The sequence below is a fragment of the Mobula hypostoma genome, chromosome 6 (genome assembly GCF_963921235.1).
Source record: "Mobula hypostoma chromosome 6, sMobHyp1.1, whole genome shotgun sequence".
Classification (NCBI taxonomy): domain Eukaryota; kingdom Metazoa; phylum Chordata; class Chondrichthyes; order Myliobatiformes; family Myliobatidae; genus Mobula; species Mobula hypostoma.
Window position 1 is genome coordinate 132,730,485 of NC_086102.1, and position 288,358 is coordinate 133,018,842.

The 288,358-nt window shown below is 41.2% G+C and overlaps 3 protein-coding genes and 1 pseudogene across 18 annotated transcripts in view; 1 reads left to right on the forward strand and 3 right to left on the reverse strand.

The window, feature by feature from the left end:
- Window positions 1-9,471: 9,471 nt before the first annotated feature.
- Window positions 9,472-171,333, reverse strand: LOC134348416 (abl interactor 2). Of its 14 annotated transcripts, none has more exons than XM_063051750.1 (12): window positions 171,169-171,333; window positions 95,403-95,570; window positions 62,528-62,704; window positions 55,227-55,244; window positions 49,011-49,108; window positions 47,444-47,593; window positions 44,706-44,827; window positions 29,780-30,007; window positions 25,508-25,684; window positions 24,825-24,911; window positions 21,036-21,215; window positions 9,472-18,464 (listed from the first exon to the last, which is right to left on the reverse strand). In XM_063051750.1, the coding sequence occupies exons 1-12, from the start codon at window positions 171,283-171,285 to the stop codon at window positions 18,289-18,291; spliced, it is 1,698 nt and encodes a 565-aa protein (XP_062907820.1). In that variant the 5' UTR covers window positions 171,286-171,333; the 3' UTR covers window positions 9,472-18,288. The 14 variants fall into 14 exon arrangements, with proteins under 14 accessions (XP_062907820.1, XP_062907819.1, XP_062907822.1 ...); XM_063051749.1 differs by having other exon boundaries at window positions 44,706-44,830; XM_063051752.1 differs by lacking the exon at window positions 55,227-55,244.
- On the forward strand, window positions 124,595-125,065 carry LOC134348418 (small ribosomal subunit protein uS9-like; annotated as a pseudogene).
- Window positions 171,334-177,095: 5,762 nt separating the features above from the next.
- LOC134348420 (cytochrome P450 20A1) lies at window positions 177,096-238,827 on the reverse strand. Of its 3 annotated transcripts, none has more exons than XM_063051765.1 (14): window positions 238,619-238,827; window positions 228,504-228,553; window positions 224,683-224,849; window positions 221,451-221,596; window positions 212,751-212,918; window positions 209,983-210,061; window positions 201,955-202,070; window positions 198,955-199,009; window positions 195,630-195,750; window positions 194,078-194,189; window positions 193,747-193,811; window positions 192,440-192,529; window positions 190,648-190,747; window positions 177,096-178,084 (listed from the first exon to the last, which is right to left on the reverse strand). In XM_063051765.1, the coding sequence occupies exons 1-14, from the start codon at window positions 238,688-238,690 to the stop codon at window positions 178,043-178,045; spliced, it is 1,383 nt and encodes a 460-aa protein (XP_062907835.1). In that variant the 5' UTR covers window positions 238,691-238,827; the 3' UTR covers window positions 177,096-178,042. The 3 variants fall into 3 exon arrangements, 2 of the variants coding, with proteins under 2 accessions (XP_062907835.1, XP_062907834.1); XR_010018420.1 differs by having other exon boundaries at window positions 177,098-178,084; window positions 190,537-190,747; window positions 238,619-238,823; XM_063051764.1 differs by lacking the exon at window positions 177,096-178,084 and having other exon boundaries at window positions 189,729-190,747; window positions 238,619-238,822.
- Window positions 238,828-244,991: 6,164 nt separating this feature from the next.
- Window positions 244,992-288,358, reverse strand: part of tmem237b (transmembrane protein 237b) — a 48,980-nt gene continuing 5,613 nt past the window's right edge. The window contains exons 3-14 of the mRNA XM_063052556.1: window positions 276,018-276,049; window positions 274,264-274,277; window positions 270,340-270,393; window positions 268,712-268,831; window positions 265,121-265,220; window positions 260,649-260,800; window positions 257,454-257,577; window positions 256,201-256,392; window positions 252,973-253,046; window positions 252,352-252,451; window positions 249,905-250,026; window positions 244,992-247,098 (exon numbers count right to left, since the gene is read on the reverse strand). Of these exons, the coding sequence (XP_062908626.1) occupies window positions 247,031-247,098; window positions 249,905-250,026; window positions 252,352-252,451; window positions 252,973-253,046; window positions 256,201-256,392; window positions 257,454-257,577; window positions 260,649-260,800; window positions 265,121-265,220; window positions 268,712-268,831; window positions 270,340-270,393; window positions 274,264-274,277; window positions 276,018-276,049 (1,152 nt within the window). The 3' untranslated portion in view covers window positions 244,992-247,030. The remainder of the gene's footprint in view (window positions 247,099-249,904; window positions 250,027-252,351; window positions 252,452-252,972; window positions 253,047-256,200; window positions 256,393-257,453; window positions 257,578-260,648; window positions 260,801-265,120; window positions 265,221-268,711; window positions 268,832-270,339; window positions 270,394-274,263; window positions 274,278-276,017; window positions 276,050-288,358) is intronic.

Genomic DNA, 288,358 nt, shown 5'->3' on the forward strand with positions numbered 1-288,358 from the left:
TAGTTGTGTTGTGGGAAGCGTAGCAGCACTGGTGGGCTCCCCCAGCACAATCCTCAGACTGCTTTGGTCGTTGACGCAAAATGATGCATTTCATTGCATGTTTCTACATTTTGATGTACACGTGCCAAGTAAAACTAATTTTATCTTTACCTATTTTTAGACCACCTTATTGACTTTTAAGGACTCGTGGACATGCATTCCAAGGTTCCTTTGTTTCTCTACATCAGTCAATATCTTGACATTTATTGTATATTCTACTTCTTCTTTCACATCATCAACTGCATTACTCATACCAAATAACATCAGAAAATGCAGTAGGCCATTCAGCCCCTCATGCATGCTCTGTCATCCATTGGAATAACAGCAGATTTTTCTTTTAACTCCAGTGCTATTTTTCTACACCAACCCCATGTCCCTCAATTCCCTTAATATACAAAAATCTACCTCTGGGTCATTGAGTCTTCAACATTATTTAGGGTAGAGAATTCCAAAACACCAGCCATAGAAACAACTTCTCTTCTTGTCCTAAATCAGTAAACACTCATTTGTCCACTATTCCCACACTTAGGCTTGAGATAACCTAAGCAAGGGGGAACATTCCTGCATCTACCCTAAGTTTCATAAGAACTTTGTACACTTTAGCAACATCACTTCTTATTTTTCTGGAATCTAGAGAGTATTTTGTGTGTATTGCTCTGGAGTACTGTGTTTAAGTGTGGTCTCTGGGATGCTGGAGGAAGATGGGTTGTTGTGCTGAAAGTAGAGCGTTATACTTGAGCTGAGAACCAATCACAGTAAAATGTACAAAATTTACACAGTACTTGGCAGGGTAGGGGTGCGCGCGTGTGTGTGTGTGTGCGTGTGTGTGTTTACACATTACGAGTTACGTCGTTCATGCAGCACAATGGTGCTGGGGTAAAAGATCAGCCATGATGTTATCCAATGGTGGAGCTGAATGACCCACTCCTGTTTCTGTTTCTCATGTTCACCAAATTCATGTTGACCGTTCCTCACTAACCACAACCTTCTACATTAAGGCTTGTATTGCCTTCTGGAATGGATTTCAGCAGTTTATTCATCACCCAGGATTGTTTACCCCTTTGTTCATTTTTTAATGACAGTACTATGTTAATTTTAAACACAAGAAAGCTGCAGATGACCTGATCCAAAATTTGCAGATTTCCAAATCACAAGACCTGATGAAGGGTCTCAGCCTGAAATGCCAACTATCTATTCATTTCCACTGATGCTGCCTGACCTGCTGAGTTCTTCCAGCATTTTGTGTGTGGTACTAAGTTAATTGTGTCCAATAACTTGCATGAAACACATAACCAGGGAGGATTTGAAAATTAGAGACAGAGCCTTCATAATTTTCACATTTGATTATTTTAAGAGACTGAGATATATTTCACCTGAATCTGGTCATTTGTCCATTTTCAAAGATGCTAAATCCCTTAATACTTCCTCTTTCATCATGTTTATCTCATCCATTATTTCATTCAACTGCATGACTACTGCATCAGCTTCAACTCCTTTTTTTAGTGAGACACAAAATATGCATTATGAACCTGGCTCACATCCATGCTCCAACACAAAGTTTCCCAGTTGGTTTTCCTTTTTTCAAACTCTTAATGTACTTGTAAAATCAAAACCAAATAGGTTTCATTTCTCAATATTTATTTATACTCTCCCTTATCTGACATAAGTTTCCCTTTTCATTTGAACTTCTACACACATCATTTAGGGGCTGTAGGTTTGCTGTCCCACCCATTGAATGTGAACACATTTACCCTAAACTCTAAACTAAAACTTCTAATTCTAACTGAATTAATATCACTATCACAGAACTACACTTTCCGCCTACCTCAATCCCTGAACTAAATCCTAAACCCAGAATTGTATTCTGCATCACTGTCCCTCTCCACTGCCATTTCTGCCTGCTACATACTGGCTAAGAAAGATCCCCGGCAATGCAAATTCTGTGCCTCTATAGCAGTTACACTGAATGCACTCCAGTTAACACCAGGGTAATTCAAGTCTGTCACCATTGTTCCCCTTGTGCATTGCTCTTGATAATTAATTTACAAATTTACTCTTCCATCTGCTTTGGATTGTTTAGAGGTCACTGTCGACATTCTTCACCTTAGTTCAACCTACACAGTCTCTTTTGATCCTTCTGAAATATCTATTTTCTCTCTGCTTTAACCAATAATACAACGAGCACATTAAAAAAAAACACAACTCTCATCAGAAAAACCTGTAACCAGGAAGGTTAATCTTCTAGTCCCACCTCCCGAAGCCATGTTGCAATAGTGACTTAAATATCAAACTCTACAGGTGCTCACCGGTACTCTCATTTGACATATCCAAAATGCTCCTTGTATTTAGGTATATACCATTAAGCCAGCATAGACTTTGTTTTCCCTATTTTTGTCACTCATTTTCTGCCTTCCACTGCCAGCATTGCTTTTCTCACTTGATTCTTTGCTCAATGTCTGAGCTTTCACTCTTCTGCTCAGCCAACAGTATTAACAAGCCTACTCATGAAGATATTGGCCACAGTCCTATTGAGTGCAACTCATCTGGCTGATACCCAGCTTTCCCAACAATTGCTCCCAAAGCCTTAGTGATATGAAACTTTCCCCTCTGCATCACCTTTCCAGCCTCATATTTCATTGCACTTCTATACTCACTGATGTGTAACAACAAGGTTAGTCCATCGATTTCTACACCCCCCCCCACCCCACCCCAGCCCCGGTTCTGCTTTGTAATCACTTTTTTAAACTAACTAAAACTCAGCCTGCAGGATCTCAACCCTTTATCCACCCGGGTCACCAGACACAACCTGTTCATCTGACCCCTGCAGCTGTTCAGTGATGGTGTGAGGATCAAAGATAGCACACCTTCACCAGTCTGCTCACATAACCATTATATCTCCTATAATCATTGTTCTCTGAACCATTCTCTTCTCTCCTTGTGCACCCAAGCTACCTGCATTGGAACGGTCTTGGGTTGTAGCTGCACTCCTCAGGGGAATCCTCTCATCAGAATTCAGTATCAATTATTGGCCAGAGAGCAAAATACCCTCTTGGGTCTTCTGAAATACATCCTGCTTTTACTTTGTCTGACCGTCACCCAGTTCTGGGAACTGCTGCCTCTCAGCTTCAGATATCCTGGCTCAATCTTGACATCAGGTGTGTGTGGAGTTCACATGTTCACTGTGACTGCATACAGTTTCTCTCTGCATTATTCCAAATTATTCTTAGTGTGCTCAGTGGCGGGAGAACCAGAGATTAATTTGAGAGAGTGAGTTTCAGAGAATTAAGTGGGAGAAAGGGATTGATCTGAGACCGAGCATTGGAGGAAGCCACTTCACCCACGAAGTCCACGTTGAAAGGAAATATGACTGTGGTATCAAGAGCTGCAGGGTGACCAGCTTCTGAAACATGCCATCCATCAAACACAGCCTCTTGGATGATCAGCAATGACATTAGCAGCGATTCCAACTCCAACAGCCGGACTTCCAACATGGCACAGGATATGCATTCCACAGGACTGTGATGCCAGCCATGCTTCTTTTAATCTCACTAAGCAAAAACAACACCAGCATTTCCATCCCACGTGTCAAAATCCTCCACTTACCAATATTCCTGGTCTTCTACTTTGTTGATGCAGTACACCATGGAATTGACTCCAGTCTACACCATCCTACAGGAACTTGCAGTGTGTAAATTGGCTGTTGCATTCCCTACATTGGGACAGTGACCATACCTGAACACTACTTCTGTTAGGTGGCTTGGGATGCCCTAAAAGGCCACATGTAAAGGAGAACGTTTAATTTTCTGGGGCAGGTAAGCAAAAGTTTGGTTAATGCTAAGTTTTAGCAGCAATTTCAAGCACACTTTAGAGAAGGAAACCCAGCAGTTGGAGGCACAACCAACCATCAATTAAAATTTCAAACGTTTCCTTGGACTGAATTGGAAGGTCAGGGATGTCTCACAGGACTATATGAGGCTGTACTGAAGGAAGAGATAAATTTAATGAGGCCTAGTAAGATGGAGAATTTTGAAATTAATGGATTTTTAGACTGGAAGTCATCTTATGTCAGTAACCATATGGTTTTGGGTAGGGAGTACAAGCAGAATAACGGCAGAGACTTAAAAGCACTCAAGTTTACACAAGAGAGAATAGTCAAGTCCACAGTTAACAAAAGCAAGGCTGAAACAAGAGCTGTTATATACCTGGGCAGAATTGATCTCTGTGTGAAAGAAAATATGGAATCTAAAGCTCAGATTAGAGCAGTGATTTCATAATTTTTTTTATAATTGATTCCTAAATCTCACTGATACAAATATTATAGAGTGTTATCCTCCCAAGAAAAGGATGAACCAGAATCAGGTTTATTATCACCGGCGTGTGATGTGAAATTTGTTAACTTAGCTGCAGCAGTTCAATGCAATATATAATACAGAAGAGAGAGAAATAATAATAATAAATACAGTATTTTTTAAAAAAGTGAGGTAATGTCCAAGGGTTCAATGTCCATTTAGGAATCAGATGGCAGAGTGGAAGAAACTGTTCCTGAATCACTGAGTGTGTGCCTTCAGGCTTCTTTACCTCCTTCCCCATGGTAACAGTGAGAAAAGGGCATGCCCTGGGTGCTGGAGGTCCTTAATAATGGACACTGCCTTTGAGACACCACTCCCTACTAAAGATGTCCTGGGTACTTTGTAGGCTAGTACCCAAGATAAAGCTGACTAGATTTACAATCCTCTGCAGCTTCTTTCATCCTGTGCAGTAGCCCCCCCCCCACCCCCATACCAGACAACGATGCAGCCTGTCAGAATGCTTTCCATGGTACATCTATAGATGTTTTTGAGTGCATTTGTTAACATGCCAAATCTCTTCAAACTCCTTATGAAGTATAGCTGCTGTCTTGCCTTCTTTTTATCTACATTGATATGTTGGGACCAGGTTAGATCCTCAGAGATCTTGACACCCAGGACCTTGAAACTGCTCACTCTCTCCACTTCTGATCCCTCTATGAGGATTGCTATGTGTTCCTTCGTCTTACCCTTCCTGGAGTCCACAATCAGCTCTTTCATCTTACCAACGTTGAGTGCCAGGTTGTTGCTGCAGCACCACTCCACAAGTTGGCATATCTCACTCCTGTACACCCTCTCGTCACCACCTGAGATTCCACCAACAATGGTTGCATCATCAGCAAATTTGAAGATGGTACTTGAGCTACGCCTAGTCACACAGTCATGTGTATACAGAGAGCAGAGCAGTGGGCTAAGCACACACCCCTGAAGTGCACCAGTGTTGGTGGTCAGCGAGGAGGATACGTTATCACCAATCTGCACAGATTGTGGTCTTCCGGTTAGGAAGTCGAGGATCCAATTACAGGGGGAGGTACAGAGGCCCAGATTCTGCAACTTCTCATTCAGGATTGTGGGAATGATGGTATTAAATGCTGAACTATAGTCAATGAACAGCATCCTGACATAGGTGTTTGTGTTGTCCAGGTGGTCTAAAGCCCTGTGGAGAGCCATTGATTGGGTCTACCATTGACCTATTGTGGCGATAAGCCAAATTGCAATGGGTCCAGGTCCTTGCTGAGGTAAGAGTTCGGTCTAGTCATGACCAACATCTCAAAGCATCTCATCACTGTAGATGTGAGTGCTACCAGGTGATAGTCATTAAGGCAGCTCACATTATTCTTCTTAGGCATTGGTTTAATTGTTGCCTTTTTGAAGCAAGTGGGAAGTTGCGCCCGTAGCAGTGAGAAGTTGAAAATGTCCTTGAATACTCCTGCTAGTTGGTTGACAAAGGTTTTCAGAGCCTTACCAGGTACTCCATGTGGACCTTCTGCCTTGCGAGGGTTCACTCTCTTTAAAGACAGCCTAACATCAGTCTCTGAGACAGAAATCACAGGGTCATAAGGTGCAGCAGGGATCTTCACAGCTGTAGTTATATTCTCCCTTTTAAAGTGGGCATAGAAGGCATTCAGTTCATCTGGTAGTGAAGCATCGCTGCCATTCATGCTATTGGGTTTCGCTTTGTAGGAGGTAATGTCTTGCAAACCCTGCTAGAGTTGTCATACATCCGATGTCACCTCCAACCTCATTCGAAATTGTCTCTTCGCCCTTGAATTAGCCCTCTGCAAATCATGCACCACACATAAAAGTTCCTGGTGAACGCAGCAGGCCAGGCAGCATCTCTAGGAAGAGGTACAGTCGACGTTTCGGGCCGAGACCCTTTGTCAGGCCTGCTGCGTTCACCAGCAACTTTTATGTGTGTTGCCTGAAATTCCAGCACCTGCAGGTTTCCTTGTGCTTGCGTTTTTAAGCTCCGCAAATCATATCTGGTTTTCTGGTACAAGCCTGGATCGCCAGACTTTAATACCACAGATCTAGCCTTCAGCAGACGACGTACCTCCTGGTTCATCCATGACTTTAGGTTTGGGAATGTGAAGTAAGTCATTGTAGGCATACACTCATCCACACAGGTTTTAATGAAGTCAGTAACAACTGCAGCATACTCATCCAGGTTCAAAGATGAATCCCTGAATATAGTCCATTCCACTGATTCAAAGCAATCCTGTAAGCACTCCTGTGCTTCCCTTGTCTATACTTTCTTGGTCCTCCCTACTGGTGTAGTCTTCAGTCTCTGCCTATACTCAGGGAGAAGAAATAAAGACAGGTAATCAGACTTCCCGAAGTGAGGGTGTGGAATAGCATGGCAGGCATTCTTGATGGTGATGTAGCAATGGTCCAGTGTGTTGTTTCCTCTGGTATTGCAAGTGATCTGTTGATGGTAATTGCTTAGTGATTTTTTTTCAGACTGGCCTGGTTAAAATCTTCCAAAACTATGGTGAAGGTGTTAGGGTGTGCTGTTTCGTGCATGTTGATCCCATTGCTCAGATCATCTAAAGCCTGATTGACATTGGCCTGAGGTGGAATGTATACTGCTACCAAAACGACCCTGGAGAACTCCTGTGGTAGGTATAAAGGATGACACTTAACTGCTAGATATTCCAGATCTGGTGAGCAGAATTGGGACAGCACTGATATATTTGTGCACCAAGAAGAGTTAATCATGAAGCATACTCCTCCACCTCTGCTTTTGAGACTCTATAAATCTATCCTGACAGTGTACAGTGAACCCGTCAATCTGAATCACTTCATCTGGTATGGAAGGAGTTAACCAGGATTCTGTGAAACAAAGGACACACGCAGTCCTAATGTCCCTCTGATTCACCACCCTAGCTCTGAGATCACTGATTTTATTCACCGGAGACTGTACGTTTGCTCGCAAGATAGTCGGTATTGGGAGTTTAAAACCCTGTTTCCTGAAACTCACTTTTAACCCCGCTCTGCACCCATGCTTCCTCTGTGGTATCCTATGTGGGCACTTCCGACTACAATCAGTGTTGTTTCCATCAGTTCTAAGCAATGATAGTTTGTTTAAATGCATTAAGACATACTTGTTGACTGTATTGACCTTGGAAGCAGTTGTGCTCCTTAGCTGTTATCAGGCTGAAACGGGAATATTTAATCGTATCCATTGAGAGTACTGCTGCTACTCAAGTCACGCCTAGGCACCCCGGAAGTCACTCCTTGTTTTGAAATGGACCGACAACCCACCTTTTATAATCCTTATTCCTCATCTGTTACTGTAGATCCCCAAAAGCTGAAGGACCAAGACATCCTTGACCCCAAGGGAGTGCCTAAGAAGGGCTTTAAGTTCAATTCCTATTTGGTAAACAGAGCAAGAACCTGAACCTGCAGCAATTTGCATACTGCCACAACAGGTCTGCAGCAGACACTATTTCACTAGCTGTCCTCCCTGCTTCAGAGCATCTAGCTAGTTGCAAGACATGATAGCCTACTATTTATCAATTACAGCTTGACATTTAGCACTATTATTGCCTCAGTACTAATCAACAAGCTTCAAAACCTGAGTCTCTGTACCTCCTTCTGCAATTGGATCCTCGACTTCTTTATTGGAGGAACACTGTCGGTATAAGTCAGTAATATCTTCTCCACCCTCAAGGATATGTGCTTAGCCCATTGCTCTACACTCATGACTGTGGAGTTAGGCACAACTTGAACACTATTTGCCAATGACAACTCTGTTGGTAGAATCTCAGATGGAACGGGGTGGCTTACAGGAGTGAGATGGATTGGTTGGTCAAGTGGTTTCATAGTAACAACCTTGCACTTAATGGTAGCAAGACCAAGGAACTGACTGTGGGCATCAGGAAGGGGAAGTCTGGAGAACACACCCCAATCCTCATTGGAGGTCAGCAATGGAAAGAGTGAGCATCTTCAAGTTCCTGGGTACTAACATCTTACATCTTAGAAGATCTATCCTGGGTCCAACACATTGATGCAATCATGGAGATGGCATGCTAGTTGATATATTCCATTATGGGCTTGAGATCTGGTATGTGACACCAAAGACTCCTACAGATATCATTGGATGTCCAGTGGAAAACATTCTGACTGGTTGCTTCACAGCCTGATATGGAGGCTCCAATGCATAGGATTGCAAGAATCTGCAGAGTTCTTGACTCAGCTAGCTCTATTACGGGCGGCACCCTCCACAGCATCAAGGACATCTTCAAGAGGCTGTGCCTCAAAAAGGCAGTATCCATCATTAAACACCCTCACATAAAGGATATTCCCTCATCTTGTTACTAACATTCGTGAGAAAGTCCAGGACCCTTTACATCTACACTCAATGACTCAGGATCAGCTATTTTCTCTCAGCCATCAGATTTCTTAATGGTCTATGAACAGTCTTGATACTCCTTTTTATAGCACTAATTATTTATTTTAGTAATTTATAGATTTTTATGTCTTGCACTGTACTACTGCTGCAAAATGACAAATTTCATGTCATATGTCAGTGATATCTGATTCAGATGTGAACTTGTTTGGATTGGGAAGCTATATAGTGAAACATTTAGCCTGCCTTCACTGTCCCAAGCAATAACCAACTGAGGGAATTAACCCCATCCCACTTCATCAGGATTGCTTGCATTTAATTTCAGCCACTAAGCACATTAAGTATTTTCACTTTCAACAAATTTGGTAATTTGTCCTTTGCCACCAGCTCTTGATTGCTCATTTTCATAAAAATTAGCATCGCTCTACAATTCCTGAATTTTAATAGACCTGAAGAATGAAATGTTAATTCTAAAAAGCTGGAATGCTTAAGGGCAGTTTTTCCTTCACAATAAAGATGAAGGCAACAGCCTTAATGCAGGACCATGTAAACATCAGTCATTTCTAAGAAAACTGGCCCCAGAAAACTTGATCTCTCTGCAGTATGATTGAACAGGTCACCTCCAGAGCTCAGAATAAAGAACATTTAGTTAAAAGTATCACAAACTTTTTTGAAACTTGTGTATGTTTGAACAAAAGTTCAGTCATAGAAATATAAATTCAAAATATTGGTGAATTGCAGTAGATGTACTTTAAACATTCCAGTCACTTATCTTTTTATTATTTAAGACTTGAGGCCTTTAAACTTTTTTATATACACAGGATACAGTTAATTCACAAAACTTTATTCTTGCACGCACAGAAAATGTACAGCTGTGTCCCACCCATTAGACAGGGGGAGAAAAGATGATCCGAGTTTAGTGTCAGCAAGCACAAAAACCAATTACTTCCCTCCTTCAAACCTCAGCCCAGTTAATGAGCCCCTGAACCATGAGCAGACAGCAGACCTATTTTCTCATCTGAGGAGCTAGTAGTGGATAAAATCAATGTTTTTAATTTCTAGCAGGGATCGAGATGCAAAAATTAGTAGGTTCAGAGTTCACTGTCTTAGCCTGGTGTCAAGGGGAAGGGGACAGGGATCTTCATATAGTTCAATCTGACAACCACACCATTCTTTTCAAAATAAATGTCCTGGAGGCTTTTCATGTTAAATTAGATACCATCAGTTTGCACTACAGTATATATGTGGCTTCTGTGGAGTCTTTTATAGTAATTACTCAAAAAAAATTAGTTCTGCCTCTACCATCCTGGTAGTTGCATGATACAATGATAAAAGGAGCTGCTGATTTAATTAGCATCATCAATTAATCCACAAAATCCCTCTCAATTCCTCTACTCAGAATAAAAATGCGATTTTCCCAACCACCCATCTATCAGGAGGGATTATTTCTTTTCTCTTAAGCGAAAGACGAAGATATAATTTGAAGGGAAGTGCTGTATTCATTCCAGGTACTGTATAGGGTGGCTGCCTAAGCAGCTCCCTATCCCCCTGCAGTGCATGAGGTCATTTGTGTTCCAGCTGGGGCATTCTACTGCAAAGGGCCTCACCAGCAAGGTGTCATGACACAGAAATGATAACTTGAAAAGAGGCCCAGCAAGGTTGGGACAGTTGCCACAGTCTGGTTGCCCTGCTCTCCCCACTGTGACCAAACAAAACATTGGGAGCCGATGTGAAATTGTCCCATCTATAAGCTATCAGGAGAACAGGAAAGTTTAAAGAGGCAAGTCTTGGTGCGTGCGAGTTTCACTACAGAAATTTAAGAGGCGTCAACGAATTGTAGTCGATAGATGATTGGCAATTAACAATAGCCAAAAGAAAGCAACTTGGGTCAAGTGAGTGGCCATTTTGGAGTAGCCAATGGAGGAGTTGAAGCTGACACTTTGGCTCAGGAGTTTTCGGTGTGACGATGCTGAGAAAGCGGCTGAGGTGCATGGAGTGAGAGCAGGAACTTTAAAAATGAAAGTCTTTTAATATCTGGTGAGTGTAAGGTTAAGTGGCCTTTTTGAGCAGAAATTGAGAGACTGGGGAGTTAAGGCCTCTGCTCAAGAGACTTTAGCGGAGGGGCACAGGTCAAGGAACTTGAGCTGGAGTTGGAGGATGAGAACCTCATAGATGAGACTTCTACTGAGGTGGTCACACTTCAGATAGATGGGTGATTTTGACGAAAAATAAGGGGAGTAGGCATGGCCATTCCCCTCACTAACTGGTATACCACACGCGGAGCAGTAGCCACGTTGCTGGCACTGCATTGAGGCCCAAAGTTGAGGAGAAGGGTAGTTGGGATATTGTGATAGAGACCCAAAAGGGGCAAGATTATGTGGTCACAGAGGTGTGTTGCCTCCCAGGATGGGTTAAACTAAATTGGCAAGAGAGTGGGTGGTGGGACTCTGAGCAGGAGCAAGTCATAGGAGAAAGCACTAATCAGCAAGAGTAAGTTTAGTAATCAGGATAGACAGGGAAGTGAATATTTAGTTCAAATACATTTATTTTAGTGCATGAGGTTTAACAAGTAAGACAGGCAAACTCAGCATGGATTGGCTCTGAGGACTGGAATATTATGGCTGTAACAGAATCATGACTGAGAGAAGGGCATGACTGGCAGTTTAGTATTCCAGAATACAGATGTTACAGGCATGACAGGTATAGGTACAGGTAAGCAAGAAGAGGCTGTAGCCTTTCCGATAACAGTGAGACCATTTGGTAGAACTTACAAACAAGAAAGGGTCATTCTAATGAGGCTGCATTATAGACATACCCCCCCCCCCCATAGTCAGCAGGAACTTTGTAAGAATAACGGGGTTGTATTGGTTACATGAGTGGGGAATTTTGATTTCCTCATTATTGCCTGTGCCACCCAGAATATTAAGGGGCCTGGATAGGATGGAATTTGTGAAATGTATCCAGGGAAATCTCCTGAGCCAATATATAGAGGGTCCAACTTGGAAAGTGCAATACTGGGCCCCCTCTAAAGGAATGAGGCAGTCAGAGAATACTTTATTTTGTGATGGTGCCAAACAGGCCCTTCCAGCTGTACTGCCCAGCAACCCCCAATTTAAACCTAGCCTAATCATGGGACAATTTACAATGACCAATTAGCCTACTTCTTTGGATTGTGGGAATAAACCAGAGTGCCTGGAGAAAACCCACGCATTCCACGGGGAAGATGAACAAACTCCTTACAGAAGATGCCGGGATTTAACTATGAACTCTCATGCCCCAAGCTGTAATAGTGTTGCCCTAATTGCTACGATGGCGCCTAATGACCACACAGGGTAATTCTATTAGTTTTAAGGTAGTGGTGGAAAAGGATAGGACAGGTCCACAGTTTAGGCTCCTAAACGACAGTAGGCTAATTTTGGGGGAATCTAGCAGAGTCTGACTGGGTAATAAGTGGGAGGCTTTTAAGAGTGTGAGAGCAAATGCCCAAGAGAAACATGCTCCTGCTAGGATGAAGAGTAAACATGGCAAGTTTAGGGAACTTTGATGAGCGATATTGAGGCTCTGGTCAAGGAAAAGAAAGAATCATACATTGTGCTTAAGAGGTCAGGATTGAGCAAATCCCTTGATGACTAAAAAAAAATTAAGAATACTCTTATGAGGGAAATCAGAAGGACAAAGTGTTTATGAGATGGATTTGTCCAGTAAGATTAAGAAAAATCAGAAGTACTTCTAAAGCTGTATTAAAAACGTGACTATAGATAGAATAGGTCCCCTTTGAGATCAGCAGAGCTGCTTATGTCTTAAGCCCCAAGAGATGGGTGGGACTTTGAACAAATAATTCCCCTTGTGTTTACTGAGGAGAAAACCATGGTTGCTCAAGAGATAAGGGAAACAAGAGATGTTTTGGAGACCATTTGTATTTGCAGGAGGAGGTACTTGCAGCCTTACAGTACATTAGGGTGGATAAATGTTTGGGGCCTGACCAAGTGCATCCTTGAACTTTGTGGAGGCTTGAGAGGAAATTGCAGGGGTCCTTGCAGAAATATTTGTTTTGTCATTAGCCACTGGTGAAGTTCCTGAAGACTGGAAATGGTTAATGTTGTTCTGTTGTTTGAAAAGGGTAGTAAAGACAAGCCAGGAACTGCCTAGCCTGATATCAATAGTGTGGAAGTTACTGAGACTTCTGAGAAACAGGACCTACCAGCATTTGGACAGACAGAGTCATTTTGGGAGGAGTTAGCATGGTTTTGTGCATGGGAAGATGCACTTGATGAACCTTTTCGATTTGTTTTAAAGAGGTTACTAAAAAGGAAGATAAGGATACGGCTGTGGGTGTTGTCTCTTTGGACTTTAACAAGGCCTTCAACAAGGTTATGCATGGTAGACTGGTCTGGAAGGTTAGTTTGCATGGAATCCACAGAGGCTTAAAATTAGTTCAGAGGTAGGAAGCAGAGGATGGTGGTTTGAGGTTGTTTCTCAGAACGGAGGCTGTTGACAAGTGATTGGGACTCTCGTTTCTTGTTATTTATATAATTGATTTGGATTCGAATATACAAGGCTTATCAGTAAGCTTTCAGCTGACACAGATTTAATGTTGTTGGGAACCATAATCTGTTAAAGAAGTAGGCTGAGGAGCGGCAAATGGATTTCAATATAGGTAAATGTGAGGCATTTTGGAAAGTCAAACCAGAGTAGGACATACTATGAATGGTAGGGCACTGCAGAGTGCAATGGAAGAGAGGATTGGAAGTCTTGACTGCACCTGACCAGCTGGAGCTATCAGGCAGCATTTCAATTAACTGCAATACTGTGCCACCTCTTAACTGACAATAATCTCAACCTTTCGGGTAACATCTGCTTCTGTAGTCTTGCAAGCCACATGGTTGTAGTAGAAATTTGTTTAAGTGGTGTCAGATAAACATTATATACCACTTAACCATTGTAACATTTCATTAAGTGACTGCAACCACCAAACTCAGACATGGCTCACTGGGTAACCTCGGAGACAGCTTAGCACAAAGGCACATGTATTGGAAAGCCCCAAATTCCGTAGTGATGGCTTCTCGACACCTCTGAGTCACAGAGGCTCCAACTCCTAATTTGTTCCTTAGGCCAAAGTTTGGGTTCCTTATGGTATTTAACTGAGGATCAACAATGCAGTTTAAAAATCTCAGGGATTGTTGTAAAACTGATCTCAAGATTAGAAATCTCCACACTGCAACTATAAATAAGATCTCAGTCACACATTAACAGACAGCAAAAAACAAGGGAGCAGTATGTCTGTTGTGAAGAATGAATCAGAAGGTGGCATCGAATTAGTTAACCTAGTACATAAATGATCCTTTAAGACATCAAAAATAGCAGTCTATTTGGTCCCTCATGCCTGCTCCAATATACACTAAGATGATGGCAAATCTTCTACCTCAGCATATTTTCCTTCATTAACTTAAATCCTTTGATTCCTTTAATATTTGTCTTGACTGAGCCTCGCAGTCTTTTTCCAGAGATTTACAGCCCTCTGGGTGGAATAAAAAATATGTTCACCTCTATCCTAAATGGTTGACCTCTTGCTTTGTATTTGTGACCCTTAGTCCTAGACACTTTTGCTAGGGGAAACCGACTGCATATTAATCCAGTTGTTTATGAATATTATATATTTATATCATTTCCCCATCACATGAGTACAGGCCTGTTCAGCTGAATACTTCCTCACAAGACATCCCTGCAGCCTGAAAAATCAATCTGGCAAAGCTTCATTGCACTCTATATATCCTTCATAAATCAGATCAGTACACAATATAACAAATAGTCTCACCCAGGCTCTAAATTGGAGAGAGTGGTTGTTACATGCAGAACATAGTTAATAAAGACCAACATACCTTTTGCCTTCCTAATTGCATTTACTGTACCTACATGTTAACTTCCCGTGTTTCACGTACAAGGACATACAGGTCCCTCTGAAAACATCTTTCAATCTTTTACCATATATCATCTGTTTTCATATTTTATATTAAAGGTGGGTTTTCAAAGCAATCAAGTCACATAATATAGAAAAGTCAGCAGCAAACCCCAGCTGTTCAAAAGAGGAGGGAAAAAAAATCAGGAAAACAAGTTGGTGGGGGGGAGGGAAAGAGAGAAAGTATCCAAATGCCCACTCAAAATTAGTGCTATAAGGGAAACCTCAAATCAGTTAGTAATGTGCAGGTTCCTTTTAGATTATTGCCTTGGAATATGTGTGCATTTCAATGAAGGTAAAATTTGGCGATGCTTTAATGGGAAAACTTGGCAGTGAATAAGAAGCATTTGGCAGTGAAATGAAGGGGTCATCTGGTAGTATTGCATGTTGGTGGGCCTTGGAAAAGTGAAAAATCCCTACACTTCCGTGCTAGAGTAGGTGGGCACACATTCCGATCCCACCCACAACAAGAAATGAAAAAGTTCAGCTTGAAGAGGAGGGTAATGTGAAGAATTAAAGCAAGCTCCAGGACAGGGACTATAGCATGCAGTCTATTCAAACATTACAGACACAGATTCTTTTATATCAAGCTCTAGTCAGTATTCTTTACACAGCATCTCAGCCAACCCAAGAGAGGACTTCAATCTTACAAAATGATGCATAAAACCAATGAGGATATTTACACATTATTACTGCAATAATAAGCAAAGAAACCAAAGGGTCGACCGATACATTAAGCACCAGTACTACAAGGCCAGTGACTCCCATTCACAATCTAAAGCACTGGGCTTTTCAAAAGTACCACATCCTCAGGCAGTTGTTTCATTTCTTTAAAGATTTTTATGTCCTAAACAGAGGCTCAGGTATAAATTATAATATAGATTCATGACAAAATTATATTTGCTACTATTATTGTGTGCTATTGACAGGTGTACATGTGAATGCCCTTACTGCCTGAAACTCGTGCCTCTTAAAAAATGATTCATGTAAAATGGAGCTCATCACCTAAAAAAAAAAGTAGCATGAAACTTATATCTATTTTGAAGTAACGGTCATATCACAAGGTAAGTTCAGATGAAGAACAAATTTCAGTTCATGAGATTTCTTGTTGCTGGAACATTAACTCTCTTACCTTAAGGTGCTTTTCCCATACTCACACCAAACCCATTTGCAGATTCTTTTCCAAAGTTTGACCAATTTTGCCAAAATCTGAGTAAGCATTCCCGAATTGAGCCATGAATACTGATTATGAGCTTGAGTTGTATTTGGTTTTGAACTCAGAAGTTAATGATTCAAGGTCTTAAGAAGGCAAGACAATGCAGTTAAAGTCAATAGCTGTTTGTGACAATTTCAGAGAAACTACAATTTTTGGACTATGAAGTCACTAGTTAATCTCAAGATCCATGCTTTAGAGTGAATGTGTACATGCTGAAGATTGTCAACACAGTACATCGGTGAATTAGAAAAAGAACCTCCAACTCTGGTTTGACGTCATCCTTGGAGTTATATTCATTATTTCCAATCTCTCTGCACCATCATTAAATGCCACTGACCAATCTTCTACCAATATTGCCCTGTCTATGCTAATTGGAAGTGAACTAACTTTTTGTTATTTGACACGATTAACGAAATGGAGTTTGATGACCTTTAATATTTCATAAAGATGAATTTTGTTTAACATTTATGTTATTTTCTTGGAGTGCTCACAGCAATGGCTGGATTTCCTCGAAACCACGATAGTTCTGAAAGGCAATGTTGGCAACAAACAAGTAACTCTACTGTCCACCCAACAGCTGTACGGATTGCCACACAAACTCCAGAAATCTCAGCAATCCCATTTGAAAGCAGTAATAAACAGAACCATTTATGAAACCTGACTCAAGATCACCAATTAGTTGTCACACAAGATATTGAAACTCAAATGGGTAATGGTTGGTCTCTAGATCATATTCATTCATTCGTTAAAGAGGACTTTTGCTTATACCCATTTACTTCTACCAACTTGAGTTCTACTTCAGCAGTCTGGCAAGTTTCCACCAGGTTCAGATACCTGTTGGTCTCATTCTTCATGTCTGAGTCCAGATCGCACAATCCTACTGAATTCACTGAGGCACAATCTTCTTCTACTTCAGCAGTGTAAATGTGAGATGAAAATAGATCAAATCTCAATGCAGTAACCAAAATGCATATTCAATTAACACAGAGTGAAGTCCTTCACATCCTAGCAACCTGGTCAAATTTTTGTCATCTTCCTCAACTCTCTTCCCAATCCCCTCCACCCACTATTTCCCCAGTCCATGTTTGCGATATCTATAATTTGCACCAGAACAACTTAATTTCTCAAGCGTTCATTGATAAATCTCCATAAATTCTATTTATTCAGTGATCAACTGGGATCAAGAATATCGTTCAACAAATTAAGGAACAAGTTGAAGAAATCACAAAAAGGATATTAGTCTTGCCGCTTCTAACCTTGATTAACATACTTGACACAACTGGAGAAATTATTAATCTTAGTTTATAATACTGTGTTATGCTTGCAGTCCAACCCATTCTCCAGAAATTTCTATGCAACCCAATACACATTAGTATTGTATTCTATCATTAAACACTTGTAGAACATTTAATTATGTACCATAGTTTACGCAGTAATAAATCTGTTCCCATCAATAATATCTCAGTGCTTTCTAGGGATATACCAGTCCTTAACAACACTATAAACAACTATCATAGAGTCACAAATCTGTACTCACGTAATCCTACCCACGATGCTCTCTCCAGGCATGCCCCAACCCCTCCCATTTACAAGGGAACAACCCCTGGAAGGTACAGCTGTTTCTCAGTTAGAGATGACAACAAAGTATACTTGCCAGGCTTCAAAGAAATGTCAGTTTCCATGCTTCCAGGTGAACAAAGCACTCATATATGAGTCGTCTGCCAGCATATCCTATACGGCTGCTGTGTAAATTAGTACTGTAATATAACTGCTTCCAACTGATGCCCATATTGAGCCATCAGGAATAACTACTTTCAGAATCTTTAAAAAATGAGACAGAAAATAGCTTAATTCAGAATCTGGCAGCACCACAGATGCAGTTTGTTTGGACCTGGCAAGGTACTTGCCCTGTAGTAATGGTGGTATCGGTCAACCCTTTAACACCAGGAATGACTGCATTGCACATTTGAGAAAGCGAAAGAGGTGAGAGAGAGGGTGAGAGCAAGAGAATACACACGTGTGAGTGTGAGTGTGAGAGAGAGAGAAAGACAGAGTGAGAGAGAGAATATGTGTTTGTGCAAGGGTGGGGGTGTGTGTGTGTGTGTGTGTGTGTGTGTATATATGTATGTGTGTATGTATGTTTGTTTGGTTGTATGCACGCGTGCACAGAGCTCATTTCACAACAGTCACCAGATCTTACATTGGAATCAGAGCTTCCCAAGAGACAATGTCACTTTGCTCCGTCCTGGTTCAATAAATGTATATTGCGTATTGTTTACTTGAATCCTTCATTTTCAGCTTGTGCATGTCCGAGCATTACAGGAAGCCACAGAGTGTGGCAGTACACCAGCAGGAGGGTGGAGGAGCTGCCTTCAGCACCTCATTCTGCGTAGTGCATGATGGATTCCACATAATTGCCAGGGAACAGACCAGTCACACCGTTCATCACTCCTTCATACCAGCCATCATCATTTTTCTTCAGCACATATATGATAGCGCCTTCTTGGAAAGACAATTCATCTTCTTTGTCTTTTGAATAGTCATAGATAGCAACAACTGTGAATAAAGAACAACAAATATTAACCAACTACGGCACAGGGTCCCAGGCATGCTAAACCACAGTTAAGATAATTTGATCTCTGTGGAAACACTGATCTCCTTGCTGGCACTTACCCTTGCAAATGGAACAAGTGTTACACCTGCCCCTACACCTCCTCCCTCACAACCATTCATGGTCCCAGTCTTTCCAGGTAAGGCGACACTTCACCTGTGAGTCTGTTGGGATCCTCTACTGTATCTGGTGCTTCCGGTGTGGCCTCCTGTACATCAGTGCGACCCAATGTAGATTGGGAGACCGCTTCAACGAGCACCTGTGCTGTTTGCAAGAAAGAGTGGGATCTCCCAGTGACTACCCATTTTAATTTTACTTCCCATTCCGACATGTCAGTCTATGGCCTCCTCTACTGTCACGATGAGGCCACACTCAGGTTGGAGGATCAACATCTTATATTCAGTCTGGGTAGCCTCCAACCTGATGGCATGAACATCAATTTCTCAAACTTTCATTATATCTCACCATTCCCATTTCACTCTCGTCTTATCTCCTTAACTGTCCATCACCTCCCTCTGGTGCTCCTCCCCTTCCCTTTCTACCATGGCCTTCAGTCCTCTCCTAAGATTTCCCCTTCTCCTGCTCTTTATCTCTTTCACCTATCAACTTCTCAGCTCTTTACTTCATGCCTCCCTCTCTCCTGGTTTCACCTATCACCTACTACCTTGTATTTCTTCCTCCCCTCCCTCCACCTTCTTACTCTGACTTCTCATCTTTTTTTTCCAGTCCTGATAAAGGCGCTCAGCCCAAAACATCGATTGTTTGTTCTTTTCCATAGATGCTGCCTGGCCTGCTGCGTTCCTCCAGCACCTTGTGTGTATTGATTGGATTTCCAACATCTGGAGATTTTCTCCTTTTTGTGATTAACTAGAGATGTCACCTGTACTTGGTGACAGAACTTTGGTGAGGGACAAATAACTTGGGATAACAGAAACATTCAAAGAGACGGATATCATCAATACTAATGTGGTAACTGCAATCAACCCAAGTGAGACCATAGACTTGCACTCATCTTATGGAATATGGCTTGCATTGTCTGCTAATTACAGGGCATTTACTTGACTTTGAATTGAGAAAACAGATTGTTTTAATTACTGCAGCCCATGGTGTCAAAGGCCCTTTTAACTGTTTTAAATGTCTGCAATAATGAGAAACAACTAAAAGTTGAAGTGGGTGTAAATTCATAAAACAAGAAATTTATTTTAAATCCTGTCAAAATGATAGAAATTAAATACAAAACACTAAATGAGTAAAATGGGGGAAAAAATTATCTTTCCAGCTTAGGTTGGTAAACCTAGTGAAATGAATGAGGCTGCATACAACAACCATGTGTAGTGTAAAGGCTGATTTATACTTCTGCGTCAAACGGACACCATAACCTAGGCGTGTTGTGAGCATTTATACTTGTGCGTTGGTGTGTCTGCGTCGCTCTGCAATTCAGGCTCATCGTGCATGCACACACACCTGCCCGCACAAGGCTTCATGTTCATGGTAGTCTTTCTTGGGGTAAACAAGTTTAAAGCGAGTGTCTTTTTCGTAAAAGCGAAATGTGTCCTGCATAATTTCAGAGGTCTGTAAAACTTTATGGAAAGCATTGCAGCCAGAGTTCCTTCCCTGCCCTTCAGTCGCCCAATGGGAAGCTATTGCAGCGAGGGAGGAAATGCGATGCTACCAGGTGGACCAATCACAATTGTTGCGGTCTGCATTGCTGCAACGCGTAGTTACCCTGGAGAGGTGCACGTCAGGCTATGGCGTAGGCTCTGCGGCGACGCCGTAAGTACGGCGTCGAGTTGATGCACAAGTATAAATCAGCCTTAAAGGCTAATTGTGAAGTGCTTCTGGTCTGAGCAATCGTTAGCAGGCAGACAGACAGAGGCATGAACACTCAGTGAACAGAAGGATACAGACCACCTGGTGGCGAATGGGATTAGTTGCATGGTCAGTGCAGATGTGGTGGCCAAGAGCCTTTTCCTATGTTTTATTGTTCTATGTACAATTGAGGTCCACATTGAGACTAGAATTGGAGTTAAAGTTTTATATACTGGGATTTGACCTCTGGCGGGTTTCTTTCTTCCACGTTGCATTGGGCAAACCAGGAAGTCATGGCCACACGATTCCGCAGCACAGTTAGCTGGCAGTTCTCCACTAATGAGTTGGACGGCTATCAGCATACTCTGGCTCATGTGAGTGAATTCATCCAATTAGGCTTCTGTACTCTCACTGTAATCAGCTTGAGGTCATTGCAACCTAGAGCACTGTCATTAGCATGCTTTTCAACAGTGGAGGCACCCTTTCTGATCTTTAGCAGATGTACGCAAGCATGCAGTTGCTTTCAAGCAGGGGACATTAAGTTGTGATCATGTGTGATGTCCTCCTGAATTTCCATCAGAGTAAGAGCAGACACTACTGATAAATGTGAACCTAGCGGTAAGACTGGTAACAATGATGACAAGTGTAAACACAATACATTCAAAAAAAGACTACTGGTACAAAAATACTCACAAAGCTGCATTTACCTTTCTCCAAATAATTCTTGGGTGCCCAAGGTGGATCTTCCTCTGCGTATGGGTCACTGTACTCTACCACTGCCGTCTCTTCCTCCTCGTAATCCTCTGGTGGTGGGGGAGGTGGGGGTGATTCATCAAATACTACATCATCTGTTGGTGGAGGAGGAGGGGGGGTGGAGCCATCTGAAACTGTAACAGTGGTATTAAGTTAAGAGAAAGCTTACATTTATTTGGAACCAAATTAGAACCAAATACATACTTGCAAATTGTATAATGACAGAATGGTAGCTAATTTGTGCACATCAAATTCAAACAGCAGTAAGTTAAGTGACAAAATAATCTATTCTAACTGTTGATTGTAAGTAAGTATCATTCCATGGCACTGAGCAGAACTCCCCTGATGTATAAACCAGTTCCAGGAAGTTCATTGGAGGAGATGCGAAACACACAACAGTGCAAATGTTAACAGTCTACAGAAATTAATTGAAATTTGGCAATGGAGGTTTATATTCAAAGACAACACATTAAGGAAAAGTGCTTATTAAAAATAATCCAGGTCATGTCCATATGCTTTTGCCCATGTTCTACAGCCATTTCAGGGACAGATTATTAACTGAATTTAAAAGAGCAACATCACTAGAGCTTACTCTCTTATCTAAGTGCTGAATAATTCTGGGTATGGTGTGCAAGAAAAATTACACAATTTTCAAATGAGAAAAAAAAGTTTACAGTTTGCTTTTCCCTAAAAACTATAATTTTTAAACACTACATCTATTTTCACAACATGCACACTGAATTGGAGGAGGAATTTATATGTGCTTCAGCCCCAGTGCCCACTTCAATATATCTAGTAGCTGCACAACTTTAACAAGTACTTCAATTTTTGTGCATTCTACTGAGCAGGTTCTCCCAGTAATCCAAAGATTTGCTGGGTGAATGCACACTGTGGAGCAGTTAATGGGAGTATGGGGGAATAAAAATGCATCTCGTGTAAGGTTAGTGTAAATAGGTCTCCTTCCTAGTACTTACCTTTGCAAGCAGAACAAGTGTCATACCTGCCCCTACACTTCCTCCCTCACTACCATTCAGGGCCTCAAACAGTCCTTCCAGGTGAGGTGATACTTCACCCGAGAGTCTGTTAGGATCATTTATTGTATCCAGTGCTCCCACTGTGGCCTGCTGAATACTGACATAGATTGCGAAACCGCTTCACTGAACACCTACACTCTGTCCGCCAGAAAAAGCAGAAAAAAGCCGCCCACTTCAATCCTACTTCCTATTCCCATTCCGATATGACACTGCCGTGAGGAGGCCACACTCAGACTGGACAACCAACACCTTATATTCCGTCTGGGTCGCCTCCAACCTGATGGCATGAACATTGATTTCTTGTACTTTGGGTAATTGCCCCTCACCTTCACCATTCCCATTTCCCTCTCTTACCTCATCTCCTTACCCGAGGGAGGAACACCTCTCTCTGGTGGCTCCTCCTCCTTCCACTGTCTTCTACCCCTTCTCCAGCCCTTTTATCTCTTTCACCTATCAGCATCCCAGCCTTTACTTCACCCCTCCCCACTTCCGGTTTCACCTATCACCTTGTATTTCTTCCTCTCCTCCCCCCACCTTCCTGCCGGTAACTTCTCATCTTTTCTCCCCAGTCCTGATGAAGGATTTCAGCTTGAAACGTCGACAGTTTACTCTTTTCCATAGATGTGACCTGGCTTGCTGAGTTCCTCCAGCATTTTGTATGTGTTGGTTGGTAGTGTAAATAGATACTTGATAATTGGCATGGAAGGACATGTTTCTGTGTTCTATGAGTCTGATACCAGAGGGCGACTTCTCCAAGCCCATCAGCAAAAGTTAAATTCCTCCTATTCTAATGTCTCTGTTTTCCTTTTTAAGGTGGCTCGGTTCCTATCAGGATCTTAAATCTAATGCAGCACCCAAAAACTATGATTCTGCATGGCGGTGCGTTCCCGTTCTTGGAGCTCGCTGATTGACCGCGTTTCAAGATGTCCAGGTGCAGCCTGTTTGGGCACCTTAGGGTCCTTGTGCGGCCCTTGTGACCCGCCAGTGTCATGAACTGAAGTGTAGTGGGAGCCGGAACGTCGAAGACAACGAAAGCAGCTGTTGGAGGTCTCTGCAAGTGGGATCAATCATTCTCTCTCTCTCGATGATGAGAGTTTGATGGCGATTCTGGAGTGGGGGAACTCAGGATAAAAAGCAATGCTTCAGACTGACTGTAACATCGAAATAGTGACGGTTTGCCTCCTCTCTCAATGTGGAAGGAGTGATATCTGTCTCTTGCTTTTTAGTGAGAGACAGACAGCCCGTGGGATGTTGAAAATGTTGGAGCGAACAGTTTTTGATGGACTGTAGACAATGGTCTCTCTTTGGGGGCTTGCATGCCGGGTGGTGGGAATGCTGATGCTTTTGCTAGAATAAGTAGGGGACAGGGAAAGGGGCTTTGGGAGCTCTTACGTTTTTCCTGTCATTCATTCTTTGGGGGTTTTCTCCTGTTTCAAGGGTGTCTGCAGAGAGTAATAATTTCAGGTTGTATATACATTGTGTACAAGCTTTGATATTAAATGGAACTTTTGAACTATTGACTTCTATAGCCATGTTGAGCTGAAGCCAAAAACCACAGGAGTTCAATGGGCTATGGGTCAAATGCTGGGAAGTGGGATTAGCTGAAGTGGACAACATAGTTGGACCCAAGAACCTGTTTCTGCACTGTGTAACTCTATTACTAGACCATATCTGGAATACTGTAGTCTTTTTTCAGAATAAGAATTAATGTGCTGAGACAAAAAAAAAAGAACAAACGGATCAAACACTTCCTTTTCTAGGTTCTGAGTCATACCACATTCCCTGTTGAAGTCAAAGTGGCATTGACAATTAAGAATAACTTTAGCTGGATTAGTTTCAGGTTTTCAATCAACTTTAACTCAGACTGACAGGCTGGAAGTTTCTGCAATAGAACTCTGTGAACATCATTCTGTTCTGATGGGAAATAATAATTCTCATCAACTTTCTTTTGTGTAGTTTTCAGCTTATATATATATTTTCTTTAAAATATCATACAAATCAAATAAACTATATCTCTTGCATAGCAGTCTGCATACCTGGCTTTATATTGATGTGCTGTTCCTCCTTTCCTCCCTCTGGTTTTGTTCAAGCTAAGTCTCAGCCATTCTCCTCAAAGCCCAGCTCCCTCCCCCCCAGATACCCTCCTCACCTGCACCTCCCCCCAAGATCACTCAAAACCCAAGAGATCCCCCTTAGAATCCAGTTCATAGAAATGTTCAACAATAAATGGTTATGCCACTTAACTATACTGAATAATCTGTGTAACAAGAGCACTTGGTATTCCTTTTATCTGAAATTCCAAGAACCCAACCAATCTTGAGAGGACTTTGTGAGACAGTGCACAATGCTCTACATCTTACTCAATATATGTTGCCTGAGACATTGAAAGAACAGAATCCTGGAAGAACTCAGATGGTGAAGCAGTAACTGTGGGAGCAAAAGGTGCTCGTCAACTTTTCAAGTTGAGACTCTGCCTCAAATCCCGAAACTTTGATTTACACCTTTGTTTCTAGAGATGATGCTTGATCCGCTACATTCTGTTTCTTGTTCCAGATTCCAACACCTGTGGTCTCCTTGACTCTGCACCTTGCTTGAGCATATATTAACAAATACTGTGGTAAATAATTAAGTCTTTGTGACAGTTAGTCTGTTCTTGATGTAACGTTTTGCAGAACGTCTTCTTTCAGAAAATGGAAAGAGTGGACTTACTATTGTCTTGTACTCTGGCCACGAAGCCCATCAGTGGTAGCTGCGGTGTAACCTGCAGGATAGAAGGTGGTGGTGGAGCAAGGGGCGCTGCACATAGAGCGGTCACAGGAAGGTGGTAAAGGAACGGAACAAACAGCTGTCAGAAGCAGCAGATAAAACTTTCACAAACAAGTAGAAACACCTGCAAGATGTGTTTATAAAAACAAACAAGACACAAAACCAGCAGGAAATGCAAAGCTTTCTCAAACAGGGAAGCAAAGAACAATTGTATGCAGATCAAACCCAATTAAAACTGACAGCAGATATACATTATACTTTTCCTAGATAAATCTACATTTAAGATTGAGGGAGATTCCATTAATCCAACTTCATCCTCATCTCAGCGTTATTTATTTCTATTCCACCCAATTTCCATCGTGCTCTGGAATTTGAAGTGCAGATACAAAGTTGAGCTGTTGGTCTGGTGCTTTCATACATTCCGTCAGGCCTGGATACCTAACAGCTTGGGGCTGATGGGAGGTTGATTTCCATCATTGCTGCACCTCAGTTTTTAAACTCGAAAATGATCTCATTCCCAACCTTAACAATGAGTTAAAATGATAGAAAACCTATTATCATGTATTCAAAGATCCAAGAATTCCCCATGGATAAGGAAAATCACAGGATTTGAAGGCAAGCTTTACCTCTTGATTCAGGTGCCTGGTTCTGACAGTAGTATGGACCTCCATTGACTTGATTTTGAAGACTGGCCTGTGAGGCCAAGGATGGTGGACGTCTGTAGCCAGGCAGAGAACCCCCAATCGTGGTAGGATTCTGCCGTTGCACTGGTCGATTCATGCTGTAGAACTGGGGAGTGTGCCCTGAAAAATTTGAGGGAGGAAATGTCATTCTAGAAATTAAAGCCTTTCAATTAAAGTTACATTTTTATACAGCATATTCTAGATTCTCAAAACATCCCAAGCACTTTAAAGCCTACAAAATACTTGAACAGCAGTCACCATTGTAATAAAGGAAACCAAGGTCAATTTGCACACATGCAGATGTACAATCATATAATTTATATGATGTAATTTCAACACAAAGTAATTGGGCCTACTGGCTTGTGCCGCAATTAAATGCCATCTGTAATTATAATTGAAGAAAATGTTTCTGCAAGGACAATGAGAGAACTCCACTAATTCTCTTAAAACAGCTTCAAGGATATTTTATAATCACTTAAGGGAGCCTTGATTAAACTTCTCAACTGGGAGACAGATGAATCCTCAGTAGAAGCCTGATAACTGTAATACGAACAGACAAATGGCAGAGCCAGCTCAGAACGTATAATTTACATTGGAAATATTCTACATCTATTAGGTTCTGTTTATTCAAATATCAAAACAGAGACTTGATTCAAAACAACAGAAAGGCAAAGAATTAAATACCAAATGTCCAAAGCCAACTCCAACCCCTTATTAACACTAAGCATCTACAATGAGAAATTAACAGATCTGGGCCTTGATTTTCACAACAACACACTGGATATAACTGAAAGACTGTGTATTCCGCATTTGTATTTTACATGCATCCTTCAACAAGCGAATTATTTCAGTCCCTGTTCAATTCTGTCAGATGTCAGAGATCCAGTGAGACAGGGATCATCTCTTAAGTCTGTGTACATGTCATACAAACCTAAAAACTACTTAGAAGGACTCACCTTATTCATACACACTGTACTGCAGCCAAACAAAGGTAATGAAAAAGTTGTTTCTCAGGCAGTTTTCTGCCCATTTAAAATTAAGTCAAGTTCTTGAATACAGAGAAGCAACACCTAATAATGTTCAATGCCTGTAAGTAGAGCAGGCAAACGAAACATCTCGCTTTCACTCCAAGCTGTGTCTTTTCAATAACAATGGGCAAATACAAGCCTGAACTGGAAGAAGATCCAAGCCAAAGACTGGAGCAAGAATCGTCCCGTAGTGAGGGTTTGGAGATATGATCTGGTCATTGGCCAGATTTGTTGCTTTTTTGAATGGTGGAACAAGGCTTAGAACGCAACTGAGTTGAGTTATGTTTTAAAGTTCTGGTGCCTAATTCTTTGCAGTGAAGGAGGGAACACTGAGAATGAGGGAAGTGGTAGGTAATGGGGAAACCGAATCAAGACATGGGAGGAGTGGGAAGGAGGTGTGGGAAAGGCAGGCTGGTCAGAGGGCTATGACTGGAGCAAAGTCCAGTCATGGGGGTGTGGGAGGGGGGTCAGGACTGGTTGGCAGAAAGAGGCTGAACTGAGGGCTTGGTTTTATTTTCCTTTTGGTTCTCTACATTATTTATAGCCTTTTGTAGCATACTTTACTGTCAACATGAGAAGAGATTAATTTATTCAAAACAGGTCAATGATTTCTACTTTATGAATGCTGTAACATCACAGTACAAATGATATGATGACACATTTTGCAAATTCTGCACTGAGTCAATGGAATTTAAGTTTTCTAATCCTCAGATAATATATAGATAGATGACATTTCACTCCAGCTTTGCCTTTTTTACTTCATTCTTCAGACCAGGGTACTTTCAGTTTTGACTTTCTGCCCTGTTCGCAATGATTTAATCTACTGCTGGGGGTTGTTCAAATACTGAGTGCATAGAGTTAATTTTATCAGTGCCCTAGGCCAGGACTGAGAAAGCGGCTTCTGATCATTACCCAATAACTACTACAAAATGCCACCTTCAAAGATGTAGACAACACTTTAGGATCAAAGAGGAAAACTAATCAGCTCTTGAAGCCTTTTTTGTTAATAAATGTACCTCACTTCCATTTACCACTGTTAATACATGTCACTTACTGCCTAACACTGTCAGTGTTTAAAGCTTCAATTCAACAATCATCAAAAAGGGAAATCTGAATATATTCCTTTACCCAGAAGGTCTGGGAATTCCACAATCTTGCCAGACTTTTGGAAAGATAATTTCACTTTCCCCACAACCTTTTTGGAAAAAGTTGCTTCTGATTTAGCATTAGAAAATGCATGTGTCAGTAGTTTAATTGATCATATGGGTATGATTGGGCAGTACAGGCTCGTTGGGCCGGAAGGTCCTGTTACAGAGGAACCAATTTCTTTCTATCCACCTTATTTCCAAGAAATTGGAAAGTAGTGGTTGATGGGTCTTAATCTGACCAGAAGTCCATGACTAACAGTGCTCCATTCTGGTGACATATATATTTTTTTTCTCCTCACCACTTATGGGTGGTAGATATGTGTATTGTTCCCTCAATCTCAGCTGTTCTACCAGAGGTCTGGGAGCTTGAGCATTCAGCGCAGTATCCTTGCTGTTCCTAGTAGAGCGCTCTTCTGGACCGAGATCTCAGATGTTGTTCCCGGGATTTACTGGAGTCACTCTCCCAGTCCAGGTGTTACAGTGCCAAGTGCTCCTGTCACCACTGGGATTACTCTGGCTTTAACCTTCCACATTCTTTCTATCTGCTCTTTCAAGCCCTGGTACTTCTCCAGCTTCTCCTATTCTTTCTTCCTGACGTTACTGTCATTCAGGATTGCCACATCTATTACTAATATTTTCTTCTGATCCTTGTCCATGACTTGGGTGAAAACACGAGTTAGTAAATAGACACAAAGATCGGTGACATTGTGGCTTGTTTAGAAGACTGCCAAACAATACAGTAGAATGTGGATCAGATGCGAATGTGGGCAGAGAATGGCAGATTACGTTTAACCTGGCCAAGTGAGTTGTATTTCAGGAGATCAAATGTAAAGGGAAAGTACACTGGTAATGACCGGACCCTTAACATTATTTATGTACAGAATGATCTTGGGGTCCAAGCCAACAACTCCCTGAAAGTGGCTGCAGAAGTTGATGCAGCGATACAGGTAGTGTATGGCATGCTTGCCTTTATTTGTCAAATCTTCAGGTTCAAGAGTCAGGAAGTTATATCACAACTTTCTAAAGCTCTGGTTAGGTCCAACCTGGAGTATCACGTTCAATTCTGGTTGACCCATTAAAGGAAGGCTGTATAAACTTTGAAGGAGGTGCTGAAGAGGTTTGCCAAGATGATGAATTAGAGGGCATGCGTTACAAGGAGAGGTTGGATTAATTAGAATTGTTTTCTCTAGAATGGTGGAAGCTGAGGGAAGACCTGATACAAGTTCATAAAATTATGAGAGACTTGGGATAGAGCAGATAGTCAGTATCTTTATCCCCAGGGTTGAAATGTCTAATACTAGAAGGAATTTAAATTAAAAAAAATACATTTAAAAACGATTTGAGGAAGGAACAAAGGAGATGTACAGGCAAGTTCTTTTCGAAACATAGGGTGCCTGGAACTTGCTGCTAGGTGTGGTGGTTGAGGCAGATGGCATTTAGAGAGACACATGAATATGCAGAAAACAGAGGGATTTGGACCATGTGCAGGCAGAAGGGATTAGTTTAATTAGGCATCATTAGCTTAAGTAGTTTGGCACAACATGGCGGGCTGAATAGCCTGTACCGAGCTACATATTCTATTTGCATGGATTTCAGAATGGAAGTACAGAGGGATAGTAAATGTTATTTGAGTTTGTCCAGCAGTTTAGTTTTTGTTTTTTTGCTTTGCAGCTGAATATGTGGAAGATTCGAGCAGAATTTCGAGCTCCCTTTGTTTCATTTCCATCATGACTCATATCTGTTGTAGAAGCACAAACACATTCTCAATTGAACACTTCCTGGGATCATACTCCTCAGAAGAATGATTTGGGAGTAGAACAGTTTAAATGAAATCTACTTATTCTTTCTGACTGCTGTCATAATTCTGATTTTTAAAGTATGATATATATTAGTTTTTATTTCTACCAATCTTAATTACAATGAATGTGCTGCATTGATGTTTTAAACCAATTTAGATTGGTTAGGTGTAGATTTTATTACAACACTGCCTGAGAAACAACTGCGTTGACAGAGCCAGAGAATGAGAAAGACAGACTCACCTGCAGTAGGAGCAGAAGAGACAGCAGGGAGAGATGGTGAGATGAAGCCATCAGCAAAGGGCTGAGCTCCTGCTATGGATTCTGGGGTCAGTATTGGAACATGGGCAGGGGTTGCAGAGGGAACAGGACCTTGAGTTGAAGCAGGTACTGCAGCAGAGGCAGGAGCAGCAGGAACAGGGACTGGAGTAAGATTAGAGGTGGTAGGTGGTGGAGGGGTACCCGCAGAGCCTTGGAGGGGTATAAAAGGAGGATTAACACAAAGGAGAACATTAGCTGGGATAAATAAGCTTGTTGAGCAGTTAGTTAAAGTTCCAATCATGCAAGAATCAAACTGATAACATTACAAAACAATGCTCCAAGAAAAGATTACCACAAATTGAGTGAAAATTCACTCATCAGATAATGTGAAGTTATATTGCCAACAGAGGCTCATCCAAGGAGGTTACCTGCTTTGAACTGTAAACATATTCGACAATTGATATAAAGTTGCTTGCCACATCTTGATTTGCCCTTCTAACACTGCTGAGTTCTTCCTCAAAAGCTACTGCTTTCACGTATATCACCCAAATGGCTTTCTTTGAAGGCAAACAATAGCACTTGTGAGCTTTGGCTGCAGATTCTTCCAGTGGGCCTTTACAACAATCATGATCCTTTCAGCCAAACTCAGCACTTACTTTCAAGTGGAGGATGGTGTCAGTAGATTGTGAATTGAAGCAACAACCTCATCTACCTGCTTTAGGAGAGGACAGAATTACCCTTGCAAAGTTGGCAGGGATAATTAGTGCCAGTACACCATCAACACTTCCCTGGGCAGAACTCAAATCAGGAACAGACAGGAGGTAATTCTGGAAAAGTGTTAAAAAAAAATTTTCTGTATATTTTTCACCAAACGGAGAAATATTTGAATTATCACCATTAAGGATTGCAACGATGGAGGCATTTTTGAAGAAGAGATAAAGGCATTCCACCACAATCCACTTCCCTTACCATTTCCAATGTAATTCCGTAATCAATTATATGTGGCCAACAGCACAAGTGCAACAATAACCTTTTGACGATGGCATCAAGATTTCTCAATGGCTTCAGAAATACACCAATTTGGTCAACATATTTATAAGGACCGTTGGGGTGGGGGGGGGATGAGATGGGGAGGAGTGAGATTTGTCCTTCCATTGGTTTATATATTGGAGTTGCAATGCCCTGGTTAAGATTTTTACTGTTATGCTGTTAAGTATTTCATTTTAGCAGTTCTGAAAGAGCAGTCTGTTCTGCTCTGAGTATATCTGGGTTTGAGCTAAAGATAAGGGGCTATGTTGTTCAATTTAGGGATGTTGTGTCAGCCAATCAGATGGTGGAACTAGGAGATTCTAGAGAATGCTGGGCAGAGGTTTTTGTGATGGACATTGACGTGGACCAAGGTCTTTTTGACAGGAGCTGGAAGAAGACAGGAGGGAAGATGGCTGAGGATGTGATCCCTGTTCCACAAGGTGCTTAGTGCAGATAAATGGCTTCAAGAAGAAAGGACCAATACGCCTGTGGAGGAGCCTGTTTGATCGAGGTGGATTACGAGCGACATGTGGAAGGTGGTGCGTGCTTTCACGTGGACCGTGGGTCCAGCATGCGAGCTAAAGACAACTTCAAGACGAGTTCCAACTTATGTGCATTTGGACTGGGTTAATTGTAATGGCCCCTTTTAAATTTTTTTTCCTTTTCATTTTTCTACTAATGGTTCAATAAATCTGACATTTGAAAATATACTTTCTTTATAATTGTATGCAGTGTACGGTCTGTTATTTCTTGCTGATGGGCAATTGCATGGGGGTGGCAGTTACACAATATTCACACAGATCCAGGTTCAGATGGGTGAGACATCTCAGCTTCCTAGATTTGGAGGGACCCAAGTCATATCGACCCTAGACATATGGAGTCTGAGAAAGGTGATTTTCTCAACGCTGAGTCCGGTGGCTCTTAGCGAGGGGCTAACGACCTACATCTCTAGATGCCCAGTAAAAAAAGGGGTTTCGGAGTGAAATAGGGACTTAGAGAGATTGGTAATTTTGCCTTACACTGAAGCCTGACAACATATTTTCACCTAATATCCAATTCACCAGCAAGAGAAAATGGTTGGCTTATTCCTGCAATAATACTGCTACATACAACTCTATTCTTAGAATTCAAAAATGTCATTGTCCTAAAGGCACTGCTGTTGGGAACATGGAAGAAGATAAAATGGGTAGGGGAAGGATTAAAGTAAATGGGTGCTCAGTGACTGTGGGCTGAAGGCCTGTTTGCATGCTGTATCTCCCTATGACTAAGGTGATGATGATTGACCTCCATAAACTCCTGCAGTCATTCTGAGTGCACTACCACTGTGTCCTGGTAGAGCTACACATATCCAAGCAAACACAAAGTATTTCATCATATTCCTGTTTGCGTATGTATGGAATAAACAGATAAACCACTTACCCCTGATTATCTGCTCTCTGACATGCTCCAGCAATCATTGATAATTCCCACAATATTAATGAGAGGGAACTTGAAGGCTGTGATGCAACTGAGTGGCAGACACTCTTGTTGATGGTTATTTCTGCCACGCAAGTGTCATGCAATGTTACTTGCTGGTTAGCAGCTCATCCCTGAATGGTGACCAGCTCTTGCTATACACAGGAATGAGTTGCTTTAATGTCTGAGGAGATGTAAATAGAACTTCCATCATAAATAAAAAAACTCATCTTATGATGGCAGGCAGGTCATTGAAGAAGCAACTGATGGTGACCTAGGCCAGTGTCCTAGCAACTTCTGCAGTGACACCACAAGGCTGGGCTGACTAGCCTCCAATAACCACACCATCTTCCTCTGTCTGAAGCACGACTTCAGCTATTGGCGAGCACCCCCCCGCCCCAAATGTCAATGACTAGTTTTGTCCAAACTTTGTGATGCCTCAGTTAAATGCTGTCCTGATCAATGGACAAGTAGACCCTACTTTCTTCTGAATATTTGAGTTGAAGCTATGATTAGGTGTGGAGCCAAGTGATAAGATAAAACCCAAACTCATCAGTAAACGGGCCACTGGTGAGTATGTGTTGCTTAATAGCACTATTAAGTATACCTTCCATCACTCCACTAAGAGTAGACTTAAAGGGCAATAATTAGCCAGTTGGATTTGCCTTGCTTTTTGGAAAGGATATTTCCTACATTATTGGGCAATTGCTTTGGCACAACTGCTTGGCTGGAAGAATGCCAAGGTCATTTTCTCACCAAGGAGTTGGTAAAGTAGTGGTCTTTCGACAAGTACTGGATCCGTACCTCAGTAGCAAACGAGGCACAAACAACTGGCTTTAGCATCCTCTGATGATGGAGGGCAAAAATCTGCAGTGAGTTAAGGACATGATAGTGCTTAACTTTCAATGGGTGGCCCACCTATATCTCACTGCTGAAGATCCACGGCATGGTTTTAGCAACAACAGAATGCACCACCATAGTGACGTGCTCTTAAGCCATTTTTTCTTTAAAGTTGAAAGAAGCAAATTGGCTGGTGGCTGACTTGGTAACTGTGGGGATCTTTACACATACACAAATGATTCATGCATTATAAAAATGGGACTAATGTTTCAGCCTTATCTTTGGTAGTCATGCGCTTGGGTTCAGTCACCTCCTCACATCAGCTGTTTAATTAACCACCACCAATCATGGCAGATTGTGATCATACCAGACAGCCTTTATCTGGTCCATTGGCTGTGGACTGCTTAGCTCTGACTAAATATGTTACCTTTCCTGCTTAGACCACTATGTAGGATTGTGTTACAGTTTTGCCAGGATGAAAGCTCATTTTCAGATACTCTGATGCTGCTTCTGGCAAATTATCCTGCATAAAAACAGAATAATTCAGATGCTGAAGTAAGAACAATAAGTGTTGCTGATACTCAGACAGTACCTGTGGAGAGAGATAAACAGAGTAAACATGTTAGGTCAGTGACCTTCCACGTTTCCACCTGAAGATAAATAACCTACACATTAACTCTGGCATGCTCTCTCCAAACATACTGCCTGATGTGCCCCGTACTGCTAGTTAGCACTTTGTTTTTATGTCTTTCCATACACTTCTTCAAACTAGGAATGGGTCACAAGCTTGGAAGTAATGATAGAACAAGAGCTAAGCCAGACCATATAGTTGCAGATTACAGTGAAATACAATTCTGCAGCTCCGTAATATTCCAGTGTCTCATGGACGCTCAGCTCAAATATGCTAGACTTTGTCTGAGTCAATCCCATTTAACACAGTAATGCAACTCAACACAATGAAGGATGTCCTTGTTTTCTGCTAATGTTAATCTACAAACATAAAAGAAGATAATTAAATATACCCATAACCACTAAAACACCTTTGGCTTGAAAAAAATTGTTCTATTTTTTATGGAAAGAATGGAGCAGGAGGGACAGTTGATGGAAAGTTGCTGGTGATGCATTGGTATCCAGGGACATGGAATGAAGATTGCTGGCAGAGTGATGATCAGGGAATCGGCTGCATTACGTGCAGCTGGTTCCAAAATATTATTCCCTGCTCTCTTTAAATGAAATGGGATGGGAGCCAAGAGGAAAGAAGCCAAGTGGGGAAGAGAGAGAGGGAGAATACAACAAAATGTATATGTGCACATTGGTGTGCTGAATGACAATGTAGTTCAACTTTGTCATTTTTTCACCAAGGAGCTGCTAAAGCACTCATCTTCCCTCAAGAATTGCATCAGTAACTTGGTGGCAAATGAGGCACAAACAATTGGCCTTAGCATCCCGTGATGATGGAGGGTAAAAATATGTAGTGGGTTAAGGCACAATGGCAGTCAACTATCAATGGATGGCCTACCTATATCTCATGTCTGAAGATCTAGGACAAGTACAGTATGGAGGCTTGTGGAAGTCATACCCCCAATAACAGAGAACTACTTTAGGTACAAGAAAAAGGAGATTAAAAACACTTAAAAGATAGCTCTTCATTATCAAGGTTACACATACTTCAGCTGTAGAATCTAATTGCTTGAAACATACATAATTAAAAATAATTGCTTCTTGTAGAGATTCATAAGAACACTAAGAACCAACTTTCCAGGTGGTAAAATCCCAGGACGAACTGTTTCTTGAGAATCATTATTCACCCCTTAGCAGAAGAGGTATTAAAAGTCTATCTCACTTGTAGGAGCCATGTATCTGTCTTCTGTCTGCATTGTAGTCTGTGTTACATGTTTATTATGATAGTTAGTCATGTGGGTGGGGGTGTGGTAAAACCAAAGAATTTAGTTACATATTCATACTTTGTCTTAGTTTTGGTTAGGGCAATTAAAAGTCAAGAGATTGCTGGGTGTGCTATCTTTTTGTTGATGGCTTAATTATAGTTAAATAGCTTAAATCTGCTTAATTATGTTGAATTTCACGAGTTTTAGTTTCATTATGTTTAATTTCACTAGTTTTATCACTTCAAGATTGTTTGTTTTGCTATATGTTTAGTAAAGGATCCAATACATTTCTTCGACTTTGAACATTATTATTATTGGATGTGAAGGCATGCTGCATAGTTTAACTCCCCGTGTTTGATCTCTAATAGCGACATTGGTTTGTTGAAGTAGCCACGGCGTTTTGTCAAAAAAAAAGAGGATTAACAGTTATGCCAAATGAACATCAGCATTCGGACACGTCAGCGAAATTAAAAGCAACATTGATAAGCCAGGAGCAGCTCGTGACAAGTAACGACCTTCTGTTGATTCATGATGTGTGTTTGGTGTTGGAGCAGAATTTTGGAATGGTCATTGCTGACCGTATGCTCTGTGCTGTGGTGTTTGCTTAAAAGTTTGTTATTGGTTCTGTTGAAATGCTGAAATATTTCAATTGCTGATGTTCGAATTGAATGTTGTTTGTTTGGTCTGGTTTGCGCACTTGGAAAGCAACATCTTTCTGATGGTAGAAGTCTAAATATGGCAATGGCGATGATAAGGACTGGAAGGGTAGAGCAAAGTTATTATGGCACTAAGTGGCAACTCCTTTGCTTGCACCTTCAGAAACAGCTCTATTTTTATCTTTGGTATCTCTTTTTTTTCCCTTTCAAGGTTCTTTTGAAGACACCAACCTGGAGTTAAGACTGTGACTTCAGTTCCTAGCAGGAACAGGACCCGCTCTCAGGGCCTCACGAATGGCAGCTTTTTGATATCCCAAGGATGCAGCTCGGAAGACTAGTGTGCCTTCAGGGTGCCGGATTTTTTGGCTCTGGGGACGTGCTGATTCTAGGCCGGTGCCCCTGACTGAAGCACTGCGGGAGAACACGGAACATCGGGAGTAGCGGGTTAGCCGCTGAGTGATGTGTGTCCAGAGAGCTGCGCTCTGGTGCCAACTCTCTGGGCGCAGAGCTTGGTAAAAGCGACGCAACAGACTTTTAACATCATAAATCAGCGAGCTGTTTGTTATGTCTCCACTCGCTGTGAAATGGGGACACCCCTTTTCCCCTTATTAGGGAGACAGAGAGAGAGAGAGAGAGAGAGAGAGAGAGAGAGAGAGAGAGAGAGAGAGAGAGAGAGAGAGAGAGAGAGAGAGAGAGAGAGAGAGAGAGAGAGAGAGAGAGAGAGAGAGAGAGAGAGAGAGAGCCTGAGGTATGTTGAATTACTGGGTGAATGAGTAGTTTTTGGGGTACTGCGAGTCTGTGTCTTTATTGATGCTTGCTGCATGCTTGAGTGCTCGGTGGAGGGCACTGATGCTATTTGGCTGGTGGAGGTCGTTGCCTTGCTGTTGCTTGTGCATGGGAGGAGGAGCTGGGGGGAGCTTTGGGGTTCTAACATTTAACTGTCATTCATTCTTTGGCCACTCCTCTGTTTTTGTGGATGCTTGCAAAGAGAAAGAATTTCAGGATGTATATTGTATACATTTCTCTGACATTAAATGTACCTATTGAAAGGAAATAGCAACTTAGTGGGGAAACTACAAGACATTGCATCACTGCCTAACAGAGAGAATCAAATCTCCGATGGTGATCCATTGCAATATCATGCATTCATGAGGGCTTTTAAGAATAGTGTTGAAGACAGGCAATTAAGGCAACAGTCCGTATTCCTTGAACAGTTCACTGGAGGTCACCCCGGAGAGTTTGTCAAATGTTGCCAGCCAGCCAACCTGCTAGAAGGATACCTAAAGGCCAAAGCTTTACTACAGGAACATTTTGGTAATGAGCAGAAAATGCCATCAGCCTACATAGGAAAGGCTCTTTCTCAGCCACTTATCAAATCTGAAGAATACAGGTCTTTTTCTTAAGAGGCTGTTGTAATGCACTGGGAGATGTTCGGTATATGCGTGAGCTGGACTTGCCTATTAATATATTGATTGTTGTAAACAAGTTGCCTTTTATGCTTGGAGATAAATGGAGATGTGTGGCCTGTGATCTACTAGATAATCACTTACTGAGAGGCTACTTTCATCGACTTTGTTGAGTTAACTGAAAAACAAGTGAGGATTTCTACACACTCAATATATGGAAATATATAGGACACCACATCACCTGCAATAAGCAATGGTGTGAACAGAACTATGTCACAAATTTGTTCTAAGGCTAAAGGAAGCAGCTTTGCCACTACTGTGGCTACTGTGAAAAGTAAAGCTAAAACTGAGCCTGGAACTAATGAAAGGGAAATGGTTCATCAGCTAAAAGGATCTGTCTGTTCTGCCAGGGTGAACATACTTTGCTCTCAGCTCGAGGAAATGATTTGTAATGAGAAGATTGCCATCCTAAAGAATGTGCTGTCGGCTTTGGTTGCTAGTGTATGGGACACATCAGCAAGGATTGCTGGAAGCCTCTTACACGCAAGGTATGACATGGCAAGCACCACAGCATACTTCATACTCACTCTGATGAAAAGGGTTCAGATTTGAAACAAGGTGTGGAAGAATTAAACACAGCAGCAATTAATGCCCTGGTACCTAATAGCCTTATGGGGGCTAGCGATCATGACGGTAATCTTCCTATAATTCCCATTCAGGTGAAGTCAAAGAAGGTTAGCAAGACAGTGGACTTATATTTTCCTAGATAAAGAGGTACAGCAGTGTTCTGCACTGAACCTCATGAACAAACTCAACTTCACAGCAAAAAGAACACGTATCCTCTTACGCACCATGGGTCAAGAGAAGATCTTCAGGAACAGTCTCACCTGAAGCATATTCATTTGTCTGAAATTAAGCTGCTGATAGGGATGAATGTGCTTGAAGTATTGGAGCTGTTGCAAGTGATTTATAGTGTTAATGAGGGACCCTATGCAATCAGAACAAAGTTGGGTTGGACTGTTGATGGATCACTGAAAGGAGCCCCTAGTGATGGAAGAGACTACGATCACCAGAGCTGACAGTTAACAGGATTTCAATTTTCAACTTGGATGAGTTTTTGGCAGCAGCAATTCAAGACTAATTTCCCTGAATGCAATCAGGAGGTCAAGAGAAGATCACAAGTTGATTGAGCTGGTGGCTACATCTGCAAAACTGGTGGATGGTCATTACCAGATCAGTTTAACTCTGAGAAAGAAGGATGTTAACATGCCTAAAATCAATTTTCAACGTGGATGAGTTTTTGGCAGCAGCAATTCAAGACTAATTTCCCTGAATACAGTCAGGAGGTCAAGAGAAGATCACAAGTCGATTGAGCTGGTGGCTACATCTGCAAAACTGGTGGATGGTCATTACCAGATCAGTTTAACTCTGAGAAAGAAGGATGTTAATATGCCTAAAAGCAGGAAGGTTGCTGAGCAGCGTGCTCTGAATCTAAGGAAGAGTTTCAAGAAGGATTTGTCATTTCACACCGACTAAACAGCTTTCATGAAGAATGTCATCTCCAAAGGTTATGCCGAAAGACTGCCAGCAGAGGATTAGAGTGATGGGAACGTCTGGTATATTCCACATCATGGTGCTTATCACTCCAGAAAAGGGAAACCTTGTGTGTTTTGACTGTGGAGCGACTTTTCAGGGAATATCACTCATTGCTCAGCTTTTACAGGGAGCTGATCTTACTAGTTCATTGATTAGAGTCATAACCAGATTCAGAAAAGAACCAGTGATGATTATGGCAGATAATGAATCAATGTTTCATCAGGTTAAGGTGCCAGTGGGAAATGCAGACCTTCTCAGGTTTCTTTGGTGGCCTGATGATGACCTCAGCCAAAATATGGTGGACCGTATGGTGGTACATCATTGAGTTGAGCCAATTTTGCTCTGAGGAAGTGTGCAGAAGACACTGAAGAACAATTCAGCCATGGGACAGTGGATAAGGTTTTGCATAGTTTTTATGTTGATGACTGCCTGGTGCCTCTCTATCGTGGCCATGTATCCATTTGTGCTAAAGGTGGTTTTCGACACTCTTATGTGGATAAGCAACAGACATAGCGTGGTATCTGTAATACCAGAAGGACAAAGATCATGAAGGATTAGATTAAAATCAAGAAATTCCTTCGGTGGAGAGAGTACTAGGTGTGCAATGGTGTATTCGGTCTGATACTTTCAAGTTTAAGATCAGATGCAAGACCGCTTACCAGAAGGGGGATCCTCTCCACAGTTAGTTTCATCTATGACCCTTTAGGAATCTTGAGTTGAGTGGAGTTATCTGCTAAGAAGATCCTACAAGATCTATGCAAGAAAGGGTTTGGTTGGGAGGATGCTATACCAACATCAGCTGCTCATGCGTGGACAAGTTGGCTGGAAGAACTTTGCCAATTGAAAGACTTCAAGGTAGCTAGATGTTTGAAACCCTTGGATTTTGAAGAAGTTACTGCTGCACAGTTACACCATTTTACAGATCCAAGTGAAGGTGGCTACGGAGTAATGACCTATCTTTCGTTGCATGACATGTGTTTGCAGGTGCATAAGATATAGGAACAGAATTAGGCCATTTGGCCCATCAAGTCTGCTCCACCATTTAATCATGGCTGATCCTTCTTCCCCTCCTCAGCCCCAATCCCCAGCCTTCTCCCCATAATCTTTGATGCAGTGTCCAGCCAAGAAACTATCAAGCTCTGCCTTAAATACCCCCAATGACCTGGCCTCCACAGCCACCTGTGGTAATAAATTCCACAAATTCACCACCCTCTGGCTAAATAAATTTCTCTGCACCTCTATTTTAAAAGGACGGCCCTCTATCCTGAGGCTGTGCTCTCTTGTCCTTGACTCCCCCACCATGGGAAACATCCTTTCCATATCTACTCTGTCTAGGCCTTTCAACATTCAAAAGGTTCCAATGAGATCCCCCCTCATCCTTCTAAATTCCAGCGAATACAGAACCAGAGCTATCAAATGTTCCTTGTATGGTAACCCTTTCTTTCCCAGAAACATCCTTGTGAACCTCCTCTGAACCCTCTGCAATGTCAGCACGTCTTTTCTTAAATGAGGAGCCCAAAACTGTTCACAATTCTCAAGGTGAGGCCTCACCAGTGCCTTATAAAGCCTCAGCATCACATCTTTCCTTGTGTATTCTAGACCTTTTGAAATGAATACTAACATTGCATTTGCCTTCCTCACTACTGACTCTACCTACAAGGTAACCTTTAGGGTGTTCTGCACAAGGACTTCCAAATCCCTTTGCATCTCAGATTTTAGGATCTTCTCCGTTTAGAAAGTAGTCTGCACATTTATTTATACTACCAAAGTGCATGACCATGCATTTTCCAACACTGTATTTCATTTGCCACTCTTGCCCATTCTCCTAATCTGTCCACGTCCTTCTGCAGCCTACCTGTTTCCTCAACACTACCTGCCCCTCCATCAGTCTTCATATCTTTGCAAACTTGCCAACAAAGCCATCTATTCCATCATCTAAATCATTGATATACAGAATAAAAAGAAGTAGTCCCAATACCGACCCCTGCAGAACACCACTACTCACTGGAGGCCAACCAGAAAAGGATCCTTTTATTCTATCTCGTTGCCCCCTACCAATTAGCCAATGCTCTAATCATGCTGGTAACTTTCCTGTAATACCATGGGCTCTTAACTTGGTAAGCAGCCTCATATGTGGCACCTTGTCAAAGGCCATCTAAAAGTCCAAATATACAACATCCACTGCATCCCCTTTATCTATCCTACGTGTAATCTCCTCAAAGAATTCCAACAGGTTCGTCAGGCAAGATTTTCCTTTAAGGAAACTATGCTGACTTTGTCCTATCTTGTCTTGTGTCACCAACTACTGCAGAACCTCATTCCTAACGAATGACTCCAACATCTTGCCAACCACTGAGGTCAGGCTAACGGGTCTACAATTTCCTTTCTGCCTTTTAGCTTGTGCTTTTAGCATGGGAAAATCTATGGCAGCTCATTGGAGTTGGTTTCCATCCCACATATGGAGCTTACTGCTACGATAGCAAGCTGTATGGACACATTGTGGAAGGAGTTGCACATGCAGCTTCAGGACTCATTGTTTTGTGCTGATAGTACTTGTGTGCAAAGGTACGTCAAGAATGAAACTTCCAGGTCTCACAGGCATCTCAATGGAGGCATGTGAATACTTCAAGCAATGCAGCAGACATGGTCTCAAGAGAGCTGAAGGTGAAGGCTTTTCAGAAGAATAAGACTCGGGTGTCAGGACCTCAATATCTTCTTCAGCCTGAAAGTGAATGGCCTGTGAATCACGATTGTTCCAAAGAACTTCTGCTAGATGATCTAGAAGTCAAGGAGATTTCTACAATGTACATCATGCATATTGAAGAGGAGTTGGTCGCAGTAATACATATCATTTATCACTTCTCGTCTTGGACCCGTTTAAGGAAGACAGTTGCCTGTATTTCTTAGATTTAAGAACCTTGTCTTATTTCTTATTTGGAAGAGAAGCAATTGAATATTGTTTGTTCTCAGTCTGACTTGGATGAAGAACAACAAAGGTATTCTTTGGAGAGAGATGCAGATGGCCAAAGGTCAGATTGGCCAAGATTGTCTCTCATTGGAGGAGTTCAGAAAGGCTGAATTGGAGATTTTTGGTTGCTGTCAAAGAAAGATTTCTAGATGAATTCTTGAGTTTGCAAAGGAGAAGAAAGTGTGAAAAGCAAGAGTCATATTTTCTAGCTTAATCTAGTACTTGAAGATGACTTCTTGAGAACTGGTGGTCAGCTTAGGAGGGCGGCCAAGCCTGAAGAGACTGAATAGGCTGCTATACTGGTGAAGAATCTTCATATTTCAGATCTCATTCTGAGGAATGTACATCAAGGAATGGGACACAGTGGTTGTAAACACGTTATCCAGCTTGTGCCAAAAATCTTGGATGCCCAATGCTAGTACAGCTATATGAAGAATCCTGTTTTAGTGTGTTGTTTATACACGGTCGCACGCAGCTCCAGAATGTGAGCGTGTAGCAGACCTACCTCTAGGTAGGGTCTCTCCAGATAAACCTTCATCTACACATGGACTACTTTGGACCTATGAAGTTGAAAAGCAGAAGGAATACGATGAAGAGGTAGGGAGTCATATTTACCTCTCTAGCTATATGACCTATTCATATTGAAGTGGCATCTTCTTTGGACACAGATTCCTTTTTTTTTAAATGCATTTTGATGCTTTATATCAAGACGAGAGCAAGTTTGTGAACTGCACTCTCATGTGTCCAACTTCTTGTTGAAATTGAGTGTGAGTTAAGAGAAGCCCGAGAGGTGGAATCATTCCCAGATCAATGATGTACTTCTTCAGAGAGAAAGTAAATGGATTTTTAACCCACCACTCCCCCAAACGGCTGGCTCACATCATGGAGAAGTATGAGGGAGATTGATCAGGTTTGTAAGGACGGTTCTCAATTCCACCATAAAGGTGCAGCATCTTGACGAAGAGGGTCTTCACACAGTTCTTAGTAAAGTAGAGGCTATTATCAATGGCTGGCCCACTGGATCAAGCAGCATCTGTGTAAATCAATAAACAGTCAATGCTTCAGGCAATGACCCTCCTTCAGGACCGGACAGGAAAGGGGAAGATGCCAGAATAAAAAAGGCGGGGGTAAGGGAAGGCGGCTAGTTGGAAGGTGATAGGTGAAGCCAGGTAGGTGGAAAAGATCAAGGACTGGAGAAAAAGTAATCTGATAGAAGAGGAAAGAAGACTATAAGGTAAAGAGAAGAGGGGATCCAGCAGTAAGTGATAGGCAGGTGAGATGAGGTAAAAGGCTAAAGTGAGGAATATTGGAAGAGGGGAGGGGGAAGGGAAAAATTACTGTAAGTAGAAATCGATATTCATGCCATTAGGTTGGAGGCTACCCAGATGGAATACAAGGTGTTGCTCCTCTACCCAGAGGGTGCCCTCATCTTGGCATGTGGAGGCTACGGAGCAACGTGGAACGGTAATTGGAATCGGAATTAAAATGTTTGGCCACCTGAAAGTTCTGCTTTTGGTGGATGGAGCGGAAGTGCTCGATGAAGCGATCCCCCGATTCACCAATGTAGAAGAAGCTGCCAGAAACAATAGAGGACCCCAGCAGATTCACAGGTGAAGTGTTGCCTCACCTGGAAGGTCTGAATGGAGGTGAGGAAGGTGGTAAATGGGCAGGTGTACCACTTAGGCCACTTGCAGGGAAAAGTGCCAGGAGGGAGATTAGTGGGGAGACACAAATGGACAAGGGAATCCTGGAGGGAGCAAACACTGGAAGGGGGGAGGGAATTCCAATGCTAGCCTCCTTCCCCTTTCCTTTCCAATCCTAAAGAAGGGTCTCAGCCCAAAATGCCAACTGTTTATTCATTTTCATAGATGCTGTTGCCTGAGTTCCTCCAGCATTTTGTGTGTGTTGCTTTGGATTTCCAGCTTCTGCAGTCTTTCCCATATCCAAACCCAATGATTTGGAAGCATTAACACCCAATAATAAATTATTTTTAGATCATTTAACTTTGCTTAATTATGTTTAATCTCGCTAGTTTTAGTTTCATTAGATTTATCCCTTCAAGATTGTTTGTTTTCCTAAGGGATTGAATACATTTCTTCAACTTAACTGAAGCACTTCATACAGTTTAGCTTCCCGTGCTTGGTCTTCAATAGTGACGTTGGTTTGTTCAAGTAATCATTATATGACTGCCGTATGGTGGGTCAGAAGATACAGACCAGCCAGATCAGATGAGGAATGACAATTTAATTCCCTGGATGATATTAGTGGGTTTTTCTGACAGCTTGACAATTTAATTGCTACCAGACTTGATTCTAGATGTTTCTTTATAGGTTATTCAGTTGTTCTGATGACATTCAAACTCACACCACCGGATTCAAAGCCTAATAACTCAACCACTGTGTTACAGAACAATACAGAATTTGATGCAGAGTTGTCATACTCTCTTATATCGAGGATCTCATTATCACCAACACCTTTTATGTATAGTCATGAATCTCAGAGTGTCAGGAGCATGAAACCCACAGTAAGTATAACAAAGGACAGTGAGGAAGGTGGTGGGAGAGGGAGAGAGAAGAGAGAGGGTGTTGGTGAGGTGGGGGGTGACCAGAGGGGGGTCAGTAAGAAGGGGAGGTGGTGGGAAAGGGGAGCAGGCAGAAGCGGGGGAAGTGGGAAGGGGGGTGCCAGGCGGAGAACCCCGAAGAAAATATAGCATAGAGGTGCAACAAAATTCGCTTCACATTTTCCAACTATATTTCTTGAATGTTAAACATGTGCACATTTCCATAGTGTATTAACTTGATATTTTGCAGCCTCCAACGTCAGTATTCAGGTACTGAATTAAGAACAAGTTCCATGTCCTTTAGAAACTGGTAGGGACAACAACAGTGGCTTTTTCTCCATCATCCTTGGCAGTATTAAAAATATTAACTGTTAGTGAACTCAGTTCACTAAGAAATACAATACCTGGTGCTTAATATTTCTGATTATCAGAGAGGTTAGAGATTGTGGGTCATGACATCAGTGCATTGCGATATAAAAAAAGTGACGAGCGCTGCTTGGGACAACCCTTACCTGGATACACACTGGGTGGAGAAGGAGTTGGTACTGCAATGGGGACCCCAACACTTCCACTGCCACTATTCTCTCTGCTGCTGCTGCGGCTGCTTGGGTGGCTTCCCCCGCTGCTTCCACTGCTACTGTAATACACAAATCATTGCACGAGTCAGTGCTCACACATGGCCGAAGGGCCTTTTGCCTTTCTTCAAAAAACAAATCCTGCATCCCACCATTCTTAAGGAGCTGATGGAAACAGAAGGCTCTCAAAACTAAGCTTCAAGACCTTGGCCTCAATACCTCCTTGCGCAATTGGATCCTCATTTTCCTCACTTGCAGACACCAGTCAGTTCAGATTCGCAACATCTTCTACACAATCTCCATCAGCACTTTGCCCCCATCTCTATGTGCTTTTTACTTATGACCGTGAGACGAGGCACAGCCCCAATCCCATATTTAAGTTTCCTTTCTCTAGCTCCTTCCCATTCCTCATCTATCTGGGGCCAGAGTTTCTGAAATCTGAAGGAACTCAGTGTGTGGACAGCAGTATTGCTTGCAGGTGTATCACTATTGCTACCCCTTCCCCACATTATTCCCATAGCACTCTTTTCCCACTTGCGAAATTTAGAATCAGAGAATTATTGCAGTACAGAAGGTGGCCATTTGACCAATCAAGCCCAAGCTTAACCTTCATAGGATGAAGTCTGTCCCATTCACCAGCTCTTTCCCCATTGTTCTGTATTGTTTTTTGCTTTAGTATTTATCAAGTTCCCCCTTGGAAGTAATCCATATTTATTTCTCTGCAAAATGCATTCCTGCATTAATATCCCAAAACAGGCATAGTTTTTCTTTAAGTCTTATATTGAAAATTTTTGAAAAATTGAGAAGTTGGTTGTGAAGCACATTCGGCAGGCTATGGATGTGGAAACATCTCTAACAATTAACATTTTGAGGAAATGAAACATCAAAAAATGAGAATGAAAAAAAGCTCCAACTAGGAAACAAAAAGAGATGTTTGATCACCTTAATGAGGTCCACCTTCATTCTCTTCCTCGACTGTCATCAGCCAATATTTACCATATGCCCAGTGATTCCCAAAGCTACCTGAATGAAATTTCTTTTAGTCCACCTCCTGTAAGAAGATTTTCATTCTCCAAGACTTTTTCTTCTCTGTTGCATTTAATCTAGTTTATATTACCTTTATTGGTTCACTCCTTAATCGCCCCATTCATTTCCTACTGCACTTCCTTTGCAAGACACAAGATGTAACACTTGCTCCTGTACCTCCATTTTCAAAATTCAAGACATTTTTTCAATTGAGTATATTGAGTGCACTCTCCTGATGTGATCTCTTCTGTAATGGGGAAACAAAATATACATTGGCTGAACATCTTGGCAAAAATGACTGCTTTGACTGGCTTTGCATTCCCAAACTTTTACTTGCCCTCTTCCTCTCAACCCAACAAGAGTTTCCATTGCTTTCCTTTTTCTTGTATCTTTGTACTTGCTCAAATGCTGCCATAACTCTTAACTTCTTTTGATTCTAAAGAAAACTCATTGAAATGTTAACCACTTCCTTCACCAGACATTGACTGGCCAGAGTATTTGGGCTGAACAACCGCGCAGCTCAAATGCCATCATAAACTCACTGATGACACCACTGTTGTTGGCAGAGTATCAGATGGCAATGAAGAGCCATACAGGAGTGAGGTAAATTGTTTGGTCGAGTGCTGTCACCTTAACTACCTCGTATTCAACATCGGTAAAGCCAAAGAAATGACTGTGTACCTCTGGAAGTCATACCAGTAGATCTACCTCTTTAGGAAATTTGGTCTGTCACCAAAGACACAGGAAAATTACCTACATATGTACCATGGAGAGTGTTCACTGCCATGGTACATATGGAGGTTTCAATGGGCAGGATCAAAAGTGGCTGCACAGGGTTGTAGGCTTAGCTAGTTCTGTTACAGGCACAAACCTCCCCACTATTGAGGACATTTTCAAGAGGCGGCACCTCAAGAATATGGTATCCACCATTAAGGGTCTTACCATCTGTAACATACACTCTTCTTATTAATACCATCAGGGAGGTACAGGAGCTTGGGGACCGACACTAATTAGATTTCTGAACTGTCCATGAACAGTACCCTGTTATTCCACTTTTGCACTAATAAATTTTGTAACTTATAGCAATTTTAATGTCTTGCACAGTACAGCTGCAGCAAAACAAATTTCATGATGTGTGTCAGTGATTGCTTCAGTCACGTGTTTAATAAGTCTAAATTCAGCACTGTACAGAGAGTCATATTGACAGAGGACTCTGTGCTTTCTATACCTGATTCTGATTTCTGCGCTATTTTGTTCTATTTCTAGAATTTTGCCCCCTTTTTTATATAAATACCGATCCTCCTACCTACCTCTCCTGGCAGCTCAGCCTCTTGCTGGAATGTATTCTTATGGATACTAGCTGACATCAGGATATTTAACTTGGAGGGCATCACAGACAAATCCACTTCTGAAGTTACAGCTGCACAATCAACTCAGTACGAAACAAAATACAATTACCTAATGCAGAGCTAAAGTTTATACAACTGAGTCTCTAGTTAATGCTGTTGTTCTTACTACCGCATTACCATTAAGTATGAATTTCAAATGAAAACTGAAAATAAAAAACTTCCTTCAGACATGTGGTTTATTAAGTCTAAATTCAGCACTGTACTGAGAGTCAGATTGACAGGACTCTGTGCTCTCTATACCTGTATGTCCTTGTTCTCTGATTTACAGAAGCTGTCCGCACTGGACTTTGTTGCTGTGAGGAGCTCATGTTGCGAGTTGGACTCGGTACATAGTCATTTGGCACCACCGGAGGGCGCACGGGCTCCAGTGTCCGATAAGGAGAATGTCGACTACATACAGAGAAGACAAATTAGTTCAGCCCACTTGACACCTTTCATATTATTCACTCCCATAGTTTACAGCTCATACTGTACCTTTCACACAACTTACTAACAAGCTCTTTGGTACTTTTTAAAATGCTTATTAGATGAGAATGTGAAGAGAATAAAAAATGACATTAACCAAGGGTTAGTGTTAATGAGCGGTTGATGGTTGGCACAGACTAGGTGGGCTGAAGGGCCTGTTTTTGTGCTGAATCTATCAAAAGCACCAATACTAACTTTTAAAGTATTTATTAATACACTGATAGTTGAAACTTTCACTTAATGAGAGGTTAATAATGAAAGGAATACAAATTTACGGGGAAATTGAGGAAATATTCCCTTAACCCTGCACCCCCCACTCCAGAAGTGATTTGGGCCTTAAAGAACCCATAAACGCGCAGCATATTTAAATACCACCTGGATGAACAGCTAAGTGCCTTAACCCATAAGACTGGAAAGCTTTTTCCTGAATAGCCTGGGCACCCTGGGTCAAATGGCCTCCACCTGTGCCACAAATTTCTATAATTCATTCTACTTACACAGTTAATATATGTTTAATCATGGTTGCTTATATTTACATCCTTTGCAATACTGAATGGCCCATTTCTTTTACAGAATAGACCATTTTCTTCATTGTTCAGTGACACAGTGGTATTTTTATGGACAGGCAACACCCTTCACTGACGCCAAACAAATGGGGCCTCTGATAACACTACACCTGTAAAGCCCCACCATTGAGACTCATAAAATTAGATTACAAATTTAGTTTGTAGAGGGCTTGATAAAGAAACGAATTTAAAAAATTGCAGTAGGAGGCCATTCAGCCTTTCAAACTGCTGTAGCATTCAATACCATTTTAGAAGCAGTCATGCTATTCACAGTCATGGGAGGATTTCTTTAACTATTGATATTCACAACAGTCATCAGACAGAAAGCATCGGTGCAATGCCCAACCACGTGCCAGCTGTATGGATGCTGGGCAATACACTGCTACCAACATTGATGGATGAGGAAGGGAGGAAATTAGCTTTCTATGCCACTACCGATCAAGGCTAACAACTGATGCAAACTGTACACCTTAACAGGCTGAGCGAGGGCAGAGTCAAGCTCAGCTACAATGCCAAGCCACTCCTCTTCACGTTTCAATAGCCCTGCTGACACCATCTGGATTCTTTCATGACGATTCAACACTTGCACATGAGAGGTGTTGCCTGCATCAGAAGCCAATCTGTTCAGGGGAGGGGAAAGTGCGTCAATGATGAGAGTTTGACTTTATGTTCCGATTATCAATGCTCAAGTCAGGATAATCTTTTGAAAGAGCGCACAATAATGTTAGAAATATGTCTAAAGTCCTGCTGGTGAACTGAAATCACTCCCCACTTACCCTAGGGTACCTTTTCCCGACACTGGGGGACTGGGGGGTTTCTGTGTGGGTGGGGTGCTTCGTGGAAGCCCACCCATCTTCATGTTTTGAGTGCTAACCTGGAATGAATAAATAATGAGATAGAGAGGTTAACAAATGCAGGTTTGGCAATTCAATGACACCAAGAAAACTAATGCAGAGTTTCAATCAGAGGAGAAAGGGGAGAAAAGATGATACAGGGTAATTAGGCCATGCAAAGTGTTTTTCTATAGGATTTCTAGGTGGCGAAGTAATCTATCTCCTTACAGAACAGGTACAGGGCTTGCAATTTAAAATTACATGAAGCAAGAGTTTAAGAAAGTGACATATGAAAATGACAAATACACAATCATTCTATCAGCACGACAGAGAAAAATGGATTCATGTTTTGGGTAAAATCCACTCACCAAAACTGGGAACAAATTTCACTCAAGGCAAAAGACCATACCTCTAACATGCTGACTAACTGTGCACTGCTCATGATTTCTATTACATTTCATATTTCTAAATTTCATGACATTTTTAAAATAACTTGTTTTGGAAGCAAAACCAAAAGAACAGAGACAGTCACACCAACAAGCAGCACAGTTTCACTCAAGGCTTCTTTCATGGATAAGGACAATAAGAGTAGGTGTGTGCCATATGAGTGAGGAGATGGAGCAGGACAGGCAGGTAGACATGATCAAGGAGATGGGAGACCACGCTCACATGGCGAGGAGCACCCATATTTAATCAGCCTTTGGTGGGAAGAAACCAAATGGACTTTAAGGGAAAGGGTAACTACATGTGGGCATATATTATTTAGAGAGCTTTGATCAAAACTTTTCCTTTCCCTTACACAACTACGTTTTTACAGTTTTTGTGCAACAGCTGAAAGGCCATCTGTTTCCCACTCAGACTTGGGTGCAAAACAGCATTACTTTATGACACACAGGTTCTAAAGTTGAGAGAAAAATCATGAAATCTACATTTCACTCATGTAACTATTGCAGGACCTACTTTGCTGTGGTAATAGTTTGTCTGGTTTGTTCTGCTTGATCCTGCCCATACTGGAGCATTCAGTTAACAAACAGCAGGTCCTCACAGACAAAATGTAACCACACTCACCCTGCACTGACAGTCATTCTGGTAACACAGGCAAAATGCATAGCAAGGTAATCCTTATATACTGTACCACAAGATTAGGTTAGGGTTGTTGTAGCAAAATAGAAATACTGGAGGAATGCAACCTATGGAAAGAGAAACCAGTCACATTTCAGATCATTCCTGCCTTTGCTTTGAAAATGGTAAAGTCTCCACTCTCCCTGTCAGTTCTGAGGAAGGTCATTCACCAGGAACACCGTTTTCTTTTTCCACAGATGACGCTTGACTGGTTGAGTTCTTTCAGCACTTCAGGCTTTGTTTCAGATTCCACTACCTTCAGCTTTATTTATTTTCCACCTGTACACCATAGCACAAATGGGAAATGCGTATACATTGGGTTCCAGTTAATTGGGCCACTGGTTAACTGGGGCAACTGCATTTTTGGGACAACTCTTAAAGAACAAAAATTAGTCGAAAAAATAGCCAAGATTCCCTTCATTTATTTGGGATACCATGCCACTCAATTGAGACAGGTAACTGTTAAAGAACAGTTTCTGACTAGTGTCAATCGCATGCACTTGTGTGGCTGATAGATACCACATTGTACTTAGAGCAAACAGTTTTTAAATAGCTGTGTATGCTTATGTTATTTTTTCATTTGGGCCAAGGATGCTGATTCATAAAGCCGTGATTTTTTTGACAATTTTGTGTTTTTATTTTGACTTGAAGAAAATTTCAGACCTTTGCCAAGATGCCACAAAAAGATATGACACTAAGTGGAAAAATTACCCTAGGTGGCTGCACTGATTTCATTAATTTAGTCAATCAAAAGAACACAGCAGGGTACACCAGATTAATTCCTCTATTGATAACAATTAAGAACAAATACACAATTTTATAGTACTGTAGTAGTATTAGTAGTGTTCTAATTTGTTCTGTACTTCAATTAAATTCATAATTTGTTTCTCAGTTTGTCTTTTTTATACCATTTAACTATTTCCATGAAAGTTTGGCTAATTGGGGCAGCTGCTTAACTGGGCCAAAATGCACTGGTCCCAATTAAGCAGAATCCTGTGTATCAGAGAGAGAAGCCTTTACCTCAGAATAACAACAGGGAAAACAGAGGAGCGGGAAGTCTGAACAGGGAATTCCCCATGTAGGACAAAGCATTGTAAGTTCAAGGAATTCTGTGACAGAGCTTGTGATTCATACTCGTGCCTAAACAATTAAAGGTGGAAACAATTCCTAGCCAGTTTCTCAGATCAGATTGCTTTTCAATTATTAAACACATAAGCCCGTGTTCACATTAAACACGTGTTCACAGCAACTTGTGGAGGCACACATTACAATCATTTTCAGCAGCTCTGATGGAACAACTCATCCAGTTGTCCAAAATATAGATAGGCCAGTCACAGGAACCATGCATGCACCCACACACTCATACAAGTACTGAACGATGACCAGAAGCAAAACCATATACGATTCTTGGTACAGGGCTATGGTGTACCAACTGAAGTTAACAAACCAAAAACAGACTGACAAAAGTTTGAATGACTCCACAATACAAAGACAACGCAGTTCCACACGGGGCTTTATGTGGAACTATAAAATGGATTTGTGCAACCAATACAGTTATGTCATTTCATCTCAAAATAGGCGATTGATTTCCATACAGTATAATTCAAGATTTTGGTTCCATTTTAAATTCATACAAACCCTGCACCTTGTCCTTTAAATAAGTTGTAGAGACCACAAGCTACATTTCTAGAGGAAAAAGGAACTGAATTATTCTATATATGTAAATGTATCTCAAAGATAAAAGAGTGCATGCTACCACCTCTAATATTCAATATCAAAAAACAATCTCATATTTTTTTAGGGCGAGACCAATCTGTATTCTAACGGTTTCCTTCATTATTCATGACTCAAGTCACTTTGTTCTCTCTGTTAAATTAAATTTCTGAATGGACATTTAAATGAGTTCTAACTGCTTTGAGCTTCCTGGCCCTATATGCAGGTGCTCCGAATAAAGGATCCACAAGAGCAAAGATATTATCTGTTTTTAAGATGGCATGCTCCAATGTCAGTCCAGCTAGGTTATGTTTAAGGAGAGGGTGAACGACTTTTGCCAATGTAGCTGGGCACCCTAGAAGCATTGATATACATTGTGCAAAGTAGAAAATTAGTTATTGATTTTCATTTTGACTGGGGTGAAGCTGTGACATGTTATAGGTTAGACAGAATGCATTTCTATTTAAGTGTGCATAGGTCTAACGCACAAATACAAAGGAATGCTCTCTATTACACCTATATAAGATTCACCTTTTGCAACAACAGTCACTGAATGGACTTTATGTGAGAAAAACAACTCAGTTTCAAATTTGCAGGCAGTAGTAGGGGCCCCTACTCACTAGATTCTGGATTAATACTATCACAAACTCATTTGTTTTTTTTCCAGAAAGAGCTGGGTGAGATGAGTCAAGAAACAGTGAAGAAGTGGTCCAACTTTCAATGTTAATTTTGGAAAAGTAAGATACATATATAGAATATGCAGGATATCACACACTGGGGAGATAAATTCCTGCTAATTCCTGCCAGACTATGGGCAAATAAAACATTTTAAAACTTAAATGATCAGAGTGCCTTTTCCATTGTTTTAATTATTCACTACCAAGCAAATCCAAAATAGGCTTAACTACACATTATTAACCCTGTTCAGTGGCAAGGAGTGCTTTGCATACTTCATAAAGCAGGGGGTTAACAAGAGATTAGAGAAAACTTGGAAAAAATTGGATAAGGACTCTGAATTGAGTAAGATAGGGAGGAGGGAGATGGCAAGGATATATTTCATGCTGGAATAATTGGATATGGTCTCTTATTGATACAAAGCTGCTGATATTTCTAACTCCGAAATTCTCTCTTAAACAATGTCCTCCCCAATTCCTCAAGGTTTGGGATTGTGGGCTCCAAACAGTCAGTACTTCACTCAATCTCCAGGGCTAAATTGTGAATACTGATATAAAGCTGTGCCTGATTTTAACCATGAAGGGAAAAAGATCCCAGAGACACAACTCTTCTCTATATTCCAGCCTTAAATTTGGCTGTGGGGTTGAAATGGTTACCTTAGCTGATATCCTTCTGGAGTGTCATTGTTGACGTAGGCAAATGCAGGCTTTCAGTCAGTATACCATCATTTAAAAGCAGCAATAGAGATATTTACCTCAAGAAATTTCATAATAATCGAGCCGTTTATCAATTTTACTTGAATATTAAGACTAGAAACCTCTGATATGAGGCAACAGTAAATTTATATAGAAGAAAAGTTGCTCTGACTAAACAGACTTAACAATTTGTGTTCTCAGTATTATTTATTCACTACCTAACCAACTCCAAAACAGGCTTAACTACACAATATTAACCCTGATCAGTGCCAAGGAGTGCTTTGCATACTTCACAATGCAGGGGGTTAACAAGAGTTTAGAGAAAACTTGGAAATAATTGGATAAGGACTCTGAATTGAGTAAGATGGGGACTTTCAAGGACTTGATCATTTGTGTTCTCAGTATTATTTATGAACTTATTGATTTACTTTTTTGTATTTGCAGATTGTCTTCTTCCGCACATTGTTTATCTTTGTGTGTAGTTTTTTCATTTATTGTATTTCTTTGTTCCACTGTGAATGCCAACAGGAAAATGAATCTCAGGGTAGTATATGGTGACGTATGCGTACTTTGATAATAAATTTACTTTGAACTTTGAAATGAGGCTTTGCAGCTACCACTGGGGTAAGATTCTGTACAAGCTGGGATTCCTATTGCACTAAAAAGAGTTCCCAGAAAATGGGATTAAGGGAAGGAACATGAAATCTGGGAACAGCAATATTAAAAAAAAAATCAAACACCAGAATTGAGCACAGTGGGAGGTGTGAGGAAGGGAAATATGGAATAGTCAGTGTATAGCTGACCACTAACAGGCCTGGTAATTAAACAGCAAAATATACTCCCTATATTTTGGAAATCTTCCTGTGCAATAGTATTGAATCCAACTGGAAATTTAATTAAAATAGACAAATATAGCACTTTGACGGTGAGTAACCAATGCTGAGACACACAAGGAGTGGAGTCTTATTCTAAAGCTTGGGTTGGAGGTAGGTTTTAAGATGGGGAATGAGAGATGGAGAGATTTACAAACACCATTCTAGAGGGAGGGTAAAGTACTATACAGTCAAAGTAATGGCTACCAATATGGATATAGAGGCTCACAAGATTCAAAAGTCAGAGATTTCAGAGGCTGAAGGGGTGATAAAGGCTGAAGGAGTCAGAAGGGCAAAGGAGATCTCAGTGATTGGATGTGAAGCCACAAGCGGAATGTAAATGAATATTCATTTTTAAGAGTTGAAAACCAAAGACAACATATCACTGAGCACAGTAGGATGAATTTGCTTTGTGAAAGGATAAAGTCAATTATTTTTGTTTCTGATAAGATTTTACTTACCAAGTGAAGGAATGAACATTAGAAGTATGGACTGGAGGGAAAGTAGGGTGAGAGTTTGGGCGGCAGGTGGAAAGTGAGAGCTGTAGAAAGGAAATATTACAGAAGTGGAAGCAGCTAGACACAACAGATTTTGGTATCTCATCAATAATGGGCAACTCTTTCCTTGTACTTATGAATACTCTCTTAATCCAAGAATGATCTGCAGCAGATGTCCACAGAAAGGACACAATGAATTTAAAAGTCTAGAACTTCGGCACTAAGTCACTGCTACTGGGTTACATGTTTATGCATTCAAGTTACCTCAACCACTGAAGTTATCCAGTGGCTGATATGCCAATGCCAAGATTTATTATTGAGTATATATGTACTGTGTGCTCAGGAATATGTTCCACCTTCAACAGGAGTGCAACACTTTTGCGAAATAACCAAGTTTAAAACAAGACAAAGTTGTCTGTAAATTTTGAGAATGTTACAATTAAAGAAAAAGGGCGAATCTGCAGGTCTTAGTCTTGAGAGTAAATATTGTTTTTTTAAGGATTCAATCTCTGCAGCATTTAACTACCCAGTCTGCAATATCCTCAGCACAGAATAGGATGGTGGAGAAGCACTGAGATCTCTTACCTTAAATCTAAGCAACCACTTAATGCATAAATGAAGCAAATGAAAGAAGTAAGGAAAAAAAAACAGCATTGACAGGTTAGTCGAAACCACAGGATAGGAGTACAAAAGGAATCAATGTTAAAGCATCTGATACTGAGTCATGTTACAAATTGGTTAGAATGAAACACAGTGTAAGTCATAGCCACATCCTGAATTGAAGTGTAATTTGTCTTTTGAAGAAGACATCATATATCAACAGACTCGTCATTAAAAGAGACCATTGATCAAGTACAGCTGACACTACAATTAAACACGTGCAGAAATGATTCAATCACCAATTCAAATTCTTAAGATTGTGATATCAGCTACCTATTCCAGTGATTGCAAATATTCTCCAAGATTTTGGATGTAGGGTATGGAAAATCCCTGATCAGATACAGTTCTCAAAACTCTTCACACATCAGTAAATCAAGTAAAGATTTGATTCGTTCCAAAATGATACCTCTAAGTTCCCCAAATCTGGGGCAGAACCCCCAGCTGAATTTGGAAGCTCTCCCCAAAGGTCTGATGGATGAAAGGACCAAGTGGATCAAACTGTGTTAGGGTGTTGAGAAGTTAACTGGTCATAACTCAGCAGACTAGTGCGAAAGTAAATTACTCTCAGCCACCTGGGATTCAGGAAGAGAGTCTGGGCTCCTGATCTGGGTCAGTACTCAGCTGCCCCACCTCGAAAGTCCATGTGCGTACAACTGGTAAGAAGCAAACGAGTTTTTCTGTGCTGTGGACTAGTCAATCAGTCTCAAATTCTCTATCTAGAGTGGCAAATGAAGAGTGACTAATTGCCTGCAAACTGTACCCAGAAATGAGCATCTTTAAGCCCAGGAAGGAATAAAATCTGTATCCTGTAAAACCATGTTGACTGCAGGATTTAGATGAAGCCTCAACACAATACACCTTATGAATCTCTGGTTAAAGATGCTTTCAGAAAAACTCAATCAGACACTCAATTGACACTTCTGCTTCAGTGGCAGTAGGAACACAGCCTACATTGGATTAGCAAAGGTAGTGGAGTTCAATTATTCTCCAAGTGATGGTGTTTATGAGGCACTGGCACCCAAACATGTCCAGAACTAGGAGAGAAGCACATAGGGAATAGAAATCCAGGCGTGTTTAGATTTGCATGGTGTGCATATGGAGAGCAGGACCTGAATCATCAGCTGGGGAAGAGTAGCAATCATATTCCATACAAAGAAGGTGAACGGAAAATGGTGGACTGGTAGCAATGGGTGGAAGAAATAAATAAATGGGTAATTATTACTGAGTCAAAGGGCACAGCAAGCCCTGGAGAAAACAAGGGTACCCTAACTGAGGTATACACAATTATATACGAAATTACGAGGCACTAATAGGCCAGAGAGAAGACAACTTTTCCTCTTAATAGGGTTGTCCATAACCAGAAGGCAGTGGTTTAAGAATAGATATTAAGCAGAATTTAATGAATATTTTCACCCAGAGGGTGAGTTGGCACCTGGAATGCAATGCCTAGAGAGATGATGGAGACAGGTACTCTCACAAAGAGGGTGGGGCGTGAAGGGTGTGTTGAGAAAGAGACCTTGGATTGTAAAGTTCTGCAGCAAATAAACTTCTTTTGTGGGCTCTTTAAGCCTGCTGCCATTTTGGTGAAACATGGAGTATGGAGGTCCACTGATGAGTAGCCAAAAGCAACCCTCAACCAGCATCCTCTGCTTCCTCTCACAAGCCTGTTTCAGATTCAATTTGCCAAATTACATTGCATCTCATTAGCTTCTACTCCTTGAACCAATCTGGGAGACCTACTGAAATCCATCTAAGCTTACATCAATGCACTGCCTTCATCTACATACTTAGTTGCATACTTAAAAAGCTCAATGACATTATAGAGGCAGGCTTGTCCTTAACAAAGCTATACTGACTATCCCTGATCGATCCCTCAGACATTAAATTTAGACTAGCCCTATCCCTCAGAAAAAAATTTAAATTATTTAAGTATTTGTCAGAAACACAGCAATCTCCTCCTTTCAATTCCCTGGCCCTGACCACCTTATTTTCATCATCAATGTCCAGTCCATGTAGATGTAGAACAATCCGTTCCAAGCCTTCTCCCATAATGCTCCCCAAATCGTCCTCCACTACATTGACAACTGCATTGATACTGCTTCATGCACCTATGCTGAGCTCATCAACTTTACCTCCAACTTCCTTCCACTCTGCCCTTAAATTCATTCCGTCCATTTCTGACGCCACTCTCCCCTTTCTTAATCCGTCTCCATCTTTGGAGATAAACTTTTGACCGACATCTTTTAAAAACCTACCAATTCCCATGGTTATCTAGACTATACCTCTTCCCACCCTGTCTCCTATAAAAATGTTATTCCATTTTCTGAGTTCCTTCTTCCCCACTATATCTGTCCCAGGATGAGGCTTTCCAAGACCTCAAAGATGTCCTCCTCCTTCAAAGAACAGGGTTTCCCTTCCTCACCATTGTTGCTGCCCTCATCTGCATCTTCTCCATTTCCCGAATGTCCCTTGTTCATCCCACCTCCCCATCTTAATAGTAAGGCAACACTTCACATATAAATCCGCTGGGCTCATCTCTTATGCCCAGTGCTTCCGATGCAGTCTCCGCTACATTGGTGAGACTTGTCATAAACTGGGGGACCACTTTGTTAAATACCTCTACACCTTCTGCCAAAAGTGGAACTTCCTGGTGACCAAACATTCAATTCCTATTCCCATTCCTACATGTTAGTCCATGGCCCCCTCTTGTACCATAATAAGACCACCCTCAGAGTGGAGGAGCAATGACTTATATTCTGTAGGGGTGGCCACAAACCTGATGGCATGAATATCAAATTGTCCTTCCAGTAAAAATACCCCCCACCCCCTCCTCTTCTTCTATTCCCCATTCCGGCCCCTAACCTCTTCTCAACTGCCTAACACCACCCTCTCCCGGGGCCCCTCTTCCTTCCCTTTTCTTACGGTCCACTTTCCGATCCTATCAGATTCCTTCCTCTCCAGCCCTTTACATTTCCTACCAACCTGGTTTCACCTATCACCTTCCTGCTATCCTCTGTCACCACCCCTCAACCTTTTTATTGTCATCTATCTCCTCCTTTTCTAATTCTGAAGAAAGATCTCATCCTAAAAAGCCCACTGTTCATTCATTTCCATAGATGTTGCCTGACCGCTGAATTGCTCCAGTATTTTGTGTGTATTGCTTTGGATGTCCAGCATCTGCAGAACTTTTTATGTTTATAATCTTCTCCTTTGCCTCCCATAGCAGCCTGGAATACATCTTATCTGCGCTAGGATTTATTCATCTTTAAGCCACTAAGAAATTCTATACGCCCTCTTTTTCAATGGTAATTCATTGTAGAATTCCAACCTTACATACTCTCTCAAAATTCTCCAACTATTTTCTACATAGTAAATATAAATGATACATATTTATGTAAAACCTTATCTATGTTCTCTGGTCCCAAGCAGATGTCCACTTTGATCCCCAATAGGTCCAAATTTTTCTCTATCTAGTCCCAAAATTTCCGCGACATACAGGTTTTGTTTTAGTTTTGTTGTCTTTGCCCTTCGTTTTGGGAACATGTTTGCACTTAACTCCCATTTTTAAATGTTTTCCACTGGTCAGTGGACAGTACTCCCAGTTCACCTTTGCCAGGTCCTGCCTTACAATATTCAAACCGGTTCTCCCATTGTCAGGCTACATTCTCAAAGATTAGATTGAGTACAGCCTGGTCTAATAGGACTATTGCTGTATTGGGTCAAAAAGCTCTCCTGGACACACAAAAATTTCTAATTGCTCTAAATCTTTCACATTAAGGAACACCAATTAACACTCTGCATAATTTGAAATTTTGGTTGTTATTATCCTATTATTTTTACATTTCTCTTTGATTTATTTATATATTTGGTCCTCTATTTTAGAAGCTAATAGTATACACACAGCAAAGTGATTCACCCCCCCGCCCTTTTTTTTTCCTAAGCTCCACCACAGAGCTCAGCAGCACCTACACTTTTACATCCTGCTTAATTCCAGGTCCTGTACCCAAAAAATGTTCAGTTACTACTCATGTTCATTTTTTAACCACATCTCTGTGATAGCAAAAACCACATATTCCCAAATATTAATCATTACTCTTACTTGTCAGAGTACTTGTTTTAAAATAATACAATCCGGTCTTGCGTTCCTCCTATGTGTCTGGAGACTTACTTTCTACATCAATCGGTTCCTTTCCTCCTATGGTATTCCTAGTGTCCATTCCCCTCCAAATTAGTTTAAACTGTATCCAAACGCTCAATCAAATCCCCCTATAAAGATATAGGATCTACTCAGCTTCACAGGCAAACTTTCTAGCTTGGACAAGTCCCACCTTCCCCAGAAACTATCCCAGTGATCCAGAATCCAAAGCTCTCCTTTCTCCATGATAGTGTATACCAAATTTCTGTATCAGTGCAGGACTGATGACCCCTTTCTGCTTACCTCACAGTTAAATGCAATTCAGAAGTACACCAATAGCTGGCACTCAACACCAGACAGGAGAAACTAATCAAAAAACCCCAAGACATTCACTGATCCATAAGCACATTTTATCCAAAGCTTGCTTCAAGCTCAGAATGGAAATATGTAACTACATAAGTAATGAATCTAAAAGGTGTCTCACATGCTATAATACATTTGTGTTTTAATTGGACACTAATGGTGTCAGGGTTTCAAGCACACACTTAAAATGCATTAATGCCAAAAAAAACATGCTACTTTAATGCACTATCACATTTTCATTAAAATTGTTTCAAAGTCATAAAGCACAATTTATTTTCCTCAAGAACTAAGCCCGACTGACTAATCACTAAATCAGTTTTTGCTGTTATAACACCGACTACACTCCAAATTCTTCTTCCTCCACAACATCTATCCAAATACTCTGGACAACAGTTGCAAATAGATTTTGATAGCAGAGGGGAACTCCAGCAAATGTGATCACATCCACTTTCCTCAAGGCTTCACTAAGCTGCCATGGAGTACTACACTCTTAACTGATTATACCATCCCATGCATAAGAGGCTATGACTTTGAATACACACTATTAAGACAGGGAAGCTATAGGACCTGGATCCCCATGCAATTTCATGGTACACAGCAGTGACTATGCAAGTATTAGATAATGTCTGTATAGCTTGTTATCATCTTGGTTCACAAAATGTCCTCAGTTTTTGCAATCAACCTCTCAATTACCAGTTTCCTTTCTCTCAAAGTGCTTGAATACATAGCTATTATTAAATGCCCGTCTTTCCTGTAATTGCTCATTTGAATCCTCCCAGTTCAGATTAGCATCCCTTACCCACAGCACAGAATTGTCTCTTTTCAAGGCTGCAAATTACAACCTATGCCCTTCCACAGCCTTCGAGCGACTTCTATATTTATACCATACAACACCAACAATATCCTCAGAACCCGATAGCTGGAAAAATTCGGGTTTTTTCCCCCAGTCATAATCAGAGGATCATTTGCTCAGTTCAGGGTGCCTGCCTGCACTCTCTGAAACTGCTGAACCTTTTCATCTTACAATCAAGCACTATGACCAAGCTTTTGTTGACAATTGAACATCATTTTTTGGCTCCCTTACTTTTTTTTTACATTTTTAAAGGAGATGAAGAGTTGCAAGGTTATGTGGAAGGCATGACCACTTATCATGTGCTCACCTCACCAGATCTAAATAAACATTGCTGTCACAAGATACTATTGCAAAATCATTGCTTCCTAACCCAGTATCTTTCACACTTCATGGAAGTGATAGAAATATCATGATCTTCCAGAAAAACCGCAAGCTCTCAGTTCATAATCCTCTATTGACCAAGCATTACTCCTCTGAAATGTTTAAAAACAGCTAATTTCAGTATAATTCTAGATTCATATATAGGCAAGCCTGACCTCTACACCGTAGAGCTGCCTATCAGGGAAAGCACAATCACAAATACACATTAACTTTAAATGTGATCTAACATGCTTCCTCCTCCCTTAGGTTCAAAGTATGTCAATCATCCGTCTGATCGATAAAATTGTGCTGATCCGTATTTCAGTGCAATTTCCTGTATAGCCCTTGATTATATTACCAAATAAACAGACCACCTTATTTCTTAAAAAGTAAAAAATTAACAGACAGCCTTTTGTGGAAGAGAGTGACAGTTCAACAAAACTAGTTTTCTAAAAAAAGAAAAAATTCCTAAATGGCTTGATTTATATCTTAAGGCTCTTGTTCTAGATTCCAACCCAGAGAAAATTTTCTGTATTTAACTCACTGACATTCTCTTTTATTTATTAACTTTCTGTCTCTCTCGCTCTTCCCAGCCTTCTCCCATTTTCACTCTTAACTCTTTAAGTATGCCTTGATTGGGTACAGTTCCACAGGCAACCAGATGCCTTCCACTCAAATAACTGTCTTGACATTGAACTAGAAACAGCAAGAGCCAGTGGGATATTTAATTATGGGGCAATTCTGCCAAGTCCATCTTGCCCTTGCCAGATGTCAACACACACACTTCTCCAGAGGGGAGTCATGGGATACTTATCTAGAAACATGAACAGTATTATTTTCTTGTTCTGTAATTAGATTCCCTGTGCCCAGAAGAGAATGCATTGAGGCTCAATCCTCACAGAATGCTCAGGCTTTTATCCTCTGCCTTGTACATAACAACAGAGGGGGATCTTTTGCCAATTTTCAAAGGCATATTTTGAATAGCAGGGACACTTCAAATTTTTCAGAGACTACTTCCCATATTTGGATGTCAGAAGAAATGCAAACCATATAGCTTTGTACAACACTGAGCTATGGACAGCACGATTTGTTCTTGTTTTACTTCAATATAACAATCAATATACATTAGATGGAGACACCTCTAATTGCTAATGGTTGTAATAGCAAATAACAATCAGTTTTTTTTTCAGAATACCAGACCCAACTAATTAGTCATTCCTTTTAAAATAACTGCTAATGAGGTTTAAAAGCATTCTTTATTGACGTAAGGTCAGACCATGTTTTATGCTAGCACTAAAATTATTCTTCAGTAAGATACCTACATAAAAGACTGAATTAGAAATCATTCTCAGCTTGGCTTTTTAGTTGCTTCTAATTTTAAAGAATCAACCTGCAAAGACCTCAATAAACAGTGCCTATTACAATGCAACATTTTATTAATCTCTCCCCGAGAAGCTCCAGTCACTCCGCCTCCTGTAGAGAGCTGTTATCAGTTCCCAGTTGCACAAAGCATACCTTCACTCCATGTCCGATGTCATCCAAGACGGCGTAATCAATGGGTTTTCTGATATACCTGACAGGCCTCTCAGGGTTGGATGGAGCAATAATTTTGTGTGTTCTGGAGGTGTTTTTGTTGGTGGTCAAGATACCTATCTCTCTTCTCGCAACCTTTTCCTTATGAATGTCCACAGTCTGAAATTTGAACATTGACCAAGTTAAAACTTAGGTAAATTTCCAATAAAATTCACAATAAAAGGTATGGACAACAAAATACCAATATAGCAAACATAACTAAGTGCATCAGTGTCACTAAGCAATCTTAAGAGATGCAATTTTATTTCAAAGCATCTAGTTGAACACTGCCCAACACCTTTTGAACAGATCGAAAGATATTAATTGAAATACTTCATCAACTTAAGTGAAGAAAACATTCTGGTTTGTTAAATAAAAATTCTTATTTTTCCCCAATGACAATTAATTTTGTCCTGGATTACGTCTTTAATTTTCTTTTCATGATCTTGTCAGATGGAGGGAGAATCACCTTGGACCAGCCCTGCTTCCTGAATTTTCACCTGTACTTTCAAATCGACCATACTTAAAAAGTACGGATGTATAGTAGAAAGCTGAGTTTGTTACTTTGTGCAAAACCTATTGATTCAGGAGTGCCTGGCAAAGACAGCTCGTCCATATTCTAGCAAATATACTAACGGAGTATCATAAAGCTAGGAATTCCAGAATGAAGGCTGCAGATGAAGGATTGTCAACATACTCCTAAGAGATGATGTGATGTATGTCAAAGAGAAGAAGCTGCAAATGGTGGTATTCCCATGTGTTTGTTGCCCTTGTTCAGGTCAAGATCGCAGATTTGAGAGCAGCCTTTGGTTAATAACTACAATGGATTTTGCTCACCACATGCAGTAAACCCTCTGTGTGCTGGTGGCAGAGGGAATGGATAATGCACCACTACAGATAACTCCACTCCTACAACTAATGAGGACTGCGAAAAAGTCATAAGCTGACTGTAAATCCACCTCTTTTGCTATATAATGAATCTGATTTCCACTCCTTTGAAATTCATTACAATTAATCTCATTTTATGCAACTGCCTGGAATGGCTCCATCCAAATGAACCTGTTGATTAACAGAGGCAGCACTACTCCAGAGATCAAAAAGTCCCAATTGTTAATCTGCCACCAAATTCGTAGACACACTCACCAAACTTGTCAGTTAGAAACAGTCTTAAGTAATTCTGGATTCAAGGAAAACCACATAGGTCTTTCTGGACAATATGCCATGAGTTTAGAAAGTGCTGACAGATGCAGTTTATAATAGCATTTAATTGTTTATAATTGTAAAGTGATGCCAAGGTAACTTGCTAGTTGGGTTTAGATCTGAAAACATAATGAAGGTGTGCAAGGACTTAAATCAACAAAAGTGTCTAAAGATAATGGTGGAGGCACTGCAGCGTCTTCCATCAATGGTAAGTTGCATCGGAATGGTATCCGGTAACACTGAATCTCACTCTCTGAATTTGAAGATGAACGTAGGTTCACTGGAAAGTACAGGACAGAGGATAGACAGCATTGAACATCTGGACACTGGACTTAATGAAGAGAGAAACCAAATAAAGTCTTAAAGGTACTGAATGATCCAGCTTTCAGGAAGCACCTTACATTGTGGTGTCTGGCTGTTCCTTAATATCTCTGCAGACAGTGAAAGAAGAAATAATAGAATGATACCCTGGAGGGATGCTACTCTCCAAGGTAAAATAAGTTTGGGGAGGAGTGTAGGAAAAAAAGCAACAGGTTCAAGATATTAGGAAAGTCGAGCATGATTTCCATAGTGTCACCCCTCAATGATTTTGACATAATGACCATTCGCTTTTTAGCATTATAAAAATAACTGAAGTTACTGGATTGATGGCAACTATTTTTTTGCCCGTTTCAGAGACACATAATAAAGCCCCTGCATCAGTATTGAAACTAGATAACCACTTTCCCCATTTTTCTCTGAAAGTGTTTAACACCTAGAACACAGTTAGGATTAGTATCCGGTGACTTCATTCCAACCCCACATTATCACACTAAAGAGACCAGTTTCAAATATGAATCTTAATACAATCAGATAGGTACAGTTATCTTTCTTTAACTTAATTTTGATTTGTAGCTCTTTAGAGACGGGTCAAGATCAGAGTGCAGGCCAGCTCTATCATTTCAGTCAACTGTTGCACTGTATCTGGTATCGGCTAATTCAGCAAAGTCCAGGGATTGAATTAGTCACTTTCCAGGCCACGAAGTTCAACTGTTTAATTGATAAAATCAGGGAGTAATGCACTCACTCTTCCATCTGAGCAGCTGTATAGTCACAAAGCAACCTCAATACTCATCCCATTTAAGTCATTTGATACAAATCTTATCACTGAGCCAAAGGTTCAGGATACATTTACTTAAATATTATTTGATTAGTTTAGTTGGTCATTTTCTGACTTACTTGATTTGGCACAACATTGTGGGCCAAAGGACCTGTTCCTGTTCTGCACTCCTCTATGTTCTATCATCTTCCTCTCATCCCTCTCCACTTTTACAGGGTGGACGTTATTTGCTCCATTCTATTAGCCTTAATCACAGAACAAAATACTGCACATTTTCTTTTCTAATCCATTCTGTTTTCTTTGTTCCCCAAGGTTTTATTCTTGCTTCCTGTCTCTCCTATGAAGCCCCTTTGGCAAAAGCCCCAGTTTTGACTTGCAGATTAAAAATACTGAGTTCTTAAAATATTCACCTCCTCTCCCAACCCCGTACTAGGTTACCCAATTTATCAAAACTCCTTGCCTGACAGTCAGTATTTGATGAGCAGAACTTTCCTCCACCTAAAAAAAAATTAGAAAGCCTCTATTAATGTCATTGCAAAGCCACCAGGTGCCACTCTCACTCTTTCTCCCAAGGGTAGCTGGTTGATACTGAATACTCCACTTTGTATACAAACATTGTGTCATATTCAGTCCCCAAAATGAACTTTGAAGCACATGAAGGTCTCTTCCTAAAACTTTCTATTCTCACCTCGATGACATCACCAGAAGCATCTCACCTGTCACTATAATTCTTGCCCTTATCTCGCTACTTCTAGACTTACATGATTCATTTGCCATAATCTTTGCAAATGAAGACACCCAGAACCCCCCACCCCACCTCTGTTCCTCTTGCAATATCTCCAATTATCCTGCTATATTTGATGATCTACCCTGGTTAATGGATAAGAAATAAATCAAACTTAAAATTCACTGTTACTCTCAAACGTTCCACAGTCTTGCCTTCCCATACCTATAATACTCTTTGTGAGGCACCAAATAATTCTCAACTTGGGGCATCCTGTGATCCCAAATTTAATTACTAAACTTTCAGATGGTCTGAGCATTGGAATTCAGTCCCTTAACCTCTATGTGCCCCAATTAGCTGAAGTTTCATGGAAATAGTTAATAAGATATTTTAAAAAAAGACAAACTGAGTAACAAATTGTGTATTTAAATGAAAAACAGAACAAATTAGACAATTACCAATAGTACAATACTATAAAACTGTGTATTAGTTCCTAGTAGTTACCAAAGGAGGAATTCATCCAGTGTACACAATGAACAAAATCAGTGAAAATAACTGACTGCCTTCATACAATGTTATCAATGATTGCATCTTCTAAACCTTAATTTTCAATGTAACATTCAAGATGATTGTCGATATCCTCAAATTCTTCATATTTCCTAACTTGATGTAGTAGTGAAGTCATTTCATTTCCACTCCCTGTCGTTTTTGGCATCTTTAAGCTTGAAACCGCAATGAGCAAAACAGTTTGGAATTGTCTTACTCCTTATTTCTCGCCAATTATCACTGTAACGCCCTGGTTCACATTTTTACAGCTATGCTGTAGGTATTTCAATTTAGCAGTTCTGCAATAGTAATCTGTTCTGCTTTCAGCCTGTTTGGATTATCATTGAAGATAAGGGATGCTGAAGAATATATGCCATCCAATTAGGTTGGTGGAACTGGGAAAAGTTTCTAGAGAACACTGGGGGGAGAAAGTTTTGTGAGGAACACTCTAAGGCTGGGTTTGGTCTTTGTTCGGCAGGAGATGAAGAAGGAAGACACTGGACAGAATGGGTCGTAGGACTTGATCCGGGGGGAAAAATGCAATTTGATGGCAGCAAGGCGCGGAGGTCTACCAGGAATCAATGAATATAGCTTTTCGAAGATTTGAGCTCCAACCTATGCACATTTGACTGCTGAATTATAATGGGTCCTTTTTGTTTCTTTATTTATTTTCTTTACTAACTCTTTAGTTAAGATAATGTTCACAAATATACTTCTTTATAATTATATGCAATGTACAATCTGTTATTCACACAAACCAGGGTTTGGGTGAGCCAGACATCTCAATCCCACGGATTTGGCAGGACCAAAGACATATATACCTTCAACGCATGAAGCCTGAGAAAGGTGGGTTCTCGCTGTGGAGTCCAGTGGCTGTTAGTGATGGGCTAACGAGCACATTTCCAGAGATGCCCAGTATAAGGGGAGTTCATCAGTGGCAAAAATCACTGCTTTTTGAACACAAACTCATGTATCTGACGCTATATAAAAACTGCTCACTTAAGAACGTAGTATCTAACGGCCACATAAATGCACATGACTGACACTAGTTAGAACCCGTTCGGCAATGGTCTCCTGGCCCAATTAAGCGGCATAGTGTCCCAAATAAATGAAGGGAATTCTGGTAATTTTCTCGATTAGTTTTTGCTCTTTAAGAGTCGTCCCAAATAAGCAACTGTTCCGATCAACAAATGGGCTAATTAACTGGAATCCACCATGTTCTTGTATTAGTGATTTCCAATTGGTTATGACTGTTTGATCAGCCACAATAGCTTTCTAATTGTTAGCGAAATCTGCAATTAATATACTAGTGGAAACGTTTCAACATCTTGAGCTTAAGCAGTGATAAAGAAAGCTTGAATCCATGAAGATATATTTTAGATCATCTGAATAATTGCTTCCTTAATAGAAAGAAATCTCACAGACTGTACATAACCAGAATGGAAACTAATGAGTGACTGCTTAATCATGTGGCAAATTAGGAATTTATTTTGCAGAGGAGTTTGTGCTTGTATTGTCAGATTTTTTTCCCAACCTGTTAAAATAAGTTAAGAAAAAGCATTCCCTAGATTTCAGGGAACGAAGAGAAACATAGGAAAAATTGGATAAAAGCATTCAATTGAATGCAGAACCTTCCTTCACAAGCTTTGCAAGGTTGTTCTGTACTTTGTATATACATGTAATGCCTATTTATAACTAGGGACTTAAAAAATCTGAAGGTGAGTAGTATTTCCCAAGGCCAAGCATTTGCATTTACTTCAAATCATTTTCCCTTAAAAGAAGCAATGGTCTCTTCATAAACAACTCTCTGTGGAACTATTGAATTAGGGAATTTCTCACTAATTTTATCTAGGTGACAGTCTTCTTTCCACTTTAACCTCACCCTGATTATTTTGATTTGCTATTTTTTTGGCGTTGAGATTGGTTTGTAACCACGTGCTCAGGTGTCCACTCTCATTGTGCGTGCTCAGTGAGTACTGATGGGCCATTTGACTCAAGAGGTCACCCCAAGGTTTATCCAGAAAAATCTGTCATTGGGATGATTTAGCTTAGAGCCTTTTTTTGCAAAATCTCTCCATAGGTGCCTTAGCACTGCACTTCCTGTTATGACTGCCATGATCTACCTCCACGGAGACAACAGCAGAATCTATTACTATCCTAGTTCTTGTGGTTACTTCTCTGCCTTCACTGAGTGCAACCATCTTCTGTGCATAATAATGGTACAATATGCTGCAGAATTATTTCTGCAGCACATAAAAGGAAAAATTATGTATTCAATGAGTATTTCAAAAACTTGGAGCAACCCAAGATATCTTATATACAAGCCTAGTCACTACAGGTGTTTGCAGATAGCAAGATCCTTCAAAGCAGCAATTAGGTAACTGACAGCAATGTTGGTTGAGGAATAAAGTATTGATCAAGGTGCTGAGGGAGATATCCCATACACCTGAGGGAGAAGTGCAATGCTTCACCCAAAAAGATTCCTACCCCAGACAGTCTCACAATACCTCTATTTGTTCACTGAGTGCAGCTGAGAGTCAACCACCAATGACAAGCCTGGGTTAAGTATGGGAAATTTCTTTTCCCAAAGGACATTAACCTAGATTTTTAAAAAAATGAGAGTACTGTTATTTCATGTATATGGTAGCTTGACTGATATTTTCTTTTTAATTCAATTTGTTCATTTCAATTAGAAATCACTTATAGCTGAATTCAAATGCTAGTTTTCAGTAGTCAAAGTCACTGCTACCGAACTAATCTTGTCACTTCCTGATTTGATTCTTTGCAACAGCCATGAAAGAGCAAACAACTGGGTTAAATTTCTAAAGAAAGTGTTTTTCCTAGATCTTTGGAGGTTTCAGGTATACATTCCAGAGAATGATTCCAGGAATGAAAGGGTTACTGTATGAGGAACATATAGCAGCTCTTGGGCTGTATTCCCTGGAGTTCAGGAGAATGAGGGGGGGGATCTCATAGAAACATTCCGAATGTTAAAAGGCCTGAACAGATTACATATGGCATAGTTATTTCCCATGGTAGGGGAGTCTAGGACAAGAGGGCACAACTTCAGGTTTGAAGGACGTCCATTTAGAACAGAAATGCAGAGAAATTACTTTAGCCAGATGGTGGTGAATCTGTTGCCACGAGCGGCTGTGGAGGCCAAGTCACTGAGTGCATTTAAGGCAGAGGCAGGTAGGTTAGCCAGGACATCAAAGGGTATGAGGAGAAGGCAGGGGAGTGGGGATGACTGAAATAATTGGATCAGCCCATGATTGAATGGCGGAGCAGACTCGATGGGCCAAATGGCCTACTTCTGCTCCTATATCTTATGGTCTTATGTTGTATTTCTCTAAATTAGATTTGGCCCCTTTAGGAAATGAGTTCTTTGACTTTTGGTTATGAAGCTTATTCTATTTTCACTCTCTATGTAGCATACAAACAATAATCCAATCAGCATAAAGTGGAGCAAAGGCAAAATTTTTGAAGGTGTTTGAAAGACAAAATATGGCAAGAACACTCAACTAATCAGATAATATCTGTAAAGAAAAGGTTAAATATTTGACATCAAAATTGAATGGTCCATAGAATATTGTTTCACACATGACTCTTCCTCTATACCATTATGATTTATGATTTATCTATTTCTATCAATGGGGTGTTTATCCAACCTCCCTTTAAATGTGCTTCAGCTGTTCATTGCGACTGTAAGTTGTTTGTTTCCAACCTACATAGTGAAACAATTAGTTTTGGGGGCGGGGGTGATGAGGGAGGGAGAAATTTTCTACACTATTGTATTCCTTCATAATATTACAGATCTTTATTTAGTCATACTAAAACATCTCATGATTCATTTTTGCACTTTCTGCACTATGTTTATTTTATCACAACTCTGCAGCACAGCCTAGCTGAGATTCAACAACATTCAGTGTTTCTGGCTTAGAGTTCGGTTCCTCCAGAATTGCATTCCTGTGCTTAGTTGTTCGTTTGTTAAAATGTTATTAACCTGAATCTAACTTCTGATCTTCTGGATCTTTTTGCTTCTCCATTCCATTCATTACCTTAAGTGCTGGCAGTTTTGTCATCCTTCTCACAAAAATGGCACACTTCTTACAAGGTCCTTACTGAATTAATCTGATTAAAGATCGATTCTGTCAGTCTATTCATGTCGTTTTGAATTTTTTTACCACTTTTCTTGGGCTGTTTTATGCCATCTCTTCAACTGAGTGTTAGAAATATGGCTTAGCAACCCATTAAGCAAGAACTTATTCAGTCAAGATAGCCATTGTTGGCATTTGTGATGCCTCTTGTATATATTGTACAATTGCTGAGACAATCTGCAGCATCCTTAACATCTGCCGGAAAACAAGTCTGGTCAGGAAGAGGGGGAAAGACCAACAGAACACCAGTAAGCAACTGGGCTGCTCTTCACTGCGGCTGGAAGCTAAAAGCAGACCTGGGAAAACAGCCGCAGTTTCCTCCTGACATCACAGAGACTACACTGCGGCCTGACATTGTGTTTCGGTCCAACTCACTGAAGCACGTTCTCATGCTTGAGCTGACCGTGCCGTGGGAAGAACGCATGGAGGAGGCTTACGAGCGGAAAAGAGCCAAGTATGAAGATCTGAAGAGTAACTGCTAAAGAAGAGGCTGGAGAGCGGTGTTGGCCCGTGGAGGTCGGGTGTTGTGGCTTTGCAGGCCAGTCGCTCTGTGAAGTATACACTGCACTTGGAATCATGGGAGAGAGAAGGAGGAGAGCCATTTCTACCACCACAGATGCAGCAGAGAAAGCATCAAGATGGCTCGGGATAAAGAGGGCAGATACGTGGGTTGCTGCTAGGGCACAGGCCGGGGTCTGATCAACCCCGGTCGGGTCGCCTGGGCGAGGGTGTATGATGCTGAAAGACCCGAAACACCCGACGACCCAGGTAACATCGCTGATGATCTGCCCCAGTTTATCATGCAGATGTTTCTGTAAGAATGCAGTGCTTAATTACCTGTCAAATGGCCATAGATTCTCTCCAAGGACAGCAATTCAGATATTTTGCATGTGTTTGACACTGGGATCTGAACAATGTACCAGCTCTGATGGCATAATTTCTTTGAGTCGTCACATCCACATAACTAAAAGCAATGCAAAAATTTGCAGGGATTGGACAACTGCACCTTAGTGCAGAAGAATTTATGGGTTGGCCTGACAGATTTGATATGTATTTGACTGATATTTTGATTATGCTTTGAGCTGCCCTCAATATCTAACAAATGCTAAATCAGATCCTGATTTATTATCACTAAGATTTTGTGAAATTTGTTATTTCGGCTACATCATTCTTTCAGTGACTTAATCCTTGAATTGATCTGTTTTGTTATGTGATCTCAAGGTTCACATCTTGCGTAGTCCGAATGTCATTACTTGTACGCTGAAATGACGTAGGCAAATGATGAAATAGCCAGGCAGATTGAACTCAGCTTAGTAAAAGCACCATTCATCTTTGATGTGTATTTCGCCCAGAGCATATTATGCCTGTTTATTTGATACACAATCTCCCATTTCAACCACAATATCAACAACTTGTATTTTTGTATTATTTTAACAATGTGTCCCAACACACTTGTGGAAGTGATCACATGCAGGAATAAAAACAGAAAAGGCTGAAAATACTCAACGGGTTGGTCAGTGTATGTCTCACGATGATCCTTTAGGTGCGAGATAAAAATTGTCAATGCATGCATGGATCCCTTCAGGATCACCAACCTGAAGGGATGAGTAGAGTTGAGTATTTTCAGTACTTTTTGATTTAATTCAGACTGACATCGTCTATTGTATTTTTTCCTTTTTAAAATATATGGGAAGATTGTTGATTGCTTAGGTAGAGTCCTTGAAAGAAGAAAGAAAGATCCAGGAGAAGTGGGATTAGGGCCTGAATTCCAATGCTCAGACCATCTGAAACTTTAGCAATTAAATTTGGAATAATCAGAATGCCCCAAGTTTAGGATTTTAGATGCCTCACAAAGAGTATTATAGGTATTGGAAGAGGCAAGACTGCAGAACATTAGTAAGTAACAGTAAATTTTAAGATGGATTTATTAACCAGGGCAAGAGCTGAATATTGTTAATCAGTACATGGAAACGGAGGTTGTTGCAAAAGGGGCCTCCTGTTATTAAGAAATAAGAGAGAGGGGAAGCAAGGATAAAACCTTGCTGAACAAAGGAAACAGAATGGAAAGGACAAGAAAATGTACAGTATTTTGTTCTATGATTAAGGCTAATAGAATGGAAGAAATGAGATCCACCCAGCTGTAAAAAAGGTAGATAGGGTTTGGAAGAGGATTTCGGAACATAGAACAGTACAAAACAGAAACAAGTCCTTCAGCCCACAATATAAATTAGACATCGGATGGCCAAGATTATACTGCTATTTGTGATTTTATTTTGTATAATGCAAAGGGAAAAATGGGAGAGCTTGGCATAACCATACCATTACTTGATCTCCCTCCGACTGTCCCAAAACACAAAGTCACAAAGTAATTAAATGTTTTCAAAATGTGGCCACTGCTGAACAGTTAAAAAATATATATATCCAATGCTGCTTCATTATGACAAGATAATTTCATTTAGTAAGGTTGTGTGAGTGATAAATTGGCCTGAGCACAGGGCTAATCCTTTCTTTGAAACGGTGTCATAGGATTTTTACATCTGTGAAAGGAGACAGAGCTCTAGTATAAAGACAAATCCCAAAAAAATGGCATCTCAGTACTGTGTGGAAATACCAGTTTAGAATCTTACACTATGAACTGCTTGGTCTAATAATCCAATCAGAGGCAAATATCCCTTTCGAAAGTTGCTAACTTGATTCAGAATTTCCTCGGCAACATTTCACTGTTTTGTGTTTGAGCACAGCGTACAGAACATACCCTGAACCTTTGTCTCAGTGGTCAGATTTGTATGAAATGACTTAAAGGGAATGAGTGTTGATGTTGCTTTGTGACTATACAGCTGCTCAGATGGAAAAGTGAGTGCATTACTCCTTGACTTTATCAATTAAGCAGTTGAACTTCATGGCCTGGAAGGTGACTGATTCACTGTACTTTACTGTATTAGCTGATACCGGATACAGTGCAACAGTTGTTTGAAATGATAAAGCTTGGCCTGTGCTTTGACTAGCTGGTGGTAGACCTGAGGAGAGCTAAGGTACCGGTGACCACTGTTTCCATCCAGTGGGTCAGTGTGGACATGGTGGAAGATTACAAATACCTGGGGATACGAATTGACAATAAACTGGACTGGTCTGAGAACACTGAGGCTGTCTACAAGAAGGGTCAGAGCCGTCTCTATTTCATAGGAGACTGAGGTCCTTTAACATCTGCCGGACGATGCTGAGGATGTTCTACGAGTTTGTGGTGGCCAGTGCTATCATGTTTGCTGTTATGTGCTGGGGCAGCAGGCTGAGGGTAGCAGACACCAACAGAATCAACAAACTATTTCGTAAGGCCAGTGATGTTGTGGGGATGGAACTGAACTGGATCACGGTGGTGTCTGAAAAGAGGATGCGGTCTAAGTTGCATGTCATCTTGATCAATGTCTCCCATCCACTACGTAATGTACTGGGTGGGCACAGGAGTACATTCAGCCAGAGACTCATTCCTCTGAGATGCAGTACAGAGTGTCATAGGAAGTCATTCCTGCCTGTGGCCATCAAACTTTACAACTCCTTCCTTGGAAGGTCAAACACCCTGAGCTGATAGGCTGGTCCTGGACTTACTTCATAATTTCTGGCATAATTTACGTATTACTATTTAACTATTTATGGTTCTATTAACTATTTATTACTTATTGTGCAACTGTAACAAAAACCAATTTCCCCCGGGATCAATAAAGTATGACTATGACTATGATCCTGACCACTCTCTAAGATCAAAATTAAGTTAATGAAAGATATCTGTAACTATCTGATTGTCTTAAGATTCACATCTGAAACTGGTCTCCACTGTGATACTATGGAGTTGGGATGAAGCCCCCTGATAATAATTCAAACTGTGTTCTAGGTGTTAAAACACTTTCAAGGAAAATGGGAAATGCTGGTTACCTACTTTCAATATTGAGGAAAGGGCCTTATTAAGTGCATTTGAAACGGGCAAAAAAGTTGCTGTTAATCCAGTAACTTCAGTTAATTAGATAATGCTAAAAAGCAGCCCGACACCATAATCAAAGGCACTTCCTTAAAGCTGGGACCATTCATAACCTTCATTTATTTCTGTCTTCAGTAAATCCACAATGTCCAGATGTTCAAAGCTGCCTATCCTCAGTCCTGTATTAAACCAATCTCCAATCAACCTTCGCCTCTGAAAGATTCCATTCTTCTCCTGCGCTTCCCCTCTATTGATTGGCTGCCGATGTTTGTATATACATTCTTCATCTCTGTACTTTCCAGTGAACTGACTTTCATCTTCAAATTCAGCCAGCGTGATTCAGTGTGACCGGATACCATTCCGATGCAGCTTACCATTGATGGAAGACGCTGCAGTGTCTCCACCATTATCTTTAGACACTTCTGTTGATTTTTGTCCTTGCACACCTTCATTATGTTTTCAGATCTAAACCCAACCAGTAAGTTACCTTGGCATCACTTTACTATTATAAACAATTAAATGCTATCATACACTGCATCTGTCAGCACTTTCTAAACTCATGGCATATTGTCCAGAAAGACCTATGTGGTTTTCCTTGAATCCAGAATTACTTAAGACTGTTTCTAACTGACAAGTTTGGTGAGTGTGTCTACGAATTTAATGGCAGATTAACAATTTTTGATCTCTGGAGTAGTGCTGCCTCTGTTAATCAACAGGTTCATTTGGATGGAGCCATTCAAAGCAGTTGCAATAAAATGAGATTAATTGTAATGGATTTTAAAGGAGTGGAAATTGGATTCATTATATAGCAAAAGAGGTGGATTTACAGTTAGCTTATGACTTTTTTGCAGTCCTCATTAGTTGTAGGAGTGGAGTTATCTGTAGTGGTGCATTATCCATTCCCTCTGTCACCAGCACACAGAGGGTTTACTGCATGTGGTGAGCAAAATCCATTGTAGTTATTAACCAAAGGCTGCTCTCAAATCTGCGATCTTGACCTGAACAAGGGCAAAAAAAACATGGGAATACCACCATTTGCAGCTTCTTCTCTTTGACATACATCACATCATCTCTTAGAAGTATGTTGACAATCCTTCATCTGCAGCTTTCATTCTGGAATTCCTAGCTTTATGATACTCCGTTAGTATATTTGCTAGAATATGGACGAGCTGTCTTTGCCAGGCACTCCTGAATCAATAGGTTTGGCAAGATTCCATAAAGTAACAAACTCAGCTTTTTAACTATACATCCGTACTTTTTAAGTATGGTCGATTTGAAAGTACAGATGACAATTCAGGAAGCAGGGCTGGTCCAAGGTGATTCTCTCTCTCTCTGACAAGATCATGAAAAAAAAATTAAAGACATAATCCAGGACAAAATTAATTGTCACTAGGAAAGATATGGGTTATTACATTAGAGCCTGAAGGAATTTTTGGGGAAATTTTATTTAACAAACTAGAAATAATTCAAAATTATGGGTGTCTCTGCCCGAAACATCGACTGTTTATTTTCTTCCATAGATGCTGTCTGAATTCCTCCAGCATCTTGTGTGTTGCAGAATCTGTTGAGTTTTTTTTTTAAGTGCTAAGAAGCTGGTTCTTATTGCAATACCAGTCATCTTAGCCAATACTGTCAATATAGCTAGAGGAGAAGGTTCCCAATGAGGTGGTGTAAATATGGGAACCTGCTCAAGCAATACTGGAGTCTTAGGTTGGAATATATTAGAAGGTAAATTCTTGGTGCATCCAGAGGTTTTAACCATGTTCTTGCTCTGCAGAGAAGATAAAAATCCTTGTTTGCCTGTGGTCCAGATGGTGCATTCGCTCAATTACCTAGTGACTCTGGAGAGTACTGACAGAAAAGAGACACGTGGACCTAGTCTGCTTGCCCCTGGGCCTGATATGTGTATCCACTTAGATATATTTTGCGCAAAGTAGAAGAGTATGTGACATAAACATGTGATTTTGTGTGCACATTAGAGCCCTTATAACATATTATATCGTGTCACTATGTAATATATTGCAAGGCCTCCAAGGTCCATACAAAATAAGATAGACTAAGTTATTGTGATTTGTTGTCAACTAACCTAATGGTGAATCCTTAAGTTATTTTGATTGGATATATAAATATATAAATATATTTTAATTACACCTTTGCTTTCATTTTATCTTGAACTAACTGCTTTAGTAGCAATAGCTTAGATAGAAAACATGTCTATTAGAATTAATTGTTAATAAACTTCATCTGCCATTTAATTTACAAATGAATTTCTGAATATCTGGAAGTGAGGTACACCTCTTGAGAAACAGCCCACATACTGCTTGGAAAACAGGAGCCCAAATGGAATACAATTCTTTATTTTACTGATTAGCAAGTTACTGTAAGGAATATTGCAAATTACTATCTCAAAAATAAAGCAAACCAAGCATAATTTACTTCTGGAGATATAAAATCGAAAAACTGTAAAGCTATCAACAAGTTACTATTATAATAGGGGTATATGGGGTGTCAGGGAGGGGTAGCACCTCTGGTGGGGGAACATGTCGCATCCTTTTCAGGGCGGTTAGTCCACCTTTGGTCCCCACCTGGCACTCAGCTCTCACCTGTGGCTCCCCGTAGCTGTTTGCATGCAACGGCAGTCACACCCCGGGCAACGGCTTCGACAAGCCGGCTAAACCAGGTGACGGTAGCCAACGGGTCTCAAACCCTTGGTGAGATAGGGAGTTGTTTATCCCAGCATGTGAAGACAGACTCCGGCGGATTGAGCAGACGAGACCAATGGAAGGTCCAACGGTCAAGAAGGCGGTCTCTGCAAGCGTCGTGGAACGTGTAGAGCAGGACAAGACACAGAAGACGTCCTGGTCATCCACTGCGCCTAGTCCCATCTCCAGCCATCTAGACTCTGTCTTGCCACTGGACCCAGATGGGAATTGGGAAGAGAGAGTGAGGCTGACGCTGCGCAACTCTCCCTCACTTAAATCCAAATCACGCGCTAGTCTCGACACCATCATAATGGTGTCGAGGTCCTCATCGATGTCAACGATGGACGAACAACATTATAATAGTAAATACCTTAGAGAAATTACATGTGACAACTGTGGTATTGTTTATAATAAGCAACTAAACTGACTGGAAACCTTGTCCTCAAAAAGACTGAGGCTTGTTTGGCCTGTTAGAAACTGTAAAGGTAACAAATGGTTTTCACTACTGCACATATGGAGAAAAGTTTCTATTATGAAAGTAAGAAAACACAACTCTAACTCAAATTCAACTGAAAATTCAAGATAAATATCATAACCAAAACATTTAATATGGAAAATGTTTTCACAAGCAGCTGTACCAAATAACAAACATGTCTTTAAGAGAGCACTAACTATATGTTGTGGAGAACAGAATACAAGGATATATCCATGGGAATTCAATGACAAAGCTCTAGATAATTCATATCCGGGGATTTAACTGCAAATGATGGTCTGTTTCTCTGCTGTGTGCCTAACTGTAACATAACATATTCTCTTAGTCAGAACTTGATCGATGCTCACCAGCACGCTTTCTCTAAATACAGATACCTTTCATTTCCACTAGTAACATGCTCCTCTTTGACTGGTGACTGAAGGTAGAGCACTCGCAATTCACAGAATGAGGAAGCAAGGAAGGATTGAAGGGCCTGATGGCCTACTCTTGCTCTTATTTTCCTGTGACTCTCAATTAAGAGAGCAATGATCATGAATGGGAAGATATGAATTTGGTAACTGTGATGCTGACTGGAGGTGGAGAGGTTGAGCGTGAACCAGGAGATGCAGGAAGGGAGGTTGAGTGCAGGCTGGGGCGGAGGGGAGGGTGGGCGAGTGCAGGCCTGGAGGGGGAGGGTGGGTGAGCGCGGGCCTGGAGGGGAAGGGAGGGTGGGTGAGTGCGGGCCAGGGGCGGAGGGGAGGGTGGGCGAGCGCAGGCCGGGGGCGGAGGGGGAGGGAGGGTGGGCGAGCGCGGGCCCGGAGGGGGAGGGAGGGTGGGCGAGCACGGGCCTGGAGGGGGAGGGAGGGCAAGCGTGGGTGAGGAGAGAAAGGGAAGGTGAGCACGGACCAATTGACAAAGCAGGAACATCGGAGAATGGACTGGAACATATCTAGAAGAATAAACACAAATGCAGGTGCTGTTGGAACTTGGAATAAAGATCCACGTTCTAAGTGTGACAACATAAAATTATTTTGTGAAGCTGCCTTTGAAACAGCACAATTTCACCTCCCTCTTAGCTAAACATCAAAGGGCTAAATTATAGCCATTCCACACTAAACAACCTCGAGGGCTAATTTACTTTTCAGTTTGGAGTGATCCAATAGTATGCTCGTGCTCACAGGCTGAAAAGCCACAAGCAGTGAACGGAAACATTCAAGAGTGGATTATTGGAATCACTACTCTGCGAATCATGATCTAATCGTCAAGACAGGGGTCTGAATGTGTAGCTTGTGCTTCTTGCATTCATTAATGTTTCAGTGAATTTTAACATTTTTGCTATGGAAACCATTATTCCCAAATGAAAACTGGTTTTGAATTTTCATAGCTATTCTCAGGACATACTGGGCATTTTTTAAATTTTCTCCATTATGTTCCAGAGAAGTCTCTATCCTTTTTTTCCCCTCTCTTCTGTATGAGATTTCTGAAAAGTGTGCATTTTATTAAATCTTACTCTACAACCCCTTCATTGATACAATATTGACAAAAACTGCACTTTTAACCAGCTGCTGTTAATCCTTAATCAGAAATTATGGAAAGGACATAACAGGTCAAGCAGAGAGGAACAGTTAATACTTCATCAGAACATTAAGTCCCCACAATGATGAATCCGTTTTATTGGGGTTTGATCGATATAGCTTCTATATTTCTATATTGGCAATTCAAGTGTTTGACCAGACCATTAAATGTTCAGACTGCCTCTACCACCTTCTCAAGCTGAGTCCCAGATGGCAACCACCCTCTTAGTAACTTTTATCTTTAACTCAGGTCCCATCTAATCCTCTAACTCTTTACATTAAACTTATGATATCTGCATTTAGAAGTTCCCATTATGGGAAAAAGCTTCTCACTCTCCACTTTATCCATACTTCTCATGGTGCATTCACCTTACCAATGCCTCTCAAGCATTTTGTTTTTTATTTCAGAATTCCTGCAACTGCAGTTGTTTTTGTTTTTAATTACTATTTAACCCCATTTTTGGTTCAACAGATTATAACTGCACCCTCTTTCTGAGCTGTGGCAAAGATTTGACTTTATTGTTAGAGCCGCGACTTTTTTACTAATCATCAGAATACATATGGCATGATTAAGATTATTTTGTGTAATTTATTTTTTATTGAAGTTTATCAAACATTTCCATAAGATATATTTCACTGTACATATATCATATATTCATATTTGTCACAAATCTCTACATAATATTTTTCTGAGGTATACACTTGCAGAAAAGAGAGGAAAGAAAGAACAAGCAAAAGGAGAAAACTATGTACAAGTAGGGAGTAATCTTTTTTTTACAACATATTCATTGATTTGTGAGAATAAAATCAGGCCTATGAGATGCTATGTAGTTAAACCACTTTTCCCAGTATGAATCAAATTGTTCCAACCTATGATTAACAGGTGCTGTTATCTTCTCCATCTTGTAAATGTCCATTGTAATTTCCATCCACACGTTTAAAGTTGGGCTCTCCTGTGATAACCATTTCCTGGTAAGAGTCTTTTTACCAGCCACCAGCAGTATATTCATTAAATATTTATCTCTTTTCAACCATTCTTGAGGTATATATCCCAAATATATGGTCTTACTTTCTAAGAGTATTTCACATTCAAAAATGTCTTGTAGGGCATTGTGTATCCCGGGGTCCCCAACCTTTTTGCACCAGTTTAATATTGGCAATACTCTTGCAGACCAACCAACCCGGTTGGCGGGGGGGGGGGGGGGGTGGTGGTGGTTGTTCAAGTGGGGTTAAACTCACCTCAGCACGTCTTTTACAGTTAGGGTTGCCAACTTTCTCACTCCCAAATAAGGGACAAAAGTAGCAGTCAAATCCTGACGAAGGGTTCTGGCCCGAAACGTTGACTGTACCTCTTCCTATAAATGCTGCCTGGCCTGCTATGTTCAACAGCATTTTTTGTGTGTGTTGATGGGACACTTGTGTTTACCCCGAGAAAGACTACCATGACCATGAAGCCTTGCGCGGGCACCTGTGTGCACATACGTGATGTGTGCATATGTGAAGTGCACATGCACGTACGTGCCAATTTTTTTTCCTCATATCAGTTTTGGCTTGATCTTCCTGACTACACTGTACTTACATTATTTCTACTTTATATAGGCTGTGTATTTATCATATCATTCTTGCTTTTACTATATGTTAAGAGTTATTTTAGGTTTTATGTGTTATTTGGTATGATTTGGTAGGTTATTTTTTGGGTCTGAGAACGCTCAAAAAGTTTTCCCATATAAATTAATGGTGATTGCTTCTTTGCTTTACGCCATTTCGGCATGAAAGGTTTCATAGGAACGCTCTACCTTAGTGGGGGAAATATGGAACAAGGGCGGTCCAGTATGGGACAAACCAATTTAGCCCAATATATGGGATGTCCCGGAAAATAAGGGGACAGTTGGCAACCCTATATTCAAGTTCAACAGTGCGTGACAGGGAATGAGGAAAGGTGCAGCTGACTCTCATCGTTCTCACGGCCTGGTAGCTCATGCTTTGCGGCCCGGTGGTTGGGGACCACTGGTGTATCCCACTCAATAGTCTTTGATGACGGGCAATCCCAGAAAATATGATAATGGTCTGCATTTTGATTTCCACAATTTCTCCAGCAAACAGGGAGATTACCATCATAATGGGATTTCTGAGAGGGTGTAATAAAATTATCTTATCAAGTTTTTCCATCCGAACTCCCTCCATTTTTTGTGAACTGGTACACTTTCATTGATATCTCCATATTATTGTCCATTCTTCCTCAGATATAATTATCCCTCTTTCCTTCTCCCATTTTGTTTTAATGTATGAAGTCAAATGTGTTTTAAGATTTGACAAACCCTTATACATGCTTGAAATGATTCTACTACCGTTATCTGAATTATATGCTTTTCTAAATAATTCTATCAAACATGTACTTGCCTTGATTACATTTTTAACCTTATGAACATACTGTCGCATCTGCAAATACCAATAAAGGTCTTGTTTTTCTAATAGGTGTTTCTCTTTAAGCATTTCAAAACTGAACAGTGTTCCTTCTTTCATTATATTGCAAAGAACTGTTATTTCTTTAGCTGTCCAGTCCTTAAATCTAGCATCCAGTTTATTCGGTGTAAAATCCGAATCATATGCACACCATTTGAGAATTGCAATACAGGTTTCCCCCGCCATCCGAAGGTAGAGCGTTCCTATGAAATGGTTCGTAAGCCGAAATGTCGTACGAAGAAGCAATTACCATTTATATGGGAAAATTTTGTGAGCGTTCGCAGACCCGAAAATAACCTACCAAATCATGACAAATAACACATAAAACCTAAAATAACAGTAACATATAGTAAAAGCAGTAATGATACGATAAATACACAGCCTATATAAAGTAGAAATACTTCTCTACGATTGCCTGCACAGATCTCCGTAGCGAAAATCTCACGCAAGCGCTGTTGGCATAAACGCGCTCTCCAGTAACCTTTAAATCGGAAATCGGCACTGATCTGGGCCGACAGTTACGTGTCAGCAGCACCTAATTAATTAGCTTGTTTATTTCGGCTTTTTTCTTAAAGATGTGCTGTGTGCCTCCCGGCTACTGCTGCATTCTCTGTGAATCGGTACAGTATCTGTCCGGGGCCCGGGTGTTGGGGTGGTGGGACACGGGGTTGTCATCTCATCGTCGATCAGGGCAGGCAGCTCATCTTCTCCTATGACTGCCCGCCTCGATGTCGAAGGTCGAGGTACGTTGTCTGCTGTGGCTGATATGGAAGGCTTGCTTGACTGCTGAGCCTCACGCATTTTTCTATCATACAGTTGTTTGTAAGGACTCAAACCATCCTGCAAATATTCCCTAAACCTATGTACCCTTTCAAAATTAAAGTCGTACTTTATCATTGCAGGGAAAATCTCACGCAGTGGTTTCACGTTCATTTCGCTACTGCATTCGGTTTCAATTGTTATCCTTTCCTCTTCCAATTGCATCAGCTCTTCATCTATCAGTTCTTGGTCATGGGATGCCAAAACCTCTTCAACATCATCTTCGTCAGCTTCCACAAGCCAAACTCACTTCGTCCTTGCTTCGTTCACCATGGTTGAAACGCTTAATTCTGTCTAGTTTTATGCTAAGTGTAACACCCTTACGAGCTCTTTTAGGCTTTTCCAATACCTCAGAACTCATCTTGCTAACAGCTGCTCACAGGCACGTGTTTAAGTAATGCCGTTCCGAATCCGGGGGAGAGCGGCTGCTCCAGACGCGCGCTGCCTTTCTTCGTAACAGTGAAAACACCTTCTGAAAGTGAAAGCAGGGTACTAATGTAGGTCTTTCGTAACAGTGAGGTTTCGCAAAGCGAACGTTCGAAAAGCGGGGGACACCTGTATCTCCTTCTAGTTTATATTCTTTTAAAATGTGGAAAACTATTATAAGAGTCTATTTCACCCATGGGTTATCAATATTATTTATGTAACTTTGTAGGTTATCAGTCAAAATTGCCTGTATGGGGATGGAAAGTATCCTCTCCTCAGTATTTTTCCATTGAGCATCAAACGATGGGTTGCACCAGCATATCACAGCTCTCATCTGTGCTGCAAAATAATAATCTCAAAGAGAAGGAAGGTCCCATCCCCCCTTTTCCTTGGCTAATTGCAAAGCTTTGAGGCAAACTCTGGGCCTTTTACCTTGCCATATATCTCTTGATAGCATTTTGTTCCATTCATTGAATTGATTAAACAATTTCCCTCGGGATCAATAAAGTATGACTAAGACGACTATTTTGGCCAATCTCTATTGGTAGGGTCTGAAAGAGATATAATAGTCTAGACAATATATTAATTTTAATGGATTCAATCCTTGAACTGAGCCTAAAAAAAGGAATTAGGTTCCATCTTCTTATATCTTCCTTAATTTTTTTTTATAGCTGAATAATTGCATTCTGATAATTTTGCCAAATCTTTTGGCATAATGATGCCAATATTTGAAAGACTCTGCTTGCCACGCCCAAGGATATCTACTTTCAATTTCTCTGGGTGGGCTATAGTTATACAAAAGTAATTGGGTTTTATCTATGTTGATCTTGTATCCTGATAATTGACCATATTGTTCAAAGGATTGCATCAATTTAGATAAAGAGAATGTTGGTTGCCCTTGATAGATCAAAATGTCATCCATGTAACAGGCCAATTTATGCTCTGTCCCTTTAATAGTAATTCCCCTGATATTTTCATTTTGTCTGATGTATTGAGCTAATGGTTCCAGATATAATGCTAAGAGTAGCGGTGACCATACACAACCCTGTCTCGTGCCCCTTTCTAGGATAAAACTATTTGATGAGTATCCATTGATTTTAATCCTTGCAGTAGGATTGCCGTATAGTGCCTGTATAGTTTTAATAATTGTCTCATGTAAACCAAATCTATGTAAAACTCTAAAGAAAATTCCAATTGACTGAATGAAATGCCTTTTGTGTCCACGCTTATCACTATTGCTTCAATTTTATTTTTTTTGTATATGATCCATAATGTGTAATGTCCTTCCTATATTGTCTTGTGTTTGGTGTTGTTGTATTAAAACCTGTCTGATCATCATGTATCAGTGTGGGAAAAAACTCTCCTAATTGTTTGGCCATGATGGAGGTAAATAATCTATAATCTACATCAAGAATGGATATTGGTCTAAATGACCCACATTCCATTTTATCCTTGCCTTCTTTCTGTATAGCTGAGATTATCGCTTCCTTCCAGCTGTGTGGCATTTGCGCCATTCTTAGAGCCCAGTTCAGCGTGGGGAGTAAAACAAGAATTAACTCATTTTAAAATTCTTTATACCACTCTGCCGTATATCCAACTGATCCTGATGACTTGTTTAATTTAAGCCTACTAACTGCAATTTTTAGTTCAGCTTCAGTTATGTCCGCAGTCATCGTTCTATTTTGTTCTTCGGTTAAAGTGGGTAACTCTAAAGAATTCAGGAAGGTGTCAATTTGGGTTATGCTTCCCCCTGGAACTTTGGAATATAGAGTTTTGTACAACATTTCAAAAGTTTCTTGCATTTTACTTAGCTTATTTTTTTTTATCACTTTTATTCTTGGATCCCTAATTCTATGAATTGTATTTTCTGCTATCTTTTCAGTTTCCATGCCAGTATTTTCATAAAGATTTAGATCCACTTTCATAGTGTCTCTGTTTCAGAAACATTAGGTTCTTCCTGATTTCTCATGTAGCCAGACTATTAATTTAATTCCTTATTTCTAAAATTTCCTCTAATGTATCCCGTGCCAAACTCAATTTGTTTTTTTTTTCTAGTTCCTTCAGCTTATTTTGTAACTCCTCTAATATCTTATTCCTTTTTTTTTCTTATGCGAAGATATCACTATAATTTTCCCTCTTAAGACAGCCTTCAGAGTATCCCATAAAATGGGAGGTGAAACATCTTCATTATCATTGAATTCTAAGTTAAGATCAATTTTAAAAAAAAATTTTTGTTCCTTAAAATAGGGATCATTGAGTAGACTTGAATTTTGTTTCCAACTAGTATTCTTTGGTTGCAGGTCAAAATCAACAGATAAATATATAGGTGCATGGTCACTTACATCTATTGTCCCAATTCCACAGGTGTTTATTTTGTCTTTATCTTTTCCAAATGTTATGAAATAGTCTATTCTTGTATATAAAGAATGGGGGGGGGGGGCAGAATAATGAGTGTATTCCCTTCTGTCGGGGAAAAGGTCAATTAGACCAACATCCTCAAAAAGTGTGTTAACTTTCTTATGTAAGGATATCACACAGAAAAGACTTCCGTGTATTCCTCCCATGTATATATTCTCATTTAGGTGGGGGAAAAAAGAGTGAATGAATGAATAAAAAATAAAATAATTGAGTAATATAAAATCCACATTGTAGTATGTGCTTCTTGAGATAAGTATAGCACCATCTATTTTTGCTTCTGTTTAGCTTATCAACACTTTTGAAATTAGTCTGACCTTATGGCTCTTCCGGAGGGGGCGAGGACTTGTCTTCTGAAAACTCAGTCTCTTCCTGATATCCTTCTCTCGCCCTCCTCCCCTCCCCCTGCTTTCTCGATTCTCACTATTTCTCAAGCAGAGCGGGATAGCTGCTCAGCCAGGCTTTCCCTTGGTTTGATCATGCTGATGGGCAACCCCCTGTCCTTCATGTCTGCAGTCGTCTCTTCCACTGTCTGATACAGCTGTGTCTCATCTTCATAAAACATTCGCAGTTTAGCAGGATACAGAGTCTGGAATTTAATTTCTTTGCTTTAATACGCGCTTCGCTTCAGAATATTCCTTACATTTCTGCAGGATTACTGGGGGGGTAATCCCGATCAAAATATATTAATTTCCCATTCAAAAATACCTCCTTCTTTCCCCAGGCCTTGTGGAGAATCTCTGCTTTGGTTTTATACCGAAAGAATCTGATTACTATCGACCAAGGCTTATCTTCCATGACTCCAGAAGGCCTCGGGGCAAGTGCACAGTGCGCTCTCTCAATGTCAAGTGCAATGGTTGGGGGAATCTCCAGCGTGTCCCGCAGCATGTTTTCTACAAACTCCGCCATAGATAACCCCTCTGCTCCTTCAGGAACATTATATTTCCTGATATTCTTACGCTGTGACCTTTCTTCTTGGTTGAGTATCTTATTTTCCTGTTGATTTAGCACTTTTATCATCTCATTCGTTCCACGTTTTGAACGCGATCTTCCACCTTTTCAATTCGTGTCTCTGCCACCGCTATTTTATGATTAGCGTTGGTGAGCTCTGACTTGATATCATTTAATTGCTGTTTTATGTCTTTTTGGAGTTCCCGTAACCCTTCCAGAATTTTTACTAAATTTGACGCTTCACCTGAACGAGACCCAGCGTCAGCCTCGCTACCATGCGCTTGGGTAGGAGGACTGCTCGTTGCAACCCCCTCGTTCACAGGCTCCGCAGTGATGCTCTTTTTTATCTCCATTCCTTTTCCCCATTCTTGCCCCCCTTACCAGTTCAGATATTTTCCAGAAATCTTGTATTTGGTGGATTAACAGGGCAAAATAAGCGTTTTTTCAGAGGAGCTATTATTTTAAGCTGCCATTCTGGATGATGATGTCACCAGACTTGGCATGGTTAAGATTTTAAAGAGTTCTTTTCTTACTCTCTTTAATGGTTTCTGCAAACAAATCACATTAACAGAATTCTCTGCTTCCATTGTTCATGGGTTAAACAAGATAAAGTGTCTTAAGGCCAGAGGGCAACTGATACAGAAGCATAAAGAATAATAGGTTGTGCACGTGTAAATGATAAATGTACTTTTGACTGGAAAAATAGGCAATGAGACACAAAAAAGATCAATGGATACAAGCACAGAAATGTGCTGATGCAATAAGTAAGCATGATGTTAATTAGCAACAGCTGAGGCTCTACAGTAGGGGTGGGGAATGTTTTTTTGAGAATGTGTGCCCAAATTGGCCTTGATCTACTAAAAAAATTGTTCTGTGTGCCATGGTAATCCTGAGCAGAAATCATTCATTAATGAATTATTAACAATAATTATGGAAGTATTAAGTAAAAAGTATAAGTCCTGAATAAACACTTCTCGGGCTTCCACCACGATCATCCCTGAAGATGATGGCAGAGTTTGTAATCGAAACGTTGGTTATAATCGATATCTGTATTCATTTGGAAGTCTGAGAAGAATTTAATCGTCAAGTACGCCAGGAAAGCACGAGATCCTTTTTCAGGATTGGTCATGTTACTTATTTAAGCATATTCATTGTTTTACTATTAATAAAAGCATAACAGAGATGGACTGAAATAAATAAAGCATTTTAGAAAAACTTCAAAAATTATAAAAAATTAATCTTCTAAAAAGACGTTTGAAAAAATAGCATTTCTAAATAGTACTATAACTGTTTACTACCCAATAACTGATGTGTACAGGTGTACAAACATTTCAAAACGTATCATCCAATGTAACATATTCTCGCAACTGTCCAGCTGGCACCAAGCTGGCATGAGACGTTTTGTGTGAAAACATCTTACTGCTCTTTGCTTGTAAAACTTGATTCGCTACTCATAAGGCAAAAAAGATAATCATTATGATATGGAGTACTGTGTGTGTTCTGGTGCGAGTAGACAAAGCTTTAAGGTGGGAGAGCAATTTTTAAAGATTTCCAAGGAAGCTGTTTTTTTTAAAGAGTATTAGGTGCCTGGAATGTGTCAGGGGAAGTGTTGGGAGCAGATACAATAGCATTGTTTAGAAGGCATTTAGACCGGAACAGAAACAGGTAGGGAATCGAGGGATAAGGATGATATGTAGGCAGATGGGATTAGTTTGGATTGGTGTCACAGTCGGCACAGCCACCATGGGCTGAGGGGCCTGGCCTGGTGCTATGTTCTATGTTCGAACATATCTTCTTACTTTCCTGGTCCTAACTGAGGATCTTCAACCCAAAACATTAACATTCCATAGATGTTGCCGGCCTTCTGTGTGCTCCCAGCATTTATTGATTGTATTTTCAACAAGGGCTTTTGATCTTTAAATAGCATTTGATTTCTTCACAAGAAAAGTAAGATCAAATGAGAAAATTATTTCTAATTCTGTCATAAATGCAGTGAAACTGCGTGTAAAAGAGATGCCACGGGATAATAAAGAACTTAACTAAGGTTGCAAGATTAACTAAATTTACTGAGAAAACAAATTCCATTTAATTAAAAGAAATTACAGCACATGGAGACAAAGGTCTGTTTTTCTCCCCATGTAGGCTCCTATTTATTTCAGACTTGCTTTTAATTGCATGTGTATTCTAGTACATGGGCACACAGCCATTATTTTCCTCTTTCCAAGCAATCTCTAGAAGGCAACGTCGTGACAAAAATTAACTTTGATTTGTCTAACTCAGAAAAGGCAATACTCATGGCACAGAAAGCTAGAGATGCTGCTGTCAAATTACTGAAATTAAATTTCATTAAGAAAGACATTGGAAGACATTCAAACCACACTGATGACAACTAGAAACACCAGGTTCCAAATTAATAAACACAGATGTCTCTATTATTTCCAAAGAATTTGTATTTCAATTTTTCAAGACAATTTCAAAAACAGATCAATGGTTAAAAGATGGTGTTTAAGCTGAGAATTGCATCCACAATCAAGGTGACCTTTTGGTACAGTAATGAAGGAGTCCAGCACTGTCACAAGTGGCATTTTCTGGGGATTGCTTTACTGAATCACGGTAAGTATTAAAGATTCCATAGAATTGCAACAATAGAGTTGTAGTTGCCCTGGCCAATATTTATACTTCAATCAATAATGGTAAAAATCAAATTAACTGTTCATTATCCCACTGATGTTAGTGAAATCTTGCTGCACACAAACAACCTGCACATTTTTTCCCCCCACGTGCCTGCAGTAACTACATTGCAGAGATTAAGATTTCTGCAAATGTTAGTTGGCTTTTGTAATGACTAACTTCATAGGGCACAAAGCAACAGTAAGGTTGCAGGTGGTAGATCTTTCTTGCTTATGTTAAAAGCAAGGGCATACAACAGAGGAGGAAAAAGTGTTATGGCGCAGGATGTGAGAAAGAACTGGGGTAAGAGATTTCTCAAAACTATAAACACAGACAAATACAAAGAGAAAATATTGTTACTACTCAGCAGGTCAGATTGCATCTGAAAGAGGAGATTTTGCTTTTCAACATTTTCTGTTTTTATTTTAGATTTTCAGCATCTGCAATTAATTAAAAAAATGAATGCAGGCAAAGATCATCTCTGCAGTCGTAATTCAATGCAAAACATTATGCATGATACATGTAAAATTGTACAAACTCAAGGAAATTTTCCCTCCCCAAGAGAAGATGTAACTTGAAATAATAAAACATCTGAAATACATAGAAACATAGAAAACCTACAGCACAATACAGGCTCTTCGACCCACAAAGTTGTGCCAAACACGTCCCTACCTTACTACACTCACTACATCTTACTGTCAAAAAAAGCAAATGCAAACTGTGGTGTCCTAAAGGTTGAATTAGTTTTGTTTGAAACCACCTGAGATATTTAGCTGACTTAAGATTTCTCACTGTAAGCTTTTTCTTTAAGCAATTTTTAAAAACCCATACAGCATCTTTTAATTGAGAAGGTCCCAAGTGATTTAAATGTAACAAAGAGATATAAAAAAGACTTGTAAAAATGTTTTTATGGTAACCTAAAGTATGCTTGATAAAGTAAAAGGTTTCTGAAGTACAGAAGTTTCAAAACACCAGAGAGATTTTGGACATAGAATTCCAGAAGATGGAAATGAGATGAGTTAAACTTTGGCACTGATTAAGAAAAATGCAAATGAAGGCATAATCTGTTTAGAAAAAAGATGCTCACTCGACATTTAAGAATTATGCATGCCATTAAAGCATACTAATTTCACACAATTCACATATGCTTCTAGTCAGAGTACATCATTATACAAAACTGGTGACAAACCAAATGCTGAGAGGGGTACTATTTCCTAAAAAAACAATATTACTTATTTGAACTCTGCCTGATTTCAAAGATATTTAGAATATTAATTAAACAGTGATAGTTCCTAACCACCAGGTGACCTATCAATGGAACATTTCAGTCAAATAATGCTAAGGAAGAAAATCTTGCACAGCTTCATATGGATTCTCCAAGTCAATGCCACAGTGAGATCCACTGATGGATATTTTAATGGACCAAGGTGTGGTGCTGAGTAACACCGAGTGGACTCACTTTGATCTAGAAATATGAACTGAATATTGATTCATAAATATTTCTGGGATCTCACCAAAAATCGTTTCATTTAAGTTGAAATAGCAAGTGCAAACCGTGGGCTGTCACTGTCAGATTCTAGGACTAGGCACCTTCAGCAGGGATTAATGAGGAATAATTTGGAGCTACAACTGCCAGTTCCTTCTCTAAACCAGGTGGCTACTGAGCTCCACTATTTGCAAAATGTTTGCTCACTGCATCTGAAAAGGAAATCCAATGAAACATCACTAAAAGCATAGAAATTAACTTTTCTATTGATAAGTCAATGAGTTTAAAGCCATCACCATTGACTTAAGTCAGTTTGCATAAATATAAAATCCAGCATTTTGACACACCGGGACTGAACGAGATGTACCCTAGGCTACTGTGGGAGGCGAGGGAGGAGATTGCTGAGTCTCTGGCAATGATCTTTGCATCATCAATGGAGAGAGATTCCAAAGGATTGGAGGGTTGCAGATGTTGTTCCCATCAAAGAAAGGGAGTAGAGATATCCCAGGAAATTATAGATCAGTGAGTCTTACTTCAGTGGTTGGTAAGTTGATGGAAAAGATCCTGAGAGGCAGAATTGATGAACATTTGGAAAGGCATAATATGATTAGGAATAGTCAGCATGGCTTTGCCTAAGGCAGGTCATGCCTTACGAGCCTAATTGAATTTTTTGAGGATGTGACTAAACATATTGATGAAGGTAGAGGAGTAGATGTAGTGTATATGGATTTCAGCAAGGCATTTGATAAGGTACCCATGCAAGGCTTATTGAGAAAGTAAGGAGGCATGGGATCCAAGGGGACATTGCTTTGTGGATTCAGAATTGGCTTGCCCACAGAAGGCAAAGTGTAGTTGTAGACAGGTCATATTCTGCATGGAGGTCGGTGACCAGTGGTGTGCCTCAGGGATCTGTTCTGGGACCCCTTCTCTTTGTGATTTTTGTAAATGACCTGGATGAGGAAATGGAAGGATGGGTTAGTAAATGTGCTGATGGCACAAAGGTTAGGGGTGTTGTGAATAGTGTGGAGGGTTGTCAGAGGTTACAGCAGGACATCGATAGAATGCAAAACTGGGCTCAGAAGTGGCAGATGAAATTCAACCCAGATAAGTGTGAGGTGGTTTGTTTTGGTAGGTTAAATATGATGGCAGAATATAGTATTAACGGTAAGACTCTTGGCAGTGTTGAGGATCAGAGGGATCTTGGGGTTTTGAGTCCATAGGACACTCAAAGCAGTTACACAGGTTGACTCTGTGGTTAAGAAGGCGAACAGTGCATTGGCCTTCATCAACCGTGGGATTTAGTTTAAGAGCTGAGAGGTAATGTTACAGCAATATAGGACCCTGGTCAGACCCCACTTGGAGTACTGTGCTCTTGTCTGGTTACCTCACTATAGGAAGGATGTGGAAACTATAGAAAGGGTGTAAAGGAGATTTAAAAGGATGTTGCCTGGATTGGGGAGCATGCCTTATGAGAACAGGTTGAACGAACTCGGCCTTTTCTCCTTGGAGCGACGGAGGATGAGAGGTGACCTGATAGAGGTGTATAAGATGATGAGAGGTAATGATCGTGTGGATAGTCAGTGGCTTTCCATCCCAGGGCTGAAATGGCTAACACGAGAGGACAGAGTCTTAAGGTGCTTAGGAATAGGTACAGAGGAGATGTCAGGGTGTAAGTTTTTTTACCCAGAGTGCGTGGAATGGGCTGCCAGCAACAGTGGTGGAGTCAGATACAATAGGGTCCTTTAAGACCCCTGAATACGTACATGGAGCTTAGAAAAATAGAGGGCTATGGGTAACCCTAGGTATTTCTAAAGTAAGTACATGTTCAGCACAGCATTGTCAGCCAAAGGGCCTGTATTGTGCTGTAGGTTTTCTACGTTCTATGATTTAACTAATCTTATGTTTAGGAACTGTTTAATAGATTCATTTATACATAGATATTATGATAATTGTTTTAAGCAAGCATAAATGGCACCCCATACTCCATGGTAACATTGCTAATGCTGCAGGACTAAGATAAGAAAACTTACCCAGCACGTAGTGTGTGAAAGTAAGTTGTACAATAGACTTCACTTTTTTTTTGCAGATGTAATTGGATTAGGAAATTTGATGAGAAAAACAGAGGGAACATTTCATGTTTTCTTGCAACAGACATATGCCTAAGAATTTGCATTGGTTCTCAGAACAATCACATCAATCCCTTACTTTATTCAAACGTATTCTCTCATGTGTACCTGTCAACTCTACTCAGTTAACCTACTGAAGTTTGGGAGGAATCAGTGCACCCAAAGGAAACCCACAGGATAACAGGAAAAACGTCAACCTGTGATGAGAAAGCTATGCAGGTCAAGGAGCTACAAGGCACTGGCACAGCCTACTGCGTCATTGTGCTTCCTATATGTTGTATCTCTGGGAGCAATTTTTTTCCCCACAACACAGAGAGAAATTTACTATTTATCTACTCCAAATATTTCCATCTAGCATAAAGTAATAGTGCAGAACCATAATGTGTCATTCTGCAGAAGAAAAGAGAGCTCCCTTAAGTCTATCTAAATTCATGCCCACACTCTGGGAGATATCTTTTGTAGTCATTGTACATCTTGACAAGATACAGGAAATTAACCTGTTCAGAACCAGATAACACTGTGGGGCCACAAATAGTTTTGTAATGGGAACATTTCTGGTCTAGATGCATTGCGGTATAACACAAAGTGGAACAGTACAAGCTAACAAAGTGTTGAATAAGTGAGAAAGGACAGCCTGGCCTTGACAGAAATTTTACACAAGGCAATCTGGCAAGAACAGGACATGACAGAAAAGCCAATGTTAAATTGCAAAGCACTATGTCAAGGTTACAGAGGATATTGTGGACATGTTCAAGGAACAAATGCATGGAGTTCTGCATAGGTATGTTCCATTGAGGTAGGGAAAGGATGGTAGAATTAAAGAGCCATGGTGCACAAAGTATGTAAAGAAAATCTAGTTAAGAAGAAAAGCTTACGAAAGGTTCAAGAAATTAAGTACTGTTAGAGCTCCAGAAAATTACAAGGTTGCTAGGAAGGAGCTTAAGAATGGAATTAGGAGAGCCAGAGGGGGCCATGAGAAAGCCTTGGTGAGCAGAATTAAGGAAAACCCCCAAGGCATTCTGCAAGTATGTGAAGATCAAGAGGATGAGCCAATTAAATGCAATAGTGGAAACATGTGCATGGAGTCGGAGGAGATACTTAATGAATACTTTGCTTCAGTATTCACCAGGGAAAAAGACCTGAGCAACTGTGGGGATGACTTACAGTGGACTGAAACACTAGTGTATAGACATTAAGAAAGAGGATGTGCTGGAGCTTTTGAAAAGCATTGTTAGGTAAGTCACTGGGACTGGGCTACATGGGAAGCAAGGAAGGAGACTGCTGAGCCTCTTGCAATGATCTTTGCATCATCAATAAGGGTTGGGGGAGTATCGGAGAATTGGAAGGTTGCAAATGTTGTTCCCTTGTTCAAGAAAGGGAGTAGAGATAACCCAGGAAATTATAGACCAGTGAGTCTGACTTCAGTGGTGGATAAATTGATGGAGAAGATCCTGAGGGGCAAAATTTATGAGCATTTGGAGACATAATCTGATTAGGGATAGTCAGCATGGCTTTGTCAAGGGAAGATCGTGCCTAATGGGCTTGACTGAATTCTTTGAGGAAGTAACAAATCACATTGATGAAGGTAGAGCAGTGGATGTAGTGTATATGGATTTTAGTAAGGCATTTGATGAGGTACTCCATGCCAGGCTCCTTCAGAAAGTAAGGAGGCATGAGATTCAAGGAGACCTTGCTTTGTGGATCCAGAATTGGTTTGTCCACAGAAGACAAAGGGTTGTTGTAGATGATTCGTATTCTGCATGGACATCAGTGACCAGTGGTGTTCCGCAGGGATGTGTTCTGGGACCCCTCCTCTTTGTGATTTTTTTAAATAACCTGGATGAAGAAGTAGAAGGGTGGGTTAGTAAGTTTGCTGATGACACAAAGGTTGGGGGTGTTGTGGATAGTCTGGAGGGTTGCAGAGGTTACAGTGGGACATCGATAGGATGTAGAACGAGGCAGAGAAGTGGCAGATGAACTTCAACCCAGACAAGTGTGAAGTGGTTCATTTTTGTCGGTCCAATTTGAAAACAGAATATAATATAAATGGTAAGACTCTTGGCAGTGTGGAGGATCTGAGAGATCCTGGAGTCTGTGTCGATAGGGCACTCAAAGCTGCTGCGCAGGTTGACAGTGTTGTTAAGGCATATGGGTGTGTTGGCATACATCAATCGTGGGATTGAGCTCAAGAGCGGTGAGGTAATGTTACAGCTATGCAAGACCTTGGTCAGACCCCACTTGGAGTACTGTGTTCAGTTCTGGTCACCTCACTACAGGAAGGATGTAGATACTATAGAGAGGGTGCAGAGGAAATTTACAAGGATGTTGCCTGGATTGGAGGGTGTACCTTATGAGGATAGGTTGAGTGTACTTGGCTTTTTCTCCTTGGAGCGACAGAGGATGGATGAGAGGTGACCTGATAAGAGGTGTATAAGATGATGAGGGGCACTGATCATGTGGATAGTCAAAGGCTTTTTCCCAGGGCTGAAATGGCTAACGCAAGGGGGTATTAGTTTTAAGGTGCTTGGAAACAGGTACCGAGGGGATGTCAGGGGTAAGTTTTCCACACAGAGTGGTGGGTACGTGGAATGCACTGCCGGTGGCAGCAGCGGAAGTGGATACAACAGAGTCTCTTAGATAGGTACATGGAGCTTAGAAAAATAGAGAGCTATGCGCTAGGGAAATTCTAGGCAGTCTCTAGAGCAGGTTACATGGTTGGCACAACATTGTGGGCCAAAGGGCCTGTAATGTGCTGTAAATTTCTATGTTCTGTTACAACCATGCTCACACATAAACTACGTAATTGCTATTTTGAGTTACCTAAAAACTGGAGAGAATGTACCCTACTAAGGAAGGTGAAAAGGAAAGAAAAATAAGGCTGCAAGAAAAGAGAAGATTGGGAGAAATACTCTCATAAATGGAGAAATATATTGAAGTCTAAAATAATGTTACTATTCCATCATATAAAGGTCCACCAATGAAATCAGGAGGATCATGAAAGTGAGCGAAAGAGCCTACCTGTGAAATATGGTTGATAGATGATTCCATGCGTCGGAGCTGGGATGCCTGGATGTCCAGCATCTGGAGCACATTATTCGCCAATGTGTTGATCAAGTAGGCCACACTTGCTAAGGACTGGGTTGTGTAGGCTTTGGTTTCTTCCAGAGCTCGCTGTTTATCTGCTGCCTTTAAAAAGTATTAACAGATTAATTGTGTTACACAGGTTTATAGGTTACTGGTAGTTATGTTACAATACAATAATTCCATTCCTATGAAACTTCACATTACAGTTAATCTTGTTTTAATATCAATTGTGTTGATGGGGGAAAAGGGTGTTGGGAGTACAGTGTTTCAGACTTACAATAACTTACTTTTCTCCACGATTTTCAAAAATAAATGTGTTTGTTAAAGGATATTCCTTTACATGTAAAATCTGTATGTTACATTGTTTCATGGAGTATCCTTTCATGGGTCTCAATAGAAGAAATTGCTTGTCAGTTTTCAGTGGTCTCCTTGGTGAAACTAGCAGCCTGCATTCCTGAGACAATGCTAATTGATTAGTGGGCAGGTTATATGTAAACAGTTCATTTTCTGATTCTCATTTTCCAAAGTGGTCCCCTAGTTCCTTAATAAAATCATGTTATGACCAGTTTTCCCTACATAACAGCATTCCTTACTCTTTAATCACGTTATATTCAAGTTACAGAAACATGTATGATAGCAGAATTATCTGTATTTCAAATACTGAAAATTAGGATATATTAAGTAGATATCGTGATTTTTAACTGATGGCAACTTTTGGAATGGGCAAGTAAAATGATTTTTCATAATACAGCAAACTCTCTCCAATGTCAGCACATCCTTTCATAAATAAGGGGCCCAAACTGCTCACGATACTCCAAGTGAGGCCTAACCAGTGCAATATACAGCCTCAGCATTACATCCTTGCTTTTGTATTCTAATCCTCCTGAAATGAATGCTGACATTGCATTCACCTTCCTTACCACCAATTTAACCTGCAAAAAAACCTTTAGGCAATCATGCATGAGGACTCTAAAATCCCTTTTCCCCTTGGATATCTGAATTTTCTTCCTGTTTAGAAAATAGTCTATGCTTTTAATGCTTCTACCAAAGTCATGACCATACCCTTCCTGACACTGTGGTCCATTTGCCACCTCTTTACCCACTCCCCTTCTGCAGCCTCTTTGCTTCAACACTATCTGTCCCTCCAACCACCTTTGTATCATCTGAAGATTTGGCCACAAAGCCATCAATTTCACCATCCAAATCGTTGACGTAGAACGTATAAAGAAGTGGTCGCAACACAAATCCTTGTGGAACAACACTAGTCACTGACAGCTAATCAGAAAAGGATTCCTTTATTCCCACTCTCTGCCTCCTGCCAATCGGCCAATGCTCTATTCACGCCAGTATCTTTCTGTGATATCCTGTGCTCTTATCTTGTTTAGCAGCCTCATGTGCAGCACCTTGTCACAGACATTCTGAAAATCCAAGTACACAACATCCACAGATTTCATTCAGCTGTATGGACGGCAAGAGACTGAGCGGAAAAATACTTAAAGAATTAGGTCTTAAGGCGACACAAAAGAATGGATGCCTTGAAATGGTGACAGTTCAATTGTTAAATTATGGGGTAGCTAAAAAGTTAGCTTGAACAACCTTATTGGTAGGGGAGAGGGTGGGGGGGGATGAGATGGGAGGGAGGGGGAGAATTGCTTTAAAAGAAATAGATCCATACATTACAGTGTGCATTACTTCAATTTGTTCAGTGATGCCTTGGTATGTTTCTACTCCATTGATGGGACTGAACAGAGACCAATGGTTTTCAGATGGAAATGGAATCAGTATTTAAAGTGACATCACAGTGTGATTCGCTTCAGCAGAGATAGTGCATGGACCAACATACAATGGGCCTTGTGAGCTGTAAATTGGTTCTAATCTGTGTATATACATCTATTGATGCTTCTGGACACATCTTCAGTGATGTTCCTGGAATCATCGGGTGTTTCAGGTCTTTCAACATCATACAACCTCCTCCAGGTGACCCAGCCAGGGCTGATCAGACCTCAGCTTGTGTCCAGGTGGCTAGCTACTTATGACTCCATGGCTCCCCTCTTTTGAGCCACAGCCATCTTGAGGCCCTCTCTGCCGCATTGGTGGTACTGCGGATGGCTCTCCTCTTCCTCTCTCCCTCGATGCCCAAAATGCTGAAGGTTCTAACTAAAGAATGGGCTGCGAATCCCCAACAACCAACCTCCACTGGGAAACACCTCGCTCTCCAGCACTCAAAGAATAGTGCAGTTTTCAAGTAATGGTCATTTCATGAGCAGTCAGACTGACTCAATTCAAATGGTGTCAGAATGACTACATATTCTGACGTAAAGTTGAATGTACAAGAAGAGAAATTCAAGCAACATACATCAAAGTTGCTGGTGAACACAGCAGGCCAAGCAGCATCTATAGGAAGAGGCGCAGTCGACGTTTCAGGCCGAGACCCTTCGTCAGGACTAACTGTTAGTCCTTCAGTTAGTCCTGACGAAGGGTCTCGGCCTGAAACGTCGACTGCGCCTCTTCCTATAGATGCTGCTTGGCCTGCTGCGTTCACCAGCAACTTTGATGTATGTTGCTTGAATTTCCAGCATCTGCAGAATTCCTGTTGTTTGACTTTGCAGATATTGCTTTGCAGTTGCAAAAGATAGGGAGTTTGAATCAGATAACGTCAACAATAATGTTAGAATGGGTTAGTGATGGTAAAGAACAAGCCTAATTTAGCCAAGTAATTTATTCAAAGTAATCTAAATTAACCAATCATAATCTAGCATACCTAAATTATTCTATATGTTTCAAGGCAATGCTGATATAGTTTTACACTGATGCAGTGATACAGTCAACACACACACTTGCTGAGGGAATGAATTTATTTCTTACATCCTTCACATACAAGAGGAGTAAAAATCTTTATGTTACGTCTCCAACTAAATGTGCAATGTGCAATCATAGTAATTTATAATAAATAGAACAGTCAATGTAACATAGAAATACACTCAAATTAGTGTGAGTTAATCAGTTTGATAGCCTGGTGGAAGAAGCTGTCCCAGATCTTGTTGGTCCTGGCTTTTATGTTGCGGTACTGTTTTCCGGATGGTAGCAGCCGGAATAGATTGTGATCGGTGTGACTCGGGTCCCGAATGATCCTTCGGGCAAATGTCCCAAATAGTGAGAAGTTCACATCTACAGATGCACTGGGCTGTCCGCACCACTCTCTGCAGAGTCATGCGTTTGAGGGAAGTACAGTTCCTGTACCAGGCAGTGATGCAGCCGGTCAGGATGCTCTCAATTGTGCCCCTGTAGAAAGTTCTTAGGATGATGAGAGGCATTGACCATGTGGATAGCCAGAGGCTTTTCCCCCAGGGCTGAAATGGTTAACACAAGGGGGCATAGTTTTAAGGTGCTTGGATAGAAACCATAGAAAAACTACAGCACAGAAACAGGCCTTTTGGCCCTTCTTGGCTGTGCCGAACCATTTTCTGCCTAGTCCCAATGACCTGCACATGGACCATACCCCTCCCATCCATGTATCTGTCCAATTTATTCTTAAATGTTAAAAAAGAACCCGCATTTACCACCTCGTCTGGCAGCTCATTCCATACTCCCACCACTCTCCGTGTGAAGAAGCCCCCCCAATGTTCCCTTTAAACTTTTCCCCCTTCACCCTTAACCCATGTCCTATGTTTTTTTTCTCCCCTTGCTTCAGTGGAAAAAGCCTGCTTGCATTCACTCTATCTATACCCATCATAATTTTATATACCTCGGTCAAATCTCCCCTCATTCTTCCGCGCTCCAGGGAATAAAGTCCTAACCTATTCAATCTTTCTCTGTAACTGAGTTTCTCAAGTCCCGGCAACATCCTTGTAAACCTTCTCTGCACTCTTTCAACCTTATTAATATCCTTCCTATAATTTGGTGACCAAAACTGAACACAATACTCCAGATTCGGCCTCACCAATGCCTTATACAACCTCACCATAACATTCCAGCTCTTATACTCAATACTTTGATTAATAAAGGCCAATGTACCAAAAGCTCTTTTTACGACCCTATCTACCTGTGACGCCACTTTTAGGGAATTTTGTATCTGTATTCCCAGATCCCTCTGTTCTACTGCACTCTTCAGTGCATTACCATTTACCCTGTATGTTCTACCTTGGTTTGTCCTTCCAAAGTGCAATACCTCACACTTGTCTGTATTAAACTCCATCTGCTATTTTTCAGCCCATTTTTCCAGCTGGTCCAAATCCCTCTGCAAGCTTTGAAAACCTTCCTCACTGTCCACTACACCTCCAATCAGTAAATTTGCTGATCCAATTTATCATATTATCATCCAGATCATTGATATAGATGACAAATAACAATGGACCCAGCACTGATCCCTGTGGCACACCACTAGTCACAGGCCTCCACTCAGAGAAGCAATTCTCTACCATCACTCTCTGGCTTCTTCCATTGAGCCAATATCTAATCCAATTTACCACCTCTCAATGTATACCAAGCGACTGAATTTTCCTAACTAACCTCCCATGCGGGACCTTGTCAAAGGCCTTACTGAAGTCCATGTAGACAACATCTACTGTCTTCCCTTCATCCACTTTCCTGGTAACCTCCTCGAAAAACTCCAACAGATTGGTCAAACATGACCTACCATGCACAAAGCCAAGTTGACTCTCCCTAGTAAGTCCCTGTCTATCCAAATGCTTGTAGATTCTGTTTCTTAGTACTCCCTCCAATAACTTACCCACTACCGATGTCAAACTTACCGGCCTATAATTTCCTGGATTACTTTTTGATCCTTTTTTAAACAAGGGAACAACATGAGCTATTCTCCAATCCTGCGGCACCTCACCCACAGACACCTTCATTTTAAATATTTCTGCCAGGGCCCCTGCAACTTCAACACCAGTCTCCTTCAAGGTCCAAGGGAATAGCCTATCAGGTCCTAAGGATTTATCCACTTTAATTTGCCTCAAGATAGCAAACACCTCCTCCTTTTCAATCTGTACAGTTTCCATGATCTCACGACTTGTTTCCCTCAATTCCATAGACTTCATGCCAGTTTCCTTAGTAAATACTGACACAAAAAACCCATTTAAGATCTCCCCCATTTCTTTTGGTTCTGCACGTAGCCGACCACTCTGATCTTCAAGAGGACCAATTTTATCCCTTACAATCCTCTTACTCTTAATATACCAGTAAAAGCTCTTTGGATTATCCTTCACTTTGACTCCCAAGGCAACCTCATGTCTTCTTTCAGCCCTCCTGATTTTCTTCTTAAGTATTTTCTTGCACTTTTTATACTCAAGCACCTTATTTACTCCCTGTTTCCTATACATATCATACAACCATCTCTTCTTCTTTATCAGAGTTGCAATATCCCTTGATGTAGCAACAAGGGAGACATCAGAGGTAAGCTTTTCACACAGAGAGTGGTGGGTGCATGGAATGCACTGCCAGCAAAGGTGGTAGAGGCAGGTACAATAGGGTCTTTTAAGAGACTCTTAGATAGGTACATGGAGCTTAGAAAAATAGAGGGCTATGCAGTAGCGAAATTTTAGGCAGTTTCTAGGGTAGGTTACGTGGTCGGCACAACGTTGTGGGCTGAAGGGCCTGTAATATACTGTAGATTTCTACATTTCTATTTCAAAACTGTTACAACCCAGTAACATTTGAGTATATAAAATGCTGATTTGGTTCACTACCCTTTGCAGTTGAACCTGAAACCGGGGTATATGCATATCCTTGCCAAAAAAATTAGTTAACTAACCAAGAGGCCAATATTCAACATATCATTGTCTCTGTTTGCTTTCTTGCAACCCTCCCATTGACATCAGAGATCAGTTGTACAGCATTGCCAGCTGTAAGAGTAACTGCACCTGGCTTTCATCTGCCCCCCTCTCAGTTTTGGTTTGTCTTGCAGGTTGATATTTTACATGGAATCCTATTGGGAGCTCAGTGTGAAGGGATGCACAGTAAGAATTCTTGAGCAGAGTGGTTGTGAATCATCCATATATTTTAAACCAAAGCAAATGAGCTGTGCAATGTAATGATTATCACATCTGCCTGAGGCACAAATTGAAAACTGACCTTCAAGAGATAATTATGTATGATAGTTTCATCTCTTTGCTATCCCCCCACATGCTCTATCCTCCACACACTTGTGGGGTGGGAAATCTAAATGTACAAATGCATGACAGTGGTGGAATTATTCACACCGTCACTGACTTTTATGACAAATCCTCTGATTCTTTAATTATATACTGCACGAAGATGCTCAAAGGTAGATTAGGAGAGTTGCAACTGCAACTTGCATACTTTTATGCACTGAGTTGCTGTACATGATTGGCTTGATTAGATAGTTTCATTAATGAGCCGGTGTTTAGATGTACCTAATAAAGTGGCCACTGAGTATAGCATTGCATTTACAGAGAAAGTACAGTGTTGGTAGACAATGTTACTCACTGAGCATGGGGGTAAGCCATCAAAATTCAGTACAAACTGGAATTCAGCAACAGCTCAAAGGTTAGTGAATGATGGAAGGTTGTGGACCAAGACAATATGAGGATAGTTTTGTTTAGAGTTAACAAAGGCAGCTGAAAGTTAGGTTCAAACCAGTGTACACATAAGAAAATAAATAATAATAAGTAAATATATAAGCAATAAGTATCAAAAACCTGAGATGAAGAGATCATGAAAGTGAGCTCAAAGGTTGTAGAAGCATTTCAGTGATGGGGCAAGTGAGGTAGATTGAAGTTATCTCCTTCGGTTCAAGAGTCTGATAGTTGAGGGGTAATCACTGTTTCTGAACCTGGTGGTGAGAGTCTTGAGCAGGGGTCCCCAACCTTTTTTGCACCGCGGACCGGTTTAATATTGACAATTATCTTGCGGACCAGCTAACGGGGGGGGGGGGGTGTTCAAGAAGGGTTAAACTCACCTCAACAAGTCTTTTACAGTTAGGGTTGCCAACTTTCTCAATCCCAAATAAGGGACAAAAGAAGCAGTTAAATCCCGGTATACTTTACCCCAAAATAGACTACCATGACTATGAACCCTTGCGCCGGCACCTGTGTGCGTATGCGCGTACGTGCCGATTGTTTTCCCCATAAATCAGTTTTGCCTTCATCTTCCCGACTATACTGTACATACATTATTTCTACTTTATATAGGCTGTGTATTTATCATATCATTCCCGCTTTTACTATATGTTGGTGTTACTTATTTTTGGTTTTATGTGTTATTTGGTATGATTTGGTAGGTTATTTTTTGGGTCTGGCAACGCTTAAAAATTTTTCCCATATAAATTAATGGTGATTGTTTCTTCGCTTCACGCCATTTCAGCACGAAAGGTTTCATTGGAATGCTCTACCTTAGTGGGGTAAATACAGGACAAGGGCGGTCCCGTCTGGGACAAACCAATTTAGCCCAATATACGGGATGTCCCTGCAAATATGGGACAGTTGGCAACCCTATGTTCAAATTCAACAGTGCGTGACAGGGAATGAGGAAAGGTGCAGCTGACTCATATCGTTTCCTCACGGTCCGGTAGCGCATGCTCTGTCGCCCGGTGGTTGGGGACCGCTGGTCTTAAGGCTCCTGCACCACCTTCCTGATGAAAGCGGCAAGAAGAGAGCATGTCCTGGGCAGTGGTGTTCCTGATTATGGATGCTGCTTTCCTGTAATGTACATGTGCCCAAAGGTGGGGAGAGCTTTACCCGTGATGGACTGGGCCATATCCACTACTTTTTGTAGGATTTTCCATTCAAGGGTATTGGTATTTCCATACCAGGCTGTGATACAGCTAGTCAATATACTTTCCACCACAATCTATAGAAGTTTGTCGAAGTTTTTAAAATGCAGAAACTTCTCAAATTTCGAAGGAAGTACAGGCACTGATGTGTTATCTTCATGATGCCACTTACGTGCTGGGCCCAGGACAGATCCTCTGAAATAACATCAAGGAATTTACTGTTGCTGATCTTCTCTCCCTCTGATCCCCTGATGAGGACTGGCTCAGAGACCTTTGGCTTCCTCCACCTAAAGTCAAATGTCAGCTCCTTGGACTTTCTGACATTGAGTCAGAGGCTGTTGTGGCACCACTCAGCAAGATTTTCAATTTCCCTCCTCTTTGTGGATTCATCTCCATCTTTGATTTGGTCTACGACAGTGGTGTCATCAGCAAACTTAAATATGGCTTTGTAGTTGTGCTTAGCCACACAGTCCTAAGTGTACAGCGAGTAGAGCAGGGGGCTCATCACAGAGCCTTTGGTGCATATGTGCTGATGGAGATTGTGGAGGAGATGTTGCTGCCAATCTGAGTTGACTGGGGTTTGCAAGTGAGGAAAAAGAGGATCCATGTCACAAGGAGGTACTGAGGCCAAGGTCTTGAAGCTTATTGATTAGTTTTGACAGGATGATAGTATTGGATGCGGAACTGTAGTCGATAAAGAGCACCCTGATGTATGCACCTTTGCTGTCCAGATGTTCCAGGGTTAACTGAAGAATCAATGAGATGACATCAGCTATGGACCTGTTGTGCCGGTCGGTAAATTGGAGCAGATCCACGTCACTTCTCAGGCAGGAGTTGATATGTTTCATCAACCTCTCAAAGCACTTCATCACAGTGGATGTACAGTGACATGCTAAAGTTTGAGCACCCCGGTCAAAATTTCTGATACTGTGAATAGCTAAGCAAGTAAAAGATGAACTGATTTCCAAAAGGCATAAAGTTAAAGATGACACGTTTCTTTAATATTTTAAGCAAGAAAACTTTTTTATTTCCATCTTTTACAGTTTCAAAATAACAAAAAAGGAGAAGGGCCCAAAGCAGAAGTATGGGCACCCTGCATGGTCAGTACGTAGTAACACCCCCTTTGGCAAGTATCACAGCTTGTAAGCACTTTCTGTAGCCAGCTAAGAGTCTTTCAATTCTTGTTTGGGGGATTTTCGCCCATTCTTCTTCACAAAAGGCTTCTAGTTCTGTGAGATTCTCGGGCCGTCTTGCATGTACTGATCTTTTGAGGTCTATCCAGATTTTCCATGATGCTTAGGTCAGGGGACTGTGAGGGTCATGGCAAAACCTTCAGCTTGTGCCTCTTGAGGTAGTCCACTGTGGATTTTGAGGTGTGTTTAGGATCATTATCCTGTTGTAGAAGCTATCCTCTTTTCATCTTCAGCTTTTTTACAGGCTGTGATGTTTGCTTCCAGAATTTGCTGGTATTTAATTGAATTCATTCTTCCCTCTACCAGTAAATGCTCCCCGTGCCACTGGCTGCAACACAAGCCCAAAGCATGATCGATCCACTCCCGTGCTTAACAGTTGGAGAGGTGTTCTTTTCATGAAATTCTGCACCCTTTTTCCTCCAAACATACTTTTGCTCATTGCGGCCAAAAAGTTCTATTTTAACTTCAGCAGTCCACAGGACTTGTTTCCAAAATGCATCAGGCTTATTTAGATGCTCCTTTGAACCTTTTGAATGGAACAGAGATTTTGACCAGGGGCGCCCAAACTTTTGCATGCCACTGTACCTCCGCTAACTCTTCCAGCTCTACGTACGTTTCCTCTCTCACTCCTGATTGGTCCTATTCTCACATGACCTAGTTTTTTGAACCTTTCATAAGCTTTTCTTTTCTTAACTAGATTTTCTACATACTTTGTACACCATGGTTCTTCTACCCTACCATCCTTTCCCTTGAACAATTTCTCTCAAACCAATCGGATAAATGAAATTGATCTGGGAGATCACACTGTAACTATTCCTTATATCATTAGTTGCTACATCAGGATTTGCCAAAAAGGTTCACATAGAAAAAACTTGGGAATGGGAAACACAGGAATCGCCAGATCCTACAATATGGAGCACAAACAGGTGGTTGGAACTTCACATATTTTGCCTGACCCACTGGAAGATTTCAGTGGGTCAGATAGAATCTATGGCAGAAAAAGGACAGATAGCAGTTCCAATTGAGACCCTTTACCTGGACTAGATGTCTGGGTTCTAATTCGTAGATGTCTGGGTTCTAATTCACTTCTCCAACTGGCTTCACCTCATTGATCCAACGAGACCACTTTCCACAGCCGCAATTCTGTAACGTGCCTTTCCCTTTGCAACTATTGTTTAAAGTCTGATGGAAGAAAATTCCTATAGAAGTGCATGATAAAACATAAAACCTCAAACAGTTCACAGAAATTTTGTCCCTTATCAAAAGCATCCATAAGGTCCATGAAGATGCTGGGTATCTGTGAAGGATTAAAGAATCTATAGAACTTTTTTGTGGTCTATTTTGCATCCTCAGGATGACTCTAAAAAACAAAATGGAGTCTGTTGTGACTGTAGGGAATGAGAGTAGCCACCATACATCATTATGAAGCTCAGTGTGCACCCTAGGTTTATCTAAGTTTGACTTTGAGGCTGCATGTTAATTGCATTTCAGATTCAGGTTAATTTATCACCATATGTACCAGGGTGGAGTGAAATTCTTCACGTGAAACTCAGCAGTGTGTGTGGTAATAATAAATAAACAATAAATATAGTGACAGGCACAAAACAATAGAAATGTGTTACTTATTTATCATATTCTAATTCTCCAATTTCAAGTACTTTATCCTTTATATTAAATAGATACCCATTAATAATCTTAACCATCAACACAGTATTTGGTTTATTTGCTAATTTCTCATACATCGGTGAAATGCCTAGCTCGTTTAGACTAAATTAGGAGGCTAGATAGCGCAAGTCAGCCCTTTACCTTGTGTCTGCAATTACCATCTATTATTTCTGTCAACATATTTATTTCAGCTTACTCTTCCAGAAGGGAAAAAACATTTAATTTGATGTTCCAGATGAAGAAATTATTCAAAATACTATTTTTTCTCCATTTCTAGCAGCATTTTGGAAATGTTTCAGATTCTCATGGGAATATTGGGGGCTGGGGGCTTTAAGAGCCAATTGCTGAATATAGTTTCCACCCTCAAAGGTTCTTCAACTCTGATCAATGAATCAATCCTCATTCATAGATAATTGCACCTAAGTCTTTCCATATCCATCTGTACTCTGTCCTGGTGTTAAGTGATGATATACCTACTAATACCATACCTCAGCAACAAACCCACATCCACTTCAGTGACATTGCTACAGCCACTAATCCCAGGGTTTATAATGATAGTACCATACATGTGGTGAATAATGACTTGTCAATATCTACTTGGACACCAATTGTTTTGAAGCTTACACTGTTCCCTCCACATTTTGCCCCACAAATGTGTCACTGAAAATATTAGGTGATCTTTGCATCCTTACATTAAACTGAAATAATAGCACCAGAGAATTTTTTAAAAAAGACTGTCAGGTACAGCTTGTCAAACCAGGTGTCTCTAGTCCTTTTTGAGGTATTCAATATTCTTCTTTATCTTTTCATATTTTATCCAATTCCTTTCAAATAACAATGCACTAAGCCTGAATAACCATCTGACATAAAGCACCACATGTACTTAAGACCCACTGATTATATCAACAGATTAAAGCTTTAATTATTTAGCTCTAATTATTTATATTTCTGAATTAAATTTCCTATTAGGTGTCTCAACTGCAGTGAATAAGCTGTAACCTTTGAGACTTCCTGCCATAATAGCAACTTTCTACTCAGGCTCAAGAACATCTCCATAAACTCCTTTCATTAGTTCTAATGATCATCCTGTAATGAATGCCAAGAACTGCACTGAATAGTCCAATTGTAACCTAATCAATGTGTGGTACAAATTCAACACCACTTCCTTTTATATTCAATGGCTTTCTCAAATCCCATTTGAAAAAAAATATCCTCTACACCACCATTCCCAAATTGAAGTTGCAGATCTGCACAAGTTGACTGCCTACTGCTCTGTATAGTCATGAGGTTTTATGGCACATTTTCAATCACCATTCTTCACTAAACATCTTAATGTTTCTTAATAATGAATGCTTCCGCTGTCTCTTGCATTCTTTTTTACACAGCTTGCAATGTCATTCATCTGATTTTGGCCAACATTACCTTGGTCCAAAATCATTACAAATGACTAGAGTTCTTTTCATGATAATGCTGGTCAATTGTCTTCTGCAAATCAAAAGATTCCCGAGTCACAAGAAACAGGGAATCTGTCTTGACTGCCTTTAGGAATAGTTGAGGATCAATAAAGTACTTGCTTTGATGCTAAAGGAATGTCCACTGCAAGTATTTAAACTGGCAGGATTGAGAGAATGCTGCTATACAGAAAGATGATAAGCCTCATATGAATTGCAAAGTGAGTTTGCAATAACAACAACCAATTATGAAGGCCAATGGATATATATAAAATTCTGCTGCAATTGTACTGGGTGTTGACAACAATACGCTTGGACTACTAGATTACAGAAAATTCCCTGATTAGGATCTCACTGTAAATTGGAAATGAACAAAATGTGTGGGAGAGGATCACAGTGTGGATGAGAGAGTAAATACGCACAGGAAGAGTGGTGCCAGCCAGCCTCACAGACTTAGTGCATGAATGACTGTCCAATGCTTGCAGTTCTTTTTGGCTTGACCCAGCCCTGCCCGTTGCAGGGCAGGGTGGGAAGTTGACAAGAAAATATCCTGTTCCCACCTAACAGAAGGTACTTGCAGCTACTGGAAAATCCATCCCACCAGTCTCCCAGAAACTGATCCTCAATTCCCATTGGAATAAGGTGCCCATGATTCAAGTTGTCTGTACATCAGGAGCATCTGTACAGTTCTAGTCTTGTGTGTCAGAAGGCAAAGGCATATAAGAGAGTCAGATCCTCCAGCCACCTTTTTGCCCACCTAAACTAATCTGATTTACTTTCATTCAGAATCAGATTTATTATCACTGGCATGTGTCATGAAGTTTGCTAACTTAGCAGCAACTGTTCAATGCAATACATACAAATATAGAAAGCAAAGAAAAAATAAATCAATTACAGGAAATATATGTGTATAGAATAGATTAAAATAGTGCAAAAATCAAAATAATATATATATTAAAAAGCGAGGTAGTGTTCATGGATTCAATGTCCATTAGGAATGGTACGGCAGAGCGGAAGAAGCTGAGCTTTCAAGCTTCTGTACCTCCTTCTTGACCATAACAATTAGAAGAGGGCATGTCCTGGGTGATGGGAGTCCTTAGTAATGGATGTCTCCTTTTTCAGGCACTGCCCCTTGAAGAGGTCATGGTTAGTATGGAGCTAGTACTCAAGATTGCGCTGATTTTACAACTTTCTTTAGCTTCACAATCCTGTGTAGTAGCCCACCCCCCATACCAGACAGTGATGCAGCCTGTCAGAATGCTCTCCACAGTACATTTGTATAAATTTGAGTGTTTTAGTTGACAAGCCAAATCTCTTCAAACTCTGAATGAAATATAGGCGCTGTCTTGCCTCCTTTATAGCTACATTGATATGTTAGGACCAGGTTAGATCCTCAGAGATCTTGACACCCAGGAACTTTAAGTTGCTCACTCTCACCACTTCTGGTCTCTCGATGAGGACTGTTTCGTGTTCTCTTGTCTTACCCTTCCTGAAGTCCACAATCTGCTCTTTTGTGTTAATGACATTGAGTGCAAGGTTGTTGCTGTGACACCACTCAAGTCCACTAGCTGGTGTACCTCGCTCCTGTACGTCCTCTCATCATCATCTGAGATTTTACCAACAATGGTTGTATCATCAGCAACAATATAGATAGTATTTGAGCTATACCTAGACACAGTCATGGGTACAGAGGGCGGAGAGCAGTGGGCTAAGTACACACCCCTGGGGTGTGCCAGTGTCGATCGTCAGCAAGGAGATATTATCACCAATTTGCACAGACTTGGTCCTCCGGTCAGGAAGTTGAGGATCCAAATGCAGGTGGTGGTACAGAGGCCCAGGTTCTGTAGTTTATCAGTCAGTACTATGGGAATGATGGCGTTAAACACAGAGCTATAGTCAACGAACATCAACCTGACATGGTTGATCCAGGTGATCCAAGGTCCTGTGAAAAGTCATTGAGATTGCATCTGCCGGAGACCTATTGCGATGCCATGCAAATTGCAGTGGGCCCACGTCTTTGCTGAAGCAGAAGTTCAGTCTAGCCATAACTATCTTCTCAAAGCATTTCATTACCATGGATGTGAGTGCTACTGGGCAACAGCCATTAAGGCAACTCACACTACTCTTTGAGCACTCTGGTATAATTGTTGACTTTTTGAGCAGATGGGAACTTCTGACCATAGCAGGAAGAGGTTGAAAATGTCCTTAAATACTCCCACCAGTTGGTTGGCACAAGTTTACAGAGCATTACCAGGTACTCCATCAGTGCCTTATTGGTTCTAATCCTTAACAAAAGTTTCACTATTTATGTCTCTCACAATCTTATACACTTCAACCAGGTCACTCCTCAGTCTCCTCCACTTCAAGAAAAACAAACCCAGCCAGTGCCAGTTATCCACATGATAGATATCCTCAAATCCAAAAACATCCTGATGGATCTCACCTGCACTCTCCCGAATGCAATCAGATCATTTCTTTTATGAGAAATATGCTTACAATGGGAGGAATTCAGATACAGTTTACAACATTGATTCCTGAAATAATAGGGATTGACGATCAGTAGGCGCTGCATATTCGTTTGAGTTTAGAAGAATGGAAAATCAACATATTGCAAAAGACTGAGGGAGGATTGGAGGATTGACATGGTAGCAAGGATGTTTCTCTTCCTGGGGCTTCTTAAACAAACGGCCATAGCTTCGAAATAAAGGATCCACTTGTTGAGAGGCAAGGAGGATTTTTTTCCTTTTAGAGCATCACAAGCCTCTGGAATTCTTTGTACCAGGGAACATTGGGGTCAAGTCACCGAATTTATTCAAGACTGAGAGGGAATTTTTGGATGACTGGGGAAGAGCAGGTTATGGGGAGCAGGCAGGAAAGTAGTATTAAGATTATGTTCAAAGCAGCCATTATGTTATCAATGATATGCAGACTCAAGGGACTGTATGGCCCACTTCTACTCTGATTTTATGTTCTTATTATCAGGAATTATCTCCAGAATTGGTAAAGTCAAGAAGTCTGAGCTGGTCTGGTGAGAACGCCTTTAACAATTGTAGAACTCAGAAGTCGGGCAGTTCTGAACTGTAACTTAGGCTGGTCTCAGTATCCTGCAATGCAGCTGGGAGGAAGGTAACATTAAAAAGCCAGAACAAATGCTTTTTGTTACCATTACTGTGTTGGAATTGTGTGATCCAAATTTAAATGTAATTGAATATAGATAAAAAGCCAATTGCTTTTATTGAATACACAGTAAAATATGTTTTTAACAAACTAGAAATTCCTTCAATTAAATACAGCAATGGGTACCACCTTGGAGAGCAAAACAAGGATGTAATTAGTGCGTGATGATTGCATATCAGTAGTTGATGCCTTGCTCAGACAGCATGTTACATTAATCAGGAAGTTCAATTGAACATCGATTTTCTTGAAATCCATTTGCACTCCAATTACTGCCTCAAGCAACAGGCAACAAAAAAGACTCAATTAATCAGACAAGTGACATGCATTCCTAAAATGAAATTTAAAATCAGAAACAAAAGTGGTAAAAATATACAAAATCTACAAACACTACTAAATTATAAAGTCTTGCAAGAGAATTAAGTAGTGAGGGCTCAGACTTGGCCAGTACCAAGGTGGGAGAGTAGTCAAATGCAAGCAACAGTCATCAATCACTGAATGACGGTAATATAGCAATGAGAACATTTAACTCATCTACATTCTGACTTTCTGAAAGACCCCCATTCACTCATCTTTTCCAAAACCCCTAGAAAATTTTCACTTGAAATCTTTATCCAAATTGCTTTTTAAAGTCATTACGAAATGATATAACACTGTAAAATAATTCGCTTCATCTAATGTCTGCTATAACTACTACATTCTGCAGGTACTGGCCCTTTGCCAATGGAGAGGATTGCCTGTATTTTTAGTAAATCATTCATGATTTTGAATTGGGCACAATATTCCAGTGAAAGATAATATCTAAGTGGGCTTTATCTATACTTTCAATATGTTTGTGAAAGAGTTCCCAGTTTCTTTATCTAAACTATTTTAATACAGAATTTTTGCTTCTCTTCCTTTGCAGTTCTCTCCCTTCAGCTGACTTTTGGCTTTCATTTTCAATACTTTAAGACATCTCTACCGTTTGGCACTATGTCAACCAGAATAAAGTGATCTTCTAATTGACAGCGTATACTCATTTGCTAATCAACCGACCAACTTGTCATCCCAATTCACCTAGGGCCAATCCCCTTTAGTTATTTAAATGAGATCTTTCAATTGAAAGTTTAATGAATTGCAAAGATTCTAAGTATGAGGAACATGGGTACAGGGGCTGGGATAGCTGGCATGCACGCAGAGTCAAAGTTCATTTTTTGGACACAGATACACTCAACAATTCTCAACAAAGAACTTTTGTCTTTGAATTTGAGCTCAGAACTGCAGCTGAACCAAAACTCAATTCTCATTGTGCTCACTAAACATCCTACGCCATCACACTGAACAAAGCTACTACTGTTGAACATTGGATCATGCCATCTCTACCCACAATCATCCACTGAGCAGCTTCACTGCAACCAGCTCATCTCAAAACAGTTCGCTATGATAAGAATAATTGATCAGGTTGGGAGAAAAGCAACCTTTAATTGCAGAATTGGGAACAAAATTTGATGAGAGATGGTGGATGGACAATGAAGCTGCAGTGTAGAAGTTCATATCTCATTTAACCTGTTGGATACAATACCGGAAGTTCTAAGTCCTTTTATTTATCCATCACTTCAAAAGGCGGACATAATAAACAGTGACTTGTGTATCTAATCCAGTTTGTACAGCCAAACCCAAATTGCACAGATCAGTCTACATTAAGAAGAATTGTGAGGAAATTTCTCAAGATAACGTATGCACAAACTGGAGGTGAAGATCTAAACAAGCATAGCCTGACCACCACTCGATATTTAAAATAAAAAAATCAATGTTAACTTGATAAGTGGAGTGACTGCTTCAAAGAGTTGCATTAATCAGTAGATTACCACCATTACATGCTTCTTCCAATGGTATGTGATTTTTATAACATGATCCCCTGACATGCCGTTTTAGTACACTGGGACTCCTTGTTTCATCACTTGAAAACTATGCAGAGTATCACTGTATCTTCCATCACTGAGAAATGAAAAATAATCACACAAGGACAGGAATAAGTTTGGGTCTAATCAACAGATACGGAAGAATTCCAAATTATTAACTCAACCACTAGAAATTGAGTATTTTGCTGGTATCAAAAGGTTTTTAAACTGCAACCCAATTAAAACAGTGATCAGGATATAAGCAAACACTTGATTTACTTGAATAAGCAAATTCACAGGTCTATTTTAAGGAAAGGTAGTGCCACTGCTAGAAATATTTAGCATTGGATTCAAGAAAATTCTGCATCAATTGGAATGGCCGTTTAAAGAATTGACTACCATAGAATTGAGTCTAGAATATTTTCTGATTGCAAGGATGAAGAATTTTAGTAATGTGGATAGACCAGTGGAGCTGGAGTTGTTCTTAGTCGAACCAAAGAGGTTAAAAGGAAATCTTGAAATGATTAAAATCTTGAAGGGTAAGGAAGAGCAGTTGGAGAGAAACTGCTGTCATCGATGGAAAGAAGGATCAAGAGCGAGGAGGCATAGAATGAAAGTGATCAGCAGGAGAGTCAAAAATCAATAATACTTACAAGTGGATAGGGACTGTAACGTTACTGCCTGTGCCAACAATGGAACTCAAATGTTAATCTTCAAAAGGGAAATGAACAAATATGAGTGGAGAGAATTTGCAGAAAAGTGGAACAAGCTGGAGTCCATTTTACTGAACCATGATGAATTGCATGCATCAGATGGCCTCCTGCTATGCTGTCCATTCAGTTTTTAGTTGATTGGTAAATGGATTAGAGGAGAACAGGGAAGAGATTACTTCAAATAATGAATAGCAATAGTCTTGAACTCACTGCCTGAAAGTACTCCAAAAGAAACCCTCACTATTGTTAAAAGAAACAATTGAATTAATGCCCTCAAAGAGCCATAATCTGCAATGCTATGCATAATTAGCAGAGAAATAGGATTAACTATGCCCATTTTTGGCTGGCATGTATAGATTGGGGTCAATGGTCTTTATGTGCTAGTTCTTCATTTTTTTTTACTGTCAGCAGTGTAACACACAACAGTGCAACACAGAGCATCATTCAGACTTTCGTTCTCAAGTCCCAGTCCATCATTAAGGATGAAATTTCAGCACACTTGGAAGCACATGATAAAATACAGTGAAGTCATCAAGGTTGCTCAAGGAGAGACCATGCCTGACAAATCTGTTAGAATTATTTGAGCTAAATATTCCAGACAAAGAAGAATTAATGCACATATTTCTTTCTATTTTCACACCACCTTTGACAAAGCGCCACAAACAAAGCTGCTAAACAAGAGCCATGGTACTAGAGGTAAAGTATTAGCATTGATAGAAGACTGGCTGACTAACAAAAAGTAGAGAGTGGGGATAAAAAGGGGTCCTTTTTAGGATGGCTACCAGTGATTAATAGATTTCTACAGTGGTCAGTTTTGGGATCACAACTTTCCATGTCATACATCCATGATCAAAATGCAGGAACAGGTAGCTTTGTGGCCAAGTTTGCAGATGATACCAAGTCAGGTAGATAGGCAGGTAATGTTACAGAAGCAAGGAGTCTGCAGGCGAACCTGGTCAAGTTTAGAGAGTGGACAAAGAAGCGACATATGAAACAAAACATAGGGGTTATGAATTTCGGTAGGACTATTTTCCAAATGAGGTGCAAAGGGACCTGGAGTCCCAGTACAGGATACTATTAAGGCTAACTTGCAAGTTGAGTCAGTTGTAAGGAAGTTAAATGCAATGTTTGCATTCATTTCGAGAGGACTAGAGTATAAAACAAGAATGTTTGCTGATATTATGTAAGATGTTGGTCAGACCACATTTGGAATATTGAGACATTTTGAGGCCCATATCTAAGAAAAGATGTACTGGCCCAGAAGAGCTTCACAAGAATGATCCTGCGAATAAAAGACTTACTGTTTCAAGAGCACTTAATGGCTCTGGGTCCGTATTCGATGGAACTTAAAAGGATTTTGTGATTATCAAGGTGGGGAGAAGTGTACCTGTCGAGATCTCACTGTAACTTACAGAATAGTAAATGGTCTGGATAGAGTGGATATGCAGAGCATGTTTCCATTAGGTAAGTCCAGGATCCAAGGGCAGAGTCTCAGTACAAAGTCTCTTTAGAACTAAGATAATGAGGAATTACTTCATCCAAAGGATGGAACATCTGTAAAATCTGTTGCCACAGAGGGCAGTGAAGTCCAAGTCACTAGGTATATTTAAGGCAGAGATTGATAGGTTTTTGATTGATGGGGGGGGCTTTAAAGGTTATGGGGAAATGGCAGAAGAATGAGGGTTTAAAAATCAGCTGAATTGAATGGTGGAATGGCCTAATACTGCTCCCATATCTTATGATCTCCAAAGCAGACAGTAAACCCACAATCTTCTGACTTGGACCAAAATGTTTATTTTAAGTTTTCTGTAATGGATAGATTTTACCAATTCGGTCATCTGAAAATTTAAGTCTTTGGCCATGACCACCCTTGTCACAGTTGGCCAGAGGCACACCTTCAATAAAACTGCATGGTATTCAGAGGAATTGAGTCAACAGAAAGAATAAACATGCAGGTATACCAAGTAGTTAAGTTCGAAAGTGGTGTATTGTCTTCACAGGAAGAGGACCTATGAACAGGAATGACGATGGTTTGCTGCAATTACACAGGACCACCCATCGCAAGCTGGGCTACAAAAGATGGGAGGGTTGGGCATGGGACTAGCAACCACATCCCATAAAAACCCAGAGCTACAGGAACACCAACAGAAGCTCCAAATACTTCATCCCTGGGAGAGAAAAGATCTTCACCTAGAAGATTCAAAATTGTTTAACGTTATTTCCAGTATACAAGTGTAAAGAAGGAACAATTGTTACTCCAGCTCCAAAGCAACACAAAAACATAAGGTAAGGAACATAATAACAATAAAAAACATAATAAATATAAATACATAAGATAGCTTATATACATAGATTGATTGTATGTCCTTTAAGTGACACTAGGCACAGGAATATCTGTACACAAGGTGACTGACAGGAGATTAAAAAGCAGTGCTGGTTGGGGTGTGGAGGGGTGGGTTAGTGGGTGGAAATGTTGATCACCCTTACTACTCTGGAGTCTGGTTGTCCTGGCATATACTATGAAGCCTCCTCCCTGATGGGAGTGGGACAAACAAGCGAGGTGGGTGGGATCCTTCATGATGTTATCGGCCCTTTCCCTGCACACTTCTGTATGCATGTCCTTGATGGTGGCTAGGCTGGTAGGCCTGTGATACACTGGGCAATTTTGACTACCTGTTGAGGAGGACTGTCTGCCACAGTGCAGTTTCTGTACCATGCAGTGATGCAGCATGTAAGGATGACATGCATTGCATATCTGTAGAATAACATGAGCGTAGATGTGTACAGTCCAGCTAGCTCTCTTCAGCTTCCTCAAAAGTTGAGGCATTAGTGAGCTTTCCTGATTGTGTAAGCATGTGTTCTGGGACTACGAGAGGCTCTGCATCTCCTTTGTCTTGTTGGCATTGAGAGGTTATTTGCCTGACACCAAGCCTCAAGGTCTTCCACCTCCTCTGTAGGCCATCTTCATCATTGTTGATGAGCCAAACTACTGTCGTACCATCGGTGAACCGGATGATTACTCAAGTGTTTGATTGTGAGCAGAGTATATAGCAATGGGCTCAGCACATAGCCCTGAGGAGCATGAGGATGATGGGGAGGGAGGAGCAGTTATGCGTCCTGACTATCTGAGGTCTGTTAGTTAGAAAGTCCAACACCAAGTTGCAAGTGATGTATTTAGGCTGAATTGGAGTTTGTTCACCAAAGGCTGTGGGATAATTGTGTTGAATGCTGAAATGAAATTCAGAAACAGCATTCTGACTTGAGTGTCCTTGTTTTCTAAGTGTGTCAGGGCCAGGTGCAAGACAGAGGCTATGGAATCTGTTGTAGAGCAGTTCTGTCGGTAAGCATATTGATGAGTGCCCAATGTGGCAGGAAGAGCTTTTGATATGTAAATTGCTTTGGACCAACCATTCAACATACTTCATGATGATTGGCATCAGTACCACTGGGTGGTAGTCATTTAGTTCTGAAGGTGTAGAGCTTCGTGGATGATGGTGACTGATTTGAAGCAAGTGGGGACAGCAGCGTGGATGAATGACGTATTGAACATGTCAGTGAAGATGTCATTGAGCTGGTGTGCACATTCCCTGAGCACTCGGCCTGGGATGTTATCTGACTCAGCTGACAGGGTGTTGGATTTCTGCAGAGTCCTTCTCAGGTCTGCAGCTGTTACAGACAGTGGCTGCTCACCTAGCTTGGCGGGGGGGAGGGGGTGGGGGGTTGCTTTCATAACCAATGTTGTGTTGCATGTCTCAAAGTGTGCATAAAAGTTGTTTAGAACATCAGGAAGGGAGAGGTCACTGGTACAGTTGATGCTGCTTTTCCTTGCGTAGTCAGTAATACTCTTGATACCCAGCCACATACACTGGGGTTCATTATCGGACAGCTGTTCTTAAATTTTTTTTGTGCACAGGCCGTCCTTGCCTTCTTGATGCCCAAGATGAGGTTTCTTCTGGCTGCTCTGAGAGCTGTTCTATCTCCAGACTTGAAGGCAGTGTCCTGGGCTTTTTAGCACGGACCACACCTCTGAGCTTCTGATAGGGCCAGGAGATGACCATTCCTGGTTTATCAATGTCAACACTCACACTGATATAGCCAGTGACAGACAAGGCATATCTCTTGAGGTCTGTGTCTTTTCCATTTGTGGCCTCCTTGAACATCCACCAGCTAGTCTGTCCAAAACAGTCCTGAAGCATAGCTTGTGCCCCATCAGGCCATACAGTGATGGTCCTCTTGACTGGTTTCTCCATTTTTAACAGCAGTTGATATGCTGGGATGAACGTTATGGAGATGTGGTCAGAGGGGCCATGATGAGAGCATGAGATGGTATAAATATGGTCTAGTCTGTTTGTTCCCCTAGTGGAAGGCATATGAAGTCTTGTGGTGAAAGTGGAAGCCACAGGACTGATCAATCTTCTATCAGCCTAGGACAGAGGACTTTGGTGAGCTGCTGTTACCAATCTATGCCCCGGTAGGGGGTGATAAGCTAAAGAAGAATACAATGCCCTTCGGGGGGGGGGGTCTAGAATGAAGGTTCACAATTTCAAGATATGAGACATTTAAGTTCACAAAGAAATGAAGCTTTTCATTCAGACGGTGGTGAACCTATGGAATATTCCACCACAGAACATGGTGGAAGCCACTAAGTTCTTAAATATATTCAAAGGGGAGCTAGAAAAACTTCTATGCAAAAAAGGTATCAAGGGGTATGAAAAGAGCAGAAATATAGAAATATGGTATTAAGGAAGAGGATAAACCATGATTGTATTGAATGGTAGTGCATGCTCATGCATCCAATATCCTACTCTTGCTCCTCTTCTCTCTCTTCCTCCCCCACCCCCATTTCCATGAGTCTAGCAACAATTTCCTGGTACAGTTCCACAGTAGACTGACATAGTGGAAATTCAAATATGAGAAAATGAGCTGTAGTGATGGGCACCTAGGAGAGCAAAATAAAAATGTGCAGGTTGCACTTGAATGCTATCTTGGGTTTCCAATATACCAATTCTGGTATACAACTACCAATCCTGTTGCACAAATATTTCATGATGTGCTAAGTAGAGTCTACCAAAACACTTAGTTGAATTAACACTGACTGATTCAATGACTATTTAACACTAGATAATTTCTTTGAGTTCTCAAAAATACTTCCCTGTAGTAAGATTACTTACAAGAGAATGCTCCACTTCTCTGCCTTTACATAAGAGAACTGACTGATTGCTGGTTGACTTTTTTGTAATAAAGTCTTATGTCCTCAGCATGCAAACACACAAAGAGCCCAAATTTAAAGGGGGAAAATAAAACATCAATCTCAAAGATATTTGACTGAACAGTTCATACACTAAGTTTGGTGCAAAAAGGCCTATTTGTCATTTAACAGAGCTCCAAATTGAACGAGTTTGTATAGTTAAGTACCACTTTTTTACAAGTTGTTTTTATTGTCATTTCAACCATAACTGCTGGTACAGTACACAGTAAAAATGAAACAACTTTCCTCCAGGACCATGGTGCTACATGAAACAACACAAAACGACATTAGACTTCAGACCTACATGGGACTACATAAAGTGCACAAAACAGTGCAAGACAGTACAATAATTAATAAACAAGACAATAGGCACAATAAAGGACAAATTACAATATAGTAATAAATGATGTAAATGTAAACAATATTTTAGCAGGAATTGAGAAAGAAATGAGCAAAAATTGCAAAGGGAGTGGAGTGGGAGAGAGTGGGGGAGAGAGTGAGAGAGAGAGATAGTGATAGTGTGCATGTGAGCATGCGTGTGAGTGTGCATGTTTTTACTTTCAGGTATTAAGTAAACAGAAAATACTTCTATTAAAACATTAATGGATCTCTTTAGAGGACATGGTAGTCCATAAAACTCAATTCTTTGTTCTCCAAGATTTGTTCCCATTGAACTCAAGCCTGAAAAGGGCTGGAAAAGACCCTTTGCAGTTTGTTTATCACTCAAATGTCCAGTCCCACATGGAAAATTGTGCCTAATACACCAGGATGCTTTTTACTGACTTCAGCTCAGTGTTTAATATGATCATCCCTCAGAAGCTGGTGGGTAACTGTCCTCATTGGGTCTCAACATCTCTTTCTGTAACTGGATCTTGACAGAAAGACCACAGCCAGCCCACGTTGGCAGAAACATCTCTCACTCCATCACGCTGAGCACTGGCACCCAACCAGGCTGCATGCTTAGCCCACAGCTGTTCACGCTGCTGATACATGATGCACTGCTAGATCCAGTTCAAACCAAATCAAGTTCGCTGATGACACAACAGTGGCAGGCCTCATCAACAACAAGACAGCACATAGAGGTGATAGAGCAGCTGGTAGAATGGCATGAACTCAACAACTTGAGTCTCAATGTGGGCAAGATCAAAGAGATGACTGTGGACTTTAGGAAGGTCTAGGCTGACCACGCCTCACTGTACAGGCAAGGCTCAACTATGGAGAGTTAAAGCACAGAAGCATCTGAATTTTCTGAGGAGATTGAGGGTGAGGCTCCCTCCCCACCCCTCCCCAACCAATTTTTACAGAAACACCATCAAGAATGTCCTGACCAGCAGCATCGCCATCTGGTATGATAATTTTAAGTTATCAGATCGTTAAGTCCCTACATAGGATTGCAAGGACTGCTGAGAGGACCACAGGATTCTCTCTTCCATCCATCAGAGACATTTATCAGGAGTGCTACATATGCAGGGCCCATTGTCAATCATTGTCAATGATCCCTCCTACCCATCCAAAAATATCTTTGGCCATCTAGCAGGAGGTACCACAGCATTAGGACAAGAACTGGGTAGGCTGGAAAACAGCTTCTTCCCCCAGACAATGAGGCTACTAAACCCAGGTCTCTTCATGAATGAAGTGCCAGTACATTAAAATAACAGCACAAATTTCTCACTAATTTTTCACCTTATATCATAGGATATTTAGCATTCACCTAATCTGAGAATGGAGTTGTGGTAGATCTTCAAAGGCCCAAGTGGCAATTTAATCCCAAAACTACCAAGAATTACTGATTTTCTGTTTAGAAATTTAACAATCCAGTTGAGGTACATTTCTGGATTTTCTGTCAATCTATAGATCAGTCAGTAGGAATTTTGTGAGGTAAATCAGACATCTCTCAAAGTCTTAAGGTAAATTAAGACATTGCTTGCTTCAGTTAATAAATTGCTTCACTCCCTAACATGATGAAAGCCTCTTGCTACAGAGTTGTTCTCTCTGCAAACTGCTATAAATATCCATGTGCGGAGTGGGGGTGGGGGAGTGTGCAGGGTGCAGCTTTTGGACGGTTTTCAGACCTGAAATTGGTGCTGAACACTGAATGCTGATCAATGGAATCAAACCCCCTGAAATGTGTGGAAAAGCTGTGGCAGTTACATGGCAAGCATGCTGAAGGAGGGAGGGTGAGACGAATCTCTAGCCATCACCTTGATAATAGCAGCTGAAGGCAAATCACAGGGCATAACAGGTGATTTGTGCATGGGAGGCAAAACAAAAACTATAATGAGCACGACATTATTTTACAGCCAGCCAGCCCAGAAACTTGTCTTATTCTGTGTCTAAACCATTCAAGGTACAGCCAGCCACATACTGGGCAAGGCCTTGCACTCCAGAGCTTCATCAATGACCCAGAATAGCATGGTCCAAGCACAGGCAATCATCTTGCTCAGGTGACTTACTCATCAATGACCCATATTGTTGAAAGGAAGGCATTTTCAACACAACTGTCTGAACAGTCAGTGTCAGTTCCCTACAGATTCTTTAGCCCCAATAACGAGGCATACATTTTACTATTAAATTAAGCAAAAGAATATGCTTAAGTATGTGGCTCAGAGAACCTGACAGAAAATCTACCCCATTTCTTCTATTTCCCACTCATTGATAAATATAGATGTTTGCAGCAGATTACAAACAAAAAAAAATTTAGACTGTGTCACCACTACCTTTTACTTAGATCATTGAGTTTAAGAACTTAACACAACTCACCATTTGACCTGTAAGATTTGTAAGATCTTGCATGTGCAAACTGAATGCCATGTATTTCTACATTACAACTGTAGTTCAAGAGCTTTCATGATTCAGAAAGCTCTATGCTCTGGGATGTGATTTACAGTTTTTCTCTTGATATCAAACTTGTTACCTTGAAAACTAAAGTACTCCATTACAGTTAATGGCACATTCGGCCCCTGAACTACGTCACAGTCACTGAGATAAACACACAGCTGACAAAAAACAACACATGAATGACTCAACTCTTCGATGGGAGGAAACTAATGCCAGCTTTGCCAGTGATACCCACATCCCATGATAACTTCTTTAAAATTACTGATCAAGGGAAAAATATCCTATAAGGCTCAAGAAAGAGAAACTTGGATCACTTTAGTCACTTTCAAAACAAAGTATTTCGCTATTCATTACTTGTAACAGTAGACTGTTGCTTTGTAAGCAAGATAAATATAATTGAGATAATCAATGAGATTGAGATAATCTGTTTTAAGTAGTTTGGTTTATAAATATTAGCTGGGGAAAAGAACTCCCCTTCCTGGTTGAAGTGCCACAGAGTTCCTACCTCATAACATAAAAGGTGACATGATTTAATACTTAATCCCAACGATGATACCTTCAACATTAGCAATGGACTGAATAATCAGCTAAGATAATAGGGTAAGAGACACAAGAGACTGCAGATGCTAGAATCCAGAATAACAATCTGCTGCAGAAACTCTGAGTCCAGCAACATCTGTAAAGGGTGGGTGGGATTGAATGATGGAATTGTTAATGTTTTGAATTGAAATCTGTCTCATACTCGCATCTTTAAAAAGAAAATTGAACCCACTACCACTACACTCAAAAGGTGAGCATGCTGCTCGAGATACATCATACATATCAACTGAGAAATGCTGTGCAATAGTTCTTGGAGCACCAAGGTCACAAATGCATTCAGTAACAAAATCTAGCAAATTGAGACAAACCCCCAGTCGTGCCTAAACAATGTCTAAGCTCAAGGGCCTCAATATATCCAGCTGAGGCTTTTCCACACTTCTGACCACCTTTGGATACAACTAAGAAGCACCATAACTGCTTCAATGATTCAGCCAAGTAACACTTCCCAGTAAAAGTAAGTGACTGTTCACACTTGAGTGATACCTTGTTCAGAAAACCATCAGCAGTTTGAGGAAACAAGCAAGGGCACTGCCTAGACTCATTACTATTTCCTCTTTTTATCTTGGGAGTTAAAGGAATTCAAAAATCCATGAGAAAACCTTTATAGGGTTTTTTTGTTTACAAATTAAACATGCTATTTGTATAAATCTTACTAAATGGCTAAAGGAAGACCAGGTATTGACGGCATGGATAAACCATCTCAGAGGACACCTTAGTTACAATACTCTAAGGATGTGCAACCCTATTTCTTCAATAATTGTCAACATCTTCCTCTCCATCTCATTATATTAAGATTTATTCCCAATTTTGGAGATATAAATGCTCTTTCATTAACATCACATGCCACAAAAGCACTGAAAGTCATGAATCAACACAATTTTAAAATTTTCTCTTATTCCACCCCACCAAACTAGTTTTGATGACAACTGTTATAGTACAATTATCAAATAAACCCAAGTAATGAATATTACTGGCTCTTGGTACTACACAAATGCTCAAAATGCTTATTCTTTAACAAAAAGTTGAGAAAAAATTGCAACGTTGAAGGAATCATACACCAAGATAGCATCCTCATTTGTCTATTTAGATAAGGTCTTAAATAAATACATACCATTTCAATTTACTATGTAGAAAATAGTTGGAGAATTCAGAGAGGGGTAGGGTATGCAAGGTTGGAATTCTACAATGAATTACCATTGAAAAAGAGGGTGTATAGGATTTCTTAGTGGCTTAAAGATGAATAAGTCCTAGTGCAGACAAGATGTATTCCAGGCTGCTGCGGGGGGCAAAGCAGAAGATTATAAACATGAAAAATTCTGCAGATGCTGGAAATCCACAGCAACACACACAAAATACTGGAGGAATTCAGCAGGTCAGGCAGCATCTATGGAAATAAATAGATAGCTGACATTGGACCAAGACCCTTCTTCAAGAGTGAGCAGGAAGAGGCAAGACGCCAGAATAAAAAAAGTGTGGGGGGGGGAGGGAAGGAGGCTCGCAGGAATGTGATAGGTGATTGGAGGGTGGAAGGAAAGAACACCCATGTACACTACCTAACTATTTTTGGCTACCTGTTTGCACGACGTATCTTATTGTAATTCATGGAACTACAAACTCAGAACATATGCCAGTGATATTAAACCTGATTCTGATCAGTCTGAAGTTTGGACTTCCCTTCCCCAATATCATCAGCCATTCACCCCACCACTCCTCCTACCAGACCAGAATCAAAATCAAACCATGATATCAGTGTAATGTTGAGGTTCAACAGTTATGCCTCTTGCAGCCATTCAACTTAATTATATTTACCCTTCAGACAAACAACTTTTAAGGATAGCTAAGTGAATAAGTGCCCCAAGCAATATTCTGGCAAAAGTCATCACCTTCAGGACAGCACAAAACCAATTGAGTTTCCTACAGCACTACTGATTATGCAACTATTTTTGAACAGGAAACATAAACGCTAAGAATTAACTGGGGAGTTATTAATACAAATAGTTAGAGACAACTGATTGATCACAAGTTAGATGAGTCAATGAGTTAGATTTCAATCATCTCAGTATACAAAGGCCAGGTTAGAAGTTACTTATTGACCCAAATGCACACATTTTCCAGATGACAAAATAAATTTATATGTTGAAATTTTCCATTTCATAGCGCCTTTACTGACGATTTAGTCAGCCAATGTTGGAGGCAGAGTGAAACATCTGTCTGAATTCACTGTAAAGTGTTCACTGTACAATGTTAATTTTCTCAGGGTGCAAAATTCAAAATAAATTATCTTTTGTCACTGTATATGTCACTGTAATAGTTTACTACAAGAGTAGAGGATAACAGTTTAGTTAAAGAGTACAGAAAATACAACTTAATTTCAGCAGTTTTCAATGAAATCAAGATAATTTTGCTGAAAAAGCAAACAGATCTTAGCTTGATACAAATTGTGTACTTCATTTCAATCTGTTATTTATGGCCGTGCAGTTACTGAGCTTGGAATTACCCTCTCTCTATGTCAGTTTGGAATAAATATATCATGATACACTGCACCCAGCTTAAGGGAACACTGATGTCTTGATTTGGTGGGTCGGAAACCCCGTACCGTCTTTCTCGCTGCTGCTGCTCTGCCAGGAACATGCCAGTGAAAGGACCTTTGCAATCTGCTCAGGTTTTTGGGTGAAAGAAAACAGCAACTGCTGTTGCCCATTGCAAAAGAGGAAACAGCCTCATCAAAGTGAATGGCAGACCTCTGGAACAGATTGAGTCAAAGACCTTACAGTACAAGCTGTTGGAACCAGTTCTCCTGTTGGGCAAAGAAAGATTTGCTGGTGTCGACATCAGAGTTCGTGTGAAGGTTGGTGGTCATGTAGCTCAAATCTATGCTATCCATCAATCCATTTCTGAAGCATTGGTGGCTTACTATATGTAGATGAAGCATCCAAGAAGGAGATCAAGGACATTTTCATACAGTACGACAGGACTCTACTGGTTGCTGATCCTCGTCGTTGTGAGGCCAAGAAATTCGGTGGACCTGGTGCCCGTGCATGTTACCAGAAATCTTACTGTTAAAATGTTTTATTTTGATTTGTGGCAAATAAATACCTAACTGTCAATTAAAAAAAAGGAAAAAAAGGGGGAAAAAAAGGGAACACTGACATTCTAATAACTCCAGGTAAATGCAAGGCTGTGGTATTAAGCAACTACATCCAGCTTGCAGGATCAAATCATATTGGTACACCTCAACTGAGCCAACTATAAATTTTAGGGTTGCGAAGAAAACAAAATGCTCAGAAAAGCTTCAGCACCTTATTGCTTGAGACTGCCTGCTTAGGAGTGGGAAGGTGTCGAATGGGGACCATGCAAGGGTCTTCTATAATATACCCTTTAATTGAAGGGCCAAACATAGTGGACAACCAATTCGAAACCAAGCCCATTAACGAGTTAGCACCTTCAGAAAAGACCGAGTCTTATTAATTAAACTCACTATTAACTATAAGCAAAGTCTGATGTTAGTTCAAAGTACAGGGCCTTTTCCTTCTCACTTATGGCACCCTCAGCCCAAATGTTGTACTGCAGGAAAATGATTTACTCCATCGTTGAAAATTTACTGATTTCACATATCAGGTTGGATTCAGCACTTCCAAACACGTCAGTAGCTAAATATTTCACTTTTGACTCAGGAAAGAACACACTTGCCACACTATTAGAGCAAATATAAAAGTATAGAATAAGTTACTTCAGAAGGTGACCATGAATTAATATACAGAATGATGGAATAGATATAAAATAAATGAAGGCAAATTTAAGTTGGTTTAAGGAATTTTCTGTAAAAAAAAAACTGACGTTTGGAACAGGGAGCTTGATAGTACAAAAGTAAATGCTTTACCATAGAAAACATCAAATCAACACTCATGCACAAAATGCTGGAGGAACTCAGCAAGCCAGGCTGCATCTATGGAAACGAGTACAGTCGATGTTTTGGGCTGAGATGTTGACTGTACACTTTTCCATAGATACTGCCTGGCTTGCTGAGTTCCTCCAGCATTTTGTGTGTGTTGCTTGGAGTTCAGCATCTACAGATTGTGTCTTGTTTGTGACCACAGAGAACATCATGTTCCACATCAGTAATTACCTCGCAAATAATAAAAATAAAGCAGCAGATTCATTCATTTCGATTTACTTACATTAGATGGGTAATGAACTGACAAGGCACAACAGAGCGTAATGCCAAGTGGCATTAGCCAATTCTAAGACAGACAGCTTTTTAATTACAAAAAAAAACACCAGATGTATACAGGTGAAAAATTCACCCGATGTATGTCAATCAACTGCAAGCAGAAATAGAAGCCAGTAATCATTTACAAATTAACATTAGCCCTAACATTCTTACATACAAGTCTAAAGGTAGATGAGACCCAAAGTCTATGAATTGGAAACAAAAAGCAGTCAGAAGTGCACGGGTCTGCTGACTTGGCTCATAGACAGTTGCCTTTGACAGAAACACCATTAGAACAGGACTCTCTTCCATGTTAATGCAGTACATTCTATGTTACACTGCAGTTTTATACAAAAAAACTGAGTGATTGGTCAAAGGTGGAATGGATCAGTCTCCTGTAGTACAAGAATGTTTAAGGTAACTTAATCACAAGTACGGTTAAAATGAAAGGCAACGAGTTATACAGTACTATGTATTCAGCAGTGCTTCAACCCATGTTATGTGATAACAGTTTCAATTAAAGATGTTTCCTAGTGTAACACAGGGTAAGATTTGCTACTGCAATATCCTGTTACACACTGACAGATTTGCAGCAATCAAGGACAGGTCGGATCCAATCAGCATTTTACTTGGGGTTATAATGTCATCAAAATGATACACAATATGGATCAGCACTGAAACAATGACAGGTATTCATCATTTCACATCAAACAACAGCACAGGAATCCAACAGCTGTTTTGTTTTCTCTACACCAAATACATAAATTGCACACAACCCTCAAGATATTCAACATCCCAGTCAAAATGGCACAGGCGACAAAGCAGCATTTTGCGGGTGCACACAAAACCTCTAGAAATACCTTGTCTGAACTACTACTGTTGCAATCTGTGGCCTGTATTTTCCCTTTATATATTGTACTTTTAAACTGCTTTAACAAACTAGCAATTACAAATGTTTGTACACCCTGAAGGACTCGGCGGACTCGCTCAGAAATACAGGTATGGCACCTTTAAGCAGGTGAACATACATCACCCTGGCCAGAAGGGAGGACTCCAAGCCACACTAAAACACCAAGGTGTAAAACTTCCTCTACATAGTATCTTGTAAGCAAACATACAGTCACTGGAGAACAAGACTGAAAGCCAAAGGGCAAGATTGCTCAATCGGAGGGAAATGGATTGCTGCATTCTGTATTTCACAGAGACATGGCTCAGTCCGGACAAGCCGAATACATCGGTAAGACCAGGATTTGTCGATACACTGGACGGGCTGGTCTGCTGATTCAAAGAGAGCAAAAGGTTGGTGTCTATGTTTCATGATAAACTCGGACGTAGCGGTCTTGTTGCGTTCTTGTTCCTCCGTTTCCCCCAACCTGGAACATCTGATGATCAAGTGCTGACCATTCTATGTACCAAGAGAGTTCTCTGTGATCCTGACTACAGTTTACATACAACCAAAAGCCGATGTTAAGCAGGCACTTGATGCACTGAGTGTAGCAATAAGCAAACTAAAAACAGTCTACCCCAATGCCTTTCAAATCATTTAATCAGGCTTCTTTGAAGAAATCTCTGCCCATTTGTCATCAACATATCAACTGCAGCACAGGAGTCTCAACACACTTGACTACTGTTATACTAAGATCAGGAATGCCTACCGCTCTATCTCTGGACCGCATTTTGGGAAATCTGACCATTGGTGTGCTCTCCTCCAACCTGCATCTGGCAGAGGCTAAAGATCAAGGGTCCAGAAGCAAGGACAACGAAGAGGTGATTGCGGGAGGCAGAGGAGCAGCCACGGGACTGTTTCGAGTCAGTGGACTAGGCCATGCTCAAGAGGATCTGAATGAATGCACCTTGTCACAGTCTTTATAAAGTCAGTCATGGATGAGTGCATCCCCACAAAATATTTAGTCTTCCCAAACCAAAAGCCTTAAACGAATCAAGAGATCTGCAATCTGCCGAGGGCTAGGTTGGTGGCATTCAGTTCTGGCAACTAACTACAAAAATTCCAGGTATGAGCACCAGAAAGCCATCTCACATACAAAGTGCTAATTCCGGAACAAACTGGAATCATAGAAGGATACTCAACAAATGTGATTGGGCTTGAATGCTATTAACCCTTACAAAGTGAAACCAAGCAACATAGGTGACAAGGTTTCACTCCCAGATGAACCCAATGCCTTTTAAGCTCACTTTGATTGACAAAGCACGGAGGCACAATCACAAACTACCACAGCCTTCAAGGACCCTGTGATTTCAGTCTTTGAAGCCAACACAAAAGCATCCTTCAGGAGTATGAACCCATAGAATGTATCTGGTCCAGACAGGGTAACTGGATTCACAACTTAGATCCACTCCTGTATGCCTACCATCACAGCAGGTCAACAACAGATGCTATTTCATTGGCTCTTCACTCAACCCTGGAACAATGAGACAGTGACCATGCATTCATTAGGATGCTCTTCAATGACTACAGCTCTGCATTCAATGCCATCATCTCCTCAAAACTAACCATTAACCTCCAAGACCTAGGCTTCTATGCCCCCTTGTGCAAATGGATCCTCGATTTCCTCATTTGTAGACCCAGTCAAGTTCAGAATGGCAACATGTCCTTAGCCCCCTGCTCTACTGGCTTTATACTTATGACCATGAGGCTAAGCACAGCTTCAATGCCATATTTAAGTTTGCTAAAGACACCACTGTCATTAACTGAATCAAAGATGGTGATGAATCAGCATATAGCAGGGAGACTGAAAATCTGGCTGAGTGGTGCCACAAAAACCACCTCTCACTCAATGTCAGCAAGACCAAGGAGCTAATTATTGATGACAGGAGGAGGACCAACCATTTAAATTCCTCGGCACTGTAACTTCCAGCACTCAAATGCCATTATAAAGTAAGCACAGCAGCACATCTACTTTCTTAGAAGTTTGTGAAGATTTGGTATGTCATCTAAACAAACTTCTATAGATGTGCGCCGGAGTGTGTACAGACCGGTTGTATCACAGCCTGGTATGGAAACACCAATGCCCTACAAAACGTAGTGGATACAGCCCAGTCCATCAAGGTTGAAGCCCTCCCTACCACTGGGCACATGAACGAGGAGCGTTGCCAGGAAGGAAGTACAGGTGCCCTAAGTCCCAGAATACCAGGTTTAGGAACAGTTATTACCCTTCTACCATCAAGCTACATTGGTTGCTTGTCCGTCTTGTGTGTTTTATCGTTGATTCGATTGTGCTTCTTTGTATTTACTGTGAATCCCCTCAAGAAAACAAATCTCAAGGTTGAATATGGTGACATATACATACTTTGATGATAAATTTACTTTGAACTTTTAGAACTTTGAAGTAAATCCCAAGGTACAATGTGTATGAAGCTCTATCAAGTTTCAAGTTTATCATTCAATCAATACATGAACAAAACAGTGCTCCTCCAGGGCAAAGGTGCAGAGCATATTACCAACAATATATATCACATATGGTTGTGATTTCAGAAAAATACAGTCAACAGAGAGCAAAAAAAAAATATCCCAAGGCCCTCAGTTGTCCTGATCCAGCTTTTTCTTCCACTAAGCCAACACTACAGCACTGAGTGAACCTGGAGGGCAGCACCAAGAGAAGGAGCCAGACCCAACCCAGTGCAAATTTCAGCGACACACAGCCAAGCCAGTTCCAGGGTCTCCTTCGCTGGTGACCACAACAAGCGACAGTGAGGCACGAGGGCCTTGCCGTGCAATAACCGAGGCAACACAGCTGTTTCATTCTTGGTATCACCTACGAACCAGACATTACCAATATCCAACAGGATTTTGTGATCACAATAAAAACGTCCAAGACAATCACTCACATCCTTATGGACCACACACCATTTTGGTACAATGGCGCACAGATCCATGTGACGACACAATAAGTCCATTCCATCACCATTGAGCAACTTGCTGATGACTTAGACCCGCAGTAACTGATGTTCTTAATACCCAGTGATAATAAAACATGCACAGGATGTACAAATACTTCTTTGATTAGATCCAGAGTGACTGCTAAATCTAACAGTACAGCCATTAGACCAGAATCATGTTGCAACAAAGTGGAAAGTATTACCTTCAAGCTAATCCAATAAATTTAGCACAACAATAAACTTTAGTTGAAATATTTTATGGAGAGTCATGATGCTGAGGAAGTTAATACTTCAAACAGTTTGAAGACCTTAAAAGTAAAAAAGCACAAGTGCTGTGGAACTGCAGGCTCTGCTTAACAGAACCCAACATCAACATGTAGAGTTAATGCCCTTCTATGGTACAAGTCCAAATGCCTAGGTCACCATTTTCAGCCAAACTTTTGTACTGAAGGCACCCAAACTAATTGGATGGGCAGCTTCACGCCCATATTTCCTGGACAATCTCACCTGGTCCAGGAACACCACTGGGGTGTAAAACGGGCCCAGCAGAGATTGCACTTTCTGAGGAAGCTTAAACAAGCATCACTCCCCACTAACAGCTTAACTATATTCTACAGAGGCGTGGTTGAGAGTATGCTGACCTTTTGCATCACAACCTGGTACTCTAGCTACAGTGCTGTTGACAAAAAAAGCCTTGCAGAGGGTGGTTAGGGGAGCAGAGAAGGTTATTGGGGTCTCCCTTCTCTCTGACCAAAACCTCTTTCAGAGTCGATGCCTCCAGAAGACACAGTACATCATTAAAGTCCCCTCACACCCTCTCCATGAACTGTTTGTTCTCTGCCATCAGGCAAACGTTACAGGAGCATCAAAACTAAAACCACAAGGCTACTAAACAGCTTCCTCCCACAGGCAGTCAGACTGCTAAATAGCTGCTCTACCTGACTCTGCTTTGGACACTTAACTTGCACTGGATACTTATAACTTGATTTTAACTGACATGTGGCTGTTGTGTTTTATCACTTATTGTTATGTTTATTATTTAGTGTTGCGTTTGTTATGTTATGATTGCACTGCTCCTGGGAAACGCTGTCTCATTCTGCCCTGCAGAGCTGATGTACAGTTAGAATGACAATAAAGTTTTTTTGAATCTTTTGAATCTTTGATATGCTGATGCACATTAACAGAATCAATATTCTGACTTCAAGCATTCCAACCTGTCACAAAACTACTCCTTCATTTGATGTAAACAATTCTGAAAACTGAAGATGAGTGGAATGCTTTTTACTGAGAATCCATGACTGAGAAGATTTTGAACAATATCCATATTTGTAAATCCAAGGTTTTCAAAAGTACTTACTGTATGTGAGCTTATGTTTTAGAAAAACTTAACTATATACAGTACAGAAGTTATACTACTACCCATTGTGCTTCCCCCTATTCCTTCTTCCTATACCTTTCCTGCCAATCCCCTCCCTGCTTCCCCTCCTCCACCCCTTTATCTTTCCCCTTACTGGTTTTTCACCTGGAACCTTCCAGCCTTCTCCTTCCCACCCTCCCCCCACCTTCTTTATAGGGCCTCTGCCCCTTCCCTCTACAGTCCTGATGAAGGGTTCCGGCCTGAAACATTGACTGATCGTTTCCACGGATGCTGCCCGACCTGCTGAGTTCTCCAGCGTGTTGTGAGTGTTGCTTTGACCCCAGCATCTGCAGATTATTTTGTGTTAAGCAAATCGCACACAACCTAGACAATCCTTCAACTATTGCAAAAGTAACAGCTTCAAAAGGCAGCAATATTGTGCATCACAAGATTTTACTTCATTTGCAGTTGAATTAATGAAATAGAATGAAAAGGATTAAGAGCCATGTTCTTACCAAGGACAAGAAAGAGCATAATTGCTAAGTTATGATCTGTTTCCGGATATGGTTATAAATTGAGTGATCTGATAAATATATATGGGAGTTACATAAGGATATAGCTGTATGGAAAGTAACATTAATTTCAGTTATAAAATTTTTAGTTTAGTCTTTTATTTCACCCATCCCTAATAAAGTTTCATAGCCAGCCTAATGACTCTGGAAAGCTCCCACAGAGCTACCTGGCTCAATGCAATTAAAAATATTTTTCCTCAATAAAAAGAAATAAAAATACACAATATAGACACAGCACACACAGAGCTCCTCTCAGTCTTAGAGCTGATCAGCTGGAGGTGATATCTCAATTGCTGCTGACTATGTGAGAAGCCCTACTGCATATGAAAGCTGCCATCGAATATTCCTTCCTCTGCACCTCCATTTATTACAAGCTGGAGAAGAATCACCAGATATAGCTGGAATTGACGCTGGGTTTATTCCATATTCTTCTGGTAACTAAAACCCGACATTTGTTTCACCTAATGATCACTTTTCAACCTCATTCTGCACTTGCGATACCTTAATCAAATATGACCATAACATCTTAACTTAAATTCAGATTCTCAAGAAATAGCCACTTAGTGACGTTATCATTTACTGGAAAATGATTAAGGAGAGAACGGGATGAGTGGAGAAATAATTGCACAGGCAATGAATAAGTAACAAACAGATAATACAACACAGAACAAACAAAAGGTAACATATCTCCCCCTTTGCAATGGAACTACATACAATTTAATATTTGAAATATCTTGTCTTTTGCCAGAAACACAGTATTAAAGATTCTGCAAAAATAAAAAAAATGATAGGAAAATTAAAATTATCAGGTAAATAAAGTCAGAGAATAAAAAGTGAAAAATAAAAGGGTTTCAATTCAAGGAATATTGACACCCATTCCTGGGAAAGATGGCATTGTTCCACTGGCAAAGGCTTCATCTGAACTGGGCTAGGACTGGTGTCCTAACGAATCAAGCAACCAGGGCAGTGGATAAAGCTTCAAACTAAATGGAGGAATGAAGAGATGTTTTCGTGAATTAAGTAAAAAAAAATAAAAGAATGCAATAGCACAGAGCAGTGAATTGGGTAACAATAATCTACATTACACTGAACACAAATGTGAGCTTACTTCTGGCCACCAAACTACAGAAAGGATGTGGATACTATAGAAATATCAAGCAGAGGAGATTTACAAGGATGTTGCCTGGATTGGAGGACGTACCTTATGAGAATAGGCTGAGTGAATTCGGCTTTTTCTCCTTGGAGTGTCGGAGGATGAGAGGTGACCTGATAGAGGTGTATAAGATGATGAGGGGCATTCATCATGTGGATAGTCAGAGGCCTTTTCCCAGGACTGAAATGGCTAACACGAGGGGGCACAGATTTAAGGTGCTTGGAAACAGGTACTGAGGGGATGTCAGGGGTAAGTTTTTCACACAGAGAGTGGTGGTTGCATGGAATGCACTGCTGGTGGTGGTGGTAGAAGCAGATACAAAAGGGTCTTTGAAGAGTCTCTTAGATAGGTACATGGAGCTTAGAAGAATATAGGGCTATGTGCCTGGGAAATTCTTCGGCATTTTCTCGAGTAGGTTACATGGTTGGCACAACATTGTGGGCTGAAGGACTTGCAAATTGCTGGAGATTTCTATGTTTCATACAGAGCTTAAGCAGGGAAAAAAGAGAAAATGACAAAATTGAAGACTCTTTAAATGAATGCATGCAGTATCTGTATCAAGGTGCATTAGTAATACAAATAAAAGTGTGTACAATCAAATAGTTGTAATAGACATGCTAGATATCTCATGATACTCAAGTTTTAGACGCATTGGCAAAATGGAAAAGGGAAGGTAGCCCTGATAATAAAGGATGAGATAAATACGCTGAAAAGAAAAGACCTTAATTCAGATAATCAAGCAGTTCCAGTTTAGATGGAGCTAAGGAACAGGATTTGAAAAAAAATGCAGGAACAAGTTTTACATATGCCATTAGTGAATACCAATGATGGCAGTCAGGATGGCTGGACCATCCTTTTGAACATAAAACTTGGAATTGAACACAATTATTTGAAAATATATTTTAACTTGATATTTCACACATTACAATCTTAGATAGAATTTGACAGAAACTGCCAAAATGATCCAATCACAATGTTGTAGTATAAACATAACCAATCCAGTTCAATTCAGTTCCAACACGCATGTGCAATTTTTTCATCATTGTCTCAGTGACAAATGAAATAATACCCGCACTTAGGGATAAAAGGATAAATAACATTTGGGTTGTTTCTGGGGACAGAGCAACAAGGCATGTGTTGCACACATATTGAATAAACATGTGCATTTTGAAAAACTTCAAAAAAGAATTTTGAAGCATTGGCAAGTAATTTCAGGCATTACTACCACCTTCCACTCCAACTGAAATTACATCATTGATAAATCAGTAACTGAATGGAACGAGCACAACAACTTGAATTTCAACGTGAACAAGACCAAAGAGGTGATTGTAGACCTTAGGGAGGCATAGAATGACCACTCCTCACTGCACGTACACAGTTCCTCCGTGGAGATAGTTGGAGCATCAAGTTTACACATAACAAATCATCTCGCCTGGTCTATTATCACAAAAAAGCACAGCAGCATTTCTACTTTTTGAGGAGACTGAGGCCAGCGACGCTCCCCCCCCCACACTCCATTCTAGCCAATCTTTACAGGAGCACCATCGAGTGTCCTGACCAGCTGCACTACCGGCTGGTACAGGAAATGCAAAGCATCTGACAAGTCCCTACAAAGGACTGCTGAGAGGGTCATTGGGGACTCTCTTCCATCCATCAAAGATACTTAATAGGACACAGAGCCTTTGGCATTGTCTTTATCGCTCCCATCCATCCATCCAACAATCTCTGCCTATCATCAGGCAGGAGGTGGTGCAGAACTAGGGGAAGAACTGTTAGTATGGGAAGTAGCTTCTTCCCCAGAACGCAAGCCTTCTTTCGTTTAGCGCTATGCACGTGTACAGTTGAATGACAATAAACTGAACTTGAAGTTTCCCTGCGTTATTTCTCCCCAACCCAAGAATGGTGGTCTGCTCCAACCTCAGATTCTCCTTGGTCCAAGGAATGTAAGCAACAATGAATATTGGTAACAATATGCATTGGTTCCAAGATAATGAAAAATGTGGGATTGTCAGCAGTATTACAACTGTAAAAAAAAGCAAAGGATGTTCTTTTCGTATATTTATTAGGATCTTGTAAACTTACAATATTTAAGGATACAACTTTTAGGTTCATGTGTATTGAGGGAAATGTCCACCCCATCATGTATCTGAATGTTGGGCATGCTACAAATCAGGAAAATAGACTTGTACATAACTACTATAACAATAACTAAGGGAGAATTTCATCAGCTTAAAGATTGAATACATCAAATCAGTAGTTAATGTGTGGAGAATGAATTCATGGAATTCAAGGCATTAAGTTCCCAGATCTAGGTTTTGGAAGTAGTAGCAGAAGAGAAAGTGGTTGCACTGGCTATGGACTTCCAAAATTGCACAGATTCTAGATGGTAATGTAACCCTACAATCTAAGAAAGGAAAGACAAAACAGAAAACTAAACAGCAGTTTATATGATATCACCAAAAAGGAAGTAATGTGAGGCACTTCGAAAATAACAACAGGATTAGTTAGAATTTGATTTGGATACATGAAAAGAAAATCATGTCAACAAATTTGTTTTGAGTTTCAGATTTTAACTAGCAAAAACAAGCTTCACTACCAGATGAACTCAACGCCTTCGATGCCCACTTCCAAAGGGAGAACACAACTACAGCTGTGAAGATCCCTGCTGCACTCGATGACCCTGCCTCAGCAAGGACCTGAACCCATTGCAATTTGCCTATCACCACAATAGGTCAATGGCAGACGCAATCTCAGTGGCTCTCCACATGGCTTTAGATCACCTGAACAACACAAACACCTACATCAGGATGCTGTTCATCAACTATAGCTCACCATTTAATATCATCATTCCCACAATCCTGATTGGGAAGTTGCAGAACCTGGGCCTCTGTACCTCCATCTGCAATTGGATCCTCCACTTCCTAACTGGAAGACCACAACATGTGCAGATTGGTGATAACATATCCTCCTCACTAACAATCAACACTGCTGCACCTTGGGTGTGTGTTTAACCCACTGCTCTACTCTCTATATACATATAACTGTGTGGCTAAGCATAGTTCAAATACCATCTGATGATACAACCATTGTTGGTAGAATCTCAGGTGGTGACGAAAGGGCGTACAGGAGTGAGATGTATCAACTAGTGGAGTGGTGCCACAGCAACAACCTGGCACTCAACGTCAATAAGACGAAACAGCAGATTGTGGACTTCAGGAAGGGTAAGACGAAGGAACACATACCAATTCTCATAGAGGGATCAGAAGTGGAGAAAGTGTGCAGTTTCAAGTTCCTGGGTGTCAAGACCTCGGAGGATCTAACCTGGTCCCAACATAGCAATGTAGATATAAGGAAGGCAAGACAGCAGCTATACTTCATTAGGAGTTTTAAGAGATTTGGCATGTCAACAGAATATACTCAAAAACTCCTATAGTTTCACCATGAAGAACATTCTGACAGGCTGCATCACTATCTGGTATTTCCGGGGGGGGGGGAGGGGGGACAGCGCTACGGCACAGGACCAAAAGAAGCTGCAGAGGTTTGTAATCTAGTCAGCTCCATCTTGGGTACTAGCCTACAAAGTACCCAGGACATCTTCAGGGAGCAGTGTTTCAGAAAGGCAGCATCCTTTATTAAGGACCTCCAGCAACCAGGGCATATCCTTTTCTCACTGTTACCATGAGGTAGGACATACAGAAGCCTGAAGGCACACACTTGGTGATTCAGGAACAGCTTTTTCCCCTCTGCCATCTGATTCCTAAATGAACCCTTGGACACTACCTCACTTTCTTTAATATACAGTATTTCTGGTTTTTTTGCACATTTTAAAAAATCTATTCAATATATATATACACACACTGTAATTGACTTACTTATTATTTTAATTTTATTTTTTTCTCTTCTGTTTTATGTATTGAACTGCTGCTGCTAAGTTAACAAATTTCACATCACATGCCGGTGATAATAAACCTGATTCTGATTTGTAACATCTAAGATAAGTTTGGATAGACACGTGAATTAGGGGCTTGGACAGATATTGTCCAGGTGCCGGTGGATGAGACAAGGCAGAATATTGGGTTGGTATGGACTAGATAGGCTGAGTGACCTTTTTCTGTGTAGTATTCTGACTCTAATAATGCCCTTTATTTATTAACAAGATAGAAGTTGACCAGATAGAAATTTCTCCCTCACTTTTTTTAATATACAGTATTTCTGATTTTTGCACATTTTTAAAAATCTATTCAATATATGTATTCTGTAATTGATTTACTTGTTTATTTATTATTTTATTTATTTTCTCCTCTTCTAGATTATGTATTGCATTGAACTGCTGCTAACTTTTTCACGTCACATGTTGGTGCTAATAAACCTGATTTTGATTCTGATGTGGAATGTTTGGACCTTGGAACAGCAGATGTAAATGATCATTTTTGGGTAAGAAGGCCACGACCCACGTGTGTCATAGGCTGGTACTAATGAAAGGAAGTGGCGCCACAGAAAGGACGTAGAGGGGCTTCACAGGGACACCGGCAAGTTAACTAACTGCACAAAGTTATAGTAGATGGAACATAATGTAGAAAAAAGGTGTCATTCACTTTGGTAGAAAAAATGGAAATACCCAAGTCTTAATATGATGAAAGATTGAAAAGTGTTGCCATTCAGGTGTACTCAAGTCCTTTTGCACGTATCATTGAATTAACATGCTGGCACAGCAAGTGATCAGGAAGGAAAATGATGCTGATCTTCGCTGAGTAAGACAGCACAGCTACAGGGCTGTTGACCCAACATGTCCATATTGACCACAGTCCCCCACTCAACTAGTCTAGAGTATTTCTAGTGGTATTGTAGTGATTCGTACAATTCTGTAACAGCTCGGAACATCAGTTTGGAGTTCAACCATCTGTGAGGAGTTTGTACATTCTCCCCCTGACTGCATGGGTTTGCTCCAAATGCTCTTGGTTTCCTCCCACAGTCCAATGATGGAGCCATTAATTAGTAGGTTAATTGGTCATTGTAAATTGTCCTGTGATTAGGTTACTATTACAAAGGTGGGCTGTTGGGTAATATGGCATGTTTTACACTGTATCGCTGATTAATTGTGTTTAGCCCATATCCCTCTAAGGTCAACCCCTCCATGTACCTCTCCAAGTGCTTCTAAAATGAGTAAAGATGCTTTGCATCAATTGCATGGTGCACTGTTGATACGTTTTCAGTTTGCAAGACCAGTATTCAGTCTGGTCTGGATAGCTAAAGAAAAATATACCTACACAGTGAGTAAAGATTAAATAGATTGATTTCAGGGATGGTCTATCTGCCATACAAGGAGAGATCAAATGGACTAGCTCTATATTTTTGAATGTAGGAGATGTCAATGAAACAAACAAAATTCTTAGAGCTTGACAAAGTAGATGCTGGGATGATGATTCCCATAGTCAGTCCCAGGAGTCTCATCCCAATCCAGAGTATACCAAATGCTTGGAATTCTCTACCAGGAGGATTAGGTAAGGCCAGTCAGAATATATTCAAGACAGTGGTCAATAGGTTTAGATATTAAAGGATTCAAATAATATGGAAGATGGTGCATGAAAGTAGCAAATAAAACATTAGCCATGACTTTACCAAACTGTGAAACAGGTTGAAGGATCAAATGACAAACTCATGTCAATTCTTGTGCTCTTCTTATAAAAATGGAAAATGCTGGAATTACTCAGAAGTTCATATTTTAAATCATAGAGCTTCAATCAAAACCAATGCAGCCTCATTTTAGCATTTTCTACTTTTCGTTCACCTCCAGAGATGAAGTGTTCAGCATGTTAAAAATGACAACTTGTCATGTATAATAAATTGTTTTCTAAAATACTGACATGAAGTTCACAGCACATTGTCAGTTCCAGTCCAACATTATGCTGCATACTTTCATCCACAGTACAAGGAGCACTTGAGCAAAAGCAAAATAAGCAATAGAAAAAAATTACTTTAATTCCTTGTAATCCTATTTAAAGGAAAATAATTGCATTCATATTGCAGAGTATTTTACTTGTCAAGAATTATCACCGATCAAGCAAGATATCACTACTGATCCCACACCAGAAAGATTAATGCAAAATGATTAAAATTCAATTTAATAGCATAAGGAGGCAAAAACCCTCTATTGGGATTTGTTACAAAGATGTCTCGAAGATGAGCTATTTCGAGTTTGCACAAGTCATTTTTCAGGTTTTACGAATTGGCTTTCACTTGTCCATGTTGCCGGTTCAGCCAACAATCAAAACACACCATAGACTAACAGACAACATGCAAGGTATGAACCACAACAGACTAAAGAGAAGCAGCAGCAAAACATTTTTGTTGATTCAGGGCAGACATGTTAGTTACTGCTTCAGAAGCAAACATCAAGTTGCAAATATTTCACTTCGTTAGCAGCCCAATTTCTGAAGGAAAGATGATTCACGGAAGGAGTTTCAGAATCCAGAGCTCAAATTGAAGCTTAAAAAGATAAGAGAGAGTTCATTTCACTAAAAATCTTGCAGGGATAGCTGATCATGTTGCATACACTTGCTTGTAAATGTCTGCAAGCAGCTACTGAGTAACAATGATGAATGTACACAACGTATAATACTCAGCATTGTCTTTGGGAGTCAATGTTGCTAAGGTGAGCCCAAATAAATAAATGTTGAAACAAGTAATTGGAATAATTGGTGCCTCAGCCAAATTTGGGGAGTGGGTGGTTCAGGATAAAAAAAGCAAGGACAGAATATTGATGACGATATTCCTGATAGCAACCTCATGATCTCTGAATGGGTTTCAATCACAATAATGCGCTGCAGCAAGAAACCAAGTCTAAGAGCAACTACTGCTCTGGACTAGTAAAGCAAGGATAATTTCAAGAGTTGAACATTCTGATGTTACTTAAATGATGTAAACATGCTAAACTGAGTGAATCTATCCAATCGATACCTAAATGAATAGAGTTTAATAGTACGTCCGTGGAATACAGTGGATTCCAGCCAATTGGGCTATTGGTTGTGCCGCTTAATTGCAGAATGCTGCCAGTTTCATAGCATCAGACACCACCTGTTTGGCCATTATACACTACACCGTGCCTACAGCAAACAGATCCTAAATAGTGTCAGTTGCATGTGATAGTGTTCTAAAAGCAGTAATAATGATCAATGATAGCGGCAAGAAATAAGTGGCAAGACTATTCAGTACTGTTTTGCTCACTGTGTTTTCAAGCATTCAGGCTTGGAGATGCCAGAAACAGCCGGGATTGAAAATGAAACAATTTCACAACCTCAACAATTTACGATGGGGGGACATCACGTGATGACGTGGGATTGAGACGTGTAAATCCAGCTGTCCCATAAAAAAATCAGCAAAGTACCGTTTAAACAAAGCAAAGTTAATACTTTCCGAAAACTACTTATAAGCTTCTCAAGACTATTTTACGATATGCCTCGTAAACCGCAACAGAAGAAATCTGTTGTTGCAAAGTCGCCGCGAGATGGGAAGAAAAAAGGGCCTACTGCAGCGATGGAGCCTCGGATTCTGGTTGGATCTCCTTCGGAGGAGACGCATTTTATCTCTGGCGTAGAAGAACAGGGAGCAATGGCAGTGGTAGCGGTCCCTGGGAAGAAGATGCCGGAATTGCGCATGCGCAAAGAAGTTGGCATGCGCAAATCGATACAACTCAAACTACAAGAACCGACAGCCACTGCAAGTGAAAGTCACTCAGAGTCAGAATTAGATTCCGCTGAGAATACAGATGAAGAAGATGAGGAAGAACTGGAAGAGACTGGAAGTAAAGGATGCGATGGAGACATAAGAGAGGCTTTATTGCAAGTAACGGCTGAACTAAGAAAATTAAGAACAGAGCTTAGACACATGAAGATGTGCTATGATAAAGCTATGAAAAGACAGGACAAAATGGATAAGAAACTTCAAAAGTTGGAAAGAACAATGGAGCATATTAACAATAGAGTGGAAAAAACAGAAAATGATATGCTTGTCTGGAAAACAGAAAGAAATCGACTGTTGGAGAAAGTGGACGTGTTGGAAAATTTTAGTAGACGAAATAATATTAAGATTGTTGGTCTTAAAGAAGGTATAGAGGGAGACAATCCAATAGAATTTTTCCAAAGATGGATCCCAGAAACTTTGCAAATGGAAGAGGAAGACCAATCAATTGAAATTGAGTGGGCACATAGAGCTCTAAGACCAAAACCACAAGATGACCAATATCCACGATCAATTTTAATAAAATTCTTAAAATTTCAAGACAAAGAAAGGATTCTACAGGCGGCTGCCCAAGCTGTCAAGAATAGAAAAGGGCCATTGATGATAGAAGGGAAGAAAATTTTTTTCTACCCTGACATAAGTTATGAGCTTTTGAAGAGAAGGAAGAAATTTAATCCAGTGAAAGAAGTCCTATGGGATCACGGTTATCATTTTATATTGCGTTATCCTGCAATCTTGAAGATTTTTTTGGCTGGCGGAGAAAAAAGATTTTTTGACAATTACCAGAAAGCGGAGGAGTTTGTGCGAGATTCTTTGAATATTCACCAGATACAAGAACAAACCCAGGGGAGCGAGATGGATTGAAGATGAAGACTGGGTTAAGGAATAGACCTGCTGGATTTTTAAAGGCGGATGAATATATAAATATATTATTAATTATACGAGGGAGGGGAAGAAAGGTTAAAATTTGAGGAATATTAGCTGGGAATAGTGACGTTAATTTTTTATAGATATATATACACACAATTCTTTTGTTACGGGAGAGTTGGAAGAAATGCTGACCAATTGCTATGCTATTCATGTGTGCAAGCATGGCAATAGCCACGACCCGCAAAATGGAGGAGGGTAGTGTTGTGTATCTTTTCATTCACAACATTAGTAGGGGGGTATTTTGTTATTTCTCTTTTTGTATCATATCTATCTTTTATTTTTTTCTTTTTGCCTGGATGATTGGGAGGGAAACACATAGCAACATGGTGAAGTTCAAAGAGATTCCCCAAGGAACTATGAGAGTTGAGAAGCTAAGTAATGTTTTAGATTGGAGTAACTTTGTTAAGAATAATGACTAATTTATTGAATTTTTTGAGTTTTAATGTTAATGGGCTTAATGGACCAATGAAAAGAAAAAGAATCTTAACACATATTAAGAAAATGAAGGTAGATTTAGTCTTCTTACAGGAAACGCATTTAACAGAAACAGAACATCAGAAATTAAAGAGAGATTGGGTGGGTAGTTCTGTTGCAGCTTCATTTAATTCTAAAGCGAGGGGAGTAGCAATTTTGATTAATAAAACGTTACCAATTAGAATACAAAATGTAATAACCGATTCTGCGGGGAGATATGTGATTATACACTGTCAACTTTTTTCTGAATTATGGACTTTCATGAATATTTATGCACCAAATGAAAATGATGCAAAATTCATACAAGAAGCTTTTTTGAATTTGGCTGATGCACATGAAAAAATATTAATAGGAGGAGATTTTAATTTTTGCCTAGACCCAGTCTTAGATAGATCAACTAAGGCAGTCACAAAATCGAAGGTAGTAAAACTAACTTTATCATTGATGAAAGATTTAAATTTGATTGATATATGGAGAAGAATTAATCCTAAAGAAAGAGACTATTCGTTCTATTCTAATAGACACAAAACTTATTCAAGGATAGATCTTTTCCTATTATCAATGCATATTCAACACAGTGAAAAATATCGAATATAAAGCAAGAATATTGTCAGATCATTCTCTAATGACTGATGAGGAAGAAGTGGCTTATAGATGGAGATTTAATTCAACATTATTAAAACGTCAAGATTTTTGTGATTTTATGAAAAAGCAGATCCAATTTTTTTTGGATACAAACTCTCATTCAGTGGATGATAAATTTATACTATGGGATGCGATTAAAGCATATTTGAGGGGTCAGATAAGAAGTTATATGTCTAAAATTAAGAAAGAATATATGGCAGAACTAGATCAATTGGAAAAAGAGATTACAAAATTAGTAAAAGAATCTCAAAGACATATTACAGAAGAAAAACGAAGGTAACTTGTCAACAAGAAGGTTACAATATAATACGCTTCAGACATACAGAATGGAAAAAGCAATCATAAGAACTAAGCAAAGGTATTATGAGTTAGGTGAGAGAGCACATAAAATTCTTGTTTGGCAGTTGAAAACAGAACAAGCTTCCAAAACGATAAATGCAATTAGAACAAGTGCAAATAAAATTACTTATAAACCTTTAGAAATTAATGAAACCTTCAAAAGTTTCTATTCTGAATTGTATCAATCAGAATCACAAAATTATGTTAATGAGATAGAAAGGTTTTTATCACAAGTAACTCTTCCAAAATTGAATTCGGAAGAACAGAAGGGATTAGATATGCCTTTTACATTAAAAGAGGTTGAAGAAGCTTTCTGATCACTCCAGAGTAATAAATCTCCAGGAGAAGATGGTTTTCCACCTGAATTTTATAAAAAGTTTAAAGATTTATTATTTCTTCCCTTTATGGAGTTAATACATCAAGCAGAAAAAATACATTAACTCCCAGAATCTTTTTCAACAGCGATTGTAATAGTATTGCCAAAAAAAAGACCTTTAAAACCAGCATCATACAGGCCTAGTTCTTTGTTGAACACAGATTATAAAATAGCAAAAATTTTTATCAAATAGATTATCTAAATATTTACCAAAATTAATACATATGGATCAAACAGGATTTATTAAAAATAGACAATTGGCAATTAATGTAACTCGGCTACTCAGTATAATTCATTTGGCACAAAAAAGGGAGGAGATGAGTATAGTAATAGCCTTGGATGCAGAAAAAGCATTTGATAGATTGGAATGGGATTTTTTATTTAAAGTATTAGAAAAATATGGGTTAGGAACATCTTTTATAAACTAGATTAAAACTTTAAATACTAACCCTAATGCTAAAGTAGTGACAAATACTCAAATTTCAACACCATTCCAGTTAAAAAGGTCAACTGGACAAGGTTGTCCATTATCACCTGCTTTATTTGTACTGGCAGAACTAATTAGAATTAATCCAGATATTATGGGTTTTAGAGTTAATCAGGAGGAATATAAACTTAATCTTTTTGCTGATGATGTTTTGATTTACTTGACAAACCCACAGCATTCATTACATAAATTATCTTCTAGATTGGATGAATATGGGAAAGTATCAGGGTATAAAATAAATTGGGATAAAAGTGAAATTTTAACTCTTACTAAAAGAGACTATAGCCAATGTCGATTAGCAACCCAATTTAGACGGCCAGTAAATGGTATAAAATATTTAGGTATAAGACTTGATAATGATGTAAAGAATTTATATAAATTTAATTATTTACCACTATTGAAAAAAATTGAAGAAGATCTTAACAAATGGATGATGCTACCAATAACATTAGTGGGTAGAGTCAATGTTGTAAAAATTAATATGTTTCCTAGATTACAGTATTTGTTTCAAACATTACCAATATAATTGCCACAGAAATTTTTTCAAGAGTTAAATAAACATGTGAGAAAATTTCTTTGGAAAGGTAAGATGTTAAGAATATCATTGGAAAAATTGATGTGTAAATCTGAGTTAGGAGGGTTACAACCTCCAAACTTTAAGAATTATTATAAAGCAAATCAGCTTAGATTTATTGCATCTTTCTTTGATGATCGAAAACCGGCTTGGATTAGAATAGAATTAGATAAAATAGGAGAAAATACACCTTTAGATTTTATATATAAATGGGAATCTAAATGGATACGGGAAAAGAAAGAATCTCCTATATTAAAACATTTGATTGATCTATGGAATAAGTGTTGATAATGAAATAAAGAAATCTTTATTAGCAAGGAGACCTTTGTTCCAAAACAGACTTATTCCTTTTACAATGGATAATCAACTTTTATATAATTGGTACCAAAAAGAGATTAGATCTATAGGAGACTGTTATGAACGAGGTATATTGATGTCATTTGAACAACTAAAGGATAAATATAAAATATCAAATAACACTTTCTTTTGTTACCTTCAATCAAGGGCTTACTTAGAAGGCAGACTGGTCAAACAATGTTTTTGCCAAAACCCAATGAAATTGAAATTTTAATTCAAAAAGGAAAAATTAAAAAATGTATTTCTTGTATGTATAATTTGATTCAAAAACAGACAAATAAACAAGGAATACACAAGTCAAAACAAAAATGGGAAATGGATCTGAATATTAATATTGATGAAACAAATTGATCAAGACTATGTCTTGACAGTATAACAAATACAATAAACGTTCGACTTAGATTAGTACAATATAATTTTTTACACCAATTATATATCACACCACAAAAAATAAATAGATTAAATTCAAATTTATCTGATCGATGCTTTTGGTGTAATCAAGAAATTGGTACTTTCTTACATTCTACTTGGTCTTGTTCTAAAATTCAATCTTTTTGGATAAATTTAAGAGTCTTATTGGAACAAATTACTGGAACTCAACTTCCACATAACCCTGTATTATTTCTATTAGGTGATATTGAAGGGATAAAACCGAAACTTAAACTGAACAAATATCAGAAAGAATTCATAAAAATTGCATTGGCAGTAGTTAAGAAGGCCATAGCAGTTACTTGGAAATCCGATTCGTATTCAAGTATGAATCGCTGGAACAATGAAATGGCTAGTTCTATTCCACTCGAAAAAATTACTTATAATTTAAGAGATAAATATGAAACATTTTTGAATATTTGGCGCCCTTATTTACAAAAGATAGGATGGCATATTTAGTTGCTCCGATGATAAAGATCTTGGTCCCTTGGGGAAAGTAATAAATAAATATACTAAATTTATTTTGAATCCCATGGAGCATGTGAAGACCTTCCAATACCCAGGCAGTTCTTTTTTTTCTTCTTTCTTTCTTTTTTTAGGTAGAAGTATATATCGGGGGGGAGGGTTAAGGGGAGGGGGGAGGGTAGACATTATCTTTTCATGTATTCACTTTGAAAACTCAATAAAAATTATATTAAAAAAACAATTTACGATGAACACCATTCTTGTTCAGTGTTTTTCTTATAGTGGACAGATGAACAGAGACTTTAGCAAGTTCTAGAGATTTCTGCAGGTCTTTTATTGTTACCTTTGGGTTTTTTAAATGCAGAAAACCAAGTAACTACAACGGGTTCACAAACCTTTTCATGCACCTGTAAATAATTTTAACTTTCAGTGGAACGAAAGAGAATCATTTACAAGACACAAAAAGCTGAAGGAACTGAGCAGGTCAGCTCAAAGGGTTTGAGATAACCATTTGTTGGGTTGAATTGGTTTTGGAAGGCCTGCATGTTAACTGGCTGTGCTACCACTGGTCACTGGAAGAACGCTGGTCACGAGGTTACTACTGCCTGATGGAGCTTCAGTTGTGTCGTAAACTTCTTTCGATCTACCCGATGCAAAGACACCACGTACTACGGCCAATGTAACTTTAACTCTTTATTAGCAAGTTACCAGAGAGAACCCTCCTTAAGCAATCTCTTGGGCTGTTCCGGGGGTCTCTGGCTTCTGAAGCAAACACAGTGCTTTTTATACATAGACAGTCACGTACATAGATACAGGTGGGTTCACCCCCTTAGTTTCTGTACAGATGAGTATTGTTTAACTTATCAGCCATAAATTGTTCGTGTAACAGCTTAACTACCCTTATGTCTGGGAACAGCCAGCATAAGCTTACCCCTCAGAGCTTCCACCCTTGAAATAAGCATTCGTTTAAATGCTTATCTGGCAAACGCTATGTTTCTTACAGCAGTTAATCAAACAATGGTACAAGTTGTTCTTAAGCAAGGACTGAAGTTACACGGGTCGCATACCAAGAATAATATCACCCGCTCAGCTTATCTTGTGAGAAACACTCATGCTTCTATGCTTTTTGTCAAAGTCTTAGCCGCTATGACCCTTACAAAATAGCCAGGGTCACAAGAGGCCTATGAGATGCAAACTTAACATTATATTATAGTTGAAGGTCTCATTCAAAACACAGTACCTTTAATAACTTGCAGTGCCAGAACTGCACACTGAATGCCAGTTGAGAGGAGGACCGCTAACAGTCCTTCCAGGTGAGCCAACACTTCACCTGCGAGTCTGCTGGGGTCATCTACTGTACCCGGTGCTTCCACTGTGGCCTCCTGTATATTGGTGAGGCCTGACATAGATTGGGAGATAGCTTTGCCGAGCACCTACACTCCGTCTGCAAGAAAAAGTGGGATCTCCCAGTGGCCACCCATTTTCATGTCACTTCACATTCTGATGAGTCATTCCATGGCTTCCTCTACTGTCACAATGAAGCCACACTCAGGCTGGAGGAGCAACACCTTATATTCTTTCTGGGTAGCCTCCAACCCGATGGTATGAACATCAATTTCTTGAGCTTCCAATCATGGCCCCCCTTCACCATTCCCTTTTCCCTCTTACCTGATCTCCTTACCTGCCCATCACCCCCCCCCAGTGCTCCTCTTCCTTTTTGTTCCCCATGGCCTCCTGTCCTTTCCTGTCAGATTTCTCCTTCTCCAGCCCTGTATTTCTTTTACCAATCAACTTCCCAGCTCTTTATTTCACACTCCCCTTCCGAGTTTCATCTATCACCTTGTGTTTCTTCCTCCACCCTCCCCTCATCTTCTAACTCCGACTCATCTTTTTTTCTCTAGCCCTGATGAAGGGCCTAGGCCTGAAACATCAACTGTACTCTTTTCCAAAGGTGCTGCCTGGCCTGCTGAGTTCAACTAGCATTTTGTGAGTGTTGCTTGGATTTCCAGCATCTGCAGATTTTCTCTTGTCTGTATTGTCCAAGAAGTTCAGCTGAAGAGGAACAAAGGATGACTCTGCAAATTTGAGAAATGGACAGAGCAAGGGACAACCTATGACTTTTTAAAAAAATATGAACTATAGTGTGGTGATACTCTTGGAATGTGTGCAATTTACTAATCTGTACTCATTAACTAATTCTAAGACCTAAAATGAACTAATATCTGTTAATATGTAGCAAATTAACCTACCAAAATAATTTTTGCAATCTCAGCTGAGAGCATTTCCGACTTACAGAAATTCAGTTACATACAATTCTTAGAACCTTTGCGTAAACCGGTAAGCTTGTACGCAAAAAGAACATTTCTCTTGCTTTGAAGATGATCGAGGCAATTTCTATGGAGTGGTACCAGTCACGTCCGAGGGTACATGACTAAAAAGCTTCAATGTGCATCAGCAAAAAGCTAAAAACATATTTAACCCATGCTTTGGAATCCACAAATTACCCTATTTCTGACGCGACACGAAAGGTCACTGGATAGGTAGTTGAATACAGTAAAACTCTGATAAAGTAGTTCATATGGTCTGGCATTTGGATCATTCATTCATACACAATGCAAACCAGGGGTCCAGACAGTGCAAGCAGGATGTGCAGTTACAGTTGCGCAGCTGTTTTTTTTAAAAAAGTAAACTTGATTCACAACAAGAACATGAATAAACCATTCAGTACCTTTACATTCTTCACAAACATTGTCAATACTTTCCATACTGTTTAAACTCTGCTGCCCCTCATATGGCATTCTGGGACTTCATTTTGAGTAAATTGAGGGGCTTCCTCCCCCCCCACCCCCACCAGCCCCTCCCTCTCCAGCGGGAGAAAAACCCCAAACCATGGTCCTTCCCCACTGAGCCCTTACGGTGGCTGCATCAAGTTTCAGTGCGTCCCTCAACACATAATCCTGCAGCCTGGAATGTGCCAGTTGGCAGCATTCTTCCACGGACACCTTGATGCGCTGACAGACCGATAAGTTTCAAGCCTACCAAACAGCGACTTTCACCAAGTTGATGATCTGCCAGCAGCAGCTCATGTTTGTCTCCGTGTGCATCCCCAGGAACAGCCCGGGGATCAGAGTCCCCTGTTACACAGCTGCTCGGGATGAAATGCAACACAGGTCCTTTCATCTTCCTCCACACCTTCTGTGCAAGCCCACAGTGTGCAAACAAGATGAGTTGCTGTTTCGTCCCTACTGCAGTCATCTTGCAAGTAACAGGTTGTGGAGATGATGCTCCAGGCATATGACGAGGATCTGACTCGGAGGGCCCCTCTCATCACCAGCCAGGCTAGGTCTTGGTGCCTGTGGGTGAGGCTTGGCAAAGAAGTGTGGATAGTCTGCTTAGACAACCACCTCACTGTGTCCACCACGTCCTTCTCCTGCAGAGTCTGCAGGACATTCTGTGTTGACCACTGCCTGATAGCTGGTCTTGTGTTGGCTTCAAAGACCTTTTCCACAAAGGACAAGCAGTGTGGCAGCATGGAAATGGAGTCAGACTCATCCTTCGTAACATGGGACAGGTAGAACCTTGGCAGATCGTGATACTCGGTGCCCACATATTTAATGAGGGTGACACCGAGAATATTTTTGCCTCCATTATCCAGGGACCTGTGAATGGTGACCTGCCTGAACAGCATCATCTTGGATTTCCAGATGAACCTGACGATAGCTTGGGTGACTTCAAAGCTGGAGGAGCGGGGGGATGGGCCACACCTGCACCAAGTACTGCAGCCCTGAGAGCACCTTGCACCTGATGACTAGGTTCTTCCTGATTATCGCTAGGGAACACCCTCCACAAGACCCAGTCTGCTCTAGCCACTTCTTGTGCACCTCAACCCTCCAAACCAGATTCCAACACCAGCTGGGTTGGGTCTGGAACACCAGGGGATCAGGAAAGTAGGCAGGTTTGCAGCTAGAGCTGAGATTGGAGAGCTTATACATTTCCCACTCACTTCAAACTCACTGGACTCTCTTGAAAATTTATTTAGCTACTGCATGTGGAGCAAAATGAAGCAGTAGCATTTGAGTATTATAAGAATGTCATCTAATAGTAGAAAAAAAATCTAAATGATTACTCATCAACCCTGCCTTGAACTCCAGATTCAAGAGTGTAAATCCAGTTGTATGTCATTCTCCTCTGTATTTTTGTGCTGACTCCATTTTCTGATGGAGAAAATCCCAAATGCAATTTCTTACAAACCTAACTGATGAAAAACAGGTGAGGTAAAAATGGGTAAATACATACCAACTGGTTAAAAAATTGACTCAGAAATGCAGAACAGATGAGAAGCAGAAGTAACGATATACAGGAATGAGTAATCACAAAGCCTACAGACACTTCTCAGTTACTTCACCCTCAGTTATGATCACCCTTATATACAAATAAGGATTTAGGAGCGAGACATGACGGACAGGGATGCATTTACTCACCACCATACTATCCCCTTCTGAAGAGTGGGAAAGGGGTATATCTCACACAGTTTTCTTGCCAATCTTTCAATCACCGCCTCGAGCTGCAATAATCTGCGAGTGTCTTTCGTGACATACCAAATCTCCTCAAACTCCTAATGAAATATAGCCGCTTTCGTGCCTTCTTTGTAACAGCATCAATATGTTGGCTCCAGGATAGTCCTCAGAACTTGAAATTTGACATCGTTCCTCCAATCTGAGTCTGGCCTCATAATGGCAAGTAGCATATAACCATATAACAATTAAAGCACGGAAACAGGCCATCTCAGCCCTTCTAGTCCGTGCCGAACTCTTACTCTCATCTAGTCCCACCGACCTGCACTCAGCCCATAACCCTCCATTCCTTTCCTGTCCATACAGCTGTTCAATTTAACTTTAAACGATAACATCAAACCTGCCTCAACCACTTTTGCTGGAAGCTCGTTCCACACAGCTACCATTCTCTGAGTAAAGAAGTTCCCCTCATGTTACCCCTAAACTTTTGCCCTTTAATTCTCAACTCATGTCCTCTTGTTTGAATCTCCCCCACTCTCAATGGAAAAAGCCTATCCACGTCAACTCTATCTATCCCCCTCATAATTTTAAATACCTCTATCAAGTACCCCCTCAACCTTCTACGTTCCAAAGAATAAAGATCCAACTTGTTCAACCTTTCTCTGTAACTTAGGTGATGAGACCCAGGTAACATTCTCGTAAATCTTCTCTGTACTCTTCCTATTTTGTTGACATAGATAGATAAATAGATATACTTCACTGATCCCAAGGGAAATTGGGTTTTGTTACAGCTGCACCAACCAAGAAAAGAGCATAAATAGAGCAATACAAAACCCACAAACAATCAAACAACAATATGCAAACTATGCCAGATGGAAATAAGTCCAGGACCAGCCTATTGGCTCAGGGTGTCTGACCCTCCACAGGAGGAGCTGCAAAGTTCGATGGCCACAGGCAGGAACAACCTCCCATGACGCCCAGTGTTGCATCTCGGTGGAATATGGCTGGAGTCCAACAGCAAGAAGTTCAATATCCGGTCTACAAACACGTTCCTCAATCATAATATGACCAGGATTGCACCATCCGTTGTTAACCAGAACAGCAAGCCCCCAATTCCTTTACGCTTACCGCTCTCAGTGCACCTCTGGTCAGCCCGAACGGTCTGGAAGCCCTCCATGGAAAAGTTTTGGTCGGGTATGTCCTTGTGCAGCCTCGTTTCAGTAAAACACATAACACTGCACTCCTGAAATGTTCTCTGACTCCTGCCTAGCGCCGTCAACTCGTCCATTTTATTACCCACCAAACTCCTCTTCTCCATAAGTCTCTGTTGTCCTATCCTATCTTTCCTATAATTCGGTGACCAGAACTGTACACAATAATCCAAATTTGGCCTTACCAATGCCTTGTACAATAGCAACATTACATCCCAACTCCTATACTTTTTAAAGACCAGCATACCAAAAGCTTTCTTCACCACCCTATCCACACGAGATTCCACCTTCAGGGAACTAGGCACCATTATTCCTAGATCCCTCTGTTCTACTGCATTCTTCAATGCCCTACCATTTACCATGTATGTCCTATTTTGATTAGTCCTACCAAAATGTAGCACCTCACATTTATCAGCATTAAACTCCATCTGCTATCTTTCAGCCCACTCTTCTAACTGGCCTAAATCTTTCTGCAAGCTTTGAAAACCTACTTCATTATCCACAACTCCACCTATCTTAGTATCATCTGCATACTTACTAATCCAATTTACCACCCCATCATCCAGATCATTAATATATATGACAAACAACATTGGACCCAATACAGATCCCTGAGGCACACCACTAGTCACTGGCCTCCAATCTGACAAACAGTTATCCACCGTTACTCTCTGGCGTCTCCCATCCAGCCACTGATGAATCTATTTACTACTTCAATATTAATACCTAACGATTGTACCTTCCTAACCAACCTTCCATGTTGGACCTTGTCAAAGGCCTTACTGAAGTCCATATAGACAACATCCACCGCTTTACCCTCGTCAACTTTCCTAGTGACCTCTTCAAAAAATTCAATAAGATTTGTCAAACATGACCCTTCACGCACAAATCCATGTTAACTGTTCCTAATCAGACCCTGTCTATCCAGGTAATTATATATACCGTCTCTAAGAATACCTTCCATCAATTTACCCACCACTGATGTCAAACTCACAGGCCGATAATTGCTAGCTTTACTCTTAGAACCCTTTTTAAACAATGGAACAGCGTGAGCAATATGCCAATCCTCCGGCACCATCCCCATTTCTAATGACATTTGAAATATTTCTGTCACAGCCCCTGCTATTTCCACACTAACTTCTCTCAAGGTCCCAGGGAATATCCTGTCAGGACCCGGAGACTTATCCACTTTTATATTCCTTAAAAGCTCCAGCACTTCCTCTTCTTTAATTATCAATAGTTTCCATAACTTCTTCGACGGGAGTTCGGTGAAACCATCTCTCACTGCTCCCCATCTGTAATTTCCTCGGCTCTTCAACTTTTCGACCACACTTTGACTCAGACTCGCTATCACAGCCATATATCCTTTCTTGGAACGTGCCTCCGTCGCCAACTTACTCCAGTTGGCTTTAGGATTCGTTTCCAAGCCTCTCAATTTGGAACTTCTGAGGATCCCAGGTACTCACATTTTATTGATTCTGCCTCTCGCCGCTTCTCACGTCAAGCTCTGAAGGCGACTCTCTCCGCCATGAGGAGGTACTTGGTGTCCCTATCCCAGACCCTTCCACACCTCTGGGACACTTTCTTCGCCGTCTGTAATGGTCCTACCCGTTATTTCATCCTCCGTCAGATTCACGCCTGCAATCACCGTTTTTTTGACTTTGTCATGTTAGGCAAAGATCGCAAGATCCTATATCTATGGACTCCAGAGCCTGCTGGCCATGAAACTAGCAGGCATGAACTTCAGATTGCGGTCCCTGCCATTGATCTCGCCGGCTCCAACACCTCAGGGCATATTCAAAACCCGGACTCCAGCAACGACCATGGAGACATTCAAAGTGATTGCGCAACCACCAACTGCGACTCCAGCCTTGAACTCCAGGCCGGGTCTTTATGTGCTGCTGTTGTGACTCCCGTCTCCCCTTCCCCCACCACCACTCTGCAACCCCGTCTCCCTCAGATCCCACCATCAACTCCTGGGCCCTCAGAGGCTCCATCTTCCTCTCACCCCAACCCTCCCCCCTCCCGCCTCCCGCCTCTGATCCCAGCTCTCAAGATTCCAGCCTTGAACTCCAGGCCAGGTCTTTATGTGCTGCTATTGTGACTCCCGTCTCCCCTTCCCCCACCAATACTCTGCAATCCCTTCTTCCTCAGATCCCACCGTCAGCTCCTGGGCCCTCAGAGGCTCCACCTTCCTCTCACCCCAACCCTCCCCTCTCCAATGACACCCCCAGCCTCCCCCCTCCCCCCTCTGATCCCAGCTCTCATCCATGCCAGGTCTTTACCATCCCCTCCGACCTTCAACTGTCGGAGGCAGAACGCTCTGTCCTCAGTAAGGGCCTCACCTTTGTCCCCCTTTGCCCACACCTCAGCGAGTTCCGTGTTCGCCATGATGTGGAACTTTTCTTCCGCCGTCTCCGTCTCCGAGCCTACTTCTTCGGCAAGAACTCTTCCACCCCCACCAATGACCCCTTCTCCCATCTTCAACCCTCCTCTTCATGGACACCCCGCTCTGGTCTTCTGCCTGCTCTGGATCTCTTTATCGCTAACTGCCGACGGGATATCAACCGTCTCGACTTCACCGCACCTTGTCCCCATTCCAACCTCACTCCTTCAGAACGCTCTGCTCTCCACTCCCTCCGCACTAATCCTAACCTTATTATTAAACCCGCCGATAAGGGGGGTGCTGTTGTAGTCTGGCGTACTGACCTCTACCTTGCCGAGGCACAGCGACAACTCGTGGATACCTCCTCTTATTTACCACTCGATCGTGACCCCACTAAGGAGCACCAGGCCATTGTCTTCCACACCATCACCGACTTTATCCGCTCAGGGGATCTCCCATCCACTGCTACCAACCTTATAGTTCCCACACCTCGCACTTCCTGTTTCTACCTCCTACCCAAGATTCACAAACCTGGCTGTCCTGGTCGACCTACTGTCTCAGCTTGCTCCTGCCCCACCGAACTCGTTTCTGCATACCTCAACACGGTTTTATCCCCCCTTGTTCAATCCCTTCCTACCTATGTTCATGACACTTCTCACGCTCTTAAACTTTTCCATGATTTTAAGTTCCCTGGCCCCCACCACTTTATTTTCACCATGGATGTCCAGTCCCTATATACTTCCATCCCCCATCAGGAAGGTCTCAAAGCTCTACGCTTCTTTTTGGATTCCAGACCTAATCAGTTCCCCTCTACCACCACTCTGCTCCGTCTAGCGGAATTAGTCCTTACTCTTAATAATTTCTCCTTTGGCTCCTCCCACTTCCTCCAAACTAAAGGTGTAGCTATGGGCACCCGTATGGGTCCTAGCTATGCCTGCCTTTTTGTTGGCTTTGTGGAACAATCTATGTTCCGTGCCTATTCTGGTATCTGTCCCCCACTTTTCCTTCGCTACATCGACGACTGCATTGGCGCTGCTTCCTGCACGCATGCAGAACTCGTTGACTTTATTAACTTTGCCTCCAACTTTCACCTTGCCCTCAAGTTTACCTGGTCCATTTCTGACACCTCCCTCCCCTTTCTAGATCTTTCTGTCTCTGTCTCTGGAGACAGCTTATCCACTGATGTCTACTATAAGCCTACTGACTCTCACAGCTATCTGGACTATTCTTCTTCTCACCCTGTCTCTTGCAAAAACGCCATCCCCTTCTCGCAATTCCTCCGTCTCCGCCGCATCTGCTCTCAGGATGAGGCTTTTCATTCTAGGACGAGGGAGATGTCTTCCTTTTTTAAAGAAAGGGGCTTCCCTTCCTCCACTATCAACTCTGCTCTTAAACGCATCTCCCCCATTTCACGTACATCTGCTCTCACTCCATCCTCCCGCCACCCAACTAGGAATAGGGTTCCCCTGGTCCTCACCTACCACCCCACCAGCCTCCGGGTCCAACATATTATTCTCCATAACTTCCGCCACCTCCAACGGGATCCCACCACTAAGCACATCTTTCCCTCCCCCACCTCTGCATTCCGCAGGGATAGTTCCCTACGCAACTCCCTTGTCCATTTGTCCCCCCCATCCCTCCCCACTGATCTCCCTCCTGGCACTTACCTGTGTAAGCGGAACAAGTGCTACACATGCCCTTATACTTCCTCCCTTACCACCATTCAGGGCCCCAAACAGTCCTTCCAGGTGAGGCAACACTTCACCTGTGGGGCGGCTGGGGTGATATACTGCGTCCGGTGCTCCCGATGTGGCCTTTTATATATTGGCGAGACCCGACGCAGACTGGGAGACTGCTTTGCTGAACGTCTACGCTCTGTCCGCCAGAGAAAGCAGGATCTCCCAGTGGCCACACATTTTAATTCCACATCCCATTCCCTTTCTGACATGTCTGTCCACGGCCTCCTCTACTGTAAAGATGAAGCCACACTCAGGTTGGAGGAACAACACCTTATATTCCATCTGGGTAGCCTCCAACCTGATGGAATGAACATCGACTTCTCTAACTTCCGCTAATGCCCCACCTCCCCCTCGTACCCCATCTGTTACTTATTTTTATACACACATTCTTTCTCTCACTCTTTTTCTCCCCCTGTCCCTCTGAATATACCCCTTGCCCATCCTCTGGGTCCCCCCCCCACTCCTTGTCTTTCTTCCCGGACCTCCTGTCCCATCATCCTCTCGTATCCCTTTTGCCTATCACCTGTCCAGCTCTTGGCTCCGTCCCTCCCCCTCCTGTCTTCTCTTATCATTTTGGATCTCCCCCTCCCCCTCCAACCTTCAAATCCCTCACTCACTCTTCCTTCAGTTAGTCCTGACGAAGGGTCTCAGCCTGAAACGTCGACTGCACTTCTTCCTAGAGATGCTGCCTGGCCTGCTGCATTCACCAGCAACTTTTATGTGTGTTCCATAATTTCCCTACCTGTTACCCTTATCTTACACAATTCAATATCCTTCTCCTCAGTGAATACTGAAGAAAAGAAATTGTTCAGAATCTCCCTCATCTCTTTTGGCTCCACACACAGCTGTCCACTCTGATTCTCTAAGGGACCAATTTTATCCCTCACTATCCTTTTGCTATTAATATAACGGCAGAAACCCTTGGGATTTATTTTCACCTTTCTTGCCAAAGCAACCTCATATCTTCTTTTAGCTTTTCTAATTTCTTTCATAAGATTCTTTTTACATTCTTTATATTCCTCGAGCACCTCATTTACTCCATGCCGCCTATATTTATTGTAGATATCTCTCTTTTTCTGAACCAAGTTTCCTATATCCGTTGAAAACCATGGCTCTCTCAAACTTTTAACCTTTCCTTTCAACCTAACAGGAACAAAGATTCTGTACTCTCAAAATTTCACCTTTAAATGACCTCTATGTCTCTATTACATTCTTCCCATAAAACAAATTGTCCCAATCCACACTTTCTAAATCCTTTTGCATCTCCTCAAAGTTAGCCTTTCTCCAATCAAAAATCTCAACCCTGGGTCCAGACCTATCCTTCCCCATAATTATATTGAAACTAATAGCATTGTGATCACTGGACCCGAAGTGCTCCCCGACACAAACCTCCGTCACCTGACGTATCTCATTCCCTAACAGGAGATCCAACACTTCTCTAGTTGGTACCTCTATGTATTGCTGCAAAAAGCTATCCTGCACACATTTTACATATTCCAAACCATCCAGCCCTTTTACAGTATGGGCTTCCCAGTCTACGTGTGGAAAATTAAAATCTCCCACAATCACAACCTTGTGCTTACTACAAATATCTGCTATCTCCTTACGAATTTGCTTCTCCAATTCTCGCTCCCCATTTGGTGGTCTATAATACACCCCCATAAGAGTTACTACACATTTCCCATTCCTCAATTCCACCCAACTAGCCTCCCTAGACGAGCCCTCTAATCTATCCTGCCAGAGCACCGCTGTAATATTTTCTCTGACAAGCAATGCAACACCTCCTCCTCTTGTCCCTCTGATTCTATCACATCTGAAGCAATTAAATCCAGGAATATTTAGTTGCCAATCACACCCCTCCTGTAACCATGTTTCACTAATAGCTACCACATCATACTTCCAGGTATCAATCCATGCTTTAAGCTCATCCACCTTTCTTATAATGCTCCTAGTATTAAAATAAATGCATTTAAGAAATTTTCCAGCTCTTACTCTCTGTTTATCACTAACGGTGCAAACAACTTTACTATTTTCTTTTTCTTCCTTCTCCCCTACATCAGCTCCTACACTCTGGTTCCCCTCCCCCCTTGTATCTCGTTTAAATCCACTGGAGCCTCTCTAGCAAACCTACCTGCAAGAATATTTGTCCCCCTCCAGTTCAGATGTAGGGCGCCCCGCTGGAACAGGTCCCACCTTCCCTGGAAAACTGCCCAATTATCTATAAATCTGAAGCCCTCCCTCCTGCACCATGTCTTCAGCCACGTGTTGATCTGCACTATCTTACAATTTCTAAACCCGCCTGCACGTGGCACTGGTAGCAATCTTGAGATTGCTATCCTACAGGTCCTGTCATTTACTTGGCGCCTAACTCCCTAAACTCACCTTTCAGGACCTCCTCCCTCTTCGTACCCACTTCATTTGTCCCTACATGGACCACGACATCCGGCTGCTCACCCTCCCTCTTGAGAATACCGAGAACTCAATCCGAGATATCGTGGACCTTGGGACCAGGGAGACAACAGACTATCTGGGATTCTCGATCTCTTCCACAGAAACTCTTATCTGACCCCCTAACTATCGAATCCCTTATCACTACTGCTCTCCTCTTTTCCCTCCTTCCCGTATATCTAACCATAGCTACTCAAATCCCCTTTAAAAAAAACACATACTGATTTTGAACAGATCATAAAACACATTAGCTAAAACACAATTCTGAGAGTGAACTGCTTTACATGTTGAACATTTACAGCCAATAAAACCTGCAGGATCAATACAGCTTGCCTATGCTTTACTTCAGTGGTCCCCAACCACCGGGCCGCAGATTGGTACTGGGCCGCAAGGAAATGATATGATTTCGCGATATGAAACGATACCAGTCAGCTGCACCTTTCCTCATTCCCTGTCATGCCCACTGCTGGAACTTGAACGCACGCAAAGTCATTACCCACACGTCATCACGGGAAGAAGATCAACTCCTCAAGCTTGTAAATGACAGTGGGCTGAAAAGTATAACATCTCTGCTGGCATTCTGGATCAAAGTCAAGGCTGAATATCCTGAGATAGCCACGAAAGCACTGAAAACGTTGCTTCCATTTCCAACATCATATCTCTGCGAAGTGGGCTTTTCTGTAATGAATGCAACAAAAACTAAATTGTGGAATAGAACTGGACACAAGGAACCCCCTTCGAGTATCGCTGTCTCCCATCACCCCTTGACGGGACCGTCTTGTTGCAGGGTTCCCACTGATTCAGCAATATTGGTGTGTTGCAATGATTTTATATGTTCATACGGGGAAAATACGCGCTGTGTGTTTAAAATTAAATTCGTTAGATAAACCCTTTCAGAAATGAAATTGAGTGTATTAGCCACTTATAAGTAACTTAGTTGACTTATCACCTATATTCCAGTCGTGATTAACACCACTCCGCCCAACCGGTCGGCAAGAATATTGTCAATATTAAACTGGTCTGCAGTGCAAAAAAGGTTGGGGACCCCTACTTTACTTAATACCCACAGTAAACTTGCTGATATACAGTCGCAAGAAAAAGTTTGTGAACTCTTTGCAATTACCTGGTTTTCTGCATTAATTACTCATAAAATGTGCTCAGATCTTCACCCAAGTCACAATAATAGACAAACACAATCTGCCTAAACTACTAACACACAAACAATTGTATTCTCATCAATACTGAGTACACTATTTAAATAATCAGTCTAGGTTTAAAAAAAAGTATGTAAACCTCTGGGGTAATGTCTTCAACAAAAGCTATTTGGAGTCAGGTATTCCAAGCAATTAGATGAGATTGGAGGTGTGGGTTGTAGATGTGCCCTGCCTTATTAAAAAAAGACAGTCACGTTACTAACAGAGCCTGCTCTTCTCAAGAAAGGTCTGTTTATGTGCAGGTCTTAATCAAAACAATTTTCAGAGGACCTTAGAAGGCGGCTACAAAAGCTTTTCTAAAGACCCAAGTGTTCATCAGTCCACAGTAGGAGAAATGATCTACAAGTGGAGGAAATTCAGTAGTGTTGCTACTCTCCCAAGGAGTAGTCATCCTGCAAAGATCACATCAAGTGCACAACAGATAACACTGAAGGAGGTGAAAAGGACTCCAAGGGTAACAGCAAAAGACCTGCAGAAATCACTAGAACTTACGAAAGTCTCTGTTCATGAAAGGACACCATGGAGGAAACCACTGCTCTCCTAAAAACATAACTGCACGTCTCAAGTTTGCAAAAGACCACAACACTTCTGGGGCAATTTGTTGTAGACAGATGAGACAAAAGTTGAATTTTTTTTAGCAGAAATACACATCACTATGTTTGGAGGAAAATAGGGCACTCCAGACCAACACCAAAACCTCATCCCAACTGTGAAGCATGGTGGAAGGAACATGATGGTTTGGGGCTACTTTGCTGCCTCAGGGCCTGGACAGCTTACAATCGTTGAAGGAACAATGCATTAAAAATTGTATCAAGAGATTTTACAGGAGAATGTCAGAGTGGTGGTCCATCACCTGAAGCTTAATAGAGGTTGGATAGTGCAACAAGACAATAATCCGAAATGGAAGAGTAAATCAACAGAAAGGTTTAAAAAGAAAAAAAAGTTTTGGAATAGCCAAATCAGAGTCCAAACTTTAACCTGATTGAGATGCTATGGCATGACCTTAAAAAGGTTGCTCATGCAAAGTATCCCAGAAATATTGATGAACTGAAGCCATTCTGTATGTAGGAATAGTCCAAAATCCCTCCTCGCCATTGTGCAAATCTGATCTACAGTTAAAGGAGATGTTTGGTTAAGGTTATTGCTGCTAAAGGAGGTTCTACCAGTTACTAACTATAAGGGTTCAGATACTTTTTCCAGCCTGGACTGTGAATGATTAAACAAGGTGTTTTCTATCATTGTAACTTAAATGAAGAGCAGACCACTGAGTAATTAATGCAGAAAACCAGGAAATTGCAAAGGCTTCACAAAACTTTTTCTTGCAACTGTATTTGTTGTTACATTTCCATTCATAGCCTGATTGTCTCTGGAATGCATCCAAGCTGGACTTCAGAGCAGCCGAAAATTCAACTCGTACATCAATCAATAGTATACTGGCTCTCCTACCCATCTCCATCCTTCTGGGGCAACAGCTCTTACAGGTATAATCATCTCTCTAGGACATTCGGACTCCCGTTCATATCCATCTCTGCCATAGTTACTTGTCCATTCATTGTCTCTGGTGCAACCAATCTCCCATTGAAATCCGTCCCATTCTGACATTTTCCAACTAAACAAGACCAGGTATCCCCAAACACGGACTTGCTTTCTGGTCATATGCTCATCTTCTAATGCAACTCAGACTGTCAGTTATATATTATCAATTTACTCCTCAAAGGCACTGCAACTTTCATTATATGGAGCCTTGAACAATTAGAATGTTCGAGGCACCTCAAAATTGTCATAACAATTAATACTCTCTATACAGATGGCCATTACAGGGGTATGTTTTTTGAGGGTATCTTTAAGAAAGAGCAAAAGTCCATCTATAACACCAATACCTGAAATCTGTCCGTCGTTAGGTCGCATCTGGAATTTCCAGTTGGAGGATGATTTCCCTCCACTCCGCTCTGACATATTGGGAAATCATGTTCGTGGCAGGTTACAGCAGTGGTTTGCCTTTGTCTTCTGCCGGGTGAGTTTAAAGAGATCACCACCTCTTACAGTGCATGACCAGGACACCTAAGCGGCATAGTGTGCTCTTAGCACTCCACCACACCTGCTTAGCCTGCCTTCTTGATCGTTGGACTATTAGTTGGTTTCTTCTGCTCAATCCGCCATGGCCGGACTTCACATGCTCGAACAGGCAGATCCCCTACCTCACCGAGGGTTGAAGTCCCATCAGCTACCCTCACCTGGTTTGGGCCGTCTGCTGAGATGATTTACTGGGATGTGGCCGCTGCGCGTGTTACAACTACTTGGAGCCACAGGTGAGAGCTGAGCGCCAGGTGGGGACCAAAGATGGATGAGCTGTCTTAAAAAAGGGCACTGCAGACCCCCCCCACCAGAGGTGCTACCCCTCCCTAGACACCCCATACATCTATTACCACTTAAAATTCAAATGCAGCCAATTGTGGTTCTTGCATTTTACAAATTTATTTTGTTTATCAAGTTTTTTTTGCTTCAAATTCTCTTCCAGACCACTTTCCAACATCAACCCAATTATAATCAAGGTCTGATCCACTTTCGATGCCACATCCACATTAAACACTTTTTGTACATTTGAGCATCTCACATACAGTGGTTAGCAGGTCAAGCAGCATCTCTGGAGAGGAATAAAGAGTCAGCATTTCAGGCTGAGACACTTCATCAGGGCTAGAAAGGAAAGGGGGGCAGATGCCAGAAAAGGGTGGGAGAATGGGAATGAGTAAAGTTGGCAGGTGATAGGTGAGACCAGTTGAGGGGGAATGAAGTGAGAAGTGTGGAGGTGATAGGTGCAAGAGATAAAGGACAGAAGGAATAGAATAAGAGAGGACAGTGGACCATGGGAGAAAGGGAGCAGGAGAGGAGTGGGGAGGAACCAGAACGGCAAATGACAAAGGGCGGGGGTGGGGGGGGGGAGAATTACCAAGGAGTTAGAGAAATCGACATTCATACTAGCAGGTTGGAGGCTACCCAGATGGAATATGAGGTGAAGCTTCTCCAACCTGTGTGTGGCCTCATAATGGCAGTGTGGATCAAAAATAACATCTCCACAATCATCACCGGCACACCTCAAGGATGCTCACTGTTCTACTCTCTCTACACCCACGACTACGTGGCTAGGCACAGCTTAAACACCATCTATAAATTATCTGATGACCCAACTATTGTTGGCAGAATTTCAGATGGTGAGAGGAGGCATACAGGAGTAAGACAGATCAGCTGGCTGAGTGGCATTGCAGCAACTTTGCACTCAATGTAAAACCAAGAAAATGACTGTGGAGTTCAGGAAGGGGAAGTTGAGGGAACACACACCAGTCCTCATCGAGGGATCAGCAGTGGAAAGGGTGAGCAGATTCAAGCTCCTGGATGTCAAAATCTCTAAAGATCTATCCTAGGCCCAACATATTGATGAAATTACAAAGGTATGACAGCAGCAATATTTCATAAGGAGTTTGAGGAGACATGGTATATAACCAAAGACATTCACAGATTTCTACAGATGTACCATGAAGCCATGGAGAGCACTCTAATTGTTTGCATCACCGTCTGGTATGGAGGGGTCACTGCAAAGGATCAGAAAAAGCTGCAGAAAGTTGCAATCTCAGCAGCTCCATCAAGGGCACTAGCCTCCCCTGCAACAAGGACATCTTCAAAAGGTGATGCCTCAAAAAGGCAGCATCCATCATTAAGGACCCCCATCACCCAGGACATGCCCTCTTCTCATTGCTACCATCAAGGTACAGGAGTCTGAAGGCACATACTCAATGAACGATTCAGGAATAGCTTCTTCCCCTCTGCCTCAGATTTCAGATATGACAATGAACTCATGTCCTCTACCTATTTTTATTGGCACTACTTTTTTATGTAATTTATATATTACTTATTGTAATTTATAGCTTTTTATTATTGCAATGTATTGCTGCCACAAAACAAATGACACATATGCCACTGATATTACACCTGATTCTGCTCTGGAGCCCATGAACTGACATTTAGGAATGGGAGTGGGAAGTCCAATTCAAATGGGTGCCATCAGGAAACTCCACCAGCTGTGGCAGATAGACCCTAACCCCCACCCACTCAGTTTCCCCTTCACCTGGTTTCAAATACACCTGCCAGCTTTATTCCTTCTCCTCCCCCATATTCTTATTCTGCCATTCCCCACCCCTTCCTTTCCAGTTCTGATGCAAGGTTTTAGCCCCAAACATCGAACGTTTATTCCTCTCTATAGATGCTGCCTGGCCTGCTGTGTGTTGCTCAAGATTCCCAGCATCTGCAGAACCCTGTGTTTATGGGTTTGTATGTATGATTTGTTTAAAGCTAGCACATTTCATGCCCACTTAAAGCTGTTTCATCTACTCTAAACCACTTAGCCTGTGTCACACAATCACATCTATTTCTAGTTGTGAAATGTCTGCTCTGCCAAATATTGTAAAGCAAAAACAAACTTCATGTTATATAATCTGATTCTGAAGATGATCAAAAGCAAAAAGGCTAGGCTATCTAGAAAATACAAACCAGCCTTTCACCAACACCTCATATCTAACATTCTTATTTTACTTTTACATTTTGTGTATAAATATGACTAACCTATCCTACAGCAACAACAGAACCCAAAAACCCACCTTTGGGGAAATAGAGGTGTGAGACGTGCATCATTTCACTGCTCTGGGTATTATGAAAGATGGAAACTATTAGTTAAAACTGGTGCACAGAATTTGTCTGATTCCATATTCCTACCTGAGATCAATCACAACATCCAATTTGTCACTTTGGTTAACTAAGCACAGATCAGGAATCATACCTCCAACCTCCCAACTCCTGTCACTAAGTCTGCCCTTTGTGAGCATGTGACTATTAAAATTCTCACATTAAATCTGCGCTATTCATTGTCCCCTAATTTAGTAATCCAATCATGGAACGAAAATTCATTCATCAGCACTGGAAGGGCCCAGTCCAAACAGAAGTGAATCAACTGTCAGCATCAGGCATGCTTTGTAATTTCAATACCTGCAATGCTCTGATGCATCAGCAGAAATACAGACACTTTCAAACACAGATTAGAAAAGTCATAAATGATAAAAGGTTTAAATGCTCACTGAAGCCCATCTTCCTAGAATAAACAATTACCAAGCCCATCTCTCATTTAAATATTTAGATTGGCCATAAGGCACTAGAACAGCTTTAAATCACAATAAAATATATTTTCAGTTTTTAAAATTACATAAACATGGCTCAAGATAAACTATCATCTGGTCTATTCACAGGTCTGCTCATTCCACATGCCCAACCATATTTTCTTTCGCAATAAACTATCAAATTCACTTTAAAATTTTGGAAGAAAATTCCAAATTGTAACAACATTCTGAGAGGGGCCTTCTTCCAATCCCCACTGGCTGGTAGAAACATGTCACTATCTTTTACTTTGTCATGATGATTCACAATCTTTTAGGGTATTTACTAGTTCACAACAAGCACCAGACTGAAGGAACCCTAAATATCGAGGTTGTAAGAGCTTATTCGTGGTACTAGAAGAACATGGGTACATCAATTTTTCTTGTTAGTGTCAATGTCACTTCTACAGTTTTGGCAGCTGATGGACTTTAATGGATAGTAATGAAGTAGGCAGCATTTGTATGAAAGATGGCCGTAGGCCAAAAACAGGATTTGTCTAGTCTGACCTAGGAACCGAGTTCACAGAAGGGGTTAAAATTGGTGGGAAGGTTATAAATAAGCAACACAAAAAGCCATTTGTTAGCTTTACGAATGGAATAACTAACCCCAGATTTTCTGGTCTTTCCATAAAGCCAAATATTCTCCAAACCAACCACTCATCATATTAAAGCTACTTCCATCATTTCAAGTGGTGTATTCCAGATTATAGTTAATGGAATGAAATCTATTTCTTTGCTGCTATTGAACATAGTTTCTCAAATTGCTTGATCAAAACCAGACACAATTTTAAACACCGCTGCCAAAAGTCTCAACCATTTCTCAAATAAGGGCAACAATTCTTGTGCATTTTAAAAAAAAAATGTATCTCCCTGTAACTAACATCTGACAATCCTGGGATCATTCTAGTTTAACATTTCCATGCCTATGAAGAACTCAACACCCTTCATAAAATCAGATGAGGACAAGTCACCCAATGTGGGATAACAGATGATTTAATAAAGGTTTATCATGACTTCCTTGCTTTCCCACTCTTGTCAATGTAACAAGGAGAGAATTCTTTATGAAGTTCTCACTTGTCCTGCCGTCTCTAATGATTTATATAAATTCCCAGGATCTCAGCTCCCGCAAATCCTTTAAAATATTTGTTTAGCTTATGCTGCTTTTCTACATTCTTCCTTCCAAAATGCACCAACACTTCCCAGATTATAAAACTGTCTCAATTATAGCATTATCCTTGTTTCTCAGTTGTGTCATCTGTAAACTCAGAAATCAAGCTTTTTATGTCTGTTCAGTCTGAGTAATAATCGTACCCCCCCCCACCCCCCAGAGCTTGAAAAATAGCTCACCAAAATATTCTGGTTACTATCAATGACTAGCCCTTGATGTTAGAGTAATTCTGTCCTAGATTATCCATCTCAATGTTTCCAACACGAGGCTGAACCAGTTGCCGGGTTTATCATTTTCACTTTTGAGAAAGGATGCAACATTTGTAACCTATAATTCTCTGGCAAAGTGTGCATGTAGGTTTGGAAAATTAAGGCCAGTGATTACCACTCAGCATGCCAAGATCTGTAAAAGTTGACTTTTAATTTAATCAGTGCCACCTTGTTAATCACTCGTCACAGTTGTTTATTTAGCAATTTCTCTAACTTCAACATCTTAGTAACATTAACACCATGAAAACATATACATTTTTTTGCATCAGTTTTGCCCAAAATCTACAAGTTACCTTATGAATTTTGAGGTGGTGCAACTATTGAACAAAATGCCTGGAAAAGTAGTTGAGACAGGTGCAATAATGACACTTAAAATATATTTGGATAAGCATATTGAACAGGAAAAGTTAGAGGGATATGGGACAAATGTAGGCAATTAGGACTGGCTTAGGCGGGCACTAGGCTAGAATGGATGAGTTGAGCTGAAGGACCTGTTTCCATGCTCTGTTACTCCATAACTCTGATTCTAATTCAAATAATAATCGTTTCCTACATTCTTTTGTCTTTATTTCTCTCTGTTGCTGCATTTCCTGCATTCTGATAAAATCAGCAATACCACAAAATTTGACATTCGGCATGGCACATCTCCATTTACAGCTTCACTTTAATCTTTATATCTTTTGTCAAAGTGTTCTCATTTTGGATTGCCTTTTCGCCCTGACATGACAGTTCAAGTACAGAATGAAAATGATTTCCTTCTCGAAAGCCTGATGTTAATCAATTACTATGACTCAATTATTATTATTAGATGCCAGTTTTTATTTCCACTCCACCTGAACCAGATCTCTTCAGCTTAAAATCAACCCTCTTTCTGTGAGATATCTTGACCATGAACAGCTCCTTCTTTCCTAAACTCTGAACTTGACAAGCAACACACATCAAAGTTGCTGGTGAATGCAGCAGGCCAGGCAGCATCTCCATGAAGCGGTACAGTTGACGTTTCGGGCCGAGACCCTTCATCAGGACTAACTGAAAGAGGAACTGAACTTGACAATCTTTGTTTCCTACATCATAAAAGTGATATTTTAAAGTACTGTACATTAGTCAAAGTGTGTTGGGAAATCCAGAGGTTATGAAAGACATTTTTCCATTAAGACATGTCCCAGTTTCCCCACTTTACACCTCAGAACTAAATCTTTCACAACGACCTTAATGAGTTGAGTAGATACAAAAATTCTGTGACATGCATGTTTGGAATTCTATCTCATTGGTCTTTAAGCGTTTATCTTCACAATTTAATAAGACAACAGAAATTTTCTCATTATCATTACTGTAATTACATCTTTCAGAAATTATTATGTCTGCCTCTTATTATTTGATCATCCAAAGTACCTACCAAATAGCATAGTGTTATTTGGTTTACAAAACATATCCACCCTTGCTTTTAAAAAGCGTTTCCTTAAATTACCCTTGAACTCCAATATATGCCCCCTTTTCTAGATTTTCTCCTACTCCACAGAAAATAGCTTTTCTTGACAGAACTCATTAATTAACTTGAACACTTTAATTAGTTCATCTGTTAACTATCTATGTTCAAGGAAATACAAACCTAGTTTATGTATCCTATTCCATGCATTTATGCAAATTCACACCCTTATTAAGTCTGCATTGCCTTTCTTTTCACATTATCCTCGAATATGAGGCTGCTTGTCCTCCCTGTCTCCTATATAATTTACTTCACTCTGATGCTTTATGTTGGTTACTCAAAGAGCCGTCAAAATACTTTCACACAAGTCCTTTACCAAAAAAAAAAGACATTTTTGATTATAAAGACCCCATCTGAAATAAGTCACATTCATTGGAACTCCCCCTGTTGCTGCTCCAGGTATATTTGAGAGGTCAATGTTGTGAGTGTCAGTTACTCTGCAACTGGCTGGATTTGTGAGTGAGTGCTTGATGGTAACATGTGGAGGAAGCTTTGCTCTGCCTTTACTCAATATTATGTGAGTCCTGAGCAGATAAGGGAACAATATTTCACCCTGCATTGTTTCCCAGTCCAAACTTTATTATGGTGAAAATTTTAAGTTCCTAAAATATATTCAACTTTCTGACAGCTCTGAAGGATGACAAAGTTCAGAGATACACTACTGTACAAAATGTTGCCATCTTTCCATACTTAATTGAATAGAAAATTACATGCTATACATCTGAAGGCTGCTGCAGCAAAGGATTCAGGCTTCAATTAACACAGCATTGACAAACAGCAAGGAAGATAAGTATGCAATAAAATATATACTTTAAGGTCGAGTACTTTAGAATTTGAATGAGTGTAATTCAAGACCGAAAACAAACTATTATGTTGTGAATAATGCACAGTACCCATCTGTTTACATCAGTAAAGCCAAGCTGGCCAAGGTGGATAGGGTAGTTAAGAAAGCTTATGGGGTGTTAGCTTTCATAAGTCGAGGGATAGAGTTTAAGAGTCGCGATGTAATGATGCAGCTCTATAAAACTCTGGTTAGGCCACACTTGGAGTACTGAGTCCAGTTCCGGTCACCTCACTATAGGAAGGATGTGGAAGCATTGGAAAGGGTACAGAGGAGATTTACCAGGATGTTGCCTGGTTTAGAGAGTATGCATTATGATCAGAGATTAAGGGAGCTAGGGCTTTACTCTTTGGAGAGAAGGAAGATGAGAGGAGACATGATAGAGGTGTACAAGATAATAAGAGGAATAGATAGAGTGGATAGCCAGCGCCTCTTTCCCAGGGCACCACTGCTCAATACAAGAGGACATGGCTTTAAGGTAAGGGGTGGGAAGTTCAAGGGGGATATTAGAGAAAGGTTATTTACTCAGAGAGCGGTTGGTGCGTGGAATGCACTGCCTGAGTCAGTGGTGGAGGCAGATACACTAGTGAAGCTTAAGAGACTACTAGACAGGTATATGGAGGGATTTAAGGTGGGGGCTTATATGGGAGGCAGTGTTTGAAGGTCAGCACAACATTGTGGGCCGAAGGACCTGTACTGTGATGTACTATTCTATGTTCTATGAATTCACTGGACAATCATACTGACTTTGTGGCTGCAGAGTACAAAACTTAATTGTTATATTGCTGTACAAAATCCAAAATTGCATTCGCAAGTAAGATGACATGTGAAAATGTTACCTGCTATTTTAAGGTTTTTTTTTGATTACCACTTTAGATAATGACCATTTAAAATCGGATATTTCTCTGGATCTACAACAATATCACACCGTACAAATATTCATTTAAAATCTAAATAAATCCTACTCTGGGTGACTGAAGTAAGGGTCCCGAAGATAATGTGAAATAAGCATTCTCCAGATGGTCCAATACAAACAATACCTGTTTGTTCTTCCACACAATAACTGATATTATAGTTGGTTATCAACAGTTGGAGTAGTTTTGATCAATGCCTTTGGTTTAGGAAGAATAAAATATGCTGGCATTCCCAGTTATCCATCACCCAGTGAGGCCAATGAATACATTTATGCTTGGCTCCGACAATAAATCTAGGGAATCATTCATGAAGGAGACCACGTTCTTTCAGCCTGTTCTGCCAATCACAGCTGATCGGAACATCAACTCTATTCACCTGCCTTCAAACAGCAGGCCACATGAATGTTAAGCTAACAGGAAAATATCACTATGAGCAAATTAAAAAATTCTGCTTTTCAAGGTATATACTTGAAGAAATGCATTATGAAGATAAATTTTAAGATAGTTTAAATTGCTGGAACGACCACTACATTGCCAACTAGAAAGGTAACAATAGGGAAGAGTAATTTCCATCTCATTTTAATTGATCAAGTTCTTTAATAACGTTTCCCAGGAAGGCATGATAATTGCATACAGACTTTTGCAACTTGTTTAAATAACAAATACATCACAATAACTGAACTTCATCTACAATCTAAAAGCATAACCAACTGTGACATTAACTGTGGTCATATTACGCAGCTGGCTTGAAGGGCTGAGTCGCCCACTCCTACTTCTTCTAATTTATAGATTTGTAGGAACACTTCCTCAAAATCCTCAATATTACAAATAAGTCACTTTGCATATGTTCAATTTCTCAATAATTAGTTGAAAACCCTGATGCTTTCTCAATCTTTTCCCACTGCAACTTGCACTTAGTTCAATAAAGGTCTCCTTTCTCCAGCAAGGATGAGTGGCATACTGCACAACAAGCCATGACACCTACTGTCAACAACACGAATGATAATCCCATCTACTCAGTCACTGTCTTTAGAAGTTGATGATATGCAGCTTCCCACTCTCCCCACACGTTCTAGGTCACATGTTTCACTCGTTATTTTTTGCAAAATACAAAAGGTGGGGAGAGAGAAAGGTGCGTTTGGGGAAGCAAAAAAAAACGGAAGAAAACCACAAATGTGAATAAGAAAGTTACAAATTCATAAACTAAACCAGCAGTCAAGCCCTACCCAAATAGAACATTTACCCTCACAACCACAAAAACAGCGTTACAAAATCACTAGGAATTTGTGCAAAAGCTTGCATTAAGCTCAGAACCATGAAGATGTTTTTAAGTAAGGCTATCAAAACGCAAATTAAACACATCAGAAAATAAATTCCACAGAATATAATCCCGATCTTGGACCCAATAAAAGCAGTACAGCCAACTGACTGATTTAATGGCCAAGAACGAATGCCAGAAGACAATGTGGCTGTGGAAGACCGGGTCGGGTCGGGTCGGGTTGGGTTGGGTCGGTGCTTTGAGGGGCAGCCTGACCCTCAGGCCCACGCCAATTCAGCGGGTAGCGGGAACCTCTTCCCCTAGAAACCTGACACCGGGCTGCAGGGAGGCAAGGAAAAGAATAAATGAGACCCCAAGCACCTCGAATTGAGGGGTCAGCCCCCGAGGTCGGGGAGGTATCTGAGCCGACCACAGGAGACGTGCCATCGGGTGGGACCGGGACCGGGAGCGGGACCCAGCCCCCCTCAATCCCCGCGGGCGCGGTCTGGTTCCGTCGATTAGAACGGCCCCGCCCCGCCCCACCTCCCTCCTCACCTGGATGTAGTTGCTCTCGCAGTACTCGGCCACCCGATCCAGGTTGTGGTAACTGTCCAGCAGCGCTCGGCGGCCTGCGGGGATCTCCTCCTCCAGCAACATCTGCAGCTCCGCCATCTTCCCCACATCTTCCGACACTGGATGCGGGAGCCTGAGCCCGAGAGGAGGGACCGGAAACGGAAGCTGGGGGTCACCGCCACTTCCGGACGGGGACCAGCCAGAAATCATCACCCCCTAGCAACCACCACTCACCCTAGCAACTGCCACCACTGACTCGAGCAAGTTACTCCCGTAGCAACCACACTCACCCTAGTAACCAGATACCCCTGCAAATACCGCAAATCCAACTCACCACCACCAATTCAGGTAACAGTTACTCGGCGAGGAACTACCACCTCCGCTGTAGAAACCATAAATTCCAGTGTTAATTATCTCACCAGCAGTCACAGCCTATCCTCCCCAGCAACCACTCAACCCATCAGAAAAGCATCTCTCCAACAACCAGCATTCACGCGCTGAACTACCATCACAGCAGTTACTACATCCTGATCATCACAATTCTACCCTTGAAACCAGTCTCTAGAACAACTGTTTAGCAACCAATCATTCTAGGAACCAATAACTAAATCCAGTATTCACCCATTTATTTATCATTCATACCAATCGCCTTGCTTTTGAGTAACTAACATAGTCACAGTAACCATCACTTATTCAGGAAGAACAATTGCTCGCTGCTATAGTCAATATATTACTAACCAAAAATAATCTCATCTTTAACTTTGCGATCAGTAAGCCATACTCGCAGCAAACATTTTAGTAAACATTACCGATACATTAACTGTCTTAGTAACCAACATCATTCCAATAGTTAATACACGAAACAATCAGAATCAATCTTGTCAGAATCCCCCAGCAAACTACATCCCCCTATAACTATCGCACATCCAAGTCACCACTCTGTGTCTGATCGAGTTAATGAAGCTTGTGAGAGATGGGAATCCACAAAGGTTGCCCTGGTGTCTCGAGCATCCTGCATAACCAGTCTTAAACAAATGCAACATCTGTAGCTTATTTATATGTTGCTGTCCAATAAGAAAAATAAACGGGACAGAGCTTCCAATGTAACACCCCTTATTTATGGTGAACAACACCCAACTAAAAGCTGTGGCTTATATATTGTATCCCAGTTATTAACACATGACGCACATAGCTCTTAAAAGGTGTACACCCACACGTGGACTCTACTGCTTTCCCTTAGGTAACAAACACATGACAACATTATGTTCATATGTATTTAAATTTTAATCAAATCTTTACATACAAAATAAAAATCTGCAAATCTTTACAAATATATTCACTCAGTAACTATAAACACAGCAAAAGTTAACTTGTTTTTTCTAACACTTTTCAGTTACATAACCATATAAGCTGGATTTTACAATTATGTATGCTTAATATTAATGAATCTAATCAATGACTTCCACAAAACTAATATGCGAAAAAAATTACTTCAACTGTACGTAACTAAGTACAGTAATCACATGCATCTTCATCCAACATAAACCAACTCTTCTTCAAAAGAACTTGAGATGAAAGATTATTTACTGTCACTTTAGTTTTGTGACTTCCGTGGCCGTCAATGAGGTTAATGTGGCAGCTGCAGCCATGTGTCAGGATGCAGCTGACTGGTTAGATAGGTAGGTAGTTTGTGAGATGATGATAATGCAAGGCCTCTGCGTGCTCCCAATGCATTGCCTGTTGGATATAATCAAGCACACTCACATCAAGGGAAATCTTTGAACTGTTCCATCCAGCCAGTTGACTGCCTCTCTGTCCTCTGTCCTTGTTTCTGACTTTGTTTGTTGGGAGTAGAAATGGCTTTTACTGCAGAGAAGTATGCAGTGGATCCTTGCATTTGCACAGACCCAGAGGCTGAGCTCCAAGCCATTGTTCATGCTTTTGTAGAAGCATACGAGAGGATGAGCCTTGCATTCAATGTTCACGAGACTAAGATCCTATAACCTCATCCTGCTGTACCACAGCGATCCCTCACAATAAATATTCATGCTACAACCCTACAGAAGTTGAGCCACTTCCCATATTCTCAGCAGTCATTTCTCACCAAAGACATAAGGGTCTCAGACCGAAATGTCAACTACTTATTCTTCTCCATTGATGTTGCCTGCCCTGCTGAGTTCCTCCAGCATTTTGTGTCTGTTGACAGTTAGTAATGATGAGTTGTCCCCACTGTGTGAGACATTTCACACAATGAGATGTCACAAGCTGTCCGGCCTTGCCATCACTCCTATCCAACAAAAAGTCAAGATGGTTAGGGTTGGAAGTAGGTGGTATGTGAGCTGAACTCAAAACTCAGAGTAAAGATCCTGAGTCTTGAAACTGCAGTGTTACCTTCCACATTTAGGATGATGATGATGTCTCAAAGAGAACAATAATCATGACCATCTTCAAGAACTGAGGCAAATCCAATGTGGTAACTACAGAGGGGGTTTCCTATTGACTGCCACAGCAACAGGTACCATCATATTCTGTCCATACAGGTAATGTCGATGTGATCTTCACCATGCACCAACTCTAAGAAAAATGCAGAGAGTAGCTCTGGCCTCTTAATATGGTCTTTTTCAGCTTCACCAAAGTCTTTAATTCCAAGACATGGATCACCCTTGTAAATTCAGCTGCCCACAGACATTTGAGTTCACTTTATGCTTGCATGTTTTATTCACAGAACCTTTATCAATGAAGACAAGATTGTGTCATTGCTGCAATAATTTTCTCAATCTTTCTTGCAGCAACGTTCATCTCAAATCCAACAACCTTCCTGAAGGAGTGCAGCTAACTTTCAGAACTAATCAGAAATTGTTAAACCGGCAACAATGCCAAACCAGAAACACAAAAATCCCATTAACTACTACAGTATATTAATGGAATATAGTAATGGGCTATATTAATAGAATAATTAACCCATTGTAATTATTCCTTAGTGTGTTAGTGAATGATGGAATTTGTGGGAAGAATAGAGTGGGCTTAGTGTAAATAATGGTCAGTGTTGACCTGGTGGGTCAAAGGCAAAGCCTCAGTATACATCCTACCCTTTGAACAAATGGCTCCCAGCAGTATCATAAGAACATAAGAAATAGGAGCAGGAGTAAGCCATCTGGCCCATCGAGCCTGCCCTGCCACTCAATAAAATCACGGCTGATCTGTCCATAAACTCAGCTCCACCTACCTGCCTTTTCCCCATAACCCTTAATTCCCCTACTATGTAAAAATCTATCCAACTGTATCTTAAATATATATAGTAAAGAAGCCTCAACTGCTTCCCTGGGCAGAGGATTCCACAGATTCACCACTCTCTGGGAAAAACAGTTCCTCCTCATCTCCGTCCTAAATCTTCTCCCCTGAATCTTGAGGCAATGTCCCATACTTCTAGTCTCCCCTACCAATGGAAACAACTTTCCTATTTCTATCTTATTTATCTCTTTCAAAATTTTATATTTTTCTATAAGATCCCCTCTCATTCTTCTGAATTCCAGAAAGTATAGTCCCAGGCGACTCAATCTCTCCTCATAGGTTAACCCCTTCATCTCTGGAATCAACCTGGTGAACCTCTTCTGCACTGCCTCCAAAGCCAGTATATCCTTCCTCAAGTATGGAGATCAGAACTGCACACAGTACCCCAGGTGCGGCCTCATCAGTACCCTGTATAGTTGCAGCATGACCTCCCTGCTCTTGAATTCAATCCCTCTAGCAATGAAGGCCAACATTCCATTTGCCTTCTTAATAACCTGTTGTACCTGCAAGCCAACTTTTTGCGATTCATGCCTCAACTGTCGTATGTTTTCAGTTGATAAGGAAGCCAGTAATGTATTGTTGGTAATTGCACTTTGTTGGTCTGCAGTAAGTTACATTAAATATGCCTATTTCTACTTCTTTGTTCTGGATTCAGTGCACAGATAGTTTTCCAATGGGATCATACCACACCTTTTATGTCCTTGCATCTAAGGAAAAAACTAGACTATTGAGCACATTAAAAGCTGTTTTTTTTTTTAGGGTTCTACATATTTTTGCAATGCGCTTTATGCAGTGATAACTCAAAAGTGTCTTTAATAGTTAATGCAGGCTGGGTAGCTTCCTCAACAGCCACTGCAAGCCTCTCAGCTTCATAGTCCATATGAATTGTAGTCTTCTTCCCTATTGCACTCATTTCAGATTTAGATTTAATTATCACATATATGTGGAAACATACAGTGAAATGCATTAACAACTAACATACCCAAGGATGTGCAGGGGGCAGCCTATTTTGCTGCCAAAGTTACATGCAACTTGACCCAGAAAAAACCCTGACGCCATTACCACCTCCATGGGGTTGTTCCACACTGCAACTCTGGGATAACCCCTGACTGAAAACGGTTTCACATTTGTTAGTGCCTTTTCTATACTTGAGCTAACACGAAAAAATGCAATTTGTTTGAAATCAAAAGGGATAAATAAAATAACCACAATCTAATCCATAGCAAGGATTATACTATTCAGCAATTTAACAAACAACACAGCAAAGGAAGATAGGCATCATCAATAGAAAACCACAGACCACAGCAGCATCCATCACTCTTGGCTACAATCAACTGTGCTGTTCTCGGGGAGGGCAGTGAAACCACAAAGGAACTGTTGAGGTTTCACCTAGAAATCACCTCAAATCACAGAAGAGTCAGCTGCAGTTGACATCATTATAGACAACAGCAATAATTCACTGACATTCATTGCCTGCAACACAATTACTCATAATACTCTCCTGCTGCATCCATTAACAGGGAATAATCAGGAAACCCAATAACCAGCGTCCATGTTCGTGCAATGCAATACTCTGGAACAAATGACACTGAATCATATGGAAAGAGGCGGCAGATGAAGAGGATTGGATTTTGCAAATGGCACTTAGGAAGAGGTGTATCAACACTGAGTGCAATGTGGAGACTGGAAGCAGAACTCTGATCACCACTGGAGAGAGATGACAATGGGACTGGGTGCCATGCACGGAGGGATGGCAGCAGCTCTGTTCAACGTGGGGACAGCTAACAACAGTATTAAGCAGAATGCAGGAAGTGACAGCAAGACCATGTCATGTTGACATTGCCATTCATGTGTTCATTCTTGCAGGAAGAGGGGGTATCTACAGGTGGAATGACTATTTTTGGATTGAATTTAACTATCTCAAGCTTGTTCCCAATTTTCAGAACTTTAGACACATGCTAGAAGAAAAATCAATTGTAAATTAGTTTATTGTAAATAACAATGCCTGGGAACTGAAAAGTCTAAAAAAGTGGTGGATACAACCCAATGCATCACAGACAAAGCCCTCCCTTTCATTCAGCATATTTACAAGAAGCACTGCCATAAGAAAGCAACATCCATTATCGAGGACCCCCACTGGCCAGGCAATGCCCTCTTCCTTCTGCTACCATCAGGCAGGAAGTATAGGAGCCTTAGGCCCCATACCACCAGGTTCAGGGACAGTTATTACTCTACAACGATCAAGTTCCTGAACCAGCTTGGATAACTTCACCCACCTCAACACTAAACTGACTCCACAATTTACCGACTCACTTTCAAGGCATCAACAACTTGTGTTCTCAGTATTACTTATTTATCTCTTTTTACTATTTGCACAATTTGTTTTCATTGCACATTTGCTACTTGTCAGTCTTCATGTATAGTTTTGCATAGATTTTAATGTATTTATTTTCCTGTAAATGCCTGCAAGAAAATGAATCTCAACATGCAATATACATACTTTGTTAATAAATTCACTTTGAACTTCAAGAGTGAAAACAATTTCAGAGAATCAGCAGTCCATGGCTGAAAAAAAGCCTGCAGATGCTGTAAAGAGCAGAAAATATCATGTCAAGCAACATCTGCGGTCAAAGAAAACACGAGTTAATAGCTCATGTTGATGTCTTTTCAATAGAACCACCATGCTTGCAGATCTTAGTCTTTTATGAATTGAAATTCATATGTTTGCTGCAAATATAAATTTTGGTATACTATGTTTTCAAAAGGTAATGTACACAACTCTAATATTTGCTGATTTAAAGCAGTATGAAGTTATAAACTTATGGTTACAGGAGTTAGATGAGCTTCACTCTCTAATGTAAATGACTACCTTCTTCATCTCCCATCTACACATCATGATGGGCTTGCTTTTAAGCACAGATGAAAGGTCTTTCCACCACTCCTTCTATGATCATCACCCATGGTTAGTATTGGTATCATTAGCTCAACATACCACAATTTCAAAAACAAACAGTGGGATGTTACAAGTGCCACGTATAGATAAGAATGAACTGTGAGAGCACTAGAACTACCCAAGTCATTTTAAAACAAGTTATAGTCTTGACAGATTCATATAAATCTAGATAACAAAACTAACTTAATTTATCTTGTGCAGTAAATTGTATTTAATTCTGCGTTCCATTCTTCAAGAGGGATGTAAAGACTTTAGAGAGGTTACAGTAAAGATTTGTTGCAATAGTTCTACGAATGGACATCTTTGGTTATTAGACTGGGTAGAGAAGCTGGAACTATTCTTCTCATTCTGTAGGGAGACTAAGAAGATACTTAATACAGAACATTGAATCACTCAGCTGAAGTAAAGCAGAGGCAACATAGGAAAAAGCATCACCTCCTCAATAAGATTAGCTTTATTTGTCACATATACATTCTAACAACAGAAGTGTAAATGACCAACACAGTCCAAGATGTGCTGGGGACAGCCGTCATGTGTTGCCATGCTTCTGGCACCAATATATTATGCCCACTGTAGTTTGGAATGAGCAGCTTGGAAGCTGAATGCACTGCCTCACTGGATGATGACAATGACCAAAAGGTGATAGATGAATACCTAAAAGAGAATTAACTGTAGAGTTACAATGAAAAAGTAACAGATTGGGACTAATTAGTTCATTTTTTGAAAGATCCTGCACAGATTTAATGGACTAAACAGGGTACTATACAATTCTATTACCTTAATATACACATTTCCCAAGTACCAAATCCATATAAACAGATTATTTAACTGTTTGATAAGGTCTCCATCAGAAATTGCCAGTGTTTGACTGATGATCATCAGCAGGGACTCTGTGAGCAGAGGAGCCCAGGTCTGTGCTGTACCACACAACCTATGACAGTATCCTATTTTGAAAACTCTGAGAACTAATTTCCCAAGATCTACACTTCATCTTGCTGCCATCTCAGGTTGCTTACAAGCGTCATTTGGTTAATTTAATGCTGCAGTTGAAAAGAATTAGTCAGAAATTATACCAAAGGATAACTAAGACTTCCAGAACTAATGCCACTTCATCAAAAAGCTTTTCTTCCTGAATCTTCTGATATTTTTGAATATTAGTTATTTATTATTGTTCTAATTTAATTCACAATTGTTTTAGTATTTACTCAAGAAAACCCACATCCAAATTACTGAATTACACATTCTATACTATTCTCTATTTTAATTTCAATTATTTTGATCAGAACTAGTTCCATATGCGAATGCTTTCAATGAAAAGTTTGAACAGTTGTTTGACATTCACGTACTTTCATTTTCCTGAGCCATATATATCTTTCATGTACTTATGTCTTTGAGATGACTCCTGTCTGAGCCTCATTCTTTAAACTCTTCGCATTATGTATTGTACATACTGGCTACTTCATAAGAAACAGATTATATCTGCAAACACATAGATAATACCACACTTATTGTCAAGTACAAGTTATCTAAGGACGGACATGGGAAGGCAGTGGCAAGACATTAATGATTAAGACTCTTCTCATTACTCAATGCAGATAAAGCTATAACCATATCCAAGAGAAAATAATGAATTAATTATCATTAATTCACCCTTTTTGCCAGCTTGTACATACTGTAGATCCATGATTGAAATCCTTTAAGAAGTTCCCTAATGATTCATGTATCACTCAAGTACACAAATGATTGATGAAGAGTCTTGGATTGAAAATGTTAACTGTCTCTCTTTCCTTATATGGTGCCCAACTTGCTGAGTATTCGCTACATTTTCTGTTTATGTTTCAGATTTCTAACACTTGCAGATTTTTTATGCCTTTTAGCCCAAGTACTTTTGACGATACTCTTCTGAGGTCTGTTTCTTTCTACAGATCGACAAATGATCAGCTCTGAAACATTTCAATGATGTCTAACTCAGTACTGATACTTGGAAAATACACTGGGTCACTATTTTAAAGGAATCGCATGTTTGTGAGTTCTTAAATAATTAAATATGTACGGGAAAGGACATGAGGGTTAACTGCTACAATGGTTGCTCAACATATACATTGCAAAAGCTGCAGCAGTTAAGTCCAAGCTAAACAACAGCATGTGGACCAACAGCAAAATATACATAGAGCCAAACTGCAAGTCTACCAAGCCTATATCCTTCGTACTCACAGCAAGGTCAGACAACATTGCAAAGCAAGTATAAAAACTTAACAGAGTATTTACAAGGTCGAAGCTTTATGAAATTCTTCTGTCTCCTTCCATTTCTGATGAAGGGTCCTCAAACTGAGAGGTTACCACAGATGCAACCTGACCTGCTAAGCATTTCCAGCATCTGCAGTTTTTATTTTCAATATTGTTTAAAAATCTAGCAGGCTAGTGAGTGTTAGATGTACACATATTGTAATTGTACATTATCCCGTCATGCAGTTGTCAATTCAAGGAAGCCAAGATCGAAACTCTAGATATCTTCTTTCCCTTTTCCTAATGATTATGACTGTCTTTTGTATCATGCCAAAGCAGTGTCTTTATCTCCATGCCATATTTAACCATAGTAAGATGATCCAAACTCACTGAATGTTACGACTGTAAAGGCGGGTATAAAGTATCAGCATTGAGGTTAACAAATCACAAAAGGGGAACTGAATCTGGCTCAGTGATAAAGCAAATCAAAGTGCAAATGATGCATGCCCTGCGCCAGAAGCTTCCTGAACATGAGTCCTATATAGACATGTTCTCTGTTATTGTGCAACTTCTGTTTTAAGTACAGAAACTATTCATTTGTGTAAAATGGAGCAAAAACCATCACTGGAGGAACTCAGCAGGTCAGGCCAAGGGACGGTCAATGTTTCAGGTCGAGACCCTGCATCAGGACTTGTAAAATGGCTTGCCTTACTATTTCTGAATATCCTTCCTACTTCTCCATCTAACAATTGGGTTTTGAGATTTGTTTCTTAGGATCTGGCTTTAACTATTAGGCTTTAAGACATGTGAACAGTGAAACCCAAGGCCCAGGAGAATAGCTACAGCTGGCAGGATACAGCTGTACTGCTGAATGGGATCACGCAACAAGTATCCAGTCTTGCTTTAAAATTCAACACAAACGCCCCGGAGGAAGTGATGCTATAAAAGACAGAGTACAAAGCAAGTCCCTCCTAGCCTTCAGCTGCTTCCAAAGGAGTATCTCAGTTGCAAAAGTACACTAGAAACTCTCTCAGGCTCCACCTAGAAGCAGCAACATAACGGGAGAAACAAGGGAACATTTAGGAAGTCAGTAACTGAATAGACCCAATCAAAGGGATAAATTAACATACATCCAGTTATGAAGAGCAATAGAGGGGTGCAGGTTGATCTTGTATAGATCATGGTATTTCAAATGTCCATTAAACAAACTTATGCAAAAACAATACTGAATTGTAATAAGTACACTATTATTTTCATTATTAAATGAACCCCAAAGCTATTTTCCCACAATACCCGTAGGATTCTATTTGCTAATTTTAAATATCAATGCATCCTAGTCCCCTGTTTTCAGATTGAGATTCTAAATTGGGGTAAGGCCAATTTTGATGGTAACAGAAGGGATCTGGCAGACGTGGATTGGAATAGGCTGCTTTCTGGCAAAGGGATGCTTAGTAAGTGGGAGGCTTCAAAAGTGAAATATTGCAAGTACAATATCTATATGTTCCTGTTAGAATAAGAGGCTAGGCTAACAGGTTTCGGGAATCTTGGTTATTAAAGAACACTGAGGAATTGATGAAGAAGAATGAGGTGCACATCAGGTATAGGCAGATAGGAACAAATGAGGTGCTTCAGGAATGTAAGAAATGCAAGAGAACACTTAATAGAGGAATCAGGAGGGTGGCACGGTAGTATAGCAGTTAGCAGAATATTATTATAGCACCAGTGCCCTGGGTTCAATTCCAGCACTGTCAGTAAGCTTATATATTCTCCCTTGACTGAATAGGCTTCTTCCAAAGACGCACATGTTAATATTGTTCACTTGGGTGTAATTGGGCAGTGTGAAGGGCTTACTAACATGCCGCATCGCCAGATAAATAAATAATAAAAGAAGACATGAGATTGCTCCAGTGACAAGGTGAAAGAGAATTGCAAGGGGATTCTAAGCTATACTAAGAGCAAAAGGGTAACAAAATTGGTCTTTTTGAAGATAAGTGTGGTCATCAATGCACAGAGCCTGGAGAGCTGGGGGAAGACCTTAAACGAAATATTTGTATCTGGTTTTCCTGTGGCAGATGCAGAGACTAGAACTGAGGAAAAAGAGTAGCGCGGTCGTAGACTGTATCGGGATTACAAAGAGTAGCGCGATCATAGACTCTATCGGGATTACAAAGAGCAGCACGGTCATAGACTATCGGGATTACAAAGAGCAGCGCGGTCATAGACTCTATCGAGATTACAAAGAGCAGCGTGGTCATAGACTCTATCGAGATTACAAAGAGCAGCACGGTCATAGACTATCGGGATTACAAAGAGCAGCGCGGTCATAGACTCTATCGAGATTACAAAGAGCAGCGTGGTCATAGACTCTAACGGGATTACAAAGAGCAGCGCGGTCATAGAGTGTCGGGATAACAGAGTAGCGCGGTCACAGACTGTATCGAAATTACAAAGAGCAGCGCGGTCATAGACTCTAATGGGATAACAAAGAGCAGCGCAGTCATAGACTATATCCGGATTACAAAGAGCAGCGCGGTCATAAACTGTATCGAGATTACAAAGAGCAGCGCAGTCATAGACTCTATCGGGATTACAAAGAGCAGCTCGGTCATAGACTATCGGGATTACAAAGAGCAGCGCGGTCATAAACTGTATCGAGATTACAAAGAGCAGCGCAGTCATAGACTCTATCGGGATTACAAAGAGCAGCACGGTCGTAGACTATCGGGATTACAAAGAGCAGCGCGGTCATAAACTGTATCGGGATTACAAAGAGCAGCGCGGTCATAGACTCTATCGGGATTACAAAGAGCAGCACGGTCGTAGACTATCGGGATTACAAAGAGCAGCGCGGTCATAAACTGTATCGAGATTACAAAGAGCAGCGCAGTCATAGACTATATCCGGATTACAAAGAGCAGCGCGGTCATAGACTGTATCGAGATTACAAAGAGCAGCGCAGTCATAGACTATATCCGGATTACAAAGAGCAGCGCGGTCATAGACTGTATCGGGATTACAAAGAGCAGCACGGTCATAGATTGTATCGGGATTACAAAGAGCAGCGCAGTCATAGACTCTAACGGGATTACAAAGAGCAGCGCGATCATAGACTCTATCGGGATTACAAAGAGCAGCGCAGTCATAGACTCTATCGGGATTACAAAGAGCAGCGCGGTCATAGACTCTAACGGGATTACAAAGAGCAGCGCGATCATAGACTCTAACGGGATTACAAAGAGCAGCGCAGTCATAGACTCTATCGGGATTACAAAGAGCAGCACGGTAGTAGACTATCGGGATTACAAAGAGCAGCGCGGTCATAAACTGTATCGAGATTACAAAGAGCAGCGCAGTCATAGACTATATCCGGATTACAAAGAGCAGCGCGGTCATAGACTGTATCGGGATTACAAAGAGCAGCACGGTCATAGATTGTATCGGGATTACAAAGAGCAGCGCGGTCATAGACTCTAACGGGATTACAAAGAGCAGCGCGATCATAGACTCTATCGGGATTACAAAGAGCAGCGCGGTCATAGACTATCGGGATTACAAAGAGCAGCGCGGTTGTAGACTATCGGGATTACAAAGAGCAGCGCGGTCATAAACTGTATCGAGATTACAAAGAGCAGCGCAGTCATAGACTATATCCGGATTACAAAGAGCAGCGCGGTCATAGACTGTATCGAGATTACAAAGAGCAGCGCGGTCATAAACTGTATCGAGATTACAAAGAGCAGCGCGGTCATAAACTGTATCGGGATTACAAAGAGCAGCGCGGTCATAGACTGTATCGGGATTACAAAGAGCAGCGCGATCATAGACTCTATCGGGATTACAAAGAGCAGCGCGGTCATAAACTGTATCGAGATTACAAAGAGCAGCGCGGTCATAGACTATCGGGATTACAAAGAGCGGCGCGGTCATAGACTGTATCGGGATTACAAAGAGCAGCGCGGTCATAGACTGTATCGGGATTACAAAGAGCAGCGCGGTCATAGACTCTAACGGGATTACAAAGAGCAGCGCGATCATAGACTCTATCGGGATTACAAAGAGCAGCGCGGTCATAGACTATCGGGATTACAAAGAGCAGCGCGGTTGTAGACTATCGGGATTACAAAGAGCAGCGCGGTCATAAACTGTATCGAGATTACAAAGAGCAGCGCAGTCATAGACTATATCCGGATTACAAAGAGCAGCGCGGTCATAGACTGTATCGGGATTACAAAGAGCAGCGCGGTCATAGACTCTAACGGGATTACAAAGAGCAGCGCGGTCATAGACTCTAACGGGATTACAAAGAGCAGCGCAGTCATAGACTATATCCGGATTACAAAGAGCAGCGCGGTCATAGACTGTATCGGGATTACAAAGAGCAGCGCGGTCATAGACTCTAACGGGATTACAAAGAGCAGCGCGATCATAGACTCTAACGGGATTACAAAGAGCAGCGCGATCATAGACTGTATCGAGATTACAAAGAGTAGCGCGGTCATAAACTGTATCGAGATTACAAAGAGCAGCTCGGTCATAGACTATCGGGATTACAAAGAGCAGCGCGGTCATAAACTGTATCGAGATTACAAAGAGCAGCGCGGTCATAGACTATCGGGATTACAAAGAGCAGCGCGGTCATAGACTCTAACGGGATTACAAAGAGCAGCGCGATCATAGACTCTATCGGGATTACAAAGAGCAGCGCGGTCATAGACTATCGGGATTACAAAGAGCAGCGCGGTTGTAGACTATCGGGATTACAAAGAGCAGCGCGGTCATAAACTGTATCGAGATTACAAAGAGCAGCGCAGTCATAGACTATATCCGGATTACAAAGAGCAGCGCGGTCATAGACTGTATCGGGATTACAAAGAGCAGCGCGGTCATAGACTCTAACGGGATTACAAAGAGCAGCGCGGTTATAGACTCTAACGGGATTACAAAGAGCAGCGCAGTCATAGACTATATCCGGATTACAAAGAGCAGCGCGGTCATAGACTGTATCGGGATTACAAAGAGCAGCGCGGTCATAGACTCTATCGGGATTACAAAGAGCAGCGCGGTCATAGACTATCGGGATTACAAAGAGCGGCGCGGTCATAGACTGTATCGGGATTACAAAGAGCAGCGCGGTCATAGACTCTAACGGGATTACAAAGAGCAGCGCGATCATAGACTCTAACGGGATTACAAAGAGCAGCGCGATCATAGACTGTATCGAGATTACAAAGAGTAGCGCGGTCATAAACTGTATCGAGATTACAAAGAGCAGCTCGGTCATAGACTATCGGGATTACAAAGAGCAGCGCGGTCATAGACTGTATCGAGATTACAAAGAGCAGCGCGGTCATAGACTATCGGGATTACAAAGAGCAGCGCGGTCATAAACTGTATCGAGATTACAAAGAGCAGCGCGGTCATAGACTATCGGGATTACAAAGAGCAGCGCGGTCATAGACTATCGGGATTACAAAGAGCAGCGCGGTCATAGACTGTATCGGGATTACAAAGAGCAGCGCGGTCATAGACTCTATCGGGATTACAAAGAGCAGCGCGGTCATAGACTCTATCGAGATTACAAAGAGTAGCGCGATCATAGACTCTATCGGGATTACAAAGAGCAGCGCGGTCATAGACTATCGGGATTACAAAGAGCAGCGCGGTCATAGACTATCGGGATTACAAAGAGCAGCGCGGTCATAGACTGTATCGAGATTACAAAGAGCAGCGCGGTCATAGACTATATCCGGATTACAAAGAGCAGCGCGGTCATAGACTGTATCGGGATTACAAAGAGCAGCGCGGTCATAGACTATCGGGATTACAAAGAGCAGCGCGGTCATAGACTATCGGGATTACAAAGAGCAGCGCGGTCATAGACTGTATCGGGATTACAAAGAGCAGCGCGGTCATAGACTATCGGGATTACAAAGAGCAGCGCGGTCATAGACTGTATCGGGATCACAAAGAGCAGCGCGGTCATAGACTCTAACGGGATTACAAAGAGCAGCGCGGTCATAGACTATTGGGATTACAAAGAGCAGCGCGGTCATAGACTCTATCGGGATTACAAAGAGCAGCGCGGTTGTAGACTATCGGGATTACAAAGAGCAGCGCGGTCATAGACTGTATCGGGATTACAAAGAGCAGCGCGGTCATAGACTATTGGGATTACAAAGAGCAGCGCGGTCATAGACTCTATCGGGATTACAAAGAGCAGCGCGGTCATAGACTATTGGGATTACAAAGAGCAGCACGGTCATAGACTATCGGGATTACAAAGAGCAGCGCGGTCATAGACTATTGGGATTACAAAGAGCAGCGCGGTCATAGACTCTATCGGGATTACAAAGAGCAGCGCGGTTGTAGACTATCGGGATTACAAAGAGCAGCGCGGTCATAGACTATCGGGATTACAAAGAGCAGCGCGGTCATAGACTCTATCGGGATTACAAAGAGCAGCGCGGTTGTAGACTATCGGGATTACAAAGAGCAGCGCGGTCATAGACTATCGGGATTACAAAGAGCAGCGCGGTCATAGACTGTATCGGGATTACAAAGAGCAGCGCGGTCATAGACTATTGGGATTACAAAGAGCAGCGCGGTCATAGACTCTATCGGGATTACAAAGAGCAGCGCGGTTGTAGACTATCGGGATTACAAAGAGCAGCGCGGTCATAGACTATCGGGATTACAAAGAGCAGCGCGGTCATAGACTCTATCGGGATTACAAAGAGCAGCGCGGTTGTAGACTATCGGGATTACAAAGAGCAGCGCGGTCATAGACTATCGGGATTACAAAGAGCAGCGCGGTCATAGACTGTATCGGGATTACAAAGAGCAGCGCGGTCATAGACTATCGGGATTACAAAGAGCAGCGCGGTCATAGACTATCGGGATTACAAAGAGCAGCGCGGTCATAGACTGTATCGGGATTACAAAGAGCAGCGCGGTCATAGACTATCGGGATTACAAAGAGCAGCGCGGTCATAGACTCTATCGGGATTACAAAGAGCAGCGCGGTCATAGACTATCGGGATTACAAAGAGCAGCGCGGTCATAGACTGTATCGGGATTACAAAGAGCAGCGCGGTCATAGACTGTATCGGGATTACAAAGAGCAGCGCGGTCATAGACTATCGGGATTACAAAGAGTAGCGCGGTCATAGACTGTATCGGGATCACAAAGAGCAGCGCGGTCATAGACTATCGGGATTACAAAGAGTAGCGCGGTCATAGACTGTATCGGGATTACAAAGAGCAGCGCAGTCATAGACTATCGGGATTACAAAGAGCAGCGCGGTCATAGACTGTATCGGGATTACAAAGAGCAGCGCGGTCATAGACTGTATCGGGATTACAAAGAGCAGCGCGGTCATAGACTATCGGGATTACAAAGAGCAGCGCGGCCATAGACTGTATCGGGATTACAAAGAGCAGCGCGGCCATAGACTATCGGGATTACAAAGAGTAGCGCGGTCATAGACTGTATCGGGATTACAAAGAGCAGCGCGGTCATAGACTATCGGGATTACAAAGAGCAGCGCGGTCATAGACTATCGGGATTACAAAGAGTAGCGCGGTCATAGACTGTATCGGGATCACAAAGAGCAGCGCGGTCATAGACTATCGGGATTATAAAGAGGAGGTGCTGACTACCCTGAGGCAAATTATGGCGGACTAATCCCTAGGGCCTGACAAGGTGTTCTCTCAGACCTTGTGGGAGTCTAGTGCAGGAACTTCAGGGCCCTGGCAGAGATGTTTAAAACATGCTTCAGAATAGATGAGGTGCTAGAGGACTGCAGGATAGCTGATGATGTGTTTGTTGTTTAAGAATAAACCAGGAAATTATAGGCTAGTGAGCCTGATGTCAGCTGTGGGTAAGGTTTACACTGTGAATAGAAGTGGTCTGAGGAGTACAGCAGACAATAGGCCCATGAATACAGATCCACACTTCCTTGAAAGTGCTCTCATAGGCAGACAGGATGCTTTGAGCACACTGGTTTTGATAAATGAGGGCTCTGAGTATAGGAGTTAGAATGTGTACGAGATGTTGGTGAGGCTGAACTTGGAGTACTGCGTGCAGTTCTGGTCACCTACCTACAGGAAATGCATCAATAAGTGTACAGAGAAAACTTACAAGGATGTTGCCAGGACTTGAGGACTTGAGTTATAGAGAAAGATTGAATAGGTTAGGACTTTATGTCCTGGAGCACAAAGATTGAGGGAGATCTTATAGAGGTATACAAAATTATGAGAGGTATAGATAGAGTGAATGTATGCAGGCTTTTTTCACTCAGGCTGGGGGAGACTAGAACTAGAAGGCATAGGTTTAGGGTGAAATATTTAAGGCAAAACAGATGAATATTCTTAATTTAGGGGGTGGTGCAAGTGTAGATTAAGCTACCAGCGGAAATGCTAGATGTGGGATCAATTCTAACATTTAAGAGAAGTTTGGGTAGTGTCATGGATGAAAGGAGTTTGGAGGGATATTGTCCAGGTACAGATAGTTAGGACTATGCAGAAGATCAGATCAGCAAGGACTAAGTGGGCCGTAGGGCCTATTTCTGTGCTGTGGTACTCTATGACTAGCATTCAGGAACAGACACTGAATAAATTGAGCTTCAGGCCCAGCAGCTTCGAACATGAAAGGGCCACAAATAAACAGGGCTTTCATAAATCAGCTTATCTCTTCCTCACACCTTTCTATTGCCAGTATCATCACCTATCACTTCCTCCAATATCTAATGTATCAACTGTATCTTGGGAGGTGTAGGTGATATGGCTGGTTTTCAGCACAGCAATAATAATAAACATATATAAACATAAATAGCAAAACAATTTTCCTGACAGATGCTTGGGGAAATCAAACAGAATACGAAATGAAAACATAGTACTGTATGTTCCTTAAAAGCTAGGATCAAGCATTAGGTCAAAGAGGTAAGTTTTTACAGAGAGGAGAAATGCAGAGGAGCAAAAACTAAGAGAACTTAGGAGCTAGGAAGCTAAAGCCACACACCAATCAAAGAATGCTTAAATTCAAAGATGTTATAATTGGAGGGCCGACGTCCAAAACAGATAAGAGTTGGAAGACATTACAGAAATCTAGCCTGTCACTTCAACGTAGAATGGCAGGTTATTTTACACACTCATGTGTATGGATGAACATTAAGTGGTGCAAGATTGGAATGGAGCATTGACCTGTACAACTGGAAAGCTGTTTCTCCTATTCATGTTACAAGGATTAAAGCAGGCTTGAGGTGCTGCTCTGTCTGGCCACATTGCAGCCTTTGGGACTCAATATTGAATTCTACAACCTCAGTAACTTGATTTCCTGGTCTGTAGCAGCTGCCCATCTTTGATATTAACCAGCTTATTGCTTTTATTTTAAATCTTTTTCTTTTTGTTTTCTTCTCTGGGAACAAAGGATACACCCAGCCTGATTTGCCAGGTTTGTCTTTCTGATCTACATTTGCAACCCTTCATCCTTTTGTCTACATTCTCACTTTTCAACTGCTCCCATTCAGTCATTGACCAGATAACTTTGATTAATTTATCCCCATGGTCCTCTTGGTTTTACTCCAAAGACATTCTCCTCCCTTCCCTCCCTAAGAAGCTTCTTTTGACTCCTTCCCAGTTCTATGGTCTTTGACTGGAAGAAATAATTCAGTTTCTCTTCCACAGATGAGGCCCGATCTTTCGAGTATTTCAAGCATCTCCTATCTTTATTTAAGAATTCCAGCGATTGCAGTTCTTTTTCACCATCAAGTTATCATATCCTGCGGGACTGTTCTCTGCTCCTGAGCCCCGAGCTCACCCACCTCCTCCCACTCACTCAGAGACCAACGAAGCTGCAGGACCACACACCCTCAGGATCCAAAACTGACCCATAACCCAGCACCAACTTTCAACTCTATTAACTCCCGAGACTGGACATGTGTCGTGTCTACATACGTCTCGGCTTGTTGGATTGCCACAGTGGACTCAGCAGTGAAGGTAAAAGGCTTAAGCACTTTACAGGCATATATAGTTAATGAAGAGTTCCGATCTCATGAAAAATGTGACAGAAATGTATTTTCTACAAGTTTATTGAAAATGCTTATGGAAATTCATACAGAGTGCTCTTGATATGCACTGGTCTCATGATAACTATACCAAATGCAATGTCCCACAGTGTTTTCAAGGAGAGATTTGTTCCCTTTTCAGACAGTGAAGACTTGCTGGGATACTGCAAGCATGGACTCCCTGTGGATGTCAGGCTTCAGAAACATATTTCGATTGGAATTTCGGCTGCATTTTTACAGCCACACTCCTTCAGCTGGATTCCTGCCCAGGAATCTGGAATGGAATCCCTGACCAATTGTTCTATTAACTAAGCTGGAAGTAGGAGGAGGTGCACTGAGGCCAAAGTCAACTAGCTCACTTGGACCACCTGAATTGACTTTATCACTGGAAACACAAGGCGAACATATACTTTAGATGGGTTGATCTCACCATAAGACTCACCAAAGCCCTTATCACAAAAGAGCTGTGCACCCCAATCTGACTTTGTTTTATGCTATTGTGCTCATCATGATCTCATGTATCATCACTTCTTCTCCACTCTTGCTCCTCAAAACAAGCAATTGTTTCCCAGCTCATTGTGCACGTTATACTTATGAAAGTTGCAAGGATCCCAGTTAAAACAAAACAGCTGTGATGCAAAGAGGTGTCTTAAGCAGGTCTCACTGTACTAATCTTTCTGGTGTTGAAACTATTACTTTATGGTTAGCTTCAGGCTTTTGTAGTGAGAGGCCAGGGCTTGGAGGCTGAACCTGGAGTTTTCTTGTGCATGAGTATTGCTTCTGGTGTGAATCTTAACAGCTATAGCCACATCCTACCAAAAATGTTCCCCCTCCATCAGCACTCGCTCTCCTTAGGCAGGTGAGTTTGGGGCATGCCTAGGTTCTCTTGCTAACAGTGATCCAAGCCTCCTCTTTTGGGGTAGTTACCAGGTCATATTTCATTTCCACCACCTGGCCTTCCACGGGGTGCAGATTCAGCTTCTTGACCAGTGTGGTCAACATTATTGTAGCCACTGTGTAAGCAAACCTACCAGGAAAGATAATAAAATAAAATGAGACCAGGATCAGCAATGGTGCAAATGGGTACAGCAAATTTACAGAGCTATAGAATTCATTTGCTACTCATACTTCTGACTACAAACCCTCTCCAACTGAACAAGTGCCTTTGCTATCTCCTCGTTTTCACTTGAATCACACCTTTGGGAACTAGGAAGGAACAGGACCTTTAAGAATTACATTAGAAGCAAAGTAACAAAATTATGATATCAGAACTCAAGCTGTGCTGCAATATGACAGTATCAAAACAAATTTGCAGGATGTGTGTGACACTTGTGGGCTGCCCCCAGAACACCCTCCAGTGTGTTGGTTGTTAATGCAAACAACTCATTTACACAAGACAAATAAACATGAATCTTGAAACCACACTAATGATATCAGATTTACAACTGGTCAAAGGCCATTCAGCACATTTGATACAAGCCCATGCTTACACTTCATGAGTATTTTCCCACTTCTTTTAACCATTCTTTTTATTTATTTCTCCTTTTTGGGTTAATCTCACTTTTTCCCTTTCTCAGTTAATTTGCAGCAATAATGTATTCAATACTCCCTTGTGTGGGCACGTGGCCAAGTGGTTAAGGCATTGGACTAGCTACCCGAAGGTCGTGAGTTCAAGCCCCAGCCGAGGGAACGTGTTATGTCCTTGAGCAAGGCACTTAATCACACATTGCTCTGCGACGACACTGGTGCCAAGCTGTGTGGGTCCTAATGCCCTTCCCTTGGACAACATTGGTGTCATGGAGAGGGGAAACTTGCAGCATGGGCAACTGCTGGTCTTCCATACAACCTTGCCCAGGCCTGCGCCTTGGAGAGTGAAGACTTTCCAGGCACAGATCCATGGTCTCGCAAGACTAACGGATGCCTTTACCTTTATTCCCTTCAATATTTTTATTTGGGATATTATATTAAGGGTTTAAAGGATGTGTTACAGAACTCCAAAGAACAGCAGAGAAAACAGAAGCCCACGAGTGACACCCTCTACCAGGGCACAGGTTTGATGGATATTGCTTCATCTTCCAGTTCATCTCACAAGGGAAGATGTCTCACAGAGAACCCAGATAAAGTACACCCTTAAAGGGACAAGTAGCAAGCTCAATTTACTCCTTGGCTGAATTTTGTTAGTAAGTGCTTTACAATTTAAATTCACAAACTCCTAAGGGAACAAGGTATCTTTAAACATTTGGAACTATTGTAATCTTTCAGGTGGATATGGAAGATCTGTTGGCATTATTTTGAAGAGGGGGATTTCCCTAGTACCATGGCCCATATTTAGCCCTCAATTAACAATATTAATTAAAAACAGATGAACAGGTCATGACTGTTTAGGAGTGCCTGCTGTGCATAATGTAGCTGGCATTTTCCTGCACTGCGGTGATTACACATCAAAAAGAAACACATTGGTTGTAAAATACTTTGGAGCAATCTGACAATGCTTAAATACAGGCACTTTTTTTGACACAAATATAAAGAAAGATATTTGTTACAAGTCATAGACAGTTTGGTCTTAAAAACAAAAGAATACTCAGGAGAATTGAATCCAACTTCTTCATTTGGAGCTTGGCTAAACTGAGCTCATCTACTCTGACCAGTCATAGGGTAATGGAGAAGGGTAAAGCTTACAACTTGAACCTGTCTGGTACAAAGCCCCTTACTACTTTACCTGAGTTCTGGGCATTCCTGACTTCCAGAAAATCCCAATAATGTAAACTGTTTCTTGGCTGCTTCATCATTAAACCTTGCAGGATCATATCTGCAGAACAACAGGATATGAGTCTCAATTAGAACAGATTTTCTATCTGATTAACTCACAGATTAACATGCGCAGCACAATTCTGAGGTTACTTTAAGACAAGTGATGAAGATAAAGACAAACATACAGTCCTATGCACATTTTCACTGGGATGCATTACAGTAACACCTCGATTTTTAATTGACTGGAATTGGTCTATTATTGTCACCTGTATCAAGGTAGATTGAGAAGCTTGTCTTGCATACTTTTCATACAGATCAAATCATTACACAGTGCATTTGAGTTAGTACAGTAACATTGTACAGACTAAAGTGTAACAGCAGTGCAGGTAGCCAATAAGGTGCATGATCAATACGAGGTAGATTGTGAAGTCAAGAGACAATCTTGTTGTAAAGTTCACACCCCATTTTTCAAAAGTCTCTGTTACCTTGCCTGTTCCATCAAGTAATTTCCACCAACTCTATGAGATAATGGTATTCCAGAAGATCAAGGCTGGAGTGATGCTGTGCATGGCCAAGGTACTATTCAAATTCCCCCTCTGCCTCTCCGTTCTTCAAGTCACTCTGAAGATTATCAAATATTTGGCAATCTTTCCTCATCAACTCCTTCTGCAACTCCTCATAACTTATTTTGGCAAATACCCTTCTTGAAGTCTTTGAATGTATTTGTTCTATTAGTTCATCCAAAATGCACAAATAGAAGCTGCTGTTGTTATTCACAATATTACTTCAGTAACAAATATCGATAAGTTGCAGGCCTAAAAAAGATCTCTGGGGTAAACCAATTGTTACATCTTGTCAAATGAAGGACCTTCAAACCTATTTCGAACTTGTTGAACAACTTATGCTCCTATGTCTACAAACAAAGAGTATCTTGTTGCATTGTATCTACTTCAAGTTGAGTTGGATTTTTGGAGAACATTGCCAATGGAGAGTTTGCTGTATCAAATACTATGCTTCAGTCCACAGACAGTGTTTGATTGGATGGTGAATATCTCTGCAATACATCAATCCACCTTCTTCCTGCATCAGACTGTTGGGTCAGGGTAGACGATGCTTTATACTGTGTCCAAGCTTGACTGTTCCTGACTCAGCTTTGTTAGTTATTGACTTGGAAGATATTTTTTCCCCCAAAGCTGATAAGTGTCACTTTATTCAAGACAAAACTTCACACAACAGACAGAAAGCAAGCACAATCACACATGAGTAAGACGATACCTGTAAGGTAAGTGCCATGAAGCGTCATCCTGAAGCACTACTCCCAGGGCGTAAATAACAAGAGTCTGAGGAAGAGAAGGGTGCAGGAATGTTAATGACACTGATGAAGCTGAAGAGCTGGGGAGGGAAAGAATTGGTAGTGATTCACATGAGGTTAAGTATCCACTCCATCTCTTAACCAGGTTTGATGTCTCTCCCTACCGCCCCATAAACATACCAAAACTACGTGGGTGAGCATTCCATAGGGGAGGGGGCATCTTTAACAGATGGTGAGCAAACAGAGGGTGAGAAGTCGAGCAGAATTACTGCTGTCCCATCACTCCTCCCTTACCTCTTTTGGGATGAGGTGTTGATTGATGCTGCCCTCCAATTCTTGGAGACGAGCTGCAACTGGGGTCAGTTTAGCCGTTCGGACTGTCTCATTTAGAATCTGCTGGCAGTACCTGTGCCAGACGACGAGACTGTTTATAACTGAACCACGCACATCTGCCTTTACATACATAGAAATCTACTACAGGTTGAAACTCACTAGTCCACAGCTTTGAATCTACTATTGATCTGTACCAATCAATGAATTCTATGGTTTAAGATCTAAAATTGCCTAAGCCCATCCATCATGAAGGATACTCAGCATGTAGGAGATATCTTCGTCTCATTACTACCAGAGGGGATTGCACTGTACTTGGTGGGGCAAAACAACAAATTTCACAACATACGTAAATGAAAATAAATTTGATTCTGATTCCAATCAATACTATTTTGATGCTAAGTAACCTTCCAGTGCAACCTTTGCAATCTCAGCCAACAGTGTTGCTAACTTACAGAACTTCAGCTTACATAGTTCTCAGGCACTAGAGTAATGATGCAACAGTTCTATTAATAATGTTTAATGACTTTATTTCCATCCATAGATGTTGCCTGTCCTGCTGAGATACTCAAGCACTTTGTGTGTGTGTGTGCTGAAGATTTCCAGCATCCGCAGACTCTTGTGACTAGTTTACAATAGAATAAAAGTTATCCTTGCTCAGAGGGAGATGATCAGCAGCATTTTCTGTGGTCAAGCACCAGTCAGGTCACAAAATGCCAGACTAGGGAGTTTCAACTAGTACAATCCTTTCACTTTAGCAGATATCCTGAAACAAACCCAAGAGCTATGCAATGGGATGCCTTTTGCCTAGTCCCATTAGCTGGTTAATTGTAATGAATAAATGATCGTAAGAACATTAGAAAACAGTAAAAACGGTCTTGCAATAAGACTATACTGTGCAATATGAACCACTAGTGAAAAGAACAAGAACGTGGGAGATAATTTGGGATTTCCAGATTTGTCACTGTAAATTGATCAGGACTTTTGCCCCTGTGACTCCTGGAGTTAGTGATACTGGAAATCATTCAGGGCTTCTGTGCCTGATCCTCTAAATTGGCCTGCTCCAAGTCACTGGGCAGTAGATAATGATGACTTAACGTAGAACTAATAAAAATAAATGGTTAAAAACCAAAATGAGTTTAGCATCACAAAATGTTTAGAAATATAAAGCATATTTTTCCCTTTCTTCATGTAGCCATTATTCCATTATCTCTTGGATCCTCTGGCAGGTCCACACTGATTCAGTGTTGGAGAGCACATTGTCCAGCATAAACATTGGATGAGCTTCTCTTCTATTGCTGTACATTGCAGCAAGTCAAATGGTGAAAAACAACCAAGAAATGGAGTTTGGCCAGCATATTTGGGATTTCATGTAGGAGTCCTGAAACTTACTGGCATTTGCGCTGAGAAATTCAGACAGCTCCATATTGAACTGTAGGCCTTTCCAACAAAATCCTGTCTTGTCAGCTTTTCATTGGTGATAAAAAGGAGACTGAATGCAAAAATCGACAGATACCTTAGTTCCTGCAGCTTGTCAAAATTTAGTGGGCTCTTCCCCAGAACCTGGTTTATTTCTTGATATAGCTTCTCCTGCACCGATTTGGATGTGGCCAGAAAGTATGTGGCCCAAATACACACTGTGGAAGAGAAATCTGTATAAAACCTGATAATTTCAGACAGTGGATATCCACACTGTGTAGGTTTGAAAGAGATAACAAGTAGCTGGGAGAAGACAATAAGATATAGGAGTAGAATTGGGCCATTTGGCCCAGGGTCTGCTCTGTCATTTCATCATGGCTGATCCAATTTTCCTCTCAGCCCCAATCTCCTGCTTTCTCCCTGTATCCCTTCATGCCCTGACCAATCAGGAATCTATCAACCTCTACCTTATATATATGTGTGTGTGTGTGTGTGTGTGTGTGTGTGTGTGTGTGTGTGTGTGTGTATATATATATATATATATATATATAAATAAAAAGACTTGGCCTCCCCAGCTGCCTGCAAAGAATTCCACAGATTCACCACTCTCTGGCTAAAGAAATTCCTCCCCATCTCAGTTCTAAAAGGACGCCACTCTATTTTGAGGCTGTGTCCTCTGGTTTTAGACTTTCCTCCCATAAGAAACATCTTCTCCACATCCACTATCAAGTCCTTTTACCATTCAGTAAGTTTCAATGAGGTCATCCCTCATTCTTCTGAATTCTAGTGAATACCGGTCCAGAGCTATCAAACACTCTTCACATGACAAGCCGTTCAATCCTGGGATTATTTTCGTGAACCTCCTTTGAACCTCTCCAGTGTCAGCTCATTCTTTCTAAGATAAGGGGCCCAAAACTGCTCGCAATACTACAAGTGATGCCTCACCAGTGCTTTATAAAGCCTCAACATTACATCCCTGATTTTATATTCTAGACCTCTTGAAATGAATGCTAACATTGCACTTGCCTTCCTCACCACAGACACACCTACAGATTAACGTCTGGGGAATCCTGCACAAGTACTCCCAAGTGCCTTTGTGTCTCACTTTTTTGTATTTCCTCTCCTTTAAGAAAATAGTCAACCCTTTCATTTCTTGTACCAAAGTGCATGACGTGACCATACACTTCCCGACACTGTACTCCATCTGCTATTTCTTTGCCCATTCTCCTAATCTGTCTAAATCCTTATGTAGCTCCTCAAAACTACCTGCCCCTCCACCTATCTTCACATCGTCTGCAAACCTGGCAACAAAGCCATCAATTCTTTCATCCATATCATTGACATATAAAATAAAAAGAATTAGTTTCAACACAGACCCCGTGAAACACCACCGGTCGTTGGCAGTCAACTAGAAAAGGCTCCCTTTACTCCCACTCTTTGCCTCCTGCCAATCAGCCACTGCTTTATCCATGCAAGAATTTTTCTTAAATACCATGGGCTTATAGCTTGTTAAGCAGCCTCTTGTGTAGCACCATGTCAAAGGCCTTCTGAAAATCAAAGTACACAACACTAACCGATTCTCCTTTGTCTATCCTGCTTGTTATTTCTTCAAAGAATTCCAACGGATTTGTCAGGCAAGATTTTCCCTTGAGGAAACCATGCTGACTAAGGCCTATTTTATCTTGTGCCTCCAACTACCCTGAGACCTCATCCGTAATAATTGACTCCCACATCTTCCTAACCACTGAGGTCAGACTAACTGGCCTAGTTTCCTTTCTTCTGCCTCTCTCCTTTCTTAAAAAGTAAAGTGACATTTGCATTTTTCAGTCTTCTGGAACCAATCCAGAATCTAGTAATTCTTGAAAGATCATTACTAATGTCTCCATGATCTTTTTAGCCACCTCTTTCAGAACCCTGGGGTGTACACCATCTGGTCCAGGTGATTTATCTACTTTCAGACCTTTCAGTTTCCCAAAAACCTTCTTTCTAGTCATGGTAACTTCACACACTTTACCACAGGGCAGTGGGCACATAAGAACTGCATGGGCTGAGGAGGAGATCTGTTTGTGAGGAACTCAAGAATGAAAGGTGGATTGGAGGAAAGATGGAGGAATTGACAATGAAGAAAAGGGGAAATCAAGCTTCAGGAAGAACAAGGAGTTGGTGGTGAATGGGAAATGAAGTTCAATAGAGTAAGAGCAAAGGAGCTGGAGGGAAGCACACAATATAAAAGGGCAAGAGAAGAGGAATGCTGCAGAAAGAATAAAACCGTTTAGGATTAGCAAAATAGAGTAAAAATGGGGAATCAAAGTAACAGATGAGAGATATACACAAAAATCTTATTACCATGAGCTTGTTGGGACTGTTCAATTAATTTTCTAAAAAACTATTGTAATTTTTTGAAGATAAGTAACAAGGACAAGAATCCACAAGTGGCAAATCTTAATCCATAACAAAGCAGAACTACCCAGGGACACTAGTGTGAAGCACTTACTTCATTCAAGGGAAATGTTTCAACTCACTGACATGGAAGAGTAAAACACAAATACACTTCCAAACATAAATACTGTGACATTATACTATGAAAACCCTTGGGATGGTTTGCTACCTTAACAAAGTAGGACTTCACCTATGAGTCTGTTGGGGTCACCTACTATAGCCGGCGCTCCCGGTGTGGCCTCCTGTATAGTGGTGAGACCCGATGTAGACTGGAAAACCGCTTCACCAACCATCTATGCTCCATCTGCCAGAAAAAGCAGGATCTCCCAGGGGCTCACTTCCCATTCCCATATGTCAGTCCATGGCCTCCTCTACTGTCGTGATGAGGCCACTATTATGTTGGAGGAACAACACCTTATATTCTGTCTGGCTAGCCTCCAACCTGATGACATGAACATTGACTTCTCGATCTTCCAGTCATGCCCCACCCTTCACCATTCCCCATTCCCATTTTCCCCTCTCACCTTATCTTCTTACCTGCCCATCACCTCCCTCTGGTGCTTCTCTCCCTCCCCTTTCTTCCATGGCCTTCTGTCCTCCCTTATCAGAGACCCCCTTCTCCAGTCCTGTATCTTTCTCACCAATCAACTCCCCAGCTCTTTACTCCACCCTTCACCCTCCCACCCCGTTTCACCCATTACTTACTGCTTTGTACTTCTTCCTCCCCTCTTCTACTGTCTTACTCTGACTTCTCATCTTTTTTTCTCCAATTCTGATGAAGGGTCTTGGCCTGAAACGTTAACTGTTTATTCCTTTCCATAGATACTGCCTGGCCTGCTGAGTTCCTCCAACACTTTGTGTATGTTGCTTGCTATCTTAAAGTTTCATATAAATGCAAATTGTGAGTTTTGTTTTGCAGAATGACACTCATGATCACGTGTGTGCCTTCCACTGCTATTCTGTTTTGAGAAGGTGGTACTTACAATTTGCTGTAATTACAGTTCCAGCCAGTGAGAAGATCATACTGTCCTCCAGCACCTAGGGAAACAAGCAAATCTTTCACCACAACCTTCATACACAGACGTAATCTGAGTTTGCTGACAGATTAACACTGTCAATGTTTCAGTCAACAGGATGATGGCTCATCAAGAAGGATGGCCATGTAGCATGGGCAACTGGTGACAATTTGCATGACGATAGCTTCCAATGTGAACAAGTATTCTGACTGGCACTGATGAGAATTTATGACCAATAATGACATCAATTTGTCCTATGACAAAATGCATGCAGACATTACTTACAACACTCTCCACACCGCTGACCCAGTGGTAAGATAAAAAAGATTACAGATTGACTCTATCTCCACGTGTATATTGAAACATACAGTGAAATGTGTTTGCGTCAACGACCAACACAGTCCAAGGTGTGCAGATGGCAGCCCACAAGTGTCAACACACTTCTGGCACCAACATAGCATGCCCACAACTCACTAAATCTAACACGTACGTTTTTGGAAGGTGGGAGGAAACCGTTGCGTGTGGAGAAAACCCACACGGTCACAGGCAAAAGGTACAAACTCCTTACAGACAGCGACAGGTACTGATCCCTATCCTGTAGCTGGAGCTGTGAAGCGCACATAGAACAGTACAGCACAGGAACAGGCCCCACAGTCCACAATGTTGTGTCAAACCAGCTAAAAAGTAAATAAAAAACACCCAAAAACTAATCCCTCCTACCTATACAATGTCCATATCCCTCCATCTTCCTCACATCCATCTGCCTATTTAAACATCTCTCAAAAGCCTCTAAAGTATTTGCCTCTACCACCATACCAGGCAGTACAGTCCAGGCATCCACCACTCCCTCAGTAAAAACTTATCTCTTACATGCCCTTTGAACCTACCCCTCTCACATTCAATGCATGCCCTCCGGTAATTTGCTCTGCTCCAATTTAAAACTCTCTCGTAAGGACCATACCTATCCTTATCTATAGGTATCCTGAAAGTTAAGGAGTTGTGGTCACTGTTCCCTAACTGCTCACTCACTGGAAGGTCAGTCATCTGGCCAGGTTTATTACCCAACACCAGGTCCAGTACAGCTTCTCCTCTCGTTAGACCATGCACATATTGATTTAAGAAACCCTCCTGGATACACTTAACAAATTTTCCCACACCTAAACCACTAAGGGCCCAGTTTATATTAGGGAAGTCGAAATCCCCCCTGAAAACAACCATATTATTTTTACACATTTCCTTAATCTGATTCATATCTGTTCCTCAATGTCCCAGTGGCTATTGAGGGGGGAGGGGTGTCTGTATTACAATCTCAGTGTGATTGCACCCTTCCTATTCCGGAGTTTGACCCAAATGGATTCAGAGTCTGAACCCTCCACTTTGTCTCTCCTGACTGTAGCTGTGATATTGTCCCTGGGTGGTAGTGCAATCTTTCCCCACTTTTACCTCCTCCTCTACTTTTTCTAAAACTTTGAAACTTGGTATATTAATCACCCATTCCTGCCCTCTCTCAACCAAATTTCAACAATGACTACAACATCATAGTTTCATGTACTGATCCATGCTCTCAGTTCATCACCCTTACACATAACACTCCTAGCATTAAAATACACACACTTCAAACTATCCCACCCATCATACCTGTTATTTCAACTTTGCCTTTCAACACTTTTCCTAATATCTACCTCCTGGTTCAATCCTTCCGTTACTGATCTGGTGCTCTGGTTCCTAGCTCCCTGCAAAACTAGTTTAAACCCTCCTGAGTATCACTAGCAAACATCCTGGCCAGGATATTGGTTCCCCTTCAGCTCACGTGCAACCTGTCCCTCTTGCACAGGTCATCCCTTCCCCAGAAAAGGTTTCAATGATCCAAGAACTTGAAACCCTGCCCCCTGTAGCCACCCATCCATCTGCGCTATCACTCCCATTCCTACCTGCACTAGCCTGTGGCACAGGGAGTAATCCAGGATTACTACCTTGGAGGTCCTTCTCTTCAGCCACTTTCTTAATTCACTGCATAGGACCTCTTCTCCTTTTCTGTTTATGTCATTGGTGCCAATGTGCACCACGACCTCTGGCTATTCACCCTCCCCCTTGAGAATATCTTGCAGCCACTCCAATAAATACCGGACCCTAGCACCCGGTGGGAGTGGGGTGGCAACACACCATCCTGGTGTCTCTTTTGCAGCCAAAGAATCTCCTGCGTGTCCCCATATAACTACGGTTACTCTACCCTTCCCTGCTGGCCAGAATGCCACCAGTTTGGCTGCAGCAGCCGTGCCCCCATCCCCGCCCCCCCCACCGTAAAACTGATTCTCCCACCCAGTGATGGGATAGGGGGTCCCTATCAGAAGTAATTTCTCACAGTAATCAGCTAAGGTTTGTCCCTGTGGACTACCCCCGCTCGACCTGTGGAAGGTGGCTATGATTCTCCTGCAGGGTGATGAGTTGTGTCTCCCTCATGCACTGTTTAACATATCCACTTCTAACATGGTTAAACATTCAAAGCTCTGTCAGTAACAAAATCTGGTATTGTACTAAAAAAACACACTACTTGCCAAAGACTGGTTAGAGTAAAGCTTCATGAAGCATTGTAATGGAATGTTTCAGGGAGGGAATTCTTGAGTTTAAACAGACACACAAGCAGCCAGAATTGGAAGCGTGCAGAGGTAGGGTTGAAGGGGCGACTGGAAATTGTTCTATCACACAGTTGCCCAGACCAGCCACTCATACAATCATAACCTTCCAGTAAATAGCAAAATGACCTCTCCACATCCTTTCCCACAGCTGCACACACGACAGACAACAGTCCACAGTCTGTCCTGCATTGTGTCTGCCCAGTCTTCCCACAGCCAGGGCCACGACAGATGAAAGCAAACCCCCACAAAAGTTGCCTGTCCCACAACAAACGTCGGACTACAACCCACCCTGTGACAGGCACTCACCCCTAGCCTGCACTGCCACCTGTACCTGTTTCTCACTCGCGTCACCCTGCAGCAAGAAATCCATGAACACTTGGCGACTGGTGCTTTCCCCCTTCCTTTCCGTTGCCACCTTCTTCAGTGTAGCTTCCATTTCCCCAAGAGCTGGTAAGAGAACAGAATTTGAAAATAATAGCATACTCCAATAATTAATCAAACTCGATCTATTGGCTCTTGAGTTTGCTCTGCCATTCAATAAGATTACAACTGATTGTGGCCAAACTCCATACAGCCCCCTTTCTACTAATAGCTGCATTTGCTTCAGTATTAATATATCCTTTCATTGGTTGAACACCCAGAAGCACAGTCTAATCAGAGCTTTATGCAGCAATAGCATTAACTTTCTTAACTTGCCCTCTAGGTTTAAAGGGCTGCATTCCATTAGACTTCAGGATTATTTTCCATTCATATATCTGTATTCTGAAAAATCTTTGGATCTTCACAATTTCCACTTCTTCACATTTACAAACCACCGTTTTATTCTTCACCTGCCCAAATGTGATAACCTCACACTTGTGTACAATATAAATCATTTACTAATGTCTTAATTTATTAATATTTCTTCACATTTTGATGCTTTCAAATATACTGTTTACAAGATTTCCTCCACTCCTGCTCAGTAAATCTTACTTTGGGACCTTAAATAGAATGGATCATTGCAACTCCAACACAGATTCTTGCAAACAAATAAAGTGATTGCTTGTATTTCCCCAAGCTTTATCTTTAGCAACAGACTCTCATGAGGGATGCAGGCAGAGAGATAGATTCTTTAGACCTTGGGGTTTATTTGCTCCTTTCTCGTAAACAGATGTAAGAAGATTATTTGGTCTATAGTTCCCTGGTTTCCATCATCCACCAGGTTTTAAAACAAGACAAAGGAAAGGTCACGAAAAGCACAGGCAGAATCACTTGCATGATTTTGAACATACTGATCATGAGAGTGGTCAGTTACCCAGCGCTAATGTTATGGAACAATAACATTTTGTGAGGCAATGTCTGGCAGAAAGCTCATCCTTGCATTTGAATTGAATTGAAATTGAATTGACTTTATTTCTTACATCCTTTACATACATGAGGAGTAAAAATCTTTATGTTATGTCTCCATCTAATAGAGTGTAAGGGGGTTTCGATTTTTATGTTACTGCAGAGGCTAATTAAAATGGCATCTTTGTTATGTTAATCTGGGGAATGCGGCTTTGTTGTGTTAAACACTGAGAAAGTTTGCGCTAACAAGTGCAATGTGCAATCATAGTAAGTTAGAATAATTTATAATAAATAGAACAGTCAATGTGAAATAGAGTACACTCAAATCAGCGCAAGTTCATCAGTCTGATGGCCTAGTGGAAGAAGCTATCCTGGAGCTTGTTGGTCCTGGCGTTTCCCAGATGGTAGCAGCTGGAATAGATTGTGGTTGGGACGACTTGGGTTCTCAATGATCCTCCAGGCCCTTTTTACATACCTGTCCTTGTAAATGTCCTGAATCATGGGAAGTTCACAACTACAGATGCGCTGGGTTGTCCGTACCACTCTCTGCAGAGTCCTGCGATTAAGGGAGGTACAGTTCCTATACCAGGCAGTGATGCAGCCAGTCAGGATGCTCTTAATTGTGCCCCTGTAGAAAGTTCTTAGGATTTGGGGGCCCATACCAAACTTGTGTACAGACCACATGAGGTCCTCAGTGATGTGGATGCCGAGGAACTTGAAGCTGTTCACCCTCTCAACCCCAGATCCATTGATGTCAATAGGGGTTAGCCCATCTCCTTTCCTCCTGTAATCCACAACCAGCTCCTTTGTTTTTGCAACATTGAGGGAGAGGTTGTTTTCTTGACACCTCTGTGTCAGAGAGATGACTTCTTCCCTGTAAGTCATCTCATTATCGTTTGAGATAAGGCCAATCAAAGTGGTCTCGTCGGCAAATGTAATTAGCAGATTGGAGCTGTGGGTGGAGACACAGTCATGGGTATACAGGGAGTAAAGGAGGGGGCTTAGTACACAGCCCTGAAGGGCTCCTGTACTAAGAGTCAGAGGGTTGGAGGTGAGGGAGCCCATTCTTACAACCTGCTGGTGATCTGACAGGAAGTCCAGGATCCAGCTGCACAAGGCAGGGTCAAGGCTGAGATCTCTGAGCTTCTTGTCAAGCCTTGATGGAACTATGGTGTTGAATGCTGAACTGTGGTCCAAGAACAGCATTCTCACATAAGCATCCTTTTTCTCTAGATGCGTAAGGACAATATGTAGAGCAGTGGCTATTGCATCATCCACCGATCAGTTGTGTCGGTAGGCGAATAGTAGGGGGTCCAGTTTGGGTGGTAGCATGCTGCAAATGTAATCCTTGACCAGCCTCTAAAAATACTTGCTCATTATTGAGGTGAGTGCGACAGGACGCCAGTTGTTCAAGCATGTTACCTTGGTCTTTTTTGGTACAGGGACAATGGTGCATGTTTTGAAGCAAGAGGGCACTCTACACTGGGACAGCGAGAGATTAAAAATGTCTGTAAACCCACCTGCCAGTTGTGCTGTGTACATCCTGAGTACTCGCCCTGGGATGCCGTCCAGTTTTGCAGCCTTGTGACTCTCCACTCATTGGAAACATCTGCGTACCTTGGCCTCAGAGATGACCAGGTTGCAGGTTGTAGTGGTGGCTTTCCTCAGAGGCTGAGAGTTAGCGACACTGAACCAAGCATAAAAGTGATTGAGCTCATCTGGGAGAGAGGCCGCAATGTTGGCGGCACCACAATGTTTGGCTTTGAAGTCTGCGATGGTATGCAGCTCTCGCCACAAGTCACATGGGCTGTTTGTTGTGAATCTTGACTCAATCTTTTCCCTGTATTGTTGTTTCGCACCCTTGATAGCTTTGCGCAGATCGTAGCTGCTTTTCTTGAGCTCCTACTGATTGCTGCCAGCGTAAGCTGTGTCGCGCAGTAAGTGCTGCTCACACGGAAGTACTGATCCAGAGTTTCTGGTTCAGGAAGAGCCTGACCAACTTCTGGGGGAACAACATTGTTGATGCCTTTCCGGATGAAGCACATGACTCCATCAGTGAACTTGAAGACATCCTCAACATGGAAGACATTCCAGTCAATGTCATCGAAGCAGTCTTGCAGCATGAAGGCTGGCTGGTTGGACTAACAGTGGACAGTTTTAACTATGGCTGCCTTTTGTTTCAGCTTCTGTCTCTACGTCGGCAAAACCAGGATCGAAGAGTGATTTGATTTTCCAAAAGCTGGGCGAGGGAAAGCTTTGTAAGCATTTCGGAAGGAAGTGTAGCAGTGGTCAAGTGTGTTATCTCCACGAGTGCTCAACTGGATGTGCTGACAAAACTTCAGAGAGACTTCCATCAGTGATGCTCAATTAAAGTCACTGGCAACGATGAAGGCATTTTCTGAGTGTGCAGTCTCCAGCGTGTTGATGGTCTTGTACAGCTCCTTGAGAGCCAAGTCAGTATCAGCCTGCGGTGGAATGTACACCGCTGTGATGATAACAGCCGTGAACTCCCAAGGCATTCAGTAGGGTCTGCACAGCAGCACCAGGTATTCCAGGTCTGGGGAACAAAAGGATTTGTGTGCATGCACGTTCTGGGGGGTCGCAGCCAGCATTGTTGACAATGAAGCATACTCCTCCTCCTTTACTCTTCCCAGTGAGGTTTTTCGACCTGCCTGCCCGGAACAGGGAGAATGCCGAGGGCTCGATGGCATGATCCAGTATCTCCTTTGTCAGCCAGGTCTCCACGAAGCACAAAACGTTACATTCCTTTGTTTCCCGCTGATAGGAGATTCTGGCTCTCAGTTCACAAAGCTTGTTACTCAGGGACTGAACCTTAGCCAGGAGTATCCTAGGGAACCGCGGTTGATTTGCACGCCATCTCAGCCTCACCAGGACACCGGCCCTTCTCCCTCGCTTCCAGCGCTTCTTCCGAGGTAGTGGCGGTGTAAGAAATGAGTCTCCCATGGATCGCACAACCAGGGGATCCCAATGTAGGAAAGGCAGCACATAGTGGGTAAATGCTGTCTTTCCAATGTTCAGAAGGGTCAGTCTATCGTATCTGATGTGACTATCAGCTACTTGAACAGAAAACTGTAGCAATTAGTAGTATACTGTAGATTTGGAATGGAGCTCGCAACACGGCCACTGTACGTGGTGCCATCTTATTTTAAAAGATGTCCTTACCATAACATCAAATCGGTTCTACTAGCCCGAATTCACAAGCAAGTGAAATCAAATGAGTACTACCAACAGCTCTTGTTGGGAGCACGTGGCTCTGCAAAGTATAACCTTCTGCTTCCAAACTGATATCCTGCTGAAACTTTCTGCTTGCAGAACAATCCCCTACCAATGAAAAAATGAGCATCTGCAACTAGTAGGAGAAAAGTGAAATGTGACCTATGCAACCTCTTCATGTCTTCTCCCATGCTACAGAGGTTGGTTCAAGATCAAGAAGAATTCTTTGTGCCAGTCTCCTCAGTTCCATTTCCTGCCCGGCATCAGTATCTAATGGCACAATCAATAGAATCTAAATGCTAAAAAGAATTACATCAAGTCACCATCCCTGCGAGCTGAATCAGATATTGATTCTCCTTGCATCATATTTCTTCTGCTATTTAATTTATTTCCATAGTGATGACAAGACACGCTGACAGATCAGAACTGCTGCTATTCAAATTATCAGAATCAGGATCAGATTTAATTATCGACATATGTCATGAAATTTGTTAACTTTGTGGCAGCAGTAAAATGCAATACATAATAATAGAAAATACCATGAATTACAGTAAATATATATATATATGACTTATTAAATAGTTAAAATAAGAAAGTAGTGCAAAAATGGAAATTAGAAAGTAGCGTTCATGAGTTCAATGTCCATTCAGAAATCTGAGGGCAGAGGGGAAGAGGCTGTTCCTGAATCACTGAGTGTGTGCTTCAGGCTTCTGTTCCTTCTTCCTGGTGGTAGCAATAAGAACAAGGCATGACCTGGGTGATGGGGTCCTTAATGATGAATGCTGCCTTTTTGAGGCATCGCACCTTGAAGATGTCCTGGATACTATGGAGGCTAGCGCCCATGATGGAGCTAAGTTTACAACTCTCTGCAGCTTACTTTGATCCTGTACAGTAGCCCTCCCCCCCCCCCATACCAGACAGTGATGCAGGCAGTTGATACGCTCTCCATGTACAACCGTAAAAATTTGCAAGTGTTTTAGGTGACATACCAAATCTCCTCAAACTCCTAATGAAATATACCTGCTATCATGCCTTCTTTGTAGCTGCATCGATACGCTGGATGCAGGTTAGATTCTCAGAGATATTGGCTCCCAGGAACTTGAAATTGCTCGCTGGTCTGTGCTCACTCGTCTTACCCTTCCTGAAGCCCACAATCAATTCTTTGGTCTTATTGACGCTGAGTGCAAGTTATTGATGCGACACCACTCAACTAGCTGATCAATCTCGCTCCTGTCCACCCTCCTGTAACCATCTGAAATTATGCCAAAAACAGTTGTATCATCATCAAATTTATAAATAGCTGTGCCTAGCCACACCATCATGGGTGTATAGAGAGCAGAGCAGTGGGTTAAGCACACATCCCTGAGGTGCACCAGCATTGACTGTCAGCAAAGTGGAGATATTATTTCCAATCCGCTCACATTGTGGCCTTCTGGTGAGGGAGTCAAGGATCCAGTTGCAGAAGGAGTCACAGAGGTCCAGGTTCTGGAGCTTTTCGATCAGAACTGTAGGAATGATGGGGTGCTAAACGCTGAGCTGTAGTCAATAAACAGCATCCTGACATAGGTATTTGTATTGTCCAGGTGATCCAAGGCTGCATGAAGAGCCAGTGAGATTGCATCTGCCATAGACCTATTGTGGTGAAAGGGAAATTGCAGTGGATCCAGGTCCTTGCTGAGAAAGGAGTTAATTCTGGACATAACCAACCCCTCGATGGTCATTAAAGCAGCTCATCTTCATGGGCACTGGTATAATTGTTGTCCTTTTTAAACAGGTAGAAACTTCTGACTGTAGCAATGAGAGACTGAAAATCACAGGGGTACCGTCACAAAACGCTCATCCAATTCAGCATTCTAGCTTCAGACAACTCAACTGCATTAAAACTTCTCTCCTCTAAGAAATGTAAGACCATTTGTGACCTAGAGAGGAGGAAGACGCGTAAATATGGGAAGCAAGAAGAGAACACCACAGAGAGAGAGAGAGTGAGAGAGAACAAGAGAGAGAGAGAGAAAACGAGAGAGACAGACAGACTCACTCTGAAAGGAAGCAAAAGAATATGAGGCACAAACACACCAGATAGAAAGAGCAACCACTGTTGTTCGTCTGCTGTGTTCATCTTTCAATTATTTACTGCTTTTATTCTGAATGTGATTTAGATAATGAGTAGAAAATCATACACCCAATTATGCTGACTCCACAAAGATTCTGGCACTATAAATAGTGAAAATGAAGTAGAAAATTACAGTAAGGAATTAAACTGAGCAACTGTGGAAGAACTGCTTTAGTTTTACTAAAGGCTTGGCCTTCAGTTCTGGTCTCAAAATTTCCTAGACGGTGAAGAGCTGGCAACAGTGGCATAAAAGTCATGGGATGCGAACAGAAAATATTGACCAGAGCTCATAAAATGCTGGCCTCTACACAGGGCAGAAAAAAATGCACCAACAGATCAACTACCCTGGGTTCCCTTCCTCTTGACAAAGGAGTGAGGGTGGCCATGATAAGAATGTTTAAAATAATGCACAGTTTAAACAAATTGAATTCCACTAAAGATCTTCTGTTGTGTACAGAATTTAAGCGTAAAGGACATACTTACAGGCTAAACATAATATACCATGTAGCAGGATTCCAGCTTGGATAATGGAGCAATATACTTCAGTAAGAAACTAGAACATCTTTTCTCAACACATCAGATTCAGATTTTAATAAATGCAAAGTTTTAAGAGTTACCAGAAATGACACAGCTAGAAGATAGAAACCTAGACTTTTTTTGTTGTGCTAATACTCTTGATTACATTCATTCACTGTTTCCACCTCATTGAATTTTAAAATGACCCATCATACCAAGGTGACTTTTAATCACATCTTAGACTTGAGCTGTAAAGTTCGGACTTGCCAGTTCACTTCTGTCCTAAAGATTGTTAAGGAAGGATCTATAGGTGTTAGGCATTCTCAGCTTGTTCAAGGACGGATTATTGCTAGTCACAGACAGTCCTCTGCCTGTGACCGGCAATACTTAATGTAATTTCACAATGTACCAAAGCCAACCTCCCCCTGACAATGACAGTTTCACAGAATAGCACAGCATAGGAAAAAATCCTTTGGTCCATGCCTGTCCCAAGCTTGATGCTAAATTCAACTGTCTCTTCTGCCTACACATAATGCAAATCCCTCCATTTCCCTGCATACTCATGAGCCTGTCTAAAAGCTTCTTGAATGCCATGATTTTATCTGCTTGCCCTACCACCCCTGGCAGTGCGTTCCAGGTACCTACAACTCTTCTGTGTAAAAACTTGCCCTGCATATCTCCTTTAAACCTCTACCCCCCCCCCCCCCCACCGTCACCTTAAAGCTATGTCCTCTAGTATTCAACATTTCTCCTCCAGGAAAAAGATTCTGGTGTTTACCTTATCTATGTCACTCAACATTTTTATTAACTTCCTTCTAGTATCTCTCTACCCACTGAGAAAAGAATATATTTTCCTCTTCCTGTATAGAATCCCTCTGTACTCAGTTGATAAATCTTGCTGCATCCACAATAGGGCAGAACATAGTAAGCTTTGCACTTCATCCTCAAATAGTGATGCAATGTGCATCACTAGGTAGCAGTCAGGACAGGAATCCCAGAAAGCATTTCCCTCTTGAGTCCAGAATAAAATTTAATGATAACTGGTGAGGCCCCCCTTAGACCAAAAAATTCATCACATCTATAGTCAAAGCTGTAACTGAGATCTTTGGATTTGCTTACAGTCACAACTAATGCAAAATTTCATTAAGCATCACAATCACAATCCAAAATTACCTGCTTCAAAATGTTCCTTCCTGGGGGAGCTTTTATCAAGTGATCCATCCAAAAATCCTTTCCCGATCTCAGACCAAATCTGAAAGCCAAAACAGAACGGGATAGTGGTATGCCTCTTGAAATGCTGGCAGACAGCCATGGAATTTGCGGTTTGCACCTCACATAAACAAGATTTAAGAAACCTGTTTCAAATACCTGGACTGGTTGCATGCATCCTAGAATACATGTGATGTCAGTGCACATCACAGAAAATAAGGCTTGAAGTCATGCACCTCTCAATAGCAAATGTTAGAGCAAACATCCTGAAATACAGTATCCAGGTACACCTAAATTTGAGTAGACTGGCATGCCACCCAGAATTCCATGTATGTTGGCACATCCTCCTGAATATTTAGGGCAGCCAAGAGGACCAGGGGCAAAGTCACTTATTTCATATTTGGGATAGCAACATGATTATTTTGACAAATTAGGATTCCGAAGTTTCAATCACTGATGCAGAGAGATGTTGAAAATCCATTGATGGGAGTTGAAATTTAGAGAAATAAATAAATCTGCAAGCAACAAATGGGTGTAAAGTCCCATCTGGTTGACTAAAATCTTCCAAAGAAGAAAACTTGCCAGATTTACACTGACTGATTTACAGTGCCTATAAAAAGTATTCACTCCCTTGGAAGTTTTCATGTTTTATTGTTTAACAACATTGAATCACAGTGGATTTAATTTGGCTTTTTTGACACTGATCAACAGAAAAAGACACTTTCCTGTCAAAGTGAAAACAGATCTCTACAAAGGGATCTAAATTAATTACAAATATAAAACACAAAATAATTGATTTAAAGCATTCAACTCCTTCAAATCAGTATCTAGTAGATGCACCTTTGGCAGCAATTACACCCTTGAGTCTGTGTGGATAGGTCTCTAGCAGCTTAACACATCTGGACTCTGCAAATTTTCCCTGTTCTTTTTTACAAAACTGTTCAAGCTCTGTCAAATTGCATGGGGATCATGAGTGAACAGACCTTTTCAAACCCAGCCATAACTTTTCAATTGGATTGAGGTCTGGGCCCTGACTTGGCCTCTCCAGAACATTAACTTCGTTGTTTTTAAGCCACTGCTGTGCAGCTTTGGCTTTATGCTTGGGGTTATTGTCTTGCTGGAAAACAAATTTTCTCTCAAGTCACAGTTCTCTTCCTCCAGGATTTCTCTGTATTTTGCTGCATTCATTTTACCGTCAACCTTCACAAGCCTTCCAGGGCCTGCTGCCGTGAAGCATCCCCACAGCACGATGCAGTGACCACCATGCTTCACGGTAGGGATGGTGTGTTTTTGATTATGTGCCAAACATAGAATATAGTCTGATGGCCAAAAAGCTCAAATTTAATTTCATCGGACCACAGAACCTCCTTCCAGCTGACTTCAGAGACTCTCACGAGCCTTTGTGCAAACTCTAGCCGTGATTTCATGTGAGTTTTTTTTCTCCAACAGTGCTCTCTCTTTGCCACTCTCCCATAAAGCTGCGACTGGTGAAGCACCCGGGCAATTGTCTCCTCAGTTCAGTGGCCATTGTTTTATGTGCAGTTTCTCCCATCTCAGCCACTGAAGCTTATAGCTCCTCTAGAGTTATCACAGGTCTCTTTGTGGCCTCCCTCACTAGTTCCTTCCTTGCACGGTCACACAGTTTTTGAGGACGGCCTGCTCTAGGCAGAATTACAGCTGTGCCATATTCTTTCTATTTCTTGATGATTGATTTAACTGTACTCCAAGGGATATTCAGTGATTTGGAAATTTTCTTGTGTCCATTTCCTGACTTGTGCTTTTCAATAACCTTTTCACGGAGTTGCTTGGAGTGTTCTTTTGTCTTCATGGTGTAGTTTTTGCCAGGATACTGACTCACCAGCAGTTGGACCTTCCACATACAGGTGTATTTTTACTACAATCAGTTGAAACACCTTGACTGCACACAGTAATCTCCATTTAACTAATTATCTGACATCTAAAACCAACTGGCTACACCAGTGATGATTTGGTGTGTGGGGGGGGGGCTAAATTCTTATGCAATCAATTATTTTGTGTTTTATATTTGTAATTAATTTAGATCACTTTGTAGAGATCTGTTTTCACTTTGACAGGAAAGAGTCTATTTGTGTTGATCAGTGTCAAAAAAAGCCAAATTAAATCCACTGTGATTCAATGTTGTAAAACAGTAAAACATGAAAGCTTCCAAGGGGGTGAATACTTCTTATAGGCACTGTGCACACAAATCCAAAATCAGCAATGTGACTTAGTTGCCTCCTCAGTTCAGAGGTAATTGTAAACAGAAAGAACCTGATCAACAGAACCCACATCAATAATAAAAAGAAACCGATAAGCGTGTATATCTCAACCTCTACACTGTGCTGGAACTCACCTGGCACTCTTGCTACAGGTCCTTTGAAGCACAAGTTTTGCTGCTCTTTTTCCCCAGAATATGGAAGTAATCTCACTGACATTTTTGGCCTATCTGAATGCAAAGTTTGTTCAGCTGCACTGCTAAAAAATAAACTGATCACACATCATCTCATGGTACACACAATGAAGCTCAGTTTCAGTATTCCTTGTTTTTTTGGGCAAGGTCAATAGCACTGAGGGAAGAGCTTCCTCTGCCAATGCAGTCCCATTCTGTTGTTTTGTTATGTGACATTTCACTGAGATGGATTGATCAAAAGCAAGTTAGAAACATTATCACTTGCTACACAATGCTGCTCTGTATTCCATCTGAGTGCACTCACCGAATCATGATCCTTCCGAAAGCGAATTACTTCTTGATCACTTTCAAAGCGACTACCCATTGCTGTCTGTGTGACAGACTTCATGGCAAAGCCCAACAAATGCTGACACAGCGGAACGTGCTGGGATTCAGGATATGAAAGCCACTTTGAAACCAACTCATCAGCTAGCTGATGGAAGAGAAAAAGGAAAAGGCAAGGAGACGTTAATCATCTCATACATCATACACTCCATCTCATCCATGCAGAATGTGATATCCATCTACACTAATCACTTTAGGCCTCTATCCCTCTACGCTCTTGCTAACCAAGTACATGTCCACATGCCATGTCAATATTGTAGTTGGAACCTCCTCTGGCAGCACTTTTCAGATATTCATCACTCTCCATGTGAAAAACTTACCCCTCTGATCGCCTTTAAATGGTCTCCCTTCTTATCTTAAACGTGAGCCTTTCAGACTTGCTCTGCTCTGGCAAAACTTCTATGTATGTCCTTCATAGTACTATAAACCTCTGTAAAGTCGCCCTTAATCTCCTAGGTTCCAGTAAGAATAAACCCAGACTAAACAATCTACCCTTACCTATAACACTCCATTCCAGAGTTGAATCTCTTCTGCACTCCCACCACTCCTAGCATTTCCTTCCTGTATTGTGGTAGTCATAATGCGGTCTAACTAATACACGTACAGTGCCAACATGACTAAAGCACTTAATGCCTCATTCTCAGTACCTCACACCTTCTGGATTAAACACCATCTGCCACTTCTCTATCCAGCTTTCCAGCTGATCTATGTTCCATTTAATCCTTAGACATTCTTCTTCACTATCTATAACTTCACCAATTTTCACGTCATTTACAAACTTACTAATCTAATGACCTACATTATATGTACAGTATTGTGCAAAAGCTTTGGCACATAAAATTGCAAGAAAGTTTGTGAACCCTTTGCAGTTACCCGCTTTTCTGGATTAATTTACTCATAAAATGTGGTCTAAGTCACAAAGAGACAAACACAATCTGCCTAAACTAATAATAAATATACAATTGTACTTTTCACATCTTTATAGAACAAATTGTTTAATTATTCACCGTCCAGGCTGGAAAAAGTATGTGAACCCTTGTATTTAATAACTAGTAGAAAATGTTTTAGCTGCTGATCAAACTTACGTAATGGTGTGGAGGAATTTTAGACCATTCCTCCTTACAAAACTGTTTCAGTTCATCAATATTTCTGGAAGACCTTCCATGAGCAACCCTCTTCAAGTCATGCCATAGCATCTCAGTTGGGTTGAGGCCTGGACTCTGATTTGGCCATTCCAAAACACACATTTTCTACTTTTTAAACCGTTCTGTTGTTGATTTACTCTTGTGTTTTGGATCACTGTCTTGTATCATCCAACTTCTATTAAGCTTCAGGTGACAGACTGCTACCCTGATACTCACCTTTAAAATGTCTTGATACAATTTTGAATTCATTGTTCCCTCAATGATTGTAACGTGTCCAGGCCTGAGGCAGCAAAGCAGCCCCAAACCATGATGCTCCTTCCACCATGCTTCACAGTTGGGATGAGGTTTTGGCGTTGATGTGGAGTGCCCTTTTATAGCAATGTGCACTTCTGCCAAAAAGTTCAACTTTCGTCTCACCTGTCCACAGAACATTGTCCCAGAAGTGTTGTGGAGCATCCAGGTGGTCTTTTGCAAACCTGAGATGTGCAGTGGCTTCCTTTGTGGTGTCATCCATGAACACCATTCTTGTTCAGTTTTTTTTTTCTTATAGTGGACACATAAGCAGAGACTTTAGCAAGTTCTAGAGATTTCTGCAGGTCTTTTGCTGTTACCCTTGGGTTCTTTTTCACCTCCTTCAGTATTGCCTGTTGATCTTTGTAGGATGCTCACTCCTAGGGAGGGTAGAAACAGTACAGAATTTCTTCCATTTGTAGACAATTTCTCTTATTGTGGACTGATGAACACTCAGATCTTCAGAGGTGCTTTTGCAGCCTTTTATAGCTTCATGCACCTTTACAATTCTTCTTCTAAGGTCTTCTGAAAGTTGTTTTGATGGAGGAATGGTGCACATAAACAGATCTTCCTTGATAAGAGCAGGCTCTGTCAGTAACTTAACTTTGTGTGTCTTTTTTTTATAGAGCAGGGCACCTCTACAACCCACACTTCCAATCTCGTCACATTGATTGGAACACCTGACTCCAAATAGCTTTTCTTTCTTTTCTTTTGAAATCTTTTTATTAAATTAGTACACAAAAGGTAAAACATATAAAAACTAATACACTGTTGCGATATAAATTTACAAGAGATATTAATACATAAAAAAAGTACAAACAGTGCAGTTTAGTTATAAAATAATGAGGTAATATAGTAGTATACTAATTTTCCATATATATTAATAAAGAGAAGAAATAACCCAAAACCCCCCCCCCAAAAAACCCACCGTGCAACTACCCTAAAAAGCAAAGCAAAGCAATGGGCTAACTAGGTATCAAATAGACTTAAACAACTTAACAAATAGCTTTTGAAGAAGGCGTTTACCCAGAGGTTTACACACTTTTTTTTAACCTAGACTGTGATTGTTTAAATGGTTTACTCTGTATTGGTGAGAATAAGTACAAATGTTTGTGTGCTATTAGTTTAGGCAGATTGTGTTTGTCTATTATTGTGACTTGGGTGAAGATCAGACCACATTTTATGAGTAAATTAATGCAGAAAACCAGGTAACTGCAAAGGGTGCACAAACTTTTTCTTGCAACTGTATATATAGTTAGGGTGCCTATAAAGACATACATACTGCAAGACCATTGTAGTACAGATTCTTTCTGTATACCAGTGGTTACAGATTACCAATCAGTTCAACTTTTCTGGGCTTTGATGCTTTAGATGAGATAGAGAGGGAGGCACAAGAGGTGGAGTTGCACTATAGGCAAGGAGCACTGCATTCAGAACGGAAATATTGGAGGGCTCATCACTGAGGCAACGTGGGTAGAGTTCAAAAATAAGGAAGGTGAAAGGGGATGAAGGAACAGCTATCTAAACAGACCATGGAAAGATGTAAAAGGGTAATTTTAACTTCCTCTGCATTGACTGGGTCTTCCTTCATGCAACAGGCTTAGATGGGGCAGAAATTCTTTGGTACATTCAAGGTGGTTTCTTGAAACAGTATGTGGATAGTTCCATTAAACACAGGACCATACTGGCCCTCAATTTGATAAATAAGCCTGGACAGGTGACTGACCTTCAGTCAGACAGCATTTGGGAACAATGTTCACAACTCCTTTAGTTTTAAGAATATAATCTTAAGAAAAAAGATAACCAATTAAGAGGCAGGTCCATTCAGGAATAAAGGAGGGAATTTGTATTTAGAGTCAGAGCAAGTGGCTGAATTACTAAATGAGTACTTTGTGCTAGTATTTACTGAGCAGAAGGAATTGGAGGATAGTGAAAACAATGGGGAATGCTAATGTGCTGAGATATTTTGAGATTGGGAAGGAGGTAATGCTGGGTCTTCTGAGAAGCATTAAGGCGGATAAATTCCCAGGGCCTGATGGCATTTATACAAGAATATTCAAAGGAGCATGTAAGGAGATTGCTAGGGCTTTGACAATGATCTTTGCATTGTCACTAGTAACTGATGAAGTCCTGGAGGACTGGAGAGTAGCAAATATTATTCCTTTGTTCAAGAAGGGAAATAGGGATAATTCAGGTAATAATATGGTAGTAAGCCCCACGTCAGTGGTAGGGAAGCTACCAGAGAGGATTCTTAGAGATAGAATTTATGTAGATTTGGAAAGCAATGGCATTCTAAAAGATAGTTAGCATGGTTTTGTGTGGGGATTCCATACCTAACAAACGTGATCATTTGAAGAGGTGACAAAGATGCTTGATGAGGTTAAGGCAGTGGATATTATCAACGTGGACTTTAGTAAGTTATTTGATAAGGTCCTTTGTGGTAGGGTGATTCACAAGATAAAGACGCATGGGATCCAGAGTCAATTGCAAGCTTGGATCTAGAACTAGCTAGCCCACAGAAAACCTAATGTATGGTAAAAGGCTGTTATACTGGCTGGAGGTCCAAGACCAGTAGGGTTCCACAAGGATTGATGCTGGGACCTTTATTGTTTGTGATATATATCAATGGTTTGGATGAAAATGTAGATAGGTACTGTACATTAGCAAGATCGTAGATAATATAAAAATAAGTGGCGATGTGGATAGTATGAAGGATTATCAAATAATACTGTGGGATAAAGTTACACATATAAGCAAGAAATTGGCAGATAGTGTTTAGATAGATAGAGAGATACTTTATTGATCCCAAAGGAAATTATAGTGTCACAGTAACATTACAAGTGCACAGATACACAAATATTCAAATATTAGTGGAGAAGTAAAAGAGAATAAGAAATAAGTTACCTCAAACTGTTTAACAGGAGGGGGCCATCACTTCCCCAGCTATAGGCTGACTCAGTATAGAGCCTAATTGCTGAGGATAAGAATGACCTCACATAACACTCTTTGGAGCAGCACAGTTGTCGTAGTCAATTACTAAAAGTGCTCCTCTGATCAGTTAAGGTGGCATGCAGAGGGTGAGAAACATTATCCAGAGTCGCCAAGATTTTCCACAGGGTCCTTTGTTCTACCAGATTCTAATGTATCCAGTTTGACTCCTATAACAGACCCTGCCTTTCTAATCAGTTTATAGAGCCTATTTAGCATCATCCGTGTTAATGCCATTGCCCCAGTACACCCCCACATAGAAGATTGTACTGATGACAACAGACTGGTAGAACATGTGAAGCAGAGGCCTGCATACTCCAAAGGACCTCAGTCTCCTCGGGAAGTAGAGGTGACTCTGGCCCTTCTTGTACACAGCCCCTGCGTTGGTGCTCCACTCAAGTCTGTCATTCAGGTGCACCCCCAGGTACTTGTAGGCCCTCACCACATCCACGTCCTCACCATCAATAGTAACAGGGAGCAGTGCAGGCTTAGTCTCCCTAAAGTCCATCATCATCTCCTTTGTCTTACTGCACAGCTGCAGATGATTCAGCTTGCACCATTTGACAAAGTCCTCCATCAGGCCCCTGTATTCATCCCCTCCTGTCCTCCCTTTATACACCCAACTATTGCTGAGTCATCAGAGAATTTCTGCAGATGTATCTAAAGTCTGAGGTATACAGGCTAAACAGGAAGGGAGCCAATACAGTCCCCTGTAGGACCCCAGTGTTGCTTATAGCCATGTCTGACACACAGCTCTGACACAAATTGTGATCTGCCAGTCAAACAGTCCATTATTCAGGATACAGTGGAAGTGCAAACCTGCACTGTATGGAGCTCTCCCCCCAAGTAATGAGGGCTATATGGTCTTGAAGGCACTCTAGAAATCAAAAACCATGTTCCTCACAGTGTTGCCCTGCTTATCCAAATGCGAGTAGGCTTTATTCAGCAGGTAGATGACAGCATCATCGATTCTGGGCAAGTGTAAGATATTGCACTTTGGGAGGTCAAATACAGTTAATGGTAAGTCCCTTAATAGAGCGGTCATAGGTTCCAGGGCTACTAGGAGTATTGGTGGAAGCAGACACATTAGTGATGTTTAAAAGGGTTTTAGACCAACATGTGAATATGCAGGAAATTGATGGATATGAATCCTGTATAACTGAAGAAAAGTTAGTTTTATTTGGCATCATGTTCAACAATCACATCGTGGGCCAATGGCCTATTCCTATGCTGTATTGTTCTGTGCTCTATCCTCCTTGGTCTCACCAGCCCCACCCCATGCCTCTTTATAATGGCATGACCCTTATCCTCCCTTTGTCCAGATGCAGGGTCTTGATCTGTAACACTGACTCTCCCTTTACCTCTAAAGATGCTGCTTCAGCCATTGAGTCCTTTGATTCTTTGTGAGAGGGAGCTTTATTTTGTATCTAGATCTTACACTAAATGCCAAAATTGGTAACACGAGACCTGATGACTGGGAAGAGCACGTAAACATCACCTGGTGAGCCAGCTGTCAAACCATCGAGACCCACCACACCCCTGCCTGCCCACTCACACACACATCCAAACACACAGTTTCATTCTCAAACATACGTTCCTCTGTTGGTCATAATCATTTCCTCACCTACGGAGATACCAGTATCTCTCGCTTTCTCTCTCTCTCTCTCCTCCCAACCCCCCCCCCCCCACACACACACACACACGCACTCTGGCCTCTGTAAGGTTCAAACTCTCTAGCAGACAGAACAAGTTATCCTTGACATAGAGGGTATTTTAAGATGTACTGTAAATATTAGCAGAAAAGAGAATAATTTTAATTTTGCAGATAAACAAAGATGTGAAATGAACTAAACCACAGAACAGAGTTGTACTGAGTGAACAAAACCAAGCAGAAATTGTTAGGTGTAGGAGAAAATGGGGAATAGGGATTACTGTAAAAAACATGTAAAGCGCCTTGCAGATATCAAGAAAATAAATAGCAAAAGCTTTTATGAGTACCTATTATAAAAAATTCTAATAAAATGATTTGGGATGAAGGGAATGTAATTACAGATGGCATCTTTCAAGCAGACATTAAATACTTCAGCAATGAATTTTACAAATAATGCAGGAAATGAAACAGAAACTGTCGAATGTTTGAGGAGGAGATGCACCAGATGTTGAGAAATGGTAAAAAGCTCTCGCAAAGCATTCTGGAACATTTACTAATTTTTTTGGTGCAAATTCTTTGTTGCACAATGACAATTTATTCATGCTCAACATGTTAAAGGAAGACCAATTGAATAATTACTTTGGTTCTGTCTTCACTAAGGAGGACATAAATAATCTTCCAGAAATAGTAAGGGACAGAGGGTCCAGTGAGATGGAGGAACTGAGCGAAATACATGTTAGTAGGGAAGTGGTGTTAGGTAAATTGAAGGGATTGAAGGCAGATAAATCCCCAGGGCCAGATGGTCTGCATCCCAGAGTGCTTAAGGAAGTGGCCCAAGAAATAGTGGATGCATTAGTGATAATTTTTCAAAACTCGTTAGATTCTGGACTAGTTCCTGAGGATTGGAGGGTGGCTAATGTAACCCCACTTTTTAAAAAAGGAGGGAGAGAGAAACCGGGGAATTATAGGCCAGTTAGCCTAACGTCGGTGGTGGGGAAACTGCTGGAGTCAGTTATCAAGGATGTGATAACAGCACATTTGGAAAGCGGTGAAATGATCGGACAAAGTCAGCATGGATTTGTGAAAGGAAAATCATGTCTGACGAATCTCATAGAATTTTTTGAGGATGTAACTAGTAGAGTGGATAGGGGAGAACCAGTGGATGTGGTATATTTGGATTTTCAAAAGGCTTTTGACAAGGTCCCACACAGGAGATTAGTGTGCAAACTTAAAGCACACGGTATTGGGGGTAAGGTATTGGTGTGGGTGGAGAATTGGTTAGCAGACAGGAAGCAAAGAGTGGGAATAAACGGGACCTTTTCAGAATGGCAGGCGGTGACTAGTGGGGTACCGCAAGGCTCAGTGCTGGGACCCCAGTTGTTTACAATATATATTAATGACTTGGATGAGGGAATTAAATGCAGCATCTCCAAGTTTGCGGATGACACAAAGCTGGGTGGCAGTGTTAGCAGTGAGGAGGATGCTAAGAGGATGCAGGGTGACTTGGATAGGTTGGGTGAGTGGGCAAACTCATGGCAGATGCAATTTAATGTGGATAAATGTGAAGTTATCCACTTTGGTGGCAAAAATAGGAAAACAGATTATTATCTGAATGGTGGCCGATTAGGAAAAGGGGAGGTGCAACGAGACCTGGGTGTCATTATACACCAGTCATTGAAAGTGGGCATGCAGGTACAGCAGGCGGTGAAAAAGGCGAACGGTATGCTGGCATTTATAGCGAGAGGATTCGAGTACAGGAGCAGGGAGGTACTACTGCAGTTGTACAAGGCCTTGGTGAGACCACACCTGGAGTATTGTGTGCAGTTTTGGTCCCCTAATCTGAGGAAAGACATCTTTGCCATAGAGGGAGTACAAAGAAGGTTCACCAGATTGATTCCTGGGATGGCAGGTCTTTCATATGAAGAAAGACTGGATGAACTGGGCTTGTACTCGTTGGAATTTAGAAGATTGAGGGGGGATCTGATTGAAACGTATAAGATCCTAAAGGGATTGGACAGGCTAGATGCGGGAAAATTGTTCCCGATGTTGGGGAGGTCTAGAACGAGGGGTCACAGTTTGAGGATAGAGGGGAAGCCTTTTAGGACCGAGGTTAGGAAAAACTTCTTCACACAGAGAGTGGTGAATCTGTGGAATTCTCTGCCACAGCAAACTGTTGAGGCCAGTTCATTAGCTATGTTTAAAAGGAAGTTAGATATGGCCCTTGTGGCTACAGGGGTCAGGGGGTATGGAGGGAAGGCTGGGTTCTGAGTTGGATGATCAGCCATGATCATAATAAATGGTGGTGCAGGCTCGAAGGGCCGAATGGCCTACTCCTGCACCTATTTTCTATGTTTCTATGCTTCTATGAATGCAAAAGCTGCAGTGTGACTGAAAGGCTTCACAGGTATTACTTAAAAATATTGTATCCGAAGGAAAGTTTTCTTCAACTGCAAAATGAAGTCTTTCAATGAAGAATGAAAATTGCATTGAAGAAGTCTACAGAGATTGATAGAGGGATGGTTTGAATAGTCCCAAAACTATTTACCTTCAGAATAAGGGTGAAGTTGCTCTGGATTGCTTTATTCACTGCAGCCTCGTAAACTTTCTTCCTTGCATGACTCTCAGCAGCACTACCTCCAAACCCAGCCTGGTATCCTAGCAGTGATTTCAGCATGGTCTCGAATGGATCAGCTAAATGGAGGCGGAAAGAAGTTAAAACAGTAAAGTGGGCAACTCGACTTTCATAGAACATAAAACAGTAAAGCACAGGAACAGGCCCTTTAGTCTGCAAAATTATGCCGAACTAATCAAAGGAAAAAGGAAATGCCCAAGTAACTAATCTTTTCTGCCTACACGATTTCTATGTTTCTCCAACTTTGCATATTCATGTGCTTATCTAAGAGCCATTTAAATACCTCCATCATATTTGCCTCCAACACCACTCTGGCCGTGTATTCTAGGCACCCACCACTCTCTGAGTAAAATAAAAAAATAAACAACGTCCCCCGCACACCTCCTTTGAACTTACCCCCTCTCAGCTGAAATACATGCCCTCTAGTACAAGCCATTTTGACCCGAGGAAGAACTTTTTAAAAAGTAACTTATCAAGGTACAGCGCAGAGTAAGCCCTTTGAGCCACGCCACCCAGCGATCCCCCAATTTAACCCTAGCCTAATCATGAGACAATTTACAATGACCAGTTAACCTCCCAACTGGTACATCTTTGGACCAAGAGAGGAAACTGGAGCAACAGGAGGAAATCCACTCCGTCACGGCAGCTGTGGGAATTGAACCTAGAACTCCTGTACTGTAAAGCACTGTGCTAACCACTACACTACTGTGCGGCCCATACTGGTTGCCTATTCGCTATCTATGCCTCTCATAACCTTACAAACTATCAGGTCTGTCTTCAGCATCTGCTACTACAGAGGTAAAAGAAACTTCTCCTTGCAGTACATGCCCTTTAATCCAAGCAGCATCCTGCATCCTGGCAAACTCTTCTGCACTCTTTTTAAAGCCTCCAGAGCCTTCCTATAAAGGCAACCATAACTGAAGGGCAGCCATTTATTTGGGACAAAGCTTAAAGAATAAAAACTAATCGAGAAAATAGTCGGGATTCACTTCATTTATTTGGGACATTGTAAGCACTTAATTGGGACAGAAGACCGTTGTCAAACAGTTTTTAACTAGTGTCAGTCACATGCACGTATGTGGTCATTAGACAATACACCATGCTTAGAGCAAACAGTTCTAAAATAGAGTCAGTTGCTTGTGTTTGTGCTCAAAAAGCAGTAATTCTTGTCACTGATAGTTGGAAATAAACAAGCAGTACGATGATTTCGAACCATTTTGTTCACTGTGGTTTCTAGCATTCAGGCTTGGAGATGGCAGAAACAGCCAGAAGCGAAAATGAAATAATTTCAATACTTCAACAAGTTAGCAACTACAAAAAATTTGAAGATATCAACAATCATCTTGAATGCTAGAATGAAAATTTGGAGGATGTAATCATCGAAAGCATTGTATGAAGACAGTCCATTATCAGCACCAGGTGTCTGCACTGATATTGCTCATTTATAGGCAATCAACAGACATTGTACACTGAATGAATTCCTCCCTCAATAACTATGAGGAACCAATACACAAACTGAAAGTACTGTAGTAGTATTGGTAGTGTTTTAATTTGTTCTGTATGTCATTTAAATATGTAACTTGTTACTCATTTAAACAGTAGTTTGTCTTTTTTTTAATATACCTGTTTAACTATTTCCATGGAACTTCAGCTAATTTGAGCAGCCACTTAATTGTGCCAAAATGTACTGGTCCCGATCTTTCCCAATTAACTGGAATCTGATATATTTGGAGAAGCATAGTCTGATTAAGGACAGTCGGACAATGACAGTGTAAGGAACTTACCTCTATTATTTCCCCCCCCCCCGCATACTTTCCTTCAATTTCTTTAAAATTATGGTTCCTTGTACTAGTCATTTCCTGGGAAAAAGTTTCTGACTATACACTCCATCTCTGCTCCTTCTCATCTTGTACACCTCTATCAGGTCATCACTCATCTTCCTTCGTTCCCAACAGAAAAACCCTTTTAATGGAACAACATTAGCTACTCACCAGTCCTTTGGGAATTGCCTGTGGCGAGAGAGGATGCAAAGATCTTGGTCAAGGCTCCAACAATCTTATTTTGCCTCCCTCAATAACCACCTTAATGTTCTTTCAGAGACCCAACACTACCTCCCTCCTTATCTCAAAATGCCCTAGCATATTAGCATGCTCCAGTGATTTCACTATCCCCTATATCAGGGGTTCCCAACCTTTTTTAATGCCATAGACCCCTACCATTAACCGAGGGGTCTGTGGAGCCCAGGTAGGACAGCCCTGCTCTACATTATCTCCTTGGTAAATACTGAGGCAAAGAACCTACTTAGGGTGTTGGCCACATCCTCCACCCACAAGCACGTAGTCTTTCTGATATCCCTGAGTTATTCTCCCTCTTCCTAGTTATTCTCTTGTTCTTGATGTATGCTTAGATATGTCTGTACACACATTCCTCATGTTGTCCAGCAACTAACATAATATTAAACCATGTCTTGAGCCTTAAACTATACCACTTTAACAGCCTATTCTCGGTCAGAAGGTGGGCCATCAAAATTGGTCTCTGTACCTTAGGTTATAAAGTACTCTCAGCCACAAATACCATTTGAGAGTCTTACTCAATGCCCATGGGCATATCTAGTTTACAGACAGCAGCCAAGTCTGTTGCTAGGATTCCAGCATTCCTGAATATACATGTCTGAATCATTCTGAGATCTCATCTCACACATATCTGTTATTCAGAAGCCCTAGACTTCATTCTAGTCTGAAACTTATTCTGGTACTTATCATTCCAAATATTCACCGACCTTGATTATATTCTGTTTCTTAAATCTTACCCTAAATTGTTAATTAATTTGAAAGTGGATACTGTTTCCCAACGTGTATCTGCTGTCTCTTGATGAGTTGCGTAAGATGCTTCCAGACTCTAAAATGTGAGGTGGGGCACAGTGGTAGTGACCAGGTTCAATTTCACGCACGGGGAGTTCGTACATTCTCCCCACTACCACATGGGTTTCCTCCGGGTGCTCGACTTTCCTCATGCATTCCAAAGATGTATGGGTTAGTAGGTTAATTGGTTAGTAGGTGTAATTGGGTGGTGCAGGTTTGTTGGGCTGGAAGGGCAAGCTACTGTGCTGTGTCTCTAAACCTCTAAAAAGGAAGTCTCTACTTACACGTCCGGTTTGGATTGATGTGCTCTTTCAAGAGGTCCAAGGAACCCAAACTTATCACCAGCCGTTGTCCAAACCAGAAAGATACAATGGATCCATATTTTTCATGAAGATTTACCAGGAACTGATGAAGACTGCCAGTGCTCACAATATCTGGAAGATTCCCATCCCTGAGGATTAAGAACAAATAGTTGCCTTCAGATAAAGTTGGAAAAGAGAGCAGTTGAAAGGAAGGGAAATGTTTTGGCCAGGGCAGTGGGAAATGGCTATGGAAATAGCAGTGGGGAAAAAAATCCACTTAAAGACCTGGTGGCACTGTTTTGAGTAGAAGTGGATAATCACTAATGACTAAATTTATTATTTATGCAAGTTCTCAAAAGAAGATTGCTGTTCTGGTGAGTTTATGTTCCAAATAGTTGCTGTGGATTCCACATCACAACAGTGTCTTCAAAATTACTTGGGTAATTGTGAAGCAATTGAGAAATTCTGAAATTTTGAGATGCACAGTACGAATTCAACTTTGCCTTTTCATTTTTATTTTAAAAACACTGAATACAGGGACTCGGAACTAGGAACAACATTGCCGAACAATAATAGCACCCAAGTGATTGATTTGAAGCACATACTTTACGTGATTGTTCTCCACTCAACATATTTTCTAATTAACCTTGACTTGGGAAAAGTTGGTATGATGTTTCATTTCTTAATTTTCTAGTGTTTGAACAGTCTTTCCTGAAAATGTTGACTGTTTGCCATGAGCCTGGCATATCCCCTCAACTCAAGGGCTGACACTTTGCCAATAAGGACTATTTAAATCTAGAGTCAGAAAAAAGTATTCTGATGAAAGGTTTTCATTTTTGCCAGACATTTTTCAGCAATTTTGTTTTGTACAAGGATGAATTCTGAGACGATCATTCATAAGACAACTTCTCTATTTACAGAGAAAGAGGGAAGTGGAGTGAAGTGATAGGGCATAAATCATTTCCCTAGAAATTGTCTTCACAAACCAATTCATTTTAAACAGCATTACACCTTTCTTCACAAAGCAAAGATGGTTATTCTGGGCATTTTATCTACAGAATTCAGTCATAATTCCAAGTTAAACTGAAGGAGCATTGTTTCTGGTTGGTTGGAGGCTTCTCATCTAAAATTTGACAAACCAGTTCCAACCTATCTTTTGTTACAGATAGATGGCACAATGGGAATTTGAAACCAACCTGACCAAATTACATTTCCAAACATGTACTGTCAATAGATATCCAAATTGTGCACACATCAGAACTGTCTTCATCACAATTTATTGGCTGATGATAGATAAATACTGAGTGCTATTGCACAGTGTTATCTTTAAGACATTCTCCTCAAACTCAAATCCTTTTTCGCTGAACCAACCTAACACTTTCACATAGGAAACTCCCCAGGATGGGAACCATCCTAACGAACCCTCTTTGAACCACCTCCAATTAAATTCTATCTATTTTCTTAAACAGGTGGACCAAAATTACTGGTAGCATTTGAGATGAGGTCTCACTCATGTGTTTTACAGTTGTGATAAGACTTCACTGCTTTTATATCCAACTCTTCTTGAAATAAGAGACAACTTTCATTAGTCTTTCCTATGGCAAACACATTAATGCATGAGCAAGGCCCCCCAATTTCACATGTGTCACAACTTTTTCAGATTTTCTCTTTTTAAATAGTTCTCTGTTCTTTTGTTTTTAATTCCAAAATAAATAACTTCACTTTCTTCCACGTTGTTCTATCCATTTGCCAACTTGTCATCATTCACCTAACCCATTTGTTTCTCTCTGAACTGTCTGCATCCTCCTCGCAGTTTACCTTCTGATTATTTGGTGTCATCTACAAATTTGGTTTCAGCATATTTGCTTCCTTCCTACAAGATAATATTTATTTTTACAAACCTTGTAATGAGTTGCAATCCTTACACTGGTCCCCATTGTACCCTTATTGAAAATGACCTTTTACCTGTATTCACTGTTTCCTACCACCGGTCAACTTCCATTGATGCCAACACACTACCTCACCACGTCAGTGAAATACCTTGTCAAATAGCTTCTGTAAGGCTGAATATACATACTAGATACCCTCTGTAAATTCTGGCCAGGATTTTGCCAAAAAAAAATTAGGACAGATGTGATTTTCCCTTCATGAAACTATATTGACTTGCATGATTAGAAATAACTTCACAAATGTGCTGCAATTGCTTCCTTCATAATTGATTCTGACATTTTTCTAACAATTATTTGTCTGATTAGTCTTCCATCACTGCTTTTTGACTCACTTCTTTTTGAATAAGGCAGTTTTCCAATCCTCTGGAACTTGTCCAGTATCTGAGGATTTTTGGAAACTCATAGCAAATTCAACTACCATCTCTGCAAATATTTCTTTTAGAATCCCAGGATGGAAGCCATCTGGTCCAGAGACTTATCATTTAGCACTCCACTCACCCCCACCATTAGTTTATCCAACATTAATTTTTTCACAATGGTGACAATATTAATCCCTTCCCAGCATTATTCAGTATTAATAGGATGCTTGCAGTAACTGTAAAACAAATTTGATGCCAAATATCTATTTAACTCCTCTTCCGTTTCCAGTAATGTTTCCCCAGCCTCCTCCATTTGGGTGTTTGATCTTTCGTTGGCAGGGCCATTTTGCTTACAATGATTACCAAACACATTGTCCTGTGTCATTGCTTCAGCTTGGATGATGCTTCTGATATGTTCTCTCACCCTCCTTATTGAACATGGGTTAATTCCAGGCTTGATGGCAATCACAGAGCAAGAAACTTGCCATGTTGTGAACTTAATTATTAATACTGATTTAAATATTAAATAAATCAGAAAGTAATAGAGAAGTATAGTAACCTAGTCTGAGCCAACCATCAACCACTCTAACCACTTTTATTCTAATCCTATATTAATCCTATATTTTTATTCTTGTTAACTACCCCAGCTTCTACCACTCCCCCATAAACTAGGGAAAATTTATAGCCTTTGGGGATGTGGGAGGAAACTGATGCATTTGGAGGGAACCTACACAATCACATGGGGAACATGCAAGCTCCGCACAGTCAGCGCTGGAGGTCAGGGTGGAACCTGGGTACCTAGAGCTCTACGAACAGTGCCACAGTGCCATGCAAAACATTAGGATTCTCTACATCTATCAAGACCGTCAAATGGCCACTCCTCCCATTATTGTTATGAAGAACTATAATCCGACTAGTAGATTGGTGAAGACAAGGCTGGTTCTCCCTCATTTACTCTGATGCATACCTACTTTGGCAGCTCTGCCATTCAGGACTCAATCAATTCTATTACTGAGCTGCTTGTGGTGATGGGCAAATAAATCCCCCAGCTGTGGCACACACTGCTTTCACTTCCCAGTCATTGTGTTGGACGTGGGAAGTGCTGATTCACCAGCCTGAGGAAGGGTAGTAGGGGTCAGTGAACAGATTACCCTTGCCCATGTCTGACAGATCCTAGGCCCTGGCTTCAATGGTGAGTGAAGGCAGTCTAAGCCACATACTTCAGACTGCTTCTTCACCACCTGCATGCTGTGATGTAGGTCCCTGAGCAATTAATTGACAGGAATGTTGCACTGTTGCTTCACTGAGCTGTAGGATAGCTTGCTGTTGTAATTCTTGCAGTGTTCCAAAGCATAGCCAGATTTCCATTATCACAACAGAGATAGCAGTTCAAAACCACTTCATTGGTTTTAAAGGACTTCCCTCATCCAGAGGAGAAACTACGTCTTTCTATTTGGTACAGATCTTCTAGTTTGCAGAGCAAAGACTGACTTACTTCTCATCTGTAGGCGTCATTCCTGGAATGCCAGATGCTTGCCTGGATGCCTATTGATAAAACAAAGAATAAATATTGAGAATAAAGCAACTGAAAAGAAATTACTGCTATTCATGTAATAGTCTGAAGCATGAAGGCATTTATTCCTACATCCTCCCCTTCAAGGAATTGATTTCAAGTACGATTGGCAATGCTTCCCAAGTTATCGATCCTAACTGGAATCTGCCCTCATATGATCCAGCAGAGGTTCATGAACCAGAATCAGAACTGGTCCCATGTCCACACCTACAGATGAGTCTTACAACAAGTCCTGTTTGTCCCTGGTCCAGTAGGTGATATGTACAACTTGTAAACGGGAAAAATAAATTGTGTAAATTAAAATAATCTTTACTTAAGTTAAAGTAAATAATTAGGCAAAGTACGAGTATTTTGACCATACTTCTGAATGCTGAACAAATTTCAGAAAAGTACTTTAGAAATACAAAGTGTACACTAAGTTGTCTCACATATAACAATTTCATATATTTTCTTATGACTTTGAAGGAGACCATTCAGCCTTCTGAGTCGATGACAGCCCTCAAAGTTCCATATTACTATATAGACGTCTGCTAGCACTGTGTCCAGAACTATAGTGGTAGACCATTATCAATTTGTTACATGAACCCAGTGATATTGTTACAGATCTGTAACCAACAGAACTGTATTCCAGTTATGGTAACAGAGCACTACCCACGCATGCTAAAGCACATTAACAATGACAGTCCTGTACCTAGTGTTAATAAACTGATAGGCAAATAGCTACCAGAACATGAAAGCATGAACGGGAGTGTGCCATTTAGTTCCAAACCTTCTCTTTCTTTTATGCAAACATGAGGAAATCTGCAGATGCTGGAAATTCAAGTAACACACACAAAATGCTGCTGGAACGCAGCAGGCCAGGCAGCATCTCTAGAAAGAGGTACAGTTGACTTTTCGGGCCAAAACCCTTCATCAGGACTAACTGAAAGAAGAGATAGTAAGAGATTTGAAAGTGGGAGGGGGAGGGGGAAATCGAAATGATGGGAGAAGACAGGAGGGGGAGGGATAGAGCCAAGAGCTGTTAAGTTGATTGGCAAAAGGGATATGAGAGGATCATGGGACAGAAGGCCTAGGGAGAAAGAAAGGGGGAGGGGAGCATCAGAGGAAGATATAGTGAGAGGGACAGAGGGAGGAAAAAGAGAGAGAAAGACAGGGAGAAAATAAATAAATAAATAAATAAATAATAAGGGATGAGGTAAGAAGGGGAGGAGGGGCATTAACAGAAGTTAGAGAAGTCAATGTTCATGTCATCAGGTTGGAGGCTACCCAGAGGGAATATAACGTGTTGTTCCTCCAACCTGAGTGTGGCTTCATCTTGACAGTAGAGGAGGCCATGGATGGACATATCATAATGGGAATGGGACGTGGAATTAAAACGTGTGACCACTGGGAGATCCTGCTTTCTCTGGCGGACTGAGTGTAGGTGTTCAGCGAAACGGTCTCCCAGTCTGCGTCGGGTCTCGCCAATATACAGAAGGCCGCATCGGGAGCACTGGACGCAGTACATCACACCAGCCGACTCACAGGTGAAGTGTCCAGGTCCAACATATAATTCTCCGTAATTTCCGCCACCTCCAACATGATTCCACCACCAAGCACATCTTTCCCGTTCCCCCCCCCCGCTTTCTATAGGGATCACTCCCTACTTGGCTCCCTTGTCCATTTGTCGCCCCCATCCCTCCCCACCCATCACCCTCCCGGCACTTATCCTTGTAAGCGGAACAAGTGCTACACATGCCCTTACACTTCCTCCCTCACCACCATTCAGGGCCCCAGACAGTCCTTCCAGGTGAGGCGACACTTCACCTGTGAGTTGGCTGAGGTGATATACTGTGTCCAGTGCTCCCGGTACGGCCTTCTACATATTGGTGAGACCCGACGCAGACTGGGAGACCGTTTCACTGAACACCTACACTCTGTCCGCCAGAGAAAGCAGGATCTCCCAGTGGCCACACATTTTAATTCCACGTCCCATTCCCATTCTGATATGTCCATCCATAGCCTCCTTTACTGTCAAGATAAAGCGACACTCAGGTTGGAGGAACAACACCTTATATTCCATCTGGGTAGCCTTCAAGCTGATGGCATGAACATTGACTTCTCTAATTTCTGCTAATGCCCCTCCCCCACTTCTTATCCCATCCTTTATTTATTTACTTTTTTCCCCTCCTTTCTTTCTCTCTCTTTTTTCTCCCTCTGTCCGTCTCACAATATCTCCCTCTGATGCTCCCCTCCCCCTTTCTTTCTCCCTAGGCCTCCCGTCCCATGATCCTCTCCCTTCTCCAGCTTTGTATCCCTTTTGCCAATCAACTTTCCAGCTCTAGGCTCCATCCCTCCCACTCCTGTCTTCTCCTATCATTTCGGATCTCCTCCTCCACCCCCCCCCCCCCACTTTCACATCCCTTTCCATCTTTTCTTTCAGTTAGACCTGACGAAGGGTCTCGGCCCAAATCGTCGACTGTACCTCTTCCTATAAATGCTGCCTGGCCTGCTGCATTCCACCAGCATTTTGTGTGTGTTGCCTGACTTCCCTTTAATTCATATGTGCCCTGTGACCAAACCCCACAAACCTGATTTTGCTGCATATCTAACAAAACCGATTTGCAAAATTTAGCATTAATTCCCATTAGATTTGCACATAGAAGTGTCTCCTAACTTCACTGGCGTTCATGCCATTACTTATCCTTCAAATACATCAGATTATCTGGTCACCCATTGCGGCTTATGGGACCTTGCTATGCACAAACTGGTGGCTGGGATTTCAATGAACGAACCTGATAACAAAAGAACACAAATGTATGACAGTAGGCAATATCCCAGGAAGTCAATGAGTTACTTTTATACAGCAATGCTTGTGAAAATACAATGGTATAAGGACACAGATTTTCCAATTGTACAATAGTACAGTATTGTGAGTATACTGCTTCTTTTCAAATACTGGGCATTTCAAGGATTTGGGTTAACCCATTTATCGCATCCAATATGAATATAAAAACTTCATTTAATGCAGAAAACAGGGAATCAATTCAATACAGACATGACTGTTAAAATGTTTGCAGCAAAGACATTAATCCTTGATTGTCTTGCTTACAGACACATGTACAGTGGCTCATAAATCATTGACAAGCGATGTATCAGCTGCAAGTACACAAGACACTGTTATTACATAGTTCACAAGCAACCACTGCAATTCAGATACCAGGAACTCCTTGAAGGATATCGAACTCCATCACAATACACAGCCCTGCTGCAAAGTGCTAAGTAATTTAGTTTGTGCAGAAATAATGAAAATGCACCTAAATCCGATTCTTTGCAATTGTTTGTATGCAGCCACAGCTCGCAGACAGAGCCACTTTTGCAGCTAGTTTGCATATTTGCATAAATAATAGCAAGCAGTCACACAAACAAATTGAGTGGTAAGATTGGCACATAGAAACATAGAAACATAGAAAATAGGTGCAGGAGTAGGCCATTCGGCCCTTCGAGCCTGCACCGCCATTCAGTACGATCATGGCTGATCATCCAACTCAGAACCCTGCACCAGCCTTCCCTCCATACCCCCTGATCCCCTTAGCCACAAGGGCCATATCTAACTCCCTCTTAAATATAGCCAATGAACTGGCCTCAACTATTTCCTGTGGCAGAGAATTCCACAGGTTCACCACTCTGTGTGAAGAAGTTTTTCCTCATCTCGGTCCTAAAAGGCTTCCCCTTTATCCTCAAACTGTGACCCCTCGTTCTGGACTTCCCCAACACCGGGAACAATCTTCCTGCATCTAGCCTGTCCAATCCCTTTAGGATTTTATATGTTTCAATAAGATCCCCCCTCAATCTTCTAAATTCCAACGAGTATAAGCCTAGTCGATCCAGTCTTTCATCATATGAAAGTACTGCCATCCCAGGAATCAATCTGGTGAACCTTCTTTGTACTCCCTCTATGGCAAGAATGTCTTTCCTCAGATTAGGGGACCAAAACTGCACACAATACTCCAGGTGTGGTCTCACCAAGGCCTTGTACAACTGCAGTAGTACCTCCCTGCTCCTGTACTCGAATCTTCTTGCTATGAATGCCAGCATACCATTCGCCTTTTTCACTGCCTGCTGTACTTACATGCCCACTTTCAATGACTGGTGTACAATGACACCCAGGTCTCGTTGCACCTCCCCTTTTCCTCATCGGCCACCATTCAGATAATAATCTGTTTTCCTGTTTTTGCCACCAAAGCGGATAACCTCACATTTATCCACATTAAATTGCATCTGCCATGAATTTGCCCACTCACCTAACCTATCCAAGTCACCCTGCATCCTCTTAGCATCCTCCTCACAGCTAACACTGCCGCCCAGCTTCGTGTCATCCGCAAACCTGGAGATGCTGCATTTAACTCCCTCATCTAAGTCATTAATATATATTTTAAACAACTGGGGTCCCTGTACTGAGCCTTGCGGTACCCCACTAGGCACTGCCTGCCATTCTGAAAAGGTTCCGTTTATTCCCACTCTTTGCTTCCTGTCTGCCAACCAATTCTCTATCCACATCAATACCTTACCCCCAATACCGTGTGCTTTAAGTTTGCACACTAATCTCCTGTGTGGGACCTTGTCAAAAGCCTTTTGAAAATCCAAATATACCACATCCACTGGTTCTCCCCATACACTCTACTAGTTACATCCTCAAAAAATTCTATGAGATTCGTCAGACATGATTTTCCTTTCACGAATCCATGCTGACTTTGTCCGATGATTTCACCGCTTTCCAAATGTGCTGTTATCACATCTTTGATAACTGACTCTAGCATTTTCGTCACCACCGATGTTAGGGTAACCGGTCCATAATTCTCCGGTTTCTCTCTCCCTCCTTTTTTAAAAAAGCGGGGTTATATTAGCCACCCTCCAATCTTCAGGAACTAGTCCAGAATCTAAAGAGTTTTGAAAAATTATCACTAATACATCCACTATTTCTTGGGCTACTTCCTTAAGCACTCTGGGATGCAGACCATCTGGCCCTGGGGATTTATATGCCTTTAATCCCTTCAATTTACCTAACACCACTTCCTTACTAACATGTATTTCCCTCAGTTCCTCCATCTCACTAGACCCTCTGTCCCCTACTATTTCTGGAAAATTATTTATGTCCTCCTTAGTGAAGACAGAACCAAAGTAGTTATTCAATTGGTCTGCCATGTCCTTGTTCCCCATAATCAATTCACCCGTTTCTGTCTGTACGGGACCTACATTTGTCTTAACCAATCTTTTTCTTTTCACATATCTATAAAAGCTTTTACAGTCAGTTTTTATGTTCCCTGCCAGTTTTCTCTCATAATCTTTTTTCCCTTTCCTAATTAAGCCCTTTGTCCTCCTCTGCTGGACTCTGAATTTCTCCCAGTCCTCAGGTGAGCCACTTTTTCTGGCTAATTTGTATGCTTCTTCTTTGGAATTGATACTATCCCTAATTTCCCTTGTCAGCCACGGGTGCACTACCTTCCCTGATTTACTCTTTTGCCAAACTAGGATGAACAATTGTTGTAGTTCATCCATGCGATCTTTAAATGCTTGCCATTGCATATCCACCATCAACCCTTTAAGTATCATTTGCCAGTCTATCTTAACTAATTCTCGTCTCATACCTTCAAAGTTACCCTTCTTTCAGTTCAGAACTTTTGTTTCTGAATTAAATATGTCACTCTCCATCTTAATGAAGAATTCCACCATATTATGGTCACTCTTACCCAAGGGGCCTCTCACGACAAGATTGCTAATTAACCCTTCCTCATTGCTCAATACCCAGTCTAGAACAGCCTGCTCTCTAGTTGGTTCCTCGACATGTTGCTTCAAAAAACCATCCCGCATACATTCCAAGAAATCCTCTTCCTCAGCACCCTTACCAATTCATTTCACCTAATCTATATGTAGATTGAAGTCACCCATTATAACTGCTGTTCCTTTATTGCATGTATTTCTAATTTCCTGTTTAATGCCATCCCCAACCTCACTACTACTGTTAGGTGGCCTGTACACAACTCCCCCCAGCATTTTCTGCCCCTTAGTGTTAGGCAGCTCTACCCATATCAATTCCACATCCTCCCGGCTAATGTCCTTCCTTTCTATTGCGTTAATCTCCTCTCTAACCAGCAATGCTACTCCACCTTCCTTTTCTTTCATGTCTATCCCTCCTGATAGAATGTTGGCCTTCATTGCTAGATGGATTAAATTCAAGAGCAGGGAGGTCATGCTGCAACTATACAGGGTACTGGTGAGGCCGCACCTGGAGTACTGTGTGCAGTTCTGGTCTCCATACTTGAGGAAGTATATACTGGCTTTGGAGGCAGTACAGAGGAGACTCACCAGGTTGATTCCAGGGATGAAGGGGTTAACCTATGAGGAGAGATTGAGTCGCCTGTGACTATACTCTCTGGAATTCAGAAGAATGAGAGGGGATCTTATAGAAACATACAAAATTTTGAAAGGGATAGGTAAAATAGAAGTAGGAAAGTTGTTTCCACCGGTAGGTAGCACTAGAACTAGGGGACATTGCCTCAAGATTCAGGGGAGAAGATTTAGGACGGAGATGAGGAGAAACTGTTTTTCCCAGAGAGTGGTGAATCTGTGGAATTCTCTGCTCAGGGAATCAGTTGAGGCTTCTTCACTAAATATATTTAAGATACAGTTAGATAGATTTTTACATAGTTGGGGAATTAAGGGTTATGGGGGAAAAGGCAGGTAGATGGAGCTGAGTTTACGGACAGATCAGCCATGATCTTATTGAATGGCGGGGCAGGTTCGATGGGCCGGATGGCCTACTCCTGCTCTTATTTCTGATATTCTTATATTGAATATCCCTGAATGTTGAGCTCCCATCCTTGGTCACCCTGGAGCCATGTCTCTGTGATCCCAACTGTATCATATTCATTAATAACAATCTGCACTTTTAATTCATCCACCTTGTTATGAATGCTCCTTGCATTGACACACAAAGCCTTCAGGCGCGCTTTTACAACTCCCTTATACAATTCCGTTGAAAAGTGGCCCTTTTTGATGCTTGCCCTGGATTTGCCGGCTTGCCACTTTTACTTTTCACCTTACTACTTTTTGCTTCTACCCTCATTTTACACCCCTCTCTCTCTCTGCACTTGTTCCCATCCCCCTGTTGTGAACTAACCTCCTCTCTCCTAGTCTCTTTAATTTGATTCCCACCCCCCAACCATTCTAGTTTAAAGTCACCTTAGTAGCCCTCACAAATCTCCCTGCCAGGATATTGGACCCCCTAGGATTCAAGTGTAACCCGTCCTTTTTGTACAGGTCACACCTGCGTCAAAAGAGGTCCCAATGATCCAAAAACTTGAATCCCTGCCCACTGCTCCAATCCCTCAGCCATGCATTTATCCTCCACCTCACTGAATTCCTACTCTCACTGTCGCGTAGCACAGACAGTAATCGCATAGCACAGGCAGATTATTACCTTTGCAGTCCTTTTTCTCAACTGCCTTCCTAACTCCCTATATTCTCCTTTCAGGACCTCTTCCCTTTTCCTACCTATGTCATTGGTACCCATATGTACCACGACCTCTGGCTCCTCACCCTCCCACTTCAGGATATCTTGGACGCGTTCAGAAATATCCCGGACCCTGGCACCAGGGAGGCAAACTACCATCCGGGTCTCCTGACTGCGTCCACAGAATCACCTATCTGACCCCCTTACTATCGAGTCCCCTATTACAACTGCCCTCCTCTTCCTCTCCCTACCCTTCTGAGCTACAGGGCCGGACTCTGTGCCGGAGGCATGGTCACTGTCGCTTCCCCCATGTAAGCTGTCCCTCCCAACAGTATTCAAACAGGAATACTTATTGTCAAGGGGCACAGCCACTGGGGTACTCTCTAGTATCTGACCCTTCCCCTTCCTAACCGTGACCCATATGTCTGCCTGTAACTCCTCTCTATCAACTCCTCACTCTCCCTGACCAGACGAAGGTCATCGAGCTGCAGCTCCAGTTCCCTAACGCGGTCCCTTAGGAGCTGCATCTCGGCGCACCTGGCGCAGATGTGGACGTCCGGGAGGCTTAGAGACTCCAGGCCCTCCCACATCTGGCACCGAGAACAACAAGCTGCCCCTCTCCTCAAATAACAACAAAAAATGAATACCAAACCTTCCTCGCCTCGCCCGTTTCCGCCTAAGCCCGTTGAGCTGAAGCCCTTAAGCCTTCACTCTGCTCCCGGCTCACTCCACCGCCCGCAAACCCCGCTGCCTGCTGTATAAGGCTGTGTTCCTTTTAAATCTTCCGCGCTTCACTGCCCGACGTCACATGCCTGCGCAGTCACGCCTCTCTGAACGTCGATGGAAAAAAAACCCAAAAAATTCAAAAATGGCTTCCTCCGCTCTCCCGCTCCGATTCTCAGACTTCCTTCTCCGAATGCTTGCCACCATTGATCAGGGAATTGAGTACAAGGTCAGGAAATCAGGTTGCAACTTTGGTTAGGTCGCACTTGGTGTATCGTGTGCAATTCTGCTCGTCCCATTACAGAAATAATGTGGAGACTTTGGAGAAGGTTTACCAAAGTTCAAATAAAAGTTAACGAAATACATATATGTTACCATATCAAACTTTGAGATTCTTTTTATGCAGACAATTACAGGGAAAAAATAAACACAATAGAATTTTACAAAAAACTGTACACAAAGACTTACAAACACTAATGTGCAAAAGAGACACTGCAAACAAAAATAATACTGAGAACATGAGGTGTAGAGTCCTTGAAAGTGAATTTGTAGATCAGAGGATCATTTCAAGAGCCTGATAGTTGTAGGGTAATAACTGTTCCTGGATCTGATAGCACAGGATCTAAGAATCTGTACTTCCTATTCTATGGGAACAACAGGAATTCTGCAGATGCTGGAAATTCAAGCAACACAGATAAAAGCATCTCTAGGAAGAGGTACAGTCGACGTTTCAGGCCGAGACCCTTCGTCAGGACTAACTGAAGGAAGAGTTAGTAAGAGATTTGAAAGTGGGAGGGGGAGGGGGAGATCCAAAATGATAGGAGAAGACAGGAGGGGGACGGATGGAGCCAAGAGCTGGACAGGTGATTGGCAAAGCGGATATGAGAAGATCATGGGACAGGAGGTCCGGGGAGAAAGACAAGGGGGGGGGAACCAGAGGATGGGCAAGGGGTATAGTCAGAGGGACAGAGGGAGAAAAAGGAGAGTGAGAGAAAGAATGTGTGCATAAAAATAAATAACGGATGGGGTACGAGGGGGAGGTGGGGCATTAGCAGAAGTTAGAGAAGTCAGTGCAAGCTTTATTACACAAGGTAGTCAGTGTCCATTACAGGTAGTAATGTAAGCAGATATGATAATGCCATTTAGTAGGCGGAGATAGATATGCAGGGAATAGTGGTAGTGCAGCACATACAGATATAGGAGATTTAGCTTAATTCAACATGGATTTTGGTACAGACACTGTGGACTGAAGGGCCTGTTCCTGCAGTGTACTGGTCTATTGTCTCATAGATTTACCATATGTACAGGCATCAGCTGCTGACATAGGCAGACACATATCCTTGCAATAATGCACACTTCCTTTGCAACAATAGATGCACCATCTCCCTCACTTACTCCTGAGACTTATACACAGTCAAGAGACCTTGACCAACTTCCACCCTTACTGACCGTTATACGTTTGGGGGCTAGAGGAGTAGAGTTCCCATTGCCAAACCCAAGAGATCCGAGTGTCACTGCCTTCATCTGCCAGCAAATTTAATACTGGCCAAAATCACTGTAAGCAAGTGAACCTTTAACAAGTTATTAACACGGGAAGCAGAAGTTAAGCACTATTAATAAGTTGCCAGCTGAGACCAGGAGTTCAAAGGATATTGGAGCAAACATATAAACCATTGTGCAAGGGCAAGAAGGTGGAATTTCGGTCGAAGGGAATGAGGACTATAGAGGAATCCCCGGTTGGTCGGCCCTTGGTTGCTGCCCCGGTAAACGGGAGAGGCCTGGGCTGCCACTGGTTCTCTGCAGTCCGGGCTCTTGGCCTTACCGGGTACAGGTACAACACTGCGCCCATCAGGAACACCACAAAAGTGATAGCGAAGATCGCGAAGTCCAGCATGGTGTCAAGCCTCGGCCTACTCCCGAGCTCAGCCGGAGCGGCAGCCAGAGTCCAATTCTGCTCTACGGTGGGCCGCGTCCTCCCGCAGGGACACGTTTCCAACTCCGCCCCCGAGGACAGACCCGCCCCGCTCCGCCCAGCCGGCCGGCTCCGTATCCACAGCAACGCGGGCCAGGGCTAAATGGCTGGAGACCACCACGCACTAAAGGCCGGCTCCTCGCCGAGCTCCCTTCAGTCTCGTCCTGTAGCCCGAGCCCAGCGGCTGAATCTGCCATTGACTCGATCAATGTACCAAGAAATCGGCATCAAAATTATAATCCAGTTACTTCAAATTCCCAAACGCAATTATTTTGGTCCGCAATTCCCATTCCATCATTGTTCCGATCACAATTTATCAGTTCCCAAACCTGCTGCCAAGAGTTTTGCAGTTCCAGTCCATCAGTAACTTTATCCCAATCCAGATCTTTTGGTCTACATTTGTCAATTCCAGTCCTTCAGTATTGAAATACCATTCCAGATGATCAGTCTCCATGGTGCCGCAACCATAAGCACCAGGTTAGCACTGCTAATGGCTTGGTAAATACGTCAAAGCTATTTTCGATCTTAATCAGATTTAATATCACTGACATATGTCGCGAAATCTGTTGTTATGCAGTAAATTACGGTAAGTTTATATTTTAAAAGTTTATAGAACATAGAACATAGAATAGTACATCACAGTACAGGCCCTTCGGCCCACAATGTTGTGCCGACCCTCAAACCCTGCCTCACCTTAGATTCCTCCATATACCTGTCTAGTAGTCTCTTAAACTTCACTAGTGTATCTGCCTCCACCACTGACTCAGGCAGTGCATTCCATGCACCAACCACTCTCTGAGTGAAAAACCTTCCTCTAATATCCCCCTTGAACTTCCCACCCCTTACCTTAAAGCCATGTCCTCTTGTATTGAGCAATGGTGCCCTGGGGAAGAGGCACTGGCTATCCACTCTATCTATTCCTCTTATTATTTTGTACACCTCTATCATGTCTCCTCTCATCCTCCTTCTCTCCAAAGAGTAAAGCCCTAGCTCCCTTAATCTCCGATCATAATGCAAACTTACTAAACCAGGCAGCATCCTGGTAAATCTCCTCTGTACCCTTTCCAATGCTTCCACATCCTTCCTAAAGTGAGGTGACCAGAACTGGATACAATACTCCAAGTGTGGCCTAACCAGAGTTTTATAGAGCTGCATCATTACATCGCGACTCTTAAACTCTATCCCTCGACTTATGAAAGCTAACACCCCATAAGCTTTCTTAACTACCCTATCCACCTGTGAGGCAACTTTCAGGGATCTGTGGACATGTACCCCGAGATCTGTCTGCTCCTCCACACTACCAAGTATCCTGCCATTTACTTTGTACTCTGCCTTGGAGTTTGTCCTTCCAAAGTGTACCACCTCACACTTCTCCGGGTTGAACTCCATCTGCCACTTCTCAGCCCACTTCTGCATCCTATCGACGTCTCTCTGCAATCTTTGACAATCCTCTACACTATCTACAACACCACCAACCTTTGTGTCGTCTGCAAACTTGCCAACCCACCCTTCTACCCCCACATCCAGGTCGTTAATAAAAATCACGAAAAGTAGAGGTCCCAGAACAGATCCTTGTGGGACACCACTAGTCACAATCCTCCAATCTGAATGTACTCCCTCCACCACCACCCTCTGCCTTCTGCAGGCAAGCCAATTCTGAATCCACCTGGCCAAACTTCCCTGGATCCCATGCCTTCTAACTTTCTGAATAAGCCTACCGTGTGGAACCTTGTCAAATGCCTTAGTAAAATCCATATAGATCATATCCACTGCACTACCCTCATCTATATGCCTGGTCACCTCCTCAAAGAACTCTATCAGGCTTGTTAGACACGATCTGCCCTTCACAAAGCCACGCTGACTGTACCTGATCAGACCATGATTCTCTAAATGCCTATAGATCCTATCTCTAAGAATCTTTTCCAACAGCTTTCCCACCACAGACGTAAGGCTCTCTGGTCTATAATTACCCGGACTATCCCTACTACCTTTTTTGAACAAGTGAACAACATTCACCTCCCTCCAGTCCTCTGGTACCATTCCCGTGGACAACGAGGACATAAAGATCCTAGCCAGAGGCTCAGCAATCTCTTCTCTCGCCTCGTGGAGCAGCCTGGGGAATATTCCGTCAGGCCCCAGGGACTTATCTGTCCTAATGTATTTTAACAACTCCAACGCCTCCTCTCCCTTAATATCAGCATGCTCCAGAACATCAACCTCACTCATATTGTCCTCACTATCAAGTTCCCTCTCATTGGTGAATACCGAAGAGAAGTATTCATTGAGGACCTTGCTCATTTCCACAGCCTCCAGGCACATCTTCCCACCTTTATCTCTAATCGGTCCTACCTTCGCTCCTGTCATCCTTTTTTTCTTCACATAATTGAAGAATGCCTTGGGGTTTTCCTTTACCCTATTCGCCAGGGCCTTCTCATGCCCCCTTCTCGCTTTTCTCAGCCCCTTCTTAAGCTCCTTTCTTGCTTCCCTATATTCCTCAATAGACCCATCTGATCCTTGCTTCCTAAACCTCATGTATGCTGCCTTCTTCTACCTGACTAGATTTTCCACCTCACTTGTCACCCATGATTCCTTCACCCTACCATTCTTTATCTTCTTCACCAGGACAAATTTATCCCTTACATCCCGCAAGAGATCTCTAAACATCAACCACATGTCCATAGTACATTTCCCTGCAAAAACATCATCCCAATTCACACCCGCAAGTTCTAGCCTTATTTAATTAAATAAATAATGCAAAAAGGAAAAAAAGTAATGAGGTAGTATGAGTTCAATGCCCATTCAGAAATCTGATGGCAGAGGGGAAGAAGCTATTAGCTATTCCTGAATCATTGAGTGTGTGCCTTCAGGCTCCTCTACCTCCTCCCTGATGGTAACAATGAGAAGAGAGTATGTTCTGGCTGATGGGGTCCTTAAAGATGGATGCCACCTTTTTGAGGCATAGCGCCTTGAAGATGTCCTGGATGATGGGGAGCAGAGTACCCATGGTAGAGCTGAGTTTAGAACTTTCTGCAGCTTATTTCAATCCTGTGCAGTGCTACCTCACTTACCATAGTAGAAATATCTTTGCTGATATACCTTATCTCGTCAAACTCCTAATGAAATATAGTTGCCGTTGTGCCATGTATCTATTTTTTGCCTGTTTATATCGTATTTTATGTTGTACGTTTATTATAGGTAATTCATCACGTGGTAGGAGTGAATTAATATAGCTACATATTCACACTGGCTAAGTTCAGTATTGGTCTAGTTAGAGCCAACGATATGTTGCACACAGGTTAGATCCTCAGAGATATTGACACCCAGGAACTTGAAATTGCTCACCCTTTCCACTTCTGATCCCTCTATAAAGGACCGGTGTGTGTCTCTTCATCTTACCCTTTCTGAAGTTCACAATCAATCTTTGTTCTTATTGATGTTGAGTGCAAGGTTGTTGCTGCGACATCACTCAACCAGCTGATCTATCTCACTCCTGTCGCCTTCTTGTAACCTTTCAGTCTGAACCAGGTTTTTTCAGTGTCCCGAACCCCACCAGTCATACAATCACAATCATTGTAAACCTGAAATAAGAGAAAATCTGCAGATGCTGAAAATCTGAGCAACACACACAAAATGCTGGAAGAACGCAGCAGGCCAGGCAGCATCAATGGAAAAATGTACGGTCGACGTTTCAGGCCAAAACTCTTCGGCAGGACATGTAAACCTGACAGGCCAAAATCTAAGAAATAGCAAACAGTACTAAACATTTCTTTGCAGATATGAGGTTATGGGGTGGAAGCAAACTCAGTTAATGAAAATCCATTCAAAATATACTGGCCATTTTAGGGTTCTTATTACCCCCTTAACCATATCCTGCTCCCCTCTTCCCAGTGAGATCAAGCATCTGACCTTTATGTAGGATGCAAGCTGGCTGTAGGCTATAAATTAATTTTTTCATAACTGGCATTTGGATGTACAGAAACAAGAGAAAATCTGCAGATACTGTACGGGAAATCCAAGCAACACACACAAAATGCTGGAGGAACTCAGCAGAACAGGCAACATCTATGGAGAAGAGTACAGTCACCTTTCGGGCCGCAACCCTTATTTACTTTAATGGATTGTTGATTTATAGCTAAGTAGGTGCCACTACACTGGACCCTCAGCTAGTCATACTCCAAATTCTTGTCAGATCGCCGGCAGGTGGTAAGAGTGGGCTCCCTCACCTCTACCCCTCTGACTCCCAACATAGGTGCCCCTCAGGGCTGTGTTCTAAGCCCCTTCCCTTAATCTCTGTATACCCATGACTCTGTCGCCATCCACAGCTCCAATCTGCTAATTAAAATTTGCTGACAACACCACACTGATTGGCCTGATCTCAAATAATAATGAGGCAGCCTACAGAGAAGAAGTCATCACCCTGACATAGTGGTATCAAGAAAACAACCTCTCCCTCAATGTCACAAAAACAAAGGAGCTGGTTGTGGATTACAGAAGAAATGGAGACAGGCTAACTCCCATTGACATCAATGGATCTGGGGTTGAGAACGTGAACAGCTTTAGGTTCCTCGGCATACACATCATTGAAGATCTCACATGGTCTGTACACACCAGCTGTGTGGTGAAGAAGTTTGGTATTGGCCCCTAAATCCAAATAACTTTCTACGGGGGCACAATTGAGAGCATCCTGACTGGCTGCATCACTGCCTATTATGGGAATTGTACTTCCCTCAATCGCAGGACTCTGCAGAGAGTGCTGCGGACAGCCCAGCACATCTGTAGATGTGAACTTCCCACTATTCAGGACTTTTACAACTACAGGTGTGTAAAAAGGGCCCAAAGGATCATTGGGGACCCGATTCACCCCAATCACAAACTGTTCCAGCTGCTACCATCCGGGAAACGGTACCACAGCATAAAAGCCAGGACCAACAGGCTCCAGGACATCATCTTCCACCAGGCCATCTGACTAATTCATGCTGATACAATTATATTTCTATGTTACATTGACTGTCCTGTTGTAGATAATATTTATTATAAATTAGAGTTGTATAAATTGCACATTTAGATGGAGACGTACAGATTTTTACTCCTCATGTATATGAAGGATGTAAGTAATAAAGTCAATTCAATTCAATTAATGGCATGGTTTATGAAGGAAGTTTTCCCCATTTTCACTACCATTTGTCTGTAAAAGTGTTTTGTCAGTTCAGTCCTGACTGCACTGGTTCTAATTTTAAAATCAAGGTTCCCTTGTACTCTATTCAACTCACAATTGTACAGCTTTCCCAGTTTTGTAACATGAACCTGTGACATCAAGTTATTTAAAACATGAGGTTGAGTAAGTTAATTCTCATTGGCTGGCATCTTGGGAAATAATTGTTTTTCATTCAGCCAAATCATTTTTACAGGTGGCTGCCTTGCTTGCAGTTAAGCTTCCCAATCCTTACCCAAAAGAAGGAAGGTGGCTGCGTGTGACCAGTCTCTCTCTCTCGCTCAATGCTGCCAGAATGTTGGGTCTTAGGCAAGGTTTAATCGATGTGGTTTGTGGGTTGGACTCTATAGTTCATTTTATGATGTCTTTCTGGTTTCCAGTTACTTTTTTCTTTGCTATTTTGTGCAATTTTGATCAGGGTGGACTGGCTCTGCAACGAACGACACAGTGCTAAATTGAATTGGACCTTCCTAGTCTGTTTCAATGACTTTGTGGTTTGATGTTTTATATTCTGTGTTTATCACTTGTTTTTTGCCGTTTGCACAATTTGTTCTTTTTTTGACATGTTGGGTGGTTGATGTTTTCATCAAATGGGTTCCATAGTGTTTCTCAGTTTCATGGCTGCCTGCCGGAGGACGAATCTGAAAGTTGTATACCGTATACACACTTTGAATCTTGTCTGGTGTGCTCTCATAGACTTCAATATCTTGTACCGAAATACGAACCACAGTTTCTGCAGGTGACTGCTTTCAGGTAAATTCAAATAAATAACAGAAGGATCAGGGGCTGCCTGAAGAAAATTTCACATACAGTATCTATTCCTACACCCTTGAAATTGCTTACAATCAACTGTTCAGGAGAGGGGAAGAAAGTTGAGGTCAAGTAATTATACTTTGATGCTTGCCTCTTCACATTTAGATATCATTAATACCACTTCTATTCAAATTCTTAATTTTAAAACAAATTTCAACATTTCAAACAAATTTAAAGAGATTTTTTTATTTATATACACAGTGCCTTCCACAACATCATGTTATCCTGAATAATCCTGCAGCCAGTGAAGTGTTTCAGAAGCAGCTGTTACATGGTGTGAAAAATACAGCAACCAATTTGTACAAATGCAAGCCGATGAACTAAGTGATCAGTATGTTTCAGTGATGTTAGTTGGAAAGAAAATATCTATAGGTGTACCTGGAAACACAGACAGGCCTCCAATCCCAAGGAAGGCGACCACTGGGCTTCTGGCCTCCAGTCCTTTGGCCCCAGACTCACAGACATCAGGCCTCAACCTCCAGACTTGCCAACTGACACCACCCCACCCCACTGGGCCTCCAACTCTGGGACTTGCTGACCATGACTCACTAACCTCAGGATTCACTGGCCTTCTTTCTCAGAGCTCGCAGACCTCATCCCTCTATCCTTGAGGATCATAGGCTTCCAAGCACAGAGCGCTTCGTCCTGAACACTGACCCCCACTCCTTTCCCCAACTCTACATTCACTGCTTCTCATCTTTCATTCCCACCCATCCTGAAACTAAACCCTAACCTGACCTCCAACCATCCCCCACACTGTTCCCAAAATTCATGCCTACCAACTTAAAAAAAACTTAGTCAGAGCCACAAACCCAACAGACATTGCAGCTCAGTGCCATCTTGTCAGTACAATTTATTTCTTTACTATTTGTTCATTTGTCTGGCTTGAACAACATGGCCTTTGGAAGGGACTATATCCTATGCTGATGTACAAATCCTTAAACAGAACCATGAACTTTTCTGGTGTCAATAACTACAAGTGCCATTAATAAGTGGAGGGGAGGACCTTGAGGTCATTTTTGCTTGGATATTGCTGCTTCAAGTTTATTGTCATTCAACCATACATATGTATACAGCTAAACAAAACATCACTCTTCTGCGGCCAAGGTGAAAAATAAAGTACATATAGTCACACAGTACACATATAATTATGATCCTCATACAGTTACATTAAGAGGAGCATCTATATGAATAATTAGATATTTATTTGATTTATTTAGTGATATAGCGCGGAGTAGGCCCTTTGAGCCACGCTGCCCCTGCAGCTTTCCAACTAGCCCGATTAACGCTAACCTAATCACGGGACAATTTACAATGACCATTTAACCCACCCAATACGTCTTTGGACCATGAGAGGAAATTGGAGGACCCGGAGAAAATCCACACATTCCATGGGGAGGACGTACAGAGACTCGTTAAAGAACAGCACTGGAACACCCCAAACTGTAATAGTGTCGTGCTATCCACCAGAAATGGGCACCATGGTAGAGTAGCGGTTTGCACTGCAGTATTACAGCTTGGGGTGATCCAGAGTTCATTTCTGTAAGGACTCTCTATACATCATTTCTGAAACATCTGAATGGCCATTGTTTCTCGAGATACTGCTTTCATCACATTCTGAGATCCACATTTAATCCCATGCATCAGCATACATGCCCTTGATCGACCAACTGGAGTAGGTATGTTGCATTGTATCCAGTCACCTCTTTTCAGACATCAACAGGCTCCTTCTGCACTGTCCTGCCAAACATACCTTGGACACTGTCCAAAACAGATTGAATAATGAATCAGGCTGCCCCCCGTAGTGTCTCAAAATGCTTAGTAGTGTTACTCATGCACAATGCATCATCTTTTTCAGCCTTTTGTGTAAATGCCACTCCCATTATCTCTCCAAGATGGCCACATTAGTGGCAAATAGTACCAAATGATGGGCAGCTGGAATAATAAGCCTTGAGCTTTAACATTCATGGCTGCATTCAGAGGTGCCAGACAATGATCACTGCTCTACACTGAATTGCAAATGCTACAACATTTGTTGACCAACAAGCATTAATGTTAGGTTGGAACAATCACTTTCCAACAAGGTGAGGATCATCTTTGGCATAAAAAATGTAAATACCTACACAAATATAAATTCATCGTAAACAATACAAAAGGGTTTTCAAAGTAACCTACAGACAAACCATTCAGAGAGAATGTTTCATATATCTTCAATCAGCATTAAACCAGACACTGGTTTACGCTTGTGCTTTGGATTTCTCATTAGGTTCAACTGTTTCATTCAGAGCCAATCCAAACTCCACTTCTGCAAAAAGAAGCAAGCAAATTTATTACTGTGCATTATTACTTGGTCAATATTTAATTCTCTTCATTACATATAGCAACAAAACGGACAGTGTGATGGAGACAAACACTAGCATTTCTCCATTTTTCTGTAGTACACATTTTAGGTGAAACCTTTAAAGTGATACCATTTCAATAAACATCCTCAGGCAACCTCATTTTCATTTCTGAAGTAAAGATTTTGGTGATTAGTTAAAGAAATACATCAAATCCAGTCAATAGGAGGCAGCTCTTTAGTTCACCACACTGTCAATACTGGAAAAATACACCCCAACTGAAGTGTACCTTACCAATAATAATGATATATACAGGATACTAGGTTATAATCATACACTTACTTGGCTTCTACAAGTGCATTTACTACAGAATTCAAATTTTTGGAGTGTTTAATATACAACACAAGCAAGGGGAATGTTGAAATAGTCAAAACTAGGATAACAAAGTCATGGATGAGGGTTGGGTTTTCAGAAGGGCTGAGTCAAGAAATGAGGGGTTGGGTTTTGCGGAGGAAGATGTGCTACATTGAAAAGGGATTCTTGGCGATAGGAAATTACTTTGAAAGTTTACAATCTCAAGTAGGATTTTAAAAAGCTAGAACATAATCAACTCCAGGCAAATACACTGTATTGGTCAATGGAGAAACTAAGGCTACGTCCACACTACGCCAGATAATTTTGAAAACGCCGGTTTCGAGTAAAAACGATAGGTGTCCACACTAAGCATTTTTCAAAATATCTCTGTCCATATTAGATGGATATTTGGGCGAATCTCCTCCTACTGGGCACGTGCAGGACACACAGAAAACAAGAGGAAATGGTATACTTGGTGCGTGTTTGTCCAGTTACCGAGTAGAAAAACTTAAAAGGAATTGCTCTTGGCTTTCACTCAGGAGGACTTAAAACTAAAAAAAAACAAATACAGGAGCATATGGAGGCAACCGACAGGGAGTTCACGGACAGTATGACCCGGCTGACAACGAACATTGAAAAACTGACTAACTCTGTTGCATTAATAAAGCCCCTTGTTAAATGTATAAAACATGACTGCGTCAGTGTTATCTTGTATTTCCATACAATATTACATTAGGCTGTTACACATCTATTGTCAGAGAAGTACTTGCATAAATAGATAAACTACCTTGGTACTTGGTTCTTGATCCTCCAAAATATTCCGCATGGAATTTAAACTGGAGATGGCGGAGGGTGTTTTCTGTCCTTACCTTCATACAAGCAAGGACAGAAAACAGGGCAAAGTGAGTATACTTATTTATTCAGTAAGCTATGGGTCGAAGTATTTGGTGAGTACATTTCTAACTCTTCTGGCTTCAGTCTTGTTGCCATCTGTTCTGAAATTGTTAGGTTCTGGGAAACACAGAATCAAATATTGCTGTGATGATTGTATGCTCTAAACAATAAAGTAGTAATAATAATAATAAGAAGAAGAAGAAAACAATGAAATGCCGTGCTGCTGCCATCTGTTCCGGCACGTAATGACAGAGGTTTTAAAAAGCTCCGGTTACCCCGTACACACTGCAATGGATATTAGGCGTTTTCAGATTTATTCACTCTGGAGACCGTTTCTGAAAACTTCTGTTTTTGGGGGCTAAGAACACCGGTTCAGTGTGGACGGAGGGTCAAAATGAAGAGAAAAAGCTTCGTTTTCAAAATTATCCGGCATAGTGTGGACATAGCCTAAGCTCATGGATCATTAATACTTCCAGAAGCTACTAAAGACTGCAGATTTATGGTACTGTTTGATCAATACATTGGCTTCCAATTCACTAGCAAGTATCTATTTCTACATCAGAAAAACAGCAGAAATACACAATAATACTATCAACAACCATGGAGCAAAATAATGACAGCAAGTATCTAATTTGGGTTTACACATTTTGTAAGGACCTTGTGTATACTAACAGCATTTTCTGTTTTTGACCTGCATATCCTTTTTCATTCTTAGTTTTATTTTTTTTCTCTCTATCCAAAGGACAATTCAAAATTCTTGTAGCTCTTCAGACCCAAGTATCACAACATCTAACTACTACTTACCAACTTAGCCTATTCTTATCTGGTTCACAGGAGAGTAATGACCTGGACTATGGGTCTTTTATTGATTCTTCTTCTTCTTTTTATTCTTCTTATTCTTCAGATTCAATGCCTCTGCTTCCTCAGGAGGCTAAAGAAATTTGGCATATCCCGTTGACCCTTACCAATTTTAATCGATGCCCAATAGAAAGCATTCCATCGGGATGCATAGCTGCTTGGTACGGCAACTACTCTGCAAGTGGTCACAAGAAACTTCAGAGAGTTGTGGACATAGCTCAGCACATCAAGGACACCAGCCTCCCCTCCATGGACTCTGTCTATACTTCTTGCTGCCTCAGTAAAGCAGGCATCATAAACAAGAACCCAACCACCACAGAATTCCCTCTTTCACTCTTCCATTAGGCAGAAATACAAAAGCCTGAAAGTACATACCACCAGACTCAAGGACAGCTTCTACCCTGCTGTTGTAAGACTATTAAATGGTTCACTAGTACAATAAAAAGGAATCATGACCTCACAATCTACCTTGTAATACCTAGCAATTTATCATCTACCTGTACTACACTTTCTCTGTAGCTGTTACAGTTACATTCGCCTCGCTGCACTGTGTAATGATTTGATCTGTATAAACAGTATACAAGACAGTGTTTCATTGTATCTTGGTAAATGTGCAATAAACTCATTCCAATTCCTTACCATCAATTGGAATCTTTGTTCACATACCTTCAGTATGATCAAGCATAGGCTGATAAGACAGGAAAATCCAGGCCAGTGAAACTAAGATGGTAGCTACTAGGTTTACTACAACCCAAGGGTGCAGAATCAAAAACTCTGATCTAGAAGTCCTGTGTAGTGTCAGATAGAGATTCATTTATTAACAAGAAATTCACCAAAACACAGTAAATTATATACTTCACAGTGAACCAATGGAGCATGGTAATGAGGTTACAACATTAACCCCTGGTTAAGGTGGTCAAAATTAAAACTTAGGAATTTATTCCAACTTGACAAGTTGTGATCTTTGGTTGTTTAAAGGCCGCCATCAGAAAAATATAATTCTGAAAGCTGCTAGTTGTTGCAAGAACTTAGGGAACTGCCTGCCATTCTCTATCTCAGCGGTCCCCAACCACCAGGCCGCAGAGCATGTGCTACCGGGCCGTGAGAAAATGATATGAGTCAGCTGCACCTTTCCTCATTCCCTGTCACGCACTGTTGAACTTGAACATAGGGTTGCCAACCGTCCCGTATTTGCCGGGACATCCCGTATATCAGGCTAAATTGGTTTGTCCCGTATTTCCCCCACTAAGGTAGAGCTTTCCTATAAAACCTTTCGTGCTGAAATGGTGTGAAGCGAAGAAGCAATTACCATTAATTTATAATGGGAAAAATTTTTGAGCGTTCCCACACCCAAAAAATAACCTAACAAATCATACCAAATAACACATAAAACTGAAAAAAATAACACTAACATATAGTAAAAGCAGGAATGATATGATAAATACACAGCCTATATAAAGTAGAAATAATGTACATACAGTATAGTCCGAAAGATGAAGACAAAACCGATTTGTGGGAAAAAAAGTTGGCACCTACGCGCATGCGCACATCACATTCTCATGTTACACATGCGCACACAGGTGCCCGCGCAAGGCTTCATGGTCATGGTAGTCTTTCCTGGGTAAAGTGTCCCGGGATTTGACTGCTACGTTTGTCCCTTATTTGGGAGTGAGAATGTTGGCAACCCTAACTGTAAAAGACATGTTGAGGTGAGTTTAACCCTACTTGAACACCGCCCCCCCACCCCGGTCCACAAGAATATTGTCAATATTAAACCAGTCCGCAGTGCAAAAAAGGTTGGGGACCCCTGCTCTATCTAGTCTGAGTTGTGGATGATTATAAGTTGCTATTGATTCTTAATGTTGAAAAAGTAACCAGGAATAGGCAATACAAATGGATTTATGGTGTGACCTCATCACAAGAGCACGTTGATATCGTGGAGATTTTAATATTTGACACATTAAAATCCAATGGAGATCCACCCCAAAATTGAGGGGTAACAGTGATGATTTTGGTGCAATACTGCTGTTACTGGTGCAGAAGTTCAATGATGTCACTGAGGAAAAAAAGAAGCCCCATGATCAGAAGGGGTAGGATATCCAATGTCTCAACAGCTGCACCAAGTTCAAATACAGAAAGAAAATTCCTGTTAAATTATCTGGGGGGGAGGGGGCAGACATTTGTCAATAAACAAAACCAAAAACTGGTTCTCTCATTTTTATAGTCCTTTCACATTTAACAGTAAGAGCAACTGATCAGTTAGCACAATAATTAATGTACATAGGGGAAAAAACATCAAAAGTTCAATTAGAAAAATGAAACAGGCCCTAGCTCAAAACTTACAATCTAACAATATCAAGCAGAAATAATTTTATGTTGCCCAGAGAAAAACTGCAAACTAATAACTTGCTCTCATTTTCTCCCACCCTAACCCTCATTGCCAATTTCCACGGGTACTCTAAAGGAGCCTTTGGAATGTACTGTACAGTATCATGTCAAAGCCCAGACAGTGTATATTGTGTTGCTAGTGACCAAATTGGTGGCTGAGTCCAAGGAATCATGTCTTCCCTTAGGTGGGCTCGTTCATGATATAGCAGAAGCAGTTGTTTAGAGGCACAACCTTCATTCAGCAAGATACCAAATGTTCTTGGATTCCTCTGACATTTACACAATGACTGTTCTCACTGCTACAATGTTTATTCAATGAGACCAGAGGAGTCAGGTAACACTTATTACTCAACATCTCACATCCACCACCCACCACAATGTCACCACTTTTCATTTCATAGAACGTTACAAGAAGTGTAGTTTATTATATAACAATATAGCACATGTCCTATATAGTCTCAGAAATCCAGGAGCCAGAGTTGTAAAGCACAGAAATAAGCCTTTTGACCAAACTTGTCCATACCAACCAAAGTGCCTTCCTGGGCTAGTCCCACCTGGGGTAGGTGGAGGGGTGACAGGGTGCGTGGGAGAGAACGAACAGAAAACAATACAGGTGTGCAGTGCACGTGCACATACACGTAACAAGAGCAAATAAGACAACATACCAAAACAGAATTCATGCATTTTGTTAGATATTTACATAATAGTTGTGGACTGCAACTTACCAAAGTGTGGCATTGGTGATATCTTGTGGTGACCGGTACCAGTTAAACTTGTCACTGGCCATCTGCTGGCTGAGTGATAGTATCAGAGCTGCGACATATACTGCCAATAGAAATTAAACTAAACTTTACCAACAAACCAAGGATGCAGTCTTCAATATTACAGATACTGTTCAACAATAGATTTGATAACCAGTCTCTGTTGTTAAAGGACAGTATTTTTGCAGAATTGTCAGGAGGAGAGATTGACCACAAGTTCTTTGGACCTTTGGCTTGAATGTAACCTACCTTTAATGTCCAGCTAACAATCCTTATTATGAGAAATTGAGGCCAGAAAGCATTTGGCATCTTTGGAACTACACCAAAATGCTCAAAGAACAAAAAGGTACAACTTTTTCTTCACACTCGTTGAGCACTTCATCACCCATTCTCTTTTCAAGGAGCTCAATATGCAATTCTAATTATACAACACTAAGTAAAAGATCCACAAAACCAGTCAACAATGGACCAACAATGAAAGACAGCACGCAACTAGCCAGTGAAGGGCCAGACAATTCCGGAAAGCAACTGGTGAGCAAGGGGTTGTTTACATGGTATAACTGTATGACCAGTAAAACTACTTACAGAAAGAGGCAACTGCTGTGGGGTCCAGTGTCACCATTCTGCGGAGTGTCATTGATGCATCAGCCATGTTAAGCCTGAGGAAAGCAGAACAAGTAGTACTAAAATTAAATATCAGTTGAAACTCATTAGTTTATTTCATAGATTCCATCAATTTGCAACATCCCCACCTCAGATAATCATTCATTGACTACAAGGCCAGTTGAAAACTTACCTCTGCCTTCTCCAATCCCACCAATGGGCCTCATTTCCTTCCATCAAAGCAAGAGAAACTGGAGGTCAAACAGCTATTTGCATCCCTCAGATTATAGATGATCCGCTATTTCACAATCCAAATAGCCCTCTATTCACTTGAATTGCTGGTGGTACAAAGCAAGGTGGCAGTATGTGCTGCGAAGAGGACACAAAGGGGCTTGAAAGGAATGTAGGTAGAGCCAGGATGTGGCAGATAGAATATAGTGTTGAAAAATGTGATTTTTGCCTGTTGTTTAGATAATTAAAAAAATAATTACAGGGTTGAATTGGGAAGAATGAGAAGTAATTACATTGTACCTACAAATTTCTAAAGGGCTGGATAGTGGAGATTGTGAGTTTATGTTTCTCCTGGGTAAGGTATTCAGAACCTGAACTTGTCTCAAAACAAATATCATTATTCAGAATAGTGATAAGTAGAAAGATTGTTGGAAGCAAGCTGCAATTCTGCAGTGAAAAAGATTAAATGGAGTTTTGGCGTGATATAAAGAGGACAACAAACAGGTAGTCATGGGGAGGCAGAGGAGTTACAGGATTGCTTCGGATCCGTGGACTGGGCCATATTCAAGGACTCAGTGGAACTGAATGAATAACCACAGTTGTAACGGACTTTATAAAAACAGTCGCAGATGAGTGTGCCCACACAAAATCATCCAGAATCTTCCCCACCAGTAGCCCTGGGTGAACCATGGCATCTGCAATCTGCAGTGGGACAGATTAGAAGCATTCAGGTCTGCCCAACAAGTAGGATGCAAGAGGTCCAGGTACGATTTCCAGAAAGCCATCTCATGGATGAAGTGGCAATTCTGGACTATACTTCATTCCATGAAGGATGCTCAACAGCTGTGGCAGGGCTTGAATAATATCACCTCTTATGAAGTGAAATCAAGCTACATAGGTGACAACAGGGCTTCACTCCCAGGTGAGTGCAATACCTTTTATGCTTGCTTTGACTGTCAAAACATGGAGGAACTTTCATGTACTCCCACAGCCCCCGATGACCCTGTGATGTCAGTCTCTGAGGCCAATGTGAGAGCATCCTTCAGGATGGTGAACCCACAGAAAGCACCTGGCCCATATCAGGTACCTAGTTGAATACTACAGACCCGTGTTAATCAGCTGGCTTGAATATTCACTGATATCTTTAACCCTTCGCTTTGACAGTCTGAGGTATCCACCTGCTTCAAGCAAGCTTCAATTACACTGGTGCCTCAGAAAAATGTGTTAATCTACCTCAATGACTATCGTTCAGTAGCACTTACATCCACTTGATGAAGTGTTTTGAGAGGTTGGTGATGAAACACATCAACTCCTGCCTGGGAAGTGACTTGAATCCACTCCAATTTGCCTACCGGCATAACAGATCCACAGCAGATTTCATTTCATTGGCTCTTTACTCAACCCTGGAACACCTAGACACCAAACTTACGTACATCAGGATGCTCTTCATTGACTACAATTCAGCATTCAGTACTATCTTCCTCACAAAACTAATTAATAAGCATCAAGACCTTGGCCTCAATACCTCTTTGTGCAATTGGATACTTAATTTCCTTACTTGCAGACAATCCACATTCTCCATCAGCACAGGTGCACCACAATGCCGCTGTTTAGCCCCCTGCTCTACTCTTTTTACACTTATGACTGTGTGGTTAAGTACAGCTCCAAAGCCGTATTTAAGTTTGCTGATGACACTACTGTCGTTGACCAAATCAAAAGTTGTGACAAATCAGCATATAGGAGGGAGATTGAGTGGTGTCACAACAACCACCTCTTACTCAATGTCAGCAAGACAAAGGAGCTGATTATTGACTTAAGAAGGAGGAAACCAGAGGTCCATGAGCTGGTCCTCATCGCGGGATCAGAGGTGGAGAGGGTTAGCAGTTTGAAATTCCTCATTTGAGAGGCCGTGTCCTGGGCCCACAAAACCCTTCATTTCCATAAAGCAATGAAGCACTATCCTAAACATGCAATCACCCCATCGCTGGTTGCAGTCTGTATCATTTTAAAAACAGAAAATGGCTGCACAGCCCAAAACCGTGGTTTTGAGTATCCAGAAAAGGAACAACCAAATAAGTTGAGAGTCAAATTTGATTTGCACCAACTTTTCTGTTGGCCCAGCATAGAGTGGCCATTATTCTCAAACTGCAAGCTGCAAGTCACTAGGTGCTGTACAAGAAGCCTTTCTCCAAATCTTGCAGCAGCATAAATATCTCAGAGGAAGTTAAACTGGGAATATGACTTAGTGGGTGAGATTAGGTAAAGAGGGAGCTGGAGCTGCTTGCATGCAGGATGGAGCTAACAAAGAGAATGACTGTGAACAGTCATGATAGAAAGTCCCATCTGTAGGAAACCTACAGATGGGAAAATAAATGCCTTGGGCTCTCCAGCGAAGGCCAAGGTAAAGTGTAGCCTTTTAATCACCAAAACAGGTCTTTACTCACAATTAATATTTGTTTTCATGTTTTGTTGGCTTTGTACACCATAGGATTTTACTATACATGTCCCACATAGAGCTACATACTACCTGTACAAGAGGCAACAATAAACTTTGCTCATAAGCTTCTGTTCCAACTTGAAAATGGTCTACACATGAAGAATCTGCGAATGCTTGACTCGCATTCACATGAAGAATCTGCGAATGCTTGACTCGCAAGTATAAAGGCAGAAAACACACAGCAAAGACACAATTGGCACAGATTAATCTACTCATATCATCAAGTGTAGTGATACTCAAGGGTTCAGACAAAGGCAGCAAATGACTGGTGTTGCATTCCTTCATCAGGGGACAGGAACATGGCTCCAGCAACACCCAAACTTCTGAAGAAGAGGGCAGCTCACTTCCTAGTGGTAAACAAATTGCATATATCCATTATGGAAGGTGAACCCCTCAGATTTGGGGCCCACATCTTGTGAAATGGTCAGGGATTTGTTATTTTTGACAAACATCTAAATATTTCTCCACCGTTCCCTTCTTACCTGTCAAATGCTGAGACTGTGCTGATTGCAAGCAAGAAATACAGAAGGCACTGGCTTGGGTAGACTAGCATGCTGTATTGCTGGAGCAGATTTGAGATGTTGGCAAAATTGTAACCAGAAAGCACATAAACTACCACAATGTTCCACACCGTATATCCAGCCAGAAATCCTTGTGAGAAAAGCCCAATTATCCTGGGAGAAGAATAAAAGTAGATTAACATATGGCCATTGCAATACTGCGACAACAAGATCTTCTCCATTATGTACAGTTTGTGCCAAAAAATCTTTACTTTTCAAAAGATTAGTAATGTGAAATACTGAGAACAACTTGCTGAATGTAACCCATGCTCTCCAAGTCAATAAACAATGCTGGAATTACTCAGCGAGAAAATTAATTTAAGGCTTATCAATAAATAAAGAGATAATGGTGCAAAGGGTAAGATAGACCAGAAAGAACACACAAGACAACAAAATAACCAACTTAGAGGAAGGCAGTAAATGGGACCAGCAAATTATCTAAAGTCATTGAACTAGAGGTGTAAAAGATGATGAGAGGCATTGATCGTGTCGGTAGTCAGAGATTTTTTTCCCCAGGGCTGGAATGGCTAGCACGAGAGGGCACGGTTTTAAGGTGCTTGGAAGCAGGTACAAAGGAGATGTCAGGGGTAAGTTTTTTTACACAGGGAGTGGTGAGTGCATGGAATGGGCTGCCGGTGATGGCGGCGAAGGCGGATACGATTGGGTCTTTTAAGAGACTCCTGGATAGGTACATGGAGCTTAGAAAAACAGAGGGCTGTGGGTAACCCTAGGTAATTGCTAAGGCTAGGACATGTTCGGCACAGCTTTGTAGGCCGAAGGGCCTGTATTGTGCTGTAGGTTTTCTGTTTTCTATGTTTCAACAATGAGTCCAGAAAATTGTAATACACTCAGGGGCCAGAGCAGTTTCTCACTTCACTGGGACACTGATGGCAGAAGTATAAGTTGGAGAGGAAAGGGAATTGAAGCAACAGGCAATTATGAGCATGGAGTCACACTGACAATCTGATTGATGGTGTTCTACAAAGTAGCAACCCATTTTACCTTTTACTTTAAAAGACAGAGTGGACCGCACCATAAGCAGCAAATATAGTATATTAAATTGAAATCAGCACAAGGGTTAAAACAATCTACAGCAAAAGGAGTTTAAAGACACAGCCGCAGTAGCCTGGCAGAACTGAGCTGATCCTGGGGCACCAGAAATGAGGCCCCCTTACCTGAATCCACGGTGTGCCTGTAAAGAGACATCTTTGGTTGTCCGGGTGGATTTAACCTCCATGTAAACCTCGACTTGTTTGGCAATTTTCTCTGCCTCAACCCTGTCAGCAGCTTGAAACCGTCCTACAGAAGAAATTTGCAACATATTAAAAGTGACACCCACAGCAGCCTTGCAGGGGAGGCTGCAGTTAACACTTTAAGGGTGAGATCTTGGGAACAAGTCAGATCCTGGCTAGAAGAGACAAGTGGAAGACACTGCATTCCTGTTGATCCTAAAGCCTTTCTATTGAACCTTTGGGCCCACATCAGTCAGTCACTTTCTCAGATATCAAAGCACAGAGCCTATTACAGAGTCCTTCAAAGCACAGCACGGTAGTATAGCAGTTAGTGCAATGTTTCACAGTGTTAGCTGTAAATTTGATAAGGGTTCAATTTCCGCCACTGACAACTGTCTGTAAGGAGCTTATATGTTTTCCCCACGACAGTGTGGGTTTCTATCGGGTGCTCCAGTTTCCTCCTACAACCAAAGACATAGTTAGTTGACAAAGAAAGCTAATCTAATCTTTGAAAGGGCAAAATATCCCAAGCAAACAATTAAAACACAACCCAATGGAGGTCAGAACAGATAATCATCAACCTAATCAGAAAGGCAAATCTTGCAGAGCACCTGAAAATATAAAGGCAGGGTGGAGAGCAAGGGTTTCTGGGAAGGAATTATAGGGTTTAGAATATTGAAATGTGCACCAGTGAAGGGGCAAAGCAAACTGCAAATACATAAGGGACCACAGCTGTCAAATTTTCAGAACATTCTATGGTTTGTGAAGATCAGAGAGGTGGGAGCAAATGAACAAACTTAAAGAGAGGGATTCCCTTTTGGAGTAAAAGTCACAACACTCTGAAACTCTCCCTTCAGGATAAGCATATTGCTGCCTATACCTCATCAGAGAACAGACATAGCTCCTTGAATCCCACTCTTTGATCTTTTCTTTCAATAAGAGAATTATTGCTTTAACATTTCCATGAATCTATTGCCTTGACTACCAGTGTTGCCAATACAATATTAAACCTCATGCTTCACTTCATTATGGTGTGAATCACAGGGTTCTCTCAAGAGGAAGACAAACTGTAATATGAAGCTGAGGGGAAAGAGGAGAAAGAAAACTAGCAATTATAAAAATAGTCCACAAAATTAAATTGTCAAAGAATATTGCAAGAAATAGTATTGGAAATGAAAATTTAAAACTTTCAGAATAGCTTTGATAAGCGTTGTCTCTGCTCCAGAAGACTGAGATGTGGACTAACAGAGAGGTCTTGAAGACTGAAAAATATTGATAGAAGTGGTGTAGATGTACGTATATTTGTCTTTACGGGAAGATCATGAATATAAAATAACCCAATAATTCTGTTAAGGAATTCAGGAGAAACCACTTTAATTACTGATTGAGACAACTATCATAGATGGCATTTACAGCAAACTGTTTACTGTACTATTTACATAACTTTACACGAACTTTGAATTATATTTTATTAACTTATTTGTTTTATGACCAGGCTGGTGGCACAGTGGCAACAGCGTCAGACTTCGGGACAAAAGATCCCGGGTTCAAATCCAGCCAGCTGGCTCCCCTGCATGCTTTACATCCGTGCTGGGTTACGAGCTGGTGATCTCTTTGGAAACTCACCCGGCAGAAGGCAATGGCAAACCACTGCTGTAACTTGCCTTGTACGCGAATCCCCACTACGTCAGAGAGGCGTGGAGGGAAATCATCCGCTAACCGGAGAAACTCCAGATGCAACGTACCTTTCCTTTTATTTGTTTTATGTGTTAACTGAGATACAGTGGATTCTGGTTAATTGGGCCATTGGTTAATTCTGGGCAGCTCTTAAAGAAAATATCCAGGAATCTTTTGGTTTATTTGGGACACTATACTGCTTTGGTGGGACAGGAGACTTTGCCGAACAGTTTCTAACTGGTGTCAGTCGTGTGCAGTTGTATGGCCTTATGACATGACACCGTGCTTACAGAAAACAGTTTTTAAATAGTATGAGTTGTATGTGTTTGTGTTCAAAAAGCAGTGATTTTTGTCACTCATATTTGGCTAGATATAAGCAGTAAGACAATTCAGAACTAGTTGGCTCACTGTGGTTCAAGCATTCAGACTTGGAAATGCCAGAATTGGCCAGAGTGAAAATGAAATGACTTCACTACTTCAACAAGCTAGAAACAATGAAGAATTTTGGATTATTAACAGTCACCTTGAATATTCCCTTTGGTCCCCACCAGACACTCAGCCCTCACCTGTGGCTCCAAGTAGCTGTTTGCATGTGACAGGTGGGCTAAATCAGGTGAGGGTAGCAGGAGGGCCTCACACCCTGCTGAGATGGGGATAAACCTGTCCTAGCATGGAAAGCCAGCTCCGGTCGTCTGGGCGGATGAGACCTACAGTGAGATCCAATGGCCAGAAAGGCAATTCTGCAACACCTTGTGGAGTGTGTAGGGCAGGACGAGGCACAGAAATAGTCATGGTTATCCACTGCACCAGGGAAGACCCCAATTGTGACGTCTGCTTATATCACTGGACTTGGCTTCTGAGGCTGAGAGAGTGGAACTGCCCAGTGCAATAGCTTTTCCACTTTAAAAACGCTCCTGCACAGGTTTCCTGTCATTGGCGGATACGGCGGACAACCACCAGTAGTATCGGTAGAGTTCTAATTTATTTTGTATTTCATTTAAGTAAATAATTTGTTACTCAGTTAAATGGTAGTTTGTTCTTTATTATCTTGTTAACTATTTCTATGAAGCTTTGGCTAATTATGGCACCTGTTTAATTGAACCAGAATGTACTGGTCCCGATGTGTCCCAATTAACTGGAATCCACTGTATATGTATTGTGGGTGCATCATTGTCCAGAGGAAGGTTGTTTCATTTGGTTGTGTATATGTACAGTCAGATGACAATAAACTTGAACTTGAACTTCAGGTAAAACCAAATAAATAGGTGAGGGAGAACAGAATGAAAGGAAGGAAGTTGGAATTATACATGAATGATCTGCTTTAGTGCTGTAATCTATATTCAATATTGTCAATTCCCAACTCCCTTCTGTGATTTCCACTGTGATTACTTTCGAACTTAGACCCCAGGGCTGACATGCTGTCTCAAATTATCACTATAGAGAACTGCAGTAATTACTTACGGCTACGTTCAAGAAATACTTTGCTCACAGGCTGGCTGGAACCCAAGGACTGAGAAAACAGAGGGCCTTTGGGCCAGGGAGCCTGCCCATCATTGATAATGTCATCTTCCTCCACGTCAAGTTCATTGCTGTGGTCTGCTGGGCGAGTTCTCCTGTTTGGTTTTCAAAAATACAGTGACCATATGTGGGCTTGTTAGAATGTATTAAGCCATCTATGAAGTAAAAAACTTCAATTAATCACCAACCTGAAATGTTAACTCTGTTTTGGTCTTTCCAGATGCTATCCACTTGATGAACATCTCCAGCATTTATTTCACGTTTTCAGCATCTGCATTTTTTTTTGCTTTTTACTTAAATCAGTAAGTCATTGCCAATGCCTTGTCTGTGATTTTATCTTTGGTATAAGCTATGCCTCTGCAGTTGTGCTCATGGTCCAGGGTCTGGTGATTTCATTCAATCATGAAAGGCTTGCTGAGGTAGACAGCGAGTCTTTCCCAAAAGTTATCAGAAAGGCTGTCAGCTTTACAGGATTGAGACAAGAATAACTTTCTTCATTCGAACAGCTGTGAATGCTAGCTATTTCTTAACTTTGATGGTTGTGGACGCTCAGTCACTGAGTAAGTTTAAAGCTGTTTTTTAAACACTATGGAAATTGGAGGATTCAAAGTTCAAAGTAATTTTGTTATCAAAATACATATATATCCCCATGTACAACCCTGTGTTTCATTTTCTTGCAGGCATACTCAATAAATCCATAATAGAATAATAACCATAATAGAGTCAATGAAAGACCGCACCAGCTTGGGCATTCAACCAGTCTACAAAAGACAACAAATTGTGCAAAAAAAAATAAGAATAATAAATAAGCAATAAATATCAAGAACATGAGATGAAAAGTCCTTGAAAGTGAGTTGGGAACATTTCAATGATAGGGCAAGTGAAGTGGGTGGGAAAGTGAAATAGTGATCAAAGAATAGCAATGTCAATAAATGTTGGCCATGGCTCCGGATGCCATACTTTTCACCTTCCATGGACACACATCAGAAGACACAAGGTAAACTCATTGTATCTTGTAGTGGTGATGCCTTGGTTTCTCTGCATATATTTTACATGCTGACTGCAATGACCCCATTGCTGTTATAGCTCCATCAGATCTTGAAGCCTCTGGTATAGCTGAAGTACAGCAGCTGTGGCTTAAGTGGTAAACGTTTTACCTTTTAATCCTGAGTTCGTGAGTTCAAATCCCTTTGGAGCAATTTGACTTCATAATTTAAGATGACCCTTACTGAGGCTGTGCTATTAAATGTGCCTGTCATAGCAATATTTGGAGAAACTATCTCCCAGCCAATTCCCATCTTTTGACCAACACCTTTAAAAGTTTATCTGGTTATCCTCACACAGATATTTATGAGTTCTTACTATACACAATTTGGCTATTCTATATTCCTGTTTCGCAAAGTGCTTTTGGATGGCCCAAATTCACAACAGGCCTTCCTTTAGCTTGGCACAGCTTTGTTGACCATGGATTCACAATAAAATCTTTATAAATAGTTCCACAGGATGGTATGATAACTAAGAACTCCATGTTTTAAAGTATCCTAATATTATATGAACCCGGCTGGTGGCGCAGTGACATCAGCGCTGCACTCTGGAGCGAAGGTTCCTGAGTTTGAATCCAGTCGGGCCACTCCCAGGCACGCTTTCCATCCATGCCAGGTTGAGTGTCGAGCTCGCAACTCGGCCTCGTAAAAAAAAAAGACTGCGCTGTGAGAAGGACGTGGGGGACCACTCACAGAATCTTTCCTCCAAAACAACCACTTGAAAAGTGGTCGCTGAGGCTCTGACAGAGTATGGAACACAAAAAAAAGTTATATGAGACATGAGACAGATTAATAAAATGGATCTGGGCTTCAGCAAGTCTCATTGGTTCTGATAATCATGACAGAATCAATGCCCAAACATGTTTCTAAATGTGAAAGAATTTCTAGCATAATCACAGGTTTGCTTCTTTAATCTGCATTACATAAATTTGGTAAACAATAGGCATCTAAAATGACATACACGGAAATTATTTAATCATCCAGCTTTCAAGAGTTGCACAGTGGTATCACTTTTCAGAATTTCAAAATCTCTCATGAAAGGACCCAGAATATATTAGGATAAAAATTAATGGTAGACAGTTAAACATTCTAATAAAAGATTAATAGAGTGTAGCAGAAGTGGGAAATATAGATTAGAATTCTGTCAAGCTAAAATGTTTCAGACAAAGAATGCTTTTATAGAGATTATGGAAATCATAGGAGAAAGAACATTCAGAATACCACGCCTGTGTCAGTGGCATATCCGTAACCAATGCTATCTGTACTAATTTAATTCCACTACCTCTTATATTCTTGTCACACTTGGGATTTACTGTTAGAATTCCTGGTCTGCATTTGTTTAAAAAGCAATCATATGGGGGGAAAGCTGCAGCCACTGAAAAATGTGCATCAAAGCCAGTCAAGCTTTGGTGCACAGGGATATTAAGGCATTTAACAACTTGTATTAGATGGTTAATTAATGGTTACATCCAGTGTAGTATGGAGATTAACATGGCTGCTGCTTGAAAGTCTGTTCACAACTTAGACTGAGAAGAGCAAGTTGTCATTTTGAATTACTGACCTGGTGTAAATCATTCTGCACAGAACACATTGGGAATATTTTGTTCCCCGGGTTCAGACTGATCAGACAAGAAAATCAAACAGTGTGTGGAATCTAGGGCTTGGGGAAAAATTTTAACAGAAGTAGTGTTTGGGTTGGTAGCTAAGATGTAAGCAGACATCCCACCTCTCCCGGAAGATCCAGGAGTCTCCCGCATATCGATAGTGGCTCCCTGACGCCCGGAAATTATATACAATATCCCGGAAATAGATTTTTTTGAGAGGGAGAGCAAGCATCCTGATTGGTCTCTCTTCGTGCTAAGAGTGGTCCCCAACCACCGGGCCGTGAGGAAACAATATGATTTGGCGATATGAAACGATATGAGTCATTTGCACCTTTCCTCATTCCCTGTCACGCACTGTTGAGCTTGAACGCACGCGAGGTCATTACCTGCGCGTCATTCATGTCAGCGCGGGAAAAAGATCAACTCCTCGAGCTTGCAAATGATGGTGGACTGAAAAGTATGTTTGACATAACATCTCTGCCGGCATTCTGGATCAAAGTCAAGGCTAAATATCCTGAGATAGCCACAAAAGCACTGAAAACGTTGCTTCCATTTCCAACATCATATCGCTGCGAAGCGGAGTTTTCTGCAATGAATGCAATGAAAACTATATTGCGGAATAGACTGGACATAAGGAACCCCTTTCGAGTATCGCTGTCTGCCCTCACCCCTCCATGGGACCGTCTTGTTGCAGGAAAACAAGCCCAGGGCTCCCAGTGATTCAGCGATATTGGTGTGTTGCAATGATTTTATATGTTCATACGGGGAAAATATGCACTGTGTGTTTAATATCCAAACGTTACTTAAAATGTTATGATGCTATTGACTTATCACCTATACTCCGGCCCTGAGGGTCCGCAAGAACATTGTCAATATTAAACCGGTCTACAGGGCAAAAAATGTTGGGGACCCCTGCTAAGTAGACGGATCAGTTTTCTCTGTGGGCGGGCTTTACAGTCGACCTCAAAAATAATGACAGTGTTGCTCGCTGCACTGTTTGCAACAGTGACTTTTCTATTGCCCATGGTGGGTTAAAATGTAAAAGACATGTTGACGTGAGTTTAACAGGTGTCATTACAGCATAGCTAACGTCATCTAAACTATCTGGCTAGCTGCTAAGGAGCTCGCTATTGATGTCCTACGTGATGAGGCCAAACTCCCTGTAGACTTGCTTAAAGTTGTAATAGAATAAACATGATAATATAATATAAGTACATATTTTAATGTCACATTTGCTGCATATACCCAACTTGGTTTACAGATTAGACAAAATCATTAAACAAAGTATTACACGCACCCTTGGTGGTCGACGGGCGGGGGGATATGGTGTTGCGGGGGGGGGGGGAGTGTGCTTCCTCCCTGAAATGGTGGTGGTACCTCCCTGAGATGAGTTTTTGCAGGGTGGGATGTCTGTGTAAGAGATCAAGTTTTAAAAGCAGAACTTGACCTGCAAGAAAGATGATGTAAAATCCATGAAGCTGCAAAATGGTGAAAATTGTGTGAAGCAAAGAAGATTCAATTGAAACTGTTTAAGTAAAACATCTTAATGACAAGAGCTCTATCAGTTTCCCTTCTGAAAGGCTGTAGGAGGCTTCATCTAGTTTTGTTAGAAAAACTCAATTGTATTCTTAATTTTATCAGACACTTGGAAATATAAACACACCCTGGAAGGCAGGATATTTTGTGCACAGATGTGCAATTACCATTGCAGTATTTAAGACAATATCAAAAATAGACCAGAAACACATAACTGCTCATCAGTACTCACTTGTTTCTCTTCCTGGTTTTACGTGAAAGTTCATTGTTTGGTCCACTGTACAAGTTGTACACTTCAGAGATACTCTGCTGGGTAAAGGTGGTTTCTGAATCTGTACCAAACAGTAAATTTACAATTAAATATTGTTCACAGTCTATTCTCCTTTTATTATTTATCATTTTGTTCTGTAGCTTCCTCAGACTTCACAAAGGCAACTAGCTAGCTTAATATCACTTGTGATGCAGATTCAGAGACCCAAAACGTTAACTGTTTTTCCTTCCCTACAGTATGCTGCCCAACCTGCTGAGTGTTTCTAGTTGTTTTTCATACAAAACAGACCTGAGTTCAGAATAGTCTTCAGAATTTGCAACAGGTATTCACACAGAATAGGAAACTACATCTGACACAGACATAAGAGGAAAAGGAAGGAAGAGCAACAACTTCATTTTTTTTAGACTGGATCCTCAAATATCCTCAATCACACTGCAATTTCTTGCCTTAGCACATAATCTAACCACCTTGCCACCACAATGCATTTTGCCACCTTATGACCTGTTGAATATTTGGCCAAACAGTTGGATGGAAGAACAAATCATCTGCAGGAGGACGCGTGTGGGGATTGCACTAATGAGTGTAGTCCAGAGGCACAGTAAGTTTACTGATAATTTCCACATGGAATTTAATCTTAGAACACTACAAGATTCCAGTCAACCAGAAGCCCAAAAACATTGAGATAGATTGCTTTTCAAGACTGTCAGTATTTCAGTGGCTATGTCTACAGCTTTGATTACTTGAGCCAACACTGAATCCCTGAAGAGACCTGCAGATGATGCAACCGGCAGCTTGGTCATCTCTGAGGCTGAAGTATGCTGATGTTTCCAATGGGTGGACAGTTGCAAGGCTGCAGGACTGGACGGCATCCCAGGGCGAGTACCCAGGATGTGCGTGGCACAACTGGCAGGTGTGTTTACAGACATTTTTAATCTCTCCTTCTCCCAGTGTAGAGTGCCCTCCTGCTTCAAAACATCCACCATTGTCCCTGTACCTAAAAAGACCAAGGTAACATGTCTGAACGACTGGCGCCCTGTTGCACTCACCTCAATAATAAGCAAATGCTTTGAGAGGCTGATCAAGGATTACATCTGCAGGGTGCTACCACCCACACTGGACCCCCTACAATTTGTCTACCAACATAACCAATCAACAGATGACGCAATAGCCACAGCTCAACACACCTTCCTTACACATCTGGAGAAGAGGGATGGTTATGTGAGAATGCTGTTCTTGGACTACAGTTCAGCATTCAACACCATAATTCCCTCCAGTCCCGACAAGAAGCTCAGAGACTTCGGCCTTCACCCTGCTTTGTGTGGCTGGATCCTGGACTTCCTGTCAGATCACCAGAAGGTGGTAAGAGTGGGCTCCCTCACCTCTGCCCCTCTGACTCCCAACACAGGTTCCCCTCAGGGCTGTGTTCTAAGCCCCCTCCTTTACTCTCTGTATACCCATGACTGTGTCGCCACCCACAGCTCCAATCTGCTAATTAAATTTGCTGACAACACTGCACTGATTGGCCTAATCTCAAATAATAATGAGGCAGCCTACAGAGAGGAAGTCATCATCCTGACGTAGTGGTGTCAAGAAAACAACCTCTCCCTCAACGTCGCAAAAACAAAGGAGCTGGTTGTGGACTACAGGAAGAATGGAGACAGGCTAACCCCTATTGACATCAATGGATCTGGGGTTGAGAGGGTGAACAGCTTTAAGTTCCTCAACATAAACATCACCGAGGATCTCACATGGTCTGTACATACTGGCTGTGTGGTGAAAAAAGCACAACAGCACCTCTTTCACCAGCTGAAGAAGTTTGGTATGCCCCCCAAATTCTAAGAACTTTCTGTAGGGGCACAATTGAGAGCATCCTGACTGACTGCATCACTGCCTGGTATGGGAACTGTACTTCCCTCAATTGCAGGACTTTGCAGTGTTACGTACCCCGTAACTGGGTTGCCAAACCAGCAGAAATGGAACACTCTTTGGAGTCTGGATTACTTGGAACTAATAAAGTTTTATTAAAGAAGTAAGTAACACAGTACTCTAATCGTAAGGATATAAACGCAACAGGTTAGCAATAATAATACACACATGTACACAGAACTACGGTAATAGGAATTAAACCAAGCTCTGTCGCAGTCTAGGGGTAAAATGATCAGTCTTAAGTGATGCAGAGTTCAGTTCAGCTTAGTACAGTTTGCAGTAATCGCTGTTGTGCCGTTGGGGGGGGAAGGGGAGGGGAGGGGGAGGGGGGAGGGATGCAATTTGATTCAGGCAGACCTTTGATGTCTTCGCAGTTGGTTTTCGGGCGGACCCTTTTATGTCTTCTATCCCGCTGTGGTCACTGACTGTGACCCCTCCATTCCGGATACGACTGTTCTTCCGTGGTGAACCCGGCACCCAGGCAAGGGCGGACACACACACCAGGTTCCCACCGATCGTACCTTTACACCCTGTGAGCCTATGGTCAGTTCCCGCGAACTGGACCTCCAAACTCCCACCAACTTGTGGGGGTGCACCACTCTTTCCAGGGTCTCGTTATCTCGTGATCTCATGGTGTCCGTGCCTAGCGAACCTGCTCTTTTTATCCCCCTGCTGGGGTATCACTTATCCATCAAACTTCAAACAGTTCAGGTTCAAAATAACCGGCTGAATTGTGTTTCTTTTCCATTAATCTCTCTCTCTCTCTCCTCTCTCATTAGCATTTTGAACGTTTCTCCATTGTCTCTCTTATCTCTCTCATTAGCATCAATTGTCTGATAGCTTGGTTTGGCGTCACAGCAGAAAGTGGTGCGGACAGCCCAGTGCATCTGTAGATGTGAACTTCCCACAATTCAGGACATTTACAAAGACAGGTGGGTAAAAAGGGCCCAAAGGATCATTGGAGACCCGAGTCACCCCAACCACAAACTGTTCCAGCTGCTACCATCCGGGAAACGGTACCACAGCATAAAAGCCAGGACCAACAGGCTCCGGGACAGCTTCTTCCACCAGGCCATCAGACTGATTGATACATGCTGATGCTACTGTATTTCTATGTTATACTGGCCATCCTGTTATATATAAATTACTATAATTGCTAATTGCACATTTGAATGAAGATGTATTGTAAAGATTTTTACTCCTCACGTATTTGAAGGATGTTAAGTAATAAGGTCAATTCAATTCATTTGTGATTTAAATAACAGGAAAGTATTTGATGGAATAAAAAGTCAGAGCTATCATATTTCGTATGTCCTTATTACACAGAAAGAGGCCTTTTAGCCCACTGAGCCAATGCCAGTTCACAGAGCAATCCTATTACCACACTATAATAGAACACTGGTTTTTACCATGAATGAATTTAAGTAGCACTTTGTTCATTGAATTAATGGTAAATTCTGAAATTCATGCTTCACCAATTTCATCTTGACATAGTATGCACTGGAGTGTTTTATTGAATTTAATACAATGGTTTGGATTTCAATATGTCAGTGATGTTCTCCAACACAAAGCATGTTTTACACTTTGTTTACATTGTGCATTTCTAAGGAGACAGACCCTGCTCACCAGCTGCTGGTAGTAGCTTTCTCCTCTTCTTTTTCTTTTGAGGAGGAGCATCCTGACGATCTGGGGTAAGGGGCTCTATGCTTTCAGACTTGCGCCTTCCTGTTGAGCTCATCAAAGTGTCTGTGAGATAAGATGAAACCAAGATTTTAAAGAACATCCAAGAACTCTAATCAACATGCAGTGACAGTCCATAATCATGCGTACCCACACTGAAAGTCTCAGGCATGGTTTCCCGTGTGATGAATCTGCAATCAGGATGGTTCTCCATAACTGAGCTTTTGCAGGCTTGCTCACAGCCATTTAGTTGAGTGTAGGGTAGAGGGGAGTGGGGAAAGCTGTATCAAATACCAGTGCAATGCCTCCCTGGTCAATTTCTCCAACATCTGTTTTTTTTAAACTAATGCCGGTTCTTTTAGCTCTTTGCTTACTCTAAAAATGCAGACAGCCACAATCTTTGTAAAGTTTTCTGTTTTCTTCTGTGAAGGTGGACACAAAATAATTCTTTAATTTCTTTGTTCTTACTTCACCAATACATTTTCTCATCTTTCAATCCTTTATGGATCCATATTAATTTTTGCTTTTACTTCTTTACATTTCCATTGAAGTTCTTACAATATGTTTTTATGTTTCTTATTAGCCTTCACTTGTATCTCAAATTTTCCATGTCAATACCATAGGCCTTATTTAATGAATTCTGAATATTTCCCAGTTCCTGGATTTGCCTTTGTTTGCAAAATTAAAGCAAACTTTGATCTAATATCCTTTACTTTTCATGATTGCCACAGTTGGACCATCCAAATGATGGACATATTTGAGAAGTGCTACCTGGTTTTCCACATCAATCACCTGGGAAACATAAGTTAAATAAAATAAAATGTATTTATTTTAAGAACAAAATATGGCCTGATTCAGGTTTCATTTAAGGATTTGCCCAAAATATCTCTCCTTTGTTGACCAATATTTTGAACAACCATAATAACAACATGCACCTAATTCTCAAACAAGAGAAAATCTGCAGATGCTGAAAATCCAAGCAACACACACAAAATGCTTGAGGAACTCAGCAGGCCAGGCAGCATCTATGGAAATAAGTACAGTCGACATTTCAGGCCGAAACCCTCCAGCCTCCGTCTCCAGAGCCCTAGACTGAGCTAGAGGCCCTGGGAAAGGCCAGAATCTCATCCTGCTAGAGTCCTCACATTATTCAACCGTGTCCCAACATCTTAGCAGAAATGCAGGGGGTGCTCAGGATTACAAATATTGGGAGGATCCACTTCCCAGTAGCACAGTGAGGGACTGGCTTCATCGGCAAGTATCTGGTTAGAAGGTGGCTCACCTGGCAATTGGCACACTCCAGCTCAGAAAAAAAATGTTAAATCCTGACACTTACTACAGTGAGTGCCAGTCAGGCAATGCAGATCATTCTGTTATATACAGATGGCACCTAACTGTGCCCAACCATTCTTAATCTATTAATTATTCAAAAGACCTTGCACTTTTAGTTTTAGGTTCTCAGTCTTGGCCTCCTTTTCATAATTCATTTCAGCTTTCAAACCACTGCATGGATGGAAGATTTTACTTAACACATATATTATTATAGTACAAACAGAGCATATTCATATACTTACCTACTCCATTGCTTGTTCTGGCTTTTTTCTTTTTGGTTTTGTTTGTAGATGCATCTGCAACAGAAACAACAGCTGGGGTTAATTTGGCTTAATGCAACAATAACAAAGATGGTTACGGACTTGCTCTGGAAGACACTGCCAGCTTGGCCTATTACTTCCATGCCGCTCCTCATCAGAGCAATCCTAATCAATCCTCTTTATTTACAGGCAGTCCTACTACTAACTTTTCTCTCACATGCTGATTCACTCATCACTTGTTTACACTATGGAGTAATTTGCAGTAGCCAGTTGACCTACCAGCATGTTACTGGGGTGTGGGAGGAAATCTGAACACCTGGGGAAACTCAGGTGATTAAAAAGAGAACAAGCATACTCCTCTCTCACACAGCAATTGAGGCAAGGACTGAATCTGGCACCCTTGAACTTGTGAGATAACAACACTAACCTCTGCACCAGTGTCTTTAATGATTATTAATAAGATAAGATCAAGGTACAATGCTAGGGGACACAACATTCATAAACCTCAAGAAAAAATGCAATATTAAAAGCTTCTTCTCTTCCCCACCTTCCCCCACCCTTCCCGCTCTCCTGACTCTTAGAGCATCGTGCAGCTGACACGAGTCATTTCTGAGGTAGTTAGCTGCTGTACAGAGGAATTAGTGGTAGATTGATCTTGACAGGCTACATGATCTCCATTACCAGTAGGGGTCAGTGAGCATAATATGATACAATTCACCCTGCAGTTTGAGAGGGAGAAGTTAAAGTCAGATGTACCAGTATTATTGTGGATAAAGGGAATTGCACAGACATATCAGAAAAGCTGGTCAATGTTGATTGGAAGGGACATTAAGAGCAATGGCTGGAATTTCTGGGAGCAATTTGGAAGCCACAGGATAGATGAAGAGGAAGTATTCTAAAGGTAGGATGACGCAACCGTGGCTGACAAGGGAAGTCAAAGCCAGCATAAAAGCAGAAGAGAGGGAATATAATAGAGCATATTATTAGTGGGAAGTTAGAGGGTTAGGCGATTTCTAAAAACTAACAGAAGGCAACTTAAAAAAACCATGGGGGGGTGTAAGATAAAATATAAAGGTAAGCTAGCCAATAATATCAAATTTGACACCAAACATTTTTTCAGATATATGAAGAGTAAAAGAGAAGGGAGAGAAGATATTGAACCACTGGAAAATGATACTGGAGAGATAGTAGTGAGGGAACAAGGAAATGGTGGATGAATTGAATAAGTACTTTGCAAGTCTTCACCGTGGAAGACACTAGTGTATGAGTGTCAAGGGGCAGAAGTGAGTGTAGTGGCAGAGAGATGATGCTTGGGAAACTGAGAGGTCTGAAGGTAGACAAGTCACCTGGACCTGATGGACTACACCCCAGGGTACTAAAAGAGGTAGCTGAAGAGACTGGAGGCATTAGTAATGATCTTTCTAGAATCAATTGATTCTGGCATGGTTCCAGAGGACTGGAAAATTGCAAATGTCACTCTAGTCTTCAAGAAGGGAGGGAGGCAAGAAGAAAGGAAATTATAGGCTAGTTAGCCTGACCTCAGTAGTTGGGAATAGGTTGGAGTCACTTGTTAAGGATGTGGTTTCAGGGTACTTAGGAGGCACGTGACAAATTAGGCCAAAGTCGTCATGATTTCCTTAAGGGATAATCTTGCCTGACACATCTGTTGGAATTCTTTGAAGAATTACAAGCAAGATAGACAAAGGAGAATTGGTGGATGATGAGATTTGAATTTTCAGAAGGCCTTTGAGAAGGTGCTGCACATGAGGCTGTTTAACAAGAGCCCAGCGTATTGCAGAACAGATACTAGCATAGATAGAACATTGGCTAATTGACAGAAGGCAAAGAGTGGGAATAAAGAGATCCTTTCCAGATTGGCTGCCAATGTATTCCACAGAGGTCTGTGTTCGACCATTACCTTTTACCTTGTATGTCAATCATTTGGATGATGAAATTGGTTGCTTTATGGCCAAGTTTGCGGACAATACAAAGGAAGGTGGAGGTGCAGATAGTGTTGAGGAAGCAGAGAGGCTGCAGAAGGATTTAGGCAGATTAGCAGACCGGGCAAAGAGGTGGCAATTAGAATAGTGTTGGGAAGTGTATGGTCATGCACTTTGGTTTGGTAAAAGGATTAAAAGCATAGATTATTTTCTAAATAGGGAGAAAACTCAAAATTCAGAGGTGCACAGGGATTTGGGAGTCTTCGTGCAGGACTCTCTAAAAGTTAATTTGCAGGTTAAATTGGTGGTGAGGAAGGTGAATGCAATGTTAGCATTCAGTCCAAGAGGGCTAGAATATAAAAGTAAGGATGCAATGCTGAGGCTGTATAGGCATTGGTGAGCCCTCACTTGGAGTATCGTGAGCAGTTTTGGGCCTTTCATTGGAGAGGGTTCAGAGGAGGTTCGTGAGAATGATTCCGGGAATGAAAGGGTTATCATACGAGCAGCGATTGAAGGCTTTAGGTCTGTACTCACTTCAATTTAGAAGAATGAAGGGGGAAATCTCATTGAATCTTAATGAATGTTGAAAGGCCAAGATAGACTGGATGTGAAGAGAACGTTTCCTTTGGTTGAGGAGTCTAGGACCAAAGAGCACAACCTCAAAATAAAGAGATTTCTATTTAGAAAAGAGGATGAAGAATTTCTTTGGCTAGAGGGTGGTGAATCTGTAGAATTCGTTGCCATAGAAGGCTGTGGAGTCCAGGTCACTGGGTGCATTTAAGGTAGAGGTTGATAGGTTCTCGATTAGTTAGGGCATGAAAGGTTATGGGGAGCAGAGATGGCATGAGAATGGGGTTGAGGGGAAAATGGCTCAGCCAAAGAAATCTGAGAATGGTTTCTCTGATTATAACCACAGAGCCTTCCATGGCCATATAGCTACCCCCAGATGGCTGAGATGTCTTTTCTCAAATCCTTTTTCTTTTTTGCCTTTGATTTCCAATCCTTGTCTGTAATGTCTCATAAATGTGACTTTGATGCTCAGTTGCAAAGCAAACTGGGAGACTTCTGTTTTCAAGCAATTCTTTCTTTGTTACTGAACCGCTGTTTTTGAATAAGCAATATTTTTTTTTCAGTACAACTGAGGCAAAAGAAAACCAGAGTGTCCAAAATCTTTGGGTTAATTTGGCTACAAAACTAGCCAGGCCCTTGGAGTAAGTTAATCACTATTAATGATTTCTCTAATATTGTTCATTTGCAAACATTCAAGCAAATTCCAAAAAGTAAACCTATTCTTTTGGAAGCAAAGGATGTTTTGAAAAGTTTTGACTGTTTTTAAACTTTAAAATACTGTCCTTAAATAGAACTACAAAATAGAACTACACTAACACTGTAAAGTGAGTCTTTATTAGTTATCTTCATGAAATAACAACTTCTAACTGCATTCACTATTATTATTCAAATATATGAGGGATAGTTATATGAACAATTTTTTTAAAATTAGTTGCATGAGTGAAAACGTAAAACTGACTTCCAGTTAAAAACACTTGAAAGAGGAGTAAAGAATCGAAGAAACCAGAGTTTATTGTGCAATTTGCACTGAAAGTGCCAACTGCCAATATTTTATTTTGGTTATTTATTGCCCCTTCAGACAAAACCTCCTACAGAAGTACTGAAGAAGTTCCCAGTCAATCTTTGTTAGTTGGGCATTGGGCAATTCTTCACACATTGGATGAGAAAATGAGCTTCAGCAGGCATTGAACCATGACAGTCAAAACCAATTACATTTTAATCGGTGTGACTCTGTACAAATTTCCACAGTAGCGTTTTTGCAACAAAGAGCAGTAGCAGCTCAAGTCAATGGCTTTCCAATGCCAATTATAATGTAATACCCACACAGCAGCTCACTATAAAAAGATATCAGTAAATATCAAAAGCAACGGAAGTGGCAAGTTCAAATGAGGCCTACCTTTAGTTTTGCTGCTTCATTCCAATCAGCCCATAAAAGAAAAGCAAATAAGATAAAAATAGTATAAAACGTTGCTGAATCGACTAAACATCTTATCTGAAGTGATTCTCTTCAAGCTACCTTCCCACTATATCTCACACCCTGACACCCTCTCACCAGATCCCTCAAATTCACCTACTGTTCTTATCATTCAATCCCTCCCATCTGTCTTTTCACTTTAATAATCAACCTCAAAATATTAACCTTCCCATCAATGCACTAAGTCTGTTCACCATGATTCCAAACCTGCCTATTTCCTTACATCCTCAACTCTACTTTCCTCCATTTCTCTTATCTGAGTTTGTTCATTCTCTCTTCAGATACCCAATTATCACTGAACCACATTTATTTAAAGACCTTCCTGGTAATATGTTCTACCACTCAATTAACTCATCTTGACCAGCTTTCCTTCTCGCTCCATGATTCATTTTTAAGCCTTCTTCCATTTGCGTTATGTGTCTCTGCCTGAACCTGTACCCCTACTTTTTACTGCCACCAATATAATAAGGTGATAAAACAAGACAAAAGGAATCACCTTATCTCAGAAATGACAATCAGTTGATAAAGGCACAGTATACTTCATCACTGATTAGTGGATGAACAGATTTGGCAAATTCAATTCATTTAAAAAATTCTATCAACAGATAAAAATCAATTTTATTAATTTTTTCAATTTAATTAATTTTATATTTTCAGGATTGTGCAAAATTAGGCTGTGAGGCAACTTATCACTGACAGAACTCCATAAAAATCATAACCTAAAAAATACAGTAACTATTAATAAATCAGTAATACAACTTTTAGTTGGTTTACACTGGTGTTCATTTGGCAGTTATAAAATTGGAAAATGCAAGTATCTCCTTGGGGCATCTCCATTTTTAAAAGGTTGGTCTGATGATCAATTTGTTGATTATTGAAGTTTGTTAGTCATGGAATTTTCTTTTGTTCACCAGTGTTATTGTTATCAATAAAAAGTCATACTCTACCAGATCCAGGCATAATCTCTTTACCAAATGCATGTTTTACAGTGCCTTTATTTCACCACCTTTCTCATTCATTCTGTATTAGGCCTGAGCATGACTGAGCCCCTGGTACCTCACCAACGGTCCCTTTTTAATAGATGAACCTCAGATATTAAATATTGGTGGGCTATCCAATCCCATCCTTATTCACAAATTCAGCAACTGGGAACACTGGATTGCAGTTAGAAACATAAATTTTGCTATTTTCCCCCTCAAACCACAAATGTAGCACCACTTTCAATTGTGTTCACCGATGATCAAAACTATGACCTTCCTGCCATAAGTGACTTGAAGCAAATTCCCATAATCCCCAAGGTACGTTAGCTTAAATAACTGTACAACTTACTTTAGGCACTGAGTGCTTTTCCTCAATAGTTGATTATTTCCCCAAATCATTATCTAATGGCCACACTGTCCTATGAAATCTGTCCCTCTCAAACTGAAGGAAGGACATACGTACCCAGTCTTATTCCAGCAACATTGTACAACACCCACTCATACAATACATCCCACTTCAAGGCAGAGGGTCCACAACAAAACCCCACAGTTTAATACCTGACATTGTGTCATATTGTTCAACTGTAAATAATTTATTATTTTTTAAACTATTTACCATCACACTTGTTATTGTTATTTACTAATGGCATGGTGCTGTCCCCAAAATATTTACACCTTCATATTCAGCAGGCTTACCTTGGCAATGGCGGAAGGGCACGTGGTGGACGCTGAAAGAAAATTAAAGAACAAAAAAAAATCAATGGCACAGAAGGTGAATGTGCTATCTTCTCAGTGTCTGATAAAACCACTACAGCATCTGGTATCATCAGGGACATGCTGTCATATCTTCTCATAAAATCATGGCATCCTGAGCCCATATCAAACTGAACATCATTCAGAAACAACCTTAATATCATGGAACTTCTTACATAGGTTCAGTGAAACTCCGCTCAATCTACAACAATGAAAACAGCCTGAGTCAACATCAACACACGTACAAACGTTTGTACAAAATACTGAAAGAAATCAGCAGGTCAGGCAGCATCCTTGGAGGAAAATAAAAAGCTGACATTTTGGGTTGAGATCCTTTAGAGATAATCATATTTAAACACACAAGATTCTAAGGTTAAAGAGAGGGTGTGCAGGAGATTGATGGGATGGATGCTGAGAGGTTACTTTTCCAAGGAGGCATAGTTTCAGAATAAATGAACAGACAGGCGAAGAGGAATGACTTTTCTCAAGCCCTCTTGAATCTCTACCTCAGAGAGTCAATTCAAGGGAGAGAGTGTATTCAAAATATTTACATTTCAGCTCAGTGACTCTGCATCAGACTGGAGAAGTGTGAAAACAAACAGGTCTCCTCATTTGTCCAGTTCTGTTCAATCCTCAGCCTGAAACATGAAGTCTGTTATTCTCTCCAGAGATGCTTCCTTACCTAGAATCTCCGCAGCCAACTTAAGGGCAAATCCAACAACAGACAACAAAATACCCTGACAGAATCACAGAAAATTTATGACACCAATTCATTCAGTTCATGCCTGTGACAGTTGAAAAGAAATGACAAACTTAATTCCTGTCTCCAGCCCTAGATCTATAATCCTGCTGAACATAGCTCTACCCTATGTGCGTCCAAGAACATATGAGATGTGATGAAGTCTTCTGCCTCTAGCATAACCTCCTTGCTCTTATATTCTTCGTCTGCAATAAAAAGAGAAAGCATTCTTTTATTACATTTTAACTGCCTTACTGATCTCTCCTACTACATAAGGATCTACAGGTTTACACTCAGGAGGTCTTTTTGTTTATCCACATCACTCAATATACTTGCAAGTGATTTTATAACTGTTTCCTTTGTTGCACTTTCCTGAATATGTTACCTTAAACTTTGGGTTAACATCCATTTGCTATTTTTTAAAATCCACTAGAATAGACCAGCCATAGCTTCCTGTAGGTTAAAGCTTCCTCTTCGCTATTTACAGCCAATTTTTGCATCATCTGCACATCTTTGTCATGGCCCCAATATTGGGTAAAATTCATTAATATATGCATCCAGAAGCAAGGGAACTGACTAAGCTCTGTGAAACCCCAGCCAAAAGCACAATACCTGGTCCTTCCTGCCACTGAGGCAAATTTGGATCCAAGTTGCACCCTTCCTTGGATCCCATTTGATTTTACTTTTTTGATTTGTTTTCCATATAGGACTTTGCCAAAAGCCTTGGTAGTATCTGTACAACAAATATCATACATACCTCTCAAGGACCCTCCTTATTAGATCTTCAAATGATTCAAGGAGACTCATCACCCATGACCTTCCCTTAAGGAAATCTTACCCATGATTAATCTGCGCCTTTCTAAGTAAAGAAAAATATGGTTGTTTAAAGTGGATTCCAGTATTCAGTTCTTTGTATCTGGCCTACAGTTATCTGTTTCATCTCTTCCTCCCTTTAAAAGTTCTCCATTCCCCAGGCACCACGATTGTACATAGGGAAGATTGAAAATTATAGTAAAAAATACTCAATTTCCTTCCTTGCTTCTCTTTAGGGGCCGGGGTCTATTTCATCTGGGCCAAGCACCTAATCCATTTTGAAAAACACTCAGCCACTAATACATTCTCTTTCACTCTGTTTATGCTAACCACTATTTCATTACAACCATCACAGCTTCATCACTCTTCTGTGAATATAGTTGTAAAATATTCATCAAGAATATTCTGCCTCCACACAACCTTTAATACTCCGTCATAGGCCTTATTCTTTCCTCGGTTTATCTTTCTGTTCTTTCCTTATTAAACATCTTTGGAGTTTTTGATTTTACTTGACAATATTTAATTATACCATCCCCAACTTCATGCTTACACTTTCTATACTCTTGCACTTTGTACTTAAGCTCTTCTTATCTTCTCTCTGACAAGTTTCAATATTAGATTAGATTATGAGGACACTCAGTCCTCGTTTATTGCCATTTAGAAATGCATGCATGCATTAAGAAATGATACAATGTTCCTCCAGAGTGATATCACAAAAAAAAGAGGACAAACCAAAGACTAACACTGACAAGACCACATAATTATAACATATAGTTACAGCAGTGCAAAGCAATACCATAATTTGATAAAGAACAGACCATGGGAACGGTTAAAAAAAAGTCTCAAAGTTCCGATCGAATCCTGATAGTCCCCGATAGCAGCCGGCAGAAGGGAGAAACTCTCTCTGCCATAAACTTCCAGGCACCGACAACTGCCGATACATTGAAGCATCCGACCATAGCCAACTCTGAGTCCATCCGAAAACTTCGAGCCTCCGACCAGCCCTTTGACACCAAACACGATCTGTGCCGAGCGCTTCGACCTTGTCCCGGCCGCCGAGCAACAAGTAAAGCCAAGGATTCGGAGCCTTCCTCTCCAGAGATTCTGGATCACACAGTCACGGCGGCAGTGAAAAAGGCATTTCAGAAGTTTCTCCAGATGTTCCTCCATTCTCTCACGTCTGTCTTCATCAAATCAGGATTGTGCACGGCACCCTACTTGACAGATTACAGATATCATTCACCAGAGTGGCTGCGCAAGCTGCGTCACGCCGCCATCTTCTCCTCCTGTTTCCCCTTTTTCCCCTAATGCATCTCAACTACCAGAGAGCTGTTTATCCATCACTCACATCCTTTTCCTTTGATGGAACTTGTTAACTCTGGATTGATTTATCTTCTCATAACTGTTTAATAGAGTTCATTTTCCTGTTGCCCTTCAGTCTAGTAAAATGGCTTTACATACAATTAGAACTTGAGTCTTTTTCATTCATCTCTCACTTCTTATGAATTCTGAGCACTAACAAAAAAAAGCCACACCATGACATTTTTTCCATCAGCCTTGATCCATTCCCTAAAGCGAAATATAGAATCGTACACCCTCCTTATTACAGACCAAATAAAAAGTTCACTTGAATGTATTTAGAAATTCCCTTCCACAGGCACTGCCTGACTTGCGGAGTTCCTCCAGCATTTTGTGGGTGTTGCTTAGAAATTCTGTGTTTCCTATGCCTTCTCACCATTACTGTATTAGAGATAACACTGAGGTCATTAATTCCCCTCAAGCCTTGTGCTTTTGTATTTGTCAGCAATAGTATTTTTCTATTTTTCTCTCTATTGGAAGGGCTATGGTAAATCCTCCAGAACCTCCTTTTTTGTTCTTTGGTTCAAACCATTGTAACTTCCTTTGAGAGTGACATCAACAACTTCAATGTCCAAATAAATTTATCAAAGAACATATATATCACCATATACAACCCTGAGATTCATTTTCTTGCAAGCATACTCAGTAAATCCAATAACCAGAATAGAATTAAAGAAGTGCCGCATCAATTGGGTGTACAACCCGTGTACAACATGCAACAAAATGTGAAAATACAAAAAATAAATAATAATAAAGCAATAAATATTGAAAACATGAGATGAAGAGTCCTTGAAAGTGAGTCATTAGGTTGTGGGAACATCTCAGTGATGGGGGCAAGTGAAGTTGAGTAAAGTTATCTCCTTTGATCCAAGAGCCTGATGGTTGACAGGTAATAACTGTTCCTGAACCTGGTGGTGTGAGTCCTGAGGTTCCTGTACCTTCTTGATGGCAGCAGCAAGAAGACAGCACCTCCTGGGTGGTGGGGGCCCCTGATGACGGATGCTGCTTACTGTGACAATGCTCCATGCAGATGTGCTCAATGGTGGGGAGGGCTTTAGCCATGATGAACTAGTCCATATCCACTACTTTTTGTAAGACTTTCCGTTCAAGGGCATTGGTGTTTCCATACCAGGCTGTGTTACAGCCAATCAATATGCTCTCCACCACATATCTATAGACATTTGTCAAGGTTTTAGATGTCATGCTGAACCTTTGCAAACTTCTAAGGAAGTAGAGACATTGCCAAGCTTTCATTGTAACTGCACTTGCATGCCATGCACAGGACAGGTCCTCTGAAATAACAACACCGAGGAATTTAAAGTTGCTGACCCTCTCCATCTCTGAACCCCCAATGAGGACTGGCTCATAGACCTCTAGTTTCCTCCTCCTGTAGTCAATAACCAGTTCCTTGATCTTGCCAACATTGAGTAAGAGGTTGTTGTTGTGGCACTACTCAATCTCCTTCCTATATGCTGCTTCATCACCAGATTTGATTCGGCCCACCACAGTGGTGTCATCAGCAAACCTAAATATGGCATTGGAGCTGTGCTTAGCCACAGTCAAAAGTGTAAAGCAGGTAGTGCGGAGAGTTAAAGCACACAGCCTTGAGATTCACCTGTACAGATGGAGACTGTGGAGGAGATGTTGTTGCCAATCCAAACTGACTGGGCTCTACAAGTGAGGAAATCAAGAATCCAATTGCACAAGGACGTATTATGGCAACGTCTTGAGCTTTGATTAGTTTTCAGGGGACGATAGTATTGAATGCCAGGCTGTAGTTGATAAAGAGAATTCTGATGTATGCATCTTTGCTGTCCAGATGTTCAGAGGTTCAATGAAGAGCCAATGAGCGGGAATAAGCCAATGTGCTGATAGGCAAATTGGAGCACATCTAATTCATTTCTCAGGCAGGAGTTGATATGCTTCATATGTTTTGAAGGATTTTCATTTGAAAATCCTTCAAAAATAATATTTGTTTGACAAAAATTGCCGAACACACCCCTTTTAAAAAAAAATCATCCTCTTATCTGAAAACACTCAAAAAGGAAACTTTAAACTTTCTTGGCCATAGCATTTATGTGGTTGACCACTTCAGGCTATTGGTGATGTTCACTTCTATGAACTTGGATTTTTTGATCATCTCAACTTTAGCACTGTTTACATACCCAACCTCCTGAAGCCAGTGACTAGCGAATTTGTTCTGTTGACAGTGCAGAACGAATGCTGTCATACACCAGGTCACTCAGTTTTCTTTCTCCTGTACTCCTGAGTCGCCGCCATTCAATATACAGCCTTCTATGGTGGTATCATCTACAAGGTTGTTGATGAAGTTAAGCAGAATCTGGCCATGCAGTTGTGAGTGGACAGGAAGCCGACTGGGGGCTGAGGACATTGCAGTTGGATCTGACTGTTAAATTCTTAGATTACACTGTCTAATTGTTATTTTCTTCGCGGTTTAACAACTAATTATCTGCTTGTATTTCAAGTAGCTCTTATATGCATGTAACAGTTTAATATGCCTCCTAGAAATCATAATATGTATATGCGGGGGGGGGCATCACGTGATGACGTGGGATTGAGACGTGTAAATCCAGCTCTCCCGCAACAAATCAGTAAAGTACCGTTTAAACAAAGTTAATAAATATTTTCTGAAAACTATTTATAAACTTTGTAAGACTACTTTACGATATGCCTCCTAAACCACAGCAAAAGTCGTCTGCTGTTGCGAAGCAGCTGTGAGGGGGGAAGAAAAAAGGGCCTACTGCAACGATGGAGCCTCGGACTCAGGTTGGATCTCCTTCGGTAGAACAGGGAGCAATGGCGGTGGTAACGGGTTCTTCGAAGAAGGCACCGGAAATGCGCATGCGCAAAGAAGAGCGCATGCGCAAATCGACACAACGCAAACTACAAGAACCGACAGCCACTGCAATTGAAAATGACTCAGAGTCAGAATTGGATTCTGCAGAGAACACAGATGAAGAAGAGGAGGAAGAATTGGAAGCGATTGGAAGTAAAGGAAATGATAGAGACATAAGAGAGGCTATATTGCAATTAACGGCTGAACTAAGAAAAGTAAGAGAAGAGCTTAGAGGTACGAAGATGTGCTATAATAAAGTTATGGAAAGACAGGACAAAATGGATAAGAAGCTTCAAAAGATGGAAGGAGCAATGGGGCATATGAATGATAGAGTGGAAAAAACAGAAAATGATTTGCTTGTCTGGAACTTGGAAAGAAATCGACTCTTGGAGAAAGTGGACATGTTGGAAAATTTCAGTAGACGTAATAATATTAAAATTGTTGGTCTTAAAGAAGGTACGGAGGGAGAAAAACCAATAGAATTTTTTCAAAAATGGATCCCGGATGTTTTGCAAATGGGAGAGGAGGTTCGACCAATTGAAATTGAGCGGGCACATAGAGCTCTAAGACCAAAACCAAAAGATGACCAATATCCACGATCGATTTTAATAAAATTCTTAAGATTTCAAGACAAGGAAAGGATTCTACAGGCAGCTGCTCGAGCTGCCAAGGATAGAAAAGGGCCATTGATAATTAAAGGGAACAAAATTTTTTTTTCTACCCTGATATAAGTTATGAACTTTTGAAGAGAAGGAAGAAATTTAATCCAGTGAAAAAAACCCTATGGGATCATGGTTATCAATTTATACTGCGTTATCCTGCAACCTTGAAGATTTTTTTGCCTGGTGGAGAAAAAAGATTTTTTGATGACTACCAGAAAACAGAGCAGTTTGTGCGAGATTCTCTGAATATTCACCAGATACAAGAACAAATCCAGGGGAGTGAGATAGATTGAAGATGAAGATTGGGTTAAAGAATGGACTTGTTGGATTTTTGAAGCTGGATGAATGTATAAATATATCATTAATTATATGAGGGGGGTAAGAAAGGTTAAAACTGGAGGAATATTAGTTGGGAATAGTAACATTAATTTTGCCTATATATATATAATTTTTTTTTGTTGCGGGGGAGCTGGAAGAAGCACTGATCGATTGCTACGCTAATCATGTGTGCAAGCGTGGCTTTTGCCACGACCCGTAAAATGGAGGGGGGTAGTGTTGTGTATTTTTTCATTCACAACATTAGTGAGGGGGTATTTTGTTTTTTCTTTTTTTGTATTCTTTCTATCTTTTCTTTTTGCCTGGAAGGTTGGGGGGGGGGAAACACATAGCAACATGGTGAAGTTTAAAGAGATTCCCCAAGGAACTATGAGAGTTGAGAAGATAAGTAATGTTTTAGATTGGAGTAACTTTGTTAAGAATAATGACTAATTTATTGAATTTTTTGAGTTTTAATGTTAATAGGCTTAATGGACCAGTGAAAAGAAAAAGAATCTTAACACATATTAAAAAAATGAAGATAGATTTAGCTTTTTTACAGGAAACGCACCTAACAGAAACAGAACATCAGAAACTAAAGAGAGATTGGGTGGGAAGTGTTGTTGCGGCTTCATTTAATTCAAAAGCGAGGGGAGTAGCAATTTTGATCAATAAAACATTACCAATTAGAATACAAAATGTAATAACTGATTCTACGGGGAGATATGTGGTTATACATTGTCAACTTTTTTCTGAATTATGGACTTTTATGAAAATTTATGCACCAAATGAAAATGATACAAAATTCAAAATCCAGGGAATACTTGAGGGACAGGAGAAACCTGGAATGGCTGCTATTGATTTGGAGATAAGACCACGTGGTCAGTTTGATCAAATATGCAAGTGAATGAATGAATTAACGAGGTCAGTAAAGTTTTTACTAACCGAAAGAAATGTGAAACTTGCAATAAACTAGAAAAATAGCATCATAGAGACAGTAAAAAGCCTAAAGAGCAAATCTTTGCATTAACCGAATGAGCAAAAGAACAACACAACAATTCAATTGAAGTGCATGGTACGAGGCTCAGAAACAAACTAAAGCAATGTAAGAAATCGCAGCCGGGACCTCAAGTGGGCAGTCCTGTCAGTGACACTTTGGCGATGCTAGCGCTCTGCCTCTGGTGCACATTCCCTACAGTGAACCGCCCCTGAAAACAGCAACATCATTAAAACTCCACAGAATTAAAGCCTACATGGGACAGTCTCCCAATACAGCGCCATCACCTGAACTCCGAAGAATTACAGGATGGATACGACATGGACTCTACAGCATCCCCTAGCAACTCAAGTGAGGATAACAGCAATGAAACAATAAGATTAACAGCTATGCAACAGCTTGCTTCAATAAAGACCAAGGAAGTGAAGACACGCAGGGCTGAAGATGAAATCATTGCTAATCAAAATATTGACAAGCTAGTGGCAGATCCATCAACTATTGCTCAACCACTCAACAATCTGTTGAAGGGCAGCAAGTGCTCAAACGACCCTGTGACTCTTAGAATGAAGAACAACTAATAACATTTCAAACTTTAAAGGCGGCATTGTGTACTACATTTGCATTAAGAATCTCTGATACATTTACCCTGTACTCTATGTCAACAAGAAACACATAATGGCAGTCTTAACTCAAGAACATGCAGACTGACAGAGTCCTGTTGGTTATTACCCTACCAAAGATCTGATTCTTTACACTGATGGCTCCTCAACGACAGAGGGGAATTTGAATGGTTGTTTCTGGATGGCTCCTGGTGCAGCTTTGTCTGATTCCTGTCTTCACTGAGAAATACAGTTCTATGAAAGGAAATATTTCACACGCTCACTGATACCTTAATCATTTTTTGCCCCAATGCTGCAGGTATTTCTGTATATTCCCAGCATCTAGACAGCTCCTTCTCATTAGATCCCAAATGAATAGCAGTTCCTCACCACTTGCTTTTTCTTCATGGTGCCTGTGATTTGCAAGTCTCAGCGAGTGGTTGGCAGCTACAGTACCTCGAACTAATCCACAACTAAATCCACCTACTGGAAACATTTGGCCTGTGGGATTAGCTGGGGGACTGTTCCATGTGAAAGCAATCAGCGACAAAGGGATTTTGAAACCTTGTGGCTGAAAATAAAATGCGACACGTTGCTAAGCTCTCGCTATTCGAACTGGCATGAGAATTGTGATCCTTGCTTATGGAAGACGACATATGAAGAGCATGAGGAGAGAATCAACACTACAAATACCTCGTCCCAGCACCCCACACCTGTTGCAGCTCTGAAATCCATCCAATGTTATAACGCAAACAAATTAATTTACTTAACAAAATCAACTTAAGATTTAATTCATCTTTCACTACAGATTAGTCGGCAATGAAACTGTGTGAATTACCAATAATTTTTATCATTTTTTCCAACAGTTAAAATGTGGATTTAAGGCCCAACCTGAATTGTCCTTCAATGGGATTTCAAAGGGCAGCTAAGATTTCATTACTGTGGATCTACAATGATATGTGGCCCTAACCAGCTAAAGACAGTAAGTTTCCTTTTATAGTGAACAATCCTGAAGTTTTATGGTCACCATTACTGATTCCAGAATTTGTGATTAATTTCATTGCTCCAATAATACTATGGGTTTAAACACACATTCCTGACTATCAATTCAGCCCCAGACACTGGTAGCCAGTAATTTAATGACATTATCTCCTCTGTGATGCCATTAGCTCATTGAAATTAGGGCCGCAGTTGATTCAGTTTACCCTCAACGTTGCTGGCATTAAGAAATCTGCCCCTGTCTGTGATGTAGTGACCCCTGCTGTACATTGAACAAAGACCGAATTGGACTGAATAAGCTTGAAGATGCAGACAAAAACTTGGGTTTCAGGATCTTCCTTGTCAAGGAGAGAAAAAAAGAGGGTTATGGGGAGATAAAACAGCAGAAAATCAATTAGATATCTCTCAAAGGGGCTGGTGGAAACTCAGCAGGTTGATCTGCCTTCTTTTCGGCTGTTCTGTGTCAACAGCATCTTCATACAAGCAGTTGCTCTCCCAGCTTTTCCACTGATGGTTGACCCATTTCAGCAGATCATTCCATTATATTAAAAGGTGCCAGTTAACATCTGAGGTAGCAATCGGTCCAGCTTTGAGAATACATTACAAGTTAACCCAGGGCCACGGCTCTTGCACAGAATTTATTTTAACTTTTAATAATAAAACCTAACTTTACAGGAGATGATTCAATTGTGTAAGAAATCATGATGTTCAGAGGACAAGTGTAGAAAAATATTGATGGTCTGCTAAGTGCAGCCAATTAATGTGAATGCATATATTGGTCACAAAAATGAGTTAAATAGTTCCCTCACACCAAGCACATACAGTTTCAGTAGGGTGAACTGCTAATAAACCCTTAGATTCCCAAAGTCAAAAACCAAAGTGCCTGAGGGTCACCATACACAACCTTGAGATTCATTTTTCGGAGGCACTTACAGGAAAATAAAAAATACAAAAGAATTTAAGAAAACTATACATAAACAAAAAGACTGACAAACAACTACTGTGCAAAAGACAAATCATGGATAAACAAATAATATTGAGAACATGAGCTGTACAGTCTTTGAAAGTGAGTCTGTAAGCTGTGGAATCAGGTTAGTTGAGGTGAGTGAAGTTATTCATACTGGTTCAGGAGCCTGATGGTTATAGGGCAATAACTATTCTTGAAAGTGGTGTTGGGGAGCCAAGGCTCCTACACTCCCCACTTGGTGGTAGCGATGAGAGAGTGCATGGCCTGGATGGCGGGGGCCCTTTCATGTGGCAGCACTCCTTGTAAATGCTGTCAACATTGGGTGGGCTTTGCCTGTGACTGACTGGCAGGGCAAGGAAGTGCCATTTGAGATTTGGAGCCAAGAAATGCTAGGCAGAAGCCTGATAAGGATTCACTTCCCATGGAACAAAAGAGTATTGGGTCCTATGCAAAGAATTAAAGAAACAGGATGCTGGTGGGCCTACAGTTGGGCTGTACGACAGTGTGCTCCACCTACAACATTAACAAGTTGTGAAAGTAAATAACACTGCAACAAAACATCTGAGCAATCAGGTCCCCTAACAGTTAATGTACCTTTCCACCATTCACCATCACCACCAGACTACAAGGACCAACTACAGGACCATTATCCCCACTGTACAATCCCTGGGGCACTGAGATCAAAAGCAGTATCTTGATTCCTATTGCCCTATGTCAGAGAGAGAAGCCATTTTAACCTTAGCTCCAGGTTACTGGCTCCATCTACCCCCTTTTCCACTTTCTAAACTGATCTCCCACCAGCTGCTGTCTCCCAAATCCACTCTCCTCCTCTCTCTACCACTTGCCCACCTTATCTTGTTCTGCCCATCATCTCCCAGCCCTTGCCTTCCTCCTTTCTCTCATCGGTATATATTGGCTATCTCCCCTCTATACTCTCTGTTCAGAAGCAGGGTCCCAACCATCTCTCGGCTTCCACACATGCCGCTTGATCTGCTGAACTTCTCCAGCTCCAGATTCTAGTATCTGCAGTCTGCCTAGTGTCTCCACTGGCCATTCAATCCCTATCCAATTGTAGTTGGGGACAGACCAACAGTAAACTTTATCTACATATTACACCTTCAGCCCAGGGCACCAAAACCAAAAAAAAAAGACACATCCTCTCACTTCAGGGTACTGAGGTCGAGCAGCTGCTTTAGCTTGTAGCCAAAGACTTAGTGAGCCTTCCAGTGTAACAAGAGATTCAACAGATACTGGAAATCTAGAGCAACACACACAATGCTGAAGGAACTCAGAAGGTCAGGCAGAAACAATGGAAGGAAATGAACAACCAGTGTTTCAACCCTGCAACTGTGCAAAGTTCAATACCTGCCCTACACTTCCTGCCCCATCAGCATTCAGGGCCCTAAATAGTCCTTAAAGATGAGGCAGCAAAATACCTGTGAGCCTGACAAGTGTTATTTGTTGCATCTGGCACTCCCAGTGCATACTCCACTATATTAATGATACCCAAAGTTAAGCACCATCACTGTGTCTGCCACAACAGCCACAATCTCCCAATGGCCATCTATTTCAATTTCACTTCCCATTCTCACAGGGTCTAGCCACAGTCTCCTCTAATAACACAATGAGGCCAAATGCAGGCTGGAGAAAAACCTCTTATTCTATCTTGATAGCCCCCAACCTGACAGCATCAACATCAATTTCTCTAACCTCCAGTAATCACACCCCTCTGCTTTTCTCCCTCCCTTTTACTTTCTTCATTCTAAAGTCCCTCCCATCCCTCTCTTCCCCTATCCTGCTGTCAAGATCTGCCCATTATTTCTTTCTGAATTCCATGGTCTACAGTCATCTCCTGTCAGATTGTTCTTTCTCAGTCCTCTGTCTTTTCTACCTATCACCTCGTAGCTTCTCGTATAATTGTCTTTCTTTTCTCCCACCTATCTTGCTCCTCGCCTCTCACCTGTCAGTCTGTGCTCC

Coding starts and splice junctions, on each gene's coding strand:
- LOC134348420 (XM_063051764.1), bottom strand. CDS start 238,690: ATGCTGGACTTCGCGATCTTCGCTATCACTTTTGTGGTGTTCCTGATG. Junction 199,010..201,954: donor GTGACGCGAGTGAGAAACAG/GTACAGGTGGCA, acceptor TTGTTTCCCTAG/GTGCTGGAGGACAGTATGAT. Junction 194,190..195,629: donor GACAAGCTGCAGGAACTAAG/GTATCTGTCGAT, acceptor CGTCTGGCACAG/GTACTGCCAGCAGATTCTAA.
- LOC134348416 (XM_063051749.1), bottom strand. CDS start 171,285: ATGGCGGAGCTGCAGATGTTGCTGGAGGAGGAGATCCCCGCAGGCCGC. Junction 95,571..171,168: donor GCGAGAGCAACTACATCCAG/GTGAGGAGGGAG, acceptor TACTTTTTAAAG/GCAGCAGATAAACAGCGAGC. Junction 25,685..29,779: donor CTCTTCTGCTCCTACTGCAG/GTGAGTCTGTCT, acceptor CAAATTTTTCAG/GGCACACTCCCCAGTTCTAC.